We start from the raw sequence: 231,848 nt of genomic DNA on the forward strand, positions 1-231,848 counted from the left end.
TTATACAGGTAGGGTTATACAGTATAACACTCCCTGTGCTTCCAGGTATGTCTATTAAGGAAATTAAGGTATAGGTAGGGTTATATAGGTAGGGTTATACAGTATAACCATCCCTGTCCTTCCAGATAAGTCTATTAAGGAAATTAAGGTAGGGTTATACAGGTATGGTTATACAGTATAACCCTCCCTGTGCTTCCAAATAAGTCTATTAAGGTATAGATAGGGTTATACAGGTAGGGTTATACAGTATAACATAATCCAATAGGTAGGCCTATTAGTTAAGGTAATTAAGGTCCGTTCATCTTATTAGCTGCTCGGTTAGCTTACTGAACATCCTCCAAAACAGCATCATCATACTTGGGTTATAGCATTATGCCGCTATAATGACAGGTCAAATGTATTGGGAATATGGTTTATTTTGTATTTCCAGTGTCATTCCACCCACATCTCATATTCCAGTACATTTGTTGGACATTGATATCAAAGCTAAAAAGGCAGGAAGTATCCTGTAGATCAGAAGACGCAAAAACACACTGGCCAATCGAAATAAGGCTTGGGCCAATACAATAAAATGTACTATTTTGACATGAATGTTGACAATCAATCACAAATATAGTCTTGGGAATTTACTCGTATTAAATGACGATCCACAAAGTGATAATATGGTGAAATCAAAATCGATAACAATATAATTATGGTGGGACTGCATTTAACAAAAAATACCATATACCCTTTTGCAAACTTTGTTATGTATTGTATCTTACCAGGCATGTCAAAAACACATGGACCCAAAGCGTACGACTTTCCAATACTGGATACATGTCAGTCTTGAAACACCATTCTACAAATGAAAGTAAAAAAATGAAAATGCTTTCAATGGCAAATCATTTGTCCAGTTTCATAACAATCTAATATAAAGTTTCATCATATGTAATCTTGTGTTGCGTTGCTATCTATTCTGACTGAAGCGACCCTCATTCTCCAAAATGGGTAATTGATGGAGTCTGGTCACTAAGGAAGAACTGGCTGTGCAAACTACATGGCTGAGTGTTAATGTTAGTGACTGTCTGACTGTACATTTGATTGATATATGATTGTATTTATGTATATTATGTTGCTTCATTTATATATAAATATATATTTATATTATGTTACTGTATGTACTGTACATATGAACTGGAAAAAGGTTGTCCTTTTCCAAGAGGTTAGTTTGTACTGATGTGATCAGTAACTGGTGACTGATGAAGAAGGAATCTGAGGGAGAATACTGAATGATGTTTTCCCATGCAAACACCCCGTTCGTCCCAACTACTAATTTGTTCTCCGGAGTTCTATGTTAAAAGAATGCTTCGGAATTTTGGCAATGAGGCCCTAAATCTACTTCCTCAGAGTGGATACCATGTCTCTGCATGCAGTTTGAAGGAAGTTGCTAACTTGCGTTAGCGCAATAACTGAAAGTCTATGGGTATCTGCTAGCATGCTAACACACTAGCAGATAGCGCGATGACTGGGAGTCTATGTGTAACGCTAGTTAGCATTGGCTCGTGAAACTAACTCAAACTTCCTTCATACTGGACACAGAGACATACAAATTGTATCTACAAGTTCATCTTTAATCTGGGGGAAATATATACAATCCCAAAGTATCCCTTTAAAGCTAGATTCTTTACTTGAAACAATAAAGTGGTCAACCCTTTTTTGGGGGGTAAAAAAGCTGAGGGACGGGCCTGGTGCAATGTAACCACTCTCTAATTCAGAGAGAGAGCTATGGATGCAAGGACTGACCAGCCAAAATATCAACATTACAGTTTTAACCATGTTTTGAGGCTATACAGTATTTGTTTACATTTACATTGTTTACAAACATTGGAGTAAAACAAACTTATATTTTGGGTTCTGATGGGGTACGACAGTTGAACTAAGCTCATGAGGCAAGTTTAAGTTATATTCTTCAAGATTCAATGGGTATATATCATTAAAGCAACTAAAGATTCAAGCTTTAAGGTGTTCTTCGGGTTCCAGTTCCACGGGTTCTAGGTGTACTTCCATGGGTTCTCTAGGTGGGTTCTAGATGTTCTTGGGTTCGAGTTCCAAGTTCTTTTTCCAGGTGTTCTACAGGTGGGTTCAACTGTAGGTGTCAACATGGGGTTCTGTAGTTCAGCATTCGTCCTCCACCTCTCTGATGGATGGAATATGGTTGTTGGTGGATTTGTAAGGGTTCTGGTTGACCTGGTGGTTGGCTGTGTGACTACTGTGACTAGTACTCATTGGCTTGATGTGAATGTTCCTGTGGTAGGCCGCGTTCTCAGGCTCATCTGTAAACCATGTCTTTTCTGAGAAGCAACAGAGAAATTAAACAGTTAATGGTTTGTGGATGTTACTGGTTCCGTCTTAAATGTCACCCTATTCCCTATACAGTGCACCTTCTTTTGACCAGAGCCCATAGGGAACTGGTCAAAAGTAGTGCACTAGGGAATAAGGTGCCACTTGGAGTGCAATCACTGTTTCCAAAATGTCTAAGTGATTAAAAGGCTATATCATAAGCATTCCAAATCAGTACTGTTTAAGCTGAATGGGACCTAATGTCAGATAGCAAGCTATCTTTATAGAATAGTTTACCATGCTGTTGTGTGTGTCAGTGGTCATGCAATGCAAATATCATAATGTAACGCCACAGTACAATAGTCTATAACAATCAATGCATTCAGCTCTGGGTCAGCTGGGATGGCTGAAATGGACTCATAGGTTGCGTCCCTAATGGCACCCTAATCCTTATATAGTGCAGTACTTTTGACCCAGAGCTTTATGGGTCCTGGTCAAACGTAGTGCAAATGGGAATAGGGTCCCATTTGGGATCTACCCAAAATCTACCCAAAATCGATAATGTTTATATTCAAGATTTAAAATAATTCAAAAGTAATATTGCTTTATGAGGGGCTTTAGGGTTTGGCTTGATGCAACCTGCATTGTGTGGATCAAATTAGAACTACAAGACCAACTGACGGTTGATTTGATATCCGTACTGTATATATTAAATGATGAAATTACTTATTCAATGACATTGTCCTAACAAGTGTACTTTCACAGAAGTATATGGTGGTTAGTGTAGAAAGATCCCTAATGGCTGACGTATCTGGTGGTTAGTGTAGAAAGATCCATAATGGCTGAAGTATCTGGTGGTTAGTGTAGAAAGATCCATAATGGCTGAAGTATCTGGTGGTTAGTGAAGAAAGATCCATAATGGCTGAAGTATCTGGTGGTTAGTGTAGAAAGATCCATCATGGCTGAAGTATCTGGTGGTTAGTGTAGAAAGATCCATAATGGCTGAAGTATCTGGTGGTTAGAGTAGAAAGATCCATAAAGGCTGAAGTATCTGGTGGTTAGTGTAGAAAGATCCATAATGGCTGAAGTATATGGTGGTTAGTGTAGAAAGATCCATAATGGCTGAAGTATCTGGTGGTTAGTGTAGAAAGATCCATAATGGCTGAAGTATCTGGTGATCAGTGTAGAAAGATCCATAATGGCTGAAGTATCTGATGGTTAGTGTAGAAAGATCCATAATGGCTGAAGTATCTGGTGGTTAGTGTAGAAAGATCCATAATGGCTGAAGTATCTGGTGGTTAGTGTAGAAACATACAGAATGGCTGAAATATCTGGTGGTTAGTGTAGAAACATGGATAATGGCTGAAGTATCTGGTGATTACTGTAGAAAGATCCATAATGGCTGAAGTATCTGGTGGTTACTGTAGAAAGATCCATAATGGCTGAAGTATATGGTGGTTAGTGTAGAAAGATCCATAATGGCTGAAGTATCTAGTGGTTAGTGTAGAAAGATCCATAATGGCTGAAGTATCTGGTGATTAGTGTAGAAAGATCCAAAATGGCTGAAGTATCTGATGGTTAGCGTAGAAAGATCCATAATGGCTGAAGTATCTGGTGGTTAGTGTAGAAAGATCCATAATGGCTGAAGTATCTGGTGGTTAGTGTAGAAACATACAGAATGGCTGAAGTATCTGGTGGTTAGTGTAGAAACATGGATAATGGCTGAAGTATCTGGTGATTACTGTAGAAAGATCCATAATGGCTGAAGTATCTGGTGGTTAGTGTAGAAACATACAGAATGGCTGAAGTATCTGGTGGTTAGTGTAGAAACATGGATAATGGCTGAAGTATCTGGTGATTACTGTAGAAAGATCCATAATGGCTGAAGTATCTGGTGATTACTGTAGAAAGATCCATAATGGCTGAAAGGATTTACTCTACTTTGACTGACTTCACTTGTTTACTTTATTGTCCCCATCTGGAAAATGTGTTTGCTGTTTAATTTGTCTGAAAACAAGTCAAAGTGGCATCAAACCATTTGGTGTGGTCATATAAACTACTCCATAATAGAGTATTTAAGAGGGACTGATGACGAGCTTATAGTCATGCAGGTCTGGGATGCTGTCAGGCGTTGTAGCATTTATTTTGGAAACACCAGAAGCTTCTTTGCTTTCATTTAGAAAGCAAAAAAAAGTCAACAAGGGCATGACTTTGATGCATTATCTACTTCATGCATATTCATTCATCGCATCCATACCTTGGCCCATTTTATTCATCCTTGTTGCACTTTAGAAAAACAAGTGTGAACTACGCATGTAAGACAAATAGGCATCATACATTGTAAAACCATACAGTGGGGAGAACAAGTATTTGATACACTGCCGATTTTGCAGGTTTTCCTACTTACAAAGCACGTAGAGGTCTGTAATTTTTATCATAGGTACACTTCAACTGTGAGAGACGGAATCTAAAACAAAAATCCAGAAAATCACATTGTGTGATTTTTAAGTAATTAATTAGCATTAATTGCATGACATAAGTATTTGATCACCTACCAACCAGTAAGAATTCCGGCTCTCACAGACCTGTTAGTTTTTCTTTAAGAAGCCCTCCTGCTCTCCACTCATTACCTGTATTAACTGCACCTGTTTGAACTCGTTACCTGTATAAAAGACACCTGTACACACACTCAATCAAACAGACTCCAACCTCTTCACAATGGCCAAGACCAGAGAGCTGTGTAAGGACAACTGTTGGTGCAATTATTAGAAAATGGAAGGTGACAGTCAATCACCCTTGGTCTGGGTCTCCATGCAAGTTCTCACCTTGTGGGGCATCAATGATCATGAGGAAGGTGAGGGATCAGCCCAGAACTACACGGCAGGACCTGGTCAATGACCTGAAGAGAGCTGGGACCACAGTCTCAAAGAAAACCATTAGTAACGCACTACACCGTCATGGATTAAAATCCTGCAGCGCACGCAAGGTCCCCCTGCTCAAGCCAGCGCATGTCCAGGCCCATCTGAAGTTTGCCAATGACCATCTGGATGATCCAGAGGAGGAATGGGAGAAGGTCATGTGGTGTGATGAGACAAAAATAGAGCTTATTGGTCTAAACTCCACTCGCTGTGTTTGGAGGAAGAAGAAGGATGAGTGCAAACCCAAGAACACCATCCCAACTGTGAAGCCTGGAGGTGGAAACCTTCTTTGGGGATGCTTTTCTGCAAAGGGGACAGGACGACTGCACCGTATTGAGGGGTGGATGGATGGGGCCATGTATCGTGAGATCTTGGCCAACAATCTCCTTCCCTCAGTAAGAGCATTGAAGATGGGTCGTGGCTGGGTCTTCCAGCATGAGAACGACCCGAAACACACAGCCAGGGCAACTAAGGAGTGGCTCCGTAAGAAGCATCTCAAGGTCCTGGAGTGGCCTAGCCAGTCTCCAGACCTGAACCCAATAGAAAATCTTTGGAGGGAGTTGAAAGTCCTTATTGACCAGCGACAGCCCCGAAACCTGAAGGATCTGGAGAAGGTCTGTATGGAGGAGTGGGCCAAAATCCCTGCTGCAGTGTGTGCAAACCTGGTCAAGAACTACAGGAAACATATGATCTCTGTAATTGCAAACAAAGGTTTCTGTACCAAATATTAAGTTGTGCTTTTCTGATGTATTAAATACTTATGTCATAATTACTTATAAATCATACAATGTGATTTTCTGGATTTTTGTTTTAGATTCCATCTCTCACAGTTGAAGTGTACCTATGATAAAAAATAACCGGCCCTCTACATGCTTTGTAAGTAGCAAAACCTACAAAATCAGCAGTGTATCAAATACTTGTTCTCCCCACTGTATGTCTAATAACCAGTCTAAATGTGCTAGGATGAAACTTAAAGGGGTTCTTCAGGATTTTGAATCTACTTCCTCTGAGTCAGATGAACTCGTGTATACCATGTTTATGTCTCTGTGTCCACTATGAAGGAAGTTAGAGGTCGTTTCGAGAGCCAATGCTTACTGGCGTTGGAGCAATGTCTGGAAGTCTATAGGTATCTACTAGCATGGGTATCTACGAGTTCATCTCTCTCTGGAGCAGTAGATAAAAGGGCCTCATTGCCAAAATCCCAAAGTATTCCTTTAAGGATTTTGGGCACTGACCAGCCAGGCTAGTAGATCACAAATTCATGTCCAAAATCTGTGCCATGCGATATTTGAACATTTCACTGGCCTGGCTAGCTTGTTTGTCAGATTATCTACTAGCCCAGTATAAAAAGTTCTAACCTCAGGCTAGCTTAATATCCATCCCTAAAAACATTTGAACACATCAAAGTGTATTACGGTAACATGGTTCCAATTAATTTGCTAATAATTGTATAAAATGATGTTACAGCATGTACTCTACATTGGTATACAAATGCAAAGCAACTATAGAATGTCCATGCTTGTTTCCACAGCGTTCAGAGAGTTGTCCATGCTACTGTATAAATGGTACTCTTTTTTGATTTGACTGTAATTTTTAAAAAATATGAAAAGCATGCAACATCCAAACTTAATATATCTAAAAGAGGCATTCGCCTATATTAAAATACTAGAATAAGTATGCTATGTAAGACCAAAAAATATGCAAGATAAATAAAAACAAGCTTGTAAGTATATTTGTAGTCTCACCTAGAGTACTAACCATTGTAGCATTCACTCAGCAACCTCAGTAACTGTTAAAGATATCCTGTAAACCCACACTTAAACTTCAGTATTCTCAAGGAGATCACACACAAATGATCTCTCAGTATGCAGTTTGTGTGAGTAGTTCCTTGTTTAGAGATTACAAGAGATTACAAGTGTAGTATTGCATTATATTCAGCTGGAGCCTTGGCTTAATAAACCATTTATAAACAGCATGTGACGCCTAGCATTGGGGTGAGTTGCTGTCAGGAGTGTTCTGGAATCCAATGGACTGCTTTAGCATTAGTTAGCCTAGCATGCTGATAAACAAGGCAGTTTAATAAAAAAACGAGTATTATTTCAATCTTCTCGATTTCGCGGATTGGATAATGGGATAATTAGGAGTCCAGTGACACCTTCCATCTCTGGACTGAGATATATCCCTTATCCGTCACTGCAGTGAAAAAATAGTCTCATAGGGCCGTTTGGACCTATATAGTTTTTTGGGCCTTTTCCCCCAGCATTGTCCCAGCCAGGAAGAATGAAGTCCTCCACAATAACATGGGGCTTGCCAGTCCTAGCCACTCGGTAGCTCACCATATAAGATGCTTCTAGACCCTTCTTATTAATGGTATCTGTTGCTTTTATACATGTCTTACTACTCCCGTGGCTTATTTTTCAAATTGCCATGTTTTGTCTCTAAATGTCTGCACAAGTTTCACGGAGTTCTGAGATAGTACTTTTGCACATATAACACACTGTGGCTGAGGAAAGGCACTACTCCTAATATAAGTGAACCTCAAATCAATGTAGTTCTCATCATATTTGCGCCTCTTCGATGGTCCAACGTCCCGGTCTGTTGTTCGATGCTTTCCCGGGTAAGGGGGCAGTAGCTCTTCGGCTGCATCAGATTCACAACTGTCAGTGTCGATGTTTGCTGGGCTAACAACAAATGTAGAATTACTGATGCTAGCATTGGATGTGCTCGCGGAAGCAGAACAACTTGTGTCGTTGACAGGTGTAGTACTGCTGGTAGTAGCAGTACTACCAGTAGAGCTGGTATGTGTCTCTATGGACACAAGCCTTACTTTTTTAACCACTTATCAATTTTCAAGCAAATGGATTGAGCAGCAGCTGCGTTTGGCTACTTATGGACTGTTAGTGGAATTCCCGCAAAAAAAGTAATGGTTAATGTGATTGGATGTTAATTATTTAACTAGGCTACCTGTACTTGACATTGTGTTGTTATTTCGCTGAACACACAACGGTTAAATTTTATTTTTGGCAGTGAAACGAGGCTACTCACACCTCACCCAAATTTATAGTCCCTTTGGAAAATATAAATGGACTGTTTGAAAATGTGAAGAAAAAATATGTACTGTATATACATTTTTTATATATGCCGACGGCATTGCTCAGTGTGGGAAAACCTGACATAGATAAATACATTTATAAATATGTTTATAAAAAGTGAGTCAAACCATTAATCAACCATTAACACATGCCTTATAAGTAATCTGATGAGTTGACAATAACTGCTTTATAACTGGTTTATTAGTACACTGGTAGTACATTATAAATTATTTTGAAATTGTGAACATACTATGATCAAACAGCTTGTGAATTATCTTAACTCAGTAATAAATAATTAAAATGCTTAAATGCCTATTTAGAGATTACTTACTGACCTTTACAAATATAGGAACAATGATTAATACATGTAAGTAAACTGTTTAGAAATGGCTTAATAAACCTCTTGAGACTAGGGGGCAGTATGTTGATGTTTGGATGAAAAACATACCCATATTAAACTGCCTATTTCTCAGGCCCAGAATCTAGAATATGCATATAATTGTCAGATTAGGACAGAAAACACTCTAAAGTTTCCAAAACTGTCAAAATATTGTCTGTGATTACAACAGAACTGATATTGCAGGCGAAAACCTGAGGAAAATCCAACCTGGAAGTGCTGTTTTTCCTGAAAGCTCTCTGTTCCATTGCCTGCCTTCACTCCATTTAAAGGGGTATCAACCAGATTCCTTTTCCTATGGCTTCCCCATGGTGTGAACAGTCTTTAGACAAAGTTTCAGGATTTTATTTTGAAAAATGAGCGAGAAAGATCACATTGCATCATTGTATGGCTGGGTGGCAGCAGCGTTTTGCATGCGCAACAGCTTGGAGCAGACATTTTCTCTCTCTCCTATTGAAGAAGCTAGTCCCGGTTGAAATATTATCGATTATATATATCGTAAAAACAACCTAAGGATTGATTATAAAAAACGTTTGACATGTTTCTACAAACTTTATGGATACTATTTGGAATTTCTGCCTGGTCGTGACCGCTCGAGCCTGTGGATTTCTGAACATAACGCACGAACCAAATGGAGGTATTTTGGATATAAAAATAATCTTTATGGAACAAAAGGAACATTTATTGTGTAACAGAGTCTTGTGAGTGCAAACATCCGAAGATCATCAAAGGTAAGCGATTCATTTTATTGCTTTTCTGACTTTCGTGACCAATCTACTTGGCTGCTAGCGGTTTGTAATGTTTTGTTACATCAACGCTTGGTATGCTTTCGCCGAAAAGCTTTTTTGAAATCTGACACGCCATGTGGATTAACAACAAACTAAGCTGTGTTTTGCTATATTGCACTTGTGATTTAATGAAAATGAATTGTTTTAGTCTTTTTTTCTTCTTTTTTTACCCCGTTTTCTCCCCAATTTCGTGGTATCCAATTGTTTTTAGTAGCTACTATCTTGTCTCATCGCTACAACTCCCGTATGGGCTCGGGAGAGACGAAGGTTGAAAGTCATGCGTCCTCCGATACACAACCTAACCAAGCCGCACTGCTTCTTAACACAGCGCACATCCTACCCGGAAGCCAGCCGCACCAATGTGTCGGAGGAAACACCGTGCACCTGGCAACCTTGGTTAGCACGCACTGCGCCCGGCCCGCCACAAGAGTCGCTGGTGCGCGATGAGACAAGGATATCCCTACCGGCCAACCCCTCCCTAACCCGGACGACGCTAGGCCAACTGTGCGTCGCCCCACGGACCTCCCGGTCGCGGCCGGTTACGACAGAGCCTGGGCACAAAGCCAGAGTCGCTGGTGGCACAGCTGGCGCTGCAGTACAGTGCCCTTAACCACTGTGCCACCCGGGAGACCGTTTTTAGTAATTTAATTTGAATTTTGCGCTCTGCAATTCAGTGGATGTTGACGAAAATGATCCCGCTAACGGGATGGGTGCATCAAGAAGTTTTAAGGGATCTTAATATCAAGTGTTATCTTCTGCTGTTATCAGCGCTTGAATTGGGATGAAAGAAGTGCTGGAGCTGTCTTTTTCCAAGTTGGTCCATTAAACTATGTTCGGCGAAATTCAAAAATTACATTATGCTATAGAGACCTCTGATTATTCACTGTTACGGGTTCATACAGATTTTCAATGACTTCTCCATGACTTTTAACCAAATTTGCATGGCTATTATTATAGTCTACATGAAAAAGTACGCATTATTGACACTGGAAGGCTGCTTGCTGTTGCCACCCTTGATATAAAATATTAAAACCAAATACTATTCTCTCATTCAATGAATCAGGGATCAAATGGATAAGGTATCTAACTAGACATGTTTATATACAGTACCAGTCAAAAGTTTGGACACACATACTCATTGCAGGTTTTTCTTAATTTTTTAAACTATTTTCTACATTGTAGAATAATAGTGAAGACATCACAGCTATGGAATAACACATATGGGATCATGTAGTAACCAAAAAAGTGTTAAACAAATCCAAATATATTTGAGATTCATCAAAGTAGGGGTGTTATACAGAAGATTGCCCTATTTGGTAAAAGACCAAGTCCATATATATTAATCTTAATGGTTGTACAGTCGTCTCAAATAAAACTGTGAAGGACCTCGGCGTTATTCTGGACCCTGATCTCTCTTTTGAAGAACATATCAAGACCATTTCAAGGACAGCTTTTTTCCATCTACGTAACATTGCAAAAATCTGAAACTTTCTGTCCAAAAATGATGCAGAAAAATTAATCCATGCTTTTGTCACTTCTAGGTTAGACTATTGCAATGCTCTACTTTCCGGCTACCCGGATAGAGCACTAAATAAACTTCAGTTGGTGCTAAATACGGCTGCTGGAATCCTGACTAGAACCAAAAAATTTGATCATATTACTCCAGTGCTAGCCTCTCTACACTGGCTTCCTGTCAAAGCAAGGGCTGATTTCAAGGTTTTATTGCTAACCTACAAAGCATTACATAGGCTTGCTCCTACCTATCTCTCTGATTTGGTCTTGCCGTACATACCTACACGTACGCTACGGTCACAAGACGCAGGCCTCCTAATTGTCCCTAGAATTTCTAAGCAAACAGCCTGAGGCAGGGCTTTCTCCTATAGAGCTCCATTTTTATGGAATGGTCTGCCTACCCATGTGAGAGACGCAAACTCGGTCTCAAACCTTTAAGTCTTTACTGAAGACTCATCTCTTCAGTGGGTCATATGATTGAGTGTAGTCTGGCCCAGGAGTGGGAAGGTGAACGGAAAGGCTCTGGAGCAACGAACCGCCCTTGCTGCCTCTGCCTGGCCGGTTCCCCTCTTTCCACTGGGATTCTCTGCCTCTAACCCTATTACAGGGGCTGAGTCACTGGCTTACTGGGGCTCTCTCATGCCGTCCCTGGAAGGGGTGCGTCACCTGAGTGGGTTGATTCACTGATGTGGTCATCCTGTCTGGGTTGGCGCCCCCTTGGGTTGTGCCATGGCGGAGATCTTTGTGGGCTATACTCAGCCTTGTCTCAGGATGGTAAGTTGGTGGTTGAAGATATCCCTCTAGTGGTGTGGGGGCTGTGCTTTGACAAAGTGGGTGGGGTTATATCCTTCCTGTTTGGCCCTGTCCGGGGGTGTCCTCGGATGGGGCCACAGTGTCTCCTGACCCCTCCTGTCTCAGCCTCCAGTATTTATGCTGCAGTAGTTTGTGTCGGGGGGCTAGGGTCAGTTTGTTATATCTGAAGTACTTCTCCTGTCCTATTCGGTGTCCTGTGTGAATCTAAGTGTGCGTTCTCTAATTATCTCCTTCTTTCTCTCTCTCGGAGGACCTGAGCCCTAGGACCATGCCCCAGGACTACCTGACATGATGACTCCTTGCTGTGTGTAACAGTGTGCAAAGCTGTCATCAAGGCAAAGGATGGCTACTTTGAAGAATCTAAAATCCAAAATATAGTTTGATTTGTTAAACACCTTTTTGGTTACTACATTATTCCATATGTGTTATTTCATAGTTTTGATGTCTTCACTATTATTATACAATGTAGAAAATAGTAACATATAGAAAAACCCTTGAATGAGTAGTTTGACTGGTACTGTATAAGGCTCAGATATTACTGTTTCAGGGGCGATCTCATCACAGGAAGTTATTTGTCAATTAGGCTATTCTTAGATCATTTTTTACATTGTCACAATAACTGTTTAATACATTTAAATTTAAGTAGTTTAGCAGATGCTCTTATCCAGAGCGACTAACAGTAGGGAATGCACACATTTTCAAACTTTTCCGTAGAGGGGAATCCCAGCTTTCCTACGGTGCAGATGTATTTAGGCTATCTATAGTGCCGGTGGAAAGGCGACAACTACATTAATGCTTAGTTAGCTATAATTAAATGGTGACAAAGCTGCTACAAGTTATGTTTTGATTTGGCCATCTAATTAGACTGTTGTCTGTCATTCTTTTATACCGGCTGTTGAAATGTCGCGCTCTCTCTCCTTGGGCAGCAGCCCACTCACACTGGCACACATGCAGCACCACAGACATGCACTGAAGGGTCATTCAGATAATGGCTGATATGTCATTTTTTAATTGATTGATCATATTTAAAAGTGTGCTTTCATGATGTACATTAACAACAATTATGAAACTAATTTCCATGACCTTACAAACCTTCATTTGACAACTTGGAACTGTGCATCATGCCATTCAGGCCAGCACATTTTCAATCTGCACACGTCTACTGTCACACGCAGATTCACTGACTAGCAGCAAATAAACTTGAACAAAGTGGAATCAGAAAAATTAATGCCCACTCTCCCTTGCTATTATTCAATGCAGATCCTGCCTTCATTCCACTTTGATCAAACTTTTTTGCCTTGGTGTGGGAATCTGGGCCGGCAACATGCTATTTTGTTTTATAGAGGAGCCGGTTATTTTTTTTTTGAAGTGCCAGTACAGCGCTCAGCTCTGGCCCAAGTCAAGCACTGGCTGTCATCATCGACTTAAGGCACTTCGGTAGCCATTTTGATTTCTATGTTATAGAGCCATTGATGTCGATCAGTGAGAAGAAACTGGATAGGACACTTGACAACAGTTAAGACAGTTAACAGGCATTACTCGACAAACATGGTTACATCCCAAATGGCCCCCTATTCCCTGAACCCTAAAAGCAAGAATCTTTTTTCTTTTTTTGCCCCCAAATTGGTAATGATTTAAAAGAGACACTAACTGTCAAGCAGTAACACTTTTATATTTTATTAACCTTTTGTACCATAAATGAAATGGCCATTAGGGCTCTGGTCAAAAGTAGTGTACTATATAGAGAATAGGGTACCATTTGGGATGCAACATCTTTAGAGGGGTACATACTTCTGTTTGTCCCGTGAGTCCCTGCTCTTGGCGCGGTTGGTACGGTTGGTGGCAGTGAGAGAATGGACGGAGGAGCTCTTTTTGCTGGAAGAATGGGAGGAGTGGGAGCTGTGGGAGAGGCTGGCCCTGGACTGGCCCGCATTGTGGTCAAACTGCATCAGGCAGAAGATCAGGTCTGATGGCACCAACTCAAAACCATATGGCGGATTGGTTATCACATACCTAAAGAGGAAAGAGCCAGTGATGAGTCATCAATACAGATGATCTACAATTGATTTATCCCAAAAAATGATCAACCAGATGCCAAAGCTGGTTGAAATGGCGTAATTACAAACATATTACAACGGTTGAAATCTAGTTGTAATGATGTCGTTGCAACCAGTTTTGCCTCCTGGGTAGTGGACATTCTGCCAACAGTAATTTAAGCTACAACATACTCACCGTTTAGTGCATTGACTTGTATGACTTTGTGTGTTTAAATGTGCGTCTCTTAATCGATAAATTCCGAAGCACAGCATGTTGTATGTTTTTAAAGCTTTACAAAATAAGTCACCGTAGCAGCCACCATCCTGTAAGGCAGAGAAGCAGAACATTTCATACGGAGTTTTGATATTTCACACACGTTTGTCAAATGATACAGATCTCAATAAAAAAAAAATCGGATAAAAATACATATATTTCTTTATGTGAATGAAAGGTGTATTTACATATGAACATAGTATATCTCCCTCAAAACGAATTTCATTATAAACACGTCCATTGTTTGTATGGTACAGCATTTGCTATGATAGGGGTCACAGGCCTGGATATATCATATCACCCAGCCATCTCCACATGCCCTGTTCTCCCCTACTGGCCCCGATGAGCAAACAGCCCCGAAGGACTTCTCTCTACTGCAAGCCGAGGTGACAAAACACAACCAGTCACTTACTCCCAAGTCAGCGAAAGGCCCGTCGTACAAGGCTAGCTGTGCCACACGACACCTGTCCCGGTTAGCGAGGGTCTGCGGCGTGCTGTAGCCTCCTCGTAATGCGTTCTCCTCCGCCAACAGACCCTCCAGCTCCGGAGTGGCCCCCCCTGTTACCAGCGTCCGGATCAGGGTGAGGATATTATCATTGAAGTATGTCTGAAAGGATGAAGGAGATTGAGAGAGAGAGAGAGAGAGAGAGAGAGAGAGAGAGAGAGAGAGAGAGGGAGTATCCTTAAGCAAAGCAAACCCAGGCAAAGTCACAGCTGAATCCACACAAAGTGCCATGCAGCCTGAAGAGACAGTGCTATCTAACCCTGGCCTGTCTCTTCACGTCGCCCTGCACCCAGACTGAACAAACAGGATATTCCAATTACTGCAGGTTACACTCTCTCTCACTCCTCTCCTTTCACGTCCATCAGACAGAGCTACAGTGACTGGTTCCTACACATTCATGCTGTTGAAGTACTCTTAGGAGTGGTAAGATCGGGAATGAAAGGTTTAGCCGGATAGAAAAGAGACAACAGTAGAGTAGCAGTGGTGGGATAATAAATATGTAACAACCTCCTGTTAGTCAGTTACACCAATGTAGACTAGAGAACATGTTCAGGCCTTTTGATATCTCTGTCCCTTCTCCCTAATATCATGCACATCTTGGTTACTGCTTTGTTCCCCATTAGTGAGCCTGTACTGTGATGTCTGCCGCTTTCTAACGCTGTAGACTATAGAGGCTACAGCTGTCTCTCTGTCTGTCTGTCCTTGTTTGTTCTACACAGGAACATGTCCCCTGGCTGGGCCGCTGTCAGGGCTCCAGAGCAGAATGATGGACGAGGCCAATCTATTAAGTAGCATGACCTTTGTCTACAGTGAATCGCACTTGAAGGCAGCTTCTCAGTCAAAGTGAAAGGTAGACAGATGAAGCCATCATACCAGGTAAAGTGCCAGGCTTTCGTGTCTGTCTTCCGGGAGCTTTTTAAACACTGGGACATAAAATGCAATTGTACGAATGGGATTCCACTAAGACCTTGCTTGATATGATGATGTCTGTATAGATACCTTTTAGTTAAAAACATCTATAGTTACACCTTCCTAACCAATATTTTCATTGCGCATTTAGGTTATGAAATGTCTAAACCACAAGCACTTTGCGTTATCAACTGTGGTCCGAACCCGGGTCTCTGGCGAGCCCACTGAGCTAAAGCCTAGCCAATCGCTCAGGGGAGCCAACACAAGCCTTCAGGTCTGGGTTTTGTGTCTTACCGCACTCATCAGGGAATCCAGCACACTGACTGCGAAGGCCGTCCCACAGGCAAAGGGCTGAGTGAGGTACAATTCTGTGTCAGGGTCATCATCATCATCCTGGTCCAGGAACTGAACATTGGAGTCATTCACTGGTGGAGAAAGACATACAAATATGAACTTATTGATGTGTATGCTACTACAGTATCATGGTATAGCATGAAACACATGCTGTTGACTTTACCAGTAACATGCCGACTAGACCGGCCAGGTTGCGTACGTGAGCATTGCAACACATACATGTTATTCACTAATTTCATCCAAACTGCTCGTGCATCAACGGGCAGTTTGGATGCGCTGATGCGCTGTAAGTCCTGCCTTTCTCATCTACTCATTGGTTTTCCCAAGCATACTAACCCAAGTGGGTGATTGAAAGATGAATGTGGAGAGATTAATCCTCGACCAACCTGTGCCCCCGCACATTGACTCTGTACCGGTACCCCCTGCATATAGCATCGCTACTGTTATTTTACTGCTGCTCTTTAACTATTTTTTACTTATCTATTTATTTTTTTTACTTAACACTTATTTTTCTTAAAACTGCAATGTTGGTTAAGGGCTTGTAAGTAAGCATTTCACTGTAAGGTGAAAGTACCTGTTGTACTCAGCGCATTTGACAAATACAATTTGATTTAATCAAAGAAAACTAACTAGGCCTCCCCTTTAGCTGTGAAATAATTGTCAAAGTAGAGATACAAAATCGTGTGTTAACTCAAAATGGGTAAAAATTCTACAGAGATCCAGCAAAAAATAGGACCATTATGGATTTCAGGGAAAATAACAACCCAAAGTTTATCTCCCAGGACAAAGTAGCTAGCAACAACAAGCTAGCTAAATGTCCATGAATGTTTCATGTGTGTTTCGACCAGTCTCCAAATGAATAGAGTTGGTTCACAGTTGGTTTTTATATTTTAACTTCATAAACGCGTCATAAACGTGTCTGGTGGGGAGAGACAAAATCGACATGACCACAATGGCGGACGCGCGTATGGGGCCGGTTTGGTCAAGGTGTAGGCTGCTGAATATACAATACAGTATAACTCAATTTGATCAAAAGCTCAACCATATGGAGTAAATAATTATCATGCATAGTATATACTTTTACATACAGACTAAATGTGCAACTTAATGGTTCACATCCAACAGTGACTATGAAGCATCACATATTCAGTGATAGAACGTACACAATGCCTGATAGCACAGAGGGATTGCTTTAAACAGTCAATGGCAGGGGATATGGATTGTTATGAGAATGAGAGGGGGTTTAGTATTTCAAAAGTATACATTCAAATCATTGTTGTACTTGGAGAAGATCTTAATCTTTATAGGCATCCTTGAAACCAAACATACACTGAGTGTACAAAACATTAGGTACACCTTCCTAATATTGAGTTGCAAACCCCTTTTGCCCTCAGAACAGCCTCAATTATTTGGGGCATATACAAGGTGTCTCTACAAGGTGTCGAAAGCGTTCCACAGGCATGCTGGCCCATGTGACTCCAATGCTTGCCACAGTTGTGTCAAGTTGGCTGGATATCCTTTGGGTGGTGGACCATTCTTGATACACACAGGAAACTGTTGAGCGTGAAAGACCCAGTACCGTTGCAGATCTTGACACACTCAAACCAGTGCACCTGGCACCTTCTACCATACACCGTTCAAAGGCACTTAAATCTTTGTTTTCTTGTCGATTCAACCTCTGAATGTCACACAAACACAATCCATGTCTTAATTGTCCCAAGGCTTAAAAATCCTTCTTTAACTTTTTATTGCAGTGGGCTAAATCAGGGTCAAAAAATGTCTTGGTAGTCTTCAACAAAATGGATTAAATAAAATAAAAAATCCTCATGACTCTACACACAATACCCCATAAAGACAAAAGTGAAAACAGGCTTTAAAAAATGTTTGCAAAAAAACAACCTTATTTACATAGGTATGCAGACCTTTTGCTTTGACTTGAAATTGAGCTCAGGTGCATCCTGTTTCCATTGATCATCCATGAGATGTTTCTACAACTTGATTGTAGTCCACCTGTGGTAAATTCAGTTTATTGGACATGATTTGGAAAGGAACACACCTGTCTATATAAGGTTCCACAGTTAACAGTGCATGTGGGAGCAGAAACCGAGCCATGAGGTCGAAGGAATTGTCCGTAGAGCTCGGAGACAGGATTGTGTCGAGGCACAGATCTGGAGAAGGGTACCAAAAAATGTCTGCAGCAATGAATGTCCACAAGAACACAGTGGCCTCCATCATTCTTAAATGGAAGAAGTTTGGAACCACCAAGACTCTTCCTAGAGCTGGCCGTCCGGCCAAACTGAGCAATCGGGGCGAAGGGCCTTCGTCATGGAGGTGACCAAGAACCTGGTGGTCACTCTGACCGAGCACTAGAGTTCCTCTGTGGGGATGGGAGAACCTTCCAGAAGGACAACCATCTCTGCAGCACGCCCCCAATGTACATTACAGAAGACTGAAATAACAAAACCGTTTGACATAGAAACACTGGATTTTTGGTGTAAAAATCAATAAATGTTTATTAATTATGAAAAATAGTAATAACATTCCACCCATGATGCCACTAGGTGGCGCTTTGGTCATTTGACTGCAGGAAAGGTTTATCCTGTCTCCTCCCTTCATCTACACTGTGGATTTAACAAATTACATCATAGCTTTCACCTGGATTCACCTGATCATGGAAAAAGCAGGTGTTCCTAATATTTTGTAAACTCAGTGTATATTGAATCTGTGAGTATGGTCTCTGGTTGGATTTGAGGTCAGCTCTTACAACCCATATCCAGGCCATTCATGCACTCATGGCTTTATGCATATTTAAAGCCTCAAGCTTTGAAATTCAACGCAAACAATCCTCAAGAGATTAAATATATAGTATTAACAACACGGATAAGATATAGTTTTGTCTTGTAAATATAGCTAATAGTTCCAGCTATATCTACACTGAACAAAAATATAAACGCAGCATACAACAATATCATTGATTTTACTGAGTTACAGTTCATATGAGGTTATCAGTCAATTTAAATGAATTCATTTGGACCTAATATATGGATTTCATATGACTGGGAATACAGATATGCATCTGTTGGTCACAGATACTTTAAAACAATGGGCCTCAGGATTTCTGCACTGTTTTTTTGTGCATTCAAATTGCCATCCATGAAATACAATTGGGTTCGTTGTCTGTAGCATTTGCCTGCCCATACCATAACCCCACCGCTACCATGGGACACTCTTGCTTCCCCATAAGATGCCATAAACGTGGTGTGCAGTTGTGAGGCCGGATGGAAGTACTGCCAATTCGACCTACTTGTCACGAACTGGCTCAAAGCCCGTAACAAAAGGGAGACAACGTGGAGATAAGGAGTAACAAAAGATATATTTATTAACTAAAGCAACTAAGGAAAATATACAATGGTGTGTGTAATCAGTAATCAGTAGTGTAAGTGAGTGTTTTGCATGCATGAATGTGATAATGCAGGGTGTTGAAAGATGTTGTCACAAACAACCCAAAAACCACCAAGAAACACAACAAAATCCATAAAGGTGTCTGCATGGAGAGAGTCTCCTCCATGAATGGGGAAGTGGTGTATTTATCCTGGGAGACACCGGGCCCAGGTGTTTCCCATGTAGCTGACGACCCTCCCAACTCCGCCCACCAGCATCCTAATAAGGAAATAACAGAGAGAGAATACGGCAGACAGAGTGGGAGGCTCGTCACAGGACGTTGGAGGCAGCTTATGGTAGATAAATTAACATTCAATTCTCTAGCAACAGCTCTGGTGGACATTCCTGCAGTCAGCATGACAATTGCACGCTCCCTCAAAACTTGAGACATATGTGGCACTGTGTTGTGTCAAAACTACACATTTTTGAGAGGCCTTTTATTGTCCCCAGTACAAGGTGCACCTGAGTAATGATCATGCTGTTTAATCAGGTTCTTGATATGCCGCACCTGTCAGGTGGATGTATTATCTTGGCAAAGAAAAAATGCTCACTGACAGGGATGCAAACAAATTTGTGCACAACATTTGAATGAAATAAGCTTTTTGTGCCTATGGAACATTTCTGGGATCTTTTATTTCAAGTCATGAAACAGGCGACCAACACTTACCATGTTGCGTTTATATTTTTGTTCAGGGTATTCATTTAAAAAGTCTTGTTACATACTTTTCACTGCCCAAAACTATGTCCATTTTTTAAAAACATGCCTTTGACCACAAAAAGCACAAAGCTTTTAAAAAAGAAAGTATTGATGTTGAGTTTTGTTTCAGAAGTGTTACTTCTATCAGACACTTCCAGCTGGGTGCGAAAATAAACGTCAGTCAGATTTGACGAGTCAGATGAAAGGAAGGAGGTCATTGGCCAGAGGATATGATCTATGAAGAACTAAGATGCTACTTTGGAAACAGCCACAAGGACTTGTATTGGGATGAAAGGTCCTTGTGATTCTCAGAAAAGAGAAAGAAAAGAACAGGCGCATGAAGAAAGGAAGAAAAAAATAGGCCAACACAGTCAATTGCAACAAAAGAACCCAGAGTAACATAGTACAATGTGCTCAAAGTGATACCATGGGAATGAACCAGACTAGGGCTACGTCCCAAATGTCACCATGTTCCCTACATAGTCCACTACTATGGGCCCTGGTCAAAAGTAATGCACTACATAAGTAATAGTGTGCCATTTGGGAAGCAACCACAGCCTCTTGGGCCAGGCAGCACGAGAAATCAAAAGGCAGCTTGATGGAGGACGCGGAGGAGGCGGCTGTAGAGCAACACTGAGGCAGTAGCTTCTTACCCAGCTCAGTTAATATCTGTATGTTGATCCCACTGCTTTTATCCTGACTGAATGAAACCACAGGCAGGACTTTGCCTGCTGTTTTTGATAATGGTGCTACAGACAAGTGTTAGGGAGAAATAGTTACGTGATGAAGCATGTTCAAGAGGTTATTAAGATTAGATGAATGTATTAGTCACAAATGGTTAAAAACATGAAAATCATCTTCAGAAGGTTAGAGAGCAGCAATTGACTGAGGAATTATGTTCTGTTTGGTTTTGGTTGGTTGTCATCGTCAAAACCTGAAACATTCTTACTATAGATTAGAAAATGTTTCATATTCTCAATGAGGCAATTCACTTTGGTGCTTTTTCGTCAATCATTAATAAAAAATATTCATATAATTACATGAAACGTTTCCTTTTCACACATTTCACCCTCCTAAAAGAGTTTGTCAAAGTGACATTTCATTCATACCTGCTGACATACCTAGTTCAGTGATGATGGGGATGTTGGCCCCTGTTGTGATGGAAGCCTGTCGGACCAACCCCCCATGAAGTGGACTGTTTTCAGGAGAGGACCTGTCCATGCCTGGAGGAGTGAAACCTGCATGGAAAGATATATAGACGTTAATGACTGCCTACGACATATATTTAAAGGCTCTATAAATGCGTACATTGTGGGTTACTACAAAACACATTCTTGCTATGTAGCACTGTTGTTCTGCCCCTGAGCAAGGCATTTAACCCCATTGTTCCACGGCACCGATGACGTGGATTAAGGCAGCCCTCCACACCTCTCTGATTCAGCGGGGTTGGGCTAAATGCGTAAAAAACATTTCGGTTGAATGCATTCAGCTGCACAACTGACTAGGTTACCCCTTTCTCTTTACTTATCTATTATCTGAGGAAGGTATATCAGTAGAAAGGAACAAATCATTATTTATTTATAATAAATTGATATATGTTTTAGCCATTCTTTGTCACATTCAAATAATTTGTAGTAAGACAATATTACACAATGTTGAGTGCAATATTCTTGAGGTCCCTCCATCCATCCCTAAAACATAACAAATGTTACATGTGGCCCATTTTGTTTCCATTAATGCCACAAAATAATAAAACAAGTGATGTGAGATTGACTTGACATCTCTTGCTTTCCTCAAACTGACAAGTAAACACATTAATTCAGTGATGCTGTATGCATTATACATGGTCCTTGTTTTGACATCTGTGTCTTGCTGCTGACTACGGAAAACCGTTAGGTCATACAAGTATTAGAGACACAACCAAAGGGCACAGAAATGTATTTTCAGGACAAGAGGTCTCATTTACATTACATTCAATGCCAGGGAGTGGCAGGCCATTATTGAAGATCATCTCACTCCACTGCCACTTCTCACAAGAGAATTGTTTGATATAATATTGATAAATGATCTGCTATAAAAAAATATATAAAAATGGTCAGATTGATTACATATGAATAATAATAATAATTCTTATTATTCATTTGCATTTAATCTACAAACAAATACACATTTAATTGACTTTGCATTCTCAAGTAAAGCATTATGCCAGGATAATGCCAGATTATCACCAATTACATTATGAAGAAACCAACTAGTAGCTAACTAGTCATTGAAGAACATGAATCACCAGGCTTTCCTGTCAAACACACCAGGTCAGGGATATTCGTCCAGCCAGGGCCTGTCTCCTCTGGGCAGAGCACTGAACTATGATAGGCCAACTCCTTCCCCTTGCTTACCTTGGGAGTTAGCCTGCAAGACCCCGATGCTGTCGTCAAACTGCATGGACTTGATGTTGAGTGACGCCAGGATGCATTCCTTGTCCTGCAGTGACGCGTCGTCAATATTGTTCTGATTGGCCGACAGGATGACACACATGTCACAGAGGTTGATATTGACAGCCCTCAGATCGGCCCGGCTTAATGGTGTGCCCTGTGAAATATGAATATAAGATGAACAAACATTGTTATTCTATAATAAATGATAACAGTAGAGATGTGATGGTGTGCCCTGTGACAGGAGAGGGATACAAAGGTGAAAAAGTTATTCTAAAAATCAAATCAAATTTTATTTGTCACATACACATGGTTAGCAGATGTTAGTGCGAGTGTAGCGAAATGCTTGTACTTCTAGTTCCGACAATGCAGTAATAACCAACAAGTAATCTAGCTAACAATTCCAAAACTACTACCTTGTACACTGTAAAACATTTCCTGTGATTTTTACAGTAAATTACTGGCAGCACAGTCATTTGGTACAATGTAGTTGAACAAAGCCAACATGTAAAGGTATATACAGCTATATGGCATTAAACAAAGATTGTACAATGACTAAGTGTGAATGGTCACGTCATATCGCTGAGTCTCAGTTTCAGTTTTTTAACTCAATTAACTCATATTCCTTTTGTCTTTCTTCTGGAGGAAAACAAACTGACATCAATTTTCAAAATGTGATTTAGCTCTACTCACAGGTAAGATGGAGACTTTGGGGAAGTTGTGAAGGGTCTCCCATTCCCTCTTCAGATACTCCAGGGAACCCACAAACACGATGGGTTTCAGCTCGTGGTAGTGGAAGTTGCTAGCTCTCAGAGGCATCACAAGGTTCCTTAGGCCCACCAAAGCCGACTTCGCGTCTCCAAATATACAGACGACCACGTGGCCGCTTAGGACAGTCATGGCAGCTTCACTTCTGGTCTGAGACAGGGAAAAAAATCCAGTGACATAATATAATACAAGCCTTATAAAAGCACATTAGAAAGGCTCTTATTTATAACAAGTAATAAAGCATTATACCTGCAGGCTGCAAATTACTAACCTCATTCAGTTCAGTTATTCAGTTATTCATTCAGTTCAGTTGTCCCTTGAAATTAGTATTTGTCTACTGACTGTAATATAGTATCTATTAGATTGTAATTTGCTATTTCTAATACAGCATACTGGTATAATAAATGTCCTATACACAGGACCCCCCCATGGAGCAAATGGCATGCCAACCACCTCATTACAATGTGTTTAACTGCCCTTTTGTGACACAACACGTCTGTCGCGGGAGAGGACCGTGTCACCAGATGCGTTCCAAATAACATCCTATTCCCTTTATAGTTGACTACTTTTGACCAGGACCCATAGAAAACCCATAGATCTCAGGTCAAAAGTAGTGCACTATATAGGAAATAGGGTGCCGTTTGGGACACAAGCACTGATGAATGACCCCCTCAGCGGGAGGGAGTATGGAGACGCGTGAGGGAGTGAGGTACCCACCAAGATGACCTTCTCGATGTCTTTGGACTGGCACCAGTGGAACATCCCTGTGGAGTCGTACTTCTTCACGTTCATGTCCATGTTCTCAATCTGTTCGTTCCCCGGCATGAGGAGAGGGTCATGCCTAATCAAACAAAAGAAGGAGGGAGGGAGGAGAGAGAAGAGGGAGGAGAGAAATGGAAGGATAAGAGATAGACCTGCAGGGAGGATTGGAAGCTTGTCGTCGTTGTGTCGTTTTAAAATGTAATGAACTGGCGCGTAGTCGGCAGCCGCTGGTCAATATTTGAACATCAAGATGAAAGGCAATAAATTGTTGAGCATTATTTACATGCGGTCGTATAACCTGAAAGTTGGCGAGACAAATCTAGCTAATGTCAAAGGGGAATTATGTTTTTAATAAAAAATGGAAAGCTGAAATGTCTTGGGTTCAACCCATTTGTTATGGCAAGCCTAAAATTACTAGTTCAGGAGTAAACATTTGCTTAACAAGTCACATAATAAATTGCATGGACTCACTCTGTGTGGAATAAAAGTGTTTAACATGATTTTTGAATGACTACCTCATCTCTGTACTCAACACATACAATTATCTGCCGAGCAGTGCATTTCAAACACAGATTCAACCACAAAGAGCAGGGAGGTGTTCTAATGCACCTATTCGTAGATGGGTAAAAACAAAAAACACAGACATTGAATATTTTTTTGAACATGGTCCAGATATTAATTACACTTTGAAAGGTGTATAAATGCACCCAGTCACTACAAAGATACAGGTGTCTTTCCTAACTCAGTTGTCGGAGGAAGGAAACCACTCAGAGATTTCACCATGAGACCAATGGTGACTTTAATACTTCTTAAGGCTAGGGGGCAGTATTCAGAAGTTTGGATGAATGAGGTGCCCAAAGTAAACTGCCTATTACTCAGGCCCACAAGCTAGGATATGCATATAATTGGTAGTACTGGATAGAAAACACTCTTAAGTTTCCAATACTGTTAGAATAATGACTGAGTATAACAGAACTGATATGGCAGGCGAAAACCCGAGGAGAATCCATCCGGAATGCTATTTTCTTTAGGTGACACCATTTAAAATGCCTGTCTATGGGAAAATCAAAGGAATACCTCCCAGATTGCAGCTCCTAGGGCTTCCAGTAGATATCAACAGTCTTTAGAAAGAGTTTCAAGCTTGAGTTTTGAAAAATTAGCTAGAATTTGTAGTTTTTCTAGGTGGCTCCCATTTTGGCTGTAGTATTGTGGCGTGCGTGGATGAGAGCATGCACTTCATTATTTATCTCCGGCAATGAACATACTATTCTCCGTCTTAAATTGTATTGTTTATTTACATATTAGGGTACCTGAGGATTGATTAGAAATGTTGTTTGACGTGTTTGGACGAAGTTCATTGCTAGCTTTTGGGATTCATTTGCATGCATTTTGAACGAGGGAAACTGGTGGATTACTGAGTCAAGCGCACCAACTAAACTGCCTTTTTTGGGATATAAAGAAGGACTTTATCGAACAAAAGGACCATTTGTTATATAGCTGGAACCCTTGGATTTGCAAACAGAGGAAGATCTTCAAAGGTAAGTGATTTATTTCATCGCTATTTCTGACAAGCCTCTGCTTGTTTGGAAAATGTTTGTAATGCTTTTGTATGCGGGGCGCTGTCCTCAGATAATCGCATGGTATGCTTTCGCCGTAAAGCCATTTTGAAATCTGACAAAGCGGCTGGATTAACAAGAAGTTAAGCTTTTAAATGACGTAAAACACTTGTATTTTCATGAATGTTTAATATTACAAATGAATATTGCGCTCTGCAATTTCACCGGATGTTGGCCAGGTGGGACGCAAACACAAAGAGGTTTTAAAACAGTTGAATGGCTGTGATAGGAAAAAACTGGGGATGGATCAAAAACACGCATCCTGTTTGCAATAAGGCACCAAAGTAAAATATGTGTCAAAGAAATTCACTTTCTGTCCTGAATACAAAGTGTTGTGTTTGGGGCAAATACAACACATCACTGAGTACCATTCCACATATTTTCAAGCATGGAGGTGGCTGCATCATGTTATGGGTATGCTTGTCATCGGCAAGGACTAGGGAGTTTTTTGTTTAATAAAAGACTCACAGCTGTAATCGCTGTCAAAGGGGATTCTAACATGTATTGACTCAGGAGTGTGTGTCACGTTGTTCGTAATAATGATGGTCGGACCAAGGCGCAGCATACATAGAATTCCACATATTTTATTAGAGAGTGCAACATAGAAGAAAAAAACAATAAAGAATAAACTAACCTTGACGACAATGCAGTGCTAACAGGCAACTAAACATAAACAATATCCCATAACCCACAGGTGGAAAAAATGCTACTTAAGAATGATCCCCAAATAGAGACAACGATAACCAGCTGCCTCTAATTGGGAATCATACAAATCACCAACATAGAAAATCAAACCTAGGACCCCACATAGAAAATATAAACTAGAACAAAAACCCCTAGTCACGCCCTGATCTACTCTACCATAGAAAATACAGGTGACAGTGTGAATACTTATGTAAATTAGATTTCTTTATTTCATTTTCGATAAATGTGTAAACGTTCTAAAAACATGTTTTACTTTTGTCATTATAGGCTATTATATGTAGATGGGTGAGGGAAAAAATGTATCATCCATTTTGAATTCAGGCTTTAACACAACAAAATGTGGAATAAGTCAAGGGCTATGAATACTTTGTGAGGGCACTGTATTGTGTCACAAATGGCACCCTAGTCCCTATATACTGTAGTGAACTACTTTTGACCAGAGTACTATGGGCCTTGGTCAAAAGCAGTGCACTATATAGGGAAAGGGTGCCTTTGGTTCGCACCCTCTTTCCCTATTGTTAAGTGTCCTGCACTCAATATAGCACTTTACCTCCTTCAGGTTTTCACATAAGCCATCAGCAGGACTGGCCATAAAATTCCAGTTTCCATCCTCAAAACACACTCATCAATATGATATTAAAAACCTTTTAGAGGATCAGCAAACAAATCACTTTTACTCAAAGTCGAAGTACAAAGCTTTTTTTATTCTTATTTTTTCCAGACTCTTTTTTTCTGCTTATTCCTGTCAGAAGTGATCAGTGGAGACGCCAACAAACTGCAGGGTCATCAGAGTGAGTGACATCAAATGTGAGGAGGAAGAAGGAAGGAGATGGCAGCAATACACTGCTTCTGGATGCCTCACAAATTGCACCGTACTCCCTATATAGCGCACTACTACCTTTGACCAAGGCCCAAGAGGCTCTGGTCAAATGGGCCTTGGTCAAAAGTTGTGCAATACGAAGGGAATAGGGTGCAATTTGGGACAAACCCTCTGACTGGCATGAGCATGGACAACCAATTACGGCTTCCTTACAGCATACAGCTTCTGACGCTGCACTCCTCACGGTAAAAGCTTTAACAGACCACACTTTAAATATTTCAGCAATTTGCCCAATCATATTTGCTTTCCAAACTGAAGACCATTAATGTTTTAGCATCTGAGCGGTGTGTGTGTCAGGACCGAACAAACCAATTTCTAGTGAGTGCGGTTATGAGCATCTGAGCTTGATGGTATCCTACACTGACCACTAAACGTTCTCCAAACAAGCGTACCTGCGGTTGTACTGTGCATGCACTGACGCTAAAACAGATATGATCTTTACAGTCCGTTTGAAAACAGTTATAATATTCAGGTTGTGGAGAGAGGTTGGGGGGGAAGGCCAAACGATAGTATGAGGGTTAAAGCACATTTTATATGGGATTAATAATTGTGTTTTAGGATATAATGCCTTATCATCAAGTGCTACAGGCATAGAAAAATAAGCATGCCTGTTACCATGTTAATCTATGAAAATAAAACTACTTTTAGTTCCATACATTGTACCTAGCTTTTGTTACAACATGGATTAGTCAAATACATTTGCCTGAAGATAATACCCTCTGAAATATGCACATACTCTGTCTTCATCCTTTTAAATACTTTATATCTTTTATCAGTTAAAAGCACTGTGTCTTTGATCTGTATGGACATTTGAAGAATACCACCCTAAGTAAGGTTTTAAGTATGCATGATGATGTCAACTGAAAGTACAATCCCTCAGGCTCCATCAGACAGGAGACCCAAAATGTCTGCCTGTGGGGGTTTAACCCAAGGCTATAGCCATAATGTTCCTATCTATCAGGAAAGTAGTTGGATAACGCTGGCAAACGTCTAATTTAAAGCAGCAATCAGCAGTTGAAACAATAACAAAGCAAACTCCCGTCTCTGTTTTGGTAAAAAGCTGAGGGATGGAGCTAGAGAAATGTAACCACTCTAAAATTCATGGACAGAGTTATGGATGCAAGGAAAGACCATCCATAATATCAACATTATACTTTGAACAATGTTTTGAGGATATATAGTGTTTATTTAAATGTACATTGTTTACAAACATTGGCGTAAAACAAGCCTATATTTTGGGTTCTGATGGAGTGTGACAACTAAGCTCATGAGGCATTTATTTTATTATAATCTTCAAGAATCAGTGTATATCATTAATTTATAAGTCCAAAAATGGATGAAGCAACTGCAGATTGCTCCTTTAAAATGCTTTCTACTTCTCAAACTCAAATGTGTCAGGAGAACTCAATTCAAAACGACAATTCAAAAAGACCCAGATTTGTACGTGAAAGACACAAAGGTTGTGTTTAAACAGGGTTAGTGGAAGAAAAATCGTGGTTGTTTTATTGTAGTGCACGACCCACACTTAAATATGTGAAGAAACACTATACAGTACCAGTAAACAGGACACACCCACTCATTCAAGGGTTTTTCTTTATTTAAACCATTTTATACATTGAAGAATAATAGTGAAGACATAAACTATGAAATAACACTTATGGAATCATGTAGTAACCAAAAAAGTGTTATTCAAAGTAGCCAGCCTCTCGACCTTCGCCTCACCTGAGTCCGTACAGGACTTTCAGTGATGGGACAAGACTGTAACTACCAATTGGATACCAAGAAATTGGGGAGAAAAAGGGGTAAAAAAATAAATATATAAATAGTTAACAGCCTCAGAAATTGAAGCCCAAATGAATGATTCACAGAGCTCAAGTAACAGACACATCTCAGCAACAACTGTTCAGAGGAGACTGCGTGAATCAGGCCTTCATGGTCGAATTGCAAAGAAGAAACAACTCATAAAGGACACCAATAATAAGAAGAGACTTGCTTGGGCCAAGAAACACGAGCAATGGACATTAGACCGGTGGAAATCTGGGATTTTTGGTTCCAACCGCCGTGTCTTTGTGAGACGCAGAGAATGTGAACGGATTATCTCCACATGTCTGGTTCCCACCATGAAGCATGGAGGAGGAGGTGTGATGGTGTGGGGGTGCTTTGCTGGTGACAATATCTGTGATTTATTTATAATTCAAGGCACACTTAACCAGCATGGCTACCACAGGATTCTGCAGCAATACGCCATCCCATCTGGTTTGCGCTTAGTGGGATTATCATTTGTTTTTCAACATGAAAATGACCCAACACACCTCCAGGCTGTGTAAGGGCTATTTGACCAAGAAGGATAGTGATGGAGTGCTGCATCCGACCTCAGCCCAATTGAGATGGTTTGGGATGAGTTGGACTGCAGGATGAAGGAAAAGCAGCCAACAAGTGCTCAGCATATGTGGGAACTCCTTCAAGACTGAAAAGCATTCCAGGTGAAAGTAGTTGAGAGAATGCCAAGAGTGTGCAAAGCTATCATCAAGGCAAAGGGTGGCTACTTTGAAGAATCAAAGTGCCACAGCGGTCTAAGGCACTGCATCTCAGTGTAAGAGGCGTCAGTACAGTCCCTGGTTCGAATCCAGGCTGTATCACATCCAGCCATGATTGGGAGTCCCATATGGCGGTGCACAATTGGCCCAGCATCGTCCGGGGCAGGCCGGGGCAGGCCGTCATTGTAAATAAGAATTTGTTCTTAACTGACTTGCCTAGTTAAATTATGTGTTATTTCATAGTTTTGATGCTTTCACTATTATTCTACAATGTAGAAAATAGTAAAAATAAAGAAAAACCCTTGAATGAGTAAGTGTGTCCAAACTTTGTACAGGTACTGTATATACAAAAGTATGTGGACACCCCTTCAAATGAGTGGATTCAGCTATTTCAGCCACACCCTATGTTGACAGGTGTATAGAAACGAGAATACAGCCATGCAATCTCCATAGACAAACATTGGCAGTAGATTGGCCTTACTAAAAAGCTCAGTGACCTTCACCATGGCACTGTCATAGGATGTGGTTGAACAGTGTATGTTGAACAGATCATTTTAAGAGAATAACATTTATGAAATATGCCAAGTTCTCACAATAGCTGATCATCAGAAACAACCACTTCTATTAGCAATTGGTTATCTCAATTTATTTTATAATTTATTCTGAGTAGTTGCCTGCATGTGGATATACCTCTAGTTCAAAGTATAAACCATTAGCTCCTTCATATGTACATTTTGGCTGGGCTGATCTAACATTATCAATTTACCTTATACATTTTTTTATTTTACCAGGCAGGTCAATTAAGAACAAATTCTTATTTACAATGACGACCTGACTTGCATGTTGTGTTCTTAATAATCTGTAGGAAGTTGAAAGGATGACCAGAACAGGTGCTAATAAGAGTGAAAACATTTAGTGCTTTTACACCCAGCTAAATATTTCATTACGAGCTGCATGTTTCACCACTCACTCAGTGGAGGCCTGTCACTTCAATCTCCACTCCCCACCATGACTGGTGATTGAGGCAGAGACTGTCTGCCAAGATAGCTATCTCTCACAGTCTCACAGACACACTGCGTGCGTTCCAAATGGCACTCTATTCCCTATATATAGTGCGTTACTGTTGACCAGGGCCCATGAGATTCTGATCATTAGTAGTGCACTATGTAGGGAATAAGGTGACATTTGGGAAGCAAACACTGTCAACCATGACGGCCTGGCTGCCTGTCACTAGCCTACACCGCCACTCACCTCAGCCGCGATGTACCCAACATGACATGGGTGTCACGGTGCAGACGGGTATAAGCAAATGCTTTGTGACTTTCCACAATTAGATGTGTCTCATGGCCCATCAAGAGGTATGGAAATGGTGTTAATTTCAGCGAGGAGGAAATCATCAAGGAGGATAGTGGAAGAGGAGGTGATGTGTGACTTGTTACTTCAGTGTCATGTCACATTCTCTCTCTGCCATCATCAGGAGATGACTATATCACCATGACTGCGTCCCAAATGGCACCATATTCCCTACATAGTGTGTTACTATTGACCAAAATGAAGGGTACTTTGTACTTAGAAAATAGGGTTCCATTTGAGATGCATCCTATATCTCCTAGTATCTCCACAGCTGATTGCTTTCATCAACACATACTGTAGGCTATGGGTTAAATTATTTACACTGTGTAGATTTAGCAGAGTCGAAATCTTTATGAATGCCATAGGTTTCAGATCCACCCGTGAACCAAGAAAAGTTTGGGGTGGTTTTATTTTTACATTCTAATTAGTAATATTTTTCCTGCCTAGCTTGTAAGCCTATCACAGTGATTGATTCATTTAGATTCACTTTCAACATGAAAGATAATATATCAGTAGCATATAAAATCAATGAATTCTAGAGCAGAGGAGTTGACAGCTCAACTGAGAAGAAACTCTGCTAGAAGCATTTTATTTGTGTCAAATTTCCTCTTCCAGCATTCCCTTTAGTAAGAGTAATGTAGCTACACCAGCTCCTAGCTGTGGGTGAACACTCTGTCCCGCTCCACTCCAGCAGGCAATGAAAGCAGGCGATGGCTTTGAAAATGCTCCCCCAATCATACAAACTGACAAAGGCATGCTTTTCAAAAACCCACAGCCAATCTGTTGATCATTACTTATTTACAGAGGCCGTGGGGCCCCCAGGTCCTGTAGAAAACACATTTGATATAGTATACATAACCAGATGTTTTTTTTTCTCCGCTTGTAGATATAAAGTATCCCTGAGGCTAACCCAAACAATCCCCTCTTCTCCACAGTGCATACAGCCAGGCAGTAAGGCGATGCACCATGTGGCTCTTAAGTAGTTCATATATGAAAGATCAGATCCACCTGTATATCCAGCAGTATTAACATGACCAACAGAGGAGGAGGATACGATAGGATAAACTTCAATGTCCCCTAAGGGGGAAATTGGCTTAGACACACAGTACAGCTGTATACAAAATAAACACTGTACATTACACACTTTGATGTGAGTCTGGTGCGTTAGCGTCCATTTAGCTAAGGGCTATAACATGAAAAGGCCCTAGTCTGAGTAACATTACAGATCACCAGGTTTTCAACTACCTTCCCAGGAGCTAGGGAAACCTCCTAAAGTGGTACTGTAAAGCTCTGACACCACTTTGAAGCAAATCAAAAGAGGGCAAATGCCTGCTAAGAAAAATGTCCAGTCAAACAGATCAAAGAAAACATGTGTAAATTATGTGACAACAGGGACACTCCTTAGTTTTCTGCACAAAGGTGATTTCCTCATGTAAGAGGGTGAACAAACGTTTGTGGGTAACTGTAAAGTGTAGTACTATAATAACTTGCTCGGAAGTCCCTTCAATTCAACTTACTTTTACACAAGTATATAGAGTAGTAATATAAAGTAGAATTACATCATGTTTTATACAGAGAGGTTTGGAGTTGTTCCATACACTGCTGTGTGACTTCTCTCTGACCTGGTCCATCTATTACCTTTCCCCTTTAATGATAAGGATTCTTCTATTCCCTCTAATGGCCTCATGTGTTGAATAACAGTCCCTATCACCCGTCAAAATCAATAAACACTCATTTCATTCCATGGGACAAGATAAAAGCAAGGTAGCATTTGATTTTCAGTTTGGATGGTGATGGTGCACATCACTCGTGGCCTTATGAACCAAAAATAGAACTCAAAGGGATCGCTACAATAGAGGAGTAGCCCCAGGCGATAGAACCACAGGAGCCTCTCTGATTGGTTGGTGATGTCATTAGTGTCACTGCTGTTTAAAGACTCCAGTACATGTGGATGGGACTAGGAGGGTGACAGTTGAGGCCTTAAAACTAGAGTATTTCTCAAACAGATTATCATGGTCGGTCCGTCTGTCCCTCTCATTAAATAACTATTGAAGCTCTATGTGTCATTAACCGCTGATGAACTGACAGAGTAAAAATGTTTTGGCGTTAGAGAGTTCTGTCCCTTCTTTTTCTATGGCTAATTCCATGCAACACTTCTCAACATAGTTGTTAGGTTAAAGAAATAGAAAATAATATTACTGATATATAGTGCTCTCTTGAAGCTGTTGTCCTACCTCATCATTTTTGGTGAACCGTTGGGTGAGTTCCTTGTGTCTCCATTACGTTGTTTCTTTTTAGGCGACAGTGTCGAATACTGCTCCTCTTCAACTGCAAGCACAGACAAGAGTGTGAGGAACAAAGGAATGGCTGAGTGAGAACACTTATAGTCAATCATACATTTACTGTATGTACTGTAAGTAACAACACCAAGACAACACAATCAGTTCAAAGGTCAGAGAAGATCCCAAAGAGAGAGGTTAGAATAAGGAATGGGAGTCCAGGAGGTGAGAAAGGAGTGAGGAAAGGGTGAGGTGGGGTAAGGACAAGACAGGAGGGCACATGGTATGCAAGTACAACCTGACATGTTTGACAAACAGTCCAAAATCCCCAAAATGCAACTCAACCAAAATGCAGGTGCACATTGCCCACACGTGTGTGTGAACATAATGATCCAACATGCTGTAGTGCCATCCCCATCATGCTGCTGAAAAAATGTATCACTGACTTACTGTAAAACAGACTTACTGTAAAACTTTGACAAGTGCTCATTTTAGCTCTTACTGTAGCTTTCATACTGTGCATAGAATAGTATATGACAAAAATGGTACAATACAGTACTGTACAAGAATCACCATAAAAACCAAGCCCACACTAGAAGGGCAATTACAAATGATACCTTCTCTTTTCCTTGTCAAACGTTTCTACTTGCATATCTTGTTCACGTTCTTTAGAAATATACAAATTGTAATTATCCTCATAAAGCAAACAATTTCTGAATCATTGTAGTTTAAAAATGCAGTATGGAATCAACCCATAGAATTAGCTAGGGCTCGATTCAATCCAAAGCGTAATAGAAATTTAAAGGCAATGTTCCCGAGTTAGCGGAGACTGCATTCACAGTAAACACTGCATATGATAGCTTAATCGGAAATCAATCGTGTTATAGTGCTGAACTTCAGCAATACGGATTGAATCGAGCCCCTAGTATCACTAAGAGGGTGTGACAGACTGTAACACATGCATTAACCCAGTATAGGCAAATATTATTTAAAATTCCATATGGCCATGTCCCTTTAGCGACTACTCATTATATTAGAAACACTTAAGATGCTTCTACTGCCGGCTATGAAAATCACTCACAATGTTCGTTCATCTAATTAAGATAATAAAGCATAAATATCACGGAGATGACATCGGAAATATGGCCCCTTTGTTCCAATGTCTGAATGCATCTGAGGTGGCTGGTCTTTAGTTTCCTCTCGTCTCGGGGCCTGACGACATTGACTGCGATGCCCTTGGCTCGTGTAATTAGGTTTGTCTGAGTGCCAGTATGATTTATCCACCGCTCAGCTTCCCCTTGGACATTGTCTTTTAACACTACGTGAAACTACATGCACTGACCCAGGCTCTTCTCTTTGCGGAAAAATAAATGACAAGTTTCACCCTCGAGTAGAAATTAATTTAGCTGATATCACATTTATACACAAAAAAAGAAAGAAAAAACAGCTCCTCTGTGCAGTTGAGTGAAAATAAAATTGAAGAAAAACAGCAAGTTGACAGCTTCTAACTAAGACTGTTACTAAAATCCTCTCATTGCATGTTAGCGTTTCTATTCACTTATCTTTAACACACAACTAGCCATGTTAGCAGCCATGTTGAGTTATAACGAGTTAGATATACAAAACCAGGATAATGTCCCAAATGGCACCCTATTCCCTATATAGTGCACTACTCTTGACCAGGGCCCATAGTAGTGCACTAGGGAATAGGGTGTCGTTTGGGACACACTCAGACAAAACCAGGAGAAGCAGCTAAGTGGTTTTAAATGGTGTTTCAGACTGTCAACATGACACAACGTGTTTCAACCTGACCTTCCTTTACAAAGGAATCTAGAATGTAACTCCTACATTCAAATGAATAACATCTCAAATGTCATGGTCCTTTGAAGTTGGGCTACACGTTCAATTGCAACGCTGCTGGCATGTCTACCTACGACAGCATAATGGAAACAGGGACGAAGCACTGTAAGTAAGGGGCTTTCAGCAGAGTGGGATGCTGCTCACCCACACACAGACACACTGCTGGAGATGGCTGGTCGTTTGTTCACATCTTCCTCAGTCAGTTTGTTCAATATTTAATAGCTCCCAGCTGACAGCTGCACATACTGGGTCATTAGTAAGGAATGCTACACATGCAACCACTCCACTCCACTCCACCCCAGCAGTACAGCAGCCTTAGCTTCAGTCACAAACACATGTGTTGTGACGTTAGCTGTTGTGCAGGGCCTAGCTAGCCTAGCCACACCGTGCCGCACAGAGGCGAAACGCAAAGGGGGCTTGCAACCCCTCCACTAGAGCCTAGCAACAGCCTCACTCACAAACGCATGCGTTATGATGCTAGCTAGTATTGTTGAGCCGGGCCTAGCTAGCCTAGCCACACCGTGCCGCAAGGAAGGGCAACACAAGGGGGCTTGCAATCTCTTCATTCAACCCCAGCCACGGTCTCAAACACATGCACCTGTGTGTTGTTATCTAGTAGTGGTGAGCAGGGGCCTAGTTACTGTTGCCTAGCTAGTCACACCATGCTGTGGTTCTATGTGAGAGGGCTTCTTACATGTACAGTGTCTCATATTGAGCAGGGTGGCATTGCTAGAGTGACTGGGCTGGTATCTGTATTTCACTGGCAGGCTGCGTGCCCTCAGGAGCCTGCTGGCCTCCTCTGCTGCCAGCCCCCCTGGTCCACCTGGTCCCCTCGCCACCTCGACCAGCTCTCTGGAACCCAGGAGGCTACGCCTCAGCACTGAGGGCCCCCTGGAAGGCTGCAGGCTTCCTTTACGGTTGTTGACTAGAGGAACTGACCCAGAGCCGGACCCAGAGCCAGGCAGTACTACTCCACTGTGGGGCGTTGCTACTTTATGGTGGGTCGCGTTGGCCGTGGAGTTGTGGTTCAATTTAATAGACTTGTTCTGATAGGTTGACCTTTTGATAAGGGTGTTGTCTTTAACTGCCAAATAGAAAATAATGAAAATTAGCAAATAACAATAATCACAGTTTATGAAATGTAGTTTGTCCTCAAATGAGTAACTATGGGGTTGATTTTAAATTTCTTTAATAATGGGTTGGATATCAGTGGATTTTTTTGTTGTTGTTCACAGTCGTGTCATTCATTATTATTTTAAGTACGGGATATGGCACAAGAATACTAACAGTTAAATAATTAAGGATCTCATTGTTATTAAACACCACTTAACCAGTAGACTCTTAAAATGAAATGTTAGATATGACATTTACTTTGATATTCATAATAAACATGAATGAATTAAGCTTTCAGGTGTTACTTGGATTGTTGTACGATAAGAGCAACGGCATGACAACGGACATTTACAATCAGTGTCTAAAAAGGAAAAATAGCATAATGCTAAATGAGGAAGAACTAAACGTAGTTTATCACAATAAATCTAATAAATCAACTATTTTAATCCCTAATCAAAGCTGTTCATTTGTTTATTTACTTATCTAATTTCCTAGTGTTTAAAATAGACAAAAATTGTAAATATGACTCAAATCTAACAATACCATCAGGAGGAAGATATTTCCACCTCGCCCAAAGCTAGCTGGGAACAGAAGCCAGTGAAGCCAGGGTGTAGAGATGATTATTTAACTGGTCAGCTGTCTAATACATTACCGTCCCAGCCCCAAACCTCCTGCATTCATCTGTCCCACGTCAAACCCACACAGCTTTACAGCAGGGACAACACATTGTGGCAGATGGGCTGGCTATCTAGGACCAATGATGTTCAGTGCATTCTGAAAGGCTGAATACTTATGTAAGTATGGTATCTGTTTTTTATTTGTAATACATTTGCAAACATTTCTAAAAACCTGTTTTTGCTTTGTAATTATGGGGTATTGTGTTTAGATTGATGAGGATGTTTAATACATTTCAGGATAAGGATGTATCGTAACAAAATGTGGAAAAAGTGAAGGGGTCAGAATACTTTCCGAATGCACTGTAAAATATTTGCCCTGGATTGCTGATTCTATGTATTGGCCATTGAGAGCCTTTGAAGACACCAGTCGGCACTACCCAGTAGAAGCAGTCCTCCATAGGACATTAGTGTAATTCTACAGTATTTTAATTAAATGTTTCAAGGATGTACATGTATTTCAATATTTGTGTTGTTGTAGTGGGGACAGTAATATTAGTAACCTCGAAATGATACTTTAAGGAAAAGGTTTTTATATATATATACATTTATTTTTTTAGCTCACATAACATAATTGAAAGTATGCATTAAGCTGTCTGTAATAGAATTCACTTGGCAAAGATGAATATAGTCATTTATAACTTCTATAGCTTCCAAAATAACATTTCTATAGCTAAAAATGTTTAACAATGGTGGGGGACTGGAAAGATGGAGGCACAGTGGTTTCAACACAGTGCCCCCTATCAGTCATCTAGTGTATGTATAAATCATTGTCTAGGGCCCTCAACTCTGTAGATGGTCTATAGTAATATTTCCTCACTGCACTATACCCCTCCTAAATAATGTAGAAGATTATGTGTTCTCATTGTCAACCCCCCCAATGAAAACAATTGATCCAATAGCTATTTCCAAGCCCTCTTGAAATTCTCCAGACATAAGTGTTACCTGAGAACTAGAGTGCTATACTCTACAGTCCAGTGAACTCCAGAGATACCTTAGAGCCGTAGCACCATCTACTGCTCAAATTACAACTAATACTTAATGAAACATATAGTATTGGAATATAAAACTGAAAAACAGGTATCGGTTTGTACTTTCCACAAATAAATATTTTTAAATCAATAAATAAAGTGATACAATAAAATGTCAAAGTTAATTTGCCTCATGTACCATGTCAGGCTTACTGTACAGCAATGTTTTTATCACAGAGCAACATCAGACAGACACAAGCACCCCTCCCAAAGATACACAACCCAGTCCAGAGGGACATACTACATAGTCGCTTTATCAACGTCAGTGGTTGAGGATGTGGGATTATTGAGCAGTGAAACACAGGAGTGGCTGACAAGCAGGGTTGAGGTAAAACAATATATATATATTTTCTTTTCTTTTTTTAACCTTTATTTGACTAAGCAAGTAGTTAAGAACACATTTTTATTTATATTTAATGCAGTCAATCCAGGAAGTAAACTGGAATTCCAATTCCAATTTTTCTCCCATTAGAAAAATAACCATTAAGGAAAACTGGAATTGTAATTTAAGTGTACTTCCTGAATTAATGAAATTAATTGAAATGGAATTGACCCCAACCCAACTGACGAGCAAACAGGAAAATATGAGGTAGACACAGTCAGAAGGATGGCGGCAGGGAATGGACTGGGGACTGGGAGGGGGGTTAATGACTTAAGAAACAAATAAAAACATAATTGAAATCAAAACTTACTTGATTTGATATATCCGTTATAGTTATTTTTTGCTGAGAAAAATGCAGATACAATGAGAGGTTACAGGGTTGTTGCAATGAGAGCAAATTATATAGGATAATAATACAGGTTAAAACTGAAGGCTACAATGTTGGTTAGAAAGCCGCTGTTGGGTTGAATCTCTTTAAGACACCACTGAACTGTGGTGTGCCTTGAAGACCATATAGACAAAGCAATGGAAAATAGAAAAAAATATGAAGAAAAAGAAGAATGTTTCAATGATTTGCGGTGATGCTGTCAGCAAGCTGAAATTATGAATGGTTAACTTCAAATGATAAACCGTATTGTTACAGCGCAACGTAGTTGTAGTTACTGCATATACAGTACAGCATACATCGATGACAGAGGCCTGTAGTAGAATGGTCTACATTTACAAAGGAAAGGTTTTCCCTACTCCCCGGTAGGGATATCCCCGGTTCCACAGGATTGCCTGGGAACATCTGGATGCATGGAAGTTACTTTCTGTGAGTCAGTGATTCGGCTTTTGGACCCAGAGAAAGTACATGTTCATAAGTACCTTACGCATTGAATCCCCATTCCTGTATAGTACAATATAAAGGTCAGGCTTTGAGCTAAAGGCAAGACTGTGACAGGACATGTTCAACCAGGGAGCATGCTGGTCCTGGCATCTGTCGCCTGCGATCGGCCGGCACAGGACTAAGAGACTAGCATCTGTCCCCCAGCGAGGGGGGCGAGAGGGACCGAGAAATGGGGAAAGAGGGAGAGAAGAGAGGGAGAGGAAGGGAGAGAGAGAGGAGGAGAGAGGGGGCCCTGGGGGGGAGAGAGAGAGATGGGGAGAAAGGAAGTGAGGGAGAGGAAAGGAGAGAGAAAGGATGAGAGAGGGGGCTGTGGGGGGGGTGGGGAGAGAGAGCGGGCGATGGGGAGAGAAGAGAGTGAGAGGAAGGGAGCGAGAGAGGGGGAGGAAGGGTGCTTTGGGTTGCCTAGTGGTTAGGAACTGTCACCCTGAGTTTCATGACAACCGGTAGCACTCCAAAAAAAAAGAAAATGCAAACATAATTTCCATGTCAGCCCGCGTAAGTCCCTGCCCTCAGCATGCCACACACCGTGTAGACAGCGACTCTGGAGTATTCTCTGCTATCTTATCCTTGCAGCCAGACTACAGCTAGTCAACTGGTCACATCCACAACAGCCCTGGAAGACATGATGCAGCTGGAGGGGAGAGGGTAGCCCCAGAGATGTAACTATGTGCTGCAGATCTGCTTTTGATTAAAAGACGTTTGCTTAAACGAATTTGGACTTAATATATCAAAGTAACATGTAACACATTGCATATTCTGCTCTTCTCAGGACTTATTTTCCCCCGACACAAACAACAACATGCACTAGTGTCGGGTGATGATGTCATGCGCCGACACCTCAGAGAGATATAAAATGCCTGAGTTATCAGGAACAAAGCTCCCTTGGCTCCATGTCTGTATCTCTGTCTGTAGGGGCCTGAGTTACCAGAGACAAAGCTCCCTTGGCTCCATGTCAGTGTCCCTGTCTGTAGGGGCTTGTTTCTTGGCAGGCTAGGTTGTGTGTCTTACAGCCCCGGCTCTTAAAGCATCTCAGTGATGAGTGATCCAGGTCACTAGTAAATGTACCACATAGGCCACAGCATTATGAAACCCTTCAACAATGTCCAAATAATAAAGGCAAGGAGAATTGGTTATGCCCATCCAAAATATCTAAATATTATTTAAAATTTTGTCAATAAACTCAGCTTATTCAAATGTAAGAGATGTACTGTAACCAACTAAAAACATTTCATAATTCAATAAAAGAATGATACATCATTTCATACCCATCTTGAAAGAATCCATATAAATTACACATTTTAAAAACAACAACAATAAAGCCGTAAATTATCAGACGCTAAAGTAAAACCAAAACACAAACTATGAAGAAACACCAGCACAACACACGCTAGACTAACATAGCATGCTCTAGAAGACAACTACCATCTTCACTAGTAGCAGGACAAAGACACGCCACAATACCTAAAATCATAACACGAATATCCAACAACATCAACAATTACGCCAGTAGCTAACAAAAGTGCCATATTTAAACTATCGATTCCTTTTAAAGCATACAGAAAACAAACGAGCCAGACTTTGTACCACATGAACATACATACAGTGAACATCACAAACATGGATAACACATGCTGTGTCACGTTGACAACTTACAGGCACTTAAAGTGGTTGAGCAATCATTAAGAGAGACAGGAGAGAGAGGGAAGCCACGTTGCTGAAGGGTGTCCTTTGTGTTACTATCATGATGCACATTGGCTGACATGCAAGAGCAGTCACACTCTGAATGGCCGCAATCAAAACAACATGCCAGCATCATTCTCTTGTAGACGGACATCTTGGCTACAGTCATGGGACGGTAGGGTGGTTGGTTGGTTGGATGGCAGGATGAGAGGAGGAGAGGAAAGGCAGCAGGTTAATGGCAACACAAGGTTATTCTGTACCTAGGGAGGAGGATGGGGCTGGGGAATACTTGGGAAGGGAGTAGCTGGGGAGTCAGACTCTAACTACCACATCACTGACTGGTACTACTATTCTATAATCTAAAACTGACCAATGTAGCTAAATCCTATTGTGGGCTTTAGTTTGAAAACATTCATTGATGCTAACTTGTGTTCTTATGCACATAAAATGAGGATCTTCAGTCAGTAGCTATCTTCTGAGACTAGTGGATGTAAATATCAAAGGGTCAATGATGACACTCAAGGTCATGGATGATAGATGCCCGGAGGTGAAATACACTGTACTCAATACTTGCATATAAAAGGTGAGTGGATGGGCTACTGTATTCATTGTGTAGTGTATCACAGTTATACACTGTTATAGTATCACAGTTACACCAAAGGTATACCACATGATATAGTATGCAGCCTAAAGGTTTAAATAAAACAGTTTGCTGGTTTTGTGATGAACATGAACTGTAAGCATTTGACAACCCTAGCAAAGCAGGACTGTGGAATCTCAATGTTATGCCAAAAGCTATAACGCTACAGTATATCTTTGTCATCTTGACATAGATCCTCAGAAAAGTTCTCATGATGTAGCCCCTGGATGAGATGTTAGCCACATACAGTACAGTACACACGTAAGAGGATGGGACTGGGTACTGGTTTGGCCTGCATGGGAAACAATTGGGTTCACTTTGTTGGATTCGTAAAAAGTGAAGGTGTAGGGACTTTTGGGTAGAAAAAAATGGCACCTTCAGATTTCAAATGGTAGGGTGCTGTAACAATTATTAGTTTATAGAGTTTGGAGGACATCTGGTGGTTAGTTGCAGTAGAACTGCTTCTTTTTCTACAGAAGTCAAATATGTATCATGTAAACACCACACTCTAAAAAAAGGTTATTGAGGGGTTCTTTGTCAGGTGTGAGTGAGGGTGATAAGGGTAACAATTTTTTTTTTGCATTTCAGGAAGTTTTTTTTACTGCTGTGATGGTTGTGAAGGACCATCCTGTTCTTTCCCCCCAACATGAATGCCTTTATGCCATGAAGCACTACACTGTTAAAAAGTTACTCTAATCTTTACTCATTCCGGGGGGTTTCTTTATTTTTTTACTATTTTCTACATTGTAGAATAACAGTGAAGACATCAAAACTATGAAATAACATATAGAATCATATAGTAACCAAAAAAAAAGAGTTAAGCAAATCAAAATATATTTTATATTTGAGATTCTTCAAAGTAGCCACCATTTGCCTTGATGACAGCTTTGCACACTCTTGGCATTCTCTCAACCAGCTTCATAAGGTAGTTACCTGGAATGTATTTCAATTAGCAGGTGTGCCTTGTTAAAAGTTAATTGCTGGAATTTCTTTCCTTCTTAATGTGTTTGAGCCAATCAGTTGTGTTGTGAGGGGTGGTATACAGAAGATTGCCCTATTCGGTAAAATACCAAGTCCATATTATGGCAAGAACAGCTCAAATAACCAAAGACAAATGACAGTCCATCATTACTTTAAGACATGAAGGTCAGTCAATCCGGGAACATTTCAAGAAATGTGAAAGTTTCTTCAAGTGCAGTCACAAAAAACATCAAGCCCAATGATGAAACTGGCTCTCATGACTGCCACAGGAAAGGAAGACCAAGAGTTACCTCTGCTGCAGAGGATAGGTTCATTAGAGTTAACTGCACTTCAGATTGCAGCCTAAATAAATGCTTCACAAAGTTCAAGTAACAGACATCTCAACATCAACAGTTCAGAGGAGATTTCATGAATCAGGGCTTCATGGTCAAATTGCTGCAAAGAAAACACTACTGAAAGACACCAATAATAAGAAGAGACCTGCGTGGATAAAGGAACAATAGCAATGGACATTAGACCGGTGGAAATCTGTCCTTTGGTCTGATGAGTCCAAATTTTGATTTCTGATTCCAACTGCTGTGTCTTTGTGAGCAGAGTAGGTGAACGGATGATCTCTGCATGTGTGATTCCCACTGTGAAGCATGGACGAGGAGGTGTGATGGTGTGGGGAGGCCTTTGTGATGACACTATCTGTGATTTATTTAGAATTCTAGGCACAATTAACCAGCATGGCTACCACAGCATTCTGCAGAAATACATCATCCAATCTGGTTCGTGCTTAGTGAGACTATCATTTGTTTTTCAACAGGACAATGACCCAAAACACACCTCCAGGCTATGTAAGGGCTATTAGATCAAGAAGGAGAGTGATGGAGTGCTGCATCAGATGACCTGGCCTACACAATCACCCGACCTCAACCCAATTTAAATGGTTTGGGATGAGTTGGACCTCAGAGTGAAGGAAAAGCAGCCAACAATTGCTCAGTATATGTGGGAACTCTATCAAGACTGTTGGAAAAGCATTCCTCATGAAGCTGGTTGAGAGAATGACTGCCTCTCCTGGTTGACTGCCTCGCCTGGTTCACCAACTACTTCTCTGACAGAGTTCAGTGTGTCAAATTGGAGGGCCTGTTGTCCAGACCTCCCCCTCTATGGGGGTGACACAGGGTTCAATCCTCGGAACAACTCTTTTCTCTGTATACATCAATGATGTCGCTCTTACTGCTGGTGATTCTCTGATCCACCTCTACGCTGACGACAGCATTCTGTATACTTCTGTCCCTTCTTTGGAAACTGTGTTAACAAACCTTCAGACGAGCTTCAATGCCATACAACTCTCCTTCTGTGGCCTCCAACTGCTCCTAAATGCAAGCAAAACTAAATGCATGCTCTTCAACCGATTGCTGCCCACACCTACCCACCAGTCCAGCATCACTACTCTGGACGGTTCTGACTTAGAATATAGGGCATCTACAAATACCTAGGTGTTTGGTTAGACTGTAAACTCTCCTTCCAAAATTTCAATCCAAAATTAAATCTGGAATCGGCCTCCTAATTCACAACAAAGCATCCTTCACTCATGCTGCCAAACATACCCTCGTAAAAATGACTATCCTACCGATCCTTGACTTTGGCGATGTCATTTACAAAATAGCCTCCAACACTCTACTCAGCAAATTGGATGCAGTCTATCACAGTGCCATCCGTTTTGTCACCAAAGCCCCATATACTACCCACCACGGCGACCTGTATGCTCTCGTTGGCTGGCCCTCGCTTCGAACTGCAAAAATCACGGAAGCTGGAGACTCATATCTCCCTCACTAGCTTTAAGCACCAGCTGTCAGAGCAGCTCACAGATCACTGCACCTTTACATAGCCAATCTGTAAATAGCCCACCCAACTACCTCATCACCATATTGTTATTTATTTTGCTCCTTTGCACCCCAGTACCGCTACTTGCACACTCATCTTCTGCACATCTATCACCCCAGTGTTTAATTTGCCAAACTGTAATAATTTCTCCACTATGGCCTATTTATTGCCTCACCCCCCTTATCCTACCTCATTTGCACACACTGTATATAGACTTTCTCTATTGTATTATTGACTGTATGTATGTTTATTCCATGTGTAACTCTGTGTTGTTGTTTGTGTCGCACTGCTTTGCTTTATCTTGGCCAGGTCGCAGTTGTAAATGAGAACTTGTTCTCAAATAGCCTACCTGGTTAAATAAAGGTGGAAAAAATTAAAATAAATAATAATAATAATAATATGCCAAGAGTGTGCAAAGCTGTCATCAGGGTAAGGGTGGCTACTTTGAAGAATCTAATATATTAAATATATTTTGATTTGTTTAACACTTTTTTGGTTACTACATGATTCCATATGAGCTATTTCATAATGTTGATGTCTTCACTATTATTCTGCAATGTAGACAATAGCACAAATAAAGAAAAACCCTTGAATGACTAGGTGTCCAAATTTTTGACTGGTACTGTAACTGTCAACCAGCTGTCAGTAACTTACTGTACTTTACCTGGACTTTTCTGATTACAAGATAGCGTAATATCAGTTGACATCTGCTAAGCATTCTTTGTGGTGAACACACTTGGGACCTCACCTGGCCGCAAACAGACCTTCCTGTCACACCATCAGGTCAGTGAGAGTGACAGAGATCAGCCACAGTAAGTTCCTGGGACTTGAAGCAGGCTGACAGTAAAATATTGAAAAATAAACATGAACTACAGTACCTGGTGACCAACTGCCATTACGTTACTGGAAAATGCACAGTAACCTTAACTCTTACGGAAAAAAACACATGAATTTAATATGTGATCGCGTGATCCGTTGTGATCACTTGTGATTTAATGTGAAGTTAATGTGATAACGTGATAGATAGCATGTGACAACATGTGACAACATAAAATTACACATGACAACATGTGAGAACATGATCTCATATGAAGTGAATGTGAAATAAATGTGACAACATGAGGATGCAACATTTTAACATGTGATACCATTACACTACACGTGACAACATTTGAGCACGTGAAAACATAATCATGTGAAAAAAAATATATCACGGGGATGCAACATTTCAACATGTGATACCATTAATTACACGTGACAACATTTGAGCACATGTGAAAGCCTATATGTCAAATGCCATTTAGAATACTTTAAAAAGGCATTATTGACATTCATTCAATTTAAACAGTCATGGTCCCCTGCCGCTTTTGTCTAGTTCCCAGTTTGTTTCAGGGATGACCCCAATTATGTTTTTAGGACGTTCTCAGAATGTTGTGTTATGGTCTTCTATAGGTTTTTGTCTAAAATACGGTAAATCTAAAACTAGTTACTGTATTTTACAGCTAAATTAAGGTGTTACGTTAAAGGACAGTACACTGCAGAGATTGGCTATATATTTATTGCCAATAATACATTTCTGCATGTTGCCTAAAGTTGCAGTACAAATAAAGTATACATGCACAACAACTTAAGTGTTATTTCTATAAAATGACAGTATGCTGCTATATTCTGATTTCAATTACTGTAAAATCTTGTATCATTTTGTACTGTGAACACATTTGGGAAAAGCTGCCCAGAATCAAATAAATAATTGTACAATTATCAACACCAACGTAACATCAACATAAAACTATGCAGGGCTTAAGGACACTACAGTATACATTTGTGGATTTTAACTTGCAACCTCTTGTTAGGGAGTGCATCAATGTTTCTGCAGTGCCAGCAGGGTCATACTCATTACTTGGAACATATTTTTATTACATTTTTTATTTAACTAGGCAAGTCAGTTAACAACAAATTCTTATTTATGATGACAACCTACATATATTAACACACTCAAAAAATACGGGTATGGTTAATGTACAGTGTTGTTCCTTGGCGTACAAAAAGGTCAAAGGTACACATATAAACTCACATGGTGCAGTTTATATTTTGAATATAAGGTACAATCATTATTACACTTTAAAATATAAGTGGGGGCAGAGATGTGCAGTATTTCTGTTACATGTATTTGAAGTATGTATTTCAATTACTTCTGAGTATTTTCTATTACACTGGGCTGAAGTATACTCCAATGTATTTTGTAACAACATACTTTCAAGTGCTGTAATTCGTATTTTGAAAATATAAAATACTTTTCTATACCATTTTTTTTTTATAGTGGTTCACCATTTTGTGGCCACCTTTCACCCTGCATTGGTATCAGAATTATGATGGCACTATGGTGGAATAAGACCATCTGCTACATGAACTAAATATAATTGTGTATGTAAACATGTACAATTGCAAAAGATGCTGATTATTATTCTAATGAGCTCCACCACAAAACAAGGTTCGGTCGAGAAGGGATACAGCTTTTGTCGAAATGGACTTTTCATAGCAGGTTTTGGAAAATGTACGCATCAGGTTAATTGAATTAACGTAGCAGGTTAGGATAATTAGGTTAAACTGTGTCCCATCTAGACATTACCCCAAAATAAGGCCAATAATAGTAATAATAATACCCAGTGTGCTTTGCAGTTCATTTTGGTTCATTTTCACATACATTACATTTTGTAATTTAGCAGACACTCCTATCCAGAGTGACTTACAGTCAGTGCATTCAACTAAGGTAGATAAACAACAACATATCATATCAAGTAAAATGGTTCTGTAACCGTTACTGAGAATGCTGTTGCTGTACAGCGCATCTACTTGTAAATTTATTTTTGTATTTTTAAATACAAACTACATGTATTTCAATAAAATACATTTCAAAATACAAGTATTTTGTAGATTATTTTTGTAACATTGATCTTCATGGAAGTTTGTAATTGTGTTTTGTAATTTTTTACCCATCACTGTGTGGTGGAAAAATACTTATTCGGGGACCATTAGCATATTTGGGGGAGTGGTCAAATGTGGCCATTTAGCCAATTGCAGTTTCCCAATGACTTTAAAGCACCTGAATGCACCTGAAGCTGGTATTTCCAACTTCACAATTGGCAAATTCCTACCTCCCACATGGTTACTAATGCAGTACCATATTGAATATATTAGGTAGAAAAATGTACCATTGTACTAGATTGCACATGTACCCTTTTTGTACACCAGGGAACAACACTGTACCGTAACCGTACTCTTATATTTGATAGTGTGTGGAGATATGTTCATGTTCACAAATAACCATCTGGTGGCCCTCCAGAGACATGAATGCACTCCAGACCAAAAGGTTGCAAGTTCAAGTGCGAAGAGCATTTATGCACACAGGGCTAGATTCTATAAGATCTGCACTAATGGCCACCTGCATAGTGGTAGTTTTGGCAGTGTCGGAGGTGGAACTGCATTAGAGCTGTCAAATCCACAAGCAGTTCCCGGCCTTATACCTAAAGAGGACATTACAATTGGCTGCACAGAGCAGTTTGGAACACCGGACTGTGCTATGTGATCTACAGCTCAATTAGGCTGATATAATTGAATTTTTTTATTTTGATTTGAGTTTCATTATTTCTATATAGCCTACACTTTCTCATTATGAAATTCTAACGTGATTAGGATGGGTGTGGCTTTGTGACAATGACCACATGAGCAGCCGCTCACCGATTTGACAGGTCTAATGAGTTAAAACTCCAACACCGCCATATTTATTTTACCTTTATTTAACTAGGCAAGTCCGTTAAGAACAAATTGTTACTTACAATGACGGCCTACCCCGGCTGCCAATTGTGCGCCGCCCTATGGGACTCCCAATCACGGCCGGTTGTGATACAGCTTGGATCACCAATATGCTTGATCTGATTGAATCTAGGCCTTAATGTCAAGTGTCCCTAAGCACTGCTACTTTATCATTGGTGTTCTTTGGTTATGGTTGCATCCAAAGTGTGCTAACGAATGTTAAGGTCAATTCAAAAAGTGAATCAAATTCCCAAATAATCTTAATTTGAATTTCTGTGCACTTCCCGAATACAGTTTGTTGTATAAAGTTCAGCTGAAGAAATACAGAAAAAGTTGTTCCCACTATTTTCATCACAAATCCGTAGCTGGTAACTTACTATAAATTACAGGATTTTTGATTTTACAGTTTGTCCCAAAAGCACACCTAAACAAGTATCCTATACGTTTAAATGCAATTGCAAGTGAGGAATGGCAAGCTAAATTATGTGAAATCACATTGAAAGGTGTTTTTGAAACACTTCACATGTGAAAACGTGTTTTTGGAAAACTTCATGTGACATTTCACATGTATGATCATGTGAAAACCTGCGTTTCCGGAACTCTTTACATGACATTTTACATGTATGATCATGTGAAAACCTGCGTTTCCGGAACTCTTTACATGACATTTTACATGTAAATACATGTAAAAAAAATAATAAATTGTAACACCCTCACGTGACATTCCACATGTGAAAATGTGAAAACATGTTTTTGGAACACATCATGTGACTTTTCACGTTCATTTTTTTGTTTTTGGAACACTTCACATTAGTGATCACATGCAATTTAATGTGTTATTGCTGTTCAGCTAAAGTATGACCCCACCTGGTTGTTGAACAGACAAACTCTGGAATTTAAGTACACTGACCTTTCTGTTGCGCCACAAAGTCATTGCCATACATATTCATTACCTATAATACATCTCTGCACTCATCATTGATTTAATTTACTCATTTAATTTACTTCATTTACTTACAGTATTTCAGCAATTTGAGGGTTTTCTGTATAGCTGTCTAATGTTGGTGGGGCATATTATTCTGTTTTAATGTCACACCTGAATCACTATGATACATATAATAGTTTTTCTTCGATTGTATATTTAACAAAGCTGAGATTTAGGCCTAATAACAGTGGGTTAAGTGCCTTGTTTAGGGGCAGAACGACAGAATTTTACCTTGTCAGCTCTGGGATTCGATGTTGCAACCTTTCTGTTACTAGTCCAACGCTCTAACCACTAGGCTACCTGCCGCAATGAATAGCATTCTCACATAGGTGTTCGTTTTGTCCAGGTGAGAAAGGGCAGTGTGGAGTGCGATTGAGATTGCGTCAGCTATAAATCTGTTGGGGCGGTATGCGAATTGGAGTGGGTCTAGGGTTTCCGGGAAGATGCTGTTGATGTGAGCCATGACCAGCCTTTCAAAGCACTTCATGGCAACCGATGTGAATGCCACAGGGCCGTAATCATTTAGGCAGGTTACCTTCATTTTCTTGGGCACAGGGACTATAGTGTTCTGCTTGAAACATGTTGGTATTACAGACTCGTTCAGGGAGAGGTTGAAAATGTCAGTGAAGACACTTGACAGTTGGTCTGCGCATGCTTTGAGTACATGTCCTGGTAATCCGTCTGGCCCAGCGGCTTTGTGAATGTTGACCTGTTGAAAGGTTTTGTCCACATCGGCTACTGAGAGCGTTATCACACAGTCGTCCAGAACAGCTGATGCTTTCATGCAAGCTTCAGTGTTGCTTACCTCGAAGCGAGCATAAAAGGCATTTAGCTCGACTGGTAGGCTCGCGTCACTGGGCAGCTTGCGTCTGGGTTTCCCTTTGTAGTCCTTAATAGTTTTCAAGCCCTGCCACATCCGACGAGCATCAGTGTAGTAGGATTCAATCTTAATCCTGTATTGACGCTTGGCTTGTTTGATGGTTCGTCTGAGGGCATAGAGGGATTCCTTATAAGCGTCTGGATTAGTCTCCCACTCCTTGAAAGCAGCAGCTCTAGCCTTCAGCTCAATGCGGATTTTTGCCTGTAATCCATGGCTTCTGGTTCGGATATGTACGTAAAGTCATTGTGGGAACGACATCATCGTTGCACTTATTGATGAAGCCGATGACTGAGATGGTGTACTCCTCAATGCCATTTGATGAATCCCGGAACATATTCCAGTCTGTGCTAGCAAAACAGTCCTGTAGTGTAGCATCCGCATCATCTGACCACTTCCGTATTGTGCGAGTCACTGGTACTTCCCGCTTTAGATGTTGGTTTTAAGCAGGAATCAGGAGGATAGAATTATGGTAAGATTTGCCAAATGAAGGGCGGGGGAGAGCTTTGTATGCATCTCTGTGTGTGGAGTAAAGGTGGTCTAGGATTTTTCTTCCCTCTGGTTGCACATATGACATGCTGGTAAAAAAAATTCCAAACTGATTTAAGTTTGCTTGCATTAAAGTCCCCGGCCACTAGTAGCACCGCTTCTGGGTGAGCATTTTCTTCTTTGCTTACGGCCTTATAGAGTTGGCTGAGAGCAGTCTTATTGCCAGCTTCGTTCTGTGGTGGTAAATAGACGGCTACGAATAATATAGATGAGAACTCTCTTGGTAGATAGTGTGGTCTACAGCTTATCATAAGGTACTTCTTTAATATTAGACATCGCGCACCAGCTGTTATTGACAAATAGACACACACCCCCACTCCTCGTCTTACCAGAGGTAGCATCTCTGTTCTGCAGGTGCATGGAAAATCCTGCCAGCTCTATATTATCCGTATCGTCGTTCAGTCACGTCACGTAAAACATAAGATGTTACAGTTTTCGATGTCCCGTTGGTAGGATAATCTTATTCGTAGGTCATCAATTTTATTTTCCAATGATTGCACGTTAGCAAGAAGAACGGATGACAGTGGGGGTTTACTCGCTCACCTACGGACTCTCAGAAGGAAGCGAGGATCTGGGCCTGTTCCAGTGAAAGCAAGATATCCTTCTCGTCGGACTCGTTAAAGGAAAAAGTTTCTTCCAGTCTGCGGTGAGTAATCGCTGTTCTCATGCCCAGAAGTTATTTTCGGTCAGAAGGGACAGTAGCACCAACATTACGTACACAATAAGTAAAATCAATAAGTTACACAAACCCCAAAAAACTATCAAAACAGCACAATTGGTTGGGAGAATGTAAAACGTCAACCATGTTCTTCGGCGCCATCTTTGGTTCACTCCAAAGTAATCAGAATAAAGCAGCAAACTGTCCGTTACAGCAATAATACCTTAATCAAGCTCTAAAAATAGAGTCACTTTTTGAATATTTACTGAATTTTCACTGCAACCAGTTGCCAGAAAATGTTGAACAGTGTAATGAAGAACCCTCTGGTTCTGTCAATGTAATTAAGAACTATATACATGGTTATACCAAGAGTTATTCGAAGAACTGATGTAAAAAGGCCCAAAAAGGGTTCCTTACAGGGACAAAAAATATATATAATTGGTACTAACTAGCACCCTCTTTTTTTCTCTTGTACCACAGGAAAAACAATTGTTATGTAATTGGACTCGTTTAAGGCTACACTCTATATTTGGCTTCATCAAATACTTAAGGTTGACGGGTATCTACCCTAATGTATAGGGTTGACAAATCTACCAATCATCACGTTTTTTGTGTTCTCCTTGACCTGAGAGTATAGCGTGCAAATGAGATGTGAGTGAACGTGAAGGATGCAGGCAGAAGTGTCCACCATCGCCACATGCAACATGTGCAGTACACTCAACAATAACAAAAAAGATCGAACTCAAGGGTAGCAGGCTGTACTACGGAGGGTAGGGGGAGGACACCTATATTACTCACAATAAAGCACTATACGTGAACAGTTAAAACATTGTTTCATGTTCCAAGGCAGCAGAAAGAGAATACATCAAACATTAGCTTCAGTAGATATGGTCATCAAAGTTATATGAGACAAGCCTCTTTAAACAAGGCACAATATAGAAGAAGCCTGTTTGAAATCTTGAAAGGAGAAAATAAAAAGACAGATCACACTGTTTTTGTTGTTGTCATGACTGGTCCCAGATCTGTTCAGAATGTTTTGCCAACTTCTATAGTCATTGTAATGCCAAACATGACAGATCTGGGACCAGGCTATATGTTTCTATATCCTCATTCTCTTTATTGAGTGCTACATTAAATATGAATAAATATGTGACCCAAATGGCCACCTATCCCTTATTGTGTCCACTACTTATGACCAGGGCCCTGTAGGATCTGGTCAAACGTAGTGCAATATATAGGGAATAAAGTGTCATTTGGGAGTTAGCCCAAATGACACTTTATTAATTTTCTGTACACAGTTATTTGTGCACTGGATGCTTGTTTAAAATAATCATATGGCCTTTCCTGAGGCAGCGGTTACGGGGTTTTATCCTGTGGATTATTAATTAAGGACATAACTGGTTTAGACAAATGGCTATGTAGATCGTGTAAAGACAATGGCTTTGTTCCAAATGGCATCCTTTTCCCAACATAAGGCATTACTTTTGACCACAGTTCTATGGCTCCTGGTCAAAAGTAGTGCACTATAAAGGGAACAGGGTGTCACATGTGACACAGACAATGTAGTGACGCTATAATGTTTATGTTAATGTTGGGCTCTGCTCAAACGTCTAAACAAATACCTGTCAACGGGCATCTGAAGAGGTGTTTATTCAACAACTTTGGTAGTTATTGTACATGAATAATATCTAATAATTATAGAAATGTGTATAGTAGAACATTCAGTACAGTATAATACATGTACAGTATACACATTGTTCAAATATCTTTTATTTAAAAAAAAACTAACACCTCGATCACACCGACAGCGTCATTGCATTTTGGTACACCAGAAGTACATTCATTTCCAACGTAACGATGCGTTTGCCTTGCAGCATTCCATTGAAGAGGCAGTTGCAGTGCGCTCTGTGTGGTGCATACACGTTGGATTTATTGAACGTATGTGTCAAACTGTATGTGTCAAACTGTATGCGTCAGACTGTATGCGTCAGACTGTATGCGTCAAACTGTATGCGTCAAACTGTATGCGTCAAACTGTATGCGTCAAACTGTATGTGTCAAACTGTATGTGTCAAACTGTATGTGTCAAACTGTATGTGTCAAACTGTATGTGTCAAACTGTATGTGTCAGACTGTATGCGTCAAACTGTATGCGTCAAACTGTATGCGTCAAACTGTATGCGTCAAACTGTATGCGTAGATGGCTTAACAGAAACGGTATCAGAGATTGAATGTTGAACTTTTGTTGCACACATATCCACTGGATGCTGTGTACCATTTTGCACAACAACAAAGTAGGTGTGATCGAGGCGTAAGGCACAGTTTTATACAGTATCTATATATGCATATTAAAATATGCCTGTGCATTGAAGACAAAGCTCAATAAATATTGTTTTTAATTAAAGAACAGTAAATAAATACTTACATCGTTTGCATCCACATTTCTTTATCCTTTTGGGATCTGTGATGTCATCGTGACAAGCTTTGCAGTAAAAAAGTGCCCTAAGAAAACAGCACAGTATTAAATCATCAGCAAGTCCAAGAGTAATTGAACATACAGTAGTTTGATATCAAACTGTATTTGTAGGCTTTCTGTCTCTTCTAACAGAGGCAATTAGGTACATTTTCCTACATTTGCAGTACATTTTATCCTGATGCCTAGTCACCTTACCCCTGTACATATTTACCTCTATCACTCCACTATCCCTGCACATTGGAAATATGGTACTGGAACTGACCCTGTATATACTATACTTACTTACCTCATCGTGTTCTTCTTATTTCTTATTTTTCTATCTCATGTGTTTTTGTTCTACCTTGTTATTTTTAGTATTACATTGTTATTGATTACTACATTGCTGGGTTTAGAGCTTGCAAGAAAGGCATTTCACTGTACTTGTGCATGTGACGTTAAAACTTGAAACTCAAAACATTTACATACCTCTTTACTTCTTTGGCATCGCTGGCGATAAAGAACCCCAGGGTTCCTTCCTGCATCTTCACATGGTTCCCAGGGTTGATGAGGGTGCTGTTGTCAATACAAACAAATATACATGGTCGTCAATGACGAGAATCTTTCTGTTACATTTAACATCCTAATGCACTAATCACAAGGAATGCTACACAAGGTACTGTAGTTCCTGGGAATCAAGCTAAAAACAAATGCAGGTGTCACTGGTATTATAAAATGGCTGCCATCACCCAATGATAATTAAACAGTGAGAAGTAATGATTAGAGAACCTGCACCTATAGAGAATGGAAGGGACAATATGAGAATCCTCAGAGCTAGAATCCTCAGAGCTCACAATTAGGTTAAGATGGTACATGGCAATGTTTTCAGTCTTTAATGATTTTAGATGGAAAGTAGTCATTGATGTTTCTTTTCCATTGAGACTGTGACAGTAATTAGGCCAAGAACAACCAGCCATGCTGTAATAAAAGAAGAGTTAATTGCATAATTTCACACCTGCATACACATCAAACAGTAATCTGAAATTGAATGGAGGAAACATCAAACTATAAACATGAATACAAATCTGAATAACAAATGCGACATGGATGACTGTGGGTGTGTTTGAAAGTATTGAAGGTAAAAATAAAGAATATGGATGTCGGGGGCACACCACTTTCTTTGTCAAACTATCTGTAAACCATAAAGTGTGTCAAAAATGCCAGTGATAAGTACTGTGTATTAAGTTGAAGTTGAAATACATTACAATAGATCACAGTCAGGACAGCTGTATTGTCATTGCAGTCTGGATATTGAGGTTTACATGTAAAGATCTGGAAAATGGACAACCTGTACTGTGCTGCATATGACTTGGTTCAACATTATTTTTACAAAACAATTTCTGACAAACATCACATTGTACAATTGGCAATGTACAACACAGTGAACTTTACCTGCTTTCCCTTATATCAGACTTGTACTCGATAGCAATCAGTAGCAGCTTCAGCTTCACATAGCAGAGTCTAGAGAGGAGCATTCAAAATCAGAAATATTTATACACAATCAAAGGGATGAGTAGGAGAGAGACAGACAGACAGACATAGAGAAAGAAAAGGAGAGAGGGATGGAGAGAGAGTAAAAAGAAAAAGATAGAGGGGGAGAGAGAATATACTTGACATAGTAGGGTACTTCAGAAAAGAGGGTCATACTTACTCACAAATGGTCGGGAAGGATAAGCCCACAAAGGCACTAGACAGATACTCAGTGTACATTTCATTGGCTACTCCTTCCAGGTAATACTTCTGCCACGTGTCCTCTTCAATCTGAAACAATAACAGATAAAACATGGCTTGCAAAGGTACAGTATTTTATCATGAACATATTTCACTCGCACAAAGGTTAACAAAGTGACCATAAAGCAAATAACACTTTAAGAGTGTCTGTACTGTAGGGTGTATACTTAAATATAAGACAAGTATTCTGAAAATGCAAATACAGTCAGACAACGTGTGAACATTACTGTACTAAAGGCTGTGGAAAAGTAGAATAATGTTAGTTCAATATCTCTGGCTCTTCCTGGTCCTTCGAGACGGATTTAAACGGACGAACTAATGATTACAGTCTCTTTGGCTCTCCCTAACGAGTACCTTGATGAAGGACCTCATGGAGAAGAGGTTGGCCAGCATGGTGGACAGGCCCTGAGCCAGACAGCTCTGTGCTATGAAGCCCAGCTTCAGCTCAGCAAGGCAAATGGCATCGTCACCCTCCTTCCAGTTCCAACTGGGAATGTTCAAAAGGTGGGCCTGGGGACACACATGAAAGGTGGAGCGAGATTAGGGTTCTAAAATTCTCGTACATTTCCTGAATTTTGCAACAATCTATACAAGGGAGGTGCAGGAAGAGCATCAGTAGAGAACTCATGTTCGCCTGCCTTCGCTGAAGTTCAATGACACAGTGTAATAAGTAGCACTCTGAAGGGTTTGTACTGTACACACCTTGTTGTGGTACTGCAACATCTGGGTAATGATTCGGATTTTTGGGTGGTAGTTCTTGATGGATATCACCCTGGAATATTGTTACAAGAAACAACTTAAGACCCATCTAACAAATCTAGGACACAGTAGTAGTAACACACTTGCTTAGGGAACTTGAGGTTAGACATTGGTATGTATTATCAATGCATTTCTCCAGAATACATTTTCACGTGCTCTCAAGCATACTGTACTTGCGTAATTTATCAAGGTGATAGAACATGGAATAACTTTTGTATATCAGAATACATTTCCATATTTCCAATACACAGTTATACAACACAGCTTGGTTAAGTTGTCTCTGTACCTCATGATGTTGGAGGCATCCTCAGCATCAGGGTCTGCACAGTATTTATTAGCTAGGATCAAACAGGCGTCTGCTGACTCTATCTGAGGGCGGTAGATGACAGAAACATATGACCTGACTCTATACAGACACTGGTCAAAAGTTGTGCACTACTGTACGTAGGGGAATAGGGTGGCATTTGGGAAGCAGATAGACTTAGGACATTAGACTGATGCCAACCACCCAGGTGCTCCATCTGTAGAGACACTAGAAATCATAACTGCATTCACTCAGAGCTATGAACAGCATTGTACGTCACCGTGCGTTAATTTCTAACTTCAGTCAAAGTATATTGCTCTCTTATTTACCCTTATTAGATATCAATAGCTGTGTCCGAATACCCATACTAAATAGTTGGCATTGTGGGTTTTACGAAAATATAAAATGTTATACTATGTGAAATTCCCAAAATGTTGTATGCTTTAAATGCCAGGATGTCATACCCATGTTGGCTTTTCATCTAGTAAAATTCACTGCACACTATTGAGGAAGAGATTAGTCTTTCGAGACCCACGTGTGTTTGACAACAGCTGATATTCAGATATGGTTTCACGCTGTACCCAAAATGAGCGAATGGCGGTAATCAACGCAATTGTGCATTAGATTATGCATTCTCAGTATGGATGAGCCTAGTATGTTGATATTTGTTGCTTACTGCATTCAATTTTACTAAAAACAGCCCTTCTAATGTTGTAAGATTTGTACATATTATGCCGTTTTAGTGTGTAGTAAGCAGCACAGATTTCAGGCACAGCCAATAACTTACCTGGCTGCTAAATTATGTCTCAATGAATGTTTGACAGTAAAAAATACAATATACACAATACCGTTCAAATGTTTGGGGTCACTTAGAAAAGTCCAGGATTTTGAAAGAAAAGCACATTTTTTGTCCATTAAAATAACATCAAATTGGTCAGAAATACAGTGTAAACATTGTTAATGTTGTAAATGACTATTGTAGCTGGAAACAACTGATTTCTTTATGGAATATCTACATAGGCGTACAGAGGCCCATTATCAGCAAGCATCACACCTGTGTTCCAATGGCACATTGTACTAGCTAATCCAAGTTAATCATTTTAAAAGGCTAATTGATGATTACAAAAACCTTTTGAAATGATGTTAGCTCAGCTGAAAACTGTTGTCCTGATTAAAGAAGCAATAAAACTGAAGGATTCTTTAGACTAGTTGTGTTTCAGGAGCATCAGCATTTGTGGGTTCGATTACAGGCTTAAAATGGCCAGAAACAAAGGACTTTCTTCTGAAACTCGTCAGTCTATTCTTGTTCTGAGAAATGAAGGCTATTCCTTGCGAGAAATTGCCAAGAAACTGAATATCTCGTACAATGGTGTGTACTACTCACTTCACAGAACAGTGCAAACTGGCACTAACCAGAATAGAAAGAGGAATGGGAAGCCCTGGTGCACAACTGAGCAAGAGGACAAGTGCATTAGTGTCTAGTTTGAGAAACAGATGCCTCACAAGTCCCTCAAATGGCAGCTTCATTAAATAGTACCCGCAAAACACCCGTCTCAACGTCAACAGCCGTTAGGGAGGAGGTCAGAGACCTGTCCAGATGGTGACAAAATAACAACCTATCCCTCGAAGTAAGCAAGACTGAGGAGATGATTGTGGACTACAGGAAAAGGAGGACCGAGCACACCCAATTCTCATCGACGGGGCTGTAGTGGGGAAGGTTGAGAGCTTCAAGTTCCTTGGTGTCCACATAACCAAAAAACTAGAATGGTCCAAACACACCAAGAGGGTCGTGAAGAGGGCACGACAAGGCCTATTCCCCATCAGGAAACTAAAAAGATTTGGCATGGTTCCTGAGATCCTCAAAAGGTTCTACAGCTGCAACATCGAGAACATCTGGTTGCTTCACTGCCTGCTACGGCAATTGATTGGCCTCCGACTGCAAGGCACTACAGAGGGTAGTGTATACGGCCCAGTATATTACTAGAGCTAAGCTGCCTGTCATCCAGGACCTCTACACCAGGCGGTGTCAGAGGAAGGCCCTAAAAATTGTCAAAGACCCCAGCCACCCCAGTCATAGACTGTTCTCTCTACTACCGCATGGCAAGCGGTACCGGAGTCTAGGACAAAAAGGCACCTCAAAAGTTTTTACCCCCAAGCCATAAGACTCCTGAACAGGTAACCAAATGGCTACCCGGACTATTTGCAATGTGTCCCCCCAACCGCTCTTTTACGCTGCTGCTATTCTCTGTTAATCTTATATGCATAGTCACTTTAGTCTCTATACATTTATGTACATACTACCTCAATTGGCCCGACAAACCAGTGCTCCCACACATTGGCTAACCGAGCTACCTGCATTGTGTCCCACCACCCTCTTTTACGCTACTGCTATTCTCTGTCCATCATATATGCATAGTCACTTTATCCATATCTACATGTACATACTACCTCAAACAGCCTGACTAACCGGTGTCTGTATGTAGCCTCACTACTTTTATAGCCTCACTACTGTATATAGCCTCGCTACTGTTATTTTTCACTGTCTATTTACTGTTGTTTTTATTTCTTTACTGACCTATTGTTCACCTAATACCTTTTTTTTGCATTGTTGGTTAGAGCCTGTAAGTAAGCATTTCACGGGAAGGTGACCTGTTGTATTTGGCGCACGTGACAAATATACTTTGATTTGAACAGTGAAAAGGTGACTCCGGGATGCTGGCCTTCTAGGCTGAGTTGCAAAGAAAAAGCCGTATCTCAGACTGGCCAATAAAAATAAAAGATTAAGATGGGCAAAAGAACACAGACACCGAACAGAGGAACTCTGCCTAGAAGACCATTTGAGGTGATTTGGCCAGTCATTATGGTCAAACAGGTATATTTTTGTTTCATCAGACCAGAAGACATTTCTCCAAAAAGTACAATCTTTTTCCCACTTTTTTTTGGTTACTACATGATTCTATATGTGTTATTTCATAGTTTTGATGTCTTCACTATTATTCTACAATGTTGAAAATAGTACAAATTAAGAAAAACCCTTGAACGAGTAGGTGTGTCCAAACTTTTGTCAAACCTACTAGGCAGAGTTCCTCTGTCGAGCGTCTGTGTTCTTTGCTCATATTTATTTTTAATTTTTATTTGCCACTCTGAGATATGGCTTTTTCTTTGCCACTCTGAGATATGGCTTTTTCTTTGCAACTCTGAGATATGGCTTTTTCTTTGCAACTCTGAGATATGGCTTTTTCTTTGCCACTCTGAGATATGGCTTTTTCTTTGCCACTCTGAGATATGGCTTTTTCTTTGCAACTCTGAGATATGGCTTTTTCTTTGCCACTCTGAGATATGGCTTTTTCTTTGCAACTCTGAGATATGGCTTTTTCTTTGCCACTCTGAGATATGGCTTTTTCTTTGCAACTCTGAGATATGGCTGAGATATTTTTCTTTGCCACTCTGAGATATGGCTTTTTCTTTGCAACTCTGAGATATGGCTTTTTCTTTGCAACTCTGAGATATGGCTTTTTCTTTGCCACTCTGAGATATGGCTTTTTCTTTGCCACTCTGAGATATGGCTTTTTCTTTGCCACTCTGAGATATGGCTTTTTCTTTGCAACTCTGCCTAGAAAGCCAGCATCCCGGAGTCGCCTCTTCACTGTTGACGTTGAGACGGGTGTTTTGCGGGCCATTTGAGGACTTGTGAGGAATGTGTTTCTCAAACTAGACACTAATATATTTGTCATCTTGCTCAGTTGTGCTCCGGGGCCTCCCACTCCTCTTTCTATTCTGGTTAGGGCCAGTTTGCGCTGTTCTGTGAAAGGAGTAGTACACAGCGTTGTACAAGATTTTCAGTTTCTTTGCAACTTCTCGCATGGAATAGACTTCATTTCTCAGAATGAGAATAGACTGACGAGTTTCAGAAGGAAGTTCATTGTTTCTGGCCATATTGAGCCTGTAATCGAACCCACAAATGCTGATGCTCCAGATACTCAACTTGTCTACAGTTTTATTGCTTTTTTAATCAGGACAACAGTTTTCAGCTGTGCTAACGTAACTGCAAAAGGGTTTTCTAATGATCAATTAGCCTTTTAAAATGATAAACTTGGATTAGCTAACACAACGTGCCATTGGAACACAGGAGTGATGGTTGCTGATAATGGGCCTCTGTACACCTATGTAGATATTCCATTAAAATCAGCTGTTTCCAGCTACAATAGTCATTTACAACATTAACAATGTCTACACTGTATTTCTGATCAATTTGATGTTATTTTAATGGACAAAAAAAGTGTGCTTTTCTTTCAAAAACAAGGACATTTCTACGTGACCCCAAACTTTTGAACGGTAGTATATATATATATATATATATATATATATATATATATATATATATATACACACATACACATATATATATAAACCCTTGTAAACGCTTTATAAAAGGTTACCATATTGTAAAGTGTGAGCAAATGTTCTTATACAACAAGCACCTGGAAAACTTATTGAAGAGTTGGACTGTCAAGGCCCTTTTCTCCATTAGTAGCTGAAAGAAATAAGTCAGGTTAATACTCATTAAAACAGGCCGGTTACCTTGACTCTGGCCAGGTCATGTGGGTTGAGAACAGATCCCTGGTAGAACTCCACCTGGGTGAAGTGGCGTTTAAACAAGGCTTCCAGCTCAAGATTAGGGGAAATACTGGGACACAAAGTAGAGTTTGTTAATGTTAACCAAGGCCTCCACTTCACCTCAAGATTCGGTTTAGTACTGGGACAGAAAGGAGAGCGACCTATGTGTTAATGTTAGGGGGCTGAGTGAGGTCTCGTCTCCTCAGCAAATCAAAGTGCAATTTATTGTGTAGTATTTGAAATGTAATTTATTCTAATGTATTGCTATAAGTAGTATGCTGGTGTACCGGGCAGGCTCAGCGCTACCAACGGTTTCCATGGATCTGGGTGCTTTTTAGGATATAGTCATTGTAGAGTCTGAGTATTCCAAAAAAAGGAAAGGTGGTGGCAGTTCCCGAAAGGTTGTTGGGAGTCATTTTTGGGAGCTGCTATCACCTTTCCTTCTCTGAAACACTCAGTATTGTTATGAGTTTTGGGGCCATTTTTCCAGACCCAGATTAAACATAGTGGTGGAATTAAACACACTTTCAATATCCCATTGAGTATGGTTTTTAGTCCAGGACTAGGCTTAATCTGGGTCCTGGAAACTGGCCTGTAAAGTGTAAGGAAAAAACATGGTACACTTACTTATGGAGAAAAACAATTTCTACATTGACATCATCCCTGTCCTTGTGTAGGAAGTCTTTAAGGAAGTTGGACACACTTTCAAGTGTTATATGACCACAGACCACGATGTGCCTATAGGAAATAAGATCCAGGAATAGTCATAAGATTTAAGCTATGGTTTGCTAAAAGCTGCAGCCAAAATAAATACGCTGATAAACTACTGATAGATGTCAGTGTCACATTCCTTCTTGATTCTGAAAAAAAAAAAAATTATAAGTTGGATCTGACAAAAAAGTATTGTCCACACCACAGTATAGTCAATAAAAAAGGACCTCAAAAATGTGGTTTCTGTGTAGAAAATGAACACTGCCAGCCCATTGTTAACTTCCCCCCCAAAATACATAATTCTCCCTGGTTTGTACATGTTCTGTGATGAACAGGAGTCCCTTTTTTATGTGAACAGGTGTCAGTAAGAGCTCTTTAGTCCTATGTGGTGCCTGAAGGACAGGAGAGATCACAGAGCTGAGCATGTTCTGGATTCCCAGTAACAGATTAAAAAAGGATGAGTGTCCTTTGTTGGCGATTATGATGTGATTACTACATTGTACAATCCAGGAAAGAGCTTATCTTTAGCTAGAGACATCTTGCCTCCATGTGAGGGAAGTTTTCCGACAGACTGTATCCCTGCTACAGGATAGTACATGCAGGATCGTAAGGATGGGTTTAAGAAGGGCATTTTCCAAACCAATTGGTTTGGAAAACATACTGACAACATACTGACAACTCACATACTGTACATTGTTTTGAAATACCTCTTTAATATTGTATCTTATTAGAGTTTGGGACTGCATGTAGCCTAGCGGTTAGGAGTGTTGGGCCAGAAACTGGAAGGTCATTGGTTCAATTCCCTAAGCCGACTAGGTGAAAAATCCCTTGAGCAAGGCACTTAACCCTAATTGCTCCAGGGAAAACCCACTCTGTGTAAGTGGGATATGCAAAAAATGAATTTCCAATTCGTACGTGTGAAATAATTATTATTACATTTGTTAATTATTGTATCATATTTACTTTATATTATTGTTGTTGTTTGTTTACAGAGATGCTATATTTATATTTGTAGATGAAAAGGTATTAAAATGTATTGACAGTAAAACTGAGACATAAGGATATGAATCACTTGAAACAGAAATACAGATACATCAGCATGCAGAAGGAAAGAGGGAATAAATGGCCAAAACAAAGTTATAGAGACTGGACTAAATCCAAGTAAAAAAAATTCAACAGAACAAAGTAAACAAAACAAAATTCTAAAAGCGAGCCAAGAGAAATCAGAGTTTGTTCAGAGGGTGGAAGCAGGATTTAGGGCAGAATCCTATTGTACCTTAAGAAACATGTTTTTAACTTGAATTTCAGTGTGATCCATACATTGATTATGTGTTTGGGCCTTAGGGTGTAGGTCTGACTGAAGATTAAGGCCAGGAATGTAGCAGGGCTTGGAAAAATTAAATGAACTGGTGGTACCAGACAAAAATACATAATCCAGAAGAGAAAAAACAGGAAATGAAAGGCTAAATATAAAAGGCTAAAAGTTAACTAACTAAAAGCATGCGAGGAACATGCATGATCATGTGTGGACGAAGCAGATGTAAAAGGTAACCGCATTTCAAATGATCTGGAAGAGAATTATATTTAAAATAGCTGATTATTTAACTGCAGGTTATTCCTTCTTGTAGTTTCTGAGGACACTCTTTTGCTATTGTGCAGTATTTTCTATGACATCATCTCTGTCACCAAGATATAAGACATAATGTTCAACATTTATTTTGAAATACTATAAAGGTACTACAGCTATAGCTGCAATCAGTCTTGACTTTACTGTAAAAAAGATAATAATAAAAACAAAAACAACTACTTTGTGGTGGGTGGCAAGATGCATATGATTGGCAAACACAAAACACAGACACAAACATGTAAGTGTTCTAGTAAATAAGCAAGTAAAACACTCAAGCATACAGTATAGCAAATAATACATTTGACACATCACAAAAAAACATGTATTCATTATAAGAAGCAATGACAGCTAGCACACAAATACCAGTACAAAGCAATAGCGTAAGCTTTCATGGCCAAGCTTTCCAGTCACCAGTATGACTTTTTCCCCCAAAATGTATAAAAGTATTAATATCAATCATTTCTGGATAATTACTGGTACCCCACTTTAGGAGAGGGGGACTTGAGTAGTCACACCAAAACCACACTTTTTAGAATCATTTTTGTTTTGTATATTTGTTTGACTTACTTTCTGCCTCGTGTTGAGTTATAACTCCCTCCGTATTTCTTCCGATTAAGGATGAGAGCAGCAATTTCTGGCACGTAGCGAGCAAACATGGCCTACATGCATGGAACAGAAAAAAAGAAAAGGGCATGCAGAGGATGGTTCTACTGCGGCAGAGGCAGTAGAGCCTCCCAGTAATACTTACTTTCTCCCATTAACCGCACTATAGGAACCACCATATTTCTTGCGGTTTCCTATTAACTCTATGATTTCAGGGACGTAGCTCGCAAACATGGCCTAAGGAGAAGATAGGAGACAGAAGAAAATACTAAAAAAAGATACGCAAAAGAGAGAGCTGTGCGTCTATTTTTGCTTAAAGGATATCCGTAAAATTATTTATTCTATAGAAAAATTTAGAAGAAAAAAAATTGAATAGAAAATGTTTTTTAAAAAAAGTATTGTTCTGGATACAGTATGTTACACACTGAGTGCACAAAATATTAGGAACACCCTGCTTTTTCCATGACATAGACTGACCAGGTGAATCCAGGTGAAAGCTATGATCCCTTATTGATGTCATGTGTTAAATCCACTTCAATCAGTGTAGATGAAGGGGAGGAGACAGGTTAAAAATGGATTTATACGCCTTGAGACAATTAAAACATGTATTGTGTATGTGTGCCATTCTAAGGGTGAATGGGCAAAATAAAAAATGTAAGTGCCTTTGAACGGGGTATTATGTGGTAGTATGCGCCAGGCCCACTGGTTTGTGTCAAGAACTGCAACGCTGCTGGGTTTTTCACACATAACATTTTCCCATGTGTATCAAGAAAGTTACACCACCGAAAGGACATCCAGGCAACTTGACACAACTATGTGAAGCATTGGAGTGAACATGGGCCAGCATCCCAACCTGGTGTCAGAGCATTTTGTATTATTCTGTATAATACTATGATATATTACGTTTCGTATGGTATGTATTAATTTGTGGATGTCCGTCACCCAATTCGTATGATATGTTATGAATTACAATTCGTATTATATGTTATGAATTTCCAAAACATATGTTATGTTACAAATTCTAGCTAGGTGGCTAATGTTAGGTAGCTGGCTAACGTTAGCTAGGCTAGGGGTTATGGTTTTTGGGTTAAGGTTAGGTAGTTAGCTAAAACGGTTAAGGTTAGGTTTAAGGGAAGGGTTTGCTAACATGCAAAGTAGATAAAAAGTAGTATGTAGTTAAAAAGTTGCTAATTAGCTAAAATGCTAAGGTTTTCCATGATGAGATTTGAACTCACAACCTACTTTCATTTTTGCCTTAAGTAACCATCTGTTTTACGTAACCTTATGTCTCAGATTTACATTTACTATGTTACATCTAAGTCTATGAGACCAGGCTGAGCATCCCTGTGGAACACTTTGGACACCTTGTAGAGCCCATTCCCTGACAAATTGAGGCTATTCTGAGGTCAAAAGGGGGTGCAACTCAATATTAGGAAGGCGTTCTTAGTGTTTTGTACACTCAGACAAAGTTAGATTACTACACTACAGTAAAAGTTATAACACAATCTGAAATTATGTAAAGGTTATCATATTCAGATTTGAGAAGAAAAAAAAGGTATGATAAGCAATGAAGAAGACAAAAATGACAGGAAATATTTAACTTAACCAGCTTTTACGGATATTTATTTAGGAAAAAAGCAGGAAAAAATGGCAGTTGACTATATCTGTATGCCAAGCTGTGATTGAAAAGAAAACGTTTAAAGTAATAAAAAGGAAGAAAAAAACCTTATATGCCATGTTTTGTCCAACAAACACTTATGCCAGGTTGATTTGAATAGTACAACCCAATGTAACATAGCTGCAAATTGGATCAATTCATTAAATTGCTGAAAAATGACCTGAATTATGTCAATCCTATAGATTTGAAGCCTTGTGCATACTGACATTTGACTTGACAGTATATACAACTTATATATAACTTATATATTGTATACATTTATATAAACGATATAATATAACTTACATGAACGTATATAAACTTGGGTAGGAGAGTGACGTGTCATATTGTTAATGTCACTCTGATAATACTCAGGTACAATGTCCAGAGATGAAGGATAATAGAGGACTTTCAGCAACCCTTGAACCTCCAAACTACTGTAGTAGTACTGTACTAATGTACAAACTAAGCCTTCTTCCATTGTTACCCCAAATACAAATGATCAAGTCAAATTAACATATTAAAAGTTCAATGGATTTGGTTGCATATCATGCTAACTGACTGTTGTGTATCAATGGGTGTTACTGGCATACACTGTTGTGCCATGTTAATCATCAAGCTGGTCTATAGATCACTCCTTTCACTGTGTTTGTTGGAATTTGGGGAAGGGGAAGGTCACCTGAAACCGCACATTACTTTAGTTAACGTTGCAAACCATTAGAAAACAAATCTTACTCGGTTTGAAAAATATAGAAATGCAATAAAACTATATAATAATAATAAATATACATGTATATACCTTCAGTACAATTATTATATAATAAATATTATAGGCGTATAATACTTACAAATAATAATACATTTGACAATAAACTGCCATGGGTAACAAACTGCCACAAAAAAACAACTACAAGACAACAATGGAGCTTTGATTTTAACAGGCATTGAAGTGCAAAGACTTTCCAGCTGTTGATAGCAGCAGCAGGGACATGAATCATGATGATTGCAGGTGTGATCGTATGGATGAAGGACGGAAGCAGGTTAGGAGTAAATTAAATAAGAGAGGGATTTTTACCAAACCACCAAGGATGAAGAAGACCATGAAAAGTCGTCCCAGGGTGGTTTTTGCATACACGTCTCCATAGCCCACAGTGGACATAGTAACCATGAGTAAGTAGACACATTCCCAGTAGGAAAGTGCTTGGGAATTTTGGAAGTTTTCCCAAGGATCCCCTGAGTTTTCCACCTAGAACAGAGGTCACAATAATGGATATTGACAGAGAGGAACATGAAGAGCATTGTATTACAACTTACTGACTTGCTTACATACTTACTCAATGGCTGTCTCCGAATACCCATACTTGTATTCTAAATAGTAGGCATTTTGGGTAAGTGAAAAAAGTTTTATAGTATGTGAAAAGTAGAAGATTTAGTATGGTTTAAATGCCAGGATGTCATACTCATTTCAGTTTTTCATTTAGTAAATTTGTTGCATACTTTTGAGGAATAGAATCGTCCACATGTGTCTGACAACAGCTGACAATCAGCTGAGGGTACGTGCTGTAGCAAAATGAACAAATGTCAGGAATCAACGCAATTTGCGCATTAGATGCCGCATTCTCAGTATGATGAGCCTAGTATGCTGATATTTGTTTGCTTACTGCATTCGTTTTTACTTAACAATACGTTCCAAATAGTACGATTAGTACACAGTATGCAGTTTTAGTAAGTAGTAGCCAAGACAGATTTTGGACACGTCAACTTCACATTTTCAGAAGCAATTACCATGCTACCATTTAGTGGTCCTGCTCATTTAAAAACAGACCCGAAAATATTCCACAGTTATATCATCCATCAAGTGAGGAATACTTTGTAGGGGCTAGGTTGTACAATGCTTTACTTAACATTATGTCCACCTATCTGTTGTCATGATGTTGGCCTGTGGGTAAGGTTTAAATAAATAAATAAATACCATAAATACCTTTCCCCCTTCCCTCTCTCTTGACTCTACAGAGAGACCCTTGAAAAGCCTTTGTTAAACAGAGATTCTGGGAACATCAGAAGGTGGGTGGAAATGAACCATATTTTGGTAATCCAACCAGGTGAACATATGCGTTGGTACTTAATGAATATGATGTCAGTTCGGTTGTCATCTGAGACATTCTCATCAATGATAGGATGACAAACGGTACAGTGGAAAGTCTACACATTATAGTTATCAGATTCCCATGGAATTGTTGTGCAATTTAAATGTTTGAATATTAAATTATTTGGGAGGGGATGAAATGTGATTTTAGCTTCTAAAATGTGAGAACTGGGTTTTCATGAGTGAATTAGGCCCGACTCAGTGGCCCACCCACGTGAAGAGACATTGGTTATAAACTATGAAACACGCCCTCCTCTCCCTTCCTATATAAAGCATTGACGACAATATAACTTGCTGTTCCGGGTACATTAGGATGACGATCCGATGTCAGAAGGGTTCAGATAATAACTACAGAACTAAGCTAACCTCAGCGTGAGCTTTGTTTGCGAATGGTATGAACTCTGAACTCTTATTTGCTACAGAAGTGATACCTCCTAGCCGTTGAGTTAGCAGTGGCTGCTGTAAACTGGGCTAGGAGAGGACAGACAGAGTATCACCAGAGACACTCTTCAAAGGACTCTGTTGGGCAACACAGCCTTCCAACTACCACCAACCTATTGAAGAGTAGCTCAGAGTAAATATTAATTGCATTTTCCTTTTCCAAATAGGCGGTAATTTAGAATGCATAAGATCCTGTATTTACGTGCTGCTTCTCCCTTTGTTCTTCAGTCTTCCCGCTGTTTCACCTAAACCCAACCCCCCTTTTTCTTTGTGTAACCAGCTGTCATATATGTTCTGTCCGCCAGGGACGTTTTCCTTTATGACATCATTTGTAATCAAGGTATGATCCATTCTGTGTATATGTAATTCTGTGTGATTAGTTAGGTATTTAGTAAAGAAATAATTAAACCCAATTTTGTATTGCTGATTCAACTTGTTAGCCAGGGTTCGTGAAGATAACCAAGAACTTGAAATAAGGTGATGATTAATATTGACTGCTATTGATGTAAAATATTACTAGGTCTTTAAGAGTTTATTCGGAAGATAACTGCTCTATAAAAATTATTTTGTGGTGCTCCGACTTTCTAGTTAATTACATTTACATGATTAGCTCAATCAGGTAATATTAATTACAGAGAAAGGATTTTATCAAATAGCATGTCATATCACTTAATCCGGCATAGCCAAAGACACGACACTGTTATATGTGTCAGAGGCTGAGTATTTACCATAATACAGTACTTAGTCCTTCTGTTTTGCCTTTATGGCTCTCTGTTACTTACCAGATGTATGAAGCCTGCCGCTGTTAGCCATGTACTTATGAAGATTGAACATAAGTTCACCAGTTTTATGGAATTGCTATTGAAAACAAGAGAGCCAGACAATATCAATTAACAACGCTAGTGTTCAACACCAAAAGACCTGCCTTGTGTGAGTTCAAAAGAAGAACACCAGTAAAGGATGCCCTTTTGATAACATAATGAATAATTGGTAAAACTAACTTGAACTATTATGTCAAAACAGTGCCAAAACATTACATATCACAAAGTAGTTATTGCTGTATAAGTGCCTAATTGTGATTTTGTCTGAAGAACCTCCTTTGGGATAATGGATGATAACTGGTTACAGTCTGAGCTGCTCAGCCTACAATATTATGTAACAGCAACAAAACAAAAACTTGGTAAAAATGTTTTTGGGAATAATATTTAAAAATCCTAAATGTTAAACTAATGACAAACTTGCTTTCATGGCCGTTAATCTTTCAATACAGAATCAACTGTGAATACAAATGTTCCTAAGGTATATACAGGTATCTTCCAAAATAAAGGAAACACCAACATAAAGTGTGTTAATAAGGCATTGGGCCCCTTGAACCAGAACAGCTTCAATGCACCTTGGCATAGATTCTACATCTGGAACTCTGTTGTTGGGATGCAACCCCGTACAGTACTTCCATGAGAATTTCCATCATTTGGTGTTTTGGTGATGGAAACTGCCATCTCAGGCACCACTCCTGAATCTCCCATAAGTGTTCAATTGGGTTGAGATCTGGTGACTGAGACAGCCATGGCATATGGTTTATATCGTTTTCAGGCTCATCAAACCATTCAGTGACCCCCCTTGCCCTGTGGATGGGGTCATTGTCATCCTGGAAGAGGCCACTCCCATCAGGATCGAAATGATTCACCATAGGTTGAAGGTGACCACTCACAATGGCGGTGTATTTATTGACGTTTACCTTGCCCTCTAAGGCAGGGTTTCCCAAACTCGGTCCTTGGGACCCCAGGGGTACACGCTTTGGTTTTTGCCCTACCACTATGCAGCTAATTGAAATAATCAACTAAGCATCAATTTTTGATAATTTCAATCAGTTGTGTAGTGTTTGAAGAAATAAAATTGAGGACCGAGTTTTGAAAATGCTGCTGTAAGGGGTTGAGTGAACCATGCCAGGAGAATATACCCCACACCATAACAGAGTCGCCAGAATCCTCATTTACTCAAGTGTTTCCTTAATTTTGTCAGTTAACTGTATATTTCCAAGGTAATGTTACAGTGACTTGCATTGTTCTGGCCGTTCATGTACTGTGTGTTCTGTTCTGTTCTGTTCTGGCCTTACCTCCATTACAGTAAACGAGTCTGGGGATTATTAAAAAAAATGTTGAGCTATAAGCTCTTTCTGACATCTGTGCAGCACAAGCTTTAATTCTAAGCAGTGGGGTAAATTGTAGAATTCATCATGTGGCATGCTGTCCAATAGGTTTCAAAGAGCAGAAAATGTGCACAATTTGGAATTCCAATGAAAAATATCGAAATGAAATTGAATATAGGATATGTTATACATCCTAAAGAACAATACCTAACATGTTACCATTTCAGTTTTGAAAAGTGACAAAAATGATTTACTTGTTATCACAGAAGTACAGTATAATATGGTAACTTCTTTCATTCCCCAAATATGACAGCAATAAACCAAACTGTTCCCAAGTAATCCACCCAGACTGAAAGTAGGCCAAGCTCAGCTGACTAGTTTCCAATAATTATTTTTTTTTAATTGAGAGGAGGTTCTATATTTAACAATTTGCAGTAGCTACTGTACATTAAAATGCCACACTATTAGAAGAGCCTGTGAGCGTATTGTATAATTGTAAATGTATCAATATTCATCACATAGACAGAATTACAAACATTGTCATAACATAGTGCATGCAAATGCTTTGAATCCTACTAACTAGAATTAATACACACCAAATTTGACTGAAATTGAATACAGTGAAGTTGGAGAAAATAACAATGCACTTACCTTGTTTTTAATATGTTCAAAAACTGTAAGATTTCTGAGAACTGTATCAACCTTAACGCCCTTAAAAACCTCAAGCCTGTGTGAGAGAAAAGTAAAAGTAGAAGTTATTCAGAGTTAATTATTTGCATGTTATTTACATAAATCCGCCCACTGTAAATCCGGAAAAACACAGGAAACCAACATAATTGCATACCTTTGAATCCTTCATGCATTTTTAAAAGCTTCAATGGATTCATGACTAATAGAAAAGGAAAGGCCTCTCAAATAAACAAAAATAGCAGTGGAAAAGCACAACCAAAATGTTGACCTTTCAAAAAACAAAACAGCATCGACGAAGCAAGTAGCAACAACTGAAGAAATTTTTTTTACTAAAAACAACAAACTCTGCATCAAATAATCTTCTGGAGAAAATAAATACAATGCTAATATCAGGAGACCACTAAATCACACCGGCATAAGGACTAAAAGATCGAAAACAGCAAGAGATGAAAACCTGGATTAGTCGGACCAAAGACATGTGGACAGGCCTAGTTAGATGGGTCAACAGTCGCATTACGTCAAATAATCCCAAATTTGTTGCCATTTGTTTTTTAAATCTGCTAAATCTGAGTACCCTTCCAAGAGTTTAAGAACAAAGGTGCACTGGTGAATTGCCAAATGCTGTCGCGTGTGTGGCCTGTGCCACACAAAACCAAACAGCCTGTGGCTAGTGCTAGTCATGCTCACCAGTACAATCTAATCATCCAACAGTTCGATGTGAAAGAATTAATTGCTTATTTTTATAGCACAAATGTTTGTTTCATTATGGCACACAACAGAATGTCAATCCCACAATCCCCTGGGTTAACTAAGTGTACTACAACACATGTACAGTAGATGTAGACCTAGTCTATTGTCAATGTAGTGTCACCTAGAATATCATTTGTTTAAAAAAATGACAATATTGTATTTTCCTCCATTTTCAATGATTATTGTCCATAATTTCCTAAATTATAAAATCAGATTATGTTACTCATAATACCATTTTTTCAATCGCTTTTTTACAAGTATGTGGTAACCGCTTATGTGGTAAATCCACATTGCAATCAATACATGTTCATATAGAAAACTTGCTTTTACAATGCAATGCTCACATTACTTTTGATATGACTGCCTTCTCATTTATTAAAATACAATTTACTCATACTTAATCCATTTTCTCTAAATTGATAATCCCTTACCCGTTTGGTAAACCTATAGATTTTAAACTGTTTTGTCTGCTATATACATATGTGGACACCTACAGAACTAAAATGTATGTTTGTAAAGTATAAAGTAGGATATATACGGCAATGTACTATTATGGTTTTAAATCTGATATTGACAGGAACAAAAATATACTGCATGTAACAAAAACATCCCTTATACAGTAAGCATCCCTTATCCCTTATATATATAATTATGGATAAAGTGACTAGGCAACAGGGTAGATAATAAGCAGTAGAAGCAGCGTATGTAATGAGTCAAAAGATTTAGTGCAAAAAAGGGTCAATGCAGATAGTTAAACGGTTAACCACTAGCTACCTGAACTATTTAGATGTCTTATGGCTTGGGGGTAGAAGCTGTGGTCCTTTTCAGAGTTGGTGCATAGGTACCACTTGCCATGAGGTAGCAGAGAGAACAGTCTATGACTTGGGTGGTTGGAGTCTTTGACAAATTTTAGAGCCTTTCTCTGACACCGCCTGGTATAGAGGTCCCGGATGGCAGGGAGCTTGGCCCCAGCAACTTGTATGCCAAGCAGTTGCCATACCAAGCGGTAAAGCGGTAAAGCAGCCACTCAAGATGCTCTCAATGGTGCAGCTGTAGAACGTTTTGAGGATCTGGGGGCCCATGCCAAATATTTTCATCCTCCTGAGGGGGAAGAGGTGTTGTCGTGCCCCCTTCCGGACTATGTTGGTGTGTGTGGACCATGATAATTCCTTAGGTGATGTGGACACCGAGGAACTTGAAGCTCTCGACCTGCTCCACTGTAGCCCAGTTGATGTGGGTGTGCTCGGCCCTCTGTTTCCTGTAGTCCATGATCAGCTCCCTTGTCTTGCTGATGTTGAGGGAGAGGTTGTTACCCTGGCACCACGATGCCAGGTCTCTGACCACCTCCCTGTACACTGTCTCATCATCATCTGTGATTAGGTCTACCACCGTCATGTCATCGGCATATTGAATGATTGTGTTAGAGTCATGCGTGGCCACGCAATTGTTGGTGAACAGGGTGTTCAGGCGGGTACTACGCATGCAACCCTGAGGGGCCCCCGTGTTGAAGGTCAGCGTGGCGGAAGTGTTGCTGCCTATCCTCACCAGCTGGCGGCTCGTCAGAAAGTCCAGGATCCAGTTGCAGAGGAAGGTGTTTAATCTCAGGTTCCTGTGCTGAACGCTGAGCTGTAGTCAATGAACAGCATTCTTCATCTTTTTCGGTGGGGTTTAACTGCTGTTGGCATCCAATATGTTGCATTACCGCACCCAACTGGACTATAGTATAAATCCATTATACATTGTGATACAAAATGGGAAAAGGAAAACACCCTTACAACTAATCCTACATAAAAACCCACGACTTTGACCCTATCTGCTCCTGCACCATGCCAACGGCCTGGGAGGATGGGACCCCACACCTCAACACACCCTGTAACTCTAATGAAGTCAAATCTTGTATACGCAAATACTTCTCTGCAGCTGCCACATCTATTTTTTTGTGATTTGCATTCCATTTCTGCTGTACAGTTGATAACCATTGCTATGAACCCTAAGAAGCCAACCTTACTGAAGCATATATCACTCGTTGGCCAAACCTCTGTGCTGGCACAGATCTACTACTCCAAAAGGTATTTATAAAGCCCTTTTTACATGGGCCAATGTCGCAAAGTGCTATACAGAAACTCAGCCTAAAACACTAAACAAAAAGCAATGCAGATGGATAAAGTTGTGTCAACTTAATCCATCCTCCTCTACTTTCCTCGGTCTCAACACACGACACCGGCACTACTCTGACTCTGGTCCCCTCAACCAACCTCTTTTGTACCGGACACATCCAATCCCCAGCATCGTGGGCCCTCCTACAGTTGACACTCAACTTTATCCACCAAGACTAACACAATCCTCCTGCACACGTCCCATATCTTGGAATCTCACTCCTACACACTGCTGCAACATGACCACAAACATTTCATGAACAGCATTCTCACATAGTTGTTCTTCTTATCCAGGTGGGAGAGGGCAGTGTGGAGTGCAATAGAGATTGCGTCATCTGTGGATCTGTTGAGGCGATATGCGAATTGGAGTCGGTCCAGGGTGTCTGGGATGATGGTGTTGATGTGAGCCATGACCAGCCGTTCAAAGCCTTTCATGGCTACAGATGTGTGTGCTACGGGGCGATAGTCATTTAGATAGGTTACGCATATTATTTTTAATGCATATTTTACAATACTCGCATGAAAATTTGTCGCCAAGTGTATGGAAACCTAGCTAATGATCTACATTTTTTTTTATACATCTTTTTTTATACATGCCATTTGGCATGTCTCATGAAGTGGTTTACAGCAGCACTGATGGCTGTATTGACATGACAACTGCATCAGAGTTTAGAACAACCCTTCCTCCCATTTTGTTCCATGCTGACTGAAGACCTAGCTAGCGAGTAACTAGCTAACACTAAACACAGCTATATAAACCATGCCCCTCTTCAAACACGCCTTCTCTGATGTTGGTTACAAGGCGATACTAGTACTAATTAAGTAAGAGAATATCATGTTTTTTTGTTGTTTTGGCCACTTCAATACCTTGACTTTGTTGTCCTTAAGCCATTTCGCCACAACTTTAGAAGTATGCTTGGGGTCATTGTCCATTTGGAAGACCCATTTGCAACCAAGCTTAAACTTCCTGATTGATGTCTTTAGATGTTGCATCAATATATCTACATTATTTTCCCTCCTCATGATGCCATCTATTTTGTGCAGTGCACCAGTCCCTCCTGCAGCAAAGCACCCCCACAACATGATGCTGCCACCCCCGTGCTTCACGTTTGGGATGGTGTTCTTCGGCTTGCAAGCCTCCCCCTTTTTCCTCCAAACATATCAATGGTCATTATGGCCAAACAGTTCTCAAATCAAATCAAATCAAATTTTATTTGTCACATACACATGGTTAGCAGATGTTAATGCGAGTGTAGTGAAATGCTTGTGCTTCTAGTTCCGACAATGCAGTAATAACCAACAAGTAATCTAACTAACAATTCCAAAACTACTGTCTTATACACAGTGTAAGGGGATAAAGAATATGTACATAAGGATATATGAATGAGTGATGGTACAGAGCAGCATAGGCAAGATACAGTAGATGGTATCGAGTACAGTATATACATATGAGATGAGTATGTAAACAAAGTGGCATAGTTAAAGTGGCTAGTGATACATGTATTACATAAGGATGCAGTCGATGATATAGAGTACAGTATGTACGTATGCATATGAGATGAATAATGTAGGGTAAGTAACATTATATAAGGTAGCATTGTTTAAAGTGGCTAGTGATATATTTACATCATTTCCCATCAATTCCCCTTATTAAAGTGGCTGGAGTTGAGTCAGTGTCAGTGTGTTGGCAGCAGCCACTCAATGTTAGTGGTGGCTGTTTAACAGTCTGATGGCCTTGAGATAGAAGCTGTTTTTCAGTCTCTCGGTCCCAGCTTTGATACACCTGTACTGACCTCGCCTTCTGGAAGATAGCGGGGTGAACAGGCAGTGGCTCGGGTGGTTGATGTCCATGATGATCTTTATGGCCTTCCTGAAACATCGGGTGGTGTAGGTGTCCGGGAGGGCAGGTAGTTTGCCCCCGGTGATGCGTTGTGCAGACCTCACTACCCTCTGGAGAGCCTTACGGTTGTGGGCGGAGCAGTTGCCGTACCAGGCGGTGATACAGCCCGCCAGGATGCTCTCGATTGTGCATCTGTAGAAGTTTGTGAGTGTTTTTGGTGACAAGCCGAATTTCTTCAGCCTCCTGAGGTTGAAGAGGCGCTGCTGCGCCTTCTTCACGATGCTGTCTGTGTGAGTGGACCAATTCAGTTTGTCTGTGATGTGTATGCCGAGGAACTTAAAACTTGCTACCCTCTCCACTACTGTTCCATCGATGTGGATAGGGGGGTGCTCCCTCTGCTGTTTCCTGAAGTCCACAATCATCTCCTTAGTTTTGTTGACGTTGAATGTGAGGTTATTTTCCTGACACCACACTCCGGGGGCCCTCACCTCCTCCATGTAGGCCGTCTCGTCGTTGTTGGTAATCAAGCCTACCACTGTTGTGTCGTCCGCAAACTTGGTGATTGAGTTGGAGGCGTGCATGGCCACGCAGTCGTGGGTGAACAGGGAGTACAGGAGAGGGCTCAGAACGCACCCTTGTGGGGCCCCAGTGTTTAGGATCAGCGGGGTGGAGATGTTGTTGCCTACCCTCACCACCTGGGGGCGGCCCGTCAGGAAGTCCAGTACCCAGTTGCACAGGGCGGGGTCGAGACCCAGGGTCTCGAGCTTGATGACGAGCATGGAGGGTACTATGGTGTTGAATGCCGAGCTGTAGTCGATGAACAGCATTCTCACATAGGTATTCCTCTTGTCCAGATGGGTTAGGGCAGTGTGCAGTGTGGTTGAATCGCATCGTCTGTGGACCTATTTGGGCGGTAAGCAAATTGGAGTGGGTCTAGGGTGTCAGGTAGGGTGGAGGTGATATGGTCCTTGACTAGTCTCTCAAAGCACTTCATGATGACGGAAGTGAGTGCTACGGGGCGGTAGTCGTTTAGCTCAGTTACCTTAGCTTTCTTGGGAACAGGAACAATGGTGGCCCTCTTGAAGCATGTGGGAACAGCAGACTGGTATAGGGATTGATTGAATATGTCCGTAAACACACCGGCCAGCTGGTCTGCGCATGCTCTGAGGGCACGGCTGGGGATGCCGTCTGGGCCTGCAGCCTTGCAAGGGTTAACACGTTTAAATGTCTTACTCACCTCGGCTGCAGTGAAGGAGAGTCCGCATGTTTTCGTTGCAGGCCGTGTCAGTGGCACTGTATTGTCCTCAAAGCGGGCAAAAAGTTATTTAGTCTGCCTGGGAGCAAGACATCCTGGTCCGTGACTGGGCTGGATTTCTTCTTGTAGTCCGTGATTGACTGTAGACCCTGCCACATGCCTCTTGTGTCTGAGCCGTTGAATTGAGATTCTACTTTGTCTCTGTACTGACGCTTAGCTTGTTTGATAGCCTTGCGGAGGGAATAGCTGCACTGTTTGTGTTCGGTCATGTTACCAGTCACCTTGCCCTGATTAAAAGCAGCTTTCAGTTTCACGTGAATGCTGCCATCAATCCACGGTTTCTGGTTAGGGAATGTTTTAATCGTTGCTATGGGAACGACATCTTCAACGCACATTCTAATGAACTCGCACACCGAATCAGCGTATTCGTCAATATTGTTATCTGACGCAATACGAAACATATCCCAGTCCACGTGATGGAAGCAGTCTTGGAGTGTGGAGTCAGCTTGGTCGGACCAGCGTTGGACAGACCTCAGCGTGGGAGCCTCTTGTTTTAGTTTTTGTCTGTAGGCAGGGATCAACAAAATGGAGTCGTGGTCAGCTTTTCAAAAAGTACGATATTTGTACCCATGTGGAGTTGCAAACCGTAGTCTGGCTTTTTTATGGTGGTTTTTGGAGCCGTGGCTTCTTCCTTGCTGAGTGGCCTTTCAGGTTATGTCGATATAGGACTCTTTTTACTGTGGATATAAATACTTTTGTACCCGTTTCCGCCAGCATCTTCACAAGGTCCTTTGCTGTTGTTCTGGGATTGATTTGCACTTTTTGCACCAAAGTACGTTCATCTCTAGGAGACAGAACGTGTTTCCTTCCTGAGCAGTATGATGGCTGAGTGGTCCCATGGTGTTTATATGTGTGTACTATTGTTTGTACAGATGAACGTGGTAACTTCAGGCATTTGGAAATTGCTCCCAAGGATGAACCAGACTTGTGGAGGTCTACAATTCTTAGCTGATTTCTTTTGATTTTCCCATAATGTCAAGCAAAGAGGCACAGAGTTTGAAGGTAGGCCTTGAAATACATCCACAAGTACACCTCCAATTTACTCAAATGATGTCAATTAGCCTATCAGAAGCTTCGAAAGCCATGACATCATTTTCTGGAATTTTCCAAACTGTTTAAATGCACAGTCAACTTAGTGAATGTAAACTTCTAACCCACTGGAATTGTGATACAGTGAATTATAAATGAAATAATCTGTCTGTAAACAATTGTTGGAAAAATTACTTGTGTCATGCACCAGGTAGATGTCCTAACCGACTTGCCAAAACTATAGTTTCTTATCAAGAAATTTGTGGAGTGGTTGAAAAACGAGTTCTAATGACTCCAACCTAAGTGTAAGTAAACTTCTGACTTCAACTGTATGCATACATAGACATTCATACATATACATACCTTTATTATTCCCTGCAAATCCTACCACCCCTCCCCCAATTGGAGTAAATTAATGAACAATAACACTTAGGCTTAAGCACTTAAGCACTCCCTTCAGTTTATACATATTATACACATTTTACAGACAAAGTCTATTTTACAATCGTTATATTTTGTTTGCTTTAGTCCTTCTATTTCTGATGTCCATCCAGTTTGATTTCTATTTGTAACTGTGCTATTTCACAACATTTCTGAACCTGTCACGCCATGACCGTAGATTGCTTTGTATGTTTCCATTTTTTTGTGTGGTCAGGGTGTGATGTGGGTGGGCATTCTATGTTTGTATGTCTAGGTTTTGTATTTCTATGTTTTGGCCGGGTATGGTTCTCAATCAAGGACAGCTGTCTTTCGTTGTCTCTGATTGAGAACCATACTTAGGTAGCCTGTTTTCCCACTGTTAGTTGTGGGTGGTTATTTTCTGTTTAGTGTTTGCTGCACCTGTCAGAACTGTTTTGGCTATTCTTTTGTTATTTTGTATTCAGTGTTCAGTCAATAAATAATATGAACACGTACCACGCTGCACCTTAGTCTACACCTTCTTCTAATGAATGTCGTTACAGAACCTATATGCATTTTACAGAAACCGTATGTTTTACATTGGTTATCTTGTTATTAGTCCCAACCTTCAGCTCCATTCAATCACTCCCTTCTATCTCTTATCACCATCCATTTTGGATTTCTGTTTGCCATACATCTTTAAACTGTGCTGTGATGCTTCATAAAATTACTGAACCTTTCTATTCTCATAGCTTTGACAGATTCTAAATTAAAGATAAACATTTTTGCTAAAATAATTATTTATTGATTGATTCCATTTATGACTTTTCAAATCACCCAGTATTGCTATCTGCAGCGTTAGTTCTAGGCAAATGTTACAATTCTTCAGCCATTCCTGGACCTGTGACAAAAAAAGAGCTAAATATGGACAGTACCAAAATAAATGGTCTAATGACTGCCTCCTCACAGCAAAATCTGCAGATCTGGGAAGATTGTATGCATTTATATAAAATTATATTGGTTGCAAGAATTGTGAATATTTAATTTAAATTGAAAAAAGTTTTGAATCCGGCGTTTTGCGTGTCAATTCATTTAAACCATGTGCCATGGAATAGGTACATCAAAAATCTCTTCCCAACTATTTTGCAATTTATATGGCACAGCTGTCAATTTTTTGGTCCTTAAATTAAATTGGTATTTGTTTTTATTTATCACAATTTTATTTAACCATTTATGTTTAATGCATGGCCCGACAGACAAGTTCTGTACTTTTTCCCGTTCTACTTGCCTCTTCCATTTATGTTTACTGCATGGCCCGACAGACAAGTTCCGTACTTTTTCCCGTTCTACTTGCCACTTCCATTTATGTTTACTGCATGGCCCGACAGACAAGTTCCGTACTTTTTCCCCGTTCTACTTGCCTCTTCCATTTATGTTTAATGCATGGCCCGACAGACAAGTTCTGTACTTTTTCCCGTTCTACTTGCCACTTCCATTTATGTTTACTGCATGGCCCGACAGACAAGTTCTGTACTTTTTCCCCATTCTACTTGCCACTTCCATTTATGTTTAATGCATGGCCCGACAGACAAGTTCTGTACTTTTTCCCGTTCTACTTGCCACTTCCATTTATGTTTACTGCATGGCCCGACAGACAAGTTCTGTACTTTTTCCCGTTCTACTTGCCACTTCCATTTATGTTTACTGCATGGCCCGACAGACAAGTTCTGTACTTTTTCCCCATTCTACTTGCCACTTCCATTTATGTTTACTGCATGGCCCGACAGACAAGTTCTGTACTTTTTCCCGTTCTACTTGCCACTTCCATTTATGTTTACTGCATGGCCCGACAGACAAGTTCTGTACTTTTTCCCGTTCTACTTGCCACTTCCATTTATGTTTAATGCATGGCCCGACAGACAAGTTCTGTACTTTTTCCCGTTCTACTTGCCACTTCCATTTATGTTTACTGCATGGCCCGACAGACAAGTTCTGTACTTTTTCCCCATTCTACTTGCCACTTCCATTTATGTTTACTGCATGGCCCGACAGACAAGTTCTGTACTTTTTCCCGTTCTACTTGCCACTTCCATTTATGTTTACTGCATGGCCCGACAGACAAGTTCCGTACTTTTTCCCCGTTCTACTTGCCACTTCCATTTATGTTTACTGCATGGCCCGACAGACAAGTTCTGTACTTTTTCCCCGTTCTACTTGCCACTTCCATTTATGTTTACTGCATGGCCCGACAGACAAGTTCCGTACTTTTTCCCCGTTCTACTTGCCACTTCCATTTATGTTTACTGCATGGCCCGACAGACAAGTTCCGTACTTTTTCCCCGTTCTACTTGCCACTTCCATTTATGTTTACTGCATGGCCCGACAGACAAGTTCCGTACTTTTTCCCCGTTCTACTTGCCTCTTCCATTTATGTTTAATGCATGGCCCGACAGACAAGTTCTGTACTTTTCCCCGTTCTACTTGCCACTTCCATTTTTGTGGTAATGCTGCAATTAGTTGGTTGTAATTTTGGGTAGAGCAGACATTTCCATATGTCTGTGTTAGCTGCATGTGTGACATAACTCCACCAGTCCTATTTATGATATCATTTACAAAAATTACACCTTTTTGAAACCTTTTATCAAAAAATGTGTTTTTTTAATCAATTAGTATACTTGAGTTTAACCACAATATTTGTTGTATTATTTGTTCTGTCTTTTCAGGTGGATTAAACTGAAATTGCAACCAACTTTCTAAGGCTTTAAAAAATAATAATGATATTTTGGAGATGACTTCATTTTCAAACAACCGAAAGTGAGAAGTTGTAATCTGAATAAAGGTCATTCTTGAACATGTGGTGAGACATTCCTACCAATTTACTACAGAACCATTTAGGATTTAAGTATAACTTTTGTATGACTGCTGCCTTTAGTGAGAGGTATAATGTTTAATATTTAATCATTTCTGCCCTCTGAATTCATATTCGTTATATAAATAGGCCCTTTTAATTTTGTCTGGCTTGCCATTCCAAATGAAATTGAATATATTTTTATTCACATAATTTAAAAAGCAGGTCACTAGGTGTATGCAAAACCATAAGTGTACCGGTTTTCTAGTGGTGATGAAGGAGAGTCGGACCAAACTGCAGCGTGTCGATTGCGATCCATATTTATTAAACAAAACGTAAACACGACTAAACACTAAACACTACAAAACAATAAACGTAATGAAAACCGAAAACAGCCTATCTAGTGCAAACTAACAGAGAGTACAAGTAAGACACTAAGGACAATCACCCACGACAAACTCAAAGAATATGGCTGCCTAAATATGGTTCCCAATCAGAGACAACGATAAGCACCTGCCTCTGATTGAGAACCACTCCAGACAGCCATAGACCTTGCTAGACAACCCACTAAGCTACAATCCCAATACCACCACCAAAACCCCAAGACAAACACACCACAATTACAAAAACCCCATGCCACACCCTGGCCTGACCAAATACATAAAGATAAACACAAAATACTTTGACCAGGGCATGACAGAACCCCCCTAAGGTGCGGACTCCCGAACGCACCTCAAAACAATAGGGAGGGTCCGGGTGGGCGTCTGTCCATGGTGGCGGCTCCGGCGCGGGGACGTGGACCCCACTCCTTTAATGTCTTAGTCCCCTCTCCCTTCGTCCCTGGATAGTCCACCCTCGCCGCCGACCATGGCCTAGTAGTCCCCACCCAGAACCCCACTGGACTGAGGAGCAGATCGGGACTGAAGGACAGCTCGGGACCGAGGCAGCTCGGGAGTGAGAGGAAGCTCGGGAGTGAGAGAAAGCTCGGGAGTGAGAGAAAGCTCGGGAGTGAGAGAAAGCTCGGGAGTGAGAGAAAGCTCAGGAGTGAGAGGAAGCTCAAGAGTGAGAGGAAGCTCAGGAGTGAGAGGAAGCTCAGGAGTGAGAGGAAGCTCAGGAGTGAGAGGAAGCTCAGGCAGGTAGATAGATCTACCAGCTCCTGGCTGGCTGGTGGTTTCAGCAGATCCTGGCTGACTGGCAGATCCTGGCTGACTGACAGATCTGGAAGAGTCTGGTTGACTGGCAGATCTGGAAGAGTCTGGTTGACTGGCAGATCTGGAAGAGTCAGGTTGACTGGCAGATCTGGAAGAGTCTGGTTGACTGGCAGATCTGGAAGAGTCTGGTTGACTGGCAGATCTGGAAGAGTCTGGTTGACTGGCAGATCTGGAAGAGTCTGGCTGACTGGCAGATCTGGAAGAGTCTGGCTGACTGGCAGATCTGGCGGCGCTGGGCAGACTGGCGGCGCTGGGCAGACTGGCGGCGCTGGGCAGACTGGCGGCGCTGGGCAGACTGGCGACGCTGGGCAGACTGGCGACCCTGGGCAGACTGGCGGCGCTGGGCAGACTGACGACGCTGGGCAGACTGGCGGTGCTGGGCAGACTGGCGGTGCTGGGCCGACTGGCGATGCTGGGCAGACTGGCGATGCTGGGCAGACTGACGGCGCTGGGCAGACTGGCGACGCTGGGCAGACTGGGGGCACTGGCGGCGCTGGGCAGACTGGCGGCACTAGCTGCTCCATATAGGCTGACAGCTCTGACTGTTCCATGCAGACTGACAGCTCTGGCTGCTTCATGCAGACTGGCAGCTCTGGCTGCTCCATGTAGACTGGCTGCTTCATGCAGACTGGCAGCTCGGGCTGCTTCATGTAGACTGACAGCTCTGACTGCTCCATGCGGACTGACAGCTCTGGCTGCTCCATGCAGACTGGCTGCTTCATGCAGACTGGCAGCTCTGGCTGCTCCATGCAGACTGACAGCTCCATGCAGACTGACAGCTCTGGCTGCTCCATGCAGACTGACAGCTCTGGCTGCTCCTTGCAGACTGGCAGCTCTGGCTGCGCTGAACAGGCGGGAGACTCCCAGCAGCGCTAAACAGGCGGGAGGCTCCGGCAGCGCTGGAGGAGGAAGGCTCTAAACAGGCGGGAGACTCCGGCAGCGCAGCGCTAGATAGGCGGGAGACTCCGGCAGCGCAGGAGAGGAGAAAGGCTCTGGCTGTGCTAAACAGGCGGGAGGCTCCGGCAGCGCTGTAGAGGAGGAAGGCTCTGGCTGCGCTGAACAGGCGGGAGGCTCCGGCAGCGCTGTAGAGGAGAAAGGCTCTGGCTGCGCTAAACAGGCGAGGCACACTGAAGGCCTGGTGCGTGGTGCTGGAACTTGTGGTACTGGATCGAGGACACGCACAGGAAGCCTGGTGCGGGGAGCTGCTACCGGAGGGCTGGGGTGTGGAGGTGGTACTGGATAGACCGGACCGTGCAGGCGCACTGGAGCTCTTGAGCACCGAGCCTGCCCAACCTTACCTGGCTCGATGCCCACTCTAGCCCGGCCGATACGAGGAGCTGGAATATATCGAACCGGGCTGTGCACCCGCACTGGAGACACCGTGCGCTCCACAGCATAACATGGTGCCTGCCCGGTCTCTCCAGCCCCCGGTAAGCACAGGGAGTTTGCGCAGGTCTCCTACCTGGCATAGCTATACTCCCTGTAAGCCCCCAAGAAATTTTTGGGGCTGACTCCCGGGCTTTCTTGCCAACCGTGTTCCCTCGTATCGCCGGCTCCTCTCTCCGGCTGCCTCTGCTCTCCTAAGTGCCTCCACCTGTTCCCATGGAAGGCGATCCCTTCCCGCCAGGATCTCCTCCCATGTGTAGCAACCCTTGCCATCCAATATATCGTCCCATGTCCAATCCTCATTGCGCCGCTGTTGCTGCCTTTGTTGCCTCTCCTCTTTCGGCTGCTCCTGCCTGTTGACACGCCGCTTGGTCCGTTGGTGGTGGGTGATTCTGTAACGGTTTTCTAGTGGTGATGAAGGAGAGTCGGACCAAACTGCAGCGTGTCGATTGCGATCCATATTTATTAAACAAAACGTAAACACGACTAAACACTAAACACTACAAAACAATAAACGTAATGAAAACCGAAAACAGCCTATCTAGTGCAAACTAACAGAGAGTACAAGTAAGACACTAAGGACAATCACCCACGACAAACTCAAAGAATATGGCTGCCTAAATATGGTTCCCAATCAGAGACAACGATAAGCACCTGCCTCTGATTGAGAACCACTCCAGACAGCCATAGACCTTGCTAGACAACCCACTAAGCTACAATCCCAATACCACCACCAAAACCCCAAGACAAACACACCACAATTACAAAAACCCCATGCCACACCCTGGCCTGACCAAATACATAAAGATAAACACAAAATACTTTGACCAGGGCGTAACAATAAGCAAATAGGTCAACTGTGATATTACTAAAGAGTTAATCAGGGTGATTTTTCCACAAATAGGCAGGTATTTTCCTTTCCATGGTAGCAAGATCTTATATATTTTTGCTAACATTCTATAAAAATGTATTGGACTGAGATCATTTCTTTCTTTCGGGATTTGTATACCGAGTATGTCCACATGCCCGTCAGACCTTTTTTTTTGGTAAACTACACAGTAACGTAAAAGTTGCATTTTTTAGTGATCCAATAAGTAATTCAGTACATTTATCATAATTTGGTTTTAATAGATCCTCTATGAGGCTGTGGAGGGATTCTAATTGTGGTTTTAAAAAACCATGAATCATCAGCGTACAATGACACCTTTGTTTTTAAGCCACGGATTTTGATACCTAACATCTCGATGGCAATAATAAATAGATATGCCAATAGTGGACAACCTTGTTTTACTCCTCTTGACAGTTTAAAACTTTCTGATATGTAGCTATTATTTACTATTTTAGACCTAGGGTTACAATAATAACTTTAACCCATTTTATAAGAGGCTCTAAAAAATTTAAATATTCAAGGCATTTTATATAAACTACAGTCGTACTTTATCAAAAGCCTTTTCAAAATCAGCTATGAAAACCAGGCTTGGTGTCCCCGATATTTCATAGTATTCCATTGTTTCCAGTACTTGTCTTATATTATCTCCAATGTATCGTCCATGTAAAAAACCTGTCTGATTAGGATGAATAATATCTGACAATATTTTTTAAATTCTATGCACAATGCATTTAGCTAGAATTTTTGCATCCCAACACTGAAGTGTAAGAGGCCTCCAATTATTTAAACTGGATCTTTATATATACACCACTTGGATCCTGTTTCAGTAAAAATGAAATCTGACCGTCTTGTGTGTCCGATAATCTACCGTTCATATAGGAGTGGTTAAAACATGCTAATAATGGTCCTCTGACTATATATATTTTTTAAGTATACTTCTACTGGTATGCCATCCAGCCCTTGAGTTTTCCCAACCTTAAAGGCTTTAATTGTGTTATTATTTTTTATTTCACCTTTATTTAACCAGGTAGGCCAGTTGAGAAGAAGTTCTCATTTACAACTGCGACCTGGCCAAGATAAAGTAAAGCAGTGCGACAAAAACAACAACACAGAGAGATACACATGGGATAAACAAACATACAGTCAAAAACACAATAGAAAAATTGGTATAGTGTGTGCAAAAGAATAAGGAGGTAAGGCAATAAATAGGCCAATAGTGGCGAAGTAATTACAATTTAGCAATTACACTGGAAAGATATATGTGCAGATGAGGATGTGCAAGTAGAAAGACTGGTGTGAAAAAGAGCAGAAAAACAAAAACAAATATGGGGATGAAGTAGGTAGTTGGTTGGATGGGCTATGTACAGCTGCAGCGATCGGTAAGCTGTTCTGCCAGCTGACACTTAAAGTTAGTGAGGGAGATATAAGTCTCCAATTTCAGTGATTTTTGCAATTCATTCCAGTCATTGGCAGCAGAGAACTGGAAGGAAAGGCGGCCGAAGTAGGTGTTGGCTTTGGGGATGACCAGTGAAATATACCTGCTGGAGCGCGTTACGGGTGGGTGTTGTCTCTGGTGACAAGTGAGCTGATATAAGGCGGAAATTTACCGTGCAAAGACTTATAGATGACCTGGAGCCAGTGGGTTTGGCGACGAATATGTGGCGAGAACCAGCCAACGAGAGCATACAGGTCGCAGTGGTGGGTAGTATATCGGACTTTGGTGAAAAAATTGATGGCACTGTGGTAGACTACATCCTATTTGCTAAGTAGAATGTTGGAGGCTATTTTGTAAATGACATCGCCGTAGTCAAGGATTGGGAGGATAATCAGTTTTACGAGGGTAAGTTTGGCAGCATGAGTGAAGGAAATAAGGAAGGAAATAAGAAGCCGATTCTAGATTTAACTTTGGATTGAGGATGCTTAATGTGAGTCTGGAAGGAGAGTTTACAGTCTAGCCAGACACCTAGGTATTTGTAGTTGTCCACATATTCTAAGTCAGAACGTCCAGAGTAGTGAAGCTAGTTGGGCGGGCGGGTGCGGGCAGCTATCGGTTGAAGAGCATGCATTTCATTTGACTAGCATTTAGGAGCAGTTGGAGGCCACGGAAGGAGTAGTGTATGGCATTGAAGCGCGTTTGGAGGTTTGTTAACACAGTGTCCAAAGAAGGGACAGATGTATACTGAATGTTGTCGTCTGCGTAGAGGTGGATCAGAGAATCACCAGCGGCAAGAGCGACATCATTGATATATACAGAGAAAAGAGTCTGCCCAGGAATTGAACCCTGTGGCACCCCCATAGAAACTGCCAGAGGTCCGGACAACAGGCCCCCCGATTTGACACACTGAACTCTATCTGATACTGCAAGTAGTTAGTGAACCAGGCGAGGCAGTCATTAGAGAAACCAAGGCTATTGAGTCTGCCGATAAGAATACGGTGATTGACAGAGTTGAAAGCCTTGGCCAGGTTGATGAAGACGGCTGCGCAGTACTGTATTTTATCGATGGCGGTTATGATATTGTTTAGGACCTTGAGCGTAGCTGAGGTGCACACGTGACCAGCTTGGAAACCAGATTGCATAGCGGAGAAGGTACAGTGGGATTCGAAATGGTCGGTAATCTGTTTGTTCACTTGGCTTTCGAAGACTTTAGAAAGGCAGGGCAGGATGGATATAGGTCTGTCACAGTTTGGGTCTAGACTGTCTCCCCCTTTGAAGAGGTGGATGACTGCGGCCGCTTTCCAATCTTTAGGAATCTCAGACGATACGAAAGAGAGGTTGAACAGACTAGCAACAGGGGTTGCAACAATGGCGGCAGATCATTTTAGGAAGAGAGGGTCCAGATTGTCTAGCCCAGCTGATTTATAGGCATCCAGATTTTGCTGCTCTTTCAGAACACCTGCTATCAGGATTTGGGTGATGGAGAAGCAGGGGGGGGGGCTTGGGCCATTTGCTGTCGGGGGTGCAGAGCTGTTGGCCGGGGTTGGGGTAGCCAGGTGGAAAGCATGGCCAGCCGTAAAGAAATGCTTATTGAAATTCTCGATTATCGTGGATTTATCAGTGGTGACAGTGTTTCCTAGTCTCAGTGCAGTGGGCAGCTGGGAGGAGGTGCTCTTGTTCTCCATGGACTTTACAGTGTCCCAAAACCTTTTGGAATTAGTGCTGCAGGATGAAAATGTCTGTTTGAAAAGAAAATTGCCTTTGCTTTCCTAACTGACTGTGTGTATTGGTTCCTGACTTCCCTGAAAAGTTGCATATTGCAGGAGGTATTCGATGCTAGTGCAGTACGCCACAGGGTGTTTTTGTGCTGGTCAAGGGTTCTGGAGTGAACCAAAGGGTATATCTGTTCTTAGTTCTACATTTTTTGAGAGGGGCATGCTTATTTAAGAGGGAGAGGAATGCACTCTTAAAGAACATCTTGGCATCCTCTACTTACGGGATGAGTGTGTGTGTGTAGGAAAGTAAAGAAATAAAACAACAGTAAAAAGACATTTGAAAAAAGAGTAGCAAGGCTACATACAGACACCTGTTAGTGAGGTTTATTGACGCAGTATGTACATGTAGGTATCGTTAAAGTGACTATGCATATATGATGAACAGAGAGTAGCAGAAGTGTAAAAAGAGGGGTTGGCGGGTGGTGGGACATAATGCAGATAGCCCGGTTAGCCAATGTGCGGGAGCACTGGTTGGTCAGGCCAATTTAGATAGTATGTACATGAATGTATAGTTAAAGTGACTATGCATATAAGATAAACAGAGAGTAGCAGCAGCGTAAAAGAGGGGTTGGGGGAGGCACACAATGCAAATAGTCCGGGTAACCATTTGGTTACCTGTTCAGGAGTCTTATGGCTTGGGGGTAAAAACTGTTGAGAAGCCTTTCTGTCCTAGACTTGGCACTCCGGTACCGCTTACCATGCGGTAGTAGAGAGAACAGTCTATGACTGGGGTGGCTGGGGTCTGACAATTTTTAGGGCCTTCCTCTGACACCGCGTGGTGTAGAGGTCCTGGATGGCAGGCAGCTTTGCCCCAAAGTGATGTACTGGGCTGTACACACTACCCTCTGAAGTGCCTTAGGAAGTGTTTTAGGGAGTGTTTGACAGTGATGAAGGGTGGTCGTTTGACCGCGGACCCATAACAGATGCAGGCAATAAGGCAGTGATCGCTGAGATCCTGGTTGAAAACAGCATAGGTGTATTTAGAGGGTAAGTTGGTCAGGATGATATCTATGAGGATGCCAATGTTTACAGATGTGGGGTTGTACCTGGTAGGTTCCATGATAATTTGGGTGAGATTGAGGGCATCTATCTTAGATTGTAGGACGGCCGGGGTGTTAAGCATATCCCAGTTTAGGTCACCTAGCAGTACGCACTCTGCCAATAGATGGGGGGGCAATCAATTCACATATGGTGTCCAGGGCACAGCTGGGAGCTGAGGGGGGTCTATAACAAGCGGCAACAATGAGGGACTTATTTCTGGAGAAATGGTAGAAGTAGAAGCTCGAACTGTTTGAGCATAGACCTGGATAGTATGACAGATTTCTGCAGGCTGTCTCTACAGTAGATTGCAATACTTCTTGCATCAAGAAGTTCCTCCTCTATAATTTGGCCATCACATGAGTCTTTCTGTACAGATGTTAATTTTACCTTATTAATAGGGGAAAAAATCCTTACAATTAGCTTCAGTTAGCGGAGATGGAGGAGACTGACGAAAACATTTCCTTAAAGTACTTTACTTCCTCTTTCAAAACATAATTTGGTGAATCATTCGTGACTCCATCATTTGTAACAAGTTTCAATATATATATTTTGGTAGCATTTCTATGTTAAAGATGCATTTTTCCCCATATTCCATCCAGTTCGCTTTATTTTTTATAAAATATTACACTGGATCTTTCTTGAGTAAGTTTTGTTTTTCCTTTAACTTATTCTGTGCCTCTATGTACAGTTTTTATTGCTATTGAACTGTAATGTTAGTCCTTCAATTTCCTTTGTTAATATGGACTCTTTTGATCTAAATTGCTTTCGTTTTATAGATGAGTACTGAATTGCATTGCCTCTAAAGGCACATTTAAAAGTGTCCCATACAATAAGGGGATCTGCTGTACCTATGTTATGTCGGAAAAAGTCAGTTATAAATTCTTCTGTTCTAGTCATAAACAAGTTATCATCCAGTAGGCTTTGATTACATTTCCAATATGCTCACCCATATGGAAATTCTGTGAGAGTAATATATATGCCAATTATGTGAAGATCCGACCGCATTCTTTCTCCTATCAACAGGTATTTTAACTTTTGGTGCCAGAGAGAATGACATAAGCAAGTAATCAAGACGACTAGCTTGATTAAGCCTCCGCCATGTATATCTCACTAGGTCAGGGAATTTAAGCCTCTATATATCCACTAATTCCAATATATCCATGACATTCAAGATTTCCTTAACTTGTTAGGGAGGATGTTCCGTTGTGGGGATCAAATCAGCGGATATTTTAGAGCGTCACTTATCGTTTTTCGTTAAAATTCAAACTTTCATGAAAACACACAAACAAGGTATTAAATTAAAGCTACACTCGTTGTGAATCTAGCCACCGAGTCAGATTTGTAAAATGCTTTTCGGCGAAAGCATGAGAAGCTATTATCTGATAGCATGTAACACCCCAAAAGACCCGTAGAGGACGAAAACAAAAATAATTAGCATAGTCGGCGCTACACAAACCGCACAATAAAATATAAAACATTCATTACCTTTGACCATCTTCTTTCTTGGCACTCCTTGATGTCCCATAATCAATACTGGGTCTTTTTTTGGATTAAATCGGTCCATATATAGCCTAGATATCGATCTATGAAGACTGTGTGGAAAACGGAAAAAAATAGCGTTTCATAACGTAACGTCATTTTTTAAAAGTTAAAAAGTCGACGATAAACTTTCACAAAACACGTGATAGTTTGTAGTGTGATTTCCTTTATGGTCCATAGAGGTATTTAAAACTGTATTAAAATCCCACACCATAATAATAGAGTCTAGTGTTGCTTGTAGAGTTGATACATTCTTGTATATATTTTCAAAGAAGCTTGGATCATTATTATTTGGACCATAGAGATTAAAAAGCCATATATGTTTATTGTCTAATAAAATATTTAAAATAATCCATCTACCTTGATGATCTGTTCGGACAATTTGCACATTTGGAACAAAATTACTGTTAATCAATATTGTCACCCCTTTTGAATTTCTTTGCCCATGGGAGAAATAAATTTCACCCCCCAGTCCTTTTTCCACAAAACTTCATCTAAAATTGTTGAAAGAGTTTCCTGTAAACAATAGATATTATATTTCTTCTCTTTTAGCCAGGTAAATACTAGTCATCTTTTCATATTATCTGCTAAGTCATTACAATTATAACTGGCTGTACTTATTTCACCACTTACCATAATGAGACACAAGTTTCAATTCTATTTATCAAAATATATGTTTTTAAATGTACCATTAAAAAGTAACATGATGTTTGAGTGTCTATATAGCTGTACCATGATATTTGCATTGCTACTAGGTAAACCTCCAATTGGCCCCCACTATTCCACCTGCTAAAAGCCCTCTTCATCCCAAGTTGGGTTGTCATCCCAATGCCCAGCAGACCACCCCCGACCCCCCAGATCCCATAGCCACGGAGAGACTGGGATCCATCCTTCGAAAAGAGCACACAATGCCACCCACAGAACTTAAGCAGATCAGAATATTAGGTTATCATTGGTGTATTAAAATGAGAGTTAAGGTGATGTCGCCTTGTCCCCTTAATAATGAATCCAAGTGTTTGACATGAGGGACGGGACCAGTAACTTTATCATCAAACTTGATCAATGTAGAAGCAACAGTCATTATTCGTACTTGGGTCATCATACTTTGATCTGGTTCCCTTCAAATAATCACGCTGTGAAAAACATGATTGACTGTTCATGACCTTTAACCTGTTTAAAGGTCTTACTCACATCGGCTACGGAGAGCGTGATCACACAGTTGTCCGGAACAGCTGGCGCTCTCATGCATGGTTCAGTGTTGCTAACCTCCAAGGAAGCATAGAAGGTATTTAGCTTGTTTGGTAGGCTCAGGACCCGCGGCTGAGTTTTCCTGTGTTATCCGTGATAGTTTACAAGCCCGGTGTATTAGGATTCGATCTTGGTCCTGACGCTTTGCCTGTTAGCGGGATTTCTTATAAGCGTCCAGATTAGTGTCCTCCTTAAAAGCAGAAGCTCTAGCCTTTAGCTCACTGAGGATGTTGCCTGTAATCCATTGTTTCTGGTTGGGATATGTACATGTTCATTGTGGGGAATACTTCATCGATGCACTTATTAATGGATGACTCATCAGATGAATCCCGGAACATATTCCAGTCTGTGCTAGCGAAACAGTCCTGTAGCTTAGCATCCACCAATTCCATATTGAACACGTGTATAGCCTAATGTGAAAACAGTGTAATGTCTTGTAATTTACAGAACTGTAGAATACTACATTTAAAGGGACATTTTGAAATGTTTTGCTATTGGATTAACTGGTTGTTAAAAACAACTAAATTGAGAAGATATGTTTTCTTTTGATGATTAAATCAATGTTCTCATGGTATTTTACAGTAAATATATATTTTGGATCAATGGTTGTATGGTGAAAGATTAATGCACAATAAAAGGTTTTGAATATAAGACTTGCTGTGCTACAAGTGTTACCAGTTTGGAGTTTTGTACTAAGAGTTTTTCAAATTCACCACATGCTTGTGAGAATAGGACCAAAGCTATGTAGAAACAAATGCCCTCAAAAGATTGACTGTGTCAATCCTCGAAAGGAACTAAAAAACATTACCGTAATGCATGATTCAAGGCCACTAAAACCTCCTACATGTACCAGCACTAGAGGTATTAACCAGGGTGTCAATGTCTCACTCTGATTTAGTCCTGGGTATATGTACTGAATATAAGTATCAAAGCATCCCAAGTAGACTGTAATATAATTTCTTACAGCAATTTCTACTCTAAAGTACTTGTAGACTCTAAAGCATATCTTCTTTTGAAATGAGTAAATAATCCTAAATAATCTTTGGCTAAACTGCAGCTCCAAGAGTCAACAATAAAGTGAAATTCATCTCCATAGACGTGCAGTAAAGCATGCCTTTGGTAACAAAAATGTTACTGTAAATCAAATATCTATAATCTATAAATACAATATATAAATCATTCAGCATCTCACTTCCTCCACACACATTTTTATATTGATGTTACAGAAGCTTCGTCCAGATGGCAACACAATGCACAACACAAACCCTGGACCTGAGCTCTCTCTCTCCAGCTGACACGATAGCCGCCAGTGGAATTTGGACCAGGCACAGACAGCCAGTCTCTGGGTTTACATTAGATCCTATCTATTATTTCCTACATCGGCTAGCAACGTCTTAAGTTCTTACCCCAGTAAGAGATTAAATGAAAACAGGAAGTCAAGGTGTGATACAGGTTGTTCCGGTCCTCTTTCTCCACGGCCTGCTGTCGCTGGCCCATCTTGACCCTGTAGCCATTCTGAAAGAGCTCCCCGCAAGACTTCTTACGTCTCCACGTGTTCTGAAACGTCTCAGAGCGCGTGCCCCCTTCGGGCCCTCTGTACACTAACATCTTAGTCGGAATCATGATGTCTGTCTTCCAAGACTGACAAATACCTTTGGCTAAATGACGGGCAAGTCGGCAAAAGCTTCTCGAAATCAAAAGTAAGTTGCCCAGCTGTTGCTTCTTGTCAGTCGGTGTCCAAACAGCTCAGTTCAAGGCTTTACAACATCCTTTGGAACCACGTTTTCCAATTCCTTACAACAGCTTACCCTATCTAACCACTGCTTCTTTCCCCTTCCTTTATCACACAGCAAATCAATCAAAGGCTCTCAGTGTCCATCTTGGACAGCTGAGAAAAGACGAGCAGGTGGGCTCAACATGTCTGTGTCCAGCAGGAAGAGATTTAGGTGTGTTGGGATCAGATTTACCACAGACACTCATACTGTAGCATCCTCGTTGTGATCATCATTGGTGTACGGCAAGCTTAAAGCAAGCCCCTCTTCTGATCCATCAGAATATTACACTATAAGCTCCTTTAGGATTCGGCCAACCCAGAGAAAGACAGAGGGCAGACAGACGGTGAGGCAAGTATGTCCTATTACTACCAGACGATGTACAGTACATCTCATCAGACTGCAGATAGTCTATAGGATGGCCACATTCTGTCATAGACAGTCATTGAAGGGTAGAATGAATTTTAACTCCTCAAAACTGTCACCAGAAAGAAAGTGATGTGGAGTGCCGAGTCAAGCTCTGGGTATACAGTGGCATCTCTCCTATTTTGTTGCCTTACAACCTGGAATTAAAATTGATTATGGGGGGGGGGTTGTATCATTTCATTTACACAACATGCCTACCACTTTGAAGATGCAAAATATGTTATATGAATATGAAACAAGAAACAAGACAAAAAAACAGAAAACTTGAGCATGCAAAATTATTCAACCCCCCCTCCCCCCAAAGTCAATACTTTGTAGAGCCACCATCTGCAGAAATTACAACTGCAACTCTCTTGGGGTATGTCTCTATAAGCTTGGCACATCTAGCCACTGGGACTTTTGCCCATTCTTCAAGGCAAAACTGCTCCAGCTCCTTCAAGTCGGATGGGTTCCACTGGTGTACAGCAATATTTAAGTCATACCACAGATTCTCAATTGGATTGAGGTCTGGGATTTGACTAGGCCATTCCAAGACATTTAAATGTTTTCCCCTTAAACCACCCGAGTGTTGCTTTAGCAGTATGCTTAGGGTCATTGTCCTGCTGGAAGGTGAACCTCCGTCCCAGTCTCAAAGCTCTGGAAAACTGAAACAGGTTTCCCTCAAGAATTTCCCTGTATTTAGCATCATCCATCATTCCTTAAATTCTGACCAGTTTCCCAGTCCCTGCCGATGAAAAACTACCCACAGCATGATGCTGCCACCACCACGCTTCACTGTGGGTATGGTGTTCTCGGGGTGATGAGAGGTGTTGGGTTTGCGCCAGACATAGCGTTTTTCTTGATGGCCAAAAAGCTACATCTGACCAGAGTACCTTCTTCCATATGTTTGGGGAGTCTCCCACATGCCTTTTGGCGAACACCAAACGTATTTGCCTATTTTTTCTTTAAGCAAGGGCTTTTTTTCTGGCCACTCTTCTGTAAAGCCCAGCTCTGTGGAGTGTACGGCTTATTGTGGTCCTATGGACAGATACTCCAATCTCCTCTGTGGAGCTTTGCAGCTCCTTCAGGGTTATCTTTGGTCTCTTTGTTGTCTCTGATTAATGCCCTCCTTTCCTGCTCCATGAGTTCTGGTGGGCGGTCCTCTTTTGGCAGGTTGTTGTGGTGTCATATTTTTTCAATTATTTAATAACAGATTTAAAAATGGTGCTCCATGGGATGTTCAAAGTTTCAGAAATATTTTTTTTAGAACCCAACCCTGATCTGTACTTCTCTACAACTTTATCCCGGACCTGTTTGGAGAGCTCCTTGGTCTTCATGGTGCCGCTTGCTTAGTGGTGTTGCAGACTCTGGGTTTTTTTCAGAACAGGTGTATATATACTGAGATCATCTGACACTTAGATTGCACACAGGTGGACTTTATTTAACTAATTATGAGACTTCTGAAGGTAATTGGTTGCACCAGATCTTATTTTGGGGTTTCATAGCAAAGGGGGTGAATACATATGCACGCACCACTTTTCCATTTATTTATTTTTGAAATAAGTCATTTTTTTCATTTCACTTCACCAATTTGGACTATTTTTTGTATGTCCATTACATGAAATCCAAATAAAAATCCATTTAAATTACAGGTTGTAATGCAATAAAATAGGAAAAACACCAAGGGGGATGAATACTTTTAAAAGGCACAGTATATGAGAAGCTTTAGGAATCATTCATTTAATTTTCTCTGGATTTAGTGAAAGAACAATGATCCTGAATTAATCACAACTGCTGTACAAAAACTGACTGCTACCTACTGTACATTCAAGCAGAATTTTTTACATTCCACATAGCACCTCAAAGCAGGAAAGGGCAGCAATGCTACTGTACAACAGATGGAAAAGCATTACATTCTATTGATGGAAAGCTTACATAATAGTGAATCTATTCATTCAGTATATCAATTGAGGTACACTTGCTATTGAAAATGTGTGCAATGAAAGTCATTTCAAAACATTCAGATGTTTAGTGAAATCCCAATGTCCAAAATCAACACAAAAGATAAAACCGAGATTACAGAATAACATTTTCAAAAAACATCTCTTATTTTCTTTCAATATCCATAAGTGCGATCATTTAAGGCTAGTATCAGTGGACAGCTTAACACTAAAAGCCTCTTTCTGTGTTTATTTGTACAGCTCGTGAGTAAAAAGCTGGAGCATTTGGAGCAGGAATTAGCTGCTATCTTATCTTTTTGGGCAATGTTCTGCTGCTCCCTGGCACTTGTCCCTGAAAAGCTCTCACAAATTACTTACTAAAGCAGCAATGGAGGTTTGAATTTGAATGACAAACTGGTTTTATTTTCCATCCAAATGTATCAAAAACCAAAACAGTTGAACTTCCAACTAAGACTTAGTCAACATGGAAACTCCACTTGCATGGTAGTTGCCAGAGTTAGCTACAGTAGTAACTTGGAGGGTAGCCTATAAGCAGTTGGCTACAGTAGTAACACTTAGGGTAGCCTATAAGCAGTTGGCTACAGTAGTAACACTTAGGGTAGCCTATAAGCAGTTAACTACAGTAGTAACTTGGAGGGAAGCCTATAAGCAGTTAACTACAGTAGTAACTTGGAGGGAAGCCTATAAGCAGTTGGCTACAGTAGTAACACTTAGGGTAGCTTATAAGCAGTTGGCTACAGTAGTAACACTTAGGGTAGCCTATAAGCAGTTAACTACAGTAGTAACTTGGAGGGAAGCCTATAAGCAGTTAACTACAGTAGTAACTTGGAGGGAAGCCTATAAGCAGTTAACTACAGTAGTAACTTGGAGGGAAGCCTATAAGCAGTTGGCTACAGTAGTAACACTTAGGGTAGCCTATAAGCAGTTGGCTACAGTAGTAACACTTAGGGTAGCCTATAAGCAGTTAACTACAGTAGTAACTTGGAGGGAAGCCTATAAGCAGTTAACTACAGTAGTAACTTGGAGGGAAGCCTATAAGCAGTTGGCTACAGTAGTAACACTTAGGGTAGCCTATAAGCAGTTGGCTACAGTAGTAACACTTAGGGTAGCCTATAAGCAGTTAACTACAGTAGTAACTTGGAGGGAAGCCTATAAGCAGTTAACTACAGTAGTAACTTGGAGGAAGCCTATAAGCAGTTGGCTACAGTAGTAACACTTAGGGTAGCCTATAAGCAGTTGGCTACAGTAGTAACACTTAGGGTAGCCTATAAGCAGTTAACTACAGTAGTAACTTGGAGGGAAGCCTATAAGCAGTTAACTACAGTAGTAACTTGGAGGGAAGCCTATAAGCAGTTCGCTACAGTTAACTTAGGGTAGCCTATAAGCAGTTGGCTACAGTAGTAACACTTAGGGTAGCCTATAAGCAGTTGGGTAGTAACACTTAGGGTAGCCTATAAGCAGTTGGCTACAGTAGTAACACTTAGGGTAGCCTATAAGCAGTTAACTACAGTAGTAACTTGGAGGGAAGCCTATAAGCAGTTAACTACAGTAGTAACAGTTGGCTACAGTAGTAACACTTAGGGTAGCCTATAAGCAGTTAACTACAGTAGTAACTTGGAGGGAAGCCTATAAGCAGTTAACTACAGTAGTAACTTGGAGGAAGCCTATAAGCAGTTCGCTACAGTAGTAACACTTAGGGTAGCCTATAAGCAGTTGGCTACAGTAGTAACACTTAGGGTAGCCTATAAGCAGTTGGCTACAGTAGTAACACTTAGGGTAGCCTATAAGCAGTTGGCTACAGTAGTAACACTTAGGGTAGCCTATAAGCAGTTAACTACAGTAGTAACTTGGAGGGAAGCCTATAAGCAGTTGGCTACAGTAGTAACACTTAGGGTAGCCTATAAGCAGTTGGCTACAGTAGTAACACTTAGGGTAGCCTATAAGCAGTTAACTACAGTAGTAACTTGGAGGGAAGCCTATAAGCAGTTCGCTACAGTAGTAACACTTAGGGTAGCTTATAAGCAGTTGGCTACAGTAGTAACACTTAGGGTAGCCTATAAGCAGTTAACTACAGTAGTAACTTGGAGGGAAGCCTATAAGCAGTTAACTACAGTAGTAACTTGGAGGGAAGCCTATAAGCAGTTAACTACAGTAGTAACTTGGAGGGAAGCCTATAAGCAGTTCGCTACAGTAGTAACACTTAGGGTAGCTTATAAGCAGTTAGCTACAGTAGTAACTTGGCATCTGTGCATGTTTACGTCCAACTAACATAACAGTCCTGAGTGCTTTCTGGGTCTTTAGTGTTTGAGTGCGTATTTGTGGATGTGTGTGTCTGTTTGTATCTATGTCAGAATGTTCAGACAGAAGATTTGGGAAAAGGCTCTTTAGTCAATGAGAGATTGAGCCTGACTAGGGATCTGAGAGCGTATTCATTCAGTGAGGGCAGTAGTGCTAAGCTCTATCCACAGAAGTTACAGCGTGACCTGGGTTCAAATACTATTCAAAATAATATCTAATACTTTACTTGGGCTTGATTGAGTTTGCCTGGCTTAATGAACCAATAGAATAGTCCCAAAACTGCAAACCCCGCTCTTAATTCAGATATAGCATTGTCATAGCATTGCCAGGTCATCACCATCAATCTCCATCTATTTTTAAAAGAAACTGAGTGCCTTAGCATGTCTTAGTTGGATGCATATTAATGCCCAGCAGATGGCAGTCTTTTCTTTGGATAATGGACAGCCTGTAAGGTTATCTTACCCTATGGGCCTGGTCAAAGGAAGCGCACTAACTAGGGAATATGGTATCATTTTGGATACAGAGCTTTATCTGCCTATGGCCCCTGAGGAGTATCCCACGAATTAGGTTTGAGGAAACTTTGTGAAACTCTGAGATCAACTCGGGATAACGAGTCATATGAATGTGGCTCACCTTTTAGTCAGGTACATTTCTATGGCAACGAATCATTCAGAACTAACTTGCTCTGGGGTAGGCGAAGTCAGGGCTAACTTTAATTAATCATGAATCATTAATCATGAATATAAACTCGGCAAAAAAGGAAATGTCCTCTCACTGTCAACTGCGTTTATTTTCAGTAAACTTAACATATGTAAATATTTGTATGAACTTAACAAGATTCAACAACTGAGACATAAACTGAACAAGTTCCACAGACATGTGACGTACAGAAATGGAATAGTGTGTCCCTGAACAAATGGGGGGTAAAAATCAAAAGTAACAATCAGTATCTGGTGTGGCCACCAGCTGCATTAAGTACTGCAGTGCATCTTCTCCTCATGGACTGCACCAGATTTGCCAGTTCTTGCTGTGAGACGTTACCCCACTCTTCCACCAAGGCACCTGCTATTTCCAGGACATTTCTGGGGGGAATGGCCCTAGCCCTCACCCTCCGATCCAAGAGGTCCCAGACGTACTCAATGGGATTGAGCTCCGGGCTCTTCACTGGCCATGGCAGAACACTGACATTCCTGTCTTGCAGGAAATCACGCACAGAACGAGCAGTACGGCTGGTGGCATTGTCATGCTGGAGGGTCATGTCAGGATGAGCCTGCAGGAAGGGTACCACACGAGGGAGGAGGATGTCTTCCCTGGAACGCACAGCGTGGAGATTGCCTGCAATGACAACAAGCTCAGTCCGATAATGCTGTGACACACCGCCCCAGACTATGACGGACCTTCCACCTCCAAATCAATCCCGCTCCAGATTACAGCCCTCGGTGTAACGTTCATTCCTTCGATGATAAACGTGAATCTGACCATCACCCCTGGTGAGACAAAACCGCGACTCGTCAGTGAAGAGCACTTTTTGCTAGTCCTGTCTGGTTCAGTGACTGTGGGTTTGTGCCCATAGGCGATGTTGTTGCCGGTGATGTCTGGTGAAGACCTGCCTTACAACAGGCCAGTGTGGACAGTCTGAGCACTGATGGAGGGATTGTGCGTTCCTGATGTAACTTGGGCAGTTGTTGCCATCCTGTACCTGTCCTGCAGGTGTGATGTCGGATGTACCGATCCTGTGCAGGTGTTGTTACATGAGGTCTGCCACTGACTTTTGGGGAAAAAAGGTGCTGATGCATTGATAAGCACATCAAAGACGACATTAATGATAAGTAATCAAATAAGGATGGCACTTCTAAAAGTCTATTTCACACCATATCCTGCTGAATTTGCAAGATAACTTTTCTTTCTTTTCATGACAATGTGGCACTGACTTGCCATGGATTGATGTTTCAGCATTGTCTCAATGAAGAGTTCAGTGTTTGACTAGCCTCGTGCTACTTGCACACGCTGTTACAAGCCTGCTAGAGTTAGCATCAGGCAAAGGAACAATATCCACTATAATAGTACTGATTAAATGTCCCGAACAGTAATTCTGATTCTCATGTAAAAGTGACTTTTGAGTGACTAAAACATCACCCATAAAAAATAGGGATTATTTTTTTGAAAAAGTACTTTTTCTCTAATGTCAAACTACCAGGAAATCTGTAAAGACAGACTGAGTGGGCGGGGAGCTAGTAGGCTGAGTGGGCGGGGAGCTAGTAGGCTGAGTGGGCGGGGAGCTAGTAGGCTGAGTGGGCGGGGAGCTAGTAGGCTGAGTGGGCGGGGAGCTAGTAGGCTGAGTGGGCGGGGAGCTAGTAGGCTGAGTGGGCGGGGAGCTAGTAGGCTGAGTGGGCGGGGAGCTAGTAGGCTGAGTGGGCGGGAGCTAGTAGGCTGAGTGGGCGGTGAGCTAATACATACATTTTCCATTTGGGCTTGATGTAATGACATGAAGACAGAGTCGGAGTAGGCTGTTCCATGCTGGGGACCTAGGCAGAGCTAACACCAGACACAGATAGGCTGAAGACCTAGTAGCCAGGGCAGATGAAGACCTAGCTAGGAAGTAACTAGCTAACACCAGACACAGATGAAGACCTAGCTAGGGTAACACCAGACACAGATGAAGACCTAGCTAGGCAGTAACTAGCTAACACCAGACACAGATGAAGACCTAGCTAGGCAGTAACTAGCTAACACGACACAGATGAAGACCTAGCTAGGAAGTAACTAGCTAACACCAGACACAGATGAAGACCTAGCTAGGCAGTAACTAGCTAACACCAGACACAGATTTAGGCAGTAACTAGCTAACACCAGACACAGATGAAGACCTAGCTGAGCTGATGAAGACCTAGCTAGGCAGTAACTAGCTAACACCAGACACAGATGAAGACCTAGCTAGGCAGTAACTAGCTAACACCAGACACAGATGAAGACCTAAGCCAGTAACTAGCTAACACCAGACACAGATGAAGACCTAGCTTTAGCTAACACCAGACACAGATGAAGACCAGCTAGGCAGTAACTAGCTAACACCAGACACAGATGAAGACCTAGCTAGGAAGTAACTAGCTAACACCAGACACAGATGAAGACCTAGCTAGGCAGTAACTAGCTAACACCAGACACAGATGAAGACCTAGCTAGGCAGTAACTAGCTAACACCAGACACAGATGAAGACCTAGCTAGCCAGTAACTAGCTAACACCAGACACAGATGAAGACCTAGCTAGGAAGTAACTAGCTAACACCAGACACAGATGAAGACCTAGCTAGGCAGTAACTAGCTAACACCAGACACAGATGAAGACCTAGCTAGCCAGTAACTAGCTAACACCAGACACAGATGAAGACCTAGCTAGTAACTAGCTAACACCAGACACAGATGAAGAAGTTAGCCAGTAACTAGCTAACACCAGACACAGATGAAGACCTAGCTAGGCAGTAACTAGCTAACACCAGACACAGATGAAGACCTAGCTAGGCAGTAACTAGCTAACACCAGACACAGATGAAGACCTAGCTAGGCAGTAACTAGCTAACACCAGACACAGATGACGTTACCATTGTTGTATTAAAATGTGGCTTTTTGTGATAACACAAACATCTCTTAATAATCCAACCTCCATCCCGCCTCCTGAATCCAAGTGTTTGACATGGGGGAGGGGACCAGTAAATTTATGATTAAAATGTATCAATTTAGAAGCAACAGTCATTTTTCATACTTTGGTAGTCCTACTTTGATCTATTTCCACCCAAATATCATCACATTTCATGAGAAACATTTTTTAAATTGAACCTTTATTTACCTAGGAAAGTCAGTTAAGAACAAATTGTTATTTACAATGACGGCCAACAAACATGATTTTGACGGTTCGGGACCTTTAAGCCTGAGCTGGAAGATGAAGTTACCTGAAGCTGGTTAGCTTTAGAAAACCCTAAGTAGATCTATTGTATCTTGCTTCGTAGGATACCCCTCTGGTCAAAAGTAGAGCACTATAAAGATAATAGGGTGCCATTTGGGACATAGACCTTTATCTGCCTGTGGGCCCTGTTCAAAAGTAGAGCACTATATAGTCAATAGGCTGCCATTTGGGACACAGACAGAGCTAAAGCTACAGTCAGATGCTGATCAGGACTGAGAGGAGGGGGGCGTGGTCCTGAGCTCTTATTGACAGCTAATTGACAACTGATTGACAGCTGATAAAGATAAAGCCCTAACCAACACCTGCATGTGATGAAGCAGAAAATCACCTTCATCTGTAATGTCCTATAGACCTCTCGCTCTCTCCTGGAGATTAGCCACAGTCTTCTGCATCCCACATGGAAGCCTATTCCCTATATAGTGCACTACTTTTGACCACAGCCCATGGGGAATAGGTTGTCATTTGGGACGCGGTTGTCATTTGGCACACATTCATTTAGTAGATTGATTTCTATTTTAAAGCAGTGAATCAGGCAGGCGCCACTCAACAAAAGCCTATTAACTTTAATATCCCACTCATCATGTACTTTCAATCATAGACCAATTTCAATCACTTCAATCATCATTCCAGATACTGTAGCAAGAAAAACAAAAAAGCTTGTTCAATGACATGAAAGGTATTGAAATGAATTGTTGTATGCCATCATGGCAACTTAATACAAGACTGACAGCAGTGCAATATCACAACACTGTGAAATGTACATTGACAGGAACCAGAAACCATCACTGGTAAGTAAACAAATGATTGCTGTCAATGAACAACCAATACCACTATTACAGTCAGCCCCAACAGCTACTCCCAGCATCTGCGGATGTTGAAAAGAGGGTAGGGTCCAACATAAGCTAACCAAAGTAAAACCAGACCAAAAAGGAATCCATTAGGATCAACTAGAAAACAATGATTAAATCAACAATACATCTTAAACCACTGTAATACAACTATAATCCACTGGGGGGCGTTGCTGACCTGATCACCATCGAGGTTGAAATAGAAAACACCACTCCCACATTTGGCCAACCTGTAGGCTGTTTTGGAGGTCTGAGCAATCCAACCAGGACCAAGACTACTACATTAGTACTGGCCCATATAATAGACCATTGGAGGTGTAAATGTAAACAGGTATTCTGTACTTACCAAGCCAGCTCCTGTTGAGATAAACAGACACGAACACTGGGGGAACAGTGAAGAAGTCCACCACTGAGTTCACCTCCAGCCAGAACCACAGCTTGTCATTGGCTGCAATAAACTGAAAGGGAAAATAAACAAATTAACTACAGTACCAGTCATTCCAGGGTTTTTCTTTATATTTACTGTATTGTAGAATAATAGTGAAGACATCAAAATTCTGAAGTAACACTGATGGAATCATGTAGTAACCAAAAGTGTTAAATAAATCAAAATATATTTTAGATTCTTCAAAGTAGCCACTCTTTGTCTATTTGCACACTCTAGGCATTCTCTCAACCAGCTTCATGAGGTAGTCACCTGGAATGCATTTCAATTAACAGGTGTGCATTGGTAAAAGTTAATTTGTGGAATGTATTTTCTTCTTAATGTGTTTGACATAATCAGTTGTGTTGTGACAAGATAGGGGTCGTAAACAGAAGAAAGCCCTATTTGGTAAAAGACCGAGTCCATATTATGGCAAGAAGAGCTCAAACAAGCAAAGAGAAATGACAGTCCATCATTACTTTAAGACATGAAGGCCAGTCAATCCGGAAAATGTCAAGAGCCGCCGAGTGCTATGATGAAACTGTCTTTCATGAGGACCGCCACAGGAAAGGAAGACCCAAAGTTTCCTCTGCTGCAGAGGATGGGTTCATTAGAGTTACCAGCCTCAGAAATTGCAGCTCAAATAAATGCTTCACAGAGTTCAAGTAACACAGACACATCTCAACATCAACTGTTCAGAGAAGACTGCGTGAATCAGGCCTTCATGGTTGAATTGCTGCAAAGAAACCACCACTAAAGGACACCAATAAGAGGAAGAGATGTGCTTGGTCCAAGAAACACGAGCAATGGACAACAAGTGCTCAGCATATGTGGGAACTCCTTCAATAACCCACCAGCAGGATTGGGGTTAATTCCACAAATTCAATTCTAACTAAATTACCTCTCCCTGTAAATTTGAATTCAGACATAATTAAATTCATCTTATTTCCAATGTTAGGTACATTCTAAGAATTCCATCCCCAATCCAATATTATACCCAACAATTACACAAATTCAAATTCAATTCCCCCAGGCTTTCAGGCTGGTCCTGTCACTGCTCAGACAGCCTAGCTATACTAGAAATACAGAAATACATATACATGTTTTAAGTTATTTAAAACAAATCCTGGAGTAAATGTTTTATACTAAGTGCATTAATTCCATTAACTGGGAAATGTACAAATATTGAATTCCAATTCCAATTCCAATTCAATTCCAATTCAATCCCAATTCAAACAGTTTAATTCCAATTCAATTCCAATTCCATAACTTGGAGATAATTGAAACTCGAGTCAAATTCACCGTAAATATTCCACTTCCTGCGTGAATTGTTTCAACTCTGCCAACCATCCCCCTTTTAATGTTGACACATGACTGTTGTTTGTTCAGGGTACAAAAAGGCATTAAAGTTATGAAAGAACGACAGATGAATGCTTCCACAGTTTTAATGAGTGCGATGTTTCGACTTGAATGACATTGTTATCGGTCTTTGTTCCATGACATGATTGAAACTTCACTAGAGTAACAACTTGTTGTGTACAAGTCTTATGTAGCCTTGTACTTTCTTTACTTACCCGTAGACCAAAGTACAAGAGGAAGAAGACGTTGAAAGCCATGTCAATCTGTAGCGTGAAGTCTTTGTAGAAGTTCTGACAGGACTCGATGGGGCTGTCAAAAACACACAGAAAACTAAAATGTTAGAAATGTCTCACTTATTGAAGATGCATTCTTCTTCCCTGATTTAAAAAAAGGTGAAAAAATGAAGAGGAATGAAAGAACTTGAAGGTGCAAAAGTTTGTATTTTCCAATGGATGATAATATGCATAAATAGTCACACAAGCATGTAATTGTAACATGTTGATATACCCCTGATTAACCCTTAAAGAACTGTGTGTACATTATTCTTCTGAAACTCACATTTACATGTTAGTCATTCAGCAGATGCTCTTATCCAGAGACACTGAAAGTCATAGCCTTTTGGCCAAACTGTGGAGTTATTGGCTCAGATTCATTTTAATTTCCACAATACAGAAAAAAATTACGCTGTTGTACACAAAATGGTAATCTTATGGTATCAATTCAATGTAATTAAATCCAAACCAAGATTAGGGAAGGACAAACAATTGGACCAAAACACAGTTTGAGATGATTATGTAAAAAGACAAACACATAGAGAGGACACCGCAGCACTTGGTTCTGACTCCACTCATTCAAGCGTCCACTGGACAGCCTGGCAGCTAGACAGTTCCCCTCCTTCTCTCTCTCTTTAGTTAATGGTATTTTTTCATCAGTCCTCACATAGACTTTTCTGAATTATTTCCTGAGTAGCTAGAATTGTTTCCTGAGTAGCTAGATCTACTCAGGGTTTTATAAAGCTTTATAAAGTCAGATTCCATCTTACATGCGGACCAGACCAGATGCTTGGCGTGCGCGAGCGTTGCAATATACATTTACACATACATGTTACTCATTCTTTGCACCCACACTGCTTGCGAGTGTAAGCGTAGCTAGGCACTCAAATAGAACTTGGTTATATTTGTGATGCTCGACGCTCTGCAAGTCCTGCCTCTCCCGTCTCCTTATTGGTTTTGAGGAGCATATACCCACGAGCCATCTCCTCATTGGTTTTTAGGAGCATATACCCACGTCAGTGATTGAAAGATAAACTGAGGTCCACACTCCAGTCAGTTGTGGTAATGCCCCTTTAAGTTGGTTGCCAAACGCCATATAAAGTCCAAAGAAGAGGAATAAGCCTGAAGGAAGGAGGAGAGATGACTAGAAACGAATTCGGTTTACCATTTTATCTGTGGATTAATTCTCGGAGTAGAGGACCTTGTGCATTTCAGTTAAAATAACAACCCAATGTTTAGATTCCAGGACAAATTAGCTAGCAACAGTAAGCGAGCTAGCTAAATTGCCATAAATGTTTAATGCTTTTGGACCTGTCCACAAATTAATATTATTGGTTCAGAGTTTTTGATAATTCAATCTGCGTGTCCTCATCGCGTCTGGTGTGCGGGGACGAAATCAACATGCATGCAATGGCGGACACACGCATGCGTGCGGTCTGGTCAGCATGTTAGACTGCCATGTTACGAAGGTGGATATTGACCTGCCCTCGAGCCTGCGCGACCTGGGCTTGCAACTGCATGTTCATGTCGCACGAGGCTAGTTGAATGCTGAAACATTAATACATTGTCGAGTCAGTGCAACATTTTTATTTGTACCCGAAATCCAAATTAACTAAAAGTATTCTTGCCAATTAGATGGAAGGCCGTGTTGCCCAACCGAGTCCTTTGAAGAATGTTTCTGGTTGTCAATTGGATACGTTGTAGTAACGCCGTTGTGTGATAGACGGGATACTCTGTCTGTTCCTTCCGAACCCTCGTTTGCAGCGGCTGTTGCTAACTCAACGGCTAGGAGGTATCACATCTGTAGTGAATAAGAGTTCAAAGTTCATACCATTCGCAATCAAAGCTCACGCTGATGTTGGCTTCGTTCTGTAGTTATTATCTGAACCATTCTGACATTGGACCGTCATCCCCACATCCTCGGAGCAGGAGGTTACATTGTCGTCAAGTCTTTATATAGGAAGGGAGAGGAGGGCCTTCACAGGGGTGGGCCACTGATTGAGCATAGCCCTAACCTTATGAAAAACCAAATCTCACATTTTAGAAGCTAAAATCACATTTCATCCCATCACGAATAATTTCATATTCAAACATTTAAATTGAACCACTGTAGAGTTTATGCCATCTTATCATTGATGAGAATGTCTCAGATGACAACCGAACTGACATCATATTAATTAAGTACCACCGCATATGTTCAATTGGTCGGATTACCAGAATATAATTCATTTCCCCCCACCTTCTGATGTTCCCAGAATCTCTATGTTAACCATGGGGTTTTCAAATGTAACATCAGTAGGGTAGTGAGAGGAAAAAACCTATCCCTAGGCCAACATCATGACATATTCAAATATGGGTAATGCTGCTTCGAGGGTGGCTGTTGTCGTTATGTTACTGCTACACTGGCAATACTAAAGTGCCTATAAGAACACCCAATAGTCAAAGGTTAATGAAATACAAACGGTATAGAGGGAAATAGTCCTATAATTCCTAAAATAAATACAACTTCTTACCTGGGAATATTGAAGACTCATGTTAAAAGAAACCATCAGCTTTCATATGTTCTCATGTTCTGAGCAAGGAACTTAAGCTTTCTTACATTGCACATATTGCACTTTTACTTTCTTCTCCAACACTTTGTTTTTGCATTATTTAAACCAAATTTAACATGTTTCATTATTTATTTGAGGCTAAATTGATTTTATTGATGTATTATATTAAGTTAAAATAAGTGTTCATTCAGTATTGTTGTAAGTGTCATTATTACAAATTTAAAAATTAAAAATTGGCCGATTAATCGGTATCGGCTTTTTTGGTCCTCCAATAATCGGTATCGGGGTTGAAAAATCATAACCGGTCGACCTCTAATTTGTTGTGCTGTGTTTAGGCAAGTATGCATACTGGTTTTTGCATTCCTCAAGAGCAACTGGCATGAGCTTCTTCACAATGTGCCTTTTCTGGACTTATCAACGCCTATGTCAAGCAACATGGACGCAGTGAGCAGTGTTGCAGCGAGATTATCGCAAGCAAATTTGCTGATACGCAAAGCAACTCAAACATTGAAATTGAATGGAACATCCATTGTCTGACAACATCAATATAGCGAAAATGTTGGCTATATAATTTAGTTGGCTAGCCCTAATGGAATTATCAACACTGTTTACTAAGCTAGCTAGCTAATCTTGGATGCAGTTGAAACTTCACAGGGTGAGGTCTGGGTACATAACATACAATATATCACAAAAGTGAGTACACCCCTCACATTTTTGTAAATATTTGAGTATATATTTTCATGTGACAACACTGAAGAAGTTGTGAGTGTACAGCTTGTTTAACAGTGTAAATTTGCCGGCCCCTCAAAATAACACACACAGCCATTAATGTCTAAACTGCTGGCAACAAAAGTGAGTACACCTTTAAGTGAACATGTCCAAATTGGGCCCAAAGTGTCAATATTCTGTGTGGCCACCATCATTTCCAGCACTGCCTTAACCCTCTTGGGCATGGAGTTCACCAGAGCTTCACAGGTTGCCACTGGAGTCCTCTTCCACTCCTCCATGACGACATCACGGAACTGGTGGATGTTAGAGACCTTGCACAGATGCTCAATAGGGTTTAGGTCTGGAGACATGCTTTGCCAGTCCATCACCTTTACTCTCAGCTTCTTTAGCAAGGCAGTGGTCATCTTGGAGGTCTGTTTGGGGTCGTTATCATGTTGGAATATTGCCCTGCGGCCCAGTCTCCGAAGGGAGGGGATCATGCTCAGCATGATCCAGAAAAACCTGTGTTTTTCTGGATCAAACGCCACATTTTGGAGATATAACAACAGAATTTATTGAACAAAAGGACCATTTGTGATGTTTAAGACATATTGGACTGCCAACAGAAGAAAATCTTCAAAATTAAGGCATGAATTATATCGTTAATTCTGACTTTTGTGTCGTGCCTGGTGGGTTGAAATGTGATTTTCATGTGTTTGTTTGATGGGGTGCTGTCCTCAGATAATAGCATGGTTTGCTTTCGCCGTTAAGCCTTTTTGAAATCTGACACAGAGGCTGGATTAACAAGCAGTTCATCTTTAAACCGATGTATAACACTTGTATGATTCATTCATTCATATTATGAGTATTTCTATTTTTGAATTTGGCGCACTGCTATTTCACTGGGTGCTGTCAAATCAATGCCGTTAACGGATTGACTGATGTGTCCAAAGTAAACTGCCTGTTACCGGGCCCAGAAGCCAGGATATGCATGGAATTAGTAGCATTGGATAGAAAATACTTAGAAGTTTCTAAAACTGTTAACATAATGTCTGAGACTATAACAGAATTGAAAGAAATCCGGTGAAAATCCAACCGGAAATACAAATAAATTGTGGTCCCAGGCCCTTATTATGGAAACCTATTGTTTCTATGTAAATCCATCTCCCAGATTACAATTCCTATGGCTTCCACTAGATGTCAACAGTCTTTATTCAAGGTTTCAGGCTTCTTTTTTGAAAAACGAACAAGTATTTGGCGTTTTGGTTAGGAGACCACCTGAACAATATCAGTCATTCGGCGCGCGAGGGAGAGGGCGCATGCTTACGAATTTTCCTTTCCTATTGAACATACTACTTTCCGTATGAAATATGATAGTTTATTCACATTTTAGAGTACCTGACGATTAAACAGAAATGTTTGGACAAAGTTTAGCGGTAGCTTTTTGGACTCCTTTGTCTGCATGTTGAACGAGTGGATTACTCAAATTGATGGCGCCAACTAAACAGACTTTCTGGGATATAAAGAAGGATTTTATCTAACAAAACAACCATTCATGTTGTAGCTGGGACCCTTGGGATTGCAAACAGAGGAAGATCTTCAAAAGTAAGTGATTTATTTCACCGCTATTTGTGATTTTTATGAAGCATGTGCTGGTTGAAAAATATGTTGTGGTGCGCCGTCCTCAGACAGTCGCATGGTATGCTTTCGCTGTAAAGCCTTTTTGAAATTGGACAACGCAGTTAGATTAACAAGAATTTAAGCTTTTAAATGACATGACACGTATATGTTCATGAATGTTTAATATTACGATAATTTATTTGAATTGCGCACCCTCCAATTTCACCGGATGTTGTTAGCTGGTGTCCCGCTAGCGGGATGCCTATCCCTTAAGGATTCATTGACATAGAAATGTACGTGTCTAAAAAGGTGAGCCAATTTCATGTCACCGGTTATTCAGAGTTGAATACCTCTATATCACATCGTACTATACCACTCTGTAGTGATAAGAGCAATGAAGGCTCTTCAGAGGAGGAAGTGAAGGACCATCCTCCGCAGTGATTTACATTTTTTACATTTAAAAAGTTAGCCTTTTCAGATAAAACAATACTAAATATAATAACGTCTCCAAATAATTGATTAAAACATACTATTTTGTATGAAGGTTTACAGTACCCTCAACAGCACTATGTAGAGTGCATCATGGTGTAGCCGGAGGACAGCTAGCTTCCGTCCTCTTCTGGGTACATTGACTTCAATACAAAACCTCACCCCCTTCCATAGACTTACACATGTAATTATGACGTCGCTCAAGCTCTGAGCTCTTGCAGCATGAACTGACATGTTGTCCACCCAGTCAAAGGATCAGATAATGAATCTAGTACTGAAAGCAAAAGATACAGCTAGCTAGCACTGCAGTGCATAAAATGTGGTGAGTGGTTGACTCAAAGACAGAGAAAGACAATAGTTGAACAGTTTTTGAACAGTTTTTGAGTCAGAGAGAGACATTTTTTTTCAGTTTTCATTTACTTAGCTAGCCAGTTTAGCCTACTCAAACACCCTGCTCAAACAGAGGGATGCTATGTTAGCTAGCTGGCTATGACTATCCAACACAACACTAGAACTCAAGATAAGCTTTTGGTTTTACAAATCTATTGCCATCGGGGCCTGCCGGTGTAAGTGCTAAACTGCTTACTGAGTGTACACTGTAACGTTACAGCATGATTGTAGCAGGTTTACTAACGCATTAGTTCTATTAGCTATGTTGACTATAATGTTACTTTAGCTGATATGGTGACAATGCTGTAGGCTGTGTGTAGCAGTTATGATATAGTTTGGCTTGGAAAGTTTTTTTCACCTCGTCACATACAGCTGATGTTTTGTGCATTGATGTCCACAAGGGACAAAGGGAAAAGATGGGAGGAGAGCGCATAGATGCGAGAAAGAATACAAGGTGGCTGTCATAAAAGTGAACTCTGTTTACGCGTGATCAGGGGAGTATTCATTCCGCTGATTCTGTTGAAAAAGTTCCTTAAACGCAACGAAACGGGGATGAACATACCTGAATTTGCAAAATAGAAACTCTTGTTTGCAACTGTTGGACTAATGATCGACCTGTGTGCACCTACGTTGTAAACTTTAATTCATAGGCTAGGTTGTAGCAACCTAGCAGAGGGAAATTTTAAGTATCATGTTGTAGCCTAAACTTATTGCTGTTACATTGAACTAGGTGAATGGAATATGAATGACAGTCATCCAACATGCTGTAATCAAAATAGGGCAATGCTCATGAAAAACAAAATTGTCCTCTGACTGCCACTGCATAAGAGTGTCTGCTAAATTACCATAATGTAAAAGTAAACGTACAAATTAACACTTCAAAGCATGCTGGGTATTATTCTAATAAGTTTGCCCCTGAAATGATTGGCCTTATTTCGGGGGTGGATCTCATTGGAATAATACCCAGCCTGGTTTGCAAGTGTTCATTTGTATATTTACATTTTGGTCATTTAGCAGACACTTATCCAGAGTGACTTAGTGCAATCAAGGTAGGAAAACAACCATATATCACAGTCATAGGACTGTGACATGTTTTTTGTTACCATTACTGAGAATGTTTTTCTAGTGAAGGCGTGTACTTGCTTGCAAATATATTTGTATTTTGAAATGACAAAATACCTCAATATACCTGTCTCTTATGTAAATACAATACTTTCCAAAAGTATTTTGTATTTTAGTATGATACAATGGTCTCTAGAGTATGTGATAGCAAATCTATAGGAAGAGAGAGTCTGCAGATTCTTTCAAACGACAATTTTATACGAGTTTTCTATAAAAGCACAGACCCAACTATGTTTGTTATGCTTTCAAGTCTGAACCATTCACCAACAATGGTTCAGAGTTTAATTAAGGCTTAACAAACATAGTCGGGTCTCTGCTTTTATAGAAAAATACATAATTTCTGTATACGTGGCAGTCAGAAGATAGTGTGTTAAAGGCAATTAGTTGTCTGTGCAGATTTAAGATAGCACAAGGTTGACAACCTGAGGGCTCAACCGTCTAACTGCATTCACAACAGCAAATACTATAATGTGCTCATTTCTGCAAGTTTCCATATGTGACTTTTTGTAGATAGTAAACCCACGGGATGTCACATGCTGCAGTCGCACCCAAACGGACCGTAGCTATATTAGCTATAAGTCCCACAAAGACAAGTTTTATGCTTATGACTAAGTCCCACAAAGACAAGATGAATTATGTAATTTTCCACGACAAGTATCTTGTATTTGTAATAAGGTACATAGAAATGTATATTTTGCCCATCTCTGCCTGCAAGACTAGTGTGTACATTTACACACCCTAAGCCTTTAGAGATTGACAACTCACTCAAGGATGATTGAGGCTGAGGATGTCCTAAAATGTACAATGTACATTGTATAAAAATAATGCTTCAGTCGGCCTACAAGGCTAATTACAGGAATGGCCCATATCTGTTATAACCAGCTGTCACTTAACAGACGACACGCCGCTGTGAGTCAAAGTGTGACTTAAGGCAAGCTGAGAGCCTTGTTGTTGACATTGGGTCAGCTAATGACATTGGGTCAGCTAATGACATTGGTTCAGCTAATGCTTCAGGCGATGGACAGAGGGATAATACAGTATTCAAACTTCTTAAATTAATGTATATACAACATTTTATTGAAATATAATTATCATAACCTTTAGAAAAACTGACAAGGGAAGTACCACAACACGGTTCATTTTGCAAGTAAAAAGATTAAAGGTCAGGTCAAAGGTCATATGTTCTTCATCAGGTGAAAAGGTATTTCAGGTCGTAACCTGGATGACAGGGTGGGAGTACACATGGTATTGCATAGGACATAACTCTACCTGCGTTCTTTTAGATCATGAAATCAGACAATCACTCACAAAAAACAACAGACAGCGCTAACCATAGTACTCTAGTGTAGTGGTTCTCAACCTGGGGTACTAGTACCTCTGTACTGGCTTATCCACATGGGCTACTTGGGAAAACTCATAAGAACATACAGCAGGCTTAATGATCACTTGCACATGAAGGGGTGCATTGTGAAGGGGTACTTCGGGCAGATTGTGCTATTTTGTATCCAACTTCATATAGCCAGCCAGAACAAAGGCACACAGACACCCACACTTAAGTTTTTTTTTTTATGTTTAGCAAAAATATATCAAACTGCTCTCAGAATAACTCTCAGACTGAATGCACAAAGGGATTGGAAAGTATAAATACGTTGTAAAAAGTTATATTTTGTGTAATGAAACAATATTCCAATGCCTGAATGAGCCTAGCTGGGCACAATCTCTTGAGACGAGAAGGCTAATGACTTCTCTCTATAAAGTCCGTAGTTGGTAGATCATGATGCTTGCAACACCAGGGTTGTGGGTTCAATTCCCATAGTGGACCAGTACTAAAAATGTATGCACTCACTACTGTAATTCGTGTGTGTGTCTACTATTTGACAAAAAAATGTAAACGTAAGTTTGGCCACACCTCCCCCTTGTTCTCTGGGCAATCAAAAAAGCTTTCAGGCCTCCTTCCTTTACTTCCTAATGGCACATCAGTAGGCTAAATAATAGCAATATAGCCCTTTTCATGCAAAACACGTCAAAAATCTGAAAGGGCGTTCCGTTGGTGTTTCCTAGTGCTTAATGAGTGATGTTGATTGTTCTAGAACAGGAAATTGGGTATTTCCTGTCTGTTCTGTTCTGTTCCGTCTGAGAGAGGCTCTGATCCTTGTCTTTTAGAGATTATTAAGCAATTTCATCTGTGAGTAAAGGATTGTTGGCGTCGTGTGGTCGTTGAAATTTACTGTAAGCCCGGGCGGGCAACGGCAGTTACCTGGAAAGGATTTATCCCTCAAATGAAAAGATGAAAGGACAGGACAGAAAGACAAGCCAGGAAAGAACGGACAGGAAAAGACAGGAGAGGACAGACAGGACAGACAGGGACAGGAGGTAAAGGACAGAAAGGACAGAAAGGCCAGACAAGACAGGAGATTAAGGACAGAAAGAACATGACAGGGACAGGACAGGAGGTAAAGGACAGAAAGGACAGGACAGGAGGTAAAGGACAGAAAGAACAGGACAGGAGGTAAAGGACAGAACGGACATGACAGGAGGTAAAGGACAGAAAGAACATGATAGGAGGTAAAGGACAGAAAGAACATGACAGGGATAGGACAGACAGGACAGGAGGTAAAGGACAGAAGGTAAAGGACAGAAAAGACATGGCAGGACAGGACAGACAGGAAAGAACAGAAAGGACATGGCAGGACAGGTCAGACGGTAAAGTACAGAAAGGATAGGACAGACAGGACACGAGGTAAAGGACAGAAATAACATGACAGGAGGTAAAGGACAGAAAGGACATGACAGGGACAGGACAGACAGGAGGCAAAGGACAGAAAGGACAGGAAGGAAAGGACAGAAAGGACAGGACAGGAAGTAAAGGACAGAAAGGACAGGACAGAAAGGACAGGACAGGAGGTAAAGGACAGAAAGGACAGGACAGGAGGTAAAGGACAGGAGGTAAAGGATAGAAAGAACAGGACAGGAGGTAAAGGACAGAACGGACATGACAGGAGGTAAAGGACAGGAGGTAAAGGACAGAAAGTACAGGACAGCAGGTAAAGGACAGGAGGTAAAGGACAGAAAGGACAGGAGGTAAAGGACAGAAAGAACAGGACAGGAGGTAAAGGACAGAACGGACATGACAGGAGGTAAAGGACAGAAAGAACATGACAGGGATAGGACAGACAGGCCAGGAGATAAAGGACAGAAGGTAAAGAACAGAAAGGACATGGCAGGACAGGTCAGACGGTAAAGTACAGAATGGATAGGACAGACAGGACACAATGTAAAGGACAGAAATAACATGACAGGACAGGAGGTAAAGGACAGAAAGGACATGACAGGAGGTAATGTACAGAACGGACATGACAGGGACAGGACAGACAGGAGGCAAAGGACAGAAACATTGAGGCGTGCTTCACGGTTGGGATGGTGTTCTTGGGATTGTACTCATCCTTTTTCTTCCTCCAAACACGGTGAGTGGAGTTTAGACCAAAAACCTTTATTTTTGTCTCATCAGACCACATGACCTTCTCCCATTCCTCCTCTGGATCATCCAGATGGTCATTGGTAAACTTCAGACAGGCCTGGACATGCGCTGGCTTGAGCAGGGGGACCTTGCGTGCGCTGCAGGATTTTAATCCATGGCGGCGTAGTGTGTTACTAATGGTTTTCTTTGAGACTGTGGTCACAGCTCTCTTCAGGTCATTGACCAGGTCCTGCCGTGTAGTTCTGGGCTGATCCCTCACCTTCCTCATGATCATTGATGCCCCACGAGGTGAGATCTTGCATGGAACCACAGACCGAGGGTGATTGACCGTCATCTTGAACTTCTTCCATTTTCTAATAATTGCCTCTCTAGTCTTGGCCATTGTGGAGAGGTTGGAGTCTGTTTAATTGAGTGTGTGGACAGGTGTCTTTTATACAGGTAACGAGTTCAAACAGGTGCAGTTAATACAGGTAATGAGTGGAGAACAGGAGGGCTTCTTAAAGAAAAACGAACAGGTCTGTGAGAGCCGGAATTCTTACTGGTTGTTAGGTGATCAAATACTTATGTCATGCAATAAAATGCAAATTAATTACTTAAAAATCATACAATGTGATTTTCTGGATTTTTGTTTTAGATTCCATCTCTCACAGTTGAAGTGTACCTATGATAAAAAATTACAGACCTCTACATGCTTTGTAAGTAGGAAAACCTGCAAAATCGGCAGTGTATCAAATACTTGTTCTCCCCACTGTATGTACAGTACACATCTACCTCAATTACCTTGTACCCCTGCACATGGACTCGGTACTGGTAACCCCATGTATATCGCCAAGTTATTGTTACTCATTGTGTTGTTATTTTTCAATTATTTCTCTTTACCCTCTGCATTGTTGGGCCTGTAAGTAAGCATTTAACTGTTAGTGTACACCTGTTGTTTACGAAGTATGTGACATAAAAGTTCATGTGATTTGAATTGAGAAGTTGAATCAAGTGAGCTACCGCTGGAACAGGTGGGGGTCCCTGAGGAGAGAATTAATTACCATTGACTGATTTAGTAATTGCTCTCAATTGACACAACACCATCATTGGCCATAGTCATTTATAATATGTAAGGGAATAGCACAACAAATGAGATAAACTGGAATGGCACTCATTCATGGTTGCACAAATCGAGCTGTACGCAAACCCAGTCTTAAAATATTCTAATGAGCCACCTCCTCTACATTATTATCGCTAAAAGAGCAGATAAACCTTTTGTGAACTGTAACCATTGAAGAGCTTAAAGGGTTATTTTAGTCAGTTTGGTTCCACATAGAAACATCACCCAGCCCAAAGAATCTTGAAGTACCCTGATTTTTTAGTGTATACGTGATTTTGTATGTACAGGAAACCAACCATAACTACCATAATCTGCCACATCTACAGTTACAGTTGTATTATCCACTTTGCAGACCATCAAATGTTTAAATATGTGTAAGGAGCATATATTTTGTTTCAGATATCATATTACAGTGCCAGCAGTATACCACACTGCATCCCACTGCTGGCTTGCTTCTGAAGCTAAGCAGGGTTGGTCCTGGTCGGTCCTGGTCGGTCCCTGGATGAGAGACCAGATGCTGCTGGAAGTGGTGTTGGAGGGCCAGTAGGAGGCACTCTTTCCTCTGGTCTAAAGAAATACCCCATTGTTCCAGGGCTGTGGTTGGGGACATTGCCCTGTGTAGGGTGCCGTCTTTTGGATGGGATTTTAAACGGGTGTCCTGACTCTCTGTGGTCACTAAAGATCCCATGGCACTTATCATAAGAGTAGGGGTGTTAACCCTGGTGTCCTGGCTAAATTCCCAATCTGGCCTCATACCATCACGGTAACCTAATCATCCCCATTTTGCAATTGGCTCATTCATCCCCCTGTAACTATTCCCCAGGTTGTTGCTGTAAATGAGAATGTGTTCTCAGTCAACTTACCTGGTAAAATACATATTATTACAGCTTCTCTATAAATCAGGTTATAACCACATTAGTCCACCTGTACCACATAATTTGCCAGATTAGATTTGGATCCCATTGACAAAAAGACCATCTCATTGTTTAGTAGAGCTCTGTTGTCACAGTGCAATAGTTTCCAGTATATTAACATAACAAAAAGCACGATACACTGTAGATTACAGCTGTAATGTGTTGCAAAAAAAATTATACTTACTCAGAGGAATCTATGAAGTATATTACAAGGGCTCCGATGCTGAGGGCAAAGACAAGCACCACCTGAAGAGGAGAGAGAGGAAAAGTTAGTCTTTATTAATAGGTCAAAGCTTAGAGACCATCTAATGCATTCCATGTTATTAAGTAACACACTGAGAGGTAACATAAAGGTCCCAGTAATTAGCCTACTCTGGGGATATCACATGTACTGAGGCAGATAATATGTTCATTAATTAAAGCTAGAATCCAGAGCGGTGAAACTGCCACGTCCGTTTCACCAAATACTGTTTTATCCCTCTGACATCATTGCACACACAATAGAACAGTAGAGTATGTACTGCCATTTTTTTTTACCACAATGCTGGATGCTCATTTCCTCAAAGCAATAACAAATGTGCCTCTGGTGGACAGTGGCGCTGTTTTGCCAATCGCAGATCTCAACTTTAAGGCCAAGGATAAATCATTCTTAACTGGCACTGTTAGAATATACACATAGTGAGTAGCTACACATCATCTCATTCTGACAGGGTTATAAAAGAGAGTGCAAGGCTACAACTACACCCATGAACACACACAAACACTAGACTAGCTGAAAGGGAATACAGCACACAGAACTGTAAATAGAGCAGTATGCTACACACTAGCTGAAAGGGAATACAGCACACAGAACTGTAAATAGAGCAGTATGCTACACACTAGCTGAAAGGGAATACAGCACACAGAACTGTAAATAGAGCAGTATGCTACACACTAGCTGAAAGGGAATACAGCACACAGAACTGTAAATAGAGCAGTATGCTACACACTAGCTGAAAGGGAATACAGCACACAGAACTGTAAATAGAGCAGTATGCTACACACTAGCTGAAAGGGAATACAGCACACAGAACTGTAAATAGAGCAGTATGCTACACACTAGCTGAAAGGGAATACAGCACACAGAACTGTAAATAGAGCAGTATGCTACACACTAGCTGAAAGGGAATACAGCACACAGAACTGTAAATAGAGCAGTATGCTACACACTAGCTGAAAGGGAATACAGCACACAGAACTGTAAATAGAGCAGTATGCTACACACTAGCTGAAAGGGAATACAGCACACAGAACTGTAAATAGAGCAGTATGCTACACACTAGCTGAAAGGGAATACAGCACACAGAACTGTAAATAGAGCAGTATGCTACACACTAGCTGAAAGGGAATACAGCACACAGAACTGTAAATAGAGCAGTATGCTACACACTAGCTGAAAGGGAATACAGCACACAGAACTGTAAATAGAGCAGTATGCTACACACTAGCTGAAAGGGAATACAGCACACAGAACTGTAAACAAGAACTTGGCTCATCATGTCAATACCTTGAGATGAGGCGACAGTACAGCAGGGGATAAACAGAGAAACAGCGAAGCCTTGAGCCTAGTCATATAGCTAACACAATAACAAAACAAGGGCATTGAGTGACACCCTCTCTCTCTCTGTCTGTCTAATAGGGGAGGGTCTTTTGAATACAATTGAACATGTAGTCTATCTAAAGCCTGCTCCCAGATATGTTAGTACTGTTAAGCATCGTTTATGGTTGATGTTATGCCTAGTGTTCAACATTACAAGGATCATGGGAGTTGGCAAAACAAACAGATCTAGGCTCACATTGGGAGAGACTACAGATTAAAGATGCACTATGCAGAAATCGCTCCACCATAGTTCGCCTAATTTCAGTTCATTCATGTGACAAAACAAGCAAGTATACTGTAGTGTACAGAATCATTGTAATGACTACTCTGTTTGTATTCTGCCATATTCTCAGTCACCTTGCCATGGTTAAATGCGGTGGTTCGCGCTTTCAGTTTTGCACGAATTCTACCATCTATCCACGGATTCTGGTTAGGGTAGGTTTTAATAGTCAAAGTGGGTACAACATCTCCTATACACTACTGATGAAATCAGTAACCTTCTCAGTGTACACGTCAATATTATTTTCACTACCTGGAACATATCCCAGTCTGCGTGATCAAAACAATCTTGAAGTGTGGATTCTGATTGGTCAGATCAGCGTTGAATAGTCCTTAGCATGGGTACTTCCTGTTTGAGTTTCTGCCTATAGGAAGGGAGTCGTGGTCAGATTTTCCGAAAGGAGGGCGGGGGAGGGCCTTGTTTGCATCCCGGAAGTTGGAGTAGCAATGGACGATATGCTGATAGAATTTAGGTAGCCTTTTCCTCAAATTTGCTTTGTTAAAATCCCCAACTACAATAAATGCAGCCTCAGGATATATGGTTTCCAGTTTATATGAAGTCCAGTGAAGCTTGACCATGCTGATCTGACCAGCATCCGACCAGCACGGACCATGCCCTATGGGCCTTGGTCAAAAGTAGTGCCCTATATAGAGTGCCTTTGGGACAGAGCCGGAGAGTGACTTGGGGTAAACTGAGAGAGCAAGCAGTCAATTGAAGAAGAAACGGTGATACCCACCACTTTGCATATTTACACCAGTCAAATAAGGCCAAGAATTGGACAACATTTGAGGGCAAACTCTCCTATTAATTGCGTAGTCCATTGGCAGGAAAACAGGGAAGAAGGAAATCAACTTGATGAGACTGATAATATAGCTTCTATCTGAAGCTCTAGGTTTATAAATAAATACTTTTTTATATAACTATTTTCCCTAAAGTATGAAATGCACCACACAACATTAAACGTTATGAAAAAGGCCATTAGGGACAATAATAATCTTATTTTTTCTTAAAAGAGTGGGGCAGTCCCACAGTGTATTAGATAAGACAAGTAAGGTAAGAGGAGAGTGGTAAATAGCAGTGGATCGGATTCAAACCCACGCCGCGCAGGTACATGTATTCTGAAGGCACCAGGCCACTATCAAGCATATTGTCATTGCTACAAAATGAACAACCCGCATTCCTTATTAAATTAAAAGCACAGTGCATTTAATGTGGTCAGGGCCAGTACACTACAGTATTGTAATCCTGAGAAGCACAGATGAGATAAAAGCATCAGAAGTTAACTCCTCTCAGCATCCAGACCCGGGTTCAAATCTTCAAAAATGTTATAGCATTTATTTTAGACTGCCAGGTGGGCGAGGTCTGCACTTTTGAATGCTTTTTTATTGGTTCCATTCCAACATACAAGCTCTATCAAGTACCACTTCAGTATTTGAACACACCTCGGACATGCCACGTTTTACATAATGTTGTACGAAGTAGCAGTGACCCTGCCTGCCTTTGTCTATTTAGTAAATGACAGCCTGAACCAGCAGCAGCCGTAGCCATCCATAATAGATTAGTAGCTCAGAACTCATTAATTTCCATGATGATGTGACATTGTATTGTCAGTGTGTCCATTGACGTCTCCCATGATGAGAAAACACCTTCATGAATTTTTTATTTCCTGTCCTTAGCTTCCTTTTTAAAAGCAGAGCTTCTCTCTCTCTCTCTCTCTCTCTTTATGTTAGTCATTATTAATCATTACATAATCATGCATGGTCAAACCTGCCATCTTCAATATAGTGGTGGATGTGCCACCAGTAGTTGATAGATGGGTGTTTCCACAAGAGGGCCCAGTTGGCTAGCTCATCCTTAATCCTTTGGGCCCTGGTCAAATAAAGTGCACTACATAGTTGCCATTTGGGATCAAATCAAAAATCAAATCAAATTTATTTATATAGCCCTTCGTACATCAGCTGATATCTCAAAGTGCTGTACAGAAACCCAGCCTAACACCCCAAACAGCAAGCAATGCAGGTGTAGAAGCACGGATACAGCTTAGCATGCCTTTACATATGAAGAAACCTGCCTAGAAAAGTAATATACTGTAATAGATTTAAACTCATTATCCTGGTTTCACATCTGTGCCCTTATGGTCATTGTCAAACTAGCACAAAACTGATGGGGGACCAGGCTGGACTTGTAATGAGGATACAATGGGCTTTCAGAAACAGAAACTTTATGCACCTGATTCTTGATATACAACTGTCTTGTGTATGTAAATGAGGAAACCCAGATAGATAACAGGAACATGTTTTGTACAGCTACAGTATAAGACTACAGTATACTCCAAGTCACTATTATTCGAGGCACAAGTAAGTATCAAGTCACAAGGTCCGAGTCTCAAGTTGAGTCCCAAGTAGATCGGGACAAGACTCGAGTCAAGTCCAAGTCGTGCATTCTAAGAGCAAGTCAAGTCGAGTCACAAGATTTCAAGTCTCAAGTCAAGTAAAAAAAAGGGTACCAGACAGCCCTTTTCATTATTTTGTCGACAACACATTTGGATTAAACTATGTAACTGTAAAATATGAACCTATTTACAGGTCTTAGTGAGCCAATGGTTAAAGAGCCAAATCATACAAAATATACAAGTAGATTTACCAAATATACACAGGCAACAGCCCAAAAGAAATAGCCTCTGTATCAGACTTAACTTGTCCTATCTGAACAGACACAGATAAAGGGCAAGACTGTACAGCCTCCCTCTGAGAAACCAAATGGAATCTGTCAATCTGCTCAAACAGGTAGCCTACATAATATAAGCACTTGGTCCCCAGGACCATACAATTACCCAATTAGCAACTACAACCAATAAACTGGTTCTTAAAAAGGCAATTCCCACATCCATTGTTACATTCATCTTAATCAGACAATTCTTTTTTATGATATTTCAACACCACGCATGCATAATGAAACAATCATTTTCTCTTTCTCAATGTTATGACTCCAAAGCATTCTATGGGCACTGAGACGAGTGCGCACTCCTATTACGCACAACAAAAATGACAGGGACAAAGACACAGACAGACGGAACCACGACCTAACCCGGAAAATATGAACAAAGGAAACCACAAATTGAATTAAATAAACAGAACTTCTACCTCATTGGTTTTGCGAACGTTCATGTGCACTATAAATATAACGCCCACTCAGAGCAGGCTAAGAAATGGTTGGCTAAATGTGTCATAGGCCTATCAAACCAGAAACAGAAATGTCAACGTGTTGCAATAAAAGGTACGCGGACGGAGTGATAGATTTAGATTTACCACACAGGGCCTATGCTTTTAAAGGAGTGAACAAAACAGCAAACATTTCAACCAGAGAAAAAAGCTCTCTTCACTGGCGGGAGTTCAGAGAGCGAAGAGAGTCTTCACCACACTAATAATTAACTTTAACAACAAATTGCAAATGCAAGCTTCATAAATAAATGATCAGTTTCAAGCAATTGTTAGGCGTACATACCAAAAGACCAGCAGGCCTATGCTAGTTGCATATTTAATTATGGCAACTCTCTCTACCTACAATTTGACATTTGCGCTGCACCCAATCCTATAGCTGTAAAGCAAATCGCCAGCTCACCCGACCTGTGTTGATTGACAGTTTGCTGTTTTTTTTATAAGGGCTATGTTGCGGCTACTGTCTCTGGCTGCGTGGAGAGTAATCCACAGAGACTCTGTGCCACAAAATGAGTGACAAAACATTACAAAACCTGGACAGATCATTTCAAGTCATCAGTCTCAAGTCAAAGTCGAGTCTCGAATTGAGGCTCCAAGTCAAATCATTTAATTTTCTGTCAAGTCTCAAGTCAACAACTCTGCTACACATGCTGGCATTTTCTACTACAAATCAGACTGATTTCCACAAAAAAATCTGAATGAGGAAACATTTGTATACATTTGTATAGGCTACATTGCTTTCTACTTGCTCTGGTGCACTATATAGGGAAAAGGGTGTCATTTCGGACAGAGCCAAGTTGTACTGTATCCCTACACCATGATTCAAAACACATGCAGAGCATTGAGACACACTCATGTTCATAAATAAACACCAAAACACTATTATCCTGAATTAAACCCCTCGGTAGGTTTGACTTGCCCATTTTGAAATGATCCTTTCCCTATGATAATGCTTTCCTCTATAGAGCCCTGATAACTCCTCCAGTCAGAAATTGGTGAACACACCCACACAAATACACAAACAACACACTCATTAGCCTCTGGGTCTTTGTGAGATATGACTCTAGGCCCACTCTGTAGTAATAACAAGCAGGAAAAAGACAATGAACAGGGAAAAGAAAGGGAACAAGGAAAAAGACAGGGAACAGAGAAAAGACATGGAACAGGGAAAAAACAGAGAACAGGGAAAGAACAGGGAAAGACAGTGAACATGGAAAGAACAGAGAACAGGGAAGAACAGGGAACCGGAAAAATACAGGGAACATGGAAAAGACAGGGAACATGGAAAAGACAGGGAACAGGGAAAAGACAGGGAACAGGGAAAAGACAGGGAACAGGGAAAAGACAGGGTACAGGGAAAAGACAGGGTACAGGGAAAAGACAGGGTACAGGGAAAAGACAGGAAACAGGGAAAGGCAAGGTACAGGGAAAAGACAGGAAACAGGGAAAAGACAAGGAACAGGGAAAAGACAGAAAACAGGGAACAGGGAAAGAACAGGGGAAAGACAGGAAACGGGGAAAGACAGGAAACAGGGAAAAGACAGGAAACAGGGGAAAGACAGGAAACAGGGAAAAGACAGGAAACAGGGAAAAGACAGGAAACGGGGAAAAGACAGGAAACAGGGAAAAGACAGGAAACAGGGAAAAGGCAGGAAACAGGGAAAAGGCAGGAAACAGGGAAAAGACAAGGAACAGGGAAAAGAAATGGAACAGGGAAAAGACAGGAAACAGGGAAAAGACAGGAAACAGGGAAAAGACAGGGAACAGGGAAAAGAGAGGGAACAGGGAAAAGAGAGGGAAAAGACAGGAAACAGGGAAAAGACAAGGAACAGGGAAAAAGACAAGGAACAGGTAAAAAACAAGGAACAGGGAAAAGACAGGGAACAGCGAAAAGAGAGGGAAAAGACAGGAAACAGGGAAAAAGCCAAGGAACAGGTAAAAAGACAAGGATCAGGTAAAAAGACAAGGAACAGGGAAAAGACAAGGAACAGGGAAAAGACAGGGAACAGGGAAAAGACAGGGAACAGGGAAAAGACAGGGAACAGGGAAAAGACAGGGAACAGGGAAAAGCCAGGAAACTGGGAAAAGACAAGGAACAGGGAAAAAGACAGGAAACAGGGAAAGGCAGGAAACAGGGAAAAGACAAGGAACAGGGAAAAAACAGGGAACAGGGAAATGACAGGAAACAGGGGAAAGACAGGAAACAGGTAAAAAACAAGGAACAGGTAAAAAGACAAGGAACAGGGAAAAGACAAGGAACAGGGAAAAGAAATGGAACAGGGAAAAGACAGGAAGCAGGGAAAAGACAGGGAACAGGGAAAAGACAGGGAACAGGGAAAAGACAGGAAACAGGGGAAAGACAGGAAACAGGGGAAAAACAAGGAACAGGGAAAAGACAGGGAACAGGGAAAAGACAGGGAACAGGGAAAAGACGGGGAACAGGGAAAAGACGGGGAACATGGAAAAGACAGGAAACAGGGTAAAGACAATGAACAGGGAAAAGACAGGAAACAGGGTAAAGACAATGAACAGGGAAAAGACAGGAAACAGGGAAAAGACAGGAAACAGGGAAAAGACACGAAACAGGGAAAAGACAGGAAACAGGGAAAAGACAGGAAACAGGGAAAAGACAGGAAACAGGGAAAAGACAGGAAACAGGGAAAAGGCAGGACACAGGGAAAAGACAGGAAACAGGGAAAAGACAGGGAACAGGGAAAAGACAGGAAACAGGAGAAAGACAGGAAACAGGGGAAAGACAGGAAACAGGGGAAAGACAGGAAACAGGTAAAAACAAGGAACAGGGAAAAGACAAGGAACAGGGAAAAGACAAGGAACAGGGAAAAGTCAAGGAACAGGGAAAGACAAGGAACAGGGAAAAGACAAGGAACAGGAAACAGGGAAAAGACAAAAGACAGGAAACAGGGAAAGACAGGAAACAGGGAAAAGACAGGAAACAAGGAAAAGACAGGAAACAGGGAAAAGACAGGAAACAGGGAAGACAGGAAACGGGGAAAGACAGGGAAAAGACAGGGAAAAGACAGGGAACAGGGGAAAGACAGGAAACAGGGGAAAGGCAAGGAACAGGGAAAAAGACAAGGAACAGGGAAAAAGACAAGGAACAGGGAAAAGAAATGGAACAGGGAAAAGACAGGAAACAGGGAAAAAGACAGGAAACAGGGAAAAGACAGGGAACAGGGAAAAGACAGGAAACAGGGGAAAGACAGGAAACAGGTAAAAAAACAAGGAACAGGTAAAAAACAAGGAACAGGGAAAAAACAAGGAACAGGGAAAAAACAGGGAACAGGGAAATGACAGGAAACAGGGGAAAGACAGGAAACAGGTCAAAAACAAGGAACAGGTAAAAAGACAAGGAACAGGGAAAAGACAAGGAACAGGGAAAAGAAATGGAACAGGGAAAAGACAGGAAGCAGGGAAAAGACAGGGAACAGGGAAAAGACAGGGAACAGGGAAAGACAGGAAACAGGGGAAAGACAGGAAACAGGGGAAAGACAAGGAACAGGTAAAAACAAGGAACAGGGAAAAGACAGGGAACAGGGAAAAGACGGGGAACAGGGAAAAGACGGGGAACATGGAAAAGACAAGGAACAGGGAAAAGACAGGAAACAGGGTAAAGACAATGAACAGGGAAAAGATAGGAAACAGGGAAAAAACAATGAACAGGGAAAAGACAGGAAACAAGGAAAAGTGACAGGAAACATGGAAAAGACAGGGAACAGGGAAAAGACAGGGAACAGGGAAAAGACAAGGAAAAGACAGGAAACAGGGAAAAGACAGGAAACAGGGAAAAGACAGGAAACAGGGAAAAGACAGGAAACAGGGAAAAGACAGGAAACAGGGAAAAGACAGGAAACAGGGAAAAGACAGGAAACAGGGAAAAGACAAGGAACAGGGAAAAGACAAGGAACAGGGAAAAAGACAAGGAACAGGGAAAAAGACAAGGAACAGGGAAAAAGACAAGGAACAGGGAAAAGACAAGGAACAGGGAAAAGACAAGGAACAGGGAAAAAGACAAGGAACAGGAAAAAGACAAGGAACAGGGAAAAGACAAGGAACAGGGAAAAGACAAGGAACAGGAAAAAGACAAGGAACAGGGAAAAGACAAGGAACAGGGAAAAGACAGGGAACAGGGAAAGACAGGGAACATGGAAAAGACAGGGAACATGGAAAAGACAGGGAACATGGAAAAGACAGGGAACATGGAAAAGACAGGGAACATGGAAAAGACAGGGAACATGGAAAAGACAGGGAACATGGAAAAGACAGGGAACAGGGAAAAGACATGAAACAGGGAAAAGACAGGGAACAGGGAAAGACAGGGAACAGGGAAAAGACAGGGAACAGGGAAAAGACAGGAAACAGGGAAAAGACAAGGAACAGGTAAAAAACAAGGAACATGGAAAAGACAGGGAACAGGGAAAAGACAGGGAAAAGACAGGAAACAGGTAAAAGACAAGGAACAGGGAAAAGACAAGGGACAGGGAAAAAGACAAGGGACAGGGAAAAGACAAGGAACAGGGAAAATTACAGGAAACATGGAAAAGACAGGGAACAGGGAAAGACAGGGAACAGGGAAAAGACAAGGAACAGGGAAAAGAAATGGAACAGGGAAAAGACAGGAAACAGGGAAAAGTCAGGGAACAGGGAAAAGACAGGGAACAGGTAAAAAGACAAGGAAAAGACAGGGAACAGGGAAAAGACAGGGAACAGGGAAAAGACAAGGAAAAGACAGGAAACAGGGAAAAGACAGGAAACAGAGGAAAGAAACGGAACAGGGAAAAGACAAGGAAAAGACAGGAAACAGGAAAAAGACAGGGAACATGGAAAAGACAGGGTTCAGGGAAAAAGACAATGAACAGGGAAAAGACAGGAAACAGGGAAAAGACAGGAAACAGGGAAAAGACAGGAAACAGGGAAAAGAAACGGAACAGGGAAAAGACAAGGAACAGGGAAAAGACAAGGAAAAGACAGGAAACAGGGAAAAGACAAGAAACAGGTAAAAACACAAGGAACAGGTAAAAAGACAAGGAACAGGGAAAAGACAAGGAACAGGGAAAAAGACAAGGAACAGGGAAAAAGACAAGGAACATGGAAAAGACAGGGAACATGGAAAAGACAGGGAACATGGAAAAGACAGGGAACATGGAAAAGACAGGGAACATGGAAAAGACAGGGAACATGGAAAAGACAGGGAACATGGAAAAGACAGGGAACATGGAAAAGACAGGGAACATGGAAAAGACAGGAAACATGGAAAAGACAGGAAACAGGGAGAAGACAGGAAACAGGGAAAAGACAGGAAACAGGGAAAAGACAGGAAACATGGAAAAGACAGGAAACAGGGAAAGACAGGGAACAGGGAAAAGACAGGGAACAGGGAAAAGACAGGAAACAGGAAAAAGACAGGAAACAGGTAAAAAACAAGGAACAGGTAAAAAACAAGGAACAGGGAAAAGACAGGGAACAGGGAAAAGACAGGGAAAAGACAGGAAACAGGGAAAAGACAAGGAACAGGGAAAAGACAAGGAACAGGGAAAAGACAAGGAACAGGGAAAAGACAGGGAACAGGGAAAGACAGGAAACAGGGGAAAGACAGGAAACAGGGGAAAGACAGGAAACAGGGGAAAGACAAGGAACAGGTAAAAAACAAGGAACAGGGAAAAGACAGGGAACAGGGAAAAGACGGGGAACAGGGAAAAGACGGGGAACATGGAAAAGACAAGGAACAGGGAAAAGACAGGAAACAGGGTAAAGACAATGAACAGGGAAAAGATAGGAAACAGGGAAAAAACAATGAACAGGGAAAAGACAGGAAACAAGGAAAAGTGACAGGAAACATGGAAAAGACAGGGAACAGGGAAAAGACAGGGAACAGGGAAAAGACAAGGAAAAGACAGGAAACAGGGAAAAGACAGGAAACAGGGAAAAGACAGGAAACAGGGAAAAGACAGGAAACAGGGAAAAGACAGGAACCAGGGAAAAAGACAGGAAACAGGGAAAAGACAAGGAACAGGGAAAAAGACAAGGAACAGGGAAAAAGACAAGGAACAGGGAAAAAGACAAGGAACAGGGAAAAAGACAAGGAACAGGGAAAAAGACAAGGAACAGGGAAAAAGACAAGGAACAGGGAAAAGACAAGGAACAGGTAAAAAGACAAGGAACAGGGAAAAGACAAGGAACAGGGAAAAAGACAAGGAACAGGGAAAAAGACAAGGAACAGGGAAAAGACAGGGAACAGGGAAATGACAGGGAACATGGAAAAGACAGGGAACATGGAAAAGACAGGGAACATGGAAAAGACAGGGAACATGGAAAAGACAGGGAACATGGAAAAGACAGGGAACATGGAAAAGACAGGGAACATGGAAAAGACAGGGAACATGGAAAAGACAGGAAACAGGGAAGACAGGAAACAGGGAGAAGACAGGAAACAGGGAGAAGACAGGAAACAGGGAAAAGACAGGGAACAGGGAAAGACAGGGAACAGGGAAAAGACAGGGAACAGGGAAAAGACAGGAAACAGGGAAAAGACAAGGAACAGGGAAAAGACAGGAAACAGGGAAAAGACAGGAAACAGGGAAAAGACGGGGAACAGGGAAAAGACGGGGAACATGGAAAAGACGGGGAACATGGAAAAGACAAGGAACAGTGAAAAGACAAGGAAAAGACAGGAAACAGGGAAAAGAAACGGAACAGGGAAAAGACAAGGAACAGGGAAAAGACAAGGAAAAGACAGGAAACAGGGAAAAGACAAGAAACAGGTAAAAAGACAAGGAACAGGTAAAAAGACAAGGAACAGGAAAAGACAAGGAACAGGGAAAAGACAAGGAACAGGGAAAAAGACAGGAACATGGAAAAGACAGGGAACATGGAAAAGACAGGGAACATGGAAAAGACAGGGAACATGGAAAAGACAGGGAACATGGAAAAGACAGGGAACATGGAAAAGACAGGGAACATGGAAAAGACAGGAACATGGAAAAGACAGGAAACATGGAAAAGACAGGAAACATGGAAAGACAGGAAACAGGGAAAGACAGGAAACAGGGAGAAAAGACAGGAAACAGGAAAAAGACAGGAAACAGGGAAAGACAGGGAACAGGGAAAAGACAGGGAACAGGGAAAAGACAGGAAACAGGAAAAGACAGGAAACAGGTAAAAACAAGGAACAGGTAAAAAACAAGGAACAGGGAAAAGACAGGAACAGGGAAAAGACAGGGAAAAGACAGGAAACAGGAAAAGACAAGGAACAGGAAAAGACAAGGAACAGGGAAAAGACAAGGAACAGGGAAAAGACAGGGAACAGGGAAAGACAGGAAACAGGGGAAAGACAGGAAACAGGGGAAAGACAGGAAACAGGGGAAAGACAAGGAACAGGTAAAAAACAAGGAACAGGGAAAAGACAGGGAACAGGGAAAAGACGGGGAACAGGAAAAGACGGGGAACATGGAAAAGACAAGGAACAGGGAAAAGACAGGAAACAGGGTAAAGACAATGAACAGGGAAAAGATAGGAAACAGGAAAAAACAATGAACAGGGAAAAGACAGGAAACAAGGAAAAGTGACAGGAAACATGGAAAAGACAGGGAACAGGGAAAAGACAGGGAACAGGGAAAAGACAAGGAAAAGACAGGAAACAGGGAAAAGACAGGAAACAGGGAAAAGACAGGAAACAGGAAAAGACAGGAAACAGGGAAAAGACAGGAACCAGGGAAAAAGACAGGAAACAGGGAAAAGACAAGGAACAGGGAAAAAGACAAGGAACAGGGAAAAGACAAGGAACAGGGAAAAAGACAAGGAACAGGGAAAAGACAAGGAACAGGGAAAAAGACAAGGAACAGGAAAAAGACAAGGAACAGGGAAAAGACAAGGAACAGGTAAAAAGACAAGGAACAGGGAAAAGACAAGGAACAGGAAAAAGACAAGGAACAGGGAAAAAGACAAGGAACAGGAAAAGAAGGAACAGGAAATGACAGGGAACATGGAAAAGACAGGGAACATGGAAAAGACAGGGAACATGGAAAAGACAGGGAACATGGAAAAGACAGGGAACAGGGAAAAGACATGAAACAGGGAAAAGACAGGGAACAGGGAAAGACAGGGAACAGGGAAAAGACAGGGAACAGGGAAAAGACAGGAAACAGGGAAAAGACAAGGAACAGGGAAAAGACAGGAAACAGGGAAAAGACAGGAAACAGGGAAAAGACGGGGAACAGGGAAAAGACGGGGAACATGGAAAAGACGGGGAACATGGAAAAGACAAGGAACAGTGAAAAGACAAGGAAAAGACAGGAAACAGGGAAAAGAAACGGAACAGGGAAAAGACAAGGAACAGGGAAAAGACAAGGAAAAGACAGGAAACAGGGAAAAGACAAGAAACAGGTAAAAAGACAAGGAACAGGTAAAAAGACAAGGAACAGGGAAAAGACAAGGAACAGGGAAAAAGACAAGGAACAGGGAAAAAGACAGGGAACATGGAAAAGACAGGGAACATGGAAAAGACAGGGAACATGGAAAAGACAGGGAACATGGAAAAGACAGGGAACATGGAAAAGACAGGGAACATGGAAAAGACAGGGAACATGGAAAAGACAGGGAACATGGAAAAGACAGGAAACAGGGAGAAGACAGGAAACAGGGAGAAGACAGGAAACAGGGAGAAGACAGGAAACAGGGAAAAGACAGGAAACAGGGAAAAGACAGGAAACATGGAAAAGACAGGAAACAGTGAAAGACAGGGAACAGGGAAAAGACAGGGAACAGGGAAAAGACAGGAAACAGGAAAAAGACAGGAAACAGGTAAAAAACAAGGAACAGGTAAAAAACAAGGAACAGGGAAAAGACAGGGAACAGGGAAAAGACAGGGAAAAGACAGGAAACAGGGAAAAGACAAGGAACAGGGAAAAGACAAGGAACAGGGAAAAGACAAGGAACAGGGAAAAGAAATGGAACAGGGAAAAGACAGGAAACAGGGAAAGACAAGGAAAAGACAGGAAACAGGGTAAAGACAGGAAAATGAGAAAAGAAACGGAACAGGGAAAAAGACAAGGAAAAGACAGGAAACAGGAAAAAGACAGGGAACATGGAAAAGACAGGGTACAGGGAAAAAGACAGGAAACAGGGAAAAGACAGGAAACAGGGAAAAGACAGGAAACAGGGAAAAGACAGGAAACAGGGAAAAGACAGGAAACAGGGAGAGACAGGAAACAGGGGAAAGACAGGAAACAGGGGAAAGACAGGAAACAGGGGAAAGACAGGAAACAGGTAAAAAACAAGGAACAGGTAAAAGACAGGAAACAGGGAAAAGACAGGAAACAGGGAAAAGACAGGAAACAGAGAAAAGAAACGGAACAGGGAAAAAGACAAGGAAAAGACAGGAAACAGTGAAAAGACAGGGAACATGGAAAAGACAGGGAACATAGAAAAGACAGGGAACATAGAAAAATAGAGAACAGGGAAAAGACAGGGAACAGGGAAAAGACAAGGAACAGGGAAAAAACAAGGAAAAGACAGGAAACAGGGAAAAGACAGGAAACAGGGAAAAGACAGGGAACATGGGAAAAGAGAGGGAACATGGAAAAGACAGGGTACAGGGAAAAGACAATGAACAGGGAGAAGACAGGAAACAGGGAAAAGACAGGAAACAGGGAAAGACAAGGAACAGGGAAAAAACAAGGAAAAGACAGGAAACAGGGAAAAGACAGGAAACAGGGAAAAGACAGGGAACATGGGAAAAGAGAGGGAACATGGAAAAGACAGGGTACAGGGAAAAGACAATGAACAGGGAGAAGACAGGAAACAGGGAAAAGACAGGAAACAGGGAAAGACAAGGAACAGGAAACATGGAAAAGACAAGGAACAGGAAACATGGAAAAGACAAGGAACAGGAAACAGGGAAAGACAAAGATAGGAAACAGGGAAAAGACAGGAAACAGGGAAAGACAGGAAACAGGGAAAGACAGGAAACAGGGAAAAGACAGGAAACAGGGAAAAGACAGGAAACAGGGAAAAGACAGGAAACAGGGAAAAGACAGGAAACAGGGAAAAGACAGGAAACAGGGAAAGACAGGAAACAGGGAAAAGACAGGAAACAGGGAAAAGACAGGAAACAGGTAAAAAACAAGGAACAGGGAAAAGACAAGGAACAGGGAAAAGACAAGGAACAGGGAAAAGACAAGGAACAGGAAACAGGGAAAAGACAAAAGACAGGAAACAGGGAAAGACAGGAAACAGGGAAAAGACAGGAAACAAGGAAAAGACAGGAAACAGGGAAAAGACAGGAAACAGGGAAGACAGGAAACAGGGAAAGACAGGAAACAGGGAAAAGACACGGAACAGGGAAAAGACACGGAACAGGGAAAAGAAATGGAACAGGGAAAAGAAATGGAACAGGGAAAAAGACAAGGAACAGGGAAAAGACAGGGAACAGGGAAAAGACAGGGAACAGGGAAAAGACAGGAAACAGGGGAAAGACAGGAAACAGGTAAAAAACAAGGAACAGGGAAAAGACAGGGAACAGGGAAAAGACGGGGAACAGGGAAGAGACGGGGAACAGGGAAAAGACGGGGAACATGGAAAAGACGGGGAACATGGAAAAGACAATGAACAGGGAAAAGACAGGAAACAGGGTAAAGACAGGAAACAGGGAAAAGACAGGAAACAGGGAAAAGACAGGAAACAGGGAAAAGACAGGAAACAGGGAAAAGACAGGAAACAGGATAAAGACACGAAACAGGGAAAAGACACGAAACAGGGAAAAGACAGGAAACAGGGAAAAGACAGGACACAGGGAAAAGACAGGAAACAGGGAAAAGACAGGAAACAGGGAAAAGACAGGGAACAGGGAAAAGACAGGGAACAGGGAAAAGACAGGAAACAGGGGAAAGACAGGAAACAGGGGAAAGACAGGAAACAGGGGAAAGACAGGAAACAGGGGAAAGACAGGAAACAGGGAACAGACAAGGAACAGGGAACAGACAAGGAACAGGGAAAAGACAAGGAACAGGGAAAAGACAAGGAACAGGAAACAGGGAAAAGACAGGAAACAGGGAAAAGACAGGAAACAGGGAAAAGACAGGAAACAAGGAAAAGACAGGAAACAGGGAAAAGACAGGAAACAGGGAAAAGACACGGAACAGGGAAAAGACAAGGAACAGGGAAAAAGACAAGGAACAGGGAAAAAGACAAGGAACAGGGAAAAGAAATGGAACAGGGAAAAGACAGGAAACAGGGAAAAAGACAGGAAACAGGTAAAAAAAACAAGGAACAGGTAAAAAACAAGGAACAGGGAAAAAACAAGGAACAGGGAAAAAACAGGGAACAGGGAAATGACAGGAAACAGGGGAAAGACAGGAAACAGGTAAAAAACAAGGAACAGGTAAAAAGACAAGGAACAGGGAAAAGACAAGGAACAGGGAAAAGAAATGGAACAGGGAAAAGACAGGAAGCAGGGAAAAGACAGGGAACAGGTGTTACGTTCCCCAGATTATGTGTTGTAGTTTGTGTATTTACATGTGTTTATTTCAGGAAATGGCTTCCTGAAATCCCTCAAGCAGCTGATTGGTCGACTCCAGGGCTAATTAGAGAGCTGACCCCGCCCCCTCGTCAAGACGCAGCTGTCTCCAATTACCCATTCCTTCTGACACTATATAAAAGCCAGTGTTCTGTTCAGGGGGAGATCTCTTCTTTTTGGAGGTAGAGATTTTGCTGGAGGTAGGGATTGCTGAGGTTGATTGTGATAGAGGTTGATTGTGATAGAGGTTGATTTTGATAGAGGTTGATTTTGCTGGAAAGTGGTATGTTCTGTGAGTTTGTTGCTCAGATAGAGCTTATTTGACATCCTTTTGTTTCTTAGTTTGTTTGAAATTGTTTAATATTCTGTTTCATTTGTTCCCAGGGGGGAAGGGGAAGGCACCTAGGGAGTGCTTAGGCAAGAGGCCCGCGGGCATACATATACCCGTAGCATATTCGCTGTCTAGACACACTAGGTAAGACCTGGGCGGACCACCCCTTGTATTTTGGTTAGGGCACCAGGTGGTGCTAAATTAGGTAAGTAGTGGGTAGGCAGGTAAGATAGGAGAGGGGGCTTTGAGATTTACTTTCTTTGCTTTGGTTCCGTCCAGCCCCTTTTCCCCATATTACCGTGTAAAGGAATAAAGTCCTTGTAAACGGTACCACATTCTGCTTGTTGTCATTTTTACTCGCACCTACAGTCCATACCTTTTTCGCTTCACAGAGAGTTTAGTTGTAGCAGGGTGTTGCGTTCCCTCTTCATAGAGGCGTGCGTAACATAATGGGGGCTCATCCGGGATTTTTCCATTAAACCCACCGGACCCTGCTGCTCTGAGCTCTCTCTGTGGTTAGTGATTGAGGTGTGATGGTAGGTTGTGAGTTTGGATGACTTGTTTAGTTAGTGTGTTCAGTAGACTGCATTGTATAAGATGGCTGCATCAGCCATCTCCAAGTTTTTTGACGCGCCCTCTATTGATTGTTTGGTGAGGTTTCGTAAAGTAGACCTTATAGCTATAGCTGACCATTATGGATTTGTATTCCCTGAGAAAGCCCTAAAGGCTGAGCTTTTGGTGCTAGTCAGGGAGGGTTTAGTGAGAGAACGGATTCTCTCACTGCAAGGAGAGGAGACGGGTAGACTTTCTGATGCCAAGTCAGAGGACAGGGCGGAGGAAGGGGTTCCTCGTACCCCCTTTACATTGCCCCGATTCGATCCTTTATCTTCTGCTTCGGGTTGTTCAGATGGGACTGCTAGGCTGAAGGTGAGGCTGGCTCGGTTAGAAATGGAGCAAAAAGATAAAGAGAGACAGATGAATTTTGAACTTGAAATTAGGAAAATAGAAGCTGACAAGGAGGTGAGGATCCGACAACTGGAGCTAGATGCTGGCTCCAGTGCGACTCCACAAGCTGCTCATCATCAAGCCCACTTCGATGTGAGTAAAAACATAGCTTTAGTCCCTCCATTCCGAGAGTCGGAAGTTGATTATTATTTCTCTGCGTTTGAGCGTGTGGCCGCTGCGCTGCATTGGCCACTCGAGGTTTGGCCGCTCCTGTTACAATGTAAATTGTCTGGGAAAGCCCAGGAAGTAGTAGCTGCTCTCTCCCTGGAAGACAGTTTACACTACGATACAGTTAAAACAACCGTGTTGCGGGCTTATGAGTTGGTGCCTGAAGCTTATAGGCAGCGCTTCAGGAACCACAAAAAAACGTCTCACCGTACATTTGTTGAATTTGCTAGGGACAAAGAGTCTCTGTTTAGTCGTTGGTGTTCAGCCAGCAAAGCTAACACCTTTGCTGATATTCGGGAGTTGATGCTGTTGGAGGACTTTAAAAGCAACCTCCCAGATAGACTTGTAGTTCATTTAAATGAACAGAAAGTGGTGACATTGGCCCAAGCAGCAGTGTTGGCAGATGAGTACGCTTTGACACACAAGACTGTCTTTGGTGCACCACGTTTTGAAGGCCGGACGATTACGTCATCAGTTCCTCGTTCAGGTCGCTTTTCCTCTGACAACCCTAAGCCTTTTCATGAAGTCCGTGAATGTTTTTACTGTCACCAAAAGGGTCACGTGATTGCGGACTGCCCAGTTTTGAAAAATAAACCGAAACAGTCCCAGTCACCGTCCCCAAAAATGAAAAGTTTGGGTTTAGTCAAGTCTTTGGATCGTCCATTGGATCGAGATATTGACTCAGCATTTGAGAAACCGGATCCTGTCTATGCTCCGTTTATCTCTGCCGGTTATGTTTCCTTAACAGGAGAACCAACTGATCAAAAGCCTATCCAAATCCTACGTGACACCGGGGCGGCGCAGTCAGTAATCATTACTGATGCTTTACCCTGGTCTCCTGAAACGTATTGTGGCTCACATGTCATATTACAGGGGATAGAGACAAAAACCGTACCTGTACCATTACACTGGGTCCACTTAGTGTCAGACTTGGTATCAGGACGTTTCCGTGTTGGTGTAGTGTCTACACTGCCAGTATCAGGAGTAAAATTGCTACTAGGGAATGATATTGCTGGTGGTAATGTCACTCCTGTGTTAGAGGTAGTAGACAACCCAGAAATCAGAACTACAGATGAGAAATTGGTTCAAGCATTTCCACATGTTTTTCCTGCTTGTGTGTTAACGAGGGCACAATCTCGCAAGCTAGGAGATGTGGTGGATTTGGCTAGTTCAATTTTTGAGAATGTTGAGGTAGAAGACAATGCACTGAGTATTCCTTCTGCATTGCCGACAGTTTTTACCCCCGTAAAAACTAAGGCAGGGGAAAACTAAATCGTGCCCCAATTACATGACATTCTTTTGTCTGTCACCCCTGAGAAGGTGATTGAATGTCAAAAAGAAGACACCAGTCTTCGCAAGTGTTTTGCTTCGGTAATTTCCATTGAGGAAGCTAAAACTAGAGAGACTGCCTACTTTATGGAAGCAGGAGTTTTGATGCGTAAATGGGCATCTCATGACACCATTAATGACTGGAGTGAAGTGTGTCAAGTGGTTGTTCCTACACCGTTCCGACAGCAGGTGCTGTCACTCGCCCATGACCAGGCGTGGTCTGGACACTTGGGGATCACAAAGACCTATAACCGGGTCCTTCGTCATTTCTTCTGGCCAGGTTTGAAGTCTGACGTGGTCCAATTTTGTAAAACATGTCACATATGTCAACTCACTGGGAAAATGAATCAAACAGCTCCACGAGCGCCACTCTGCCCGATTCCTGTGGTAGGGGAACCGTTTGAAAGAGTGATAATTGATTGTGTAGGTCCATTGCCGAAAACCAGGTCAGGTAACCAGTTCCTACTAACAAATGTACAACCAGAACCGCCGCCTTATGCGGTGGGCTCTGATTGTGCAAAGATACAAGGTACAGATAGCTTATGTGAAGGGCTCGGCGAATGTGGTTGCTGACGCTCTATCACGGGTTTACTAACTGGGGATACGTTGGCATTTATTATTGCAAAACTAGGTTTGCAATTTTTGTGGTGGGCGTGTTACGTTCCCCAGATTATGTGTTGTAGTTTGTGTATTTACATGTGTTTATTTCAGGAAATGGCTTCCTGAAATCCCTCAAGCAGCTGATTGGTCGACTCCAGGGCTAATTGGAGAGCTGACCCCGCCCCCTCGTCAAGACTCAGCTGTCTCCAATTACCCATTCCTTCTGACACTATATAAAAGCCAGTGTTCTGTTCAAGGGGGAGATCTCTTCTTTTTGGAGGTAGAGATTTTGCTGGAGGTAGGGATTGCTGAGATTGATTGTGATAGAGGTTGATTTTGCTGGAAAGTGGTATGTTCTGTGAGTTTGTTGCTCAGATAGAGCTTATTTGACATCCTTTTGTTTCTTAGTTTGTTTAAAATTGTTTAATATTCTGTTTCATTTGTTCCCAGGGGGGAAGGGGAAGGCACCTAGGGAGTGCTTAGGCAAGAGGCCCGCGGGCATACATATACCCGTAGCATATTCGCTGTCTAGACACACTAGGTAAGACCTGGGCGGACCACCCCTTGTATTTTGGTTAGGGCACCAGGTGGTGCTAAATTAGGTAAGTAGTGGGTAGGCAGGTAAGATAGGAGAGGGGGGCTTTGAGATTTACTTTCTTTGCTTTGGTTCCGTCCAGCCCCTTTTCCCCATATTACCGTGTAAAGGAATAAAGTCCTTGTAAACGGTACCACATTCTGCTTGTTGTCATTTTTACTCGCACCTACAGTCCATACCTTTTTCGCTTCACAGAGAGTTTAGTTGTAGCAGGGTGTTGCGTTCCCTCTTCATAGAGGCGTGCGTAACACAGGGAAAAGACAGGGAACAGGGAAAAGACAGGAAACAGGGAAAAAGACAAGGAACAGGGAAAAAGACAAGGAACAGGGAAAAGACAAGGAACAGGGAAAAAGACAAGGAACAGGGAAAAGACAAGGAACAGGGAAAAAGACAAGGAACAGGGAAAAAGACAAGGAACAGGGAAAAAGACAAGGAACAGGAAAAAGACAAGGAACAGGGAAAAAGACAAGGAACAGGGAAAAAGACAAGGAACAGGGAAAAAGACAAGGAACAGGGAAAAAGACAAGGAACAGGGAAAAAAAGACAAGGAACAGGGAAAAGACAAGGAACAGGGAAAAGACAAGGAAACAGGGAAAAGACAAGGAACAGGGAAAAGACAAGGAACAGGGAAAAAGACAAGGAACAGGGAAAAGACAAGGAACAGGGAAAAGAAGGAACAGGGAAAAGAAACGGAACAGGGGAAAAACAAGGAACAGGGAAAAGACAAGGAACAGGGAAAAAGACAAGGAACAGGGAAAAGACAAGGAACAGGGAAAAGACAAGGAAACAGGGAAAAGACAGGAAACAGGGAAAAGACAAGGAAACAGGGAAAGACAAGGAACAGGGAAAAGACAAGGAACAGGGAAAAGACAAGGAACAGGGAAAAGACAAGGAACAGGAAACAGGGAAAAGACAGGAACAGGGAAAAACAGGAAAAAAGGAACAGGAAAAGGAACAGGGAAAAACAAGGAACAGGAAAAAGGAAACAGGGAAAAGACAAGGAACAGGAACAGGAAGGAACAGGGAAAAAACAGGAAAAGACAGGAACAAAAAACACGGAACAGGGAAAAGAACAGGGAACACAAGGGGAAAAACAGGAAACAGGTAAAAACAAGGAACAGGTAAAAAACAAGGAACAGGGAAAAACAAGGAACAGGTAAAAAACAAGGAACAGGGAAAAAACAAGGAACAGGGAAAAAACAGGGAAAAGACAGGAAAAAGACAAGGAACAGGGAAAAGAAATGGAACAGGGGAAAGACAGGAAACAGGGAAAAAAAGACAGGAAACAGGGGAAAGACAGGAAACAGGTAAAAACAAGGAACAGGGAAAAAACAAGGAACAGGGAAAAAACAAGGAACAGGGAAAAGACAGGAAACAAGGAAAAGACAAGGAACAGGGGAAAGACAAGGAACAGGTAAAAGACAGGAAACAAGGAAAAGACAGGAAACAGGGGAAAGACAAGGAACAGGTAAAAGACAAGGAACAGGGAAAAGACAGGAAACAGGGAAAAGACAGGAAACAGGGAAAAGACAGGAAACAGGGAAAAGACGGGGAACATGGAAAAGACAAGGAAAAGACAGGAAACAGGGAAAAGACAGGAAACAGAAAAAAGAAACGGAACAGGGAAAAAGACAAGGAAAAGACAGGAAACAGGGACAAAGACAGGGAACAGGGAAAAGACAGGAAACAGGGAAAGGACAGGAAACAGGGAAAGGACAGGAAACAGGGAAAAGACAGGAAACAGGGAAAAGACAGGAAACAGGGAAAAGACAGGAAACAGGGAAAAAGAGGAAACAGGTAAAAGACAGGAAACATGGGAAAGACAGGGAACAGGTAAAAGACAGGAAACATGGAAAAGACAGGGAACAGGTAAAAGACAGGAAAAATGGAAAAGACAGGGAACAGGGAAAAGACAGGAAACATGGAAAAGACAGGAAACAGAGAAGACAGGAAACATGGAAAAGACAGGGAACAGGGAAAAGACAGGAAACATGGAAAAGACAGGAAACAGGGGAAAGACAAGGAACAGGTAAAAGACAAGGAACAGGGAAAAGACAGGAAACAGGGAAAAGACAGGAAACAGGGAAAAGACGGGGAACATGGAAAAGACAAGGAAAAGACAGGAAACAGGGAAAAGACAGGAAACAGAAAAAAGAAACGGAACAGGGAAAAAGACAAGGAAAAGACAGGAAACAGGGACAAAGACAGGGAACAGGGAAAAGACAGGAAACAGGGAAAGGACAGGAAACAGGGAAAGGACAGGAAACAGGGAAAAGACAGGAAACAGGGAAAAGACAGGAAACAGGGAAAAGACAGGAAACAGGGGAAAAGAGGAAACAGGTAAAAGACAGGAAACATGGGAAAGACAGGGAACAGGTAAAAGACAGGAAACATGGAAAAGACAGGGAACAGGTAAAAGACAGGAAAAATGGAAAAGACAGGGAACAGGGAAAAGACAGGAAACATGGAAAAGACAGGAAACAGAGAAGACAGGAAACATGGAAAAGACAGGGAACAGGGAAAAGACAGGAAACATGGAAAAGACAGGGAACAGGTCAAAGAAATGGAACAGGGAAAAAGACAGGGAAAGACAGGAAACAGGGAAAAGACAGGGAACAGGGAAAAGACAGGAAACAGAGAAAAGAAATATCATACAGATGTATATTGTTGTAGTCTTACAGAATACTACAAACTGATGTGTAAAAACATTAGGCTAGTGAACCCTGGACTGGAGGTGTGGCTTAGTAATGGTGTGGCTTTCAGATAGTTGACACCCACGATTAAAGAAGGGGACTGGATCTGTCTCCATTTGTTAGTCACACGCGATGTCTCAGAGAGCGCTGACCGAATTTTGGCTAAAAAGGGTGAATGATGTGTCTTGCCATAGAGATCAACCATTTACAAAATGTCATTGATTGGCCAGATGGTGGTGCTATAACAAGTGATTGAAAATGCAAACTTTGAAAGGTCACACCTGTCACCATGTTTGACCCCCTCACCCCATGATATTCAGTACATGGGTCCCTCTCTTCACAAGGAACACATTTGTCTCAGGGGCCCTCCATGATGGATTTTCCACCATTCCAAATTTTGTGAAAAACACTTAAAACACTACTTTTCTGCCACCAAATGACCGATCTGCACAAAACTTGATGTGTCGTCTATGGACAAAGGATTTTTATTTGTATTTATTTCACCTTTATTTAACCAGGTAGGCTAGTTGAGAACACCTTTATTTAACCAGGTAGGCTAGTTGAGAACACCTTTATTTAACCAGGTAGGCTAGTTGAGAACACCTTTATTTAACCAGGTAGGCTAGTTGAGAACAAGTTCTCATTTACAACTGCGACCTGGCCAAGATAAAGCAAAGCATTGTGACATAGACAACAACACAGAGTTACACATGGAGTAAACAAAAAACAATCCAATAACATAATAAACAAGTCAATGACACAGTAGAATATATACAGTGTGTGCAAAGGGTATGAGGTAGGCAATAAATAGGCCATATGAGCGAATAAATTACAATTTAGCAGATTAACACTGGAGTGAATGAGGTAGATGAGGTAGGTAGATTGGGTGGGCTATTTACAGATGGACTATGTACAGCTGCAGCGATCGGTTAGCTGCTCAAATAGTTGATGTTTAACGTTAGTGAGGGAAATAAAAGTCTCCAGCTTCAGCGATTTTTGCAATTTGTTCCAGTCACTGGCAGCAGAGAACTGGAAGGAAAAGCAGCCAAATAAGGTGTTGGCTTTGGGGATGATCAGTGAGATATACCTGCTGGAACGTGTGCTACGGGTGGGTGTTGTTATCGTGACCAGTGAACTGAGATAAGGCGGAGCTTTACCTAGCATAGACTTATAGATGACCTGGAGCCAGTGGGTCTGGCGATGAATGTGTAGCGAGGGCCAGCCGACTAGAGCATACAGGTCGCAGTGGTGGGTGGTATAAGGTGATTTGGTAACAAAACGGATGGCACTGTGATAGACTGCATCCAGTTTGCTGAGTAGAGTGTTGGAAGCTATTTTGTAGATGACATCGCCAAAGTCAAGGATCGGTAGGACAGTCAGTTTTACAAGGGTAAGTTTGGCGGCGTGAGTGAATGAGGCTTTGTTGTGAAATAGAAAGCCGATTCTAGATTTGATTTTGGATTGGAGATGTGTGATGTAACATGAGTCTGGAAGGATAGTTTACAGTCTAGCCAGACACCTAGGTATTTATAGTTGTCCACATATTCTAGGTCGGAAACATCCAGGATGGTGATGCTAGTCGGGCGGGCGGGTGCAGGCAGCGAAAGGTTGAAAAGCATGCATTTGGTTTTACTAGCGTTTAAGAGCAGTTGGAGGCCACGGTAGGAGTGTTGTATGGCATTGAAGCTCATTTGGAGGTTAGTTAGCACAGTGCCCAAGGAAGGGCCAGACGTATACATAATGGTGTCGTCTGCGTAGAGGTGGATCAGGGAATCGCACGCAGCAAGAGCGACATCATTGATATATACAGAGTCGGCCCGAGAATTGAACCCTGTGGTACCCCCATAGAGACTGCTAGAGGTCCGGACAACATGCCCTCCGATTTGACACACTGAACTCTGTCTACAAAGTAGTTGGTGAACCAGGAGAGGCAGTCATTAGAAAAACCAAGGATATTGAGTCTTCTGATAAGAATATTGTGATTGACAGAGTCGAAAGAATTGGGTGTTGTTATCGTGACCGAGAATTGACCAGGTCGATGAAGACGGCTGCACAGTACTGTATTTTATCGGTGGTGGTTATGATATTGTTTAGTACCTTGAGCGTGGCTGAGGTGCACCAGTGACCGGCTCGGAAGCCGGATTGCACAGCGGAGAAGGTACGGTGGGATTCGAAATGGTCAGTGATCTGTTTATTAACTTTGCTTTAGATAGGCAGGGAAGGATGGATATAGGTCTGTAACAGTTTGGGTCTAGGGTGACACCCCCTTTGAAGAGGGGGATGACTGCGGCAGCTTTCCAATCTTTAGGGATCTCGGACAATACTAAAGAGAGGTTGAACATGCTGGTAATAGGGGTTGCAACAATGGCGGCGGATAGTTTTAGAAAGAGAGGGTCGAGATTGTCTAGCCCAGCTGAATGTCTCTCAACGCACAATTTTCCAGACTAGTACCTAAAACAATATGGCCGCTATTCAGCAATAAGCATTAATGTGGGTATGATCTAGCACATCAATGTATATAGATCAGTCAAAGATATTTGTATCAACAACACTGTCAACCCTCAACATATGCAAGATCCTTCATATCGACCACACGGTGGCCCTATAAGAGGCACGTTTATATTTCTTGATCTGTTTGACTCAGAGTGACGAAATTTGGTACACATGCTCAGCGATATGAGTCTACCTAACCCATGCGATATCTCAGACACCACTGGCACGATTTTGACGAAACTTGGGTGAATGATGTGTCTTGCCATAGAGATCCAACATTTACAAAATGACACTGATTGGCCTGAGGGGGCCGCTTCAGTAATCAACTGTACGTACATTGGTCACACACGATACCTTAGATACAACTGGCATGATTGTGATGACGTTTGGGTGAATGATGCGTCTTTCCATAGACATCCGTAATTTTCCAAATTACACTGATTTGCCCGAGGGGGCACTTCGTCATTCAAGGGGGACAACATGTTTACTGTTGCCTTGTACTTTTTGGAACCTTTACACAGAGGTTCCTCAAAGACCCTTTTCAGAGGGATTCCTCAAAGAACCTTTTTGAACTTGAAAGGTTCCCCGTGTGGCAATTTGTAAAACCCCAAAAGGTTCAAGAGTGTAGAGCCACCCCATTATGTTTGCACTCAGTATGTTCAAAACATTGTCCACAGATAAACCATACAAAATAAATCACATTATCTTTTAGAGGAGGATTGGGAGTCTCAAAATTAATCTCAGGGAACACCTGTTCCCTTGTAGTATACTGACATGGCAACAATGGGTTTTCAAATCTCCAAGCTAATTTAGCTAATATGAGAACGACATCTCTCCTTGGGCACTTTATGCCAGGAGAGGTGATTGACAAACCTTTACCACAACACTAGCAGGATCTTCAACCACAACACCAAATGGGGTTACCATACCAAGGAAATTACAGAATTTTATGGGAAATGTAATAACTACAACTATGAACATGAACACAATTAACAATATAAACTCAATGAGTGTTATTAGAAAGGAACAAGAACACACACTAAATCCAATTCTTGGGTCCATTAGTTAGTGACACTGGTTTCATCACAAAGGGAGGTGTACTGTATATGAGTAGGTAGTGTAATACTAGCTGAGTATAACTCAGCCAGGACATCCCTGAGCTCTATCCTTGAGTCCCAAATGGAAGCGTATTCCCTGTTTAGAACACTACTTTTGACAATGGCCTATAGGGGTAGTAGACTATGAAGGGAATAGGGTGCCATTTGGGACTCAACCCTTGTGTGTTATTCAGGTCCCCCCTAAAGTATCTTTGTGTTTTATATTTGGACAAGAAGATAGAGGGAACCCAGGTCAGCAGTTCACCTCAGAGCCAACAACAGGTCAGTGATATATTGGTTTGATGAATGCAGAGCCACATAGTAAACAGTGTTAACCACATAGTACACCGTGTAGCTTGAGAGATTCACAGAGGATGTGACCCTACAGAGATCCATCAGAGCACAGGAATGGAAACTGAACAGAGAGTTGACTGCGTCGGACAGAATTCTAGGACAGAGAATGTCTGGCATCCTCCAGATTGGGAGGTTTACATTCCAGTTTGACCACTGGACTCATCTAGCACCGTGTGATAACTATGACACCGTCTGGAAACAGAAGATACTCTACAGGAATGACGGAGTCCATCCAAATCATCTTGGCTCCTGGACTCTGTCTACGCATTTCAACGCTGCATTGAAACAATGACTGGTCAATGATCCAAGACCGGCTCAGTTAACTGTGACAATGAGTCGTCATAATGCTGCATCAAATGTACATGATCTTAGGGGCATTGGCAAAGACAATGTAAGTAATCTACTTATGTACCCCTAATTGCATCTGTTTATCCTGCAGCTATTGTAAGCAGTAATCATGAGCCTATAAATCAGAGTTACACTGTTATCGCTGAGGTGGTGTGCAATAGCATGAAGACCACTTTATGCAGCTCACCCTGCACTATCAGCTCCAATGTAAATAACATGAGTAAGTCTACCTCTGATAAGCTTCCCAGTAAAGCAATTAAAACAATCAAGCAACCCAGAAAAGTGCTAAAATAGCCCATATTAACATGTAGCCTAAGAAACAAGGTCCATGAAGTCAATAACTTGCTTTTAACAGATGAACTTCATATTCTGACTATCTCTGAAACTCACTTAGATAATATCTTTGATGATACAGTGGTAGCAATACATGGTTATAACATCTAACGAAAAGACAGAAATGCCAACGGGGGTGGTGTTGCAGTCTATATGAAGGACCGCATTCCTGTAAAGCTTTGAGACGATCTAATGTTAAATACTGTTGAAGTAAATGGCTACAGGTTCAACAGCCTCACCTAAAGCCCATTCTTGGGGGAAGCTTCTATAGACCACCAAGTGCTAACAGTCAGTATCTGGATAATATGTGTGAAATGCTTGATAATGTATGTGATATCAACAGAGAAGCATATTTTCTGGGTGATTTAAATATTGACTGGCTATCATCAAGCTGCCGACTCAGAAAAAAATGAACTGTAAACTGTAACCAGCGCCTGCAACCTAGATCAGATTGTCAATCAACATACCAGGGTATTTACAAAATGCACAGGAATTAAATCATCAACATGTATTGATCACATTTTTACTAACGTTGCAGATATTTGCTTTAAAGCAGTATCCAAATCCATAGGATGTAGTGATCCCAATATAATAGACATATCTATGAAAACCAAACTTCCAAAGGCTGGGCCTAATATAGTGTATAAGAGGTCATACAAGAAGTTTTGTAGTGATTCATATGTTGATGATTTAAAGAATATTTGCTGGTGTTTAATGAGGAGCAACCAGACCCTGCACTTGACGGATTTATGAAACTACCTATTCCAGTTACTAATAAGCAGACACCCACTAAGAAAATGTCTGTAAAAACTGTAAAATCCCCTTGGAATGATGAGGAATTGAAAAATTGTATGGTTGAGAGGGATGAGGCAAAATGTATGGCAATTAAGTCTGGCAGCTCAACTGATTGGCAAACGTACTGCATATTAAGAAATCATGTGACTAAACTAAATAAAATGAAAAATAAACTACAAAATGAAACAAAGATAAATTATATAAAGAATTATAATAAAAAGCTTTTTGGGGCACCTTAAATGACATTTTGGGAAAAAAAAGCCAACTCGGCTCCTTCATTCATTGAATCAGATGGCTCATTCATCACAAAGCCCACTGATATTGCAAACTACTTAAATTACTTTTTCATTGGCAAGATAAGCAAACTTAGGGATGACATGCCAGCAACAAACGCTGACACTACACATCCAAGTATATCAGACCAAATTATGAAAGACAAGACTTGTACTTTTGAATTCCGTAAAGTCAGTGTGGGAGAGGTGAATAAATTATTGTTGTCTATCAATAATGACAAGCCACCAGGGTCTGACAATCTAGATGGAAAATTACTGAGGATATTGGCACTCCTATTTGCCACATCTTCAATTTAAGCCTACAAGAAAGTGTGTGCCCTCAGGCCTGGAGGTAAGCTAAAGTCATTCCGCTACCCAAGAATAGTAAAGCCCCCTTTACTGGCTCAAATAGCCTACCAATCAGACTGTTACAGACCCTTAGTAAACTTCTGGAAAAATGTATTTTGACCAGATACAATGCTATTTCACAGTAAACAAATTGACAACAGAATTTCAGCATGCTAATGAGGAAGGACACTCAACAAGCACAGCACTTACACAAATGACTGATAATTGGCTGAGAGAAATTGATGATAAAATGATTGTGTGGGTTGTCCTGTTAGACGTCAACGCAGCTTTTGACATTATTGATCATAGTCTGCTGCTGGAAACATGTATGTGTTATGGCTTTACACCCCCTGCTATAATGTGGATAAAGAGTTACTTGTCTAACAGAACACAGAGGGTGTTCTTTAATGGAAGCCTATAAAATATAATCCACTTAGAATCAGGAATTCCCCCAGGGTAGCTGTTCAGGCCCCTTGCTTTTTTCAATTTTTACTAACAACATGCCACTAACTTTGAGTAAAATGTGGCAGATGAATCAGAATTAGTTGGGTAACATAGATAATTAAGATGTCTTATCTGCATTATATGCTTATTTATATACTTGTTATTAGAATGCATCCCTTTGGACTCTGGTGTTGGCAGTTGCACTTCTTCCCTCAGCTGGGGCTCAGTCACTTGGGGCCCAGAAAGGTAGAGGTCAGGCTTGTCTTTCACATATCCCTGGTGCTATGCAGAATATCAGAAAGGGAAGAGGACAGGATGGAACATTGTCTTGATATGTGAATGTGTATTTACCTATTCTTAAACCATGTGAAGGGATGGCATGATAAATGGGGAACCAATTTCTTGTCTCCACAATGTCTCAGTGAGCTTGTCCAGGAGTGGGGTCAAGAAGGGGTTTACTTGAGAAGGGTGTATCTAGAGTTGACAATTGAGTTATGCCATTGGATGACTTGGTGTTTTTGTACTATGAAGTACCAGGAACGAGATTAGAACCTCGTCTTACGGGCCAAGCTGAACGATGATTTGTAGCGAATGCTATCTGGCTATGGGATACTTCTTTCTCATTTATAAAGTCTCACTTTGTGAACTGTTCCTAATATCTGTGGTTTGTCATGTCAACTAGGGGGTGGACCTTTGCTATAAAAGATCTCAGTAGCCATTGTGTTGTCACTCTCAACGGTTCATTAGAAATGGTGAATCGTTGAAAGTCATTGCTATTGCAAAGCTCTTATTATTAAAAATGTAGTTTAAGTATAACTCTGACTGGTGTGAAAAGTTTGTCTCTCCTCATTTGATAGTAAAGAAATTAACCACCACAAAAGCCAGAGTTTCTATGTATGCGGATGACTCAACACTATACACGTCAGCTACTACAGCGACTGAAATGACTGCAACACTCAACAAAGAGCTGCAGTTAGTTTCAGAGTGGGTGGCAATGAATAAGTTAGCTCTAAATATTTCTAAAACTAAAAGCATTGTATTTGGAACAAAACACTCACTAAACCCCAAACCTCAACTAAATCTTGTAATAAATCATGTGGAAATTGAGCAAGTTGAGATGAGTAAACTGCTTGGAGTAACACTAGATTCTAAACTGTCATGGTCAAAACTATTGACGCAGTCGTAGCTAAGATGGGGAGAAGTCTGTCTATAATAAAGCAATGCTCTGCCTTCTTAACAACACTATCAACAAGGCAGGTCCTACAGGCCCTAGTTTTGTTACACCTTGACTACTGTTGAGTCATGTGGTCAGGTGCCACAAAAAAGGACTTAGGAAAATTGCAATTGGCTCAGAACAGGGCAGCACGGCTGGCTCTTGGATATACACGAGAGCTAATATTAATAATATGCATGTCAATCTCTCCTGGCTGAAAGTGGAGGAGAGATTGTCTTCATCACTACTTTTATTTATGAGAGGTATAAACATGTTGAACGCACCGAGCTGTCTGTCTAAACTGCTGGTACACAGCTCGGATACCCATGTATATTCCACAAGACATGCCACAAGAGGTCTCTTCACAGTCCCCCAGAACAGACTATGGGAGGCACACAGTACTAAATAGAGCCATGACTATTCCACATCAAGTAACTGATGCAAGCAGTAAAATTTGATTTAAAAAAACAGATTAAAAAAACACCCTATGAAACAGCGGGGACTGTGAAGCAACACAAACATTGGCACAGACACACACACACACTATACATACACATGGATTTAGTACTGTAGATATGTGGTAGTGGTGGAGTAGGAGTCTTAATTTTGCTGGACCCCAGGAAGAGTAGATGCTGTCACCGGGATCCATAATAAATACAAACAAATACAAAAAACATGGAAAATAACTGAGCACTGACCTCTGCCTGTTGAATGTTGCTTCATCTAGTTTGGAGAGATCCCCTTGAACTTTAAGACAGTAACACAGTACCTATTCAAATGACTCCCTTTGTGATGAAATCACAGTCCATACCAGGACAATGTTATTGTGAGCCAATGTCACTGACACTAAAATAAACTAATTACACTTGGGCTTCTGAGTGGCTCAGCAGTCTAAGGCACTGCATCTCAGTGCAAGAGGTGTCACTACAATCCCTGGTTTGAATCCAGACTGCATCACATCCGGCCGTGATTGGGAGTCCCATAGGGCGGTGCACAATTGGCCCAGTGGGTTTGGCCGGGGTAGGTCGTCATTGTAAATAAGAATTTGTTCTTAACTGACTTGCCTAGTTAAATAAAATATATATTTTTTTAAATTAATAAGTGATCATTTCAAATCATTTGTTGTGGGTATCACACAGTAGCACAGTCCAATGGCAGAATCAAATCAAATCAAAGTTTATTTGTCACGTGCGTTGAATACAATAGGTGTAGAGTGAAATGCTTACTTACAGGCTCTAACCAATAGTGCAAAAGCTAGTGGAACAGTAATTTGGAAAGTTTTTTATTGTTCAAGAAAAATGGAGCATATGAAAGGTCCTTCCTAACTAGCCTGTTGACACAAAGCCTTCCTTTTACAGCAGTAGGCAGCTGTTCCATTGTATCCATCAGGGGAACTTTGACTAAGTCCCAAATGGTACCATATTCCCTTTATAGTGCACTACTTTTGACTATAGCCCTATGGGCCCGGGTCAAAAGTAGTGCACTGAGTAGGGAATAGGGTGCCATTTGAGACGTGACAGCAGCTACACCACTACGCCCACAGTTTCCAACCACCAAGTGATAACAGCAAGTTAGGGTTCTATTCAATCTGTACAACTGAAGCGTTACATGTTGAGCAATAAACATTTTACGGTCATTTCCGATTGATACGACATACAATGTACGCAGCGTTTACCGTAAATGCAATCTCTGCTAATATTACCTTTAAATTTCAATCACGCTGTAACACTGAACTTCAGCGATACAGATTGAATAGAGCCCTTAGCATCTGTATGACAACAACCATAAACATGATGTAGTGATTAACATGATGTGGTGTCACAAGGGAGACTCTGGCAGACATCCGACGAGCATCTGAGACATTTACAACACCATTACTGTGAGGCTTGAAGATCCCTCTCTAACCTGACAAGAAATGTTATTGGGTATTGCAGAAATGACAGGCATCTTTCTTCAGGTTTACAACAGTAACACCATGTCACCAAGCAACACTGCTGCTGCTGTTGTTGTTTCTGTTGTTGTTGTTTGAAAATGACAATGGTACACAAAAGGAAATGCTAGGTTAAAAATATATATAATATTGGGGTAAATATTGGACAGAACGCACTTTGAGTTATTTTGACCCAGCCAGTTGGGTCACTTAGTTGGGTTGTTGGGTTAATGATGCTGGGTTACTGCTCTTTGACCTACCGGGCCAGATCAGAAGACTGGAAGTGTGACTTAGTAGGGCCGTGTCTTTCAGCTAGTTCAGCTAGTTCAGGCCATCTGTGAGAGTAAATGTCATTTCAGTTCATCTGTTCTGTTGTATTTGTAACTGTATGTTAAGAGCTGACACTTTCATAGAATGTATGAGGCCTACACAAGAGTATGAGTTCCTCAACTGCTCATGTATATCCCAGAGTTGGGAGAGTTACCATATTGAAATAATGTTTTATATTAAAAAATGTAATGTGCAAAAATATTGAAGAAAAAGTGAAATATTCAGTATACAGACTTAACATGATAAAGAGGAATGACGTACTCATGGGTGGCCATGAGTACATGTTATTCCCAATAGGCGCGCCCCCAATAGTAATTCCTGTTCATCCTGATAAGTTTGTACATGGCAAATTTGAATTATCCTTCAATATTTATACACATTACATATTTGTATTTACATTACTATACAGTCAAAACTTACAGTCCATGGACTTTTGGAATAGACGACAAAGGTACATTAACATAAAACTTGCTCTTTCCTCCACCTCTCTTTTCTTTCATTTAACACCCGCTTTCATTCCTTTTACCTCTCTCTGCAAATAAACTCTTTTTTTATGCACAGACGAAAGAGATTATTGAGGATAACATCTACAGAGAGGAACAGATACTGTATGTGGCATGCCGACACAGACCGAGAAATAACCCCCAGACTGCACGGTATTACTATCTGCCTAGGCCCTGTGTGCCGGTAGTGACAGCAGTACACACAACCTGCATACTAATAGGGCCTGTGGAACAACACAACAACACTCCGCTCCACAGGCCTGTAGTGCATCCTAAATGACACCCTATGTAGTGCACTACTTTTGAGCTGGGCCCGTAGCACTATAAAAGAAATAAGGCACCATTTGGGACGCATAGCCTGGCTTCCTCAAACATGCTCTTAATATAATCTACACAGCATGTGTTTCTTAAACAACTTATTTCACCCAGACCCAGTAATAACATAACAAAGGAAAATAGGAGAGAACAGGTTCACTGTTATTCAAGTCACTCTGGAATCTTCATCTAGATTCTAGAATCTTCATAATCACATAAATAAAACGGAGGGCAGTAACTTGGCAAGCACAAACCATTCAGTAAATTAGAAGCTTAATAGTATTTAACAACCATGCCAATACTAAAGTAATTCTGAAAGAAAGTAACACTGCATAAATTAATCCTTAAAGAAAGTTCTATAAAATGTTAATGTTCTTAGAATAAACTTAAAATAAACAATGCCAAAAAAAATCCTTAATTTAACTTTTATTATAAAATGTTGCTTCAGTCAAAGACGCTACTGTACCTGTATACTTTAAATCATTGCGCTAACAGTAGTTAGCATTGGCTCGTGAAATTAGATCTAAATTCCTTCATACTGCACGCAGATACATAGAATGGTATCCATGAGTTCATCTATTCTGGGTACACTGTAAAACATTTCCTGTTGTTTTTACAGTAACCTACAGCCAACAGTACAGTGCATTACATTCGGGAACCAGTCGAAGGTTTGGACACACCGACTCATTCCAGGGATTTCTTTAGTTGTACTATTTTCTACATTGTAGAATAATAGTGAATACATCAAAACTACAAAATAACACCAAAAGGATTAAACAAATCAAAATATATTTTATATTTGAGATTCTTCAAAGTAGCCACCCTTTTCCTTGACAACTTTGCACACTCTTTGCACACTCACTCTTAACCAGCTTTTTATTTGTTTATCATTTGTTTAACTAGGCAAGTTAGTTAAGAACAAATTCTTATTTACAATGATGGCCTACTTCAGCCAAACCCAGACAACGCTGGGCCAATAGCGCGCTGCCCTAAGGGACTCCCAATCACGGCTAGGTGTGATGCAGCCTGTGTTGAACCAGGTACTGCAGTGACGCCTCTTGCACTGAGATGCAGTGTCTTAGACCACTGCGCCACTCGGGAGTCCAAAGGTAGTCTTCATGAGGTTGTGTTAAACAAATCAAAATATATTTGAGAGTCTTCAAAGTAGCCACCCTTTGCCTATTTGCACACTCTTGGCATTCTCTCAACCAGCTTCATGAGGGACTCACCGGTAATGCATTTCAATAAACAGGTGTGCCTTGTTAAAAGTTAATTTGTGGAATTTCTTTCCTTCTTAATGTGTTTGACCCAATCGGTTGTGTTGTGACAAGTTAGGGGGGTGGTATACAGAAGATTACCAAATAGGGCTAAGTCCATATTATGGCAAGAACAGCTCAAATAGGCAAAGAGAAACGACAGTCCATCATTACTTTAAGACATGAAGGTCAGTCAATGCGGAACATTTCAAGAACTGTGAAAGTTTCTTCAAGTGCAGTCGCAAAAACCATCAAGCACTATGATGAAACTGGCTGAAAAGAAGACCGCCACAGGAAAGGAAGCCCCAAAGTTGTTTCGAGCTACCATCCTCAGTAATTGCAGCCCAAATAAGTGCTTCACAGAGTTCAAGTAACAGACACATCTCAACATTAACTGTTCAAAGGAGACTGCGTGTATCAGGCCTTCGTGGTCGAAATGCTGCAAAGAAACCACTAACAAAGGACACAAACAATAACAAGAGACTTGCTTGGGCCAAGAACCAAGAGTAATGGACATTAGACCGTTGGAAATCTGTCCTTTGGTCTGAGTCCAAATTTGAGATTTTTGGTTCAAATCGCCGTGTCTTTGTGAGACGCAGAGTAGGTGAACGGATGATCTCCACATGCGTAGTTCCATCCGTGAAGCATGGAGGAGGAGGTGTGATGGTGCTTTGCTGGTGACACTGTCTGTGATTTATTTAGAATTCAAGGCACACAACCAGCATGGCTACCATAGCATTCTGCAGCAATACGCCATCCCATCTGGTTTGCTCTTAGTGGGACTATCATTTGTTTTTCAACAGGACAGTGACCCAACACATCTCCAGGCAGTGTAAGGGCTATTTTACCAAGAAGGAGAGTGATGAAGTGCTGCAGATGACCTGGCCTCCATAATAACCCGACCTCAACCCAATTGAGATGGTTTGTGATGAGTTGGACCGCAGAGTGAAGGAATGTGTTCACGAGTTACAATTTTCTATTTGAAAGTCCTGTATCTTGAAAAAAGTATTGCTAAAATTGCAAACGGTTTTGGTATTTTATATCACTTGCACTTCCAGATTAGGGATGTAATGTTTGACACTGGAGCTCAGGGGAATACGTAGAAATCGCTATGCTGTGTACTTCAAAGCGGTGTGCCGATATCACTTTATCAGGAGAACATGATCAATGTTTGACGAAAAATAGCGTTGGACGTCAACCACTAGATTGGTTTGGTCTATCACTATTCTAGAGGCCTTTAAGAAAACTGCGCCCAAAAACTACTATTTTTATTTGTTTCATTTGTCCATTGTTGACATAGTCCTAAAATTGTTTTGCTTGTCATCCCCGTATGATGCAAAATGCATCATTCTGGGATGATTTCTGTGTTTTGAATGTTACATACAGTGCCTTTGGAAAGTATTCAGACCCCGTGACTTTTCCACATTTTGTTACATTACAGCCTTATTCTAAAATATATTTATACATTTTTCCTCATCAATCTACACACAATACCCCATAATGACAAAGCAAAAAAAGGTTTTTAGACATTTTTGCTAATAAAAAAATAATACTGAAATATTACATTTACATAAGTATTCAGACCCTTTACTCAGTACTTTGTTGAAGCACCTTTGGCAGTGATTACAGCCTTGAGTCTTCTTAGGTATGACGCTACAAGCTTGGCACACCTGTATTTGGGGAGTTTCTCCCATTCTTCTCTGCAGATCCTCTCAAGCTCTTTCAGGTTGGATGGGGAGCGTCGCTGCACAGCTATTTTCAGGTCTCTCCAGAGATGTTTGATCTGGTTCAAGTCCGGGTTTTGGCTGGGCAAATCAAGGACATTCAGAGACTTGTCCCGAAGCCACTCCTGTGTTGTCTTGGCTGCGTGCTTAGGGTCGTTGTCCTGTTGGAAGGCGAAATTTCACCCCACTCTGAGGTCCTGAATGCTCTGGAGCAGGTTTTCATCAAGGATCTCTCTGTACTTTTCTCCATTCATCTTTGCCTCAATCCTGTCTAGTCTCCCAGTCCCTGCCACTGTAAAAAAAAAATCCCTACAGCATGATGCTGCTACCACCATGTGTCATCGAAGGGATGGTGCCAGGTTTCCTCCAGACGTGACGCTTGGCATTCAGGCCAAAGAGTTTAATCTTGGTTTCATCAGACCAGAGAATCTTGTTTCTCATGGTTGGAGATAGGGCTTGGCGATATGGCCAAAATATTATATCACTGTATTTTTTAAAAATTGGACGGTATGAAGGTATTTGACAGTATTTTTAGTTTTTGAATAATAAAAGTTCTACATTAGCTTTATGAGTAGTGAGTGATCCTCGGGTGGCAACAAAATAAAGTGATTTCAATGAGTCTTTCTCCATTCTGATTGTTTTATACTGTTCAATTAAACTTCAACCAAAAAACATTCAGCACATCTATATATTTCTGCATTTCCTGCACTCAATTGCAGTGGTGGAAAAAGTACCCAGTTGTCATAACGTAAAGATACATAAATAGAAAATGACTCAAGTAAATGTGAAAGTCACCCAGTAAAATACTACTTGAGTAAAAGTATTTGTTTTTAAATATTCTTAAGTATCAAAAGTAAATGGAAATGCTGAAATGTTCTGAAGTATCAAAAGCAAAAGTATAAATAATTTCAAATTCCTTATATTAAGCAAACCAGATGGCACCCTTTTGTTGTTTTTTAAATTTCCAGATAGCCAGGGACATGCTCCATCACTCAGACATAATTTACAAACAAAGCATTTGTGTTTAGTGAGTCCTCCAGATCAGAGGCAGTAGATGACCAGGGATGTTCTCTTGACAAGTGTGTGAATTGGACCAATTTCCTGTCCTGCTAAGCATTCAAAATGTAACAAGTACTTTTAGGTGTCAGGGAAAATGTATGGAGTAAAAAGTACAGGATTTTCTTTCGGAATGTAGTGAAGTAAAAGTAAAAGTTGTCAAAAATGAAAATAGTCAAGTACAGACACCAAAAAAAATGACTTAAGTAGTACTTGAAAGTATTTTTACCTAAGTACTTTACACCACTGCTCAATTGAGATAATTTGGGCAAATAATCAAGGACTTATTTTTAACCAAATGTTGCAATTGCGATTTGACTTGCGAATTAGAGCAAAACTATTGGAATCATAGAAATAGAATGACTATTCTAATTATATAGTTAGAATATAAGTGGGTACTTTGAATACAGTGTTGTTTGAGATGACAACGAATTAAAATGCCAGGGAGGAGTTATTGTGACAGGGTAGGAACTAAAATGTTGATAAGTGTTTCCTAGGGGATCCTAGCTTTGGCTACATTGCATGTTCTCTTACCTACTTCATGTAGCTAACATATTCTTGCTTTGCATATTCCTCTCTGATTTAGAAGATACTGTTGCACAAACAATATGCTGATTTAGGTCTACACTATCACTGGTATTATCAGGCTGTATTAGCTAACTACGTTTGCTCTTACTCAGTACATTTATTAGCTAGCTAGCTAGCTATTAGCGGCTAACAACTAGCGTCTCACAAGATTTAGGGCAACTTGCTAAGAAAAGACAGACTAGCTGCTTGCTGATGTAAGAAACAAACTAATAGTGCCATTATAGAACGCTAGTGGATTTATATTGGATTTATAAGAAGCAAAGTGAAAACAGCATTGTTGTCATCAACATTCTTGCATATGCTGCATTGACCATGCAGACTGAACGCAAGTGTCTCGTGGTTGAGGAACATCAAATGTGCTCCTTGAGTGACAGGGGGCGTGGCTAGGTCTGTGGAAAGTGGCACGGAGATAAAGAGCGCAGAGAGATGACTGAAGTAGCAAAGTAAACTATAAAAAGTGACATTACACATAGCGTATCACATTTAACAAACCAAACACTCAAATACCGATATAGAAGGTAAAGTAAAAACCCAAACCGGTCCCTGCATCAATACCGGTATATCATGAAATACGGTATACCGCCCAGCCCTAGTCTGAGAGTCTTTAGGTGCCTTTTGGCAAACTCAAAGCGGGCTGTCATGTGCCTTTTACTGAGTGGCTTCCGTCTGATTGGGGGAGTGCTGTAGGGATTGTTGTCTTTCTGGAAGGTTCTCCCATCTCCAAAGAGGAACTCTAGAGCTCTGTCAGTGACCATCGGGTTCTTGGTCACCTCCCTGACCAAGGCCCTTCTCCCCCGATTGCTCAGTTTGGGTGGGCGGCCAGCTCTAGGAAGAGTCTCTGTGGTTCCAAACTTCTTCCGTTTAATTATGATGGAGGTCACTGTGTTCTTGGGGGCCTTCAATGCTGCAGAAATGTTTTGGTATCCTTCCCCAACCTTTCCAAATCATGTCCAAACAATTGAATTTACCACAGGTGGACACTAATCAAGTTGTAGAAACAGCTCAAGGATGATAAATGGAAACAGGATGCAACTGAGCTCAATTTCGAGTTTCATAGCAAAGAGTCTTATGTAAATAAGACATTTCTCTTTGGATATTTAATAAATGTGGAAAAATGTTTTTTTTTTAAAACAATTTTATCTTTGTCATTATGGGGCATTGTGTGTAGAGTGACGAGGGAAAACATGTATTTAATCACTTTTAGAATACCGCTGTAACCTAACAAAATGTGTGAAAAGGGTAGGAATACTTTCCGAAGGCACTGTATGCACAAAACGATACTAAACAAAACCAGATACCAACTAGTTTCCCCTTCCTTAGGCATGGCTGTTCTTATCCATATACAACAGGATGTTAATTTGACCAGTTTTTCACAGCAGGAAAATAATCCCGCAGTAACAGGATATTATTGTGCGGATTATAATTAATGGACATTTTCGTAGGGGTTGATACATTTATAGTTAGGGAAAATCAAGTCTGACATTTAAGTGAAATCAAAAACTTTAGAAGCATTTTTAAACCTTGAATACCATACACACTTGCATGCTATGCAGGACATTTCCTGCAACAGGGTGATCAAATTAAGATTCTACACCTGTAGCCTCTCACAACAGATTATAATGAAGTGCTCCTTAACATACTCTAAGCAGGTTCAATTACAACCATAGACTGCAAATAAATACAGAAGCTAAATAAGACAAATCTTCCCTTAGCACTTTACCATTTACTGACTCAAATACTTGAAGTTATAATATAATGCCATATATCAGCTTGATATTTGTTGATTCCTCGGTGGGGCACGTTACGTAATCATTTAGGATGAATCACAATATGAGATAATAGGATGTTGTCAAAGTAATGCATATACTTCAATGTCTACCCCCTGTATTACAGGATGACAGCGTAATAATACAGGCAGACAGACAAGACAGACAGAAAAATAATATCCTAAACATCGTCTATGACGTGATGTGCTGGACACATGGGGGTAAAATCTCTCTCTCGCTGAGGAAAGAGGATTTCTCTCTTATGCTGTCAATTAATTATTCTGTCTGTCTGTGTTTTTATTCCATGGCGCTGTTGCCTCAGCCTCTTCGTACTATATTTTAATGTTTACAGAATCATACCTTTATATTCAATGCCTTTAAAAGAAATGTTGGCCTTTAATTAATTCTACAGAGAATAACCTATTATCTTACATAAGGAAATAACACCAGACAAATGTCCACATTGTTTCCTATTTATGATTCCAAATATGTTCTTCTAACTTTTGATAGTCAACTTAATGGTATAATACACCCAGCAGCAACATGTGAGGGTCATACATTTGGTAATTATGGGAGTCAATAACTACATACCAAAACAGCATCCCATATGGAGTACACTACATTTGACCAGAGCCTTATGGGTGCTATTTGGGACATTCCAAAGACAAAAGCATGCATTTAAAAAAAAAGGCTTTATGGGCTGATAAACATTTTTTTTAAATAAAAAGCTTGATAAATACATTTGATTAAAAGCATGTTAATGCATTTATCTGCTATAGGAGACATGATGCCTGGCTGTGGCTAATTGCTAATCATCCATGCCTTGAGCTGCTGTTTACAGAAAGGATGCTAAACTAAGGAGGATGCATGCACACACACGCAGAGAACAGGCTCCCTCAGTGACGTCATTGGGAGTTACTCAGTCAACAGAAGGCGCTGCATGAAACCAGGGTGGAAAAAGGAGACGCAGCTGATTTGCTCATTTTTCTTCTGTGTGGTGTTTATGACCCAGCCCCTCCATGGTCAAACATTTTGTCAGCTTTAACAAGCACAATATCTGTGTTTTTGCTTGTTGCCTTTAGGAATATAAACCCAAAATGTTATCGTAATCTCACTGATTGACACTAGGGACAAGTTGGCACAACTTCTGAACCAAAATTTGGAAACTCTAATATTCATTTAAAGCCATTCCACAGAACGAAGTCTCTCAAATAAAATAGTCAGGAGTTACAGGAGATATTGGTAAGTGTATAATATGAATTAATGTACAGCATTTCCTTTATGAGATTATACAAACACAACTACCTTTCAAATATTTGAATACCTCTACACCTCTAATACCTCTCTGTCACGGCTACAGCGGCAACGCAATACAGAGAAGTAGGAATGAAAAAACAGATAAGTTCGACCAGTTCGTGTCAAGCTATTCTGTTATGTCAGAAGCTTTATAATGCAAACTCTAAAATAGAAGACAAATTTGCTGTACTGTAAATCCCAAAACTTGAACACATCCAGTTAAGAGTCATATTCACACCTTTTTTGATAGTCCATAACCAAGACTGAATAGCCCTAACACATTTACAACATCTTGAAATTCTGCACAAGCTGAAAGCTTTTTTTATTTTTTAGAGACAAAGTAGAATTTACACTTCCCGACAGCTGGTTCCCAAATTACAGTCCAGCTTGGTGGGTAAAGTGCTAACCAAACACAAGGAAATGTCTAAATAGTTATTCATGTGACTCCAACATCCTGCTGGCCTTCCTGTTCTGTAGAGCCCTGATGTGGGTTTGTGTGGCAGGTGCATAGTCCATAGAGACTACCAGGAACAGCTATTAAACCCTGATGCATCCAAAAAGGCACCCTATTCCCCATACAGTGCACTACTGGTGACCAGGGACCATATGGCTCTGATCAGAAGTAGTGCACTGTAGGGAATAGGGTGCCATTTGGGATCCAGACAGAGTTGACCAGGCAAACAGGAACAGCTCTTATGTCCTGGCTACATGAGCCACTGATTAAAGGGAACCACGAAATCGAACACTCCAGAGGAAAGCAGTTTGGCCTGAGAGACACACACACACGTAAGACCCACAAAGAGGTATATAATACTATTTGTATGTACATTTAGCACACTTTTCCAGAGCCACTTACAGTTAGTACATTCATCTTAAAACATTTTACTGCAATAGACTGTGGTAGTCTTTAAACAATTCTACTTTGAAACAAAAGCACACACACCTCACACATGGTTATGGGCTTTAAAAAAATTCAATAAAAAGACATCTGTAGTGTGTCAGATAGAGTCCCTGCCCTGCCCAGCTCTGCTGACCTACCATCACGGGGAACCTGGTTCCACCATTGGGGTGCCAGGAGAAAGTAGAGCTTGGACTGGGCTGAGCGGGAGCTGCCCTCATGTAGGGGTCGGAGGGCCAGGAGACCAGAGGTGGCAGAACGGAGTGTTCGGGTTGGGGTGTAGGGTTTGAGCTTATCCTGAATATAGGGAGGGGCAGTTCCTCTTGCTGCTCTGTAGGTAAGCACCATGGTCTTGTAGTGGATGAGAGCCTCGACTGGAAACCAGTGGAGTGTGCAGAGGGGCATGGTGAAATGGGAAGGTTGAAAACCAAGGGGGATGCAGCATTCTGGATAAGTTGCAGGCGTTTGATGGCACAAGCAGAGAGCCCAGCCAACAGCGATTTGCAGTTGTTCAGACAGGAGATGACAAGTGGCATGATTAGGACCTGTCCCGCTTGCTGTGAGAGGTAGGGTCGTACACTACGGATGTTGCAGAGCGTGAACCTGCAGGAGTGAGTCACTGCTTTGAGTGAGTCACTGCACCAAGGTTCTTTGCACTCTGGGATGGTGACACTGTGGAGCTCTCAACCGTTATGGAGTTCTTTGAGCGGGCAGGCCTTCCCCCGAATGGAAGAGCAGCGCCGTCTTGTCCAGATTGAGGTGATGGTCCACCATCCAAGCGGAGATACCTGCCAGGCATGCAGAAATGTGTCATCCGCATAGCAATGATAGGAGAGACCATGTGAAGATATGACAGAGCCGAGTGACTTGGTGTATAGCGAAGTGGAGAGGGCCTAAAACTGAGCCCTGGGGGACACCAGTAGTGAGAGTAGGTGGTGCAGACACAGATGGTAGGAGCGGCCTGCCAGGTAGGATGCAATCCAAGAGTGTACAGAGCATAAGACGCCCAGCCTTGAGAAGGTGGAAAGGAGGAGATGGTGGAAAGGAGGATATGATGGTTCACGGTGTCGAAGGTAGCGGATAGATCTAAGAGGATGAGAACAGATGAGAGAGAGGCAGCTTTGGTAGTGTAGAGAGCGTCCGTGACACAGAAGAGCAGTCTCGGTTGAGTGACCCGTCTTGAAGCCTGACTGTTTAGGGTCATTCTGAGAGAGATAACAAGAGAGTTAATCAGAGACGGCATGCTCAATTGTTTTGGAAAGAAAGGGGACACAGGTTTATAGTTTGACGTCAAATGAGTCTAGTGTTGGTTTCTTGAGGAGGGGAGCGACTCAAGCCATTTTGAAGTCAGAGGGGATGCAGCCAGTGGTCAGTTGATGGAAGTGAGGAATGGGAGAAAGTCTAGGGAGATGGTCTGGAGAAGGGAAGGTGGGATGGGGTAGGTTGAAAGCGGCCAGACCTCACTAGTCACAGGTTTTCATATGGAGAGAAGGGAGAAAGAGGTCAAAGCGTAGGGTAGTTCTGTGTGACTGGGACCAGTGGACTCAATAGGCTAAGTGAATGATTTGGAGCAATGAGCAATGAGTCCCTCAGCCAGAGCATGAAGGGAGGGCCGAGCCAGCTAGGAGGAAAGGGTACAGTGCGAGTCATAGGAGGCAAAATCAGGGCAGGAGGAAGAATGATTTAGCAGAAGGGAGAGAGGATAGAGTAGTGAGAGAGGATAGAGTAGTGGGAGAGAGACAGAGAGAGCAAAGATTGCAATGGCAGATGACCATCTGGGTAGGGCCTGAGTGGCTAGGGTTGGAGGAAAGGGAGACAAGGTAGTGATCAGAGACCTGGAGTGGAGTTGCAGTGAGATTAGTAGGAGAACATCCTCTAGTAGAGATGAGGTCAAGCGTTTCCCTGCCTTCTGAGTTGGAGGGGATTGGGAAAGGGTGAGGTCAAAAGAGACAAGGAGAGGAAAGAGTTGGAAATAAGTTAATCGAAGACAGACATCGGGAGGTTGAAGTCGCCAAGTACGAAGAGTGTTGAGCCATTGTCAGGAAATTAGCTTAAAGTGTCAAGCTCACTGAGGAACTCTCCAAGGGCACCTGGTGGGCAATAGATGACAATGTTAAGCTTGAGTGGACAAGTGACAGTATGGAATTCAAATGAGGAGACGACAGGTGAGAGAGAATAACCTGTGCCACCACTGTGCCACAGACCAGATGCTCTTGGACTATGAGAGAAGTAGTCAGATGAAGAGAGAGCAGATGGATTAAGTGTTCTCTGGGGTGATCCATGTCTCCATCAGAGCCAAAAAGTCAAGGGACTGAAGGGCAGCCAGCATAGGCTGAGATGAACTCTGCGTTCTTGACTGCAGATCAGCAGTTCCAAATGCTGTCAGAGACCCGGAATTCCACATGGCTTGTGCACGCAGGGTACAGTAAATTATAAGACTAGCACCCACGAGGTGGGTGGGGGGTCTGTAAAGCCTACAGGGAGAGGAGCGAACAGGTATAAAAAAAACACTTAAAAAAAATGTATTATTAAATTTTAAAAGATACAATCTATCTGCAGTGAAGCCGCTCAACATTTAGATTACAAGCAGTCATCTAGCAGGCACTCCCATCCAGAGCAACCAAGGTCAAGCACCACATCCAAGGGTACAAGAATAGATTCTTCACCCAGTCGAATCAGGGACCCGAAACAGCGACCTCTAGTCCACCGGCCCAAGCTCTCAACCATCCAAGATCCCACCACAGTTCCCCTTGAGAGCCACCTCTCAACCATCTAAGACCCCCGTCCCCCCCGAAAAACCTTCCAAGCCACCGTTCCCTTCCAACTAGAGGTCGACCGATTAATCGGAAAGGCTGATTAATTAGGGCCGATTTCAAGTTTTCATAACAATCGGTAATCGACATTTTTGGACACCAATTATGGCCGATTACATTGCACTCCACGAGGAGACTGCGTGGCAGGCTGACTACCTATAATGCGAGTGCAGCAAGGAGCCAAGGTAAGGTGCTAGCTAGCATTAAACTTATCTTGTAAAAACAATCAATCTTAACATAATCACATGGTTGATGATATTACTAGTTCATCTAGCTTGTCCTGTGTTGCATATAATCGATGCGGTACCTGTTCATTTATCATTGAATCACAGCCTACTTCGATTTAACAAGCGCATTTGCGAAAAAAGCAATGTCGTTGCACCAATGTGTACCTAACCATGAACATCAATGCCTTTCTTAAAATCAATACACAAATATATATTTTTAAACCTGCATATTTAGTTAATTTTGCCCGCTAACATGAATTTATTTTAACTAGGGAAATTGTGTCACATCTCTTGCGTTCTGTGCAACAGAGTCAGGGTATATGCTGCAGTTTGAGCTGCCTGGCTCGGTGCGAATTGTGTGAAGACCATTTCTTCCTAACAAAGCCCGTAATTAATTTGCGAGAATTTTACATAATTATGACATAACATTGAAGGTTGTGCAATGTAACAGCAATATTTAGACTTAGGGATGCCACCCGTTAGATAAAATATGGAACGGTTCCGTATTTCACTGAAAGAATAAAAGTTTTATTTCGAAATGATAGTTTCCGGATTTGACCATATTAATGACCTAAGGCTCGTATGTCTGTGTGTTATTATAGTATAATTAAGTCTATGATTTGATAGAGCAGTCTGACTGAGCGGTGGTAGGCAGCAGCAGGCTCGTAAGCATTCATTCAAACAGCACTTTCCTGCATTTGCCAGCAGCTCTTCGCTGTGCTTCAAGCATTGCGCTGTTTATGACTTCAAGCCTATCAACTCCCGAGATTAGGCTGGCAATACTAAAGTACCTATTAGAACATCCAATAGTCAAAGGTACAGTGGGGCAAAAAAGTATTTAGTCAGCCACCAATTGTGCAAGTTCTCCCGCTTAAAAAGATGAGAGAAGCCTGTAATTTTCATCATAGATACACTTCAACTATGACAGACAAAATGAGAAAAAAAATTCATACTGGATTTTTTATGAATTTATTTGCAAATTATGGTGGAAAATAAGTATTTGGTCACCTACAAACAAGCAAGATTTCTGGCTCTCACAGACCTGTAACTTCTTCTTTAAGAGGCTCCTCTGTCCTCCACTAGTTACCTGTATTAATGGCACCTGTTTGAACTTGTTATCAGTATAAAAGACACCTGTCCACAACCTCAAACAGTCACACTCCAAACTCCACTATGGCCAAGACCAAAGAGCTGTCAAAGGACACCAGAAACAAAATTGTAGACCTGCACCAGGCTGGGAAGACTGAATCTGCAATAGGTAAGCAGCTTGGTTTGAAGAAATCAACTGTGGGAGCAATTATTAGGAAATGGAAGACATACAAGACCGCTGATAATCTCCCTCGATCTGGGGCTCCACGCAAGATCTCACCCCGTGGGGTCAAAATGATCACAAGAGCGGTGAGCAAAAATCCCAGAACCACACGGGGGGACCTAGTGAATGACCTGCAGAGAGCTGGGACCAAAGTAACAAAGCCAGTAACACACTATGCCGCCAGGGACTCAAATACTGCAGTGCCAGACGTGTCCCCCTGCTTAAGCCAGTACATGTCCAGGCCCATCTGAAGTTTGCTAGAGAGCATTTGGATGATCCAGAAGAAGATTGGGAGAATGTCATATGGTCAGATGAAACCAAAATATAACTTTTTGGTAAAAACTCAACTCGTCATGTTTGGAGGACAAAGAATGCTGAGTTGCATCCAAAGAACACCATACCTACTGTGAAGCATGGGGGTGGAAACATCATGCTTTGGGGTTGTTTTTCTGCAAAGGGACCAGGACGACTGATCCGTGTAAAGGAAAGAATGAATGGGGCCATGTATCGTGAGATTTTGAGTGAAAACCTCCTTCCATCAGCAAGGGCATTGAAGATGAAACGTGGCTGGGTCTTTCAGCATGACAATGATCCCAAACACACCACCCAGGCAACGAAGGAGTGGCTTCATAAGAAGCATTTCAAGGTCCTGGAGTTGCCCTGCCAGTATCCAGATCTCAACCCCATAGCAAATCTTTGGAGGGAGTTGAAAGTCTGTGTTGCCCAGCAACAGCCCCAAAACATCACTGCTCTAGAGGAGATCTGCATGGAGGAATGGGCCAAAATACCAGCAACAGTGTGTGAAAACCTTGTGAAGACTTACAGAAAACGTTTGACCTCTGTGTCATTATCAACAAAGGGTATATAAAGTATTGAGATAAACATTTGTTATTGACCAAATACTTATTTTCCACCATAATTTGCAAATAAATTCATAAAAAATCCTACAATGTGACTTTCTGGATTTGTTTTTCTCATTTTGTCTGTCAGAGTTGAAGTGTACCTATGATGAAAATTACAGGTGGGAGAACTTGCACAATTGGTGGCTGACTAAATACTTTTTTCCCCCACTGTATATGAAATACAAATGGTATAGAGAGAAATAGTCCTATAACATCTACAACCTAAAACTTCTTACCTAGGAATATTGAAGAAAGGAACCACCAGCTTTCATATGTTCTCATCTTCTGAGCAAGGAACTTAAACGTTAGCTTTTTTACATGGCACATATTGCACTTTTACTTTCTTCTCCAACACTTTGTTTTTGCATTATTTAAACCAACTAAATAGATTTTATTGATGTATTATATTAAGTTAAAATAAGTGTTCATTCAGTGTTGTTGTAACTGTCATTATTATGCCGATTTTAATATATATACATATATTAAATCGGCATCTGCAGTTTTTGGTCCTCCAATAATCGGTATCGGCGTTGAAAAATCATAATCGGTCAACTTCTACTTCCAACCCAACCAAAACCGAAGCAATGAACCACCAAAAATATCAAGAGAGAGAAGAATTCACACACACAGTTGTCAAAGCTACAAAAGAGCAAATAAGATCAGAAAATAACTAGGTGAGAGAGTGGTGTGGAGCCTTTCTCAAAAGAACTCTGCCGAACTGGCTTTGTTTCGGCGACGGGCTTAGTTGTGCTGACAAGACTGACACCACCACTGCTTACAGCTGCCACTGAGAAACCAGGGGAGACTGAAGTACGAACACTAATTGATAATTGCCTAGCAGAGGTGGAGAGCATGCCGTCCTGTACTAATTGCTGATTGCCTAGGAGAGGAGAAGCCACAACCCTCCAATACAGCCACTGATTACAAAAACAACAACAGTCCCAAATTGCCCTGCCAGTTAATCCTGGTTGAGGTGTCAACAATCATCTGCATGTTATGAGCAGTCAGCAGTTCACACACCAAGTAGGCTACTGGGAAGACAGGCAGCACTTAAAGTAGATGGCCCTGGCTAGCAAAAAGACAGTACTAGACAACAGATAAAGGCAAAAATGATACGTATCACTCCTGGAGAGATCACGAATCCTCTAGCTATAGAATGAAGCACAACTTTAGCTCTATACAGCATATGGAGCTAACAGCCTCTGATCAAAACACTGAAAACCACCATGAATAGCACTCTGCTACATATAGACACAGAGAGAACATGTATAAACCAGTGGAGGCTGCTGAGGAGAGAACAACTCATAATAATGGAACGGAGCGAATGGAATGGCATCAAACACATGGAAACCAATGCCCGCTCTCCCCAATTAAGGTGCCACCAACCTCCTGTGGTATAAACACAACACATCAAAAATATCTAGCATTATATTTAGCATTTGACTTGACCTACAATGTGCCAAATTCAAAAGGATGTCAAAATGACAAGTACGCCATATGAGACTGACCCTTCGGCCTATTTTTCCATTCGAGTGCCAGACATTCAACGCAACAGGGGAAACGGTTACCAGCATCTCTGCTGTGCTTTGGTGTGTAAAGCTATCTGCTAGCCTAAGGGTAACTAGCTATCCCAGAGGGCCTTGATGGCCAAAGGCAATGACTGGTTTAATGTTTTCTAAAGGTTTTGCGATGTTACCATAGCATCAATGCTTTGCTGCAGTCAAAAGATAAAATCACCCCTTAGTGTGGAATGTTAGATATTTTTATTTAACATTATAAAAAAATGTCAAAAAATAAAAGACAATCTGGTGTTTCTATGTCAAACAGTGTTGTTATATTTCAATCTTCTGTGATGTATATAAAGTGTAATATTGGGAAGCAAACTCAAAATGTTATACATTTCAACTCTATATCTGACATTGTAAATACAGGTGACTTCTTTTTAAGCCCATAACCATGTGAATGGTGTATACTTTTTTTTCAATTTAGATTTGTTGAAGACTACCAAGAAACACTCTGTGTGACCCTGATTTAGCCCACTACAGTAAAAGGGTAACATACATTTCCAACAAAAAGATGAACATTTTATGCTTTTTCAGGTAAATGCAGCCTGAATGGAACACCTCAACCAGAACCTTAAAGCATTACTTGACTGGACTCTGTCCAAATGTATTCAACAAAACCAACCTATTCATTCTTTGGCATTGAATACATTTTGTGTGTCATTTTGACAGATGGCCCTTAACTTACAGTAAGTGATGCACAAATCTTGAAGCACTTAGAAATTGGGCGCTCAATCAAAGCTTTGGCTGATATCTTGAACGGTTCAGGTTGTATTTCATGTGGTGGTGTAACACTGTAACTACTCAGAGCCTGAAACACAATACACTTTGTTTGGCTAAGGTCACACAGTGTACAGTGCGGGAGCTGACTAGGACTGTGTCCCAAATGGCACCCTATTCTGTTGAGAATGTATAATGTTCTAATACATCACACTAATATCAGTCTGAGAGATTAAGCATCTCAGAATTAAAGACTTCAAGATATAAAACAGCTTTAACTTAAATAGAATATATCAGTTCATATATCATACTCATAGAAGTACTTATTCTAAAGGAACTTTATAGTTAAGTTTTTAGATTGATTGCAATTAACCAAATAGGCTGATAGAACCTTGACAGAGCTAAGACAGTTATGATAGAACCTTGACAGAGCTAAGACAGTTATGATAGAACCTTGACAGAGCTAAGACAGTTATGATAGAACCTTGACAGAGCTAAGACAGTTATGTACCCTAAATGGAATAATGACACAACAGAATGTATATTAACACGGGTACAAACACACACAGACTCTCTCTCTCCTCTAAAGTTATTCATAATCTTAAAGTGAGCGCAGTGTTAATTCAATTCAGACTTGCTTTAGGAAAACCTCATCAGTTTGGTGTAAAGTGGCGATGCGTTAGAAGAAGGACGACAGCTGCTGAATCAGGAAGCCACCTTGCTTGTTAACACCTACTATTACACGTGTGTGTGTGTGTGTGTGTGTGTGTGTGTGTGTGGTGTTTTGTTGCGTACGCACAAAATATGACCCCCAAAAAATAGCATTTATAAAAACGGAAGTTGAAGTGAGTTGGTTCTTATCCTCCCACAAACTTTAGGCCATGTGTAATCACAGTTTCTAGTGGTTGAATTATTGCATTGCAAGAAGGTTAAAGTGGCCTAGTAGCCTTGTGCAGGAATATATGATGACACTCGTATTCATAACAAAGAAACATTTAGTTAAATATAATAACAATAATTGACCATTAGTGAGAACAGCATTAAATCGTTACATTTTATTTTAGCATTCAAAAATGATTAGAAATAGGCATATATTTCCTATTATTTTTTTTAATTTTCATGATCATTGAAGAATACATTCATTTTCTGACTGTGATGGTTTCATACTGGTAAAATAGCCTATAGGCCTACAACAAGTTTGTATTGGCTACCATTAATCCCATCAGTCATTTAACTGGACCCACTTCACAGTAGTAAATACATAAGCTGCAAAGTTTAGGCCACGTTCGTAGGCCACGTCTGAATACTGTACTGTCAAATTTCTCGAGTAGAGAACATTTAATTTCTAAACATAATACATATGACATAATACAGTTGGATAAAGAAGCATTGGGACAGTGACAAATGTTGTTTTTTTGGTTCTGTGCTCCAACGCTTTCGATTTCAAATGATACAATGACTAGGAGGTTGAAGTGCAGACTGTCAGCTTTTTATTTGAAGGTATTTTCATCCACATCGGGTGAATCGTCTAGAAATTACAGCACTTTGTAAATAGTCCCCCCATTTTACGGGACAAATTCACTTATATGTGTATTATTAAAGTAGTAAAAAGTGTATTATTTAATCCCCAAAAGGTTTAGTATTTAGTCCCAATTCCATAGCACGCAATGATTACATCAAGGTTATGACTCTACAAACTTGTTGGATGCATTTGCTGTTTGTTTTGGTTGCGTTTTAAATGATTTTGTGCCCAATAGAAATTAATGGTAAATAATGTATTGTGTCAATTTTATTGTAAATGAGAGTAGGATATGTTTCTAAACACTTCTACATTAATGTGGATGCTACCATTACGGACAGTCCTGAATGAATTGTGAATAATAATGAGTTAGAAAAGTTACAAATGCACAAATAATCAGACCCCCAAGACACACTAACTTCTCACCATTACAATAACAAGGGAGATGATATTTGTGCGTCTAACTTTCTCACTCATCATTATACACAATTTTTAGTAATCATGGTAGCATCCACATTAGTGTAGAAGTGTTCAGAAACATGTTCTTTTTTACAATAAAAGTGACTCCAAAATATCACAATACATTATTTACCATTCATTTCTATTGGGCACAACATAAACCAACAGCAAATGCATCCAAAAAGTTTGTAGTCACACGTTTGATTTAATCATTGCATGCTAGGAAAATAGGACCAAATACTAAACTTTTGACTATTTTAATACACATACAGTATAAGTAAATATTTTCTAATACTTTTGGTCCACTAAAATGGAGGGACTATGTACTATGGAGGGACTATGTAAAAAGTGCAGAAATTTCTAAACAATTCGCCAGATACGGATGCAAATACCCTCAAATAAAAGTGGACGGTCTGCACTTTAACCTTATAGTCATTGTATCGTTTCAAATCCAAAGTGATGGAGCCATAACAACTAAAAATGTGACATTTTCCCAATACTTTTGGAGCTCACTGTACAGTACAGTGCATTTGGAAAGTATTCAAAGCCCTTGACTGGCACCTTCCCTACAGTTAAGCATGGTGGCGGCAGCATCATCATGCTGTGTTGATGTTTTTCAGCGGCAGGGACTGGGAGACTAGTCCGCATCGAGAGAAAGATGAACGGAGCAAAGTACAAAGAGATCCTTGATGAAAACTTGCTCCAGAGTGCTCAGGGCCTCAGATTGGGGTGAAGGTTCACCTTCCAACAGGACAACGACCCTAAGCACACAGCCAAGACAACGCAGGAGTGATTTCGGGACAAATCCCTGAAAGTCCTTGAGTGGCCCAGCCAGAGCCCGGACTTCAACCCGATTGAACATCCCTAACCCTAACCTTAAAATAGCTATGCAGCGACGCTCCCTATCCAACCTGAAAGAGCTTGAGAGGATCTGCAGAGAAGAATGGGAGAAACTCTCCAAATACAGGTGTGCCAAGCTTGTAGCGTCATACCCAAGAAGACTCAAGGCTGTAATCGCTGACAAAGGTGCTTCAACAAAGTATTGAGTAAAGAGTCTGAATACTATGTAAATATGAATATGAAATAAATTTTTATTTTTAATACAATTGCAAACATTTCTAAAAACCTGTTTTTGCTTTGTCATTATGGGGTATTGTGTGTAGATTGATGATGGGGGAAAACAATTTAATCACTTTTACAATAAGGCTGTAACATAACAAAAATGTGGAAAAAGTCAAGGGGTCTGAATACTTTCCGAATGCACTGCATCTTTGTGCTTAGTGTACAGTATATCTTTGCACATACAGTTGTATACAGTATATTTGTGCTTTATATGGGCGTGTTGTATCTTGGAATAAGGTTTGCTACCAAACTGAAATTGTATTACTTTAGAAGAGAGTTCTCTATGACTGGACTACATCCCAAATGGCATCCTATTAGCATTCTATTGCCTATATGGTGTACTACTTTTGACCAGACCTCTATGGGTCCTGGTCAAAAGGAGTGCAATGTAAAGCAATAGGGTGCCATTTGGGATGCTGTCAAGATAGAAGACTGGAGAGGGAAGAAGCTAGCTGGCGGTGCTGGTTGTTAGAATGTGTCAGTCTGTCAGAGTGCGGTCAAAGTTTCATCATCACATTGTGACAGGGCTTGAGAGGATCTGCAGAGAAGAATGGGAGAAACTCCCCAAATACAGGTGTGCCAAGCTTGCAGCGTCCTAACCAAGAACTCTCGAGGCTCTAATCTCCGCCAAAGGTGCTTCAACAAAGTACTGCATAAAGGGTCGGAATACTTATGTATATGTGATATTTAGTTTTTTATTTTGTTTACATTTGCAAAAATGTCTAAAATCCTATTTTTATTTTGTCATAATGGGGTATTGTGTGTAGATTGATGAGGGGGAAAAACTATTTAATCCATTTTAAAGGCTGTGACGTAACAAAATGTGGAAAATGTCAAAGGGTCCGAAAACTTTCCGAATGCACTGTACATCATAATATAAAAATAATAACCATTGCAGAATAAATTCCTCACCTTTTATGGCCATGATGAGTTCATATTCCCAAAGTAGCCATAAAACAAATGACCATGCGCATCTCTCATTTAATTGGGCCTATTAAATAGGCTATTATAATTTCTAGTGTTGCTCTATGCATCCAAAAGGCAGCTCAGCTTATAATATACAGTAGCATTTAATAGGTGAAGTGTGTAGGCAATGTTTCAGAATTCGCGGGCAGTGCAGCATATTTAGGTTAGAGGAAAAAGTAAAAGCAAAACATTATTGAATTCAAATGATCTGTTTCCAGGTCCACAACCATTTGGAAATGTTTTTGTCTTTCAGAGAAATGGACACACAGCAAATGTCACTGCAAAAGAAAACATTCTGTCAAGACCTCCAAAGACATTTAATCAAGATCGCCACTGCTTTTTCCTTTAGATGCTGTCTTGTCCTGATTACAATACTTTGTTAGGTATACGGCAAATAAGAGTGTTGTTGTCACCATAAAAGGTGAATCATTTTTCTGTGTTTTTCCGGCAAAATTATAATACTGTATGGCGAGCGCCAAAGTGATCAATCTCAATATTTTTGTGTGTGTGCAGTCTTTTCAGAAACGCAGCGTTTATAAATCTAAATGTGTCAGAAAAACAAGTCAGTGCCCGACTGTGTCTTTGTAGGGTCGATCTGAGAGTTATGCCACAAAATAGGACTGACATCAAGAAATAACCAACATATTAAATATAGGTGAGAAATACTAATAACCACAGCTACTATTCACAGCTACCGCATAAGTAGGAAAAATATACTATGAAGAAGAGCTTTCTTTACATAAAAACAAACAGATACAGTATTATAGGATACAACTTTGAATTGAGATAATTATATGTGTTCATTTATACAGTTTGAAGACTAGGAGGAGACAGTGATGGCAACCCAGGGATTGTGCCCCATATGGAATTGTTTTCCCTAAGACAACAGACCAGTCCAGGCAGCTGCCACCAACCTAAAATAGCAGGCTGGGGAGGGTTGACACACAGTGGTGGTGCTAGCTGGGCACTAGGGGTTTATTTGCAGTGTGGTGGGAGGAAGGCCAGGAGCAGTTAGAGAGCTGAAAGTCACATGCACGTCTGCATGTGTACACACATAAACACACTCACGCAGGGACGGACAAACAGAAGCACGCACATATACACACACACACTTTCCAATCCCACTAGCATCACAGGCCACAGGTGGCACATCGCCTTATCTCCAACGCCAAAGGGCACTGAAGCTGGTGACTATGTGTGACACCAATGATGGCTCCACTCTCCACTACATATGCCAGCAGCACTACTACCCTGTAGAGCCAAGAGTCAGGAGAGGAGAGGGCAGGAGAGAAGAGGGGAGGGCAGGAGAGGAGGGAGAGAGGGGAGGAGGGGGAGGGGAGGGCAGAGGGGAGAGGGGAGGGCAGGAGAGGGGAGGGCAGGAGAGGGGAGAGGGGGAGGGCAGGAGGGGAGGGGAGGGGGCAGGGGGAGCAGGAGAGGGGAGGGCAGGAGAGGAGAGGGCAGGAGAGAAGAGGGGAGGGCAGGAGAGGAGAGGAGGGCAAGAGAGGAGAGGCCAGGAGAGGAGATGGGAGGCCAGGAGAGGAGATGGGAGGCCAGAGGAGGGGAGGCAGGGAGAGGGAGAGGGAGAGGGGAGGCCAGGAGAGGGGAGGGCAGGAGGGAGAAGAGGGGGGGAGGGAGGGGGGCAGGGAGGGAGGGGAGGAGAGAGGGGAGAGAGAGGGAGGAGGGAGGGGAGGGCAGGAGGAGAGGGCAGGAGAGGAGAGGGCAGGGAGGGGGAGGGCAGGAGAGGAGAGGGCAGGAGAGAAGAGGGGAGGGAGGGCAGGAGAGAGGGGAGAGGAGAGGGGAGGGGGGAGGGGGGCAGAGGAGAGAGGAGAGGAGGGCAAGAGAGGAGAGGCCAGGAGAGAAGAGGGGATGGGAGGCCAGGAGAGGAGGGAGGGGAGGCCAGGAGAGGGCAGGAGAGGGGAGGCCAGGAGAGGAGAGGGGAGGCCAGGAGAGGAGAGGGGAGGGCAGAAGATGGGGAGAGGGGAGGGCAGAAGAGGAGAGGGGAGGGCAGGGGAGGGCAGGGGAGGAGGAGGGGAGGGTAGGAGAGGAGAGGGGAGGGCAGGAGAGGGAGGGGAGGGGGGAGAGAGGGGAGGGCAGGGAGGGCAGAGGGGAGGAGGGCAGGGCAGGAGAGGAGAGGGCAGAGGGCAGGAGAGGGGAGGGCAGGGAGAGGGCAGGAGAGAGGGAGGAGAGGGGAGGGCAGGAGAGGAGAGGGCAGGGGAGGGCAGGGCAGGAGAGAAGAGAGGGCAGGAGAGGGGAGGTCAGGAGAGAGAGAAGGGGAGGGCAGGAGAGGAGAGGGCAGAGAGAAGAGAGGGAGGGCAGGAGGAAGAGGGGAGGGCAGGAGAGAAGGGGAGGGCAGGAGAGGAGAGGGGAGGGCAGGAGAGGAGGAGTGGGGAGGGCAGGGCAGGAGAGGAGAGGGGAGGGCAGGGCAGGGCAGGAGAGGAGAGGGGAGGGCAGGAGAGGAGAGGGGACGACAGGAGAGAAGAGGGGAGGGCAGGAGAGGAGAGGGAGGGCAGGAGAGGAGGGGAGGGCAGGAGAGGAGAGGGGAGGGCAGGAGAGGAGAGGGGAGGGCAGGAGAGAAGAGGGGAGGGCAGGGCAGGAGAGAAGAGGGGAGGGCAGGGCAGGAGAGAAGAGGGGAGGGCAGGGCAGGAGAGGAGAGGGGAGGGCAGGAGAGGAGAGTGGAGGGCAGGAGAGAAGAGGGGAGGGCAGGGCAGGAGAGAAGAGGGGAGTGGAGAGCAGGATAAGAGCAAGATGGTAAACTCAGCATTGCCTGACTCATCAAGGAGAGGAGAGTGTTGTTATGGTGACTTTGTACTTTGTAGATGAATGGAACATAGATGGTTTGATGATAACAGCCCATTTCACCCCCCCTCTCGCAATTCAATTCAAGGTGCTTTATTGGCATGGGAAGAATATGTTAACATTGCCAAAGCAAGTTAAGAAGATAATATACAAAGTGAAATAAACAATAACAAATGAACAGTTAACATTATACTCACAGAAGTTACAAAATAATAATCTCTGAGGATGAGAAGCGTTAGTCCTTCTGATGAAAACGCTCTTCTGGTCAGCCAGTGTGTGCGTGTGTCTGGGAGACAGTGTGTATCTGTGAGGAGCTGCCTGCTACACTGTGGGCTCCCGAGTTGCTCAGCGGTCTAAGGCACTGCATCTCAGTGCAAGAGGCGACACTACTGGTTTGAATCCAGGCTGAATCACATCCGGCCGTGATTGGGAGTCCCATAGGGTGGCGCACAATTGACCCAGCATTGTCAGGGTTTGGCCGGAGTAGGCCACCATTCTAAATAAGAATTGGTTCTTAACTGACTTGCCTAGTTAAATAAAGGTTAAATACATTTTTTTAAATAAAACATCAAACAACAAACTCCTTTGTTGTTCGTATCATCGACACAGCTTCAATTCACTGACCCCCCATTTAGTCTGGTCTAGGAATATAATCAACGTCATCATGTGTCTCATCCTCAACTATAAGCTACATTCCACATACTTTATAAGTATTGCTTACAAAAACAATGCTCAAAGGTTAATAAAGAAAGGGTTAAACAATACAACACACTGTAAAAATATACTGTATATTGATGCAACTACAATTGTAAGGCAACCAGCTGCAATAGGATTGTGAGTTTGCTCAACATTTGGGCATAAAGCTGAACCAACATACATTCTCAAGTTGAATAGTATGTTCACTCAACTTTGAACTTTAATGAAAGTGAACATTCACTTCAACTTGAGAAATTATTCTACCATATTTGCATAACCTGCAATAGAGCATGCTGGGAAATATAATAATGATGGGCGTGCTTTAGAGCAAACATACATTTGTAATTTTACTCAGGAAGTTGGTTCAAATTCAGATCATTTTGAGCAGAGTTTGAGTAAACAAACTTTTACACATTAGCTCAAATTCTTGTCCTTTTGAAGTCCACTCAAATCACATAATAAACGTTGATTAAGCCATTGGTTAAGTTGGCTTTTTTACAGTGTAGGTTTCCATGACCTTAACCATCACTCATATGGCCTGTATAAATGTGTTTCTCACATCCATGACATGACTGGGATTGGGTTTAAGGTCGAGCTCATAGCGCCAGTGGTAGTTCTAGTTCTACGCTTCCAATAATAGAACACCTTTCCCAGTGGCCAGCCAAGCCTCATTCTCTCTCCTATTTCTGCCTTTTTTTCTCTCTCTCCTCCCAATCTCCCGCTCTCCTTCCCTCTCTCCTCCTTTCTCTCTTTCTTCCTCTCTCTAAATGTCACTCAGCAGGGGACTGTCACATTAGACAAACCATGCTTTACTGAGAAACCAAATCGGCCAGAAATGTAAAATCCTCCACTCAAAGACAAACACATTTCAACTGTCTTTCAACTACGCCTAATAAATGACATCGACATTGTGAATAATACTAAATTGGAAATAAAAACATGTCACTTACTACAAGTGGCCTGCAGAGTTTTCTGGCAGGACTGCAAACAGACAGAAATACAAGCCACCTGTTCCGCCCAGAGAACAGCAGCTTAATGACACCTCTAATGAATGGTCTTGACTCATACACAACAGTATGGTTGATTACAGAGAATCGGAAAAGGAGAAGGGAATCTTCTAAGGTTTTCATGGGTTTGCACGTTTCGTTACAATATTGTTTTGAACATTTGTTTTAGGATTGATGCCCAACTGAACGGCAGGGCTACCGACGTTAAGGCTAATCTGAAGATGGTGCTGGCTAAAGCTAAAACTGGCGAGTGTAGAGAGTATAGAGATATTGTTATCCACGTTGGCACCAACAACGTTAGGATGAGACAGTCAGAGGTCACCAAGCGCAACATAGCTTCAGCGTGTAAATCAGCTAGAAAGATGTGTCGGCATCGAGTAATTGTCTCTGGCCCCCTCCCAGTTAGGGGGAGTGATGAGCTCTACAGCAGAGTCTCACAACTCAATCGCTGGTTGAAAACTGTTTTCTGCCCCTCCCAAAAGATAGAATTTGTAGATAATTGGCCCTCTTTCTGGGACTCACCCACAAACAGCAACAAGCCTGGCCTGCTGAGGAGTGATGGACTCCATCCTAGCTAGAGGGGTGCTCTCATCTTATCTACCAACATAGACAGGGCTCTAACTCCTCTAGCTCCACAATGAAATAGGGTGCAGGCCTATTAGTGGAGTCTGCCACTAGCACAGTCAGTGTAGTCAGCTCAGCTATCCCCATTGAGACCGTGTCTGTGCCTCGACCTAGGTTGGGCAAAACTAAGCATGGCGGTGTTCGCTTTAGCAACCTACTAGGATAAAGACCTCCTCCATTCCTGCCATTATTGAAAGAGATCGTGATACCTCACATCTCAAAATAGGGATACTTAATGTTAGATCCCTCACTTCAAAGGCAGTTATAGTCAATAACAGGGCGGCAGGGTAGCCTAGTGGTTAGAGTGTTGCAAGAAGGTTGCAAGTTCAAACCCCCGAGCTGACAAGGTACAAATCTGTCGTTCTGCCCCTGAACGGGCAGTTAAGCCACTGTTCCTTGGCCGTCATTGAAAATAAGAATTTGTTCTTAACTGACTTGCCTAGTTAAATAAAGCTTATACAAAAAAATGTAATTTTAAAAAATGAACTAATCACTGATCATAATCTTGATGTGATTGGCCGGACTGAAACATGGCTTAAGGCTGATGAATTTACTGTGTTAAATGAGGCCTCACCTCCTGGTTACACTAGTGACCATATCCCGCAAAGGCGGAGGTGTTGCTAACATTTACGATAGCAAATTTCAATTTTGTTATATCTGGAGTACTTCTCCGGTCTTATCAGGTGTCATGTGTGAATTTAAGTAGGACCTGAGCCCTAGGACCATGCATGAGGACTCCCTGGCATGATGACTCCTTGCTGTCCCCAGTGCACCTGGCCGTACTGCTGCTCCAGTTTCAACTGTTCTGCCTGCGGCTATGGAACCCTGACCTGTTCACCGGACGTGCTACCTATCCCAGACCTGCTGTTTTCAACTCTCTAGAGACAGCAGGAGCGGTAGAGATACTCTTAATGATCGGCTATGAAAAGCCAACTGACATTTACTCTTGAGGTGCTGACTTGCTGCACCCTCGACAACTACTGTGATTATTATTATTTGACCATGCTGGTCATTTATGAACATTTGAACATCTTGGCTATTTTCTGTTATAATCTCCACCCGGCACAGCCAGAAGAGAACTGGCCACCCCTCATAGCCTGGTTCCTCTCTAGGTTTCTTCCTAGGTTTTGGCCTTTCTAGGGACTTTTTCCTAGCCACCGTGCTTCTACACCTGCATTGCTTGCTGGTTGGGGTTTTAGGCTGGGTTTCTGTATAGCACTTTGAGATATCAGCTGATGTAAGAAGGGCTATATAAATAAATTTGATTTGAGAGAGAATAATTCTCAGAGAGAGAAATGTTTACCTTCCAATAGTTATTGTTTATTTCACTTTTGATTATTATCCATTTCACTTGCTTTGGCAATGTAAACATATGTTTCCATGCTAATTAAGCCCCTTATATTGAAATTAAAATTGAATTGAGAGAAAATAATTATCAGATAGCGAGAGAGAAGAATTCTCAGAGAGAGAGAGAGAGAGAGAGAGAGAGAGAGAGAGAGAAGAATTCTCAGAGAGAGAGAAAGAGAGAGAGAACTCTGCATTGCATCTTCTGTTTTATATGGGTGCACAGGGAGGGCATACTGTTGATCATAAACAGATAAGCTTTTAAGAGATAGAGACGAGCTTAGGAAGGATATTGTAATCAAATGAACCTTGTTTGATCTTTTACTATCTGTAAAGACGGGCCCCAGGCTTCCCTGCTGCAAAATAACAGATATAATAAGACTGGCATTCTGAGGGGACACCTATTTCTTCAGTCAGTCAGTCAGTCATGCTCCTGCTGTCAAAACATTAACAGACATTTTAGTTTCTGTCTGAGGCGCAGACAGAAATGTTACATTAATATCCGATTCTATTCTCTCATGCACTCAAGACCCGAAATACACCCTCAGATGGCCCAGAAATAGGCTTTAATTTGCCCCCTAAACAGGCTGACACAGAATACACACATCTGCCATGCTTAGGCAAGCTGTTGTTGCCATGGTGACAGTCCGGGTCTAGTCACTAAACAGTGGCGGTTGGCCCCACTGTGCTATTATTATTAAGCTGCATTGGAACCCTCGTAGAGATCACACTAGTCCTTATATGATCACACACACACAAACATACATTGACATACACGCATTGACACACACACAATGACACTTATTTTCTCTAAATCATCACAGCTGCCAAAACCAACCAGAGAGGGACATTATTCACATAGTGATATGTTGATCAGATGACTTCGCTTCCTGCTCTGTCTTTGGCTACATCCCAATTGGCACTCTATTCCCTATACTACTTTTGACCAGGGTCTATAGGGCTCTGGTCAAAAGTTGTGCGCTCTGTAGGGAATAGGGTGCCATTTCAGAATCAGTTTTTATCATAGAGGAGAGAGCTAGGAAGCTATCTGGCTAAATCCTCATTTAGGAGCCATTATCCTCTTTTATTTCCAGCCACCACACAGATTAGAGGACAGGACAAACAGTACCAGCATGACCTGAGACATAGGTTTGTTAAAATAGAGCCCCTAACGCAATGGTAATTCTTAGCGCTGGTGGTAGCGTTATAGGTTCAGGGGGGGTGTCAGAAATATTTTTGCAATTTTCACAACCGGAATTATGGGCGCAGAAGCTGCCGGTGGCTCAAAAGGGCTAAGTTTTGATGAATAAACAAGTTGTGGGTGTGTCGAGGCTAGACACCTTACTGGCCAATCAGAACATGCTTCATAGCTAAATATGTGGTTGCTTCAAGTTGTGTATTTATTGTGTTGTTCTCAACTCCAATTGGAATGTTAGTCCGTTATGGCCTAGTTCGTTAAATAGCCTACCACATATTTGCTAAATGTTTTCAATATGTATGCTGTTTACATTGTTCTAATTGCATTGCTTCAATATGGAAATACATTGTTAAACATAGGCTATACTATTCACACGGATATAGGGGTTAGGCCTACTGTAAATTGCAGTCTGGACATGGACATGCCAAACATGTCAATAGATTACATTGACTAGGCCATTGATAAGGCCTACAATTATGATCAAACCAAATAAAAACGAAACAACAAATTGTTTTAAATAGGCTGTGTCTAAATACAGTTCCAGGCACCATAATTACACCCCGTGGTCATATAATACAGACAAGGCAACGGGCTATGGAGGGTTTTACACACACACACACACACACTTTTCACAGGAGCTGGATAAAGATCCAATATAAAGAGAAGGGGGGGATGTCCATTCACCGTAATACTGCTCGCAAATGTTTTACAAACATCATGGAACAATATTACACATCATATTTGCATTTCTCCAGAAATAGCAGGTGAAATTGCATTCAAGCCATGTACGGTCTCACCATAAGCCCATGGACAGTAAATCTTGGTAATAAGTTTGTTTTTCATTTAATTTGATTTTAAAAACTATCAATCTGTTTTTTTACGCCAACAACAATATTTCTAAATAGGATCGGGTCAGAAGCATGATATCATAAAATCGCATCTCGTTCCACGAGCGTAAGGCAATGTGTGCACACGTAGGCCTAAGTGCTCTTCGGCAGGAGACATGGATGTTACTCCTATCGATTGAATATAGTTTATTAAATAGTATACAATAACACTACAATAGGCCTAGTTATAACAAACATGTAGCCAATCACATTTGGAAATATTTGTCTACACACATTGGATTCGCATTTCGAAAATGTACTGTATGTTCGAGCCATGGACAAGAGGACATGGCACAAACAGTCTAATAAGATTAGACTACCATCGCTGTTGATATCTCACTGGGCAGAAACTGGTTGAATCAACGTTGTTTCATGTCAATTCAACAACAAATAAATCTAAAAGCTAATTGGATTTGCAAAAAGTAATCAACATAAAGCCATTTCGTCTTTTCCACCCGACTTTTAACCTAAATCCAATGACATGGTCATTTTTTGTTATTGATTTCATGTGGAATTCATGTTAGTTGACCACTCAACCAGATTTGATTTCATGTGGAATTCATGTTAGTTGACCACTCAACCAGATGTAAATCAAAACTAGACTTTGCCCAGTGGGATTGCCTGTTAGTGACTTCGCCACATGAAAGGTAAACAAACAGGCAAATAGCCTAGGTCACAAGCGGATTTAGCACCAAAGACAGTGATCGGAATTCCCCCAATTTGACAGTTAGGTCCAACAAATTTAAGTGACAAATGCAATTTTTTTTACAAAATGGTCAAGGAACAATAAGCTGTCTATTGTAAACAGACTTCCTACAGTCACTGACACCTTTTCACAAACTTTTCACAGAAGCTGCATGGACAAAAATCTTGTCCAATATAAAGAAAAAACAAGAATGCCTGTTCATTGTTTTGCTGCTTGTGATATTTTTTTATAAAACATTGGTTAAAGGCTACTGACTAGGCTACTGTGCACCTCTGCTGGCAAAATGGATGCCATAACCAATTGTGTTACAGCTTTTGGCGGGTCTTAAATATCACCATTAGCACTGGTTGAAATTGGCACATTGTCGCAAGTTTTTAAGGACACACATCAAACATGTCCACCCCTCCGACCTCAGTGCAAGCGAGCTGATATAAGACAGGTAAATGACCAACCCTGGCACCAGGTTCTGAAAATAGCAGAGCACTGGCTTTTACAAGTCAAAATTGCCAAAGAGTGTGCGTTTGACACTAGCTCCAGTTTAACGCCAGCCGAAAATAGACCCCAGGCTCTGTCTCGGTTTCCAACAGTAAGGGTAGCTGGTGACTTTGTTCTGCTTCACTAAGCCTAGGTGAAACTGCACCATTCTGACAGTGAATAAAATGACAGTTCCTTCCTGGTCCATGCTGCTAAAATCATGATTGACAGCCTCCCTCCATCAATGTAGACAGTTCAGTGGGCCAGGCCAGCTGGAGGTTGGACTACAATTGGGACTGGGGAGCAGGGTGGGGATGGAGGGGATGAAGAGGGGTGGCAGAGGAGATAATGCCCTTTAAACACTGCATCCAGCCTACAGCAGCCCTTGGCACACCACTCCAACGTACACACGCATTTCATTAGACCTACTTCCCCAGTCCTCCCCCATCATCACCCGTCCCTAAACTAGATTAGCTAAGCACTGATAGCAAAATCATCAACGATGGCATCAACCATTTTAAGGAGAAGATGTACTGCCAACAGCGACCGCTCTGATGCCAAGCTGATTTTGCACCTTGCAGAGGATGACTGAGGACAGAAGACTGTCCTTAATTATAGGCCGCCTGGGCTGGCAGGATACACAGGATGGGTCCCAAATGGCACCACTCCTTATATAGTGCACTATGGGTTTCCGTATGGGCCCTGGTCAAACATAGGGCACTATAAAGGGAATAGAGTGCCATTCGGGGCATGGGATGGGGTTAAAGTGAAATGAGGAGCCTCTCTCTAATCTGATGCTGGTTAAGTCTCTTCTCTTAATCTCACTATACAATATAATAAGGATAACGTAGGATGGAGCGGAGAGGAGGGGGGGCATGTGACACACACACTTTGATGAGCACTTCCACCGGTTCGGCTGATGATATCTGGGTTCTTCAAATACTATTTAAAATAATTTAAAATACTTTATCTGTACTTGAGTGAGCTAGTCTGGTATAACAGGCCAATAGAGTAGATCCATAACTGCAACCCCCTCCTACCTGGCACTCGAGGCAGACCAGAGCAATCGCTCCAAGTATTTGAAATATTTCAAATATTGTTTGATCCCAGGTCCACTGGCTCACCAAAATGTAAACGGATCAACTGTACTCTCTTGCTCTCGCTCTCCCTCTCAGGATAAGGGTATTACGGGATGGGATGGGGGGGTATGGCCTTAATACTGTCCTATCTCAGATCCACTTCTCCACTTTGTCAGACGTCACCCTGGCTTTGTTGTGACTGATGGACGGCGTAGCTCTTTGTGTGTGAGACCATGTTAGGTTATGGTCTGTAAAAGCATCAGACTGAGGGAGACACTGTAAAATTGGTGGTTCTTGATGAAGGCTCTTGATAAAAATATAATATTAATTATTTAGCCTAAATGTTGGTCAAGTAAATCACAACAAGCAGACATGCATGTGCAACTTCCATTGTCATTTGTATCGACATAAATACGGCAAGTATTTCATTTGCAGCCCTGAGAGTGAGCTTATGTGGCTTGCCAAATGTATTCAATAATTAACTTCTCATAATGACTAATGCAGGAAATGAACAGGCCCACAGAACAAATGGCATATTCAAGCCATTTGTATAAGAATATTTATAAAAATGGAATGCTGGTTTTCAACACTTCCGGGATACCACTTTTTCTGTGTCCTCTATATATAGGAGTCCTCTATATTCCTTATCAACTTTTCCTGACAGGTGACATTCATGTGTACCACGCCTTGTGAAAAAATAAAGCAACCCAGAACAACAATATGAGACACTAACTCACCCGGACGCTGTCCTAATATGGACACCATACAGGTAAGTATAAAACATGAACCCTCCAGGATTCTGCCCTTATATGGATACTGTAGTACCAGGACTTGGTCCTAATAGGGACACCATAGAGATGACTACGCAACATGGACTCCCCAGGACTCGGTCCTAATAAGGACACCATACAGATGACTATGCAACATGGACTCCCCAGGACTCGGTCCTAATAAGGACACCATACAGATGACTATGCAACATGGACTCACCAGGACTCTGCCAGTCAGTGTCTGGGCTGATATCATGACCCCAGCCCAGTCTTTGACGGAGGTCATCCAGCCCACCTCACTGAGTGCAGCCACCGTCTCCTTGGTGTGCTTGATCCCATCCCCATGGGAGGTAGGGTTGTGGACCCGCTGAGCATTCTAGAAGAGAGAGAGAGAGCAAGATGTATTAAAAGAAAGAGATGGAGACGGGGGTGAGAAAGGAATAGAGACAGAGACAATCAGCATTACTAATCAGGGTATAAGATCTTCAGAGCAAATGTATCGAATGTACTATCACGCTCCACCGGTCTCAAGCCCTGAAGAACAATACATGGTCGAGGCCAAAGCAGCCTGTTTTGCTTTCAATACGTCAACACACACGTTAGCAGGAGACAGGAGAGTGAGGCAAACACTGAGCCTAACACGGGCCTGGGAGGCTGTGTGCATGTGTGTGAGTGCGTGTCTCTCTCTGTGTGCGCCTGTGTCTGTATGTGTGTCTCTGGGAGAACGTGTGTATGTGTGAGGAGTGTCTCCATGGTAGCCAAGCAGCCAAAGAGCACCTCTGCTGCTGCAGCCCAGCCAACTCACTGAGTTTCTGCCTCACTGAGTTTCTGCCTCAGTGAGTGGGCTGGGCTGTCTGCTGCCTCAGTGAGTTTCTGCCTCAGTGAGTGGGCTGGGCTGTCTGCTGCCTCAGTGAGTTTCTGCCTCAGTGAGTGGGCTGGGCTGTCTGCTGCCTCAGTGAGTGGGCTGGACTGTCTGCTGCCTCAGTGAGTGGGCTGGACTGTCTGCTGCCTCAGTGAGTGGGCTGTCTGCTGCCTCAGTGAGTTTCTGCCTCAGTGAGTGGGCTGGGCTGTCTGCTGCCCTCAGTGAGTTCTGCTGCCTCAGTGAGTGGGCTGGGCTGTCTGCTGCCTCAGTGAGTTTCTGCCTCAGTGAGTGGGCTGGGCTGTCTGCTGCCTCAGTGAGTGGGCTGGGCTGTCTGCTGCCTCAGTGAGTGGGCTGGGCTGTCTGCTGCCTCAGTGAGTGGGCTGGGCTGTCTGCTGCCTCAGTGAGTGGGCTGGGCTGTCTGCTGCCTCAGTGAGTGGGCTGGGCTGTCTGCTGCCTCAGTGAGTGGGCTGGGCTGTCTGCTGCCTCAGTGAGTGGGCTGGGCTGTCTGCTGCCTCAGTGAGTTCTCTGCCTCAGTGAGTGGGTGCTGGCTGCCTCAGTGAGTGGGCTGGGCTGTCTGCTGCCTCAGTGAGTGGGCTGGGCTGTCTGCTGCCTCAGTGAGTGGGCTGGGCTGTCTGCTGCCTCAGTGAGTGGGCTGGGCTGTCTGCTGCCTCAGTGAGTGGGCTGGGCTGTCTGCTGCCTCAGTGAGTGGGCTGGGCTGGCTGTCTGCTGCCTCAGTGAGTGGGCTGGGCTGTCTGCTGCCTCAGTGAGTGGGCTGGGCTGTCTGCTGCCTCAGTGAGTGGGCTGGGCTGTCTGCTGCCTCAGTGAGTGGGCTGGGCTGTCTGCTGCCTCAGTGAGTGGGCTGGGCTGTCTGCTGCCTCAGTGAGTGAGTGGGCTGGGCTGTCTGCTGCCTCAGTGAGTGGGCTGGGCTGTCTGCTGCCTCAGTGAGTGGGCTGGGCTGTCTGCTGCCTCAGTGAGTGGGCTGGGCTGTCTGCTGCCTCAGTGAGTGGGCTGGCTGTCTGCTGCCTCAGTGAGTGGGCTGCCTCAGTGAGTGGGCTGGGCTGTCTGCTGCCTCAGTGAGTGGGCTGGGCTGTCTGCTGCCTCAGTCAGTGAGTGGGCTGGGCTGTCTGCTGCCTCAGTGAGTGGGCTGGGCTGTCTGCTGCCTCAGTGAGTGGGCTGGGCTGTCTGCTGCCTCAGTGAGTGGGCTGGGCTGTCTGCCTCAGTGAGTGGGCTGGGCTGTCTGCTGCCTCAGTGAGTTTCTGTGGGCTGGGCTGTCTGCTGCCTCAGTGAGTGGGCTGGGCTGTCTGCTGCCTCAGTGAGTGGGCTGGGCTGCTGCCTCAGTGAGTGGGCTGGGCTGTCTGCCTCAGTGAGTGGGCTGGGCTGTCTGCTGCCTCAGTGAGTGGGCTGGGCTGTCTGCTGCCTCAGTGAGTGGGCTGGGCTGTCTGCTGCCTCAGTGAGTGGGCTGGGCTGTCTGCTGCCTCAGTGAGTGGGCTGGGCTGTCTGCTGCCTCAGTGAGTTTCTGCCTCAGTGAGTGGGCTGGGCTGTCTGCTGCCTCAGTGAGTTTCTGCCTCAGTGAGTGGGCTGGACTGTCTGCTGCCTCAGTGAGTGGGCTGGACTGTCTGCTGCCTCAGTGAGTGGGCTGGGCTGTCTGCTGCCTCAGTGAGTTTCTGCCTCAGTGAGTGGGCTGGGCTGTCTGCTGCCTCAGTGAGTGGGCTGGGCTGTCTGCTGCCCTGGGCTGGGCTGTCTGCTGCCTCAGTGAGTGGGCTGGGCTGTCTGCTGCCTCAGTGAGTGGGCTGGGCTGTCTGCTGCCTCAGTGAGTGGGCTGGGCTGTCTGCTGCCTCAGTGAGTGGGTGGGCTGTCTGCTGTCAGTGAGTGGGCTGGGCTGTCTGCCTCAGTGAGTGGGCTGGGCTGTCTGCTGCCTCAGTGAGTGGGCTGGGCTGTCTGCTGCCTCAGTGAGTGGGCTGGGCTGTCTCAGTGAGTGGGCTGGGCTGTCTCAGTGAGTGGGCTGGGCTGTCTGCTGCCTCAGTGAGTGGGCTGGGACTGTCTGCTGCCTCAGTGACTGGGCTGGCTGTCTGCTGCCTCAGTGAGTGAGTGGGGTGGACTGTCTGCTGCCTCAAGTGAGTTTCTGCTTCAGTGAGTGGGCTGGGTCTGCTGCCTCAGTGACTGTGGGCTGCTGCCTCAGTGAGTGGGCTGGCTGTCTGCTGCCTCAGTGAGTGGGGCTGGGCTGTCTGCTGCCTCAGTGACTGGGGTGGCTGTCTGCTGTCTGCTGCCTCAGTGAGTGGGCTGGCTGTCTGCTGCCTCAGTGAGTGGGAGTGGGCTGTCTGCTGCCTCAGTGAGTGGGCTGGGCTGTCTGCTGCCTCAGTGAGTGGGCTGGGCTGTCTGCTGCCTCAGTGAGTGGGCTGGGCTGTCTGCTGCCTCAGTGAGTGGGCTGGGCTGTCTGCTGCCTCAGTGAGTGGGCTGCCTCAGTGAGTTTCTGCCTCAGTGAGTGGGCTGGGCTGTCTGCTGCCTCAGTGAGTTTCTGCCTCAGTGAGTGGGCTGGGCTGTCTGCTGCCTCAGTGAGTGGGCTGGGCTGTCTGCTGCCTCAGTGAGTTTCTGCCTCAGTGAGTGGGCTGGCTGTCTGCTGCCTCAGTGAGTGGGCTGGGCTGGGCTCAGTGAGTGGGCTGCTGCCTCAGTGAGTTTCTGCCTCAGTGAGTGGGCTGGGCTGTCTGCTGCCTCAGTGAGTGGGTCTGGGCTGTCTGCTGCCTCAGTGAGTGGGCTGGCTGTCTGCTGCCTCAGTGAGTTTCTGTCTGCCTCAGTGAGTGGGCTGGGCTGTCTGCTGCCTCAGTGAGTGGGCTGGGCTGTCTGCTGCCTCAGTGAGTGGGCTGGGCTGGGCTGTCTGCTGCCTCAGTGAGTGGGCTGGGCTGTCTGCTGCCTCAGTGAGTGGGCTGGGTGTCTGCTGCCTCAGTGAGTGGGCTGGGCTGTCTGCTGCCTCAGTGAGTTTCTGCCTCAGTGAGTGGGCTGGGCTGTCTGCTGCCTCAGTGAGTGGGCTGGGCTTCTGCCTCAGTGAGTGGGCTGGGCTGTCTGTTGCCTCAGTGAGTGGGCTGGGCTGTCTGCTGCCTCAGTGAGTGGGCTGGGCTGTCTGCTGCCTCAGTGAGTGGGCTGGGCTGTCTGCTGCCTCAGTGGGCTGGCCTCTGTCTGCTGCCTCAGTGAGTGGGCTGGCTGTCTGCTGCCTCAGTGAGTGGGCTGGGCTGTCTGCTGCCTCAGTGAGTGGGCTGGGCTGTCTGCTGCCTCAGTGAGTGGGCTGGCTGTCTGCTGCCTCAGTGAGTTTCTGCCTCAGTGAGTGGGCTGGGCTGTCTGCTGCCTCAGTGAGCTTCTGCTGCCTCAGTGAGTGGGCTGGACTGTCTGCTGCCTCAGTGAGTGGGCTGGACTGTCTGCTGCCTCAGTGAGTGGGCTGGGCTGTCTGCTGCCTCAGTGAGTGGGCTGGGCTGTCTGCTGCCTCAGTGAGTGGGCTGGGCTGTCTGCTGCCTCAGTGAGTGGGCTGGGCTGTCTGCTGCCTCAGTGAGTGGGCTGGGCTGTCTGCTGCCTCAGTGAGTTTCTGCCTCAGTGAGTGGGCTGGACTGTCTGCTGCCTCAGTGAGTGGGCTGGGCTGGGCTGTCTGCTGCCTCAGTGAGTTTCTGCCTCAGTGAGTGGGCTGGGCTGTCTGCTGCCTCAGTGAGTGGCTGGGCTGTCTGCTGCCTCAGTGAGTGGGCTGGGCTGTCTGCTGCCTCAGTGAGTGGGCTGGGCTGTCTGCTGCCTCAGTGAGTGGGCTGGGCTGTCTGCTGCCTCAGTGAGTGGGCTGGGCTGTCTGCTGCCTCAGTGAGTGGGCTGGGCTGTCTGCTGCCTCAGTGAGTGGGCTGGGCTGTCTGCCTCAGTGAGTGGGCTGGGCTGTCTGCTGCCTCAGTGAGTGGGCTGGGCTGTCTGCTGCCTCAGTGAGTGGGCTGGGCTGTCTGCTGCCTCAGTGAGTGGGCTGGGCTGTCTGCTGCCTCAGTGAGTGGGCTGGGCTGTCTGCTGCCTCAGTGAGTGGGCTGCCTCAGTGAGTGGGCTGGGCTGTCTGCTGCCTCAGTGAGTGGGCTGGGCTGTCTGCTGCCTCAGTGACTGGGTGGACTGTCTGCTGCCTCAGTGACTGGGGCTGGGCTGTCTGCTGCCTCAGTGACTGGGGTGGCTGTCTGCTGCCTCAGAGTGGGGGGCTGTCTGCTGCCTCAATGAGTTTCTGCTTCAGTGAGTGGGCTGGACTGTCTGCTGCCTCAGTGAGTGGGGCTGGGCTGTCTGCTGCCTCAGTGACAGTGGGGTGGGCTGTCTGCTGCCTCAGTGAGTGGGGTGGGCTGTCTGCTGCCTCAGTGAGTGGGCTGGGCTGTCTGCTGCCTCAATGAGTTTCTGCCTCAGTGAGTGGGCTGGCTGTCTGCTGCCTCAGTGAGTGGGCTGGGCTGTCTGCTGCCTCAGTGAGTGGGCTGGGCTGTCAGTGCTGGGCTGTCTGCCTCAGTGAGTGGGCTGGGCTGTCTGCTGCCTCAGTGAGTGGGCTTTCTGCCTCAGTGAGTGGGCTGGGCTGTCTGAGTGGGCTGGGCTGCCTCAGTGAGTTTCTGCCTCAGTGAGTGGGCTGGGCTGGGCTGGGCTGTCTGCTGCCTCAGTGAGTGGGCTGGGGGCTGCTGCCTCAGTGATGCCTCAGTGAGTGGGCTGGGCTGTCTGCTGCCTCAGTGAGTGGGCTGGACTGTCTGCTGCCTCAGTGAGTGGGCTGTCTGGCTGGCTGCCTCTGTGGGCTGCTGCCTGCCTCAGTGAGTTTCTGCCTCAGTGAGTGGGCTGGGCTGTCTGCTGCCTCAGTGAGTGGCTGGGCTGTCTGCTGCCTCAGTGAGTGGGCTGGCTGTCTGCTGCCTCAGTGAGTTTCTGCTGCCTCAGTGAGTGGGCTGGGCTGTCTGCTGCCTCAGTGAGTGGGCTGGGCTGTCTGCTGCCTCAGTGAGTGGGCTGGGCTGTCTGCTGCCTCAGTGAGTGGGCTGGGCTGTCTGCTGCCTCAGTGAGTGGGCTGGGCTGTCTGCTGCCTCAGTGAGTGGGCTGGGCTGTCTGCTGCCTCAGTGAGTGGGCTGGGCTGTCTGCTGCCTCAGTGAGTTTCTGCCTCAGTGAGTGGGCTGGGCTGTCTGCTGCCTCTGGGCTGTCTGCTGCCTCAGTGATTTCTGCCTCAGTGAGTGGGCTGGGCTGTCTGCTGCCTCAGTGAGTGGGCTGGGCTGTCTGCTGCCTCAGTGAGTGGGCTGGGCTGTCTGCTGCCTCAGTGAGTGGGCTGGTCTGCTGTCTGCTGCCTCAGTGACTGGCTGACTGTCTGCCTCTGAGTGGGCTGGGCTGTCTGCCTCAGTGAGTGGGCTGGGCTGTCTGCTGCCTCAGTGAGTGGGCTGGACTGTCTGCTGCCTCAGTGAGTTTCTGGGCTGGGCTGTCTGCTGCCTCAGTGAGTTTCTGCCTCAGTGAGTGGGCTGGGCTGTCTGCTGCCTCAGTGAGTTTCTGCCTCAGTGAGTGGGCTGGGCTGTCTGCTGCCTCAGTGAGTTTCTGCCTCAGTGAGTGGGCTGGGCTGTCTGCTGCCTCAGTGAGTTTCTGCCTCAGTGAGTGGGCTGGACTGTCTGCTGCCTCAGTGAGTGGGCTGGGCTGTCTGCTGCCTCAGTGAGCTGCCTCAGTGAGTGGGAGTGGGCTGGGTCTGCTGCCTCAGTGAGTGAGTGGGCTCTGCCTCAGTGAGTGGGCTGGGCTGTCTGCTGCCTCAGTGAGTGGGCTGGGCTGTCTGCTGCCTCAGTGAGTGGGCTGGGCTGTCTGCTGCCTCAGTGAGTGGGCTGGGCTGTCTGCTGCCTCAGTGAGTGGGCTGGGCTGTCTGCTGCCTCAGTGAGTGGGCTGGGCTGTCTGCTGCCTCAGTGAGTGGGCTGTCTCAGTGAGTGGGCTGTCTCAGTGAGTGGGCTGGGCTGTCTGCTGCCTCAGTGAGTGGGCTGTCTGCTGCCTCAGTGAGTGGGTGGCTGTCTGCTGCCTCAGTGTGGGGTGGACTGTCTGCCTCAGTGACTGGGGTGGACTGTCTGCTGCCTCAGTGAGTGGGGTGGACTGTCTGCTGCCTCAATGAGTTTCTGCCTCAGTGAGTGGGCTGGACTGTCTGCTGCCTCAGTGACTGGGGTGGACTGTCTGCTGCCTCAGTGACTGGGGTGGACTGTCTGCTGCCTCAGTGACTGGGGTGGACTGTCTGCTGCCTCAGTGACTGGGGTGGACTGTCTGCTGCCTCAATGAGTTTCTGCTTCAGTGAGTGGGCTGTGACTGTCTGCTGCCTCAGTGAGTGTGCTGGGCTGTCTGCTGCCTCAGTGAGTGGGCTGGGCTGTCTGCTGCCTCAGTGAGTGGGCTGGGCTGTCTGCTGCCTCAGTGAGTGGGCTGGGCTGTCTCAGTGCCTCAGTGAGTTTCTGCCTCAGTGAGTGGGCTGGGCTGTCTGCTGCCTCAGTGAGGTTCTGCCTCAGTGGTGGAGCTGGGCTGGGCTGTCTGCTGCCTCAGTGAGTGGGCTGGGCTGTCTGCTGCCTCAGTGAGTTTCTGCCTCAGTGAGTGGACTGGGCTGTCTGCTGCCTCAGTGAGTGGGCTGGGCTGGGCTGTCTGCTGCCTCAGTGAGTTGCTGCCTCAGTGAGTGGGCTGGGCTGTCTGCTGCCTAAGTGAGTGGTCTGGGCTGTCTGCTCCCTCAGTGAGTGGGCTGGGCTGTCTGCTGCCTCAGTGAGTTTCTGCTGCCTCAGTGAGTGGGCCTGGGCTGTCTGCTTCCTCAGTGAGTGGGCTGGGCTGTCTGCTGCCTCAGTGAGTGGGCTGGGCTGTCTGCTGCCTCAGTGAGTGGGCTGGGCTGTCTGCTGCCTCAGTGAGTGGGCTGGGCTGTCTGCTGCCTCAGTGAGTGGGCTGGACTGTCTGCTGCCTCAGTGAGTGGGCTGGACTGTCTGCTGCCTCAGTGAGTGGGCTGGACTGTCTGCTGCCTCAGTGAGTTTCTGCCTCAGTGAGTGGGCTGGGCTGTCTGCTGCCTCTGGTGCCTCAGTGAGTTTCTGCCTCAGTGAGTGGGCTGGGCTGTCTGTTGCCTCAGTGAGTGGGCTGGGCTGTCTGCTGCCTCAGTGAGTGGGCTGGGCTGTCTGCTGCCTCAGTGAGTGGGGGCTGGACTGTCTGCTGTCTGCTGCCTCAGTGAGTGGGCTGGGCTGTCTGCTGCCTCAGTGAGTGGGCTGGACTGTCTGCTGCCTCAGTGAGTGGGCTGGGCTGTCTGCTGCCTGTCTGCTGCCTCAGTGAGTGGGCTGGACTGTCTGCTGCCTCAGTGAGTGGGCTGGCTGTCTGCTGCCTCAGTGAGTGGGCTGGCTGTCTGCTGCCTCAGTGAGTTTCTGCCTCAGTGAGTGGGCTGGGCTGGGCTGGGCTGTCTGCTGCCTCAGTGAGTTTCTGTCTCAGTGAGTGGGCTGGGCTGTCTCTGCCTCAGTGAGTGGGCTGGGGGCAGTGAGTGGGCTGGCTGTCTGCTGCCTCAGTGAGTGGGCTGGACTGTCTGCTGCCTCAGTGAGTGGGCTGGCTGGGTCTGCTGCCTCAGTGAGTGGGTTTCTGCTGCCCAGTGTGGGCTGGGCTGTCTGCTGCCTCGGTGAGTGGGCAGGACCTGTCTGCTGCCTCGGTGAGTGGGCTGGACTGTCTGCTGCCTCAGTGAGTTTCTGCCTCAGTGAGTGGGCTGGGCTGTCTGCTGCCTCAGTGAATTTTTGCCTCAGTGAGTGAGCTGGGCTGTCTGCTGCCTCAGTGAGTGGGCTGGGCTGTCTGCTTCCTCAGTGAGTGGGCTGGGCTGTCTGCTGCCTCAGTGAGTGGGTGGGCTCAGGAGTGGGCTGGACTGTCTGCTGCCTCAGTGAGTGGGCTGGGCTGTCTGCTGCCTCAGTGAGTGGGCTGGACTGTCTGCTGCCTCAGTGAGTGGGCTGGACTGTCTGCTGCCTCAGTGAGTGAGTTTCTGCCTCAGTGAGTGGGCTGGGCTGTCTGCTGCCTCAGTGAGTTTCTGCCTCGGTGAGTGGGCTTGGCTGTCTGTTGCTTCAGTGAGTGGGCTGGGCTGTCTGCTCCCTCAGTGAGTATGTGCCTCAGTGAGTCAGCTGGGCTCTGCTGCCTCAGTGAGTTTCTGCCTCAGTGAGTCAGCTGGGCTCTGCTGCCTCAGTGAGTTTCTGCCTCAGTAAATGGGCTAGGATGTCTGCTGTGAGAATACTTAACAGTGTGTGCCATAAGCGCATCTGAAGTATCCTATAAGTATAACTGTAGAACCTGTCATTTGTTCTACCTGGAACCAGAGGTTTCTTCATGAGAGGCAGAATTTCTGTTACGTGTATTTAAAATAAGTATTTTAATTACTTCTGTATGTTGTATTAGACTGGATTGAACTACACTCCAATTACATTTGTAACAATATACTTTTGAAAGCTGAAATGTGTATTTTCAAAATACAAAATACTTTTCTACACCATTACTATATAGCTGTTCACAATCTTGTGGCCCTAATCTTTTCACCCTACATTGGTATCAAAAGTCTGATGGCACTACGGAGTGATAAGAGTGTCTGCTAAATTAACTAAATATACATGTGTAAAAATGAACAATTGCAAAGCATGCTGAGTATTACTCTGAGCTCAGCCCCGAAACAAGGCAAATGACAATACTCAGTGTGCTTTGCAGTTGTTAATTTTCACATTTACATTTTGGTTATTTAGCAGACACTATTATCCAGAGTGACAGTACATTCAACTAAGGTAGATAAACAACAACATGTCACAGTCGTAGCAAGTAAAACGTTTCTGGAACAGTTACTGAGAATGTTGTTGCTGTACGGCAGGCTACTTGCAAATGTAGTTTTAGATTTTAAAATACAAAATACATGTATTTTAATGATATACAATACTTTGCAAAAGTATCTTATATTTTATTTTGACACATTGTTCTTTAGGGTATTTTGTCATTGTAATTCAATGGCCTCAAAATGGTTCCCCCCCATAGGGACAGATTACAAAACCCTGTAACCAAAGGGTTCTTCATGAGGGTTCTACTTGATGTATCTTGTCAATTAACACATTTATAACACCCATAGAATTTTAACAATATAATATGGCTGACCATAAAAAAGAACTGTACGGTTCTTCAAAGGGTTCTACAAGCAACCTTTCAAATTGAGAACATGTTCCTTTTTTAAAATTGATTGAATATTTAAAACATACAATATACTTGCAGTGAAGCCGCTCAACTACTACATCACATTTGTCATCTAACAGACTCACATCCAGAGTGACACACAGAAGCAACCAGGGTCAATGCCCTGCTCAAGGGCCCGTTGACAGATCCCCCACAAGGTCAAAAACGGGGAGCCCAACCAGAGATCCATCAGCCGCCGGCCCAAGCTCCCAACCGCCAGGCCACCAGCCCTCCAAGATTGGCCATCAGCCCTCCAAGATCCCCCCCACACAGTTCCCCAAGAGCTGCCCCTCAATCATCCATGGTTCTTTATAGAACCATCAAAAAAGGAATCTATATACTTCAGCACCAAAAAGGTATCCACTATGGTTACAAGTCAAAGAATCTGGTACTATTTAGAAGAAGAAAATTATTTGCGTTCACTACCTCGTGAAGCGCCCCGCAGCCCCATCACATGACGCTCCTTGCTTTTCTACCCATAACCCCCGTAGCCTGCACCCCACTGCCCAATGACCTCACGCCGTCAGATGTTTGTTTCGTACCAAATGGCACCCTATTTCCTATATAGTGCCCTACTTTTGACCAGGGCCCATAGGGCAGTAATACACTATAAACGGAATAGGGTGCCATTTGGCATGCATCCCTATTTTCACAGGAGCTCAGGACCTATGAAGAATTGCTTGATGTAATTTCACTGGGTTCTGAGAAGGTCGAGAGGCCAATATGAACATGTTCACTGATGGGGAAAGAATAGAATACAACAACAAGACGCTGTGGTGATTGTGACCTTGTTTTCTCACAGATGATGGCACTGTGGGTGCGTGCCTGTGTGTGCGTGCGCTCGAGCGTATACCTATCTGCGTCATCTTCCAACAGCTGGTTAAACAATGCTACGTTTATTAGAGTCAGACTGCTGTTGCAGTGTTAATACCCAGGATTTCAGCATGCCGTTCTCCCAACATGCACTGGGGTTGTTCTGTGTCTACACTGATTGGCTAGCACGACTTCAAAGCTCTCCTGGCATGTAACTGTGCAGCAAGCAGCACCGCTGTGCCTCTGCTTCAGCCATAAACCTTCAGAGAGCTGGGGGATCGGCACTGTTCCGATGGCACTCATGCAAAGCACAGGATGTATGAATGGAAAGGCTACTAACACAGAAACAAAATCGCGCTCAATTGTTTGCATGTCTGTGAACAGCAGACAATAAAGCATAATAACTCTAAAATATGTGAACAGATATAAAGGACAGTTCTGAAATTAGGTTATATTATCAGAGAGGATATAATTATTCTGTGGCTCTTTCATGAGGAGATCCAAACCAAACTGAAGTGGTAATACTGGAACTGATAATAATATGTAGAAAACCCCCATAATGAACAAACCCAGCTTGTTGTTGTTGTGGTTGTTTGTGTTTTTGTTGCAGCAGATCATCTTTAGGGAGGTACCGTAACAGTTGCGGAACGGAAAACAGCATATTTAGTCTTATTTAGTGTCAGTTTAATGCTGTGAAATCTAGGTCACGTCCAAAATGACATCCTATTCCCTACATAGTGCACTACTTTTGACCAGAGCCCTATGAGCCCTGGTCAAAAGTAGTGTGCTATATAGGTAATAGTGTGCCTTTTGGGAAGCATACATAATCGTGTTAGTAGGAGCTATTATTCAGAGCAAAGCCAGGCATCCTCTAGCAGACGAGCAGATGAACCATCTCCTATTGCAGGGGTAGGCAACCCTGTTCCTGGAGTGCTGCAGGTACTTCAATACTTTGTCACAACTAGGTACCACACGAGACCAACTGAGGAAGGCCCTAAAAATTGTCAAAGACTCCAGTCAGCCAAGTCAGACAGTTCTCTCTGCTACCACAAGGCAAGCGGTACCGGAACACCAAGTCTAGGTCCAAAATGGTTCCTTAACAGCTTCTACCCCTAAGCCATAAGACTGCTGAACATTTAATCAAATGGCCACCCAGACTATTTACATTGACCCCCCTCTTGGTTTTACACTGCTGCTACTCAATGTTTATTATCTATGCATAGTGAGTTTACCCCTACCTACATGTACAAATGACCTTGATTTACCTGGTCCCCGCACATTGACTCGGTACCGGTACCGGTACCCCCTGTATATAGCCTCATTATTTGATCGTGTTACCTTTGTTTTATTTTTTACTTTAGTTTATTTAGTAAATATTTTCTTATTTCTTGAACTGCATTGTTGGTTTAGGGCCTGTAAGCATTGTAAGCATTTCACGATAAGGTTGTATTCGGCTCATGTGACAAATCAAATTTGATTTGATTTGATAATCGATCAGTTCATTGATTGCCTAAATTCAACACACCTGGTCTTCCAGGTTGGTTAAAACAAATATAAGAAGCACCTGCGGAACTCCAGGACCAGGGATCTGTTGTCTGGCCAGGGACATGCTCCTGCCCGCATGAGGCAAGGGCTCCATCCCAAATGAAACCTATTTCTAATGTAGTGCAATACTTTTGAACAGGGCCTGTAATAGTGCACTATATATGACATGAAGGTCGGTCAATGCGGAAAATGTCAAGAACTTTTCAAGTGCAGTCGCAAAAACCATCCAGCACTATGATGAAACTGGCTCTCATGAGGACCGTCACAGGAAAGGAAGACCCTGAGTTACCTCTGCTGCAGAGGATAAGTTCATTAGTTCATTAGAGTTAACTGCACCTCAAAAATTGCAGCCCAAATAAATGCGTCAGAGTTCAAGGAACAGACACATCTCAACATCAACTGTTCAGAGGAGACTGTGTGAATCAGGCCTTTGTGGCCGAATTGCTGCAAAGAAACTACTACTAAAGGACACCAATAAGAAGAAGAGACCTGCTTGGGCCAAGAAACACGAGCAATGGACATTAGACCTTTGGAAATCTGTCCTTTGGTCTGATGAGTCCAAATTTGAGATGTTTGGTTCCAACCGCTGTGTCTTTGTGAGATGCAGAGTAGGTGAACAGATGATCTCCGCATGTGTGGTTCCCACCGTGAAGCATGGAGGAGGTGGTGTAGGGGTGTTTTACTGGTGAGATTGTCAGTGATTTATTTAGAAAACATTTAACCAGCATGGATACCACAGCATTCTGCAGCGATACGCCATCCCATCTGTATTGCGCTTAGTGGGACTATCATTTGTTTTTCAACAGGACAATGACACAACAATGACACAAGCAAGGGCTGCCTTCTAGAGAGACATCAGAGATTGTAACATTCTCTGTTTCATGGAAAAATGGCTCTCTCAGGATATGTTGTTGGAATTGGTTTAGCCACCGGGCTTGTCCATGCATCGAGGCGACAGAGATAACCACTTCTTTGGGAAGAGGAAGGGCGGGGGTGTATGCTTCATGATTAACGACTCATAGTGTAATCATAACAAGTCATAACAAGTCCTTCTGCTCACCCGTCCTAGAATTCCTTACAATCAAATGCCGGCCATATTACCTCCCAAGAAAATTATCTTAAGTTATTGTCACAGCTGTGTACATTCCCCCTCAAGCAAACACACCCTCAAGGAACTTCACTGGACTCTATGTAAACTGGAAAACATATAACCTGAGGCTGCATTTATTGTAGCTGTGGATTTTAACAAAGCAAATTTGAGAACAAGGCTACCTAAATTCTATCAGCAAATTGATTGCAGTACTCATGGCGGTAATACACTCGATCACTGCTACTCTAACTTCCGCAATGCATACAAAGCCCTCCCCCGCCCTCCCTTCGGCAAATCCGACCACGACGCCATCTTGCTCCTACCAGAAACTCAAACAGGATTTACCAGTGACTAGAACCATTCAATGCTGGTCTAACCAATCAAAATCCACATTTCAAGATTGCTTTGATCACGCGGACTGGAATATGTTCCGGTCAGCCTCAGAGAACAATATCGATCTGTACACTGACTCGTTGAGTGAGTTTAAATGGAAATGCATTTGAGATGTTGTACCCACTATGACTATTAAAACCTATCCTAACCAGAAACCATGGATGAATGGCGGCATTCGCGCAAAACTGAAAGTGCAAACCACTGCATTTAACTATGGAAAGAGGTCTGTGAATATGGCTGAATATAAACAGTGTAGTTATTCCCTCCACAAGGCAAACAAACAAGCGAAATGCCGGTACAGGAACAAAGTGGAGTCACAATTCAACAGCTCAGACACGAGACGTATGTGACAGGATCTTTAGGAAATCACAGACTACAAAAGAAAACCAGCCACGCCACAGACACAGACTTCACACTTCTAGACAAACTAAACACCTTCTTGCCCGCTTTGAGGATAATACAGTGCCACCATCACGGCCCGCTAACAAGGACTGCACCCCCCCTTTTCTTCTCCGAAGGGAGAAGGAATGCCAGGGATGCCGACGTGAGTAAAACATATAAACGTGTTAACCCTCGCAAGGCTGCTGGCCCAGACGGCATCCCTGGCCACGTCCTCAGAGCATGTGCAGACCAGCTGGCTGGTGTGTTTACGGACATATTCAATCTCTCCCTATCCCAGTCTGCTGTCTCCACATGCTTCAAGATGACCACCATTGTTCCTGTACGCAGAAGGCAAAGATAACTTAACTAAATGACAACCGCCCCGTAGCACTCACTTTTGTCATCATGAAGTGCTTTGAGAGACTAGTCAAGGATCATATCACCTCCACCTTACCGGCCGGCCCTAGACCCACTTCCGTTTGCATACCGCCCCAACAGGTCCACAGACGACGCAATCGCCATCACACTGCACATGCCCTATCCCATTTGGACAAGAGGAATACCTATGTAAGAATGCTGTTCATTGACTACAGCTCAGCATTCAACACCATAGTACCCTCCATGCTCATCATCAAGCTGGAGGCCCTCGGTATTAACCCTGCCCTGTGGAATTGCGTCCTGGAATTTGACGGGCCGCCCCCGGGTGGTGAAGATAGGAAACAACATCTTCACTTCACTGACCCTCAACATGGGGCCCCACAAGGGTGCGTGCTCAGTCCCTTCCAGTACTCCCTGTTCACCCACGACTGAGTGGCCATGCAAGCCTCCAACTCAATCATCAAGTTTGCAGACGACACAACATGACACAACACACAACACAACACTCCCTGATGAGACAGCCTACAGGGAGGAGGTGAAGGTACTCAGAGTTTGGTGTCAGGAAAAAAACCTCTCACTCAACGTCAACAAAACAAAGGAGATGGTCGTGGGACAGCAGCGGAGAAGGTGGATAGTTTTAAGTACCTTGGCGTACACATCACAGACAAACTGAAACGGTCTACCCATACAGACAGTGTGGTGAAGAAGGCGCAACAGCGCCCTTCAACCTCAGGAGGCTGAAGAAATTTGGCTTGTCACCCAAAACCCTCACAAACTTTTACAGATGCACAATTGAGAGCATCCTGTCGGGCTGTACCACCGCCTGGTATGGCAACTGCACCACCCTCAACCACAAGGCTCTCCAGAGGATGGTGTGGTTGGCACAACGCATCACCGGGGGCAAACTACCCGCCCTCTATGACACCTACACCACCCAATGTCACAGGAAGGCCAAAAATATTATCAAGGACAACAATCACCTGAGCCACTGCCTGGTCACACCGCTACCATCCAGAAGGCGAGGTCAGTACAGGTACATCAAAGCTGGGACCGAGAGACTGAAAAACAGCTTCTATCTCAAGGCCATCAGACTGCTAAACAGCCATCACTAACTCAGAGAGGCAGCTGCCTAGATTGAGACCCAATCGCTGGCCACTTTAATAAAATGGATCACTAGTCACTTTAAACAATGCCACTTTAAATAATGCCACTTTTTATAATGTTTACATATCTTACATTACTCATATCATATGTATATACTGTATTTTATACCATCTATTGCACCTTGCATATGCTGCCATATATTTTTTATATGTACCATATTCTCATTCACCCCTTCAGATTTTAATTTTTTTCCAAATTCCATTTAATTTTTTCCCACATTCCGTTTTTTCTGTACATTTTTCTGAATTCTGTGTTTTATGATTTATGCAAATTTTATCATCATAAAGAGTGTCTAATAATGTGAATGAATAACAGTACATGTGTAATGATTCTACTGTGTTTCATTATACATTTTAAAAAGTAATGTAAGAATCTAGGCAACAATGCAGCAAGCAATAGGCAAAACCTAGAGTTATACTTATGTAAAAAAAAAATGTTGCATTCATTATTTTTTGTAAAATAGAGTGCGTCACATAAGTGTTTCATTATAAATGGAAAAAGAGGATTAACGCAAGGATCTATGGCTTTTCCATAGCTGGAGCCTGCCCACGGATCTTCTGTAGAACGGCACTCATATGCTGGTCGAACACACGTGGCAGGTGAGTTTGACGGAGGCTGCTGTCATTTTCGGGCAACGCTCCTCCCTGTTTGCAATGCTTCACTAGAAACAAGCCGAAGCTTTCAGCTTTCTTTTCTAAGGGGAAGTCAGACTCGGTGCACACAGCCACAAAGTCCTGAATAAATTCTCGTCTTGAATCTTCTTGATGCGCTTACACTAGTAATGGTAGTGGGCTTTAGACTTTAAGTGGTCATCACATGTATTTTTACGGGTCCAATCAATAGTATGTTGACAGAATTAGCAAAACAGCTTATCGCCTGACTCATAATAGTCCTTTGGGTAATACTCTGCTCTGAATTTAGGGGTTAGAGTAGATTTTTGTGTGTTTCTTTTACGACTTGGCCCTCTCAGACGGCCTCTTCGACATGTTTCTCAAAGTGACAGCCAAGTTGTGAGGTGACGTAAGTGTCCTACGCACGACCGACCCCCCTCGAAAACAGAAGTATTTCTCTAGGTCTACTCATCTGTAATTTTATCTTATGAAATAATTTTGGTTACTACAATAATTAGGCCCACTTTTGATTAAAAACAATTAACAAATTCAGCCAAATTATGGAAAATTCTGCAATATTCCTTGGAACATAAAATAGAGGTTGTGGTGGAAGCTGCAGAGAGGGGTATATGGGTGTGCGAGACTTGACATCAGAAGAGTTGCAGGGTGTGTTAAGTGGTGGTGTCCCATCCTTTCAGGCTGTTCGACTGCGGTAGCACTAAATAGATTTAAATAGTAGTAGGGTATTTATTAATACTTTTTGTGAGTGTAGTGTTAGATGGTAAGGTATTTGTGGTATTATTTTATTTTTTGAATTGTTATTCTTTTTTTTCAAGCAAAGTATAAGGGAGTTATACTCCAGTCTAGTAGGTGGTGGTAATGCAACATTTTATTGGATGCCAACCGGCATTAAACGTCATTGAAGAAGATGAGGGGAACAAATAAAAAAAGCAGTGGAACTGGCTTTGAAGTCCGAAGTTGAATTTGAGAGCACTGGGGCATACTTTGAGCACTCTAGTTCAACCATACAGCTTTGGAGATGTAAGAGATGGAGAAGGAAAGGTTTCAATACAGCTTGTCACTCTCAGACATGTTCCTGTCTCTATTGACAAGAATGTAAGGAATGCGCTACCATTTAATATGACCAATAAAATATGAGATGTGTGGGCTATCGTTTTGTTTGTATCTCCTATCAGCTTGGCTTAGTTACTGAGTCGGAGAGGAGTGGAGGAGAGAACAGTAGAGGAAGGGAGGAGAGGGCATTTCAATTGAGTCCCAGTTAGTCGTATCTGGCTAAGAGGATCAGGATAAGTGGATCTGAGTTAGGGTGAAAGTGAGACACTAGTGAGAGGGGAAAATGTTTGTTTGTGTTGTCTCTGTGGAGCTTAATCAGACTGAATAGCTTGATTGAAATTTAAAGACAATGTTCCCCCGTTAGCGGAGACTGCATTCACTGTAAACGCTGCATATGTCAGCTCAATCTGAAATGACCTTAACCTAGCAATCAAACAAGGAAATGGTTCCATATCGTTTTTCAAGTATTAATTTTTCCCCATACAGGATTTTAGAAACACTTAAAATAATGGTTGTGTTTCATGTTGGCTTACCCTGGCATGACGTTTTGATAACCGTGCAAATCTCTATAAGACAAGGCGACTTTTATCAATATATTGGCCAATATTTACCCCCCAAAATGAAATGCTAATTAGCTGCTAATGTGACTATCATAAAGAACTACAAATGCCATGATGATCTGGACAAGACTGCTGAATCGAGGCAAAAGTAAGAATCTTTGGATCAACTATCTATCGTTAGCTACATTTAGTAATGAATAAACTGGCAAAATTTCTTTGAATTTACAATTATATGAATTGTCTTATGCAAGTTTTCAATTGACAAAATACCTGTTAGCAAAGATGTCAGCTAGAGATGACGTGCAGGAGCTTGCAGGGATTTGTAGTCTTGCATGATGTCTACTTTGATGCTAGTTAGCATTTTCAAACAATTGCAACCATTTCCCTGTTTGACCGCTAGGTTTTATGGGTATTATGACACCTCCAATGTGGGTCTCTATAGAAATCCAATCAGAGTTAGGATATCCCAAAGTGTTTAGTTTTAGTCAATGCCAAACTGCATTTAAAATGACTGCCAAAATAGAGAAATTTGCTAAGTGAGACTATCTAAACCATCTAAATGCGATTAGCCATGTTAGTAACGGGTGCAATAACTACTAACAAATTAGATTAGTTAAGAAACATTTGTTATTTATCTTTGTGTAGAATAAGATCAATCTAATCAATCAATCAATCAAGGTATATGCAAAAACACACATACTATACTGATACCAACAACTCTAAAAAATCTACCTGCATGCTGGGAAATATGATAATGAGGGGCGTGTTTTGAGTATGTGTGATGATTGTACCTTTACATTCAAGATATTGGGTTAAGAAATGTACCAATATACTAGATTATCCACACATGTACCCTAAAAGGTACCGAACAGATTATATTTGCACCTCTGAAGGTACCCTATGTGTAATTTGATATTTTTGTACCCCAAGGTACAATACTTTACACTAAACATACCCTTTTTTCTGAGTGTGTATACAATGCTACACACTGCTACATTCAGAGATGTGCAAAGATATGTAATGTATCTTGTTACAATTACACAATACTCTAAAGACCAATGTAACAATATAAATACAAATAGCATTGATATTTAGGTGATTTAGCAGACACTTATCTCACCATAGTGCCATCAGACTTCTGATACTAATGCAGGGTGAAAGAGAGCCACTAAATTGTGAACCACTATAAAACATGGTATAGAAAAGTATTTTATATTTTGAAAATACAAATTACAGGTCTTGAAGTATCTTGTTACAAAATACATTGAATTGTAGTGCAGAAGTAATTAAATATGTATTTTAAATACATATAACAGAAATACTGCCCATCTCTGGTGACACTACACTCTGAATTACCCTTCTGGCCATGGTACTCTGTAAAGCTTGAAGCCATTTTGATTTAGTCTAGTGCAACCTGTCTTCAATATAGCTGAGGAGTCATTCACAACCATTGATTTAGTAGAATAAAAAAAACATGTTTTTAGTCATACTGTTACATAGAAAAAAGTACTAAATACACCTATGTAATGAACCTTCAGTGGAGCTCTTTCTATCAGATACACATCGTTCTCTACACATAGTTCTGAGCCAAGGTCAGGGAAATTTTGTTGCTTTTGACATATGACATTCAAACAGCACCTGATTAAATTGTACCCTGAACGTACTTCACAGAAATAATGACTGAGTAGTCAACGAGAGAATCTGATAAAGGAAAAGGAAAAAAAGTGGCATTAAATTCATATAATTGGCTTCAAACTGTGACCCTCTCAGATAGTTAATGACTAAGTCTAAAAATGTAGCATGAAAAAGCCGTTCTCTATGAATTTTTTATGTCAGAAATGGCAGAGTTCAGAGATAAATGGCCAGTGGTGATATTAGACATCCCTCAGACCAATTAGTATAGTGAAAAGATCCCCTCATAAATCAAAGATGGCTGTCTAGCTTCATCCTCAGGGAACCAAGATGACTGTTCTCACCTTCAGGAGACCAAAGTGGACTCCAATGTGAAAATCCTTTCATTTCTACTGGATTCCCAACTTCCCAATCAAGGCAAAATGGGTAGATTATAATACCACTAATTAATATAGAATGAATGAAGTGAACATATCAGTGAAATTTGCATTGATGGATGTAACTTGTGAGGATGCAGACTCGCGCCAGAAATACACAGTTAGCCGTTTTTCAACTTAAATTTCCTATTTATTAATGTTCAGATGAGAGCTTGCATTTATATGTGTTAGCAATGGTGGTTCTTTACATCCAGGCTTATATTGAGTCATTACGTTGCTTTTTTTAACTAAAAAAACATGTTTTAGTTTGTAACACTTCTACCGCAACTATCCTGCTTGAGTCTCATGACATGATGGTGGGGTGTTCTACAGAGTGCCTGGTAACAGGCAGAGGCCGATACGTAAGCTCATTAAAGATCAGTGATACTATCAAGAGCAGTGTGCAGTATCCTTTTTCCTTCATCTAGAATAATCTGTTTTGAAATGTCTGTGACATAATATTACATTTCATGCTATTTAAAATGTTAAATATTATTACCAGTTACCATCATATTTGTTGATGTAAATTAAAAGTTGTTATTGTTTCTTGTTTTGAGGTGTCTTTTTTTGTTTCATGTGAGGATATGAATGGTTCCACCTGTTATTGGTATTTCCAATGGGACCATTTCCTGTTTCGAGGTCTTCTCTGGTCCAAAAAGTTGGACCTGAACCTAAATGGACCGAAGGACAATCAGACCCGAACAGACCCAATAATTTTATTGAAAAGGTGGACCCGGACCCGAACAATCAGACCCGAGCCCAAATGGACCTGACGATAACTAGACTTAGACCGAACACATACAGTTGAAGTCGGAAGTTTACATAAACCTTAGCCAAATACATTTAAACTCAGTTTTTCACAATTCCTGACATTTAATCCTAGTAAAAAGTCCCTGTCTTAGGTCAGTTAGGATCACCACTTTATTTTAAGAATGTGAAATGTCAGAATAATAGTAGAGAGAAGGATTTATTTCAGCTTTTATTTCTTTCATCACATTCCCAGTGGGTCAGAAGTTTACATACACTCAATTAGTATTTGGTAGCATTGCCTTCAAATGGTTTAACTTTGGTCAAACATTTTGAGTAATCTTCCACAAGCTCCCCACAATAAGTTGGGTGAATTTTGGCCCATTCCTCCTAACAGAGCTGGTGTATCTGAGTCAGGTTTGTAGGCCTCCTTGCTCGCACACGCTTTTTCAGTTCTGCCCACAAATATTCTATAGGATTGAGGTCAGGGCTTTAAGCAGTACACTCCACAGAGCTGGGCTTTACGGAAGAGTTGCCAGAAAAAAAGCCATTGCTTATAGAAAAAAATAAACAAACATGTTTGGTGTTTGCCAAAAGGCATGTGGGAGACTCCCCAAACATATGGAAGAAGGTATTCTGGTCAGATGAGACCAAAATGTAGCTTTTTGGCATCACCCCGAGAATACTATCCCCACAGTGAAACATGGTGGTGGCAGCATCATGCTGTGGGGATGTTTTTCATCGGCAGGTACTGGGAAACTGGTCAGAATTGAAGGAATGATGGATGGCGCTAAATACAGGGAAATTATTGAGGGAAACCTGTTTCAGTCTACTGGAGATTTGAGACTGGGACGGAGGTTCACCTTCCAGCAGGACAACAGCCCTAAGCATACTGCTAAAGCAACACTCCCGTGGTTTAAGGGGAAACATCTAATTGTCTTTGAATGGCTAAGTCAAAGCCCAGACCTCATTCCAATTGAGAATCTGTGGAATGACTTAAATATTGCTGTACGAAAGTGGAACCCATCCAACTTGAAGGAGCTGGAGCAGATTTGCCTTGAAGAATGGGCAAAAATCCCAGTGATGTGCCAAGCTTATAGAGACATACCCCAAGAGACTTGTAGCTGTAATTGCTGTAAAAGGAGATTCTACAAAGTATTGTTTTTGGGGGGTGAAAAGTTATGCACTCTCAAGTTTTCTGTATTTTGTCTTAGTTCTTGTTTGTTTCACAAGAAAAAGCATCTTCAAAGTGGTAGGCATGTTGTGTAAATCAAATGATACAAACCCCACAAAAATCTATTTTAATTCCAGGTTGTAAGGCAACTGTTACGTTCTGACCCTAAACCTTGTGTTATTTTTTTGTTTTAATTGGTCAGGACGTGAGTTGGGTGGGTATTCTATGTTTTGTGTTTCTAGGTTGGGTTTCTGTTTCGGCCTAGTATGGTTCTCAATCAGAGGCAGGTGTCGTTAGTTGTCTCTGATTGAGAATCATACTTAGGTAGCCTGGGTTTCACTGTTGGTTTGTGGGTGTTAGTTTCCGTGTTTGTCACCACATGGTACTGTTTCGGTCTTCGGTCATGGTCACATTTATTGTTTTGTATTTCTTAGTGTTCAGTTTATGTTTTATAATAAAATGACAAACACGTACCATGCCGCATCTTGGTCCGATCCTTACTCCTCTTCAGACAAAGAGGAGGAAATCTGCCGTGACGGCAAAAAAATAGGAAAAATGCCAAGGGGGTGAATACTTTCACAAGCCACTATGTTGTCCCTTCTATAAGGAAATGTAATAGAGTAAAATAAATATGGTATAGGCTATGCAGAGCCGTGGTTGGGTCCACTCTGGTCTATCAGGTGTAGTTACATAGAACCGAGACCTGATGACAATCAAACAGGACCGACCCGGACCCGGGGGGAAAGTTTGAACTTTGGACCCGGATCTTGGGTATTTGAGTTTGGGGGGATGCATGAAGCCCTCTATCTGTTCTAAGTTGAAAGGGCTGGTTGTGTATGGACAATTGTATGCTCTCAGGTAAGCCTATTTCACTCATGTTTGTGAGTCGTTCTGTAGTGTTTGCAGTTTTTATGTACATTTTGCATAGATGAAAGCCAGGGTATAAACAAATTGTTTAGAAAAATGACTTTGTTAATTAGTAACATCAATTTTTATATATTCTCGTAACACTATACATCATTAATCATTGCAATATCATTAGCTTTGTAAATGATCTGCTTTCTGACTATTTGATACATTATGCAGTCACTTCTAAATTTAGGTTACACTTTCATCCAAAATAAATCTAGGCCCTACCATGTCGGATATTAGACATGATTGATCAGCACTATAATCTCTGGATCCTTCAACATCAGTTCTTAAAGGAAGAAGACATTAAACAGGAATAGAACATGAGGCCCTTGATACAATTTCTGCAGAAGTCTTTGCATTATTCAAAAACATATTAATACATATGTCACAAGATCTCAATTATAAATGAATCTGTTCTCTATGGTGAACTAAAAGATATGGAGGCATCTCAAAAAATTGAAAAGTGGTATTAAAGTACCTGTTATTACCACTGTTTTGGCTATAGTCCAATAAATGCCAATATTTTGCTAGTTGATTAACAAAAGACTCACACAGATTGCTTACTCATATAAATTTACACTTCTGTAACTGCTAAACTTGGACATTACCAGAATATCTCCATTCATCCCCTTTTTGTTTTGCGCATAATTTTCAATCAGAGACTGTGTAGGCATAACTCTTATAAGATACAGGATATTCTAAGCAAGAATGGGATGAAAGGGAATGTCCTGAATGTTCAGAAGTTAGAGAAGAGTAATATAACAGTGAGTAAAACATATAATTCACACAGATAACAAAAATAACCTTTTTCCATGTAAGAATATAACTGTCATACAATGTGTGTGTGTGTGTGAAAATCTGATCAGGAAAAGCATTTACAGAGCACATTTTAAAGAAGCCCAAAACCTAGCGTTTTGCAATTATATTAGCACAGCTGAAAACTGTTGATCTGATTAAAGAAGCAATACAACTGTCCTTCTTTAGACTAGTTGAATATCTGGAGCATCAGCAATTGTTGGTTTGATTACAGGCTCAAAATGGCCAGAAACAATTAACTTTCTTGTGAAACTCATCAGTCTATTCTTGTTCTGAGAAATGAAGTCTATTCCATGCGAGAAATTGCCAAAAAACTGACGATCTCGTACAACGCTGTGTACTACTCCCTTCACAGAACAGCGCAAATTGGCTCTAACCAGAATAGAAAGAGTGGGAGGCCCTGGTGTACAACTGAGCAAAAGGACAAGTACATTAGAGTGCCTAGTTTGAGAAACAGATGCCTTACAAGTCCTCAACTGGCAGCTTCATTAAATAGTACCCACAAAACACCAGTCTCAATGTCAACAGTGAAGAGGCGACTCTGGGATGCTAGCCTTCTTGGCCAGAAATTATGTTAGCTGTGCTAACATAATTGCAAAAGGGTTTTCTAATGATTAATTAGCCTTTTAAAATGATAAACTTGGATTAGCTACCACAACGTGCCATTGGAATACAGGTGTGATGGTTGCTGATAATGGGCCTCTGTACGCCTATGTAGATATTCCATTAAAAAAATATGTCGTTTCCAACTACAATAGTCATTTACAACATTAACAATGTCTACACTGTACTTTTGATCAATTTGATGTTATGTTAATGGACAAAAAATGTGTTTTTCTTTCAAAAACAAGGACATTTCTAAGCGACACCAAACTTTTCAACGGTAGTGTATGTAACATAATAAAGAAATCCTCATCAAAATCCATTAGTTTAAGCTACAGGTCTGTTTTTTGAATGGGCTGCGTCTCAATCCACTGCATCCTCCTATGTCGGCCTTCCGCACCTGCGGTGGAAGGTGGCTGAGCTCCAAGGGTGTTTGTCAAACCATGAGACATCCGAAAATCGGCCTTCTCATGAAAATGTCTGTAGTGTCTGAACGGTTTAGCCACTCTATGGAAAAATGAGACTGTCACGAACACAATAGTGTTCTCCGTTTTGAACTACGACCCCCACATGTGAAACGGTACTCATCTGAAGGTAACCCATACAAGCAAATGGAAGTATGGAGGAAGTTTTGTAGCAAAAAGGGGGTTAAATATAAATGTGTCCAAAAAACAAACATTTCCTGAGATTTCTTATTACCTCCTAGATATAGGACAGACACTTCAAAACCTTATTCATTATTTATTTTTTGCCGATTATGAATGTGTAATTCAATGTGTTTCTATCGTAGTAAAGCCCAAATTCGTTATTTTATATACCTACAGGGATCCAAAAAATTCTAAATCAAATAATAAATGATCCATGGTATGATCATCTTCAAACATTATCCATAACAGAGTATGAATATTCTCTCAGAGAATGACAGAGGATTAACAGTGTGGTCAGCTGACTTCCTGAGCTAAAGTATGTGCTCAGGTGTCCCCTGCTCGCCAAGCGTAGTAGTGAATACCGAACAGCACCCTGACTCACCTATTGATGCTCTTTTGACCCTATGATCACTCGGCTACACAGCTGATGCCCCCTGGACTGTTTCAATAACTTGGTACCTCATTTTGTTAACCTGCCGGCCCCAGCCTCGAACTCAGGTCCTGTATGTACCTAACTGACCCGCTCTGCCCATTCATTGCCATTTACCTGTTGTTGTCTTAGCTCTCCTGATCAACACCTGTGATTGCTTTATGCCTCTCTCTAATGTCTACTGCTGTTTTGGCTAGTTTTTATTGTTTTATTTCACTGTAGAGCCCTTAGTCCCGCTCAAAATGCCTTAGATAGCTCTTTAGTCCCACCCCACACACATGCAAAGACCTCACCAAGGTTAACTGGTGCCTCCAGAGACAACCGCTCTAATTGTCACCCAACGCATTGGTTTGTACTGTCTGTACATTATGCCTTGATCTATTCTACCACGCCCATAAATCTGCTCCTTTTATTCTCTGTCCCCAACGCACTAGACGACCAGTTCTTATAGCTGTCGGCTGTACCCTTATCCTACTGCTCCTCTGATGTAGAGGTTAACCCAGGCCCTGTAGCCCCCAATTCAACTCCTATTCTTCAGGTGCTCTCATTTGTTGACTTCTGTAACCGTAAAAGCCTTGGTTTCATGCATATTAATATCAGAAGCCTCCTCCGTAAGTTTTTTTTTTTTTACTGCTTTAGCACACTCCGCCAACACTGATGTACTAGCTGTGTCTGAATCCTGGCTTAGGAAGGCCACCAAAAATTCAGAAATGTCATTTCTGCATTTTACGTCAAGAAAGAACTGCCGAAGGGGGTGGAGTTGCAATATACTGCAGAGACAGACTGCAGAGTTCTGCCATGCTATCCAGGTCTGTGCCCAAACAATTTGAGCCTCTACTTTTGAAAAGCCACCTTTGCTGAAATAAGTCTCTCACTGTTGCCGCTTGTTATAGACCCCCCTCAGCCCTTAGCTGTGCCCTGGGCACCATATGTGAATTAATTGCCCCCCATTTATCTTCAGAGTGTGTACTGATAGGTGACTTAAACTGGGATATGCTTAACACCCCGGCCGTCCTACAATCTAAGCTAGATGCCCTCACAATCTCACACAAATGATCCTGGAACCTACCAGGTATGACCCTAAATCCGTAAACACAGGCACCCTCATAGATATCATCCTGACCAACCTGCCCTCTAAATACACCTCTGCTGTCTTCAACCAGGATCTCAGCGATCACTGCCTCATCGCCTGCGTCCGTAATGGGTCAGCGATCAAACAACCACCCCTCATCACTGTCAAACGCTCCCTAAAACACTTCAGCCAGCAGGTCTTTCTAATCAACCTGGCCCAGGTATCCTGGAAGGATATTGACCTCATCCCATCAGAGGATATCTGTTTATTCTAAAAGTGCTTAACCTCACCATCTTAAATAAGCATGCCCTATTGACAATAATGTAGAACTAAGCACAGATACAGCCCTTGGATCACTCCAGACCTGACTGCCCTTGACCAGCACAAAACATTGTGTGGCAAACTGCATTTGCATCGATATGCAACTTTTCAGGGAAGTTAGGAACCAATATACTCAGTCAGTTAGGAAAGCTAAGGCTAGCTTTTTCAAACAGAAATGTGCATCCTGTAGCAGAAACTCAAATGTTCTGGGACACTGTAAAGTCCATGAAGAGTAAGAGCACCTCCTCCCAGCTGCCCACTGCACTGAGGTTAGGAATCACTGTCACCACCGATAAATCTATGATAATCGAGAATTTCAATAAGCATTTTTCTATGGCTGACCATGCTTTCCACCTGGCTACCACTACCCCGGTCAACAGCTCTGCACCCCCCACAGACACTTGCCCAAGCCTCCCCATTGCTTATTCACCCAAATCCAGATAGCTGATGTTCTGAAAGAGCTGCAAAATCTGGATCCCTACAAATCAGCTGGGCAAGACAATCTGGACCCTCTCTTTCTAAAATGATCCGCCGCAATTGTTGCAACCTCTATTACTAGCCTGTTCAACCTTTCTTTCGTATCGTCTGAGATCCCCAAAGATCGGTAAGCTGCCGCGGTCATCCCCCTCTTCAAAGGGGGAGACACTCTAGACCCAAACTGTTACAGACCTATATCTATCCTACCCTGCCTTTCCAAGGTCTTCGAAAGCCAAGTTAACAAACAGATCACCGGCCATTTCGAATCACACCGTACCTTCTCCGCTATGCAATCTGGTTTCTGAGCTGGTTATAGGTGCACCTCAGCTACGCTCAAGGTCCTAAATGATATCATAACCTCCATCAATAAAAGACAATACTGTCCAGCCGTCTTCATCAACCTGGTCAAGGTTTCGACTCTGTCAATCACCGCATTCTTATTGGCAAACTCAACAGCCTTGGTTTCTCAAACTGCTTCTCAGACAGAGTTCAGTGTGTCAAATCGGAGGGCCTGTTGTCCGGACTCTGGCAGTCTCTGTGGGGGTGCCACAGGGTTCAATTCTCGGGCCGACTCTTTTCTCTGTATACATCAATGAAGTCGCTCTTGCTGCTGGTGATTCTCTGATCCAGCTCTACGCAGACGACACCATTCTGTATACTTCTGGCCCTTCTTTGGATACTGTGTTAACAAATCTCCAGACAAACTTCAATGCCATACAACACTCCTTCCGTGGCCTCCAACTGCTCTTAAATGCAAGTAAAACAAAATGCATGCACTTCAACCGATCGCTGCCTGCATCTGCCTGCCTGTCTAGCATCACTACTCTGGACGGTTCTGACTTGGTTAGACTGTAAACTCAACTTCCAGACTCATAGTAAGCATCTCCAATCTAGAATCGGCTTCCTATTTCGCAACAAAGCCTCCTTCACTCATGCTGCCAAACATAGCCTCGTAAAATTGACTATCCTGTCGATCCTTCACTTTAGCAATGTAATTTTCAAAATAGCCTCCAACACTCTACTCAGCAAATTGGATGTCGTCTATCACAGTGCCATCCATTTTGTCACCAAAGCCCCATATACTACCTACCACTGCGACCTGTATGCTCTCGTTGGCTGGCCCTCGCTACATATTCGTCACCAAACCCACTGGCTCCAGGTCATCTATAAGTTTTTGCTAGGTAAAGTCCTGCCTTATCTCAGATCACTGGTAACCATAGCAACACCCAACCGTAGCACGCGCTTCAGCAGGTATATTTTACCGGTCATCCCCAAAGCCAACACTTACTTTGGCCACCTTTCCTTACAGTTCTCTACTGCCAATGACTGGAACGTATTGCAAAAATCACTGAAGCTGGAGTCTTATATCTCCCTCTCTAACTTTAAGCATAAGCTGTCAGAGCAGCTTACTTATCACTACACATGTACACAGGACATCTGTAAATAACCCACCCAACTACCTCATCCCCATATTGTTATTTTTTTTCTCTCTTTTGCATCCCAGTATCTTTACTTGCACATCATCATCTGCACATCTATCACTCCAGTGTTAATGCTAAATTGTAATTAGTTCACTTTTATGGGCAATTTTTTGCCTTACCTCCCTAATCTTACTACATCTGCACACATTGTATATAGATTTTTCTATTGTGTTATTGACTGTACATTTGTTTCTCCCATGTGAAACGCTGTGTTATTGTTTTTGTCGCACTGCTTTGCCTTATCTTGGCCAGGTAGCAGTTGTAAATGAGAACTTGTTCTCAACTGGCCTACCTGGTTAAATAAAGGTGAGAAAAAAAACCTGACTACTGTCTGTTAACCCTCACACTGACACCTGGTGATTTGGTGGTCCCCAGAATGGAAAAGGTTGTGAACCGCTGCACTAGACAGACTGAGACACCCAGCAGTGATGCACATTGATTAATGAGGGCATGGATGGAGCCATGTCTGCACATAACCCAGACCACCATCAGTCTAAGGCTGCATCCAAAATGGCATCCTATTACTGCACTACAAAAGGAATAAAGTGCCATTTGGGACTCACAGTATAAACTGTCAAAATGATGGGTCCTTTTCCTCTGGAATATACGAAGCACACATAATCAACCCATGAAGTAAAATGCAACATCCATTTATGGACAGCTATGTAAACTCTAACATTGATTTATCCTGCAATATATGTTGATCAATTGGTAATATACATTTTTGTTCTAATTCCTCTAATGGGAAAAGTAATCAGATTACGTTACTGAGTTTGGGTAATCCAAAAGTTACATTACTGATTAAGATTTTGGACAGCTACACTATATATACAAAAGTATGTGGACAAACCTTCATTCGGCTATTTCAGCCACACCCGTTGCTGACAGTTGTATAAAATTGAGCACACAGCCATGCAATCTTCATAGATAAACATTGACAGTAGAATGACTTTACTGAAGAGCTCAGTGACTTTCAACGTGGCACCGTCATAGGAAGCCACCTTTCCAACAAGTCAGTTTGTCAAATTTCTACTGTGCTAAGAGCCACGGTCAACTGTAAGTGCTGTTATTGCGAAGTAGAAATGTCTAGGAGCAACAAAGGCTCAGCCACAAAGTGGTAGGCCACACAAAAGCTCACAGAACAGGGCCTAAGAGTACTGAAGCACGTAGCACATAAAACAAAATACTCACTACCGAGTTCCAAACTGCCTCTGGAACCAATGTCAGCACAATAACTTTTCATCTGGAGCTTTATGAAATGGGTTTCCATGGCCGAGCAGCGGTACACAAGCCTAAAATCACCATGTGCAATGCCAAGCGTCGGCTGGAGTGGTGTAAAGCTCACCGCCATTGGAGCAGTGGAAACACGTTCTCTGGAGTGATGAATCACACTTCTAATGAAATGGTTTGTCGATCTGTTTGGAAGAAATTGACGGGCCTGAAAAGAGCCCTGACCTCAACCCCATCAAACACCTTTGGGATGAATTGGGACGCCGACTGCGAGCCAGGTCTAATCGCCCAACATCAGTGCCTGACCTCACTAATCCTCTTGTGGCTGAATGGAAGCAAGTCCCCACATCAATGTTCCAACATCTAGTGAAATGCCTTCCCAGAAGAGTGGTCGCTGTTATGACAGCAAAGTCCAACTCAATATTAATGCCCATGATTTTGGAATGAAATGTTTGACCAGCGGGTGTCCACATACAGTTACACTACACTACAAGTCTTTGCTAGGTAAAGCTCTGCTTTATCTCAGCTCACTGGTCACGATAACAACACCCACCCGTAGCACGGGCTCCAGCAGGTATATCTCATCCCCAAAGCCAACACCTCTTTGGCCGCCTTTCCTTCCAGTTCTCTGCTGCCAATGACTGGAACGAATTGCAAAAATCGCTGGAGACTTATATTTCCCTCACTAACTTTAAACATCAGCTATCTGAGCAGCTAACCGATCGCTGCAGCTGTACATAGTCCATCTGTAAATAGCCCATCCAATCTCCCTCATCCCCCTATTGTTTTCATTTACTAAACTGCTCTTTTGCACACCAGTATTTCTACTTGCACATCATCTGCACATCTATCACTCCAGTGTTTAATTTGCTAAATTGTAATTACTACACTACTATGGAATATTTATTTCCTTACCTCCTCATGCCATTTGCACACACTGTATATAGACTTTCTTTTTTCTATTGTGTTATTGACTGTACGCTTGTTTATTCCATGTGTAACACTGTGTTTGTGTCGCACTGGTTTGCTTTATCTTGTCCAGGTCGCAGTTGTAAATGAGAACTTGTTCTCAACTAGCCTACCTGGTTAAATAAAGGTGAAATTAAAAACAAGTTAAAAAAAATAATAATAATCAGCATCACCAAAAGTAACAGATTACATTTTGAAAGTTGACTACCAAATCTTGCTTACCAGTAGCAGCGTCCCATTGCCAGGTATAGTTTGCATCCAAAATGGCACCCTATTCCTATATAGTGCACTACTTTTGACCAGAACCATGGTCAAAAGTAGTGCACTATTTCTGAAATAGGGTGTCATTTGGGACGCATCCACTGTGGTGTTCACCATGAACACCACTTTCTTATTTTCCCTGACCTGACAGTCAGTCAGTGATAATGGGCATTATTCATCAGCAGTTCATTAATCTCACAGCATTGTCATCAGATGAGGACACTAAAGAGGAGAAGAGATCTGGCTGTGTTCCATTCCAGGATAGATGTTCCCTCCCCTCTACCCTCCTTCACAGATCTGATTGGACTGTATAGGCCTAAGTGAAATCAATGTGAGATTGTTTTGACCTATCCAGTTGTCTCAGACGTTAAAAGGGAGGTAATGAGGACAGAGAATACAGTCAATCTGGGGTTGTCCCAAATAGCACCATATTCCCGATTATAGTGCACTACTTCTGACCAGCGCTCTATTAGCCCTGGTCAAAAGTACTGCTCTATAAAGGGAATAGGGTGCCATTTGGGATTCAGCCTAGAGCTCAAAGAGCAGCCTGGAGCTTCCCCTTTCAGGACACTGCAGTGGGTGAGTGGGGGGGGGGAGATATCTCCCTCATAAGCAGAGAGAGGCCAACTTAAAAACAACAAGGAGAAACGGAACAGATTATCAGCCTCTATCTTTGAAACACTAAAAGCACCTGCTCTATTCTAGGTGCTTTGTTTGTGATGCTAATCACATGCACAGATTGGGTGGGGGTGGGTGGGAAACGGTGTTCCTGTTCCTACACTAACCAGCTCTGTTAGATCCTGAGCCTAGACAATTGCATAAGGGGAAGGATTTTCACTTAAAATGAATTACTTTGCTTGTTGCTTAGCAACCAAAAAAACGGACTCACATTGTATACATACATATGTGCCAGTTGCCTGTCGACTGATTGACATTACATCTGTGTGTGTGGGTGTGTGATTCTTGGGGGAGAGAAAATAGAGGAAGACAGGAGTGAGTGACATGCAAAAGAGGAGAGGGCAGAAGGAATGGAGAGCTGGATGACACACGAGAGGAAGAGTGATTAATGTTCATTCCATTGGTTCGATCTGGTAAAAAAAACGCTGGCTTACTCATCATTACCTAGTGTTCCAGTCTCTCATGGTGCTTTAAAGTGGAACTGACAGCGTTTTAGCAACGTGAAATAAAATCAGTTCATATACACCCGCTGAAAGAATGAGGCCTTTTTTATGTATGAGAAGCGAGCACTTAGATAAAGACATTTTCACATTTTCAAACTTTGATAGAATGTTTGGGAATGAAAGTAAGGCATTTGTGAAAATTCTGTAGCAATATAGAGTGGGAAAGCGGCCATGCGTTTGGACAATTAATAGACACTACAGTAAATAAAACCTAATAAAAATGTGTCAAGTCTTGTCCAGGGCTATGTTCAATACGTTTTTACGTTCTGGAACGTTCAATTGAACGGAAACGGTGCTGTACTGAACGGCCAGTTGAAATAGGGGAAGAGGTTGGGTTGTGGGTTGGGGAGTGCTGTCAGCACCGCCACTGCCCTTTAAATACGTCACTCATTGCTTCAAGGTACACCTCGTCCACACCCAACAAACAGGAGCAAACGTACCTCAAAGTCTGTTCAAAAACGTTAAAGAATGTTTGGGGGAAATGTATCATTTAGTACAAACCGTTCTGTAACATAGCAAACATTCAAGTGAACTGAACACACCTCAGGATAGACTATACACAGACAGGGGTACCATAGCCAATCAGAGCTAAATAAGTCATTTGCCACATGGGCCTGTCATCATTCCCTTTGAACTGGACTGTGTGTTTACAGGCAGTAGCACCAGTGTGACTTTAGATCGTTAGAAAGCATTCGCCAAAAGCCACAAAATAGTGGATTTCTGCAAATATGTAAATACCACGGGAGTGCCTTAGATTTGGGAACTTTACAGTTCTATTGTTCAAACAACCATGAACAGGTAGGGTCTCGCTCCCTCGGTTGCCTATGCACATCATCAACAACAACAACAACAACGTCATCATCAACAATAACAAGATCAACAACTAATGTTAGCCAGAGCAAGATGAGCTCAAATCTATCGAGAGAACAGTAGATAAACCATCCCCCCCCAAAAATGAGCTTGTAGTCAGCAGACTAAATTGCAATGATAAACAATAGGAATAGTAGACTGCTCGCCCTTCTACTGCTTGCCTGCCAATGCATTATTTTCCCAACCCATGTTTTGACAACTGAATGTGAACATGCCTGCCCTCTCATTTGATTGATGCCAAATACATTTGATTGACAACTAAGTGATATGCTAACTGCGGATAAGTCTTTCAAGTTCAGCATAGCTAGCTAGAAAACGGATTCCCATTTCTTGCTTGCTAGCAAACTGATTCCCATTTCTTGCTAGCTAGCAAACTGATTCCCATTTCTTGCTAGCTAGCAAACTGATTCCCATTTCTTGCTAGCTAGCAAACTGATTCCCATTTCTTGCTAGCTAGCAAACTGATTCCCATTTCTTGCTAGCTAGCAAACTGATTCCCATTTCTTGCTAGCTAGCAAACTGATTCCCATTTCTTGCTAGCTAACCACATGACACCTTTATCTCTAGCTCTAGCTAGTGATGGGGAAACAAACCTTCCTGAAGCATTGAGCATTGCCAGCCAATTGTGTCAAAAATAAGTTTGTTACTCCAGGCTTTGAGTCACACAGTGTACACTATTGGCACCTGCTGATCAAAATCATTTAGAGCAGCCAAATTATTATAGACAACGTCCCACACTCCATAGCGCTTGCACAGGATAGCATTTTTGTCTTCTACCAACCCAATCAAGTGGCTGTTCGACGAAACAAAGCTTGATCACATACTTCTGATAAAGCGATAAACTGTTCAGCGATTTCGACGCATGCCTCGGAGCTCCGGTATCAAACCTTAAATCACTAGCTGTAACCAATGACATGACACCCCCCCAGCAGCTTTCTCTTCCCTCTCTCTCTCTGTCTCTCCCCCTCTCTCTCGCCTCCACTCTTTCTCTCCCTCTCTCTCCCCCCACTTTCTCTCCCTCTCTCTCTCCCTCCTCTCGCTCTGTCTCTGTCTCTCGCCTCCACTCTTTCTCTCCCCTCTCTCTCCCCCCACTTTCTCTCCTCTTTCTCTCCCTTCCCCCCTTTCTCTCTCTCTATTCCTTCTCTCTCTCCGAAGGACTGATTGCAGCAAACAATATACCAGGTCAGCTGTGATTTACAACCTGATAGCAATATTTGTTGGACTACCAAGAAATGTAATGGTGAATATGCTATATTAATCAGGCATTGAACTGCATCCATCTATTCTGCCAACAACGCCTTATTCTACGTCATTCATTTTTTTGTCAAATAGAACATATCTTTATAGCATCTTATAAAGTTGGTTTTGTGGCATAAACTGGTAATTTGATCTTTTTGAGAGATATGATTGTCTGTTTCATATCTGTAAACTAGTTAAAACACTCAGTCTTTATTGTCATGCCAAACATGTATTTTGGAGTGGGCTGCAAGCAGCACATACAGTATGGAAACAGACTATAGTGCAACAGGTTGATAGTCAAAGAACCACTTTCCCTTAGTAATGCCAAAGCATTATTTCCCTCACAGTAGAAATAATCATGATTTTCATATTAACCGTCCAGGCAGGCGATGCGAAACAGCTTAGTGAGGATAATGACTTTTAGATGGGTATTTTACTCACCAGCTGTATATGCATACATGAGTGAGAGTACTACAGTAATCTCATACTGGTCTCGGTTCACACCTCACACACTACTCTTCTCATTGGTCTAGTTCTCTTAGCGTTGGCTCATACAGCAGTGGTCATCTCAGCACTATAATTCATCAAAACAAGATTATTATTTTCTTGACCAACTCAAATCTTTGTTGTCAACTAGATCCATGCTCATTAGAGTGATTGAATCCTCTATATTATACATGGTTGATACAACGATTGGAGAGAAACAGAGAAAGCGAGAGATCACTGAAGGTCCAGGTCCTTCCCTCTCTTTGCCATCTCTCTCACTGATCTGCATTAGGTTGGGAGGTGATTACTACACTGGATGATTAAACACGGAACTAAATGTCTAGCCACATCTATGATGCATTGTTACCTGTACTGTAGAGTTTTACGCATTAGAGTTTTTCTCCAAGTTTGGAGGATGAGAATAAGGCTCTGTCCCAAATGGCACCATATGCCCTATATAGTGCACTGCTTTTGACCAGATCCCTATGGGCCTGGGTCAAAAGTAGTGTACTACAGGGAGGTATCCCTATTGATTGCACTTAATTTGATCTAATAATCTGCTAAAGTAACCTGACCACTAACTGCTCACCTCATTAGTTGTACAATAAAGCGATACCAGGTGTGTTCATCAACAAACAGTATTAAGTAATGTAACGTTATTCATGATCGGCCAGATGACATAATCCACAGCAAGCCTATAGAATCAGAAATTGAGATGAACCGGTTCTTACATTTACAAGAAGCTCTTATCCAGAGTGACTTGCAGGAGCAATTAGGGTTAAGTGCCTTGCTCAAGGGGACATTTTTCACCTAGTCGCCTCGGGGATTCAAAACAGCAACTTTTCAGTTACTGGCCCAACGCTCTTAACCGCTAGGGTACCTGCTGCCCTTCTTACAGCAGCATTATACAAAGAAAATTGTCACCCCTATTCCTGAGAAATAGACACATTCCCTACACAGCCATGTGAATGTCTAGACTGCAAACACAGTCCATACACAGCCATGGGAATGTCAAGACTGCAAACACAGTCCATACACAGCCACGGGAATGTCAAGACTGCAAACACAGTCCATACACAGCCATGGGAATGTCAAGACTGCAAACACAGTCCATACACAGCCATGGGAATGTCAAGACTGCAAACACAGTCCATACACAGCCATGGGAATGTCTAGACTACAAACACAGTCCATACACAGCCATGGGAATGTCTAGACTGCAAACACAGTCCATACACAGCCATGGGAATGAATGCAAACACAGTCCATACACAGCCATGGGAATGTCAAGACTGCAAACACAGTCCATACACAGCCATGGGAATGTCAAGACTGCAAACACAGTCCATACACAGCCATGGGAATGTCAAGACTGCAAACACAGTCCATACACAGCCATGGGAATGTCAAGACTGCAAACACAGTCCATACACAGCCATGGGAATGTCAAGACTGCAAACACAGTCCATACACAGCCATGGGAATGTCAAGACTGCAAACACAGTCCATACACAGCCATGGGAATGTCAAGACTGCAAACACAGTCCATACACAGCCATGGGAATGTCAAGACTGCAAACACAGTCCATACACAGCCATGGGAATGTCAAGACTGCAAAACAGTCCATACACAGCCATGGGAACACAGTCACAAGACTGCAAACACAGTCCATACACAGCCATGGGAATGTCAAGACTGCAAACACAGTCCATACACAGCCATGGGAATGTCTAGACTACAAACACAGTCCATACACAGCCATGGGAATGTCAAGACTGCAAACACAGTCCATACACAGCCATGGGAATGTCAAGACTGCAAACACAGTCCATACACAGCCATGGGAATGTCAAGACTGCAAACACAGTCCATACACAGCCATGGGAATGTCAAGACTGCAAACACAGTCCATACACAGCCATGGGAATGTAAAGACTGCAGTAGTAAGATGAAGGTTTGCACTGCTAGTGGTGAGCATGCATTCACTGTAAATAAAATCCTGCATTATTTACAGTATATTACTGGCAGCACAGTAGCCAGTAAATTTACTGGCAAAATATAATTTATATTTTAAAATATGGTATGATACTGTATTCTGTGGTACAGTATTCTCACTAATGCAACAAATATAGCATCTTACAAGGCATACCTCAAACTATGTTAATGTGCCCTAGATTATTTTGCCACCCACAACATTCTCCCACAATGCACCACAACTCACAGTATGCTGCTGTAAATATACAGCAAAACAGGTAATACAGTACTTTACTGTGAAGTGTAGTGGAATGCCATTCAACCCACAAAATGCATTGCTCTTTACAGTACTGTTGTCACGCCCTGACCTTAGATATCTCTGTTTTTCTATATATTTTGGTTAGGTCAGGGTGTGACTAGGGTGGGTACTCTAGTTTTTGTATGTCTAGGGTTTTTGTATGTCTAGGGGGTTTTGTATGTCTATGTTGGCCTGATATGGTTCCCAATCAGAGACAGCTGTTTATCGTTGTCTCTGATTGGGGATCATATTTAGGTAGCCATTTCCTCTTTTGTGTTGTGGGATCTTGACTATGTGCCTGTCAGCACTAGTTTGTATAGCGTCACATTTCGTTTCTTGATTTTGTTGCTTTTGTTCTGTGTTTCATTCATTTAAATGAGAATGTACGCATAACACGCTGCGCCTTGGTCTCACTCATACGACGATCGTGGTCTCACTCATACGACGATCGTGACAACTGTACTGTAATGTAGATTTACAGTAGCTAACTGAAAGTTTTGCTGTAAATTTACAGCAACTTGTCAGTGTTGCTGACACCTTTATCAACTATTGATATAGAGATTTGGTCACTCTAGTGACACACACAGTATGGTTCTGGCAACTGATGATGCTTTTAAAGAATGTCTCTTTGACACACAACAATGCTTGACTGGTGTAATAGAACAGCAGCTGTCAGTGGTGGGGGTGTGTCCAGGGTAGAGACTGGGGGAAACTATTCCTGACTAACTGTTGGAATCTTTTTAACTAACTGTGTGTGTGTGTGTGTGTGTGTGTGTGTGCGGTGCGTGCGTGTTTGCGAGCCTACATATTTTCCTGGACAACATTGCTTCATGGAAAAGTTTCATTATAACCAGAGGTGTCTAAAGTATTTCTTCAGATGCAATCTCACCTTTTGTTAATTTGTGTATTTGTCGCAGTCTGATCGAGTTACACTTCTATTAAATAAACTGAACATACATACTGCATGTATATATAGTATGAAGTACCACAGCTGCCTTTCATCCATCAATTGCTATGACAGGCCTACATGACAGGCCTACAGATGACAATGGCTTTAACAAGTTGCTTTGGTTCTAAACCTGCTCGTGTAATTTCAGACAATGAAGAAACGAGACCCCCATAAGTGATACATCTGTGTTTGTTCATTCAACATTAGGCCAAATATACCACGGAGTGGTTTTTTTAAAAATGGTGTCCTACCTCAAAACAAAACAAACAAAACTAAAATTCCCAACAAACATTTTAATAATGTATACACGAAAAAAAGTATACTTTCGGTATTGTAATTATTTGATATGATGATTTAGTTTCTGATTTCTGACAGGTCAAATAATTCTCACTTGAAACAACAGGTGTCAAGAATACAGGCAGAGCTCAAGAGCCTCAGTAATATTATGCCAAATCCTTACACAAAAGATCTGCACATCTAAAACGCATATACTCTCATTCACACTTAATAAAATACACTTGAAATGTAATAACTCACACAAGTTTCACTGTTACAATGTTATGCAGGTGTTATAACTGTTTTGTAATGTTATAACTTATTTTTTCATTTGGGGGAAAGGTAACAATGTGGCTCAGTGATTTTTGGTGGGGAAACATTATTGCACAGACTGTCACAGGCCTATAGTAAAGAAAATACCCAATTCTATATGCATCCAAATGGTATGAAGCCAAAGTTCCACACTAAAACAGCAACATAGACATTAGTCAATTTCTGTCACAAGTTATGAAGGTATTGGAAATGTGCTGTGTGTGGACATATGAATATGACCAACCTTCTTTTTGGTGTTACAGTGGCAGCAGACGGTCCACAGGTACTTGAGAGTTCTCCAGAGCAGAATGATGAAGAGACCCCCAAAGAACGTGACCATGGAGGAGGCAAGGAAAGCCCACCACATGCGCTGCCCATTGCTATCACAGGGCACATCTGGGGAGAACGGGATGATCACATCCATCTTGGATATGCGGATAGAGGGAGAGTCCGGGTAGTAACTATGTTTACCTTTAGGCATTATTCTGAGGCTACTGATGCCCAGGGATAGGTTTCCATGTTCTATAACTAGTATCCAGACGATATGGGTAGTTCCAGCCAGTGCCCCATACCCCACAATTCAGCCATATTGCTTCAACTAACTACCAACCTTCCTTCCTGTACTCTACCCTGTCCGTTTACATCAGTCCTTCAATGTAAATGTTGTGTTCTCAGCGACCTGTGACGCAGAAACTGCACTTCAAAGGACAGGATATGATCGTTCCATTAACAAAAGTCATTCACAGATCGCACAATAAGTTATATGCGAATTGTATGCGAAATCAGATATTTCTTCAAAACTCGTTCATATAATTATATATTGAAAATCCCGTTGCTGTTCTTCTTTGTTGTTTCTTTTGGTGTAATAGTTCAATATTTCCAGGAAAGGCAGCAATTATCTTCGAGTCACATGTCGTTCTGGTTTCTCCATCAGGTAACCAAATCGCGTAAAGGCAATCGATGGTAACCCTCGCCCTCACTCACAAAACTCCACCTTGTTGAGAACCAACCGCCGCTTTCTAAGTCCGTTATTTCTGGTCCATTTAGCGCTCTCGTTAGGTGTTGATTACTACTTTCTCTCTTTATGACCGCAGATGACTTATTTATTTCCGTTCATTAAAGCTGTTCAATAACGCTTTCCATAGGTTTTCTTGTCCTCTTCTTGCTTCAGTGGCGGACAGATGATAGCGGCTGACTGTCAGATCTATTTGGAAGATGATAAGGAACTGGGAGGGCGGTTTACAGGTAGCGGGGGTGGAGCCATCAACAAGATCCGGCCAACTCACGGGTTTCGGCGATCCTCAAACATTATTCTCTTTCGGTGATTCCACGTCCATGTTGGCGACCGTTCTCATCCGTACATCCTTACACAAATATGCACTAAACCCAATGTCTTGAAAGCGTTTTGCGTCTGAAGGAGAGGATGACTTTTTCCCGAAAAGAAGACAGCTGAAATATGTTGTCCACACATCGGCTTGAATAGAACCTGTTGAAAAGCCACACAAAAGCAATCTGTTGCTCTTTTAACGTTTCTTCATGCCAAGAAAACAAGTAGGCTACCTAGAATTTAAGTGAAAATACGTAGCTTTGTCACATGTAAAATATCCATACAAAATGTATAATTTAAAGCATGATTACATTTATTGATTTTAAAGATGGATTATGATGATGAAATTAAGCAATTAAATCAATTCATTCATAGCTCGGAAATGATGCAGCGCCAATTGTCGTTTTAAATATATAACGTCTTGTTCTGACCGTTATCGTTAGTCAGGTTTAAAAACAACTTTTTTTACTTTTTACCATGTACTAATTTATAAAGTGGAGATTCTGCTCTCCCTTGTGGTCACATATTGCATTGATCCCCTAATCGTGAGCCTGAGCTAGCAGAGAATATATATTTTTTTAACCTTTGTTTAACTTGGCAAGTCAGCAAATTCTTATTTACCATGACGGCCTACCCCAGCCAAACTCGGACGACGCTAGGCCAATTGTGCGCCGCCCTATGGGACTCTCAATCACGGCCAGATGTGATACAGCCTGGAATCGAACCAGGGACTGTAGTGACGCCTCTTAATTGTATATTATATTGACAAGATAGTCGAGTGACCGCTCTAACAATGGAAATACATGGCCTCAAAAATGGAAGAGGTACAGGGTGAGGCGGGATCAGGTAGGACCATTCTAGCCAATGAGAGGGCAGACACACACGAAGAACAGGCTATAAAGACATCTTTGTATCTGTGCTATTTGGCGTCTGTGACAGCAGGGACATCTCCATTTTAAAAAGGTCAATTTTAAATTAAATTTTTCATTGGCTGATTGCACCTAAAAATCCTCACCCAGTTGACTACTTCAAAATGCTGGAAGCCCTCAATGGCAAAGTCCATGCTAAAATGGGTTATATCCATGAGTCCTTTATCTCTATGACAACAGGCACAACTCTGATATAACGTTGTTTTTTTCAAAGTTGCCGAAATGCCATGTATGTCCAAATTCAACATTGAACTCCATACAAAAATTCCTCTCTTCGTGGACAGATTTTGGGCTGAGTAAAACCTCTCCCTTTGCCTCTTCCTCTCTGGTTCGGAAGGGGAAATTGGAATGGACAGAACGTGTACATGCGCATTCCAAATCCAGTTTCATGTGCGTTTTCTACGTTTCTAAGAAATCATTCTCAGGGAATAAAACAGGTGTTTAAAATGGAGACAAAAAGATACACCCCATTGATTACCGAAAGGTTGCTGGATCGAATCCCCGATCTGATAGGTTAAAAAACTGTCATTCTGCCCCTGAACAGGCAGTTAACCCACTGTTCCCCGGTAGGCCGTCATTGTAAATAAGAATTTGTTCTTAACTGACTTGCCTAGTTAAATAAAGGCAGAATTTAACGTTCCTGAAGATTACAGCTGGATTTCTTAAAACGTTCCCAACGGGAGATAACATGCTCCCGAGGGCTAAACTATGATTGCAACGAAAAACCCAAAGGGTTAAACAGCAAGCAGATCAGTTAAACTCTTATTACCTTGATAAGTAGTTATGATACCAGTCATCTGGTCGAGATTCTCTACTCCCATCCCCAATGAAATATCGATCAGGAGAATCAGAAAGAAGCTGATGAATGTAAAAAAATACTTATTTGTGTATAAGAATATAGAAGTAGTAGGCCTGTATTTCTTTAAAACGCAGAAACGTTTTGTTCCAACAGTCATTTAAATTTATTCATAAGAAATATATTTTTAAATGAAAATGTATGGCAAATATAAAACCTTTGCCAAATCATATTGTAGCAAATGAATTTTAACAATGAAACTTTAGTAGGCTCTGGTATCACAGACACTTATATATCAGTTTCATTAAAACTGCATAACTCGCAGTGTACAAACTTAAACTTTAATCAGAGAATACAAAATAACATAAAGAAAGCACTAAACCAAAGCAATGCCCCTACAAGCCACACCTCCCAAGTCTTCTAATAAGCTGCAGTCATTACAATATATTTGGTCAAAATGCATTTTTATTGTACTTGACAAATACCAAAAGCACTAACATGCATTTCATTCAAATTAGTTCTGTCCCTCATTTTAAGGTCAAATCTGTTATGTGAACTGAACTCTCATTTTAATATGGAAACATTGAAGAGTCAAATCGGAAACACTTTACTTGACACCCAGTGTCATGACACGGTCAGAACCATGTCATAATATGGTCATAACACTGTCATGACCCATATATTTTCACCAGTTGTGACCCATATTGTGTTATTTTATGGCTGGTTATGACACCTACATAAGAGTGTCAAAACCCACATTAATTTTTTAATTTTTTTTCCCTGCCAAGAAATTTCCTTTAATTTGAAAGTTGTTTCTTGAATCCTTTGTTGTTGTAATGAATTCTTTACATCCATTTTTTTCCATCATATTTTAAATAACTTGTAGAAAATACACCTTATGACAATGTCATGAAGCAGTATGACCATCCTGTGTCACTTTACTTGGACTAAGAAAATGCACTTTATGACACTGTCAAGAAGCATTCTGACCATCGTAATCATATAAGCCAGATGGGCCTATTACATACAATTGAAGTCGGAGGTTTCCATACACTTAGGTTGGAGTCATTAAAACTCGTTTTTCAACCACTCCACAAATTTCTCTAGGAGACAGAACGCATCTCCTTCCTGAGCGGTATGATGGCTGCGTGGTCCCATGGTGTTTGTACAGATGAACGTGGTACCTTCAGGCGTTTGGAAATTGCTCGCAAGAATGAACCAGACTTGCGGAGGTCCACAATTTTTTTTCTTAGGTCTTGGCTGGTCTATTTAGATTTTCCCATGATGTCAAGCAAAGAGGCACCGAGTTTGAAGGTAGGCATTTAAATACATCCAGAGGTACACTTCCAATTGACTAAAATGATGTCAATTAGCCTATCAGAATCTTCTAAAGACATGACATAATTTTCTGGAATTTTCCAAGATGTTTAAAGGCACAGTCAACTTAGTGTATGTAACTTCTGACCCACAGGAATTGTGATACAGTGAATTATAAGTGAAAGAATCTGTCTGCAAACAATTGTTGGAAAAATGACTTGTGTCATACACAAAGTAGATGTCCTAACCGACTTGCCAAAACTATAGTTTGTTTAAAAGACATTTGTGGAGTGGTTGAAAAACAAGTTTTAATGACTCAAACATAAGTGTATGTAAACTTCCGACTTCAACTGTAGGCTATGATGTAATGGATTTTTTTTGTCTTGTGTGAGTTTTGACACTCTATGTAAGTGTCATATTCAGCCATAAAATAGTGCAATATGCAGCGCATTTGGAAAGTATTCAGACTCCTTGACCTTTTTCAAGTTACATTACAGCCTTATTCATAAAATTATTAAATACATGTTTCCCCCATCAATCTACACACAATACCCCATAATGACAAAGAGAATACAGGTTTTTAGAAATGTTTGCAAATGTATTTAAAATAAGAAATGTATTCACATAAGTATTCAGATCCTGTGATCATCCTTGAGATGTTTCTACAACTTGATTGGAGTCCACCTGTGGTAAATTCAACCTTTCTATATAAGGTCCCACAGCTGATAGTGCATGTCAGATCAAAAACCAAGCCATGAGGTCAAAGGAATTGTCCGTAGAGCTCCAAGAAAAGATTGCGTTGAGCTACAGATCTGGGGAAGGGTACCAAAACATTTCATCAGCATTGAAGGTCCCTAAGAACACAGTGGCCCCCATCATTCTTTAATGGAAGAAGTTTGGAACCACGAAGACCCTTCCTAGAGCTGGCCACCAGGCCAAACTGAGCAATCAGGGGAGAAGGGCCTTGGTCAGGGAGGTGACCAAAAACCAGTCAGAGCTCTAGAGTTCCTCTGTGGAGATGGGAGAACCTTCCAGAAGGACAACCATCTCTGCAGCACTCCCCCAATCAGGCCTTTATGGTATAGTGGCTAGACGGAAGCCATTCCTCAGTAAAAGGCACATGACAGCCCGCTGGCTATCTTATGTATACCACCTCTACCTTGTCACAAACGCATTAAGAAGGAAAGAAATTCCACAAATTAACTTTCAACAAGGAACACCTGTTAATTGTAATACATTCCAGGTGACTACCTCATGAAACTGGTTGAAAGAATGATGCAAAGAGTGTGCAAGCTGTCGTCAAGGCAAAAGTTGGCTAAATTGAAGGATCTCAAATATAAAATATATTTTGATTTGTTTAACACTTTTTTTGGTTACTACATGATTCCATATGTGTTATTTCATAGTTTTGATGTCTTCATTATTATTATACAATGCAGAAAATAGTTTAAATAAAGAAAAACCCTGGAATGAGTAGGTGTGTCCAAACTTTTGACTGGTACTGTACATGTATCTCTGCACTGCATTTTGGCATTACCCGCATTTTAGCAAAGATGCAAATATATCTACATGTATTTGAGATACATTTTTACGTGACGTTAAATATATTGAAAGTGTTAAATTAACAGTAGGTTAAATCTAAGAAGAAGTTACAGGTCTGTGAGAGCCAGAACTCTTGCTTGTTTGTAGGTGACCAAATACTTATTTTCCACCATAATTTGCAAATAAATTCATTAAAAATCCTACAATGTGATTTTCTGGATTTTTTCCCCTCATTTTGTCTGTCATAGTTGAAGTGTACCTATGATGATAATTACAGGCCTCATCTTTTTAAGTGGGAGAACTTGCACAATTGGTGGCTGACTAAATACTTTTTTGCCCAACTGTACCTGTTTTGGATTTTTTTTAAAGCACTGTCTGAGGACGCAGTGCATACAGAATGTACTTTTTTGCTCATGTTTTCATGACCGAATTAACATCTAGAAGTTCAATGTGTTTCCATACATTATCAACTCTACCGATAGTTTTGGCACAAAAACTGTTCCATTAAATAACAAATATGCCCACTCTGGACTTGGCACATGTGCTCTAGCCAACAGCTGGCAGATACAGTGCACGTAGTCTGTGCGGGTAGGCTAGTCTACATGATGAGACTATTATTGATATGATGATGAGACTATTATAGAATATTTTTACTTGTCAAACAGCAGTCAAGCATTGATCATCATGTCACCAGAATATGACCCTTGATGTTTATTGGAAAGGCGCATCAAGAGCACCCTGCACTTTCACCATCCTTCAACATCTTCTTTGGGATTTGGTTGGCTGATACACCACCACCTACTGAACTGAAGTGTGAGGCCAGTCTCGGCCTACATTGAAGTCTCTTCATTAGTTCCTCTAACAAAGTGAAATATAGCCCTAGACACCACCACCTACCCTACATTAACTTAATTCCACTACTTTGACCCTAACTGCTCCTGCACCATCTCAACACCCCGTAACTCTTCTGAAGTCAAATCTCGTGTACCCAAATACATCTCTGCAGCTGCCACCATAACATCTCTTTTCTGTGATTTACATTCCATTTATGCAGTACAGTTGATAGACCATTGCTATGAATGCTAAGAATCCAACATTACTGAAGCATAAATCCTCTGTGCTAGCACAAATCTACTACTCACTGGAATCCTCTCAGGATACCTCACACTTGACCCATCCTCCTCTACTTTCTTCACTGTCTTAGCATACAACACTTGCACTACTCTGTCTCTGGCCAATTGAACCTGCCTCTCGCACCGGACACTTCCAATCCAAAACTGTAACTATCCACTCAGCAGCATTCCATGTTGTATTGGTAAGCAACTCCCGTGTTTATTTGGCACTGTGTTTTAGGTTATTGTCTGGCTGAAAGGTGAATTCAGCTCCCAGTGTCTGTTGGAAAGAAGACTGAACCGGGTTTTCTTATAGAATTGTCCCTGTGCGTAACTCGATTCCATTTCTTTTCAGAAAGAAAACCTCCCTAGTTGTTGCAGATAACAAGCATACCCATAACATGATGCAGCCACCCACACACCTTGAAAACATGAAAAGTGGTACTCAGTGTTGTGTTGGATATTCTCCAAACATAGGACATGAAGTTAATTTCTTTGCCCCATTTTTTGCAGTTTTACTTTGTGCTTTATTGCAAACAGGATGCATGTTTTGGAATATTTTTTTATTCTGTACAGGCTTCCTTTCACTATCATTTAGGTTAGTATTGTGGAGTAACTACAATGTTTATCCATCCTTAGTTTTATCCTATAATAGACATTAAACACTGTACCTGTTTTAAAGTCACCATTGGGGCGGCAGGGTAGCCTAGTGGTTAGAGTGTTGGACTAGTAACTGGAAGGTTGCAAATTCAAACCCCCGAGCTGACAAGGTACAAATCTGTCGTTCTGCCCCTGAACAGGCAGTTAAACCACTGTTCCTAGGTCATCATTGAAAATAAGAATTTGTTCTTAACTGACTTGTCTAGTTAAATAAAGGTTAAAAAAAATAAAAATAATTGGCCTCATGGTGAAATCCCTAAGCATTTTTTTCCCTCTCCGACAACTGAGTTAGGAATGACGCCTGTATTTTTGTTGTGACTAGGTTTATTGATACACCATCCAAAGTGTAATTAATAACTTCACCATGCTAAAAGGGATATTCAATGTCTGCTTTTTTATTTTTACCCATCAACCAATAGGTGCCCTTCTTTGCGAAGCATTGGAAAACCTCCCTTGTCTTTGTGGTTGAATCTGTGTTTGAAATTCATTGCTCCACTGAGAGACCTTACATATGTGGGGTACAAAGATACAGTAGTCATTTAAAAAATAATGTTCAACACTATTATTGCATACAGAGTGAGTCCATGCAACTTATTATGTGACTTGTTAAGCAAATATTTACTTCTGAACTTATTTAGGCTTTCCATAAGAAAGGGGTTGAATACTTATTGACTGAAGACATTTCAGCTTTACATTTTTAATAATTTCTAAAATGTCTAAAAACATAATTGCACTTTGATATTATGGGGTATTGTAATGGATTTTGCCTCATGGAATTCCCTATTGTCCCCCTAAAGAACACCCCAGTTACCAATAACAATGCCATCAATCAATCAACTGTATTTATAAAGCTATTTTTACAATCAGCAGTTGTCACAAAGTGCTTAACAGTACCTCAGCCTAAATTACAACGGCCAAGCAGAAGCATATTGGCTAGGTTGGAAAAACTCCTACCATTACCTCATCTACTGTCACTTTCCAATATCCCTGCTGTTTTCACGGTTGACTTACAGTAGTCTATTGTCTACATGTCTAATTGTCTTTCTGTAACAGTCTAGGTGCACTTCCATTTCTATAAAAATGAGTTGTTAAATTATCCACAACTTGATTATCTCAGATTCATTCACATCATGGACACATTCCAAATCTGATTAATCAAAGTAATTCATTTAAAACGGGCCTAGCCGACAATTCTCTACTCCACCTGCGTTGGTTGGCGCAGGCAGTATAATTGTGAATCACTGAAGATCTCTGGTTGACATTTTCCTTTGTAATTGGAGGAAAGATTAAATCTGCTGAAACAAGCACGGTGGTTCTCTGTGGACGTGTGTACACACACACACACGCTCCCTCTCTCTGACACACGCTCCCTCTCTCTGACTGACCCACACACACATATGCTCTCACACACACTGATGCAGTGGCGGCAGTGAACATGGAGAGGGTCTGACTGAGGCTAAGCCTTCTCTGTCATCAGCTGAGTGCCAGCTGTCCCTGGAAGGGGAGAGGCTCGAGGCTGGGCCTTACAGTAAACTACCATC

At 42.1% G+C, this 231,848-nt stretch overlaps 1 protein-coding gene across 5 annotated transcripts; it reads right to left on the bottom strand.

Annotated features, from left to right (window-relative positions):
* Positions 1-1,858: 1,858 nt before the first annotated feature.
* LOC112258082 (calcium-activated potassium channel subunit alpha-1) lies at positions 1,859-224,093 on the bottom strand. Of its 5 annotated transcripts, none has more exons than XM_042326589.1 (30): positions 222,869-224,093; positions 184,026-184,181; positions 118,060-118,121; positions 105,447-105,540; positions 103,795-103,906; positions 71,303-71,378; positions 69,285-69,360; positions 66,991-67,161; positions 64,223-64,314; positions 61,945-62,055; positions 61,282-61,387; positions 56,683-56,765; positions 56,340-56,409; positions 55,992-56,147; positions 55,558-55,667; positions 55,299-55,367; positions 54,336-54,422; positions 53,820-53,896; positions 38,761-38,793; positions 33,346-33,439; positions 23,976-24,099; positions 23,184-23,408; positions 22,455-22,647; positions 21,180-21,296; positions 15,861-15,991; positions 14,565-14,759; positions 14,075-14,202; positions 13,634-13,855; positions 4,580-4,608; positions 1,859-2,333 (listed from the first exon to the last, which is right to left on the bottom strand). In XM_042326589.1, the coding sequence occupies exons 1-30, from the start codon at positions 223,103-223,105 to the stop codon at positions 2,158-2,160; spliced, it is 3,612 nt and encodes a 1,203-aa protein (XP_042182523.1). In that variant the 5' UTR covers positions 223,106-224,093; the 3' UTR covers positions 1,859-2,157. The 5 variants fall into 5 exon arrangements, with proteins under 5 accessions (XP_042182523.1, XP_042182520.1, XP_042182526.1 ...); XM_042326586.1 differs by lacking the exon at positions 64,223-64,314 and adding an exon at positions 64,404-64,495; XM_042326592.1 differs by lacking the exon at positions 38,761-38,793.
* Positions 224,094-231,848: the final 7,755 nt, after the last annotated feature.

This window comes from Oncorhynchus tshawytscha, linkage group LG01 (assembly GCF_018296145.1).
Source record: "Oncorhynchus tshawytscha isolate Ot180627B linkage group LG01, Otsh_v2.0, whole genome shotgun sequence".
Lineage (NCBI taxonomy): Eukaryota > Metazoa > Chordata > Actinopteri > Salmoniformes > Salmonidae > Oncorhynchus > Oncorhynchus tshawytscha.

Coding starts and splice junctions, on each gene's coding strand:
- LOC112258082 (XM_042326589.1), bottom strand. CDS start 223,105: ATGCCTAAAGGTAAACATAGTTACTACCCGGACTCTCCCTCTATCCGC. Junction 71,379..103,794: donor TCTCAACAGGAGCTGGCTTG/GTAAGTACAGAA, acceptor TCTCTCACACAG/GCTTGAGGTTTTTAAGGGCG. Junction 69,361..71,302: donor TTGAACATATTAAAAACAAG/GTAAGTGCATTG, acceptor TGTTTTCAATAG/CAATTCCATAAAACTGGTGA.